The sequence below is a fragment of the Balearica regulorum genome, chromosome 1 (assembly GCF_011004875.1).
Source record: "Balearica regulorum gibbericeps isolate bBalReg1 chromosome 1, bBalReg1.pri, whole genome shotgun sequence".
NCBI classification, from domain to species: domain Eukaryota; kingdom Metazoa; phylum Chordata; class Aves; order Gruiformes; family Gruidae; genus Balearica; species Balearica regulorum.
The window spans coordinates 55,676,759-55,933,328 of record NC_046184.1 but is presented as its reverse complement, the minus strand read 5'-3'; the positions used below and the strand labels follow the sequence as shown (position 1 = coordinate 55,933,328).

General features: G+C 49.8%; 14 protein-coding genes across 21 annotated transcripts; 7 read left to right on the top strand and 7 right to left on the bottom strand.

The window, feature by feature from the left end:
- Positions 1-1,024: 1,024 nt before the first annotated feature.
- TEF (TEF transcription factor, PAR bZIP family member) lies at positions 1,025-24,251 on the top strand. 2 transcript variants are annotated; one of them, XM_075751492.1, is made up of 5 exons: positions 1,025-1,343; positions 12,196-12,522; positions 14,009-14,229; positions 14,887-15,098; positions 17,010-24,251. In XM_075751492.1, exons 1-5 carry the CDS (start codon positions 1,241-1,243, stop codon positions 17,029-17,031), a joined length of 885 nt encoding a protein of 294 aa, XP_075607607.1. In that variant the 5' UTR covers positions 1,025-1,240; the 3' UTR covers positions 17,032-24,251. The 2 variants fall into 2 exon arrangements, with proteins under 2 accessions (XP_075607607.1, XP_075607598.1); XM_075751483.1 differs by lacking the exon at positions 1,025-1,343 and adding an exon at positions 6,015-6,313.
- An 18,431-nt stretch (positions 24,252-42,682) lies between these two features.
- TOB2 (transducer of ERBB2, 2) lies at positions 42,683-51,979 on the bottom strand. The gene is made up of 2 exons (XM_075751472.1): positions 51,645-51,979; positions 42,683-47,213 (listed from the first exon to the last, which is right to left on the bottom strand). The coding sequence occupies exon 2, from the start codon at positions 47,125-47,127 to the stop codon at positions 46,105-46,107; it is 1,023 nt and encodes a 340-aa protein (XP_075607587.1). The 5' UTR covers positions 47,128-47,213; positions 51,645-51,979; the 3' UTR covers positions 42,683-46,104.
- Positions 51,980-57,916: 5,937 nt separating this feature from the next.
- PHF5A (PHD finger protein 5A) lies at positions 57,917-64,950 on the bottom strand. The gene is made up of 4 exons (XM_075751460.1): positions 64,806-64,950; positions 63,388-63,411; positions 61,783-61,949; positions 57,917-58,624 (listed from the first exon to the last, which is right to left on the bottom strand). The coding sequence occupies exons 1-4, from the start codon at positions 64,855-64,857 to the stop codon at positions 58,535-58,537; spliced, it is 333 nt and encodes a 110-aa protein (XP_075607575.1). The 5' UTR covers positions 64,858-64,950; the 3' UTR covers positions 57,917-58,534.
- Positions 64,951-64,978: 28 nt separating this feature from the next.
- On the top strand, positions 64,979-87,496 carry ACO2 (aconitase 2). The gene is made up of 18 exons (XM_075751435.1): positions 64,979-65,259; positions 71,084-71,226; positions 72,302-72,560; positions 74,856-74,948; positions 76,908-77,066; positions 77,474-77,624; positions 78,915-79,019; positions 79,251-79,342; positions 79,620-79,725; positions 80,836-80,993; positions 82,084-82,157; positions 82,844-82,955; positions 83,153-83,275; positions 83,474-83,629; positions 84,785-84,976; positions 85,807-85,939; positions 86,242-86,363; positions 86,995-87,496. Exons 1-18 carry the CDS (start codon positions 65,224-65,226, stop codon positions 87,136-87,138), a joined length of 2,358 nt encoding a protein of 785 aa, XP_075607550.1. The 5' UTR covers positions 64,979-65,223; the 3' UTR covers positions 87,139-87,496.
- Positions 87,497-88,584: 1,088 nt separating this feature from the next.
- On the bottom strand, positions 88,585-95,697 carry POLR3H (RNA polymerase III subunit H). 2 transcript variants are annotated; one of them, XM_075751441.1, is made up of 7 exons: positions 95,608-95,697; positions 95,072-95,199; positions 93,763-93,859; positions 92,039-92,125; positions 90,962-91,025; positions 90,126-90,333; positions 88,585-89,466 (listed from the first exon to the last, which is right to left on the bottom strand). In XM_075751441.1, exons 2-7 carry the CDS (start codon positions 95,180-95,182, stop codon positions 89,413-89,415), a joined length of 621 nt encoding a protein of 206 aa, XP_075607556.1. In that variant the 5' UTR covers positions 95,183-95,199; positions 95,608-95,697; the 3' UTR covers positions 88,585-89,412. The 2 variants fall into 2 exon arrangements, with proteins under 2 accessions (XP_075607556.1, XP_075607564.1); XM_075751449.1 differs by having other exon boundaries at positions 95,500-95,633.
- A 4,970-nt stretch (positions 95,698-100,667) lies between these two features.
- Positions 100,668-110,214, top strand: CSDC2 (cold shock domain containing C2). Its single transcript, XM_075751412.1, has 4 exons — positions 100,668-100,924; positions 107,372-107,636; positions 107,897-108,019; positions 108,269-110,214. The coding sequence occupies exons 2-4, from the start codon at positions 107,461-107,463 to the stop codon at positions 108,429-108,431; spliced, it is 462 nt and encodes a 153-aa protein (XP_075607527.1). The 5' UTR covers positions 100,668-100,924; positions 107,372-107,460; the 3' UTR covers positions 108,432-110,214.
- A 2,922-nt stretch (positions 110,215-113,136) lies between these two features.
- PMM1 (phosphomannomutase 1) lies at positions 113,137-122,819 on the bottom strand. Of its 3 annotated transcripts, none has more exons than XR_012835247.1 (8): positions 122,369-122,819; positions 122,120-122,237; positions 121,108-121,184; positions 120,826-120,917; positions 118,422-118,521; positions 117,469-117,544; positions 114,393-116,580; positions 113,137-113,580 (listed from the first exon to the last, which is right to left on the bottom strand). XR_012835247.1 is itself a non-coding variant. In XM_075751286.1 (8 exons), the coding sequence occupies exons 1-8, from the start codon at positions 122,612-122,614 to the stop codon at positions 113,458-113,460; spliced, it is 948 nt and encodes a 315-aa protein (XP_075607401.1). In that variant the 5' UTR covers positions 122,615-122,629; the 3' UTR covers positions 113,137-113,457. The 3 variants fall into 3 exon arrangements, 2 of the variants coding, with proteins under 2 accessions (XP_075607401.1, XP_075607411.1); XM_075751286.1 differs by having other exon boundaries at positions 114,393-114,508; positions 122,369-122,629; XM_075751296.1 differs by lacking the exon at positions 113,137-113,580 and having other exon boundaries at positions 114,515-116,583.
- A 2,965-nt stretch (positions 122,820-125,784) lies between these two features.
- DESI1 (desumoylating isopeptidase 1) lies at positions 125,785-143,141 on the bottom strand. The gene is given in 7 exon segments (XM_075751313.1): positions 125,785-128,949; positions 130,138-130,260; positions 131,049-131,158; positions 131,817-131,886; positions 132,852-132,873; positions 142,812-142,962; positions 142,965-143,141. Coding segments are annotated over 7 exon segments (699 nt in total). The 5' UTR covers positions 143,094-143,141; the 3' UTR covers positions 125,785-128,855.
- Positions 143,142-143,392: 251 nt separating this feature from the next.
- XRCC6 (X-ray repair cross complementing 6) lies at positions 143,393-154,389 on the top strand. Its single transcript, XM_075751237.1, has 12 exons — positions 143,393-143,654; positions 143,772-143,881; positions 144,402-144,540; positions 145,963-146,217; positions 147,069-147,252; positions 148,601-148,787; positions 149,172-149,340; positions 150,414-150,575; positions 151,009-151,138; positions 151,812-151,912; positions 152,836-152,949; positions 153,741-154,389. Exons 1-12 carry the CDS (start codon positions 143,570-143,572, stop codon positions 153,935-153,937), a joined length of 1,833 nt encoding a protein of 610 aa, XP_075607352.1. The 5' UTR covers positions 143,393-143,569; the 3' UTR covers positions 153,938-154,389.
- Positions 154,390-156,087: 1,698 nt separating this feature from the next.
- Positions 156,088-159,761, bottom strand: SNU13 (small nuclear ribonucleoprotein 13). Its single transcript, XM_075751421.1, has 3 exons — positions 159,611-159,761; positions 158,540-158,660; positions 156,088-157,552 (listed from the first exon to the last, which is right to left on the bottom strand). The coding sequence occupies exons 1-3, from the start codon at positions 159,611-159,613 to the stop codon at positions 157,290-157,292; spliced, it is 387 nt and encodes a 128-aa protein (XP_075607536.1). The 5' UTR covers positions 159,614-159,761; the 3' UTR covers positions 156,088-157,289.
- Positions 159,762-160,309: 548 nt separating this feature from the next.
- Positions 160,310-199,426, top strand: MEI1 (meiotic double-stranded break formation protein 1). The gene is made up of 31 exons (XM_075751210.1): positions 160,310-160,442; positions 160,693-160,816; positions 163,277-163,327; positions 165,232-165,305; positions 165,974-166,079; positions 166,640-166,843; positions 168,058-168,188; positions 168,683-168,797; positions 169,585-169,701; positions 170,219-170,318; positions 172,789-172,923; positions 173,467-173,581; positions 175,549-175,667; positions 176,708-176,849; positions 178,251-178,362; positions 178,998-179,058; positions 180,300-180,397; positions 181,185-181,359; positions 181,470-181,617; positions 182,188-182,460; positions 185,562-185,727; positions 187,827-187,931; positions 189,536-189,646; positions 190,229-190,410; positions 192,790-192,871; positions 193,331-193,536; positions 194,266-194,347; positions 196,385-196,491; positions 197,315-197,446; positions 197,790-197,899; positions 199,206-199,426. The coding sequence occupies exons 1-31, from the start codon at positions 160,326-160,328 to the stop codon at positions 199,249-199,251; spliced, it is 3,846 nt and encodes a 1,281-aa protein (XP_075607325.1). The 5' UTR covers positions 160,310-160,325; the 3' UTR covers positions 199,252-199,426.
- A 519-nt stretch (positions 199,427-199,945) lies between these two features.
- CCDC134 (coiled-coil domain containing 134) lies at positions 199,946-208,146 on the top strand. Of its 4 annotated transcripts, none has more exons than XM_075751349.1 (8): positions 199,946-200,044; positions 203,231-203,359; positions 204,100-204,217; positions 205,076-205,197; positions 205,439-205,523; positions 205,812-205,981; positions 206,242-206,313; positions 206,702-208,146. In XM_075751349.1, the coding sequence occupies exons 3-8, from the start codon at positions 204,115-204,117 to the stop codon at positions 206,825-206,827; spliced, it is 678 nt and encodes a 225-aa protein (XP_075607464.1). In that variant the 5' UTR covers positions 199,946-200,044; positions 203,231-203,359; positions 204,100-204,114; the 3' UTR covers positions 206,828-208,146. The 4 variants fall into 4 exon arrangements, with proteins under 4 accessions (XP_075607464.1, XP_075607438.1, XP_075607454.1 ...); XM_075751323.1 differs by having other exon boundaries at positions 205,812-205,993; XM_075751330.1 differs by having other exon boundaries at positions 199,956-200,044; positions 203,117-203,359; positions 205,812-205,993.
- Positions 208,147-208,649: 503 nt separating this feature from the next.
- Positions 208,650-234,938, top strand: SREBF2 (sterol regulatory element binding transcription factor 2). Its single transcript, XM_075751225.1, has 19 exons — positions 208,650-208,880; positions 213,216-213,602; positions 214,541-214,722; positions 215,909-216,049; positions 217,810-218,031; positions 219,169-219,283; positions 219,485-219,666; positions 220,448-220,640; positions 221,640-221,821; positions 222,483-222,756; positions 224,053-224,222; positions 224,438-224,606; positions 225,174-225,294; positions 226,846-226,955; positions 228,149-228,281; positions 228,832-229,000; positions 230,236-230,421; positions 231,311-231,422; positions 232,098-234,938. The coding sequence occupies exons 1-19, from the start codon at positions 208,799-208,801 to the stop codon at positions 232,316-232,318; spliced, it is 3,351 nt and encodes a 1,116-aa protein (XP_075607340.1). The 5' UTR covers positions 208,650-208,798; the 3' UTR covers positions 232,319-234,938.
- Positions 234,939-235,565: 627 nt separating this feature from the next.
- Positions 235,566-246,137, bottom strand: SHISA8 (shisa family member 8). The gene is made up of 4 exons (XM_075751246.1): positions 245,194-246,137; positions 237,093-237,217; positions 236,858-236,998; positions 235,566-236,343 (listed from the first exon to the last, which is right to left on the bottom strand). The coding sequence occupies exons 1-4, from the start codon at positions 245,739-245,741 to the stop codon at positions 236,027-236,029; spliced, it is 1,131 nt and encodes a 376-aa protein (XP_075607361.1). The 5' UTR covers positions 245,742-246,137; the 3' UTR covers positions 235,566-236,026.
- Positions 246,138-256,570: the final 10,433 nt, after the last annotated feature.

Sequence of the window (256,570 nt, the reverse complement as noted above, 5' to 3'; positions counted from 1 at the left end):
CCATGCTATTGGGAACGAGCAAAACTCTTTCTCTTTTTAAGACTCTAAGTGCTGGGCCAGCAAAATGCTTCACTTCAGGCACAAGAAAAGTCCTAATGGCTTCACTCTGGCCACTTCCATGCTCAGAGCCATGCATGGTCTTGCCAGGCTGTGGCTCACAGACCAGCATAGGAATACCTGGTTCCTATTGACTCACACTGGCACTGTAAGGCTGAGCCTGGCAAAATGGACAGGAGCTACCTGAGAAATAAAGGCACTTCTGTTCTAATTATCACACCCAGCAAAGGAGAAGACCCCAGCATGTGTGAGATGCTCCTTCCCAAGCCAGATACTGATGAGGATGATCACACTTAAATCCTCCTGTCTCCGATCCATCCCCCAGTGCTAAAAAACTTCACTAAGTTGAGAGGAGGGGCTTTGCATGCTAAAGATCTTACTTAACCAGCTGTTATCAGAGTATTTGCAGGGTTCATGAACTCTCTTGCCTTACATCACTACTCTGAGAGGAGGCTGTCAGCTTTCTGATAAAACTCTGTGTCACTTATGAAGAGAAACTGTATTTTGGGGATGAAACACTTGAAAAGAAAGATGCCTTATGCTATTATCAATATCAGCTTAGGAGGGACATGCAGTGAGTGTTGCATCATATACAAATATTGCCACTATCTGCATCTCAGCTGAAAAGTTAGCAGGCAGATGCAGACAGCGTGCGTATCTCTATGGAGCAGCCTGCGCAGCTCAGAGCTCCTCAGAGCCTGCCGAAAGCCCTTCAGAGGATCCCTTTGCTGTTCCGTTTGCAGCCGACATGTGTACCCCTGACAGTGTGCGGTTTTTTTCCCCCCCCCCAACACGTATATTTGTTATAACACCTTGGGAAGGAAAAGGGTGCTGCCTTTGCAAAGTTAGATAACTGGCCCAGTTCTTTGCTGCCGGATTGGCTGGGAGAGGCCCTGTAAAACCACGCTGGCCAGCCGCCCGGCCCAGCCCTGCAAGGCTGCAAGCTATTTCCACAATTGGCCACTTCAGAGTGGGAGAGGGGGAGGTGAAGACAGCTGGGCACACTGCATCTCTGCCAGGCTGCTTTCCTTCCTCCTTGTTTTTTCTCAGCCGGAGTAGTTTGGCAAGACTGCTCCGGGTGCCTCTGAACCCTTCTTGCAACGCCCAGGCGAGTGGGGTGTAGTGTTGGCGGCCAGGCACCTGGCCCTCCCTTAGCCGTGCTAGCGCAGTCCTAGGACAGGACATGTCAAGCTGCAACAGCCCCGGGGGCCCTGCTGCCCTGGACTTTCCAGAAGTCCTGAAGTCCCTGCTGGAGTACTCCTTACCCTGGACCAACAGGATGACAGGTAGGATTGAGGGAACATATGCTGGGGTTTCTGTTTTGATTTCTCTTTCCCCTCCTTAAGTTGCAAGCTGAGAAGGGGGTGGAAGATCTTGTTTGCTGCAAGCCCTTCAAGGGTGTGTTTCCCCCAAGTGTTTAAGTCAGAGAGTTCTGGCAACGAGCGTGTTGTGCAGCTAGGAGGAAAAACGGCAGCAATGGATTGGTTACAAAATTAGTGAAGAGTGCTGAGCTCCTGATCCTTTTAATCTCTGTGCTCAGCTACTTCTTGGAAACCCTCAAAGCTTTGGGCACAAATTGCCATGCTCATGTAGGAGTGACATCCAGGATTGCCATCAAGTTGTCCCTTGGTTGATAACCGCTGAGCCTCCAGACGTTGCCTCTTCCCAGATGCAGATTGTCCAGGGAGCTTGGCCCACGTGGGCTGACTCTGCAAACTTTGTGTTTGATGCTGCTGTTGCTTATCACTGGAAAGCTGGGGTAGGGAAGATGGCAAATGTGTTTTCTTTGCAAGAGCACTTCTGTACTCTTAGGCTCTCCTGCTCTCTGTGCAGCATCCTAGAAAACAAACGGAAAGGACTCAGGATGTTATTTAGTCTGAGCTTCTGCTGTGCTCAACACCTCGCTCTTGCTGGACTGGCCACTTTTCTATTGCTGGGCATGCTCTAAGTGTCCATCACACAACTTGGAGACTCACTGGTTTAGGATAGGATGCCACACACCCCTGGCAAGCTGCTTTTTGATTGTTGTGTTTTAATGTTCACTGCTGAGTGCTGGGGAGGTGTGTGGGAACACCTTGGCTCAACAAGCTCATGTCTAGGCACGACTGAGTTAAACTCACAGAAACAAATATGCACTGAGCTCACTCTTCTGTAGGGAGTTGCTACCAGGACACGCAGATGGCTCTGCAGTCTTGAGGGGCAGCGTGATCCAAGAGGTGGGAGCAGAAAAGCCAGATGCACAATGTGGAGAAGGACCCTGCTCTCACTCCAGGGTCAACAGGAGAAAAGGCTGCTGCTGCAGCAGTAAAGCATTCATGGCAGGAAAGGCAGCTGCCTACACCTGCTGGAATACAGTGAGCCCTATAGCACCCACACAGCTCCCAGTGGGAAAGGGGTTAATAAGGCAAGGGGAGCTGCCATACTTACCCCTTCATTTTGCCACATAGCTTGGCTGCTGCCACCTGTGAGCTGGCGCTCTCCTTTGCTGAGACTTTGTCAGTTAACAGGTGCGTTTACACATCACACACTATGAAGCTGTGTGTGTGGACCAGGGCACGTTTTCTGAGCTGACTGATACCCAGGTAGAAGGCAGACTTGGCTGGGAGGAGGCAGTAATGGCCAAGGGAGACTCACGTGGTGCAGAGCCTTGCTGTGGCTAAGCTGAAGCTTGGCTGCCTCTCTGGGATCTCTGGTCTCCACAGCCAAGTGGATTGAATTAATCCAAGGGAGGAGTGCTGGCAAGACCTATCTGGCAAGAGTTGGAATGGGGGGGGTGGAGGGGAGAATCAATGATTCGCAGAGGGAATAATTTAGTCTTAACGCAATGTTGCTTATTTGGCAGCTGAGGGTGCTGTTTTGTGGCAGCTTTCTTCCTCAGCCCAAGGACCACCCTGCCTCTCAGCGTCACCTTCTGTAACCCTTAGAACTGTCCTTATTATGTGCCTCCCTCCCCAGGCCAGTGTTCCCATCACGGCCCTCTTCCCACAGAGCTCAGTTTTCTCCTCCTGGGTCTCCATACCTACGCACCACTTACCTGGATTTGCTGGGTCTCAGGCCTCTGTCTGAAAAGTGTTCTGCTCTTCAGACCTTCCAGTGGGGCTTGCTGTGCATATCCCCCCATACATACTCTGTGCCTAGTGCTGGGCTGGCCCTTGCTTGCCTCCCTGCTGCATCAGAGCTGGGCTGTTCTGCATCATCTGGCCCTCACGAGACTCCCAGCAGTAACAGCCACGGCCACTTCATTCCTCTCCTCACATCTCATTGTCCTGCTCTCCTCCTTCTCAGCTGCAGAGCAAAAGAGAAATTGTAAAAATCCAGGCAGATCCCAGCTTAACCAAGAAGGTACAGCTGATGGTGCAGTGCCCACTTTCTGCTGGCAATGGCTTGTACCCCTAATCCCCAGGGGTGGTGAGAAAAAGCTCTCAGAGCAACCTCCCTCCTTGCTGGCAGGGTAGAGCTGATGCCCAAGCAGGGTGCTGTGAGAGGGAACCCACAGGAATGCTCCCCAGGAACTCCCTTTTGCCTTCAGGCCAAGCAGCTAACACTGTACAGGCTAAACCCTCTCCAAGCAAAGTCACAACCCAATGGTGGTGCAGAACAAACCTTAGCGGGGCGTGAGTGGAAATGTGCTGGAGGAAGAACTTGGTCAATCGAAAGGGAAAAGCCCTGGAGTAAAGGCTGCTGAGTGGGTTTAATAACCTCCATTCACATGGATGTTACCCAGCAAAGCAGCTGCCATTGAGATCTGCAGGGGGGATGCACACAGAGCCTGTTCCTGGAAGGAGCACTGTGCAGCACTGAGACACAGCATCATTCCTCGGGGCCTCCAGCATCAACAATGGAACAAAGCAACCACGAGAGCTGTAACTGAATGGGAAGCCTGCAGCCTGCCCCGCTTTGGCTACATCCCCTTGCTCTGTTCGTAGAAGCTGCCCCTTCCCTGCCTCACTAGGTTGTGTTCTCTACCTACCACCTACTGCTAGCTGTTTCCCAGGCAAAGGCTTCACTGCAAGCCTGCTGCCCCTTGCTGAGCTGTGTGTGCTGCCTCTGTCATGTGTGGTCCGACATCTGTGCTTCATTGTCCTGCGTGAAGTGGCATCTCCCTTTCCATGTGTGTGCTTTTTCCTTCTGCCAGCTGAGCTTGGCAAGGCAGAGGGAGTCTGTGGAGGGCAAGCGGCAGCCCTGGAGCACGTTGGGCAGCAGAGCGTGACCTGTTCTGCCTGCTTCTTGCAGCTGGATTTATCAGCCTTGATAAATGATGCATTAACCCATGCTGTTCCAGCCTGTATTAATAAGATGGCCCTTTCCCAGCTACCCATTGGGCAGCATGTGCACAGGAGTCGTGTCAGGAGTCCCACCCCTGTCCCCTGTGAAGGAGGGAGCAGATTCTGTCTCCCAGCCTACACAAGAGAAGTAGCTGGCAGGTAGGGCCACTCCCTGTCTGTCTGGGTTGGATGGAGATGTCTCCTGGTCCTCATTGCAATAAGGCAACAGGGGAAGGCAACTACCCCGCATGACTTTCAAGCTGTTCCTTTTCCTGGGACGCGTGGGGAGGAACTCGGACCCGATTTTGTGTTACAAAGACCATCAGGGTTTATTAGCAAGAGTCAGAACAAATTGTGCCTTGCCACACAGAAATGAAATGTCTGAGGTTTGTGGAGGGGCAGCTGAACCAAGCAGATGCCCAAGTGTCTACCCGGGAGGAAGAGGTCCCTTTTCTGCTGGCACTTAGAAGGACATCTTTGCCCTGGCGCGCGTGGCTCTGCTGGGTGCGGATGGGGCCATCCCAGGGAGGTTGCGCACCCTTTCCCTGCTCACGGCACTGTGTGGTAGATTTGCTGCGGCTGGCCCTTCTGCGGCAAGAGGCAGCAACTGCTGACGGAAGAAGCCTGTGGCTGTATCGTCTGTCACTTCTGCGAGCTTATTCATTCTGCAGGAGAAGCTCCTCAGTATCCGCCAGCGCTCTTGGGGATGAACTTGGCAACATTTGCTCCCTTTGTATGTTCAGAAGCTTAAATCCCAGCACGGCATCCCTGTTCCTGGAACAGGGGGACTGGTTGGGGAATCACAAGGAATGGCTTGTGATTGTGAAAACTTGGAGAGACCAAGCAGCCCGGCCATGCCAGCAGCCACAGTGAAGTCCTTCTCTCCCTGCTAACGTTATATAGGGCATGCTGCTGTGGCTGCTGCTGGCATGATGTAGGGCAGAGGGAGATTAAATCCAGGTCATGTGGAAAAGGTGATCTCGGGATCCTAAACGAGGATATTTAACGACCGGCTGGACCGCAGCCACCGGCGGCGGTTCGGGAGAGGCGGGCTCCCGCCTTGTCCCCCGATGGCCGACGCTGTTACGCGACCTCCGGGCCCGCCGTCCTCCCGCGTTGCGCCGGATGTCCTGGCGGCCGAGCCCAGCCGGACCGGGGCTGAGGCAGCAGGGAGCAGTCCGCGGCTGAGCTCGTAAGCGCCGCACACCTCGGGCCGCCCACCCGGCCCCCTCAGCCGGTAACGGTCGTCTCAGGCAGCGGCGGACGAGAGCCTCCCGCGCAGGCGCAGAGGCGGCGCGATCCCGTCCCCCCCCCCCCAGGAGGCGAGTGGCGGGCGCGCGCCCCGCGGCAGGCACTGCTGTTCCTCCGCCGCCCACGCGCGCGCTTCTTTCCCCCCGCGCCTTCAGGAGCAGCTGGTGGTGACGCAGCGCCCGGAGGAGGTGGAGGGGCGGAGCACGGCATGCTAATGAGCCGCAGGAGCCTGCCCCTGCACGTGCCCCGGCGGGCGGGGGGCGCGTGCCCACGCTGGCCGCGGAGGGGCGGAGAGGGCGGGGCTTGCCCGCGTGGGACCACCCCCTGAGCGGCGCGGGCCAATCGACGCGGCGGAGAGGGCGGGGCGGGTCGCGACCGCTTCGCTGGGCGAAGCCCCGGTGCTCATGAATACTGAAACACGCGCGAGGCGTCAGCCGGATGCGCATGCGCTATCTGTTCCGTGCTCGTCGTTGCCGACGGGTCCCGGGGAGCTGTCGCAGCCTCGCGCCGGGCGCTGCGGCCGCTGGCGACCGTTGACAGCCCGCCTGCCCGCCAGCTCGCGGGGAGTATGCCCGGCCGCGCCGCGCACCAGGAGGCGGCGGCGGCGGGAGGACCGGAGCCCACTGCAGCCGGGGGGAGCGCGGGGGCCGCCGCGCAGCAGGAGCAGCGGGGCCTGGCGGGCGCCTTCCCGCTGGTGCTGAAGAAGCTGATGGAGAACCCGCCGCGGGAGGCGCGCCTGGGTGAGCGCGGAAGCGCGCGCGGGGACAGCGGGAGCGCGCGGCACCCTCCAGCTTCTACTCTCCCCCCCCCCCCCCCCCCCCCCCCCCCCCCCCCCCCGCCCCGCTACCTCACCCCTCCCCACCATCTTCCCGCCCCGTGCCTCGGAGGGCGGGACCCACCGGGTCACGGTGGGACTGGCGGCGGTGTGCGGGGGGAGGGAAGCACCCGCGGGAGAGGCCGCACGCCTGGGCCTGGCGTCCTCCCCCCCCCCCCCCCCCGGTACGCCCCGCGCCCCTTCCCTCCGCCCCCTCGGCCGGCCGTGCCAAGCGGCGGCAGCACGGGATCTCAGCTCGGCAGGAAGGGCTTGGCCTCACGGGGCGGCCGCCGGGCCCGCTGGCCTGGAGCCGGGCCGGCTCCCCGCCTCAGAGGGGCAGGGCAGCGGTGGCCGCCCCGCGGCCGGGTCTCCCCGGCGAGCCGGTGCGACTGGAAAATTCAGCTGTTGCGATCGTTCCTTCGGGTGTATTTAGGTGTCTGCGCTGGGCAAAATAAAAATGCTTCAGGTGCGAGGGACAGGTAGAAGTCAGGACGTGACGCGCTAGTTTTATTCCCTTAGCTGTCTGAAGCCTCCCCTACCTTTAGACACGTAATTGGTAGCAGCAACGAAAAGGTTTCGAGTCCTCCTTGACCTTAATTGCTGAAAAGTTGTACGATGACATGCATAAACAGCAAATCGCTTCAGATTAGGTTTGGTGATAATCCATGAGGGTATAACTGGACTGCCGGCACATGCAATCCTGTATAGACTGGAGCTGTCTCTCCCCCGCTGATTATGCAGACAGCAGCTGTGTAAATAACAGTGCTTATAGTCTTCATTGCTGATGGCACTTTCTTTATTAACTTTTTTTTTTCCCAACTGGCAGTATTTTTGCCTTTCTGAGTATCAGTTTGATTTTGAGGAAGGCTCAGGTTTATCCGTGCTGCTGTAATGCTCAGTGTACTAGTGTATAATAAAATAAGGCCTTATGTTTAGGAATTTTGAGGTTGAGAATAATTTTTGAAGCATCAGACAATATCCAGGGTCGACCACAGTGCAAGCAAGGTTGGCAAGATAGTTCCCACTGAGGATCCTGGTTAAGATCCATTTATTTTGTATATCTAACATTGCACAATACTGTGTAAATGTATCTATCTTGTGATTCTGGCAAATATTTTTTCTCCTTTTTGTTAAAAAAAGTCAACCTCTGATAAAGGTTTTAGTTATGTTGCTATGGTGCGGGATGCTGCAGTACATAGAGTCTTGAATCTACAACATTATGGGATTTCTTAAGATATTTCTTCACCCAATCATTTTTGAAAGGGATAGTGCCAGCAGGAGCAATTTAAGTTCACATGTGGAAACTATGATGGTAGCTGACTGGGATATGGTGACTTTGTCTTAGGGGTGGTTTTTTTGTCCAGAATCACGTGATCTGGCCTGTGGAGATGTAACACTTTAAAATTCATATGATTTTGAGGTAGTACGTTTTTCTAAAATTAGAACTATTTGATATCCTTTTACTAGATGACCCCATTCCAGCTTGGGAAGGTGTTCACCTTGATTCTCTAAAGCTTGCTAGTGAGTCCGTTGCATCTTGATTATCCCTTTCCATTCACGCTGTGATGAAGTTCAGATTCTTCTCATTCTTAAAATTGCTCCATAAATTCCTGTAGTCCACCTTGTACTGTTTCACTTCACACTTTGTGGAACGTGTTGCTTTCTGTTGATTTTGATCTCTGATGCTTTTCTTGTTTGTGTATTTCCAAGACAAAAGAAAGAATGCCTTCTGTGTTAGCAGGTAGCTACTCCTAATTTTACAAAAGACTTGAGAGTAGAATTGTGACTCAACTGACTTCAGAGGATCCTTGTTTATTTTCTGTTCCTTTACAGTATAGCAACACAGCCAAAATGTTAAATAATTACTAATTTACTTAATTTACTAATTTACTTGGTGTGTTTTCAGCTAGCTTTCTGAGGAAAGACCCTATGCCTTTTGTCTGGAATGCTTGTTAACAAAAATACAATTTTCTGTCTTATTCTGCGAGAAACGGTATCAGCTAGCTTCAGTGTCCATTTATAGTCTCCATGAGCTACCTATGGGTTTTCCAACTGCTGTAGGTAATTTGACTACCCAGTAAGCAAGCAGGCTTTCTAATCCTTCTGAGCAACAGAGGACATCCAGTTCCAAATGAATGCCATCATCTTGAACGCCCTGCCTTATACAAAGTATATCCAACCGGCCTCACTGCAAGCTGATGTCATGTACATTGTAGGAATTAAATAAATAAAATTAATAATATTTGTATTTAAAAAGTCCTGTGGGGTAAGGGAAGAGAGTTAATATGCTGGAGCAGGAGTATAGGTCTATTCTATTAATAATGAGCCGCTGCATGCTCTCCAAAGGATGCCTTAATCACCAGTTGTGTGCTGCTGGAGGAGTGCCTCAACAGACATCACAGTAATGGGCATTGGGAATACAGAGCCCTATAACCTGTCTTGTTCCATTGTCACAAGTGGGACTAAAGATTTTGTGGAGCAATTGGCCTCAGTCTGTATAGTGTTTTTGGTATAATTTGACAATATTTTTTGATGAAAGAGGGGAACTTTGACAAAGAAGTGTTTATGTTGTTTGTGGCTGGGATAGCACTTGACAGTTGTGGCCAAAATGTCTTTTGATGTGGGTTTGGTTTGTTTGTTGGTTTGGGTTTGGTTTTGTGTTTTTGGGTGGGTTTTTTTGAGGAAAAACCAGGATGTGGAATAAAGCTCTTTCGAGGGTGCTGCTTTTGGCTAAAACAGCAGCATTTCCAACAGTTCAAGAACTGGAATGCTCTGCCTAAATTACTTAGCATAAACTAGTAAGCTCTCTGTTAACAGCAGATGTACAGCCTAGTTAATAGGTCACAGTAGCAGAATGAGGGGGCTAAATTGAACATGAGCTATCAGCTGCAGAAGTACAGTCCAGATTTATCAGGGTGACCTTGAATCACTGCAAATGGAGCCTCTTAGAATACGGCAGCTCTGCTGTCAGGTAATACCTGTTTACGCTATAAATATCTTCAGAGAATTAAAGTTTCAGGTCCCTGTGCTGGGGCAGGTGGAAACTTACCCCTCAAGATGCGAGAAGTTAATTAGTGTTTCATTAGATATTGTGCACCCAGCAGGATGTTGTGCAGCAGAAATAAGGATTAAATGAATTGAAAGAAAGCCAATGGGAACGTTAATGCAAAAATAATCATACAACACTTTTATCTTTTTACGTATCACATTTGAAATACATGGGCACCCAATATGCATGTTAACTTCTGCTGGTTTAACTTGCTTCAGATACTGCTGTTAGAAGTGAGGGGAGAGAGAGAGAGAGATGGCGTAGCTAAAGAAAGACAACACTGGAGGCCCAGTGCTTGTCCAGTTGTAGCAAAAGGAAAAAAATTTCAGATGGTCTTATGTGAAGAAAGGATCTAATCTGGTGTGAGCCAGGGACAAAAGCAAGAGGAAGTTGGAGGGACCACGGTCTTTTCAGGTTACTGAAGTACAGCAGGATTATAGTGCACATCTAAAAGGCATTAAAATACCTGAGAAGAGCCACATATCCAGCAGTAGAGTCTTTTTGGCATCTACCTTCTGAAAAATGTTTTTAAGCCTTATGATTAGTCTACTAATCACTTAAGGTTTCTGTTCTCCTCTGTTGGAGATGTTGCAAAACAAAAGCACTGCTGGCTTGTGTTAAAATGGGCATAACTTGTAATGGAATACTATTGTTTTCAAGAGTAAAGAATGATTTTTTTCTTTTTAGTTGACATTTTGACTCAACATTCACAAGTGATCTATCATGTTGATTAAAAAATAAAGTGATTTACAAAGAATTCATTATTGTCGCTTGCATTTGTTTTGGTGATACCTTTACTAGGATGTCATCCACAACCCTCAGTGCAAATCTGGGTTGGGTTGTGCTGGGCACTATGCAAACCCTATGCAAATACACAATCCCTGATTGACAAGTTGAGTGTAAAATGGTGGTTCCAGTTTGGTGGAGTGTGCTTCAGTAGTGAGTGAAATCATCCTTTATGTGTGAAGTAGAGTAGATGCTGTTTCTTTTCTAGCTTCAAGTAGGAGCTGTTCAGAAACATTCAAGCTATTTGGATCATGACTGTTAACCTGCCCATTTGCTTTGGCCAAGTAAAGGGTAGGAAAGTTGTAAAACTCCTTGCAAAAAGGAGTTTATAGCAGGGCTAGGAGTTGGGAGAAGACAGTTCAGAGGCAGCAGCGTGAAGTGGCAAGGAGGAAGGCCAAAAGCTGCAAGGTGATGTTAAGAAAGTTCAGATCCAGGAGCTGTTGGTCTGAATTTAACATGTTCTTTACATACTTCCTCTCAGTCCCAAGTCGGTGGCTGGGGAATATTTTCTCAGCTGTTCAGTTTAAAATTGGTATGTTCTTTTGTATAAAATGCTCAGAGTATGGTAGGGTAAAACGATAATTTACTTTGCATGGCAGTACTGTTCTTTAAGCCATAAAAAGCTCCTTCAGTCTCAGTTCCACACCAGCTAAAGCAACAGCAGAAGAAATGCCAGTTCTATCGGAATAGATTTTATATAAATAGGCTTTTCTGAATTAGAGCAGAGTTTCACCCCCACTCCCACCCCTGATAAAGAAAAATACTCCTTTAGCACATTGTAGCCAGTCTAGAAAACCCTAATGCCAAAGATTTGTGCATTTTGTTGGGCTAACCTATGTAAATACTGGAGAACCAAACTGGTCCAGTGTATGACCCTGGAGTCCTTGCTCCATTGAACTGAATATTTGTCAGCTTCCATTAAAAGACCCAATTTGCAGTTGGTTGAGATACGACTGGTGCCCATTCCTTTTGATGGCAGTGCTGCCTCAATACTGGCAGTGCTAGCACTGCTTCTGCACTGCCTCCTTTAGTACTGGTAGAACTGCATGGCTACGTGGAGAACTGGATCAGGAAAATTATTTGGATTTTTTTTTTTTCTTTTCTGCCAGCTTATTTTTATCTCTTAAATTATGTAATAATTCCATAACTTGAGTTTTCTGCTTGGATTCTGTCCCAGACAATTGTTAAGATTCAGTAGCTATGGGAAACATAGAAACAGCCATTTGTCTGTAATCTCTGCACTGTAGCACAGTAAATGGATAAAATTTCATCAGTCTCTTGTGGCTTGCGGGTGGGGTGTGGGAGTATGCCTTATTAGACATCTCCCCAAAGAGTGCAAATTGTGTGTAGGTACTCTGAGCTATCTATAGTGAACAGCATTTGGAGCTATTGCTTTGTGTGGACATGCTGAGTCATTTCAGAAAGACATACTTTTAAAATACTGAACAAGACATCCGTGTCTCTCACGTCCTGCGGACCTTTTGACTAATTTTCAAATGTAATCTGAAAACCCATATTCCTTTCTTGTTTGTATTTAGATTATTCTTCTGCACCTTCTTTCTTTGTGCATAGAATAAACTACTCTGCCTCCTTGGAGTTTTCTTAATGGCTTCCCATGGAATCCTACTTCTGGACACTCACTTCCACTGTCTTCCAAGATGAGCCTGTGAAAAAACAGGCCATTTTGCAGTGACTTGTTAATACGCTAGATGCTGTATTATATCACACTTTGGTAAGTTATCACAGCAAACAAGGCTGCTCAAATGTCAGCAGTCCAGCCATTGCAGGGAGGTCAGAGCATCCCATACTGAGTTGTGTATGAACGTTGTCTTTCAACATCTGAAAAATCAGATCATGTCGTGAGGCAGAACTATAGTTTACTAAATTTCATTTCATGGGGATTTTGTTAGACTTGTAAACCTTGAGTCTCTCCTGTGTTGCAGCTTGTACAGTGACCTACTTGTATTTTTCAGATAAAGAGAAGGAGAAGATAAAGCTTGAGGAAGATGAGGCAGCAGCTGCCAGCACTATGGCAGTCTCAGCTTCCCTTATGCCACCCATTTGGGACAAAACTATTCCTTATGATGGCGAGTCTTTTCACCTGGAGTACATGGATCTGGATGAGTTCCTGCTGGAGAATGGAATTCCTTCCAGCCCTACTCACCTGGATTTGAACCAGAATCCACTCTTGCCTGTGGCTGAGCTGGAAGGAAAGGAGTCTGCCAGTGCTTCCACTGGTTCTCCTGCATCATCCTCTTCTACTGCAGTTTACCAGCAATCTGAAGCAGCCTCCAGCACAGGTAGATGGAAGAATACGGGGCTCTGAGGGACTTTTGTTGTTCTCATATTAAAAGGTGCTTCTTTAGATCAAAGAGGAGACATGCTAACCTGTCAGTGTAGCTGTGGCAGGTTAAGTGGCACAAATGCGCTCTTGTAGATCCTTAGTCCATGTGTCACTTGGTAAAGATGGTGCCTCTCTCCTTCTTCCCCTCTCCCCCTCCTGGAAAAATGAGTGAGTGTCTCTCAGTGTGCAGTCTGTTTCTCTTGAAATTAGAAGAGCTGAAACACCAACATAAAATATTTGCTTTCTTGGTATCTCATCTAGTGAGAAGTTGGACATGTTGAGAAAATAGTTTCTCAGGTTAGTTTACAACAGATTTGATAGTTTGTGACAAGTAATTTGTGCTACCTCGGTGGCTTGGTCTGCTTGGGTGAACTTATGTTAACTTAATGTACCTCAAATAACAATGCTTAATAGAAAAACAATGAAACAATTTTTTCATGCTAGCCCATGAAATGTGAGAACAGACACTTGGAAAAGGTGTGTTAATGATGCAGTTTGATGTCCTACGGTGCTTTGAAGTGGGAATGGAGGAACAAAGAACCAAACCTGTACTTAAATAGTACTAGGAAAATTGTACTCTTCATTTGTAGTATGGAGATCTTCTCTATTAAAGAATTTAGCAGCTCACTTTGCCCTAGATTTGGAGTTTAAACGTGGTGGCCACTAAGCTTTCACAGAACTATTTTATGAGCAGACTTTACAGAAAGAATTTTGCTCAGGGCCTCTTCTGTGAATCTGCGGGAGAAAAGCAAAATGTGGAACTCCTTCAATAAGGCAGAGGGTGTGGCTTTTTTCTGGGTGGTATATGAAAAAACTTTTTCATTGATCTCTGCTTCAAATTGCACTGACATTTGTGATTCATGTGTATGAAGTTTGTAAACAATAGATAAATATGACAAAGTTCATATGCACGCTATCAGTGTCAGACAGTCTGTTGGGACATTTGTTTCCGTGTGGCGAAGTAGTAGAATACTGTTGCATTTGTAACAAACCCCCCTTTATTTAGTCCTTTGTTTGGAAATATGATTGTCTGACCTTTGAAGGTCCCAGGGACCTGGGTCTTTGGGCGGTCTTGTTTCTGTGAGGCTTTCTGTTGTACAAAACTCAGGCTGATACAAGTTTCTTGCTTCTTATTGCTGTGGAAGGCGCTTCTTAAGTGCACAAAGCATGTAGTTTTTGCCAAGGATTAACTCTTGTCCTGCATCTATCTACTTAGGTTTGTTAGCCTGGCGTATGTTCCTAGAGTTTGTATAGCAAACTGGTCTGTGCAGCGTCTCTCTGTACCAGCAGCTGTACAGCACCAAGCACGCCTTAGGGAAATACCAAATAACACTATTAAATACTGCCTACAGTAGGGCAATAAATAGAGATACCCAAGTTGGCTTCCTAGTTAATTCTCTTCATCCTGCTGAATGTATTGTAACTTTTCCTGTTGTTGCCAGAGTCCCCACCACAAAATGAGAGAAATACTCCCAGCCCCATTGATCCTGACTGCGTAGAAGTTGAGGTGAATTTTAACCCTGACCCTGCTGATTTAGTGCTGTCCAGCGTGCCTGGTGGTGAGCTCTTCAATCCTCGCAAACACAAGTTTACCGAAGAGGACCTGAAACCACAACCAATGATTAAAAAAGCCAAGAAGGTTTTTGTCCCAGATGAGCAAAAGGTAACAGATTCATTGCTGCAAACTTCTCTAGACCTTGATCAAAGTTTCTGACTCTTTGTCCAAACATTTTGACCTATAAAGCTAATGTGCCATACCTACGTGATTGGACAGAAGCACCGCCAAGAATAGAACTGGCAACTCAACTGCTGTTCTTGCTGCTTTGCTATCATGACATAATTATTAGGCAGGAGCAACTTACCATGCTATACACAGAAATTCAGAGTAGAACAACTATCAAGTCGCATCCTCATCAACTGCACTTCTGAAGGCCATTGTATATATTTGCCCAGCATTATGTCTAATCTGGCTTTAAGCTGCCCAGGCAACAGAACAGATTGTTTTCTGTGGAAGTTCATTCCTGAATTGAAACTAAGTAAAGGGAGCATTTCAGTTGGACAGCTTCTTAGTAGCCGAGTCTCTTAATCTCCCTAGTTCTAGTAGCGCACTTGGTTTATTCTAAAACAAGACTCATGTAAGGATGAAATCTTACAGTACTGTGTTGCCTGCATTTTGGTGTCGGAGCTCTGCAAACCAATGAAGGAGATTCCTCAATATGCTCAGTCAGTGTGAATGTCAGTATACAACGAAGAGGTGTCTATTTGATGTAGTTGTCAGGTTGGCATCTTTTTTTTTTTTTTCTTCCCTTTTTTGCTATAGGATGAAAAATATTGGACAAGGCGAAAGAAGAACAATGTGGCAGCAAAGCGTTCCCGTGATGCTCGGCGATTAAAGGAAAATCAGATCACAATTCGGGCAGCCTTTCTTGAGAAAGAAAATACAGCCCTGAGGACGGAGGTTGCAGAGCTGCGCAAGGAAGTGGGACGATGCAAGAACATTGTTTCTAAATACGAGACCAGATACGGACCCTTGTAAGCACACCCCTTTTCCTTGTTAGGGCTCCTTGTTTTAGCCTCTTAGACTTCTCCGCCTTCTGTAGAGACTCCCAGAAATAAAGTTTGTGGAGGCTTTGCCATTTTGCGTCTACACAAAAAACCCCCACCCAAACCCTGTTTCTATTGGCAAAACTTGTTCAGGCCCTTTCCTGATCATTGTGTTGCCCAAAATCTTAGTGTCCATATTTACAACTTTGTTTTTAACACTGATATAGCATTTTCTGATATCATACTATATAACACATTCACCTGTATGGAGGAATAGATGTGGATCCCTCCTGACTGGACAGGGCTTTTGCTATCTGTTCTAAGCTCCATTTTAAGTGGAGAAAGAGCCTAGGAGACTCTCCTTGCTTTTTTCTTTTTTTTTCTTTTTAAACTCCTGCTCTTTTCTCCCTTTCCACCCCCACCCTGCCCCTCCCAGTCAAATTGTAAAACATAATTTTAAGATATAAGTAGATGTTGCTGGGCAACATCATGAAATTATTTCCTCTCCCATTCAGAGGCATTAGAAAGTACCTGTTGTATTAGTACTCTGTTCCTGTTGAAGAGGAATAGGGGAACCTTTAGGACAGGAAGACAGGAAAATATTCAATCACTTGTAAAAACTGATGTATCTTGAGGTTAATGCACAAGTGTTGTGCAGACCAGAGTCAGTGCAGTGTTGATTAAAATACTGCTCAAATGTCTTGGTAGATTGTAATCCTGGATAACTTTCAGAAACTAAGGAGAGAGAACAGTGGGGGATCTCTCGCTTTACAAACACAGACAAAACAATTTGCTGTGGGTTTTGGCTGTATTTCTGCCACCACCCCTCCTTTTTTTTTTCCTTGGGGGAACTTCCCTCTAGAACTGCTGATAAAGCAGCATGTTACATTTAACTGAGAAGTAAGGGAGATTTAGCAAAAGAGGTCTGGCTCGTTAGGCCGAACCTTGAGTCCTGTCTGTTAAGGAATTGCCAGTACCTTATGCTTTGGAAGAAGGTGGGTTTTTTAAGAAGCAAACAAGCCACTGTTACTTTACTGCACCTTACCTGTTGTACAAGAGCTTGAGAGAGAGTTTTTGTCCTTTGCCTCGTGAACGCTCTATGGAACAAGCCACACCCACTCTAAACACGAACAGTTTACCTCACTATCTCCTGTGTAGCAGCATATCTGGTCTCTCCAAGCCTGCTGGTTCTCTCTCCAGCGTGTTTCCTGTTACAAAATTAGCACACAAGACTTGCCCTCTTGGAAGTAATCCATTCTCAGCACCAAGCACTGCTTCAACAGTATGTGGTGTTAAAAGAAAAAATACATTGTGTGTGATGTTGGGACCTTCTACACGACCTACAACTGCAAGACCCAGACGCTTTAACAGAAGTATATGTCTAGAAGTCCTCTTAACAAAAGAAGCTGTCGTAGGATAGTGGCTGTGTCAGAACTCTTAGACTACACTTCCTGGGCTAATATTTATATTAGGGAGTAAATGTGGGATAGAAGATGTTTAGGCTAGTTTCCAGTTCCCCTATTGAAATCTGAAAAGTATATGGAAAAAGCATTGGGGTTTCTTGTCTATACTAAAGACTTCTTGGCTAGCTTGTCTTTTAAACGTAATGTGGAAATTGGTATGAGTTTAGACCAATTGTGTGTTGACTTCTTAAGGAAGCGGAGAAGCAGGCTAATCCAGAATGCTCAAAGTAAATGTATGCTTTGAACTATCTCCCCCTCTGTTATGCTCTCGACTAGAGTGGCTCTTGATGCAGTGTTGGTCTAATTTCTTTCAAACATACTGAGAATTGTCACCCTTTCAGCAGGGGTTTTTCTTTCACAGGGTGGTGTGTGGTGGTGATGGTGGGAAGTATGTTATAAATAAATTGTCACACTTAACACTTTGCTTTGTTTAAAGTGACTTATCTGATTCCGAGTGATGCAACTTTAAAGACTTTTAAAAACAAAGAAACTAAAAAGCACACATGAATCGCCAGTCTTCAGAGTGAGCAGTGAAATCTATGAGGTGTCCCAACACAAACAACTGACGATGACCCTGCCTGCCTGCTTGCCTGCAAGTACCCCATCTGAACTACCCAGGGCTGGGCATGATGAAAAGTGCAAAGTCTCCTTAATTCTGTATATGGCTTTCTTATCTGTCTTTCTCACTGTAATTATGAACTACTATAAGCTTACTTATTGGGGGTTTGTCAAGACACTCAAAGTTCATGTCTCAAAGTCTGTTGACGGCCTGTGTGAATAGTGACTCTTTGCTTTGGCACTTGAATGGAAGAAAATAGGGAATTTTAAATGAAAGTGTCTGTATATATTAAGAACTGCTATATTTTAAGACTCTTTTCCCTGCAGTAGAATGAATTTTATTTAATGCTGCACCTCACTTCTGGTACAGTGTAGCATCTTGTGGAGTACTATGAGTGCAGAATTAAAGACACCAGGAAGACAGCAGTCTGTGATGTGTGAGACTTCCAGTGCAGAGAAGTACAGCAGATGTATTGAAACAATCCAGAAAGCACCACAGTGTGCCATGCAAGAGTAGTAATAAGCCTCTATCAAATGACCCATGTAATAGTAAAACACTTCAGTTGCTTTCCTGCTACACTGCTGTAACCTGCCTTTTTCCTTTGTTTCTTTTATGAGGCTTGCTTTCCTTTATGGTATCTTGCTGAAACAAGATCTATTCTTCTGTTAACGATTTAGCAATCACAGAAAAGGTGCTAGTCTGAGCTGCTGATCCACATGTCTGTTGGCAGTCTGAAATTACCAAATGAGTATTAGCTCCAGCAAAATGACGACCATTAGCTGCCATATTACAATTTTCTGTCTCTTGACTATATGAGAACTGCAGTGGCAAAAGAGTACTTTGTTCATCTGTTTTACAAAACTGAAACAACCAGTGATTTCCCACAGTTACAAGGAGCAGCTTGAGTATCAAGACCCTTGTGCTGGTGTGGGAGAGTAGATGAAAGCTTGGACAGATTGTGGGGATGTTTATTGTGTGTAGAAGATGGAGGAAGTAGGTGGAAGTTCCCTTGTAAGACTTTCATCAGAATAACAAGAATCTACTCTTATATTAAGGAAGCTTAAGAGCTAAATTTGTGTGGGAAGAGAGTACTTAATTTCTGGGAAAGTAGTACAGCCAAAATGGAGTTTGTAAGACAGGAGTGTATTCATGTGTGGAGATTGATAAACAGCATACACCTCAAGAAAAATAACCTTGAAAGCTTTCAGAAGCACAAGTGCCGAAATTATGCGGCACAACTAGTTACCAGCAAAGCTCAACACTATCGTGTTCAACAAGTATTTTGACTTTGCATTTACCTAGGAGATTCCACCCCTAATTTCAGAGCAGAAAGGCAAAGAGAAAAAAGGTGCAAATAAGCAGATAATGTTGTAAACTTTATTTAAAAAATAATAAAAATATCAAACCCCAGAATTCATAACCAGTTTTTTTAAGGCATAGTCTTTTAAAAAGCATATACATTAAATGCAGTTATTGACCTATTATTTTAATGGACCATGTTCTGAAGTCAAGAAAGTGCTTTTAACTTTTTTGCTGGTTACAAAGCATAGTTATGAGTATATTATTGTAATTTGGAATTCTAAAGCTCTGAGATAATCTTGGGGTATTCTTTTCAAATAGATGAATAGCATAGTTCCATGTTGCTGAAATGTCAGCATATATCTCTATCTGTATCAAGTATTGCTGATTTGGACTGATATTTTTGGTATGTACTGGGTTTTGTCATCATTTTATTTTGGTGACAAAGGCCAAACCATTACTTAAAAAAAAAAACAAACCCAAACAAAAAAAAAAACCCCGAAACAACCAACCCTGACAGCATGTAAATGTAGCAACTCTTTTTGCATTTATCATTTCTATATTTTCAGTTAGTTTCTTGAAAGTCATGTTTCCTGTTGAAATCACAAAGCTAGAGGGATGTAGTAACTGGGCAAGGAGTTGTTAGTCCTTTATTTGGTCTTACTGCTTTAGGGATATCTTTTAAATACTTACATATTATATAGAGGATTTGGTTTTGCAGTATGTCATGCTATCTTAACAGCAAAATAGTCAGTGACATTAGTATGTGCAATTCTATTAGTTTTTTCTATTGTATTAAAAGCTTACACAATTTGAAACTAACAGTGAATGTTCATTAGATCTTTCTTTCAGAGAAGACTGTTAGCAAACTCTTGTGCTTCCCTGTAGGACAGTGCAAATTTGCACATTCTGTGATTCATCTGTCTATGGGTTGCAAAACTGGAAAATTGCTCTTTAGGTTGAGTGTGGCTTAACTTTTGTAGTTGGAGATTTTATTACTTTTTTTGTTAAGAAGCAAAATCTTTAAAGATAGATGAGAAGGTAGTCACTATTTAAAGGAGCGTAGGTATTGCCAGACAAAAAATTATGTGCAATGCTGAAATCCTTTCTCAGTTTTTGCAGTCTCAGGAAGTTTACTGCTTCAGAGCTCTCTGTGCTCCTCTCAGAACAATTAACTATATAATCTTGTTTCTTTGACTAGGATGACAGTCCTATCTCTAGATAACTTGGGTACGTTTTCAGAGTGGTCATAAGAAGACCAATATTCTTTTAGCTCAATTTGAACGTTAAAAATTGACACTGTTATGAAGTTCTGTAGCCTTGGAACATGCTCTGTAGAGGACATAAGTGTGCCTGATGCCAGTGTACCCCATTCCAGCCATAAAGGGACCATCTCCAAGGGGAGAGAATAAAGGGAGTGCCCCTTTCAGCATCACTGCAGGGATTGCCATTAAAGGGAGCAGGTTTTGACACAGCTGTACATTCATTAAGAAGTGGGTTGACACCAAATGGTCATTTCACAGTACTAACTTTGAAAATATATAAACTGTTGATGAGATTTGTGGACAATGAGTGTTGTCTTATTCTACAAAAGAAACAGACTATGAATAAATGATGCGCAACATTGAATACAGTATTGCTTTTGTACATGGTCTTCTAATCTACACATAGTTATATCTCCTTATAATAATGCGGGTTTGTATTTAAAAATTACCTAGAAGCTTAATCTTTCACCTGTTGCCAAGATCTGCTCCCACTGAAGCCAGTAACAAAGATCTCATTAATTCCCACAGGAAAAAGTCTTTACTCTCCCACATGGTTATTGTATAGTTTTAGCAAGCACTGGAGTCATGGGTGTCTTTGCTTTATTCTGGAGCATTCTGTACTGGGATCGATTGGATGTGTCTGAGATTGCAGGTGTAGTGTTGGTAAACTGGTCCTATCACTTCTTCATTTACACAGTTAGTGATAGTTTTGATATTCAGATAAGCTGAATTCTGCTCCCCCACCCCCCGCATGGAGAGGGTGAAAACATAGTGTACCAGAAATTTGTGCTGGGAGAAGAAATGTGTTGTGCTTTTTTTTTTTTTTTTTTTAAAGAAAAAAAGTTAAATGTGGCTTTTTGCAGTTGTTCTAGTAACATTTTATGTCTTTTCTGACAATTCTTCATTTCCCTGCTGTGCTGTTGAAAAGCCCAAGGTGTTCTAGCTGTAGAAATGACTTTCAGCATTATCTGCAGGACTGCTACTAATTGTACAAAATTCATTTCAAGTTGGGAGGTGCAGTGGAAGGCCAGCAGCTTTGGGAATACTGTAATAAAACCACTTGTGTGAAAAAATATTTTTGTGTAGACAGCAGAAATAATGGACTTGCACAGAAGAGAATATTGCTGCTTCAGCCTTGTAAGCCTCCTCAGCATAACAGGGCTTTGTTCCTTGTGATCAGATGCCTTCATTTTTAGTGAGAGTGGAGGTATCTCGGACCTTTGTAAAATCCAGATAGGCTTTTGTTCATCCTTACGGTTTTAGCTGCTCAGCGCGAGATGAAAAATGCAAATTTGTCTTAATGCATAAATCTCATATTTTTGGCAACCTACATCTAAATCCATAAACAGCAAAATCATTTGTTAATGCTAGTGTTTTGCCTTTGGCAGCACTGCAAGACACTGGTTGGCTTTCTAGATGTTCAGATAATTAATCTGTATATCTGCCATAGTAACATGGTAAAGATCGATAAACACACAGTGAAAGACTGGGGAAAAAGGTAGAAAGAATAGGCACAACTAAACTTCTGTGGCGGTGCTAACATAACGCTAATTGAGAAATTACAATGATTTAATTTTTAATTTCATGATTTAATTCATGATGTCACACAATGTAATTTTTTAGTTTGATAGTATGCTATCCCCTAGTGAATCACTATTGGAATCCAAACTTCTTAAAGTTCAAACAGCTACAGGGGAAAAGGAATCCTTTGAGGAAGATAAACATATAGACAGACATAGATACCTGGCAAGGAGAGTAAAGAATGAAAGCAGGAAGAGAAGAGTATTGCACGAGTCTGACCTGAGTGAGATTGGTAAAACTGAAGCCTCACTGTTTACAATTTTAGGCCAATTTGGATCCCCTCAGTTTAGCATCATACAGAAGATACGTACTTGTTGATGTTTTGGGAATCTCCTTTTTCTGATCTCATTTCCACAGTCCAGAAGAAAGTGAAAGGAATACACAGGTAGGGAGGAGAGTTACTGCGGAAAGGCATGAAAAAATAGCTGTTGCTTTAAGTGTGCTGTTGCACTGGGACTTGACCTGCCGATGTGAACTGATAGTGTTGTGTCATGAGGAAATTACTATCTGAGGCCCCAATATTTTAAGGCCTCAATTCTGCTGTCATTTCTGTGTGGGATGAGCCCTGTATCTGTAGAGAACCATGTGGACTTCACAGGATCTGTTCTTGAATGCGAAACTCTGCCCAGGCAGTCAGCTGCAGAATTGTGTCCTTAACACACCATCAGTTGTAGTTATAAGGCTGTTGATATTAAGTGTAATTTGGGTGCCTGTTACATAGTCAAAACCCTTGTTACTTCATTTTCCCAACTAAGGCATGAGCAGAAGCCCTTCGCTGTACATCTGAAAAAAAAAAAAAAAAAAGTACTTTGCATACGTCTAGTAAATTAAGGCATGTGATTTTGGTCTGTGGGTCTCAACAAATTTTGCTCGTCTACCTGCCTGAATGTTTTCTTAGATCTGCAGCTATGTCTCAGTGAGAAGGTATGGTGGGATTTGTTTTCCTGAGGGGGCACGATAGCAGCTCTCATCTGTCATGCTGCGGGTGACTGCTTGCTACTGGCCAGGATCGTGGATGAATGCATCCTCTGCACTTTTATGTGAAGTTGTCTGAAATATGGTGATTAACATGAATTATTGGAATACTGTATTTTGTATAACTTAGAACATGTAAATACACTTTTAAAACTAATCTGTTCTATGAAATAATAAATAAGTGCTTCCATTGTAATATCTGAATATTGTTAATGCTTCATGTAGCTTGATTTGGGATTATTTTTTTCCTAGAGAACTACAGAATCAAAACAAAGATTGATGTTGTGGAATTCTAGTCTAGTTGTGATGCTTTCTATCAACAAACAATGTTTTAAAAATAATAATGAGCTATTTAAGCAGAGAAACTGAGAATTTGAGGGAATTGATTCTCTTCCAGTCTTTCTTTAACGCTAGTCACTGATGACATTCATAACTGTACTCTTCCCATCCCATTAGCTGGACAGTCAATTTGTGGTTTGTGAGTAACATTTGGAAAGTGGCAATATTAAGTTATTTGTAAAGCTTAGTGATTGAAGAAACCTAAAGTTTTTTTGGGTTTCGTTTGTTTTGGGTTTTTTTAACTATTCTCTCTTTTGGCTCAAACAGATCTGTCTCCACCCTTCAGCCAGACTGCAGCAAGTTGCAATGAAACAGTGAGTGACTGTTACTGAAGCTCATTTGTAACCTAGATAGTTTACATCTTTATTAGTTCTATTATGTACATAGATGATGCAGGTATCTTGTTGTGGTGTGGAGAGAAAGTGATTAATGACTTGAGGTTTTGCTGAGTACATGTTCACTGGATGCTGCACAGCTGGAACTTTCATCAGCTTTCATGACCTTTTCTATCTCGTGTTAAAAGAAAAACAAACCCAACAAACCAGTGGAGTGAGAATCATGAGCAGTCTGCTAGGAAATATGAACTCTTGGGTTTTGAGGAGGAGGTGAGATTGATCCATCAGCCTTCATCTAAAGCGACTGGCTTGTGATGACACTTTCTCCAGCCATAATATAACTTCTTTGTCTTTAATGCTGTACCAGAGCAGTCTCCTCTCGTAACAGCTGCATCTGCAGTGTTCCATAAATGACAAAGCCACAACATCTTTTTGTAGTGGGCAGAGATGGTGGCATCTCTTTTTCCCCTTTTTTTAACTCCCCTCTCAGTGTTTCTAGGCTGTAAAATAGCTATGAAACAGCTAAGCATATGTGCAAGTTATTCAGAGAACTGTTCCTGCAAAGCTGTTTCAGAGACATACAGTTTTAAACTAAATAGCTCGAGGGAACTCCTATCTGCTATATTTGGCCTGAAATTCTGTTGCCTCTTGGATAAAAGTATTTTTTTGGCTTCAGATGTGACACTGATCTGTCTCATTCAGTGAGATGGATTATAAATCTGCACAGTATTTATATAAGATAAAAATCTGATCTTAGTTCTACTGTGTATTAAGTTGTTTAATCTCTTGGATATCTAATCCTTGAGGATGTCTGTATAATTCCTGTAAATGTAACTGCTTTTTGAAGCAGTCCATCAAGTGCATTTGAGATCATCCTGACTGAAAGATTCTATAGAAATGAAAGAGATGATAAAGATTGTAGAGTGGCTTGGTAAAACTGTATTGCCATAAATGGTTTTTAATTTATATCTGAATCTCTTTCCCAAACTGCTTATTTTGTACATAAACCTACATGCTCTTGGCAGCTGATGGATAAAAATAAAGGTGCTTAAACAGCAATCTAATGAGGAAAGGGCATTTCACTGTTGCAGAGGTGGTATTATTTTATATTTCCATTTATTACACTTTTTTAAATGTATAAACCACAGATTTGAATTCTCAAAGTCTTCAGCGTGGATTTTGTGAGTAGTTTAAATCCTCTCACCTCTCTGCTCGTAACTGGTTTTTAAGAAAAAGAAAAGCTTTTGTTTAAAATGTAAAATTTTGACTGTATTAAATTCTGTTAGTACCCTTCCTTTTTAAGAAATAAAATGTATATTCCACTATGCTGAGATCTAGTAATTTTGTTCTCTAGATAGCCTACCGTGTGCTGTACACCTCAACTGCCAGCGTTACATCTGCAATTTGTATTGAAGTTGGTAGACGCTAAAGCAGTTGATCACCTTTTAGCATTAGGTTCTTGCTGTGCATTTCGCGTGTATTAACTGTTAGGTGTGCTGGTAACAGGTACACAATTCCCCACTTTTATTTTCTGGATTAATTGATTTCAAAAACTTTGCAAGGTTTTGCATTTGTCCTGTAGTGACTCTAGGTTGAGCTCTTTCAGGTCAGGGGAAGAAATCCTGAAAACTAGTAGTCAGCTGCAAACACTCGGACCTTTGTCTGTTACTTTGGGGCTGACAACAACCACAAAATAATCAGAATTTAGTTTTCTTTCTTTCATGGGAAGAAGCAGAGTCTAGAGTAAATAAGTTTTGACCACGAGGACAGCTTTCTCCATTCTTTTTTTTCTTTTTGACCTAAACCTTGATTGCTCTCAAGGAAAATGAGATCACTGGTATTTTAGTTAATCTGGAATAATTCAGCGTATCTGGAAACTGCAGTAAGGTAGGGTTTGTTGGTTCTTTGCTTTTGTAAAAGGTAACTTGTATGATTAGTGATAGGGGGTGGTAGGGCAGAAATCACATTCTAAACAGGAAGAAAGGGGGAAGACAGGATTTCTGATCCAACTCTGCAGGGCGTTCATCTATACAGACGCTCGATGACTGTTTCCTGACATCTGAGAAGGGGTATCTAGTCCAGGCATTAGAAGGTCTATGAAGACTGAGTTGGCATCTCATGTGGTCGTTCAGCATTTTGAAACGTATGTATGAAGATGACTATCTGCAACCTACCATAGAGGATTAGGAAATGAATTCACGTGGTTTTGCATGAAGGAAGATACTGTGTCGATTAGTTGTTTTTCTCTGGCTATCTTCCAGAGCCATGGTGTGATTATTGAACTAAGTAATTTGTGTAAAAAAGCTAACACTCAGCCTGCTTAAAGGGAGGGGCCTGACCTGTACCATGTGCTGAAGGCCAAGGACTTGACATGGCCAAAGCAAGGAATTGCAGTAGCAACTGAGCGGATGCAAGGATGTGCTGGATGTATCCTGGTGTTAAATGCAGCCTTAACGTAGAACCAGTGGATGATATTTGGTATCTTTTCCTTGTTGTGATGGCAGCTGGCAGCAGCAGGGATGTTTATTACACAGTGCTTTCTTTATGTTCTCTTGGGTGGGTGGGGAGTGAGTTTATACACGTGCTAACTCTGCTTGTTATATTACTAGTTCCCTTCAGGAAAGTCTCCTATTTGCAGCCATTAGTGATCTGAAAGATGGCAATGGAAAAAATGGCAACCTCTTGCTCAGCCTCCTTCCTGTTGTGTGTTGGGGGGGGATCTGCTGACCTCAGGACTTCAAATGTATTTGTACTTGTTTTTTCTACTCCTGGCTACACCAGATCCGTAAAGGAGTGGGGAAATGATCTGGCTCCTGTTTGGTTTATAGTGCTTTTTAGTGGCAACTGGAGTGCCTTGGTTGAGAAATGTGCAAGAGCTGCATCCACCGAGCTCTTCTGGGCTTTTGCTTGCTGTTGGTTGTGGTGGTTAGCTAGACACAGCCATTGAGAAAATATTTTAAGTTTCTTATGTGGCCTCCAAGTGATACAATTCTCTTAGAGCTGGGAAGACTGTTGGGCTTTGAGAGGCTAAATCTGTGGGGTGACCAGGTTGCAAAAGTGGTTTCAACTTCCATTTGTCCCTGAATTCCCCTTCAGGGATCCCATGGCACCGTAGCCCTGTGTGACTGTTCAAGCGAGAAGGAATGGAAGTGACTGAAGAGCAGGCTGACACCTCTGCTGATGTGCAAAGCTGGGAGGCAGCCTACTGTGTGCCTGGGCAAGGAGCAAGACCTGCAACAGAGTGGGAGTCCCAGCTCATGAATGCAGGTGAAACTACTGGAGACCCTGTGTATATACCAGAGCCAGCACAGCCTCTGCCTGCGGTATGATGCTGGAGCCCCTCTCCTGCCCTGGAAGGGGGGGCACACAGAGGGGCTAGAGATGCAGTTGTGCAGAGGCCTCGGAGTAAGAAGCTGTCTTCTGACCTGCCCCAGATGTCCAGCCTGTGATGCTGGGAGGAGAGGTGGGAAGGGAGATCAATGCTGCACATGAGACCTGAGCAGGCTTCTGAGAAGTGAGAAGGCAGTGGAAGGAAACTAGGAGCAAACTGACCATGAGGGAGTTCAAACCAGAAGTTGGCAGTTTAGGTAATTGCAAAAGGGCAACATGGGACCAGCCTTCCTCCCCTCTGGAAAGGGGAAGAGGCAGAAGAGACTGGGTTGGAAGGTAGCTAGGTGGAGTAGAAAGGGAAGGTGCTGGCAGTATTCCAGACATGGCAAGAGGTGAGTTCAAGTACCTTTTCCCTCTTGTGCTTGATCACAAGTTTATAGTCAAAACTGATTCTTGAATGCTTTAATCCTGAAATTTGCTTCCAGCTTGTGAAAGCAGGCTCACCACCCCAGCCCTGTTTGAGCCCCGAGACAGCAAGCCTTTGAGCCAGATCTGTGTGCATCTTACATGGTGGCAGTGTGGCAGCAATAGGCCATGCACCCGCACTGCCCCGCTGCAGACTGTGCTGCACTCACACCCCATGCCGCAGTGCTTCGCAACCCGCTCATGCTTGAGAACGTTGCTGGTGGTTGCCAAAAAGCAGCTGCTTCAGGCAGCTTCAGTCTTTGTCATCAGTCAGTCAATGCATTCATTTTAACCTGCTGGCTGCTTGTTTGCTCCTAAGGCTTGATATGCTATCTATAAACGTAAAATACATAATGTGAGGAGAAGTAGTGCCTTCATGTTTTCCTAGATTCATGTACTTCCTCAATCCAGCAAGTAATGGGTGCTCGTGTCCTGCTCCTGCTTGGGATGTTGCTGCAGCCCAGGAAAAGGCGCCGTTTTCAAATCCTTCTCATCCTGATGGTAAGACTGGCTTCATAAAGCTACAAGACTGCAGGCCTACTGCGGGACATGAGGTTTGGAGACTTGCTGCACATCCCTTCTTGGCAACTAGGAGCTGTCACGTATGCCCACGGCCTCTTGCAGCACAAGCTCCATCAGAGTCAGTGAGATCAGGGACATTCACAGAGTTGAGGACACATGACCTCCAAGTAGCTTCACCACAAGGAGATCTCACTAGTCTTTGCACTACCAAGGCCTCCTGACCCAAAATGGCTCCTGAGAAGGGATGAGTATCATGTTGTGGTCTGCCACCATTTGGGGTGGGAGGCAGACTCATAGTTGGGCAGAAAGCCAGTCTCCATCAGAGCCTAGGCCTGGGGAGAGCCCCTGGATGCTGCTGCTTGGGAGAGCAGGGCTCTGCATAGTGCCCAACAGGGTGGCCGAGGCACCCCCGGCTTGTGCCCCTCAAGCTGGGGCAGTGCAACAGGCTGGACCTCCCCAGTGGCTGGGGAGCAGATGACTGGCTGGGACGCTTGTTTGAGCAGCGCTGCTGGAGGGTTAGGCCGTTTGCAGTCTCTTTTTTTGAAGGAAAAACCATTTTGTTTTTATGCTGCCTTTGAGTCCTGGTGGATCAAACCCACCACGGGCATGGTGAAAAGCTGTGGCTGGAGGCGCTGTGGTCCAGCTCTCCTGTCTGTGCAGCCATGGCATGGTTGCATGTTCGCTTGCTGCAGCTCACAGAGGGGCACATCGCTCCCCCTTCCCCAGAGTCACTGGTGTCTTGAGGCTTCAAGGTCTGTGCGTGCTACAGGCAGGGCTGCTCGTGGGGAAAGGCAGGCGTATCAAGCCCTTCATGTTTCCCTCCCCGGTTAATCCGAGCCTCAGCACCTACGCCCAGCTGTGAATAAACACGCGGTGGCTCACGCGGGGGGCTGCCGGTGCCCGCTCGGCGTGGCCCAGCTTGGCTCTGGCGGAAGGCAGCAGGAAGGCTGGTACAGACAGCACCGCCCCGCCGGGCGAGCTCGGCCGCTATCCGTGCAGCCCCGGGCAGGGTTTTTCCCCGCCCGACGACCCCCGCTTCCCCCCCCCACCCCCCCACCCGCCGCCCCGGGCAGTCCCCGCGACGCCCCGAATGGCGGTTGGGCCGCGCCCTTCCAACGGCCGCCGCGAGGTGGAGCTGCGGCACCGGGCACCGCACCGGGCAGGCGGCGGCAGCGCCGCCCGTGGCCTCTCACGGCGCGGAGGGAAAGGCTCTCCCTCATCCCACGGCCACGGGAGCCGGCACCCCTCCTCCGGCCCGGCGCTGGGCACAGCGCCCTCCTGCTCCCTGCAGCCCGACAGCAAGCCAGGCGACCTCTGCGATGGGGGGAGAACAGCGAGGGTTCGCTGAGGGGCCAGAAGCGGGGCGGGGATCAAGGCTACTGCTTCAGGACAGCTCTGGCTGGGGCTCTGCCCAGCTGTCCCTGGCACTGAGGAGGACTCGGAGCAGGCAAAAATAGGTGGCACCATGGTCGCAAGCCTGAGGACCTTGTCATGGTAACATAACATGGGGTCCACGCCACATGGAAACGTAGATCTGGGACTTTGACTCCTGTCCTTCTGACCTGCACACACCGTAGTGTAGTGCCCGAGTCCAGACACGTAAGGACAATCCAGGGAACACCCTGACCACCTCAGCCTGAAGGCACCCCCTTGCTTCCCATAGTGAAGCTCCACAGAAGCCTAAAGATACAAACACGGCAGAGGGAACAAGTGGGAGAGAGCAAAGACGTCTCTAGCATCCCTGAGCTCTTGCAACAGGGAAAATGCAGCCAAGGAGCCCCATAAGGACGCTGCTTCCCACAACGGACAACACCTCCAGCTCCCCGGGTTGCCCCAGCACGCCAAGCCCAAGGGAAATGCCTTCCTGGCCCTAGAGCTGGCTTTGTCTCGAGCCTGTGAGCAAGGCAAACCAACACACCCAACGCATGACTAAGAGCAGCAGGAGTGGCCCCGTTCCTCCTCCCTGCCTCACTCCAACCCTGTGGCTGGCCCTGGTCAGAGAGGTTGCAGAGATGAAGGAAATTAAAGAATTTCCTAAAGATGCAGAATGAAAAGAGGTGACCTCTTCCTTGCCTCTTCAAGGGTCCAGGAGGACCCTGAAGCAGAAGATTAATAATGTAACCTGAACAGGATGCAACACACTGAAGTTTCAGCTCTGTATCAATCCCTCTGGGGACCAGCTTGGGGACGTGATTGCAAGCTTTATTTCAGACAGGTATGGCTCATTCTGGGTTCCCTCCTCTCCTGCCATGCAGTGACTACCAGCCGGCTGGATCTCTTACCAAATTAGGCTGCTTCTGCCCACCTTCCAGCCTGACAGGCTGTCGCAGAAGTTTATACCATGGCTGGCCAGAAACTTCTTTCTAATTTTAAGTCTAAATATATTTGTGATCCAGATGAGCTTCTAGGACTACACGTTAGACTTTTGCTCTAGCATGTATTTATGATGCACGGATCCTGGCCCCCCTCAGCCTCTCCCGTTTTAGATTAAACAAGCTGCACACTCACAATAGCTGCTCGCAAGCCTGCTCTGTACCTGCTGCAGGTCAGCTCCATCCTTCCTGAGGATCAATGTCTAGACCAGCATCTACTATGCCAGGTGAAGTGGTACCTCGTATTTGTTGGTCTCTCCAGACAATTCTTTGCTGGGCATATCCTTGAACTGAATATCTTTATGCAGAGCCAAAGTGGCAGCATGCAGGCAGTGTCCACCCCCTGCCTGTCTTCTCCCATTGCTCTGGCTTGAGGGCGCCTGCCTTACAGCATTCTGGGGCAAAACACTGCTGATTTTGACAACTCTCCTTTCCCTGGGACTGACACCACCCCCTCTTAGCCAGCTCCTCACCCACCTTGACTCTCCCCTGCCGGTCCCCGTGCTGGCAGAATTCAATGGGAGACGAGATGTTATGCAGCCCCCTGCTCCGGACCATCTGTTTCTTGCCCTTGCTCTGAGGGAGAGGGTGGTGCTGGGGTATCACGTTTCTTCATGAGAAGGTAGGGTTTTTTTCTTTTCCCCCCTCGAGATCCCTTCCACTCTGCTCCAAGGAATTGTGATAACCCTGCAGCTCGAGGAGGAGAGAATGACCTTTCTAAAGTTACAGGGAGAGGCTGGGGGGGGGGGGGGGGGGAAAAGGGCACTGCAGGTCCTGCCAGCAAGGAGGGCTGTGAAAGGTGAAGGAGAGGATGTCAGGGGACTGTTGATGGGCAAGGAGGGCTGGATGAGGACACATCCTCCAGATACCACCAGCCCTGTGCTGAGGTGCTGCATGTCCCTCCATGGCAATGCAAAGTGGGCAGAGCCCAGCAGTACCACTTGTCCCCACAGGACCAGGTCTGGACATCCACACAGCCTGGCTGGGGCCGTGGGGAAGAGTTGGAGAAGGAGGGAGGGGAGGAGTGATTTTAAAAATAGTCCCCATCTCATTTTTGCAGCTGTCATTCACAGTGCATAAGTGAGCCTGAGGCCTCCCAGCTCCTGTACACACTATGCCTTACATAATGGGAGACACGCGGGCATCGCTTCGGGCCAGGAACAGGCAGGGATGTGACGTTTATGCTGTTCTGCCAAAGCCGATGAGCAGCACCTGGGTGCCTGGGCCCTGGAAACAGCCCCTGGGCTGGGGAAAACAGCTTGCATGGCTGGCGAGGGCAACCCAGCTGGGGAGGAGGCGAGGGAGAGTGGGGTGCTGCCCAAAGGCGAAAGCTGACCTCTCGGTATGGGCTGCTGGCAGAAAGCAGGCAGGAGCTGCCGAGCTGCTGCAGTGCTTCTGGGGCAAACGGCTGTGCAAAGGGATTGGGGGCTGAGGGGAGCTTGCGGGAGAGTGGGGGAGAGTGGATGGGGAGCCTTTGAGAGGGAGGGAGGGTGAGAAGGGCAGTGCTGGGACTGGTGGGGGCTGGGGAAATGGAGGATGATTTGAGTGCCTGAGGGAAAGGTGAAGGTCCACTGTGGCTGTCAGAACTGCCTATCTTCACCTGCCTTCTTGGTGCTACAGGCCAAAGACTGCAAAGGGCAAAAGAGTGCTTCCCCCACCCACCCCAATATCAGCCATGCTTGGGCTTGGGCACTGCTCCCACATGCCTTTTCCCTACCTCCCCAAGGTGCCCCAGCTCTGAAAACTGCTGACTTGGGGAAATTCCAGAGACAAGGAGCTGCGTATGTGGTGACAGGTCAGGAGAACAGAGCTGGGCAGTGGTGGGGAGGTTGCAGCTCTGCGCCTGTGAGCCTCAGCCTCCCAGCCTATCTCATCTAGCAACACCTCCACCCCTTCCACCTTCTGGCCAGGAACTGAGCCATATGTCTGCTCGCTGTAGGATCTTTTCTTCCAAAGATCACCGGCTTTTATGCTTTATATGCCAGCAGCCAGACTGCCTCGGGTAAGGCATGAGTCATTGTGGTGCAGTTATTTAAAGTGTGTCTTCTGAGCACTAGCCACGTGCCTGTGCTGCGCAGCCTGAGAAGGAAAGCGCAGTCAGACCTTAGAGTTTACAAGCAGAGGGCCGGCTGCGGAAAGAAAGGCTGAGACCCAATCAGCTTCTCCCAGAGCAAAGGGAAACCTTGGCATTTCTCAGCAGCCCCCCCCCCCCCAGTGGGGAGAACAATGCGGCTCATCCCAGTCTCAAACAATGCCAAGCTATTTCCATAACCACAAACCAACTGTGCTTCGCAGGAGGTGACCGTGTTGTCGCCTGGGGGCTCGGCAGGCCTAGGGCTGGTTTGGCAGCCATGCAGCCACCCGCTGCACGGGAGGCATGGCCTGGAGCCACCAGGATGGTGCTGGGATGACGCCTGGGTTCACCTGGTGCTGGAGCTGGAGCCTGAGTCCAACCCTGAAACCAAGGTTGGAACCCAGAGTTCTAACAACTGTTGGGGAAATGGATGTCTTTTAGCTAGTAAATATTTATGGCATATTCTAACTACTCCCTGCTGTTTTCCATTAGGAATGACATCCCAGAGCAATGAGTAAGTCCCAGTGTATGTCCTTCCTGGCTCCGCATCACTCAGCCAGGCCTGCTGCGAAGCCACTGGTCTGTGAATGAGTCCAGGCTTGGGGAAACTCATTCTCCCTGTGCATCCTGCTGGCACCGACTGAGGTCCCGGGCACACACCGTGCTTAGGCTGAGCCTAAGCCACCGCATCCTGCCCCGCTGAGGAGAGGCAGGAACAACCACTAGCCCTTCGCCTCATGCCCTGGCAGGAGGTTTGAGGGGCTGCCGCTGGCCAAGCTGAGGCAAGACCAGGCATTTCTAGCGTATGAAAAAGGAGGTGTCACTGGTGAGCGTGATGTCTGCACTGGCAGCCAGCGGCAAGGAGCTGAAAGAGCAGAGCGGAGTTTTGTGGGGGGACCACGTGCAGGCCAGCTAGACAGAAGATCTCAGCTGTGTTTCCTCCTGAACGGGATTTTCTCTGACCCAGAGCAGGGGAAGTGCCTGCGATCTCCCGATCTGGAACAGCGAAAGCGCAGGGCTGCTCTCACTGGTTGCAGGACAACCGAGTCACCAGGATGTGTCCGCAACTTTCCCTTCTTTTGGACAGGGCCTCCTGGGATCAAAACAGCCCTTCTCCAGAGTCCAGCTGCTTCTGCTGCCTCTCACACATTACCCTCTCAGGAATGGTCTTTTCACAGGGGTGCGATGCCTCCTTGAGCCCACTCAGGATGGCTTTTCTTTCCTGTAACATATGTCATTTAGCTTCAAAGTGTCACAAAAGGTTATCAGGGAAGGTGTTTGTGCTAATTGCTCATTACGCATTTCCAGAAAAATCCAGGCTCATCTTTTCCAAGACAGCAACAGCAGGAGAGAAATGTGCCAGGTATGAGAGCTGTTGTCCTCTCCACGCCCAATTCCTTCCTGCCTCCCTTTTCTGGCTGTTGGAGGGCTGCTGTCTCTCCCTTTGTGTTACTCCTTGATTTCCTCTCCTTCCGTCTCCTTTGCTTTCTACGATTAATTTTTCTCTTGGCTAGACTTTGATCTTTGCATTCCTTTTGCTCTGTCCTCTTCCTTGTCCTTTTCCCTCTCCTTCCACCACCACTGCCTCATCTCTCTCCCCCTTCATTCACTGGTCAGTGGTGGCCACAAACCAAAGCAGTGCCAGAGCTGTCACTACAAGAGCCCTCCAACTCCTATAAACCATATTACAGCCCCAAACATCATTTCCAGCCAGGACCATGGGCTCCAAGCCCATCTGCAGCTCCAACCTCTCTCAGCTAAGCCCTCCTCCTACGCAGCTCCACCACACTAGACCTCTGCTACTTGTTGTTACAGCTGTAAAACTAGGGACCGACACAACGGGGGAGGGATTGTAGCTGCTAAAACACATGCTTCATGCATCAGCTCTTCTGTTAATCTACACCAGGCCCGTAGAGGCTGATGTTTATTGCATGTCTTTGCTGCCTGAAGTCCGTGTGCTGCAGGCCCCCACATACTTGGGGACACACTCAGGGGTTATGTAGAGTCTGCTTTGAGCCTGGCCTGACCCCAAGCTAACAAGCACCAAGCTGTGTTCTTGGATCTCTCCCTTCTACTACTATGAAGTAGTTTCTTCATCATCTTCTTCATCAGAGGATCTGGAGAAGGCTCAGGACAGAGAGAGCAACAGTTGCAAAATGATACAGGGCATGAAGAAGTATTTAAGTGAGCAACAGTAAGGCTTTGGGATTCTGCTTCCCATTGATGACAGTGTTACCCTGATCTTGAGCAAGACTGAACTGAGCTATGATCCTGTTTGCAAGCTGAGGCATCTTGGCCCTGCCTGGTATTAGGCCAGAAAAAGTTACGGTTGCTGGAAATGGCACTGACCACTTGGGAGCCAGGGCCATGCTCTGTGGATGGCTCTGAACTGATGCCTGGGCTGGGCGGTGGGTAGCCTGGAGCTGCTTTCAGGTGGGATGATAACCTGATACCTTGACGACGATATTCACTTATCTGGTGAATTAAGTCCTGTGGTATTTTTGTAATAGCAGAGCTGTGAATTGCAGCTTCCCAGCTAAATTGCACTTGAGTAATATTCTCATGACTTGACTAGCTCCCCAACATTTTAATTAGTCATTTCTGTCTTCCCTACTGCAACACAGTATTAGTACAAAATTATTGTTATTGGTACAAAATGGCTGCCCTGACACCCACTTCCACATAGCTCTTTTCAAGATGGGGCTGTATTTCAGTGGCAATGAGTGGTCTTGAAGGTGTTTTTGGAGTCACTGAGGGGGAAAAAGCATCAGCATAATGAACGCAGACCCAAGGCTTTTGACCCCTTTTCTTCGCAGCTCACTTAGGGGCTGACACCCAAGGGCCTGGGTGCTCCCACTGAAGTCAACTCTGATATTGAGTGCAACAGAAGCAGAAGCAGACCCTGGAGAAGGACAGCAATGACAAGAGCTTGAGACAGAGACGATTCAGAGGGTCTGTGTACCCTGACTATTCTGTGTGTGTAAGCAAGCAGAGCTGCATCTATACTCTTGCTTTATACAGAGCTCTGCAGGAACAGTTTGTACTCGTAGATAACACAGCGTGGTGATCACAAAAACCTGCCTTCCTTTTGGCTTGTGCAATTAGCCCATACTCAATGTTTCCATTAGTAAGCGAACTCAATGATGGCATTAGGTAGTTTGACATAATCCTGTTTGCCTACAAAGAATATACAAACGCCTGCTTCTGTAAGCACAGCAGGAGTCAAACTGCATCAGCAGCCTCTTTGGTCATAGCTCCAAGCCTCTTTTTAACCAGTTCTTCAACCTGCTTGGAAAAACCTCCTCAAGCTCTTGCTGCGTGTTGAGTGGCACGTTCTTCGCTGCGCTGCTTGTACACTTCTACAGAGTTTCCACTGCCATTCCTCAGCCTCTCCTCTCCTCCCTCCGAGCTTCCCTTTGCTTTGGGCTCAGTAGTTCCCAAATGCCCTGGGCCATTTGTGGTCGACGCGCAGCACAGGAATTGGGTAAGACAAAGCCATCTTTCATCAGACAATGACATTTATGCCCCTCTATCATCATATTGCATCAACATTCACGGTGTATCAATGCCCCATTGCCACTTTGCTTCTGATTAAGCACCTCTGGGGTTTAATGAGTTTTCCTCCTGCTGTAAACCAGTGGTCATGGGTATGGTCACCCCAATAATCCTAGGATAATTTTGGAGGGGTAGCAGAGCCAAATGCAGCTGCAGCATCCTTCAAAGGCTGAAGAGTGTTTTGGAGACTTCCACAAAGCAACAATCCACCTTGCAAAACCCATTGTCCCAGCTGGTCAGCAGAGACTGGTCTCAACAAGCTGTTCAGAACGAGCTCCCCTCATCTCCAGCCACGCTTCTGCAATCCTCACATCTGCCACCTGCTCTGTCATTAGCTCTTGGGCTGTAGCCAGAGACTGTGGCAACACCTGAACTACTGATTGGGCTATTGCAGCAGAGCTGGAACACCTCTGCCAGCCAAGCCAACTGCTCCAGGATAAACCAGCGTGCGGCCAGCACTCTCGCTGTGCTTGAGGCTCCCCCGCACTGCAATGCCGCGACGAGCTCCCACAGCTACATGCCACGCAGATATTTTTACAAATGCTGTTTCGTTTCATGGAGGGCAGCCGTTGCCAGCCAGGCAGGGAGCGTGTGGGAAGTGGAGAAGACCAGGAGGAGCTGTGGTGGGGGAAAAAAGGAATCGGGTCTATCAGAGGGGAATGGCGCAGGGGGGCATGGGTCCAGCAGGAGGCAAAGGTACTACGGGGCTGCTCAAGGGTACTATGGGGAGGGATATGGCTGCTCACAGGTGGCAGAACTCTCCCTTGCACCCTGCTGCTCGCTACTGTTTGCTCCCAGGATCGGGCCACAGCATTTAGGGAAAATAATCCATTGGAGTAAGGAAAATAGAGAGGCAAAGGAGAGGAGAAGGCTAGGGCTCTAGAGAAGAACGCTTCCCAAGTTGCCCAGATGAATGAGCTCCCACCTGGGGAATACCAGCACCCATAGGGGCATTAGCTTGTGTCATAGCCAGAGAGCTGGGACACGTTTCCACACGCCTGGGGTCTTCCTATAGCCTCTGGCAGCAGGTGCATGGAGATGCAGTTGCATCCGTTCACCTTCCTTTCTAGTCTGCTTGGTGAGGAGCATCCTCAAGGGAGAGCCGACAAACTCAGCTGTGGGTCAGTGTGAGCATTTAACTCCCTGAGGTCCAACCTTGGCAAGGTGCGAAGAGGCCAGCATTCATCCAGCACAAGCAAATGCTTTGGCAGGGCAGGCTCCAGGCAGGAGAGCAGCCGGCTGTGCCCCAGGGCAGGAGGCTTTGGAGTGACTGCGAGGTAGAAAGCCATGGCCCTGCAGCCTGCTTTGCTGGTGGCAGAGCCTGGAAAGCCAGCCACTGCCACCACAAGTTGAGTAAGATCCTTCCAAGTGACAATTACCTCTAAGAGGAAACGTGGCTCCCTCCAGGAGCAGCAGTTACTAATTCCCCCACCGATATCTTCAGGTGAAGATGAGGACAGGCATGGGAGGACAGGAAGAGCTCTCTGTGCGTTCGGCTGGCACAGCTTGTGATGCAGACCTTTTTCTGTCTGCAGACCTCGCAGGCAGAGCAGGCAAAATTAAAGGCAGTGAAGTAAATGGGGGTCCCCTTGCTAATCATACCTGCCTCAACAGAGTTGTATTACAGAAAAACACTTGGGGAGGTGTTAGGGTTTTTTTCTGAGATCATAGCCAGCTCCCTGTACCCAATTCTGTCGAGATCACGCTGGATAAAAATCGGTGTTTTTCAACCACTGACACAGCGACTCTTCTTTTTACCTCCCAGGCTGTGGAAGCAACTTCAGCCATTTGTGGGAAGCTTTGCCGCACCACTGAGATGACATGGGCTTCTCCAGTGGGGTGCTGTGCTTCTTGCTTTTGTGGCTTCCTCATGGAAATGGGCAGCTGCCACCAGCTCTTGCAGCCCTACCTGGAAGACACTTGCGCAACTTTGCAGGACACTCCAGGTATGTTAAAGGAAGATGTCCAGCCTCGACTGGTTCTGGACTATGAAGTTCTACTGGCCAGGCAAGGGAAGGGTCAGCACAGTTACTCATACAGACCTCCACTTCCTAGTGATGCTTTGCAGATTACTGTTGTGGTCTTCAACCTCGTTCAACCAGTTCATCCTGCTTTCCAGGGAAGCTCAGTGACAGGGGGCAGAGATCAGTTGGGTGCTGCTGGAAGACCCACGGGTTCCTGCAGCGGCTCTTAGCAGTTACTCTGTGTGCTCAGAGGAGTCAGTGTTTTGGTCTCAGGCACCCCATGATATAAAACACTGGGGCCAAGGTTGGATGGGCTCGGGTCCTTTCGTAGGATCAGGTCCTTTCGTAGCATTTTAAGGTGCACATTGGGAAGTCTGGAGTTTTTTTCTTGAAAATATAAAGTAGGAAAATCTCCTCAGCTGTGATATTTTCTGTGTGCTGAATATCTGTATGACATAGAGATGTGGTCAGTGGCTTTCTCCTGAAATAAATACCGGTCTAGTATGACTTTGATGAAGTATGTGTTGGTTAGGTGTTGTATTATTCTCTACTTGCTATGGGGTTATTGAAGTCCCCACTGTCACCTCTGTAACCATTGACTTTCAGAAGGTTTCTACGTATGTGCTCTGGTTGGTCAAAAAATTCCCAGAACAAGCATCTCCATGGAGAAAAATAATCTTTTTCAAAGAGCACGGTGCCTTTGGAGAAGAGAATGGCTCCAAGATTAAAAATGAAGTCTTACCAGAATAAAATAATCTTTCTTAGCTGGCTTTGTACCGACCAGTTAGTCTCAATGACCAAGGTCTTAGTTTGAAGGACCAAGTGAGGTCTCTTTTGCTTGATTTTGTACACTTGATCTGTGCTGTGATTTATAATCTGGAATATAGGAAAGTTTCTTTGCTTACGTTTCCAAAAATCAGCAATTTGTGGTTCCCCGTGCTGATGTGTTAGCACTTAGGCAGCAGGTTGCAGCATTCAATGCCCTGTCCAACAGCCACTGCTTACGCAGCGAGACTGCTCTCCTCGGCAGCGAGGGCACCTTCGGCTCTGCCTCGGAGCATCACAGCCCACCTGTGCCCTTCTGGGTTTATTTTGTTGGATCCTATTTTTGGGTTTGTCAAGCCCTTTCCCTTCCTCAGTGGATGGCTGGCCGTGGCGTGGCTGCGAGGGATAACTGTCCTCCCCCAGCATGTCTCCATCCTGTCCCTCTGCATCATCTCCTTTCCCATTCGGAGCAGCTCCCAGTGCTGCCGGGATCAGCGTGAGGTGGCAGGAGAGACCGATGGGTGCCAGCCCCGGCGCTCAAGCTCCCTGTGAGTGCAGTGAAGCCCCGGCCCCTCCAGGAGCCTCAGCGTCTCCACGTCTGTGCTGGAAGCAATGACAGTGTTGTGACTCACGGGCATCTTGCGAGAGCTGGCGGTGTCCCCGGAGGGGAACCACTGTGTCATGACCAGCCCAGAGGGAGAGTCGGAGGATGATCATGCGTGAGAGGGTGACAAGCAGGAGCCAGGCGAGGACAGGGAGGTTATGCTGGGCTGTGCCTACGCAGGAGGCCTACGCAGCTGCCACCCATGTTGGGTCACCAGGATCACGCACCGTTTCACTGGTTAGCGAGGGGAAGCGAGGAGTTGCAGCCTCCCTTGCCTCCCTGCCATGTTTGCACCTGTGTGTAAACACCTCAGATGTCCCTAGGGTGCTGTCCTCCTTCCCTCTGCCCCGCTCAGTCCTCCCCCAGCTCGTGTTTGTGGTCTTCCAGATTTCTCTGCTGCTCCTTTCCCCCGCCATGCTGCCAGTCTGTCCCCTCAGGGATGCAAACCCCAGAGCTCCTCCAGCAGATGAGGTATCTTCAGGTTCACCCCCAGTTTTCCTGTGTGCCCATGGCCCCTCACTTGCCCCGTGCATTGTGTGAGTGCTGCGGCTTTGGCAGGCTCCGCGGGTGATGCCGGTGCACCCTCCCAGCTGCAGCCAGGTGCCACACAGTGATGCTGGGCAGAGGCAGGGACTGAGGGTGACCTCAGTAGATTTAGGAAAGGCGCCCAGCGCCTGCTGCGACGTTGCTCAGGCCTCTGCGGGAGCCCAGAGCAGCACGTGTTGACACTGAACCTGATCACAGAAGGATCAGGAAACGCAAAAGCGGCTGTTGCTGGGGGAAGCTGGACTTGGTCCTTGCGTGAATTCACTGAGCGCTGTGGGCAAAGCGAGGACCGTGGAAGAAGTGTGTCCTGCTGCAGCAACATCACCCATTGCACTCCCTACACATCACCCCATATGGGTCATTTTGGGTTTTTGGTTGTTTTTTGTTTTTTTTTTTTTTTTAAATTGTCAGATGAAAGCCCCAGCTGCACCTTCTGCAAGGAGTTTCTGGCTGATTCACTCCAAGGAAAACTTTGTCCTTGGTGGAAACACCCTGCCGAGTGGGAGGGACATGCTCCCTCCCGGGGATCTGCTTCCTTCAGCAGTTGGGCTGCGCCAGCAGTGTGGCAGGCTGCGCGAGGCCAACAAAAATAAGCAAAAAAAACCCCCAACTAGGTCTCAGCAACTGCAGAATAACACGTGAAGAAAGAACAAGTTCAGCATTTGGTGAAGAGGGAGCGAATCCCCCCAGGCCTCTGCCTGTACCTGTCCTTGCCCCTCCTAAAGGCAAAATGGCAGAATTTGGCCCTGAACCTTCTTCACAGAGATCTCCTTTTCCTGACCTGCTGTTGTGCCTCTGAGGGCTTCTTGGGGAAAAAAAATAAATCCTGTATGCTTCTTTGGCACATGCACTTTGGCCGCTGGCAGCGGCCACGTGCAAATTGACTGTCACGCAAATTAGCCCTTCACTGACCCGGTACAACTTGTAAGCACCACGCGTGCCGGCCAGGGCTTATCCTTCACTGGGGCGTCTTGGGGCTTCGCTCTTCAGCAGCTTTATGAAAAGCCAACCAGGTTTCTGGAGGTGACAATGCAGGCAGCAGCAGCGGGACAGTGGACGAGCAGCTCTGCAAGGGCCGGGGTGAGCGTGTTCCCAACCGTGTTTGAATTGGAGCCTGGCCATAGAAACCGAAGGAAAAAGCACAAGGTTTGGAAGGTGGCTAACCTTGGCCACAGCCGGTGGGTCCCTGTGCTTCAGCGCAGGACACACATGGGGTGGGAAGACCTGGCCGTCCCTCCGCGACCGTGGCATCAGCCTCGCACCCGCTGGGGCTGCGGGCAGTGCCAGGGGCCGCAGCCACGTGAGTGGGGAGCAGGTGGCGTTGGCAGGAGTGCTCCTCGGGGAAGCCAAGGACTTGGCAGGTCCTGGCTCCCCCACCAGCGGTGTTTTTCCACCTCCCGGTCCTGGCAAGCCGGCAAGCACCGGGCCACGGGGAGGCACCCACTGTAGGCAGTGCGGGCGCCATGTGTTGTTCATCCCCAGTATCCCAAGTCTCCAGGAGGCTCTAGGGCAGCGCTCTCCTGACAGAGATGCTCTCCTGACGGAGCAAACTCAGGCTGTTTTGCTGGGCCTCCATTTAAAACACAGCCCAGGGCATGGCTGCCTTACAGACAGCTTCTCATGCTTGCATAAGGCTTTTCTCTGGGCCCCAGCCCCCTCCCTCTCCCAGAAAAGCCTGATTCGTGTCAGAAACTGCGGCTGTCACAGACTGAAAAGCCCGAGGCTGAAGTGTGGCATTTTCCACCCAAGCTGTCTCCTCCTTTCAGGTGGGAGCCTGCCTGCTCGTTGACACAAGTTACAAGTTTCCTTCTTAATAACGGAGTCCCCTGTGATGAGTGTCTAAACAACACCCCCACGCCCCTCGCTTTGGAGGCTTTGGGAGACAAGTCCCATCTTGTCACGGTGCCTTGCTGGAGCACCCTATTTGGGGACCGACACAGTCACTGCCCAAACACCCGACAAATATTCCCACACCCAGGCACCACCCCACACTGGCCGAGCGCCAGGCTCTGGCACCTCCTTTCCTCTCTGAAGGCTGATGGAGGGTAGATCCCCTTCCCTGCACGCTGCTTCCAGGTGGGGGTTTCACCTCCCCACACCCTTCAGGCTCCCCAAGACAGCACAGGGGCAAGTATCTCACGAGGAATGAAGCTCTACTAAGCCTTTTCCCTAATCCCTGCCCAGGCTGCACAACTATCAGCTGTAAACTAACTCCAGGCCCTACCGCTCGGCGTACCTGTGCCCAAAAAGGGAAAGGCTCCATACCTCCCAACGTCACAGCCGAGCAAATGCAGGGCAAGGATCAGGAAGGCACATACTCGCCCTCGATTTTCCATTTCCAGAAACGTGTCTAAGGGCAAGCATTTGTGCATGCTTCAGATAAATGATTACAAGGGGGTTGAGACACAAAGGGGAAAAAATAGTTTTGTTGCTTAGCAGTGTGTGACAGTCACATGGCGCGCAGCGGGCGCGAGCAGCAGCCCGGCTCCCGGGGCTTGCAAAGCCAAGGGCAAAGCAACGGCAAAGCAACATAAGCTCTTCCAGGAAGAAATTCAGGCTAGAGGGGCTGAGGGGGCACAGGTAAGGATGCTTGTGGGACCCAGCTGCCAGTACCAGCTCCACGTTTGGTTTCTTCAAGTACATCCAGAGCAGCTCCCTTGAACAGCTTTTTAAGGAGGCAGCATGCTGTGTCCAGCACGCATGCTGTGGGACAGGCATTTTGGCATCTCCCTCAGCACAGAGGGGTCATCTCGCCTCGCTTTGCTAAAAAGGAGCAGCTCCCTCCAACAGAAATTCTGATTAAAGCTGAGCAAGGAGAGGCTAGAAACAAAATCAGACCTTCGCCATCATTGCTTGTTCTCATACCCAGCCTCAAGCACGCCCTGCTACAAGAAGTCACCTCGGATGAACATTCACCCTAGGGAGGGCACAGCCTGCACAGGCAACTTGAGGCTTCCTTCGCTTAGCAAGTACCCCAGGTTCCCCAGCATAAACCCAAACCAGTTTGCACAGAGGGGAGAGAAACCAACCCACAAACAGCAGCCCCTCTGCAGAAACCAGGGCCCGGGAAGGCTCCGTCCGCTCTGTGCAGGGACACCAGATGCTCCCAGCCCAGCCCCACGGGCGATGGCTGCAGGCAATGGCCCCAGCAAAGGGTATTTTAGGAACTCTGCTGACTGAAGGCCCCAGAGGCATCACGTGCCACAGGCAAAGCCTCTCGCTTCCTTCTCTCCCCCATTCCTCCCCAGGGAGCTGAATCACAGCAGGACGCGTGAAGGCAAAGCACAGCACACCACTTTTTCCTACACCCGCTGCTATTCCTGGCAGCGCAAGAGGTCAGAGCGACAGCCACCCTTGCCATGTTGCACAAGCCTGGGCATCGCCAGGCTGCTCCTAACACAACCAAACCTCTACCAGGTGCACCGCAAATCAGCAGCCTCGCCAAGCACCGGTTCATCCGAGGGTGGGCACGACAGGCAGCCGTGTCCCTCCTCACCAGGGAACAGAGATGGCAGAGGTGTTCTCTCCCCACCCAGCACACACACCACAGGACAACTGGTTATTATATCATGCTTTTAATACAAACTTAAAAAAATCTGGAACAATAGAAACTGTACAGATTTGATCAACCTTTTTGTTTTTTTGTTTTTGTGGTTTTTTTTGTTTTTAACTAAATCTCTAGACACGCCAATGTCCTGTTCCAAAATATTGCACAACATTCTGAATACAAAACTCTGATTGTATTCCTCCTTCGCTAAAGAAAAAAAAAAAAGACAAAAAAAAAAAAAAAGAAAAGACAGCAACCCCCCTGGCTCCCCCTCTCTGTAGCCCCCCTTCTCAGAAAGAAACCCAAGCAGAGCACACACGGAAATCCTCCGCTCGGAGACGTACAGACTTCTGTCCTCTTTCACTCCTCCTCTCCCACAAGGCAACTGTAGATTCACTCCTCAGAGAAGGGCGGGAGGGAAAGGAGGGAGGCTGAGCAGGGAAAAAGGAATCTTCACCACCACTTTTTTTTTTTTAAAGTTTTTTTCCTGAAAAAATATTTTTTTCTCTCCTCTTTTTAAGAAAAAATCTTGAAAAGAAAAAAATTACAGTTTTTTTTTTACGTTAGAAATATACATATATTATATATACCTCTTACATCTTACAAATGTAGCAAATTATTCAATACAAACGGACATCAACAAAAAGAACACAAACCCATAAAAAATAAAAGTTAAAAAAAAATTTTCTCTCTTCTCTTCCTAAGAAACCAGGTAAATTAGTGCAGGTTTTTAAAAAATAAAATTGAAGCTGAACGCCTACATCCAAGACTAGAAAAGACCCGAAAAGGCCGTTAGTTTCCATTGCTGCCTGATGCTGGAGGAACGTTTCTGAAGCACGCTTTTTTCCTTTTAAGATACAAAGAGGTTGGTCCCTCCTCTTTTCCTCCTTCCACTCACACCACTATTTTTAAAGCAGGTATAATACGTGTGGCAGGGCAAAGCGGCATCAAAGCTTCACAGAGATAAGCAGGTGGCCGAGGGGCATCCCCCACCTCTCTCCTGCCTCCCTGTGCCGGAGGGGAGTCCCGCAGCAGCAGCTCACGGGTGGCTCTGCCAGATTGCGGGGAGACGGTGGGGGCGGGGGGGCAAGTGGACCAGGTCCCACCATTAGGGGCCGAGCATCCCTCAGTTCAGTGTGGTAAGTGGGCTGGCGCTCGGCAGCACACTCCCAGGGACAAGGATGGGGTGGCAGTGGTAATGTCCGTAAGTAAAGGGGTCCAAAAAAAAGAAAAGGGGAAAAAAAAAAAAGGGAAACCCAACAGCTTGGCAGTTCCTTAGCAACTCATCCCAGTCTGGAAAACTGCGGGGTTGAGGCCGTGGGTGCCAGTTTGGGGGAAGCTAGCTGGGCTCCACTCTCCTTGCCTACCCACCACGTTGGTCATAGCTCGATGGCAAGCAGCCTGCTTGGGGACCTGCACTGGGCGTGAGGACAGGACCATGCTTTCCCCGGGCACCCGGAGAGGGGAAGGGTGCGCTGGAAACTCTCCTGAAAGAGCTCCAGGCAGTGGCAGTCTCCCTGGGACAGCCCGTTACCTCTGCAAAGGCTCACTGGCAACACAACTACAAGAGGGCTGGGGTGCCTTCATCTCAGCTCGAGGGAAGGGAGCGGGAAAAGCACAAGTTCAAGCCGATCTCCCCTGAAACAGGAATGTCTTGAAAGAGCACATTGGTTCGACAAACACTGGAGAAGTGGGTTTCAGAAGGTGCTCCAGAGACATCATGAAAACAAAACCAAACCTCAAGTTTAGGAGGCAGCAAAAAGCTTATTTTTCTTTTAAACTGAGAACTTTAAAGACTGGAGTTTCCTCATCTCCATCTCTCTCTCCTCTTTGCACACTTCCATACTTCCACAACAGCCTCCAAGGAGACCTCCTTCCCACCTAGAGAGCCTCCACCCTGCATGGGCAAGAAGCAGCCCTCCTTTGGCTTCCCGTGAAGGTGGGTTTTGGAGTCCCTGACGCAGAAGCAACCTAGCTTTTATGCCACTTCCAGCCACTATGGCCTGACTGCAGCACATCATCTCAGGGAAAGCCGCAGTGGCGTTCCCAGATCCTGGCACCGTGGCAGGGAGGCACCATACATTCACAGGCTGGGACGGCTGCTCACCCTCAGAGCACCCGTCCCCATTCTGCTCTGAGCCTGCCACCGTCTGCACTGACGCGACCTGGCTGGAATGATGAGTTTATGCTAGATGCTTCCCTTCAACACCACATCATCCACCTCCTCCCGCTCCTCCAGAAGGGCGGGGGAGGAGATTTAGTCAGGTACATACCTGGCTGAAAGCACAAACCCTTACGCTACCACTCAAGAGAGCAGCTTCAACAACATAGCCCTTTTTCTTCCTCAAAAGTAGTGCTGCCTCGCTAACGAAAAAAGGAAGGAATTCCCTCTCCAAGAGGATGAATTCACAGCAGGGAATGAGAACTCAGACCTCAGAGTCCACCCTGGGTGGATGATGGCCCCTGCTGCTGGGGAGAATGTCCAAAAAATGGGGGCAGGATCCAAGTTTGGGGGGCTGCTGCCTGGCTCAGCACCACCTCCCCCTGCCGCAGGGACAGGCGGGTGGTGTTTGTCCACCACAGGGCTGTCACCCAGACCGACTGGCCCCAAGAGGGCACGGAGAGGCCCCCTCACTCATGTGTGGAAGGGGACGCTAACTGGAGTCGCTCAGTTCAAAGCACTGTGCTCCTGTAGCCGCAGCTAGAAGCGCAGATGAGGAAGGGAGCGGGAAGAAGCCATTTCACAGTAACGCTCTGCCCTCCCTGCTACGTGCTGGGAGGTGGTCAAGGAGAAGAGTTAGTGCTTTTCAGCACACAGACAGAACAGCTGACACCAGCCCGGGCTGGAGAGCCTGGAGCAACAACAGCACAACCATCTACACCCGTGGGAACAGTAGATGCTCTCCGTCTACACGTAGAGCCGTAACAGAAAAAGCAAGCCCACCCACCCATTTCTGGCTAGCACGCAACAAGAGTGTGTGTATCTCCACTGACACTGACTCATCCTCTCCCCGTTCCTCCTCCAGCGAGGCGGTACAAAGAAGACATCCCTACACCCAGGTGGAAGTACCCTGTGTCCAGTGCTGGGGAGGGGGGCGTGCAGGGAATCAGCAACATCGTGACCTACGTTTGCACCAATCCTGTGCTGGGGTAACACAAACCAAAAAAAATCCCAAGATTCATTTAAGGAGTAAAAAAGTGAGTAGGAAAAAAGCACAGGGACTGAGTTAAAAAACAAGTCAGTGCTTCAGGAGCGTTGCCTGCACAGCGCAACAACACTGGGCTCTCTCTTTTCCCCAAGAAGCTATATTTATAAGATTTGAATATTTTCTGTATATTTCTATTTTTCTTTTCTCTCCCTCTTTTTTCATTTGTGTTTTGTTCTCGTTTCCCCCCCCTCCCTCCCCACCCCAAAATACTCTCCTTCCTTGCGTTCAGTTGGCCAGGACAACAGGCTGGAACGACTGGCTGGGATACTGCATGGCATTCAGGTTGTAGCTGAGTCCTTCCACGAAGGGAGACTTCTCCAGGAAGAGGCTGTTGGTGCTGCCACCGAAGACCTGAGCCATATCAAAGGTACCACCCGTGCCGGTGTTGAACTGTGATGTTGGCGGGATGCTGCTGGCCTGGCTCTCACCGGCAACGCCATCGAAGAAGAGACTGCTGGATCCTGGCGACCCACCGCTGTAAACGAACTCCTTGGCGTTGGGGGAGAGCTGCGACTGCGGGGCTTGGCTCCCAGCGCTCCCGACGAAGTTCAGAGAGTGCATAGACAGGGAGAGGCCCTTGTGCTTCAGCAGGTTGGTGGTGGGAGACCTGACCATCCTTGGCTGCTGCCCAGCACCCGCTCCGCCGCCCCCTCCTCCGGCTCCTCCACCCTTCTTCATCTTGGTAGAGCCGAACTTTGTGGCAGCAAAAGTGGCAGTGGTGAAAGTGATGGGCTGGGCAGAGCGAGGGATGAAGGTGGGACTAGGTGACTGGCCGAAGGAAGGGGACGGAGAGTTGGACAGCGAGTTGTCCTGGCTGCCAATGGGGACGAACACCTGGGCATCGGGGTTGAAGCTGCTCTTGATTTCTTTGTCCAGCTCCGTGACGCTGCAGCCCTCGCTGTCATCCAGGTAGAGGACCTTAACAGAGCCCTTCTCGCCAATCTGGTAGGAAACCTCAAAAGGATCGATCCAGACACTCAGCTCTTCCGGCACGTTGGCGCGCACATCCTCCACGGCCAGTCCGCTCCGCTTGGCTGCCAGCTCCACCACCGGATCCACTGTCTCCCCTATGTGAACACAGCGATAACCAGATCCCTTCAGAGGCTTCTCTGGGTACCAGTGACCCTCATATTTCTTCTTCAGCAGGCGCTCTAGCTCCTCACCAAACAGGTCTGCCCGCCTCCGAGGAAGCTTGTTGTACAGGTATGAGATGATGAAGTTAAGAGCAACTTTGATCTCCAGATGCATACTCCCTTCGCAGCAAGCAAGTCAGGGCAGTGTATTAAAAGAGACAAAATGACACACACATAGACAAGATTTGGCTCCAAACAGACCTAGGGAAAGAGAGAAAAGAATGGATGAAGACGGGAGAATGCAACAACTCTCTACCTGTTCAGATGAACAGCCACACTTTTTCATTATCAAAAGCAGAATGAGCTGTTTGCACAAACACTAACAAGCAGCGACGCCCTCTAGGAGAATTACCCCAAATCTACTGGCCCTCAAAAGAGAGATGCTGGTAGGGGAGTCTCCCTGCTCCCCTACAGAAGAAATAAGGGTGTAGCTACTACCCGCACACAGGCACGTAGGTTATACTTACCTCACTGCCAAGTACCACTGCTGAAACCCAGCGGGCCGACTGTCTGCTCTGGCAGAGCTATTTCAGCACATCTAACACGCCACTCTGTGCCCTGGCACTCAGCTGCTTCCAGCACGGCTCACCTGCAGCCAGCCTCTCCGGAACATAAGCGCACCACCCGAACAACCTCGTGACTCGCTCAGCAGCTTGTGCAGAGACCCGCTCGTGCTCAGGACAGCAGGGCCAGCCTCTCCTCCGGGAGGCCGGGTGGCCGTGCCGGGTGCTGTGTCCTGCTGGCAGGAGCACAGAAGGGATGAGAAGGAACGAGGGAGGGTGCTGAGGCACCAGGTGCCAGCCCATGTTTACTATCCCCCTGACTGGCAGGCGCATATCTTATTAAGTATACCCAGTGAGGCTCTGCCTAGCTACAAGCCTAAAATCCCAGTTTAATTCAGTTGGGGGAGGGGGGCAGGAAATGTGCGCGGGGTCACAAACACACACGTGCCAACAGCCTGTCCAGTACAGTTCACATCGCTTATCCCTGCGCAGAGGGAAGATGAGCTCTGCCAGGATCAGGTACCTACTTAATAAAAACTGAAATTGCTTGCCAAAGACTGAAGTAATCCGCCTTCCCTCCCTCCTTTGTAAGGAAGTCTCTGAAATGGAGAGAGCCCACAAAAGCACAATGCAAAACCACAACACTCAACTCTCCCATTATACACAGATTTGCAAACAATGTTCATCTGGGTTTAAAAAAAAAAAAAAAAAAACACCCAGGTAGGTCAGCACCAAGCTCTGTCACTCATCCAAAGAAAACAAATCCCACAGATATTTTAAGAGGAAGCGCACTTCCAGTAGCCTCCACACCTCTCCAGGGGGAAGCAGAATATCCAGTTTTTAATTGGCAGCTTAGTCAGAGGCTGCTCTGGCTTCAGCTGCCCTCACCTTGCTCAAACAGACACACTGTGTTCAACCATCTTCCTAAAATGGGCTTCGGGAATGCTCTCACGCAGCACTCGACCTCATGTTTATGAGTTGTGCCAATTATTTGGGGGTGGGGATGGAGTACAAAGATACAGTGTCAGCATTCCCCTGCAAAACCGGGAGTCCCAGCCGCACAACCAGGTATCCATACCGGCCTAGGTCAGGAGGAAGAAAAAAAACTGACCAGACTTGTTTGCTTGGTCTAGTTTAGTGGACAAAAAGATAAAATAAATTTTAAAGAAACCCTCAAGTTATTTTGAGGCTTTGTTACAAAAAAAAAGAGCGTGTGAATTCTATGCTTTTCCTGCACTAGTCCGGTTCAGAGAGGTTTGGCTTCAGGACGATGGTAACCAGAAGCACATCCCACACCTCCAGTCCACCAACAAGGTGGTCAGCTCTGGAAGGAATCCCCTTTGGGTTTAACTCAGCAACAAGAACAAACACACAGGAATGAGAGGGTGGAAAAGAAGAAAAGGAGTGTTGCCTTTACAACCTGCTTTAAGGAATTACTGTAGTGTAACAATTTTTGGTAGGTCACCAAGACCTGTTCTTACTTGAGCTTGGTCAGATGAACACCAAAGAAATAAGCAACCATAGTTTTTCAGAAAACAGCAAGGAGAAGCCATTTTCAGAAGGCAAGAGCCTTTCAGAAGACGAAGCCTTTTCCAGCCTTTGCCAGAGAAAATGGCACGAAGCAAATCCCTGAAAGAGCACACCTAAATGTTAACAAGAGCTTATATGACCCATGCTACCTCAAGGGGGAATTACATGGAACCCTCTTGCTCCTTTGACTTTGAGGCATCCGAGGGAGAGGAACAGCTTGGGATTCCAGCAGACGTAGGGAGAGAACAGACAGTTTGTACATCTTTTAATCTCATGTAATAAAATCTACTCCACATCCAAAATCTATTAAGAAATCAGATATTACAGACTGGGAAAGGAGCAAAGGCCAAAATTTGTTACCACCCTATTTACAACACGAATGCCTCAATATACTTTGAGGAGCCCACATTCTCATCAACCTTCTGCAGAAGACAACGAGGAGATAGAATTATAAATTATTGTCTCCTTTTTTCTTTTAAGAAATACTTGCTCTTTGGGGTATACCGTGTACCTTGACTATGAAAAGATGAGTTAATGAGTCTAATAACACCGACAGCTGCCAAGGTAGCTGCATATAGCCAATACTTGCAGAAGGCACAAAAAGTCAGCAATACCGTTGATGACTCGGGCTCTTGACTCAGTAAGATGTGCTCCAGTAGGACCCCTTCGATCTCTACCGCACGAAAATGTGGTAACAGAGTAGTAAACCAAAACAGCTGAACCAGCAGGGCTCCAAGACAAGAAACAACTAAATGTCAGAATGCCTTTTACAATTGATAAGGCTTCCACAAAGAGCGGCTTGCCCCACATTGCCAGCATTTCCAAAGTAAAGGCTTACTGTACTATGGGCAGAACAGCGAGGTGCCGGCAGGGAACAAAGGGCTGCAGAGGGAACGTGGGAGCCCCCTCAGACCCCCCCCCGTTTATCAGCACATCGACGTGCTTAAGGAGAGAGGCCAAATAATCACTTGCATCAGAGGAGAGCAAACACGGGAACGATGCCCTCTCCTCCTCGCTACGCAAACACGGCGGGTGACCTTGCGAGTATCCCTCCAAGCTCCTGAGAGAGGTCTGCCCCCCCGGGAACCGGCCGGCCGCCGCCTCACCCTCACCAGCGGCGTTTCCACTGACTTTAATAGACGGCTGCCACGACGACCTGCGGTCCCACCCGTCCGGAACAAGGGCCTCCTTTCCCCCCCAGTCCCACCCTCGGGCGCGGAGGGGCTCCCCCCAGTCGAGGCGAGCGGCCCTGCGGGGGACCCACCCGAGACAGGCGGCCGGCCGCCCCCTCCCCGGGAGAGCGGCCATTTCTGGTGACCCGGCCGGACAGCCTCCCTCTCCCCCCCACCCCGCTGCCGCGGGGCACCCCGGGACTTGTAGTCCTCGCCCCCCCTCACCGCCCCGCGACCTACTTCGCCCCCGGACTACGCCTCCCGTCGCACCCCGCGGCCGGCCCGGCCCGGCGCTTTGCTCGGTGGGGCAGGGCACAAAATTTTCCACGGCACATGCGCCCTGCAGGCCGGCCGGCCCGCCCGCCCCGGCGCTGCCCACGGCGTGGAACACGCCCCGCGGCCCGGCGCTGGGGACCGCCGGGCAGCCGCCTCCTTCTTCCCTTCCCCTCCCTCTCGGCAGGGACGAGGAGGCGCGTCCCCACCCCAGAGCAGACTCCCCCGCCCCACGGCTGCGGGACGGAGCCCTGGAGGCCACAAGCCCCGCACCCTCCCCCCCCCCCCCCGTCCCCATCCCCACGGAGGGGCACGCGGGGCCGCAAACAAGGTCCCCAAAAGAGCCCTGATGGAGGGGGGAAAGGTTCCCCCCCCCAAGGCGAGCTCCTGGCCCCACGCACCAGGCGGGGCACAGCGGCGACCCCCAAGGCCTGGAGGATCGGGGTGTGCGTGGGGGGGTGCAGCACCCCTGACCCCCCCCCCCACACCCACCCGAGGGAAACCCAGACCTGACCTTCCCCCACAGCCGCATGACCCCTTCCTTCCCAGGGGCGGCCGTGCCCGCCAAAGGCTCCTCGGCCAGGCCCCCCTCCCCTGTTTTCACGGGGAAGGCAAGGCCCCTCCGCCGGGAGAGGGGCCGGCGGCGCCCAGCCCAACCCAGCCCCAGCAGCGCCTTTGTTGTCGCCGGGTTTCTCCCCACCGGAGCCCGCGGGGGCTGGATCCGCTGTGCGAGAAGGCAGACACCCCGGCGACAGCCCCCCTCCCCCGGCAGCCCAGGGTGCCCGCCGCCGCCCCCGGGCCCAGTCTGTCCTTTTTGGGGCTGTCGGGGCTGAGCCGCACCCCGCTCCCGTCTCCTCATCAGACTGAGGGGGGCGAGGGATGGGACACCGAAAAAAAAATGGTGAACCGGGACACTGCAAAGCGTCACCGACCCAATGACTTTCACACCCCTCCTCCCCCGAAGCCCCATTAATCCCCCCCGGGGGCCGGCAGCCGCACGGCCGCTCCACGGACGGATAAATTACCTCCCCCGGGAGGGGACGACGAGCCCCCTCAAGCCGAGCGCACAAAGGGAATGAGGGCTGGGGGGACCCGACCCGAGAAGGGGTGGGTGGGTGTGTGTGTGTGAGGGAAGCACCCCCAGCCCCACTTACTTCGTCCTCGGCTCCAGGGCCAGCGGCTGGTGGCGGCTGTCAGCGGGCGGGGGCCGTGGGCGCTGCCGGCGGAGCCCGAACGGTGCGTGCAGGTCTCTGCCCCGTCCGTCCCGTCCCGTCCCTCTCCTTATCCCCGATGGTGCGGTTCCTCCGCGGGGCGGGCCCGGGGGCTGCGGCGCGGGCCGGAGGTGGTGCGGGACGCCCGGAGGTGGGGGTGGGAATGCCGGTGACCCGTGTCGTCGCCGCCGCCTCTTCTCGCCCCGCCGGCCCGGAGCCGCCCGCGCCCTGGCCCCAAGTGAGCCAACTCACGGCAAACTTTCACCCTTAGCAACCCCGCGCAGGGATCCGCGCTCCCGCCCAGAGTGATGCGGCCGCGGAGGGCGGGCCGGGACTATTTCCCCCTCCCCTTGCCGCCTGCTCGGCCCCGCCGCCCGCAGCGCCCCGGGGACCGGCGGGGATTAATTCCCCTTCCACACCCCCACCGTGCTGGTGCCGGGGGGCACTGGCAGCAGGGTGGCACCGGGGACTGCCCTGACCCTGGGCGCCAGGGGAAGGAAGGGGCAGAGGGGTTAGCGAGGATGAGGATTGACCTGAGGATTTCCCCAAGCGGCTTACCCTGGGGTGGGGGGGAACAGCAAGGTGATGGGACGGGAGCAGGGAGGGAAACAAACGGCCGGCATTTGCGTCGCCTTCGCGCACAACGGGTGCTTGGCAGCAGCCGCCACAGTAGGCCGGGGGGCCGGTGCTGCCAGGCCTTGGCTCTGTAGCAGGACCGGCCCCAGGGTGAGGGGGGCCCAGGGGAGTAGGGGCTCCCGAGGGGACCAGCCCCCTGCACAGCAAAGCGTTCCAGAACTCCGGTGCTGGAACCCCCAAGCCCTGCTCGTGGCTCCGGCAGGAGGCTTCGGGGGTGAGGCACCCGGAACCGTGCCAGGAGAACGGGCAACCGCGGTTCTTTCCCTCACTGCAAACCACCCTGGACCCCCCCGCCCTGTGACACGGAGAGGGGGCACGGGCGGGGAGGTCAGAGGGCTGCAGGCCCATCTCCTCAGAGGACAAATGGGGCAAGGCCAAGCAAGGCCTGCTGGTGTGACCTCAGGGAGGGCAGGGGCAGGCACAACCACCCTACAGACCCGTGCCCCAGCACCCCGAGGCGGGGAGGACGCCTCAGCCCCTCCGACACCGCACTCCCGCGGACTACTTTTTCTCCGTACGCCTGTGCGCCTCCGCTTTCAGCGGAGGGCAGGCCCGGCCGCGGCGGAGGCAAGAGACCGCAAGGTGCGTGAGCGGCGGCCGTGCTAAAAATAACTGCGGCGTGTTAGCAACAGCCTTCCCATTGGCCGGCCGTGCCCGGCGGCGCCTTCGGATTGGTGCGCTGCGTCAGCCAGTGAGCCGAAGGGGGTGTGCGCGGGGGGCGGTGCCCGGCGCGGGGGCTGCTGGGAGTTGTAGTCGCCGGGGCGGCCGCGGCCTATCGCGGTTTAGCCGCCCTCGTCCCGCCCCGCGGGGCGTTCGGGGGCTCCGTCCCGACCGGGCGGGCGTGGCTACCCCGCCGCAGCGGCCAGGAGAGCCGCTACGCCAGCCAGTTTCGCGGCTGGTGCAAGGCGGGGGTTATGTGCTGCCCTGGGGAAGGACAGCCGTGGAGATGACCGTCCCCAGGGCCACCCAGGCACCCGCCTGGGTCACGGGTGGATGGTGGGCACCTGCACCCCCAAAGGCTGGGCCTCAGCCGCCCGCTAGCGAGCTGACAGCACTCACCTAGCGCCACGTGGCTTTCTATTCTGCAAATAAAACTCAACAATGAAGAAAAAAACCAAGTGCGCTTGGTTCGGGGTCCGAAGGGATATCCTGCGTGGTAACAAACAGCCCCTTAAAGCAGCCCCGGAGGGAGAAGCGTTACAGCCGTGGATGTATTTTTCTCTTGTACGACATCACCATACGTGTTTAAAGGGCACCAGCTGCCAGCAGACACGGCTCCGTGCTCCGTATTTTAAACCAGAACTATTACTAGCTCTGAGGAAAATGAAGAAAACCCCCACGGGTGCCCGCAGGCCACGTATTTTATGGGCTAAGGCCATCACCTGGGACAGACTCCACGCGCAAAGGGCTCTCGCTGCCCACACGAGAGGCAGCTTTTGACCCCAGTAAATCTCCAAACAAGCAGAAGGGGTGCTGAGAATGGCGTTTGCAGGCTCACCCGGCCGCGCATCAGGCATCTTCCTCAGAGTTGACGCAAGCAGACCAGGGAGGAAGAACCAGTCTCGGTGACCAGAGTACGACCGCAGCCCCATTGCAGCAGGGGTAGCTTGCCTGCGCCGTGAAACATCCCGTTTGTCTTGGTTCTGAGGAATTCCTGAGAAACAATCCCATTCGTGGAGTCACATTCCATCTCGGAATCGGATCTTCTCAATAGTACGGGGTTACGTTAGAACGTTTAATTTATCGCCCATTTTCAAAAGGGACAAAGACCGCAGACATTTCCTGAGCTGCTCTGTGTCCCTCTGGTTAAATAATTCTCTGTAGCAACCGTCTCCCAAGTGCAAAAATACAAAGTTCCTCTCTTGTCCCGTTTCCACAAAGATTCTCAGCATCTTTCTGGGTTTGGCTTGTCCTCCCTCAGGAACCCTTTACCTTAGGTGCTGCCTTTGCTGCTGAAGAGGACTTCTTTTGAATGCCGGTTAACACCGTGCATTAATAAATCAGTTAATGCTGTCCTTCCTAGCCACAGCGCTGCAGCAGCCATTCGTGCCCATTTTCCCACTGATTAAAAAAAAAAAAAAAAAGCCCAACAACCTTTGAAGTTGTTTTTTTTTTCTGCACGGGAAGGGGGAGGAAGAGCAGGGGAAGATTTATGAGAGCTATTATGAGCAGCCTTATTTTCATCACTCCTAGTTTAAAAGGAATTCAGTTACAAAAGAACGCCTTTTTTTTTTTTTTTTTTTCCCTCTCCTCTAATACTCCCTTGCTTTGCTGGAAACAAAATCACGCTGTCAGCCAGAGATCAGGAAATTAAAACAACTGCACTATTTTTAGCATCATTAAGAAAAAAAAAGGCAATTACATTTCTAAAATTCTATTGTTGTTTTAATAAGGTGTTACTAAGAGGGTGTTACACATTAGGGCTCTTTAAAATACTTGCGCCTTGACCGTGCTCCTTTAATTATCGTGTCGCCCTGGTACACATGCAGGCAGAGGAATTCTGTCACAGTATCTGCTCACGCGTTCTTGGCCATTTGGCTATTACGTCAAAGCAAAGCTACCAAATCACGTGCGTGCTGGGAGGGAAGGAATCGCCAGGCCGCCGGGACAGAGCTCGTTTTGCTGGGTTCTTTAATGCCAACGAAGGGCAGTCAGGTTATAATCAGGTGTAATTAACACTGCCATACCCTGAATCCTCTTTACATTCAAGTCACGTGACAACCTCAAGGAAATGAAAAATTCTTTCCTGCTATTGAAACACGCAAACATCTCCAGCTGATCCCCGTAATGAGAAAATAACAGCTCCTGTGCAGATAAGGTTTCAGAAGCGGGATTTTGTCTATGCAATTCCCGCAGGAAAAGCTCACAGGCAGACTCGAGGCCTTTGCCTACCTTCGTGGTTTTTGTTTTGTTTTTTTTTAAAGAAAAGTAATGCTTCAGGCTCAAGGGCTTTGTCAAGACAAGGTCTAGATGATTCAAAGGACCAGAGGTGTGTTATGGAGCTATTTGCTGAGCTTGGTTGTAGCTGTGGCTGGAAGTTGAAGAGGCACGTAGCAGGGAACATCTATATTTCAGAACACGGCGATGTCTTGTTAGTACCGGCGACAGAGGCCAATTACTTAATAGGCCAAGAGGTCCAATGTTCCCCCTTCCAATGTCAATATTTGCAATAAAGAGATTGTTTTACTTATTACATACCATCCTTTTGATTAACAAAGAAAAAAAGCGATTAACCCTACCTAGAAAAGTGACAGCAGGAAGACACATTTAGCTCCATGCAATTAGGATTTGCAGGCAGCACCACGGGGGTTCGGCTGCCACAGAGACGCGTCTGTCCGTCCGTCCCTCCCACCCTTCCTTGCAGTTGTCATGCAAGTGCTTCACAGCTGGCAGCGGGGGAGCCCCTGAATCAGGCTGCTTAAGACTCCAAGGTCTGATGAAGCCCTTCCAGAGCTTGGCAAGCACACAGTAGCGGGATACGTCTTGTCTCATTCCCCCCCCTGCAGGGAAGTTCGCCGTTTTTGCATGTGCTCTAGTCTCCAGTACTGCCAGGAAATCTTCTACTGGACAAGTACTTTAAAAGCTATTTAGGTTAAGAAATACAGCACTTTTCCAGGGGCCCTGACTGGGTTTCATTTGCTGGTGAACAGAAATCATTACCACGCAAGCAAGGCTGAGTTTTTCTGGGCTACCCAACTGCATTCATTACCCTTGTCTGAATTAGCAGCTTCGGGGCAATGTCCCGTCTGTGCTCTGAAAGTACCAGAAAGGCAGCGGCGCTGAACCGATCCAAGCACCAGCAGCATTTGGCATTCTCCCCAGAGATGTCTGGGCAAACAAGGCAAAGGGGAAAAAGCCTGTCCCTCCCTCTCTCCACCTGCCCAGTGACTCAGAACAACTAGAAATGGCAGCTTAACTCTCATTGCTGCCAGAATGCAGACCGATATACTCGGCAGTCAGAGTGAGGGCACCGGGAGTGCCAAGAAAGTAAGTATGCTCAGCTTTTTTTTGGGGTGGGGGAAGGGATGGGGACACTCATATCTCTATAGCAACCCCTGCCTGGCTGATCGGGAACAAGGGCTGCTCTAAAATTAGACCTTCTAGGGGTCTCTGCAGCAGCAGCAGCAATGGCTCTGAGACAAAAGACATACTTCATTTCCTTCTACCTTCACAGAACAACTTTTGTTATCTCGGAAACTTCCAGGAAAGAAAAAAATATGTATAAACCTCCTGCATTCCTAGCGCGATAATTTGAGTGGCCTGACTGAGAGCAAATGATAAATTCTGGTTGAAGTGATAAAGTTCCAGGTACAAAAAAATCTGCATGTCATGCCCTGCTTTTAAAGAAATACAAAATTTAACATGGCTAATAATGGCTCTGACATGAGCTTCCCAGCCAGGAACAAGAGCCAGCTGCTTACTCAGGTAGAATTCCTTTGAGAGAGTGGGTTTGCTGGAACCAAAGAACCAGTTTGCTCTGACCATCTTGGCAAACGGCATCCACATTAGTAAAAATTAACCAGAAGCTGTATAAGGGAACCATGGTGCAGGGAAGACGACATACAGATACTCTCAGGACTGCAAAAAGCTTGGAAGAGAAACCTGACAGAATTAATAGCTGGGGGGGGGGGGGGGGGGGGGGGGGAAGAAAGGGAGGAGCAGCTGAGATAGCTGTAGGACCAGTCATAGCTAGAGCCAGCTGCAGCAGGAAGAAATGACTTTTAAGGGAAGGATGATCACAACTTGTCTGCTTGTTTTCACTCTTATCTGAAACGCTGAAATGGCTGAACAGGTAGAAGAGGCATTTAAGCCACAGAGGAGTTGAGAGGAATCAGTACTAGCCTCAGGGGAACAAATGAAATCCTGGAAGGGGCACAAAACAGGCTCTGCACCTCAAAACTGCGCAAAGAAAATCCCATTACCGTAGCACACACTCTACTCAGACTATGAAGACTTTAAGGACTACAGGACACACCGAGCTAGGTCCCTAATTTAACCATCTGAGAAGTGCATAAGTAGGGAAAGTAGTTCCGCCTCTGCATAAAGGTGCCTGTCCCCAGATCTCTGCTGAGCCAACAGACTGCTTTTAGCCTGTACTGGTATTTGACAAACAAGCAGCCTCTGGTTTTCAGCATGCATATGGCTAATAGCCTAGAACACAATAGTTGGTTTCCAGTTACAGGAGGGAAGGCTTTAACTAATTCACAAGAACAGGATAGCGAGTCAAATAGCTTAGTAGGTTTTAGAAAGGGATTGGATGTTTGCATGGTGAAACAACATCCACAGTCGTATTAGCTAGGATAAGGGTTACAAGCTCAGCGATCCTCACGCTATGGGACAAAATGATCAGTGGCTGGGATCACAGGCAGACAAAAGCGATAGCCATTCCCTGAAGCTCCTTGCAGCAAGGTCACATGGCCGTAAGCAGGCACTGTCAGAAACCAGATAACCCATTGTGCAGTTCTAGCTGGACTAATCCTGCATGTCCCCAGAAAACTCCAGAGAGGCTGGGGACAGAACGAACCAGAGAGAAATCCTTGTTATACAAAATAAAAATTAAAAAAACCCCAAACCCCCAAAAAACAAAAGAAGAAGCTTTATTGGTATGCATCCTACAGAAACAGTTACAAGAAAGGGCCTTGGATTAATCTATCAAAGAAAACATGGAGCAGCTGTGCTCTCCCTAGGAAGGCACCAGCCATGAGCAGGTTCCTTACAAAACAGGGCAGCATGGAAATATACTGGAGGAAGGGAGGAGGGGGAGCTGACACATGGGATCGGTGCTCTGTTCCTCAATACTGATGCATGGGGTGATTTCAAACAATTGAGAGGAGGCCCAGTAAGAACAAACACAAGGTGTTTCCCTGCACCAGAAATGGCACTTGCATTTTACTGAGCTGGTCTCCTCCACGTGTAAATACTTGCCCACCAGGATTTTTATAGTGAGCTGGGGCAGCTACTAGCAGAGCTTCTGAAAAGGCAAGAGACAGAAATCCTCACTTGCTCTTTCTGAGAGTCAGTTCTCATCAGGTTTCAGTCCCCACTCAGTCTGTTATTTCTCCAATCCCAAGTATACTACTGAATTTGTACTGCTTTAGAAAAAAATAATCAACCGGTTTTCGATAATAGTAAAGTCCAGAGATGCTCCAAGATCCTCTTGCCAACCCAACAGGAGGTGTAGCCACGTATGGATAGGATCACCTCTTCTTGAAGCCGTACTTTTTCCTTTCGTAGAAGAGATCTGTCTTGGAACTGCCCAGGTTGACAATCTTAGGGCAACCATCTCTCTGTATGAAGAAAAGAGGATGTAAGTTAGGAGATGAGGAAACAAAACACCATCACTTACATAGTTCTAGTAAGCTCTCAGTTCCCACGCTCCTCACCCTGTCCTCAACACACATTTCAAACCCCTGTGCAGACAAACTGCCCTCCAATTTTGGTTACTACCAGCAAGAAAGTGGAACAGAGAAGAGGATGGACATCTTTTTAACATTACTTTAGGACATTCTGTTCCTCAGGGTGAAGATAGAAAACAGCTCATATAACATCAGCAGTTTACTGAAAAGGATGCTCAGTGCCTCAAGACTGGATTCTTTCTAAATTAGGATATGCAGGATTTATAGGGCCCAGAGGAATAACCTTTCCCCTCCTTAGCCAAAAAGAATCTTGTTGCTTTAGATGTCACCAAGCCATTCTTGTATTTAGGGACCCCTCTCAGCTGTGACAGCAGAACTGAATCTCAGATTTCCTGCATCCTGGATTGATTACTGCAGAGGCTGTATGGTCATCTTGGGAGGGGACAGCTATTCACAGCAGCTACACGGGTAAGCTCTTGTACCTGAATTCCAGTAGATGGTGAGAAAAAAGCCACAAGAAAAGCAAGATGAGGAGCAGGGGAGACCCACCTCAGAGGTGTGGTTGCAAAGACAAATCAGAGATGTACCTCATAGCGTACCAGGGAACATTTGTCCGTGGGCCACCTGAGCCCAGTGTCTGCATAACTCTTGAGGGCAAAGTGTTGTGGCTGGCAACAGCAGCTGCGAGTGGCCCAGAAGGCAGAGGAACATGTGTCCTTGGCTGTTGTGCAAGCCCGAGTGGATTAGATTTAGAAAGCCTCTGGGCAGATGTCAGCTGCTGTAGAAACTGCACCCAAGCTGCCCCACCAACACCTGCTCCTGTGCAGGAGATGCAACCCGGTGCGGAGGGTCTGCATGGTAGAAATAACAGGAGAGGTGGGGGGGAAAGAAATCATCCCTCCCCCATACACCTGCCACAACCCATCTCTAGCTACTATCTACTTATTTGATTTTTAACCTGAACAGTAGGACTCTTCCAAGCCTTGCCTCCCACGATCCAGGGAGTCTGTGACAATCTTGACAGCATTATTACAGGGCTCTGTTCATTCTCCCACCTCCTCCTAAGGAGGCAGCGCATGAGCACACTCCTGTCCCCAAGTAAAGATTACTTTTTGCAACTCAGAGCTGTCCTGGGTGACAAGGTGGGGTTTTGGCCCTTACCCACAGATCGAAGTGGGGTGAAACAATACCTCACTCCTCACTCCATCAGAACAAATTAACCAAGAATAACCAGGCTCTTTGCCTTGTGCCCAACAGAATTCTACCTCTTCCCTCCATTTTAGGATTTGCTTTCTTGCGTCACAATCTTTTCCAGTCTTTCTCCGAGGACGATGGAAATGCTGTGACTGAAACCCTGGAGTGTTAGAGCTTCAGGTATAAAGCCCTGTCCGTTTGCTTTTCTTATTCACATCAGCACCAGCTACCATAATTGTGACAGGGAGCACACTTAACTTTTCTCTTTCCAGGCACCCTACACCTATGCCAGTACTTTTCAATCCTGCAAGTCAATCATTTCAAATCTGCTGTTTCAGATCTGCAACTTCACATCTGCAATAATCCCTTACATTTGAGTTTGCTGGTACAGAGCAATTCTCTTCACCCACAGCAGCCTTCACCCAGCAGTCAAAATACCTCAGTTCTGATTTGTCATTCCCCTGCTCTTCCAGCTCTACGTTTTCTACAATCCTTCACTGCAGAGCAGCTGGCTATTTCACACCTGAACCAGGCATGATAAGCTACAGGTAAGCTTAGGTTATGAAAAATACCTTCTAGGAATCAATACGAATTGGTAAAAATAAAACCAAGCCTATTTTACTCATGACTTATGAAGCCAAGTGTCTTGGTTCCAAAGGCAAGTGAACGAAACTACTGTTTCTCACAGCATGTCTGAAGTAGGAGGCAGCACCACCATCACAGCACTTATATCCATATTTAGATACTAAGAAAGATTATGGTCCTGTCAGATCTAATGACTAAATTCAGACAAGGACCTGCCCCTGTCCTGAATTTAGCTGCAGGCCTCTAGAGAAGGTGTAGGCACTGCAGAGAATTAAGCCAGCAACTCACTCAGCTGAGCATGTTCCTCTAAATCAATCTGAACCATTCTCTTCGCATCTTCTCCGCTGTCATTAGGGTGTGCTGGAGATGGCACATGCAAAGCACCAAAACCCAAACAACCTTTAACAGACACTTTCACAGCTATCAGGTCCATATTCTGGGGATATTGTAACTGCAAGCATCATGTTCTTGCTTCTCCCTAAGGTCTTTCTACCAATTCATTTGTAGTTCTTCATGTCCTGCGCTCATCGTGTTGGATATTAACAAATACCTTCCAGGGGGGTGAACAGCTGCCTCATTTCTCAGGCGCAGCGGCTGTCTTTCAGCACAAGATTATACAAAGATTATAACACTGACTATAGAAATAAGGGGTTGTTACACCAATGTGTTAGCAGAAAAAGAGATGTCTACGATATAGGCCATACCAGGAAAGATTTTTTTTTAAAAAACCATATCCCACTGAAATTGTACAAGAAACTTTAAACTAGTAAAACACAAATAGTAATGCAGACACTGGACACCAAGATCTAACTTTATGTTGTAATCCGAAGGACAACACAAGTAGTGATTTCACAGGCCTTAGAGTACTGTACGTGCCCTTGGTCAGTGGCTGATAATAGACTTCTAGTAAGGAGCTGCTCCTACCACTGCCTTTGCAGTGTCTGGAGTATCTCTGACCCTGATAAAACCCTGGCTGAGAGATCTAGTAAGATAACAACTGAAAGTGGTAAGTTGCAGTGTGTGGCGGAAGCGAACCCTGAGCGTGCAGTGCAAGTAGTCAAAGATCCTTTGGGATGAAGAGTTACAATACCTCAAAATGCTACGGTATCTCAAAATGCTTTGCAAACACGAAGAGCTACCAACAGGGGAAGAAAGGTATGAAGTAATGAAAACCAGTGCCAACATTGATAGTTGAACCCAAGTGTCCCACGTCCCAACACTAATTTCACTAGCTCCAAGTCCCTTGAAGACAAGCATGGCTACCAAATAAAGACATAACCAATTCAACAGGAGACTGGATGACAACATACATCTTTTTCCTGGATGGTACACTCCTTGCAGTAGTAGGCATCAGACACTCCTGGACCCCCGCAGATTACACAGCGCCCTTGGTACGAGCCGTAGTTACATTCATCACATATGCGCACGAGAGTGCAGGGCCGCACATAGGAGTCACAGATCACGCATTTGCCGTCACCTGCAAGTACAGCAGAGCCTTTGGTTACAGAATATCCTTTTCTTCACCCCCACATCAAAGAGGAAAAGCTTCCTGATCAAAGAACTTGCCTGCACACTCAAAGACAATACAATTGAACTGCAGAAATTTATCTTGCAGGCACAGGGTGCAACTTCGTATCTGCACACAGACTTGAGAGGAACAAGGGCCAGTAGCCTGCAATATTTGAGGTTTTTTATTTATTCATGCATTCACAATCAGAAAAGAAACCCAAAGTCACTTCTTCTGTGATTAGCCAATGCCTGCTTATATCACACCGTTACTTTTACTCTAGAACTTCTCCTGAATTTTTCACTTGTGAAAACAATGTCGGACTGACAGGACTAGGGTCCTTACCTACATAGAAGCATCAGTGTAAGCTTCTCCCACAGTGACACATCAACAAAAATCTGGAGTTACTACCCCCAAAGAGATGAGATAAGATATTGTACTCGTAGTCCCTTTAATCCTTCATCTGTGAGAAGGCCAAAGAAAGGGCAAACTGGCATAAAGAGCCATTTCACAAAAGGCGCTCTTGCTTTCTCACAAGGAACCGAGTGAAATTCAAGTACTCGTATCATACAGGCAGGCAGCCATCAGATGCCATTGACAGTCTCTGCTGTGCTGGACCTTATCCAAAACAGTGACCTAGGGATGAAAGGCTTCATATCCTATTACCAGTTCCCAAGGCATCTAATTCGGACTCCCACAAACAGCTCATCTAACCTGCTCTTAAATCTCCAGCACGACGGCCCTCAACTACAACCAATGGGAATCTGTTTCATTGCTGAGTGCTCTTGAAAACAATGCTGTTGCTTCAGACGGTGCTTCTCTCCACTTCACTTATTTTCATACTATTTCTGAGTCACGAACTAGTCATCTTATTTGTTCTGTTCCCTTACAAGGATCTAATTACAGATCATACTCTTCCCTTCTACAGATGAGCACTGGCTTTTGATTCTGTGGTGGTTTTTTTTTTTTTTTCTCTTACTCTAGATTTCCCCTCCCCTCCATTTCTTATTCTCGTAGATGCTGAAGGGAACTTTTCTCAAGGTGTGAAGAAGTCAGATTCCAAAAATGCCTTTTTTTTTTGTTTTTCCCCTGCTTTGAAATGACCATGGTGATCATTTTGTGTTACAGATTACAAGGAATCAATCAAAAAGTCACCTTAGCCTCAGCTACTCAAAATGCTGGCAGCATATACTCTAGAACAGCATGCATTTGTGTGACAATCTATTTCAGCATGTAACTTTGTAAGTATTCATTGATTTGCGCTTGCAATACACAACTGTTCTCATCTCAAAGAGTGACATCAAGTTTGTGGTTAAAGCAAAAATAGAATCCAATACCCAAATCCAAACTGTATGTTCTAACCACAGCACCACATTCTCAAGCAACTATATGTAGAAGCTATACTTACATTTTTCACAAAGTCTTCCAATTGCTGTAAGAAGAAAAAGAAGAAAAAAAATTATTTGAGGCAGAAGTAGGAGAAAAATATAAATAACTACAAGCTTGAATGTAAAATAATTATCTTCTGCAGTGAGCAATCTTAAAAAAAAAAAAGTAAACCACAGAAACAGTTTGAGCATAAATACAAACATATTTATGATAAACAATATATATCCTTCTGGAAACATTTACCAAGATCAAAGTTTAGATGCACTGTGAATGCACAATGACACCCATTGACAGTAAGAAAATCGACATTCATTTTTCCATTTCAAACATAGCCAGTGTACCTGACTGAAGGAAATCCTATACATGAGTCTTGGCATAGCTTTTACACCAGTTTTAATGAGACAAGAAACCCCCCAAACAAGTGTTTATTTGATATAAGGCAGCCCAAATACCTTCTTCACTTCAGAATGTGAAGGCAGTTAAATGTATCTTAGAAGTCTTGTCACTTTTCTGGGAAACTCACAACAATGATGTTAGTAACTTGGATAAATGCCATAAATATCAAGTTCTAAAGACTAGATGTCCACATTCACAAAGACTAAATGGTGATTCAATTGAAGTTTGAGGGTCAAGGGATTCATCAGGCTTGAAATGAATTTCCAACATAAATAGGCTGTTTGCTGTATTAACTATTCTAAAAAGAAGTTTCCTGTGGACAGTGCAGCTGAATATCTTGTGGCTACAGTTCTTTCAGAAAATTGCATGTTAAATTTGTTTTTCCAAGAAATGAAAAAAATCTGGAAAAGATATCTCGACTTTTCATCTTGTATAAGACTTCTTTAAGACTTAGCAGTGCAAATTCTGACACAAGTGACAAGAATAAAGCTCATTATCTGTATACAGGTATAACCTGGAAGATAAATTTTATCTTGCAGCCTGAAAGATGTCCCCAGTGCTGGCTGAAGCCTTCGGATCATTCTCCTGGCTGCACTGGTATGGCCAACGCAAGAGGAATAAAGCAAATTAATTTTTTATATTTTTTTCTGTGTACAGCCATCAACTTCACCTGCCTTTCCCCCCACCTGACGAACATTCAGCTCTACTGAGAGAGGCCCAGGAGCGCCTGCACGCCAGGACGGGCCCCCCGGGGAAGCGCCCAGGGCAGGGGTAGCGCCAGGGACCTTCCTTACAGGAGGCTCTCCTCTCCCGCTGCAGGGGAAGAGACCATCAAACACGGCAGAACGTCAAAAACAAAAGTGAAATAAAATAAGAGCGGGAGGAGAGAGGAGAGAGGCGGGCGCCCCTCCCCCCGCCAGGCCTAACGGCCACGCGCGCGCCTAACGGCAACTAACGGCACACAGGCGCGCGCGCCTCCTGCTCTCCCCGCAGCGGAGAAGGGTTGAGGGCGGGGGGACGACACCCCCCTCCGAGACTCACCCACGCCCGCCTGCTTGCGGCAGAAGATGAGGTCCGGGTGGTGCTTGGCCATGGCGACGCGACACCCGCCGGCCGCTGCCGCCCCGCGCGCTCACCTCCGACCCGCGCTCCCCACCGCCCCCGATCCTGGCTGGGGTGAGGACAGCGCGTGCAAAAGCACAGCCCCGAAACGAGAACGCCGGAGCGAGATCGCGCGAAGGACCGCAGAGAAAATCTTCTCGACGGAGTCACTCCACAGTTACCTTCTCCCGCCCGGGGAAAACCCGCGCCTCAGCCGGTGGCCGCCTTTTTGGACCGTATACTTCCCTGCCAGGACCTGTGCGGCCCTGCCCCGTGGTGTCCCCGCCCGCGCGCCGGAGGTGTGAAAGGGGCCGCGTGACGCCATCGGAGCGCGACTTCATCTTTGTCAGTGAACAAAATGGCGCCGTACTGCGTCCTGGCGGCTCGGCTGCGGGTGAGCGGGGCGGCGCGGCGGCGGGCGGGGCGGGCGCCAGGCGGGCGGGAAAGAGCGAGTGAATGAGCCGCAGCGGGACCAGGGCCGTTATCCGCCGGGCGGGCGGCTGCAGCCTCCGCTCCGAGCCGTCCCCGCCTGTCCCCGCCTCCGCGTGTAGGTCAGCGTGTCCCCGGCGCGGCCCAGCGCCCCGTTTCCATGGCGATAGCGGGGAGGCCGCGGCGGTAGCGCAGCCGCTTCCCGGACCCCGGGGCAGGGCGCCTCCCGCCGCCGTGCCCGGCCGGTCGTCAAGGTGAGGGCAAGGTGAACGGGGTGGCGGGGACGCGGCCTGGCCGCGACGCCTTCCCCGCCCCGGCCGGACCCCGCCTGGGCGGGCTGGGATCGCTGTCAAACCCCGGGCCCGGCGGAGCGGCGAGCCTGAGGGCACGGGCCCTAACGGCGAAATAAAAAGCCTTTCCCGGGGGCGTGCTTTTTTTTTCTTCATCTTTCTTCTTTTTTTTTTCTTCATCTCGTCTTCTGTTTCTTTCTCTTAGCAAGTAGCACAAGGTGACTCCTCGTTGTGTGAGTGAGCGCAAAGGCTCTATGTTTTGGTCCTACTTTTAATGCAGACAGAGGCCCCTAGGTAAAAAAGATGCCAGGATCTGTATATAAATGGAACCTAGGAAGACTGAAAAAGCAGCCTGGCAGGCACATTAAATTGCCTTTTTTTTCAAGGCAGTGATAGTGATTCGCATAGTCTTGTCTACCGTGACCTCTAAAAATCACATCTACCTGTAATATGACCTCGCCACTGAGATTCTCTTACTTGAGACATGATTGTGTTTAATGTGTACTCAATAATAAAGATTTCATGATCTTTTAAAGCCTGGAAAGCAAATATCAGGATGCAATTTTCTTTTCTTTTTAGGGCTAACAGAGATAAGGAAGCATGTGCTCCCCTTAAAGCATGTGATTAAGTCAGGCAATTTAAATTCTCAGTTTGCCATTTGTGACCTTGGCCAATGTGTTCCCTTTTCTTAGGGAGCCAAAGTCAAGAACTTGGTGTCTAGTATTGTGAAAGTATTTTGTGAAGCTTCATTCATGTTTTATATTACTTCCTTACTCTAGGTGTTTTAGTAAAGTATAGCTTTTTTAAATTTAAGCAAAACTTACAGAATAACACCATTTCAATTAGGTTGGTATATTATTTCTTAATTGTTAAATAGTTTTTAATTTGTACTTTGAACAGAAATGACTACTCATAAAATGAAGGCAAATCCTTTATTAGGGTAATGAATTAGTTCTCATTTTATGGTGTGTCATTGCATGAGAACAATTACTGATTTACTGAGATAAATATTGTGTAATGTGAAACAAAGGCTGTGCTAGCACAGTGAATATGGGGAATTTAATATTCTAGGAGGCTGTCTTCTGTTATCAGGCTGAGAGTGCGTTTTTTTTTTTTTCCCCCTGTGAAGGACTAAATCTGTGATGGTAATCAAACATACTTCTAGGTGATGTCTTTAGGAGGCTTTTTTGGTTTTTTTGGCCCATGTGTAGTAGTCAAGAGATTGATGAATATGAGGATCACTTTGCCAGTCACAATGATAGTGCCAGCATTGACCGTGGCATATGTTGTTAACATTGGTTCTACTCACCTCCCGTCCAAGAACTGTTTTGGACTTGGAACTGCATAGGAAGCTTACCACTGAGGGAAATAAATTGGAATTAGCTGGTTTGGGCTGACTGTCCTATTTAAAGTACAATTTTTCTAATAGCCTCAAAGGGTCAAGATCTTTTTCATGCCTATGTGAGAGATGCTTTTAGTAGCATTCCATTTCTCGAGCCACATTGGCTGAGGATTGACTGAAAAAGTAGTACTGTAAAACTCTAAACAGTCTGAAGTATCAGGATTTTATTGAAGCCTTGTAGGTAAGTACTGAAATTATGTATGGGAAGCTTTTTGTATGCTGGCAAAAAGCAGTGTTGGCTAGAGCTAAACTGATCTTCAGAACCCTAATTTTGGTTGCTCTTTGGAGGTGTGTCTAGAAAATTAGACTGCATTTACAATTTGATTATACCACACTGCTTTTTTTAGGCTGAATCATGGTAAATGTTGGAAACTTGGCCAGTGTTCTTAGAACAGGGAGGATGAGTAAAGATGGTATTTTGGGTTTCAGCTAGGATTTCTAGGACTGATTTCCCAGAAAGGAGTGCATGTAGCACAGTTGCTACTCTTTTGAACATGAGCTTTTGCTTACTGGACTCGTCTACCATATCTGCTGCCAAAATGTAAGTTAGTTTCTGATTTCAGACTCCCCTTGCATGTGGACCATTCAGTGTAGTGAGCTAAATGCAAGAGAGCCAGCTTTTGAAGATGAGCTTTTAAAATCTATAAAGATAAGTGTTGGCTTCCTTACAGAGATTTAAAAAATAATGACCCATTTAATAGGCTGGCTTTTTTTGTGTCTTTTAAGGAAGCTTTCCACTTGTGAAAATGCCTATAGTCTTAGGAGCCCTGTAATGATTGCTGCCGTTTCTTTTACTGAAATCTGAATAAGGACACACAGGTGCTGGGATAATAAATTCAGTGCCAGATGAGAGATCATCAGCTGTTTGCTGGATGGTCAGTCTGGAAATTAACAATTCCTGGAAAAAAGGGAAAATGTATAGGTTGCTGGCTGCCTACTTCCCTTGGCTGTTGGTCTCGAGGCACTTCTCACTACTCAGTAAAAAACCCACCATAGAAGCCTCCCAAACCACCTACTCTTTCAGGGAAGAGTGAGAGGGAATGAAGCTGGCAACTGTTAGGCTTGTGGCTTTTCCTTGATCTTGTAGTTCTGCCACCTCATTTCTGAGGATGCAATGGAAAAAGGACAGGCATGGAGAATTGACAAGTGGGATGAGTGATGTATTGTAGATTCTTTAAGAGGAAAGATCAGACTTTTGAACCAGTGTATGCTGTAGCTCATTGTTGGTGAAGGATTCTTAGGCTTGTTGAGTGCCAACATGAGAACATCCATATTGAATGAAATTAACTCCCAGTAGAGTGGAGATGTGGAATGATTTAGACCCCAGTAAAATGAAGATAGTGCTTTTTTAATAAGTGCCTTTTAAAAGTCTCATGTAGACAAAAATGATTCTCTAGTGTTCTGAAACTGATTGGCCTAGGTGATTATTTTCTCCCCAGTCTTACTGGCCATCACAGAAACAGACTTCACTTTTCCAGACTTCTTTTGCTGATCTACACGTCCAGACAGGATCCTTCACCTCAAACATGCTCCCTTCCCACTTCAGGTAGCCTGAATTTGTGATCAAGCAGGAGTCAACTACTTTGTACTGCTACTTCTGCAATTACCATTTGAATATTTATATAGTATTTGAACAGATACTACATTTCATTGAGCCATTTCATGAAGTAAAAAGATACATAGACATGTATGTTCAAACTGAAAATATTTTATCTGAATATTATCTCAAAAGTTTCTTTGCATCTCTCTTTGGAGAGCCCTGCTTCGGATTTTTATCATAATCAGCTTTGGTGCCAAGCAAGGCTAGAATGCTGTGAAGCCCCTGCCATTACTTTAATTTGCAAATCTGTTGTTCTGTGTACTGAATTATGGTGAAATTTAGTTTTCGGTTTACTGGGTGACAAGGAGGAACTCCATTAATCAGTTGTGTTACAGGGTTAGTTTGGGGAAGGGGGAAGAAGAAATTTCTGCATTAAACCAAAATACTTCTCCTAGTCTGGGGGAAGAGCTTGTTTTTCCATGACTGTCGATGAAATCCTTCACTGTTTTTTCCAGCTGGAAACTCCAGCAGTTGGAGACTTTCACAAGATACTGGATATCTTGTGAGATAAAGACATTTCCACAGCATTAATTGTGCTGGGTAAACGCTCAAGTTTAAAAAAAAGGGCAGAACAAAACAAGCACAGAAGTTGTGTGTGGCTACTAAGTAAAGAGCAGCTTATGTATGTTAAACAATGAGAAGCTGGGTGGTGTTTGGTTTGGTATGAGTTTGTTTGTTTTGGGTTTTTTTGCTGGCGGAAGAAGGAAAAGTCTCAACTCTGACACCTGTGACACCTTCTGGAAGTTTAAAGTGCAGCACAGTGAAATTTGATGACTGGGTTTCATTTGTACTCCTGGAGGAGCAGTGCCCTCTCTTGTATCGCCATGTTCACTTACTTCAGATATTCTTTAACAAAAGTGGTGTGCAGCTGCTGTAGGTTTGTATTGCTCCTACCAAAACCTGCATATCTAATAGCTTAGGATTCTTTCGTAAAAAACTACACTCTTATTGCTATTGTGCTGGCTATTACCATCTTGCCTAGATTTTTCTGAACTTTTTTTTATGTAAGATACTAACAAATGTTATCAAAAGGACAATAAAGCAAGATATTTTGATAAAAATTGGTGACGTCTCATTGATTGTGATTATTTCAGGCAATATTTTCAATGCTGGTAACAAGAAAACTGGAAAAAATGTTCACAAGGAAAAATTAAAAATTCCTGAACAGATCTAAAGAATTGACTAGCTTTTTTTGCCAATGCAAAACCAGTGGTAGATACTATGTTCTGCTCAAGGAATACTTGCTGATTTACAGTCATACATACGAAAGGGATTTTTAGTGCAATACTGCTATGTTTATTAACCTGTACTTGTCAAAACCTTGTAATGCTGAAGTAGAGGATGAATAGAAAAAACAGACTAAGATTAAAGTGTAATGTTGGAGGAGGAAGAACTTTGAACTCTTGTCTTCAGTCTGTTTCCAAACTTCTAGTGCTGATGACTGAGACTTTCAAAGGATGTAAGAAATGCATGTGCCAAATCCTTGGAAGTGTTTATGGAGGCTGCGCTCTGACTCAGTTTTCAAAACTGTGTGAGAGCCTTTTAACCCTGGGTACTGACCTGTCTCTTTCAGGTCAGGTGCTGTAAAGGTGTCTCGCCATAGCCTGCCCTTTTCCTCTGTTCCAGGGAACTGTTTCACTGTGGAGGCTGCCAAACGAAATCTGGGCTTTTTTTTTCTGTGGCATTTTCTGCTGATGTGTTCAGCTTGCAGTATAGTTCATCTATCTTGTTGTTAACTCACCTGTAGGGCGAGTGCATGGCTTTTCTTAGGGGAAAGGCGAGGATGCCTTTGAGAGATTGAAGATAAATAGCACTTGGATCTGCACAGCCAGGTTGGTGAAGCTGATGTGTTCTGTGTTTTGCCTCTCTCCTGCTCTGTGTAACATTGTAGACCGGACACGTACATCAAAGTCACTCTAGCTAGCACTGAAACGCGGCTTATCGTCTGTGGAAATACAACAAGCTTTGTAACGGTATGCAGGGACCCTGTATACGGAACTTAGTGTGTGATGGTGGAACAAACTGGTATCTACTCAGTCCCATACTGTGTCACCTTCCAGTCCTTCAATATAAACTCAGGACCAGTGAGCAAATACAAACCTAGGGTTAGCTTGCTTCGGAAACTGCGTAAGTTCTTCTCCACCATGGCTGTAATATGTCAGGAGTATAGCAAACTGGTGTTTGCTTAAGAATTATTTCAGCATTGCCTGAAAGCAGATTTCTCACTGAAAGTGTAAGGCATCTGGTGCTATAAATAGAAATGTAAAATAATTTAGTAAATGTTACCTGTTCTGGGTAACCTAGTGTCTCACTGTTTAACATAATACGCAGTATCGTACCATCAAACATTCATTGAGTGCCTTTAAAAACCTTTGCAATTGTTCTATTCCTCAGCCTGTTGAATCCCAGGAAAAACAACTGAAAAACAATTGGGTTATTGATACATGATAGGAATTCACTCCGCAAGGTTCCAGTGCTAATATTCTCCTTTTTCCAGCATGCCTTGAATAGTGGGATACGACGCTACCATGTTGCTCCTGTCCTGTGCCAGCGGGCCAAGGTGGCTATGAGCCACTTTGAGCCTAATGAACACATAAATTATGAAAAGCTGGAGAAGAACATCAACATTGTCCGTAAGAGGTAAGAGTGGAGGAGGGAAGAGCGGAGGGGTCAATGTGCAGAATTCGGCTCTACAGTGACAGGAGAGGAGGAAAAAAATGTCATGGGGCCCTGGCATAGGGAATATTTACTAGTGAGAGCAGCTTTGAGCGGTGGCAGTCATAAATGTAGTGAAACATGAGTTCTGGTGTCCCCAGGTGGTGGTGGGGTGCTGTGGGAAGGGTTGAAGGTTACGATGAAACATTGCGACATGCAGAGAACAAGGTCAGTGCAGAGGAGGTGCCAGAAAGGGCTCTGTCCTCTTTGTTTAATGCCCTCTTTGAGGATCCATTCACACTGGCCCTTGCTCCTTTCTGGGGAAGCAGTGTGTGGGCAGTGGTCATTATAGCCTAATGCTCCTTTGCGCTGTGTTTTGACAGTGAATGTTCTCCTGTGTTCCACTGTAGGCGTTAGGCACGGAAAGGAGGGCTAGGAATCTGTAGCATAGGTAAACATAGTGACCTTAATCTGCTGATGGAGGCTTGTGTGCCTGCTAAGTTGTCATTCCTGCTCCACTTACCTCGGCAGTGGTTTGTACGACATGTCCTTCAGTCTTTGTGTCCTTTGTTAAATGCGATAGTTCTCACTTCTACTTAGTTACTTCTCAGAAGATCTCACCACTGATATAAAGAGCTTCCTCAACTGATACAGCTGCAGGATGAAAGATCTGAGGTCATAAAACTCTGCTTAGTTGTACTTGCTTGCTGTGGGATCTGGTATTTGTGAATTGAGTCTGACCTCTGTCTCACCTCCGCATTTGCTGTCCTGGAGTATGACTCAAGAAATGAGCAGAGTCAATGTTTCTTTTACTGTATAGGAAGATTATAAAAGAAAGCATAAAGTGATATCAATCCATATACTTTTGAACTTTCTGGACTGAGCCCTTGTTTTAGCTGGCTGCCAGTTGATACTTTAGTGCTGTAAGAGGAGCATGCAGGTTTCTGTGTCTTAATAGGCCTTAACGGTTTGAGTGATATAGGGAAGTGTTCTGTTATGTGCTTAAAAGGGACAAATATTGAAGTACACAAGATGCAGATACTAAAATTCTTCTCCCCAGGCTTGACCGTCCCCTGACCTTGTCTGAGAAGATTGTATATGGACACCTGGATGACCCAGCAAAACAGGAGATTGAGCGGGGCAAGACCTATTTGCGCTTACGGCCAGACCGCGTGGCCATGCAGGACGCCACTGCTCAGATGGCAATGCTACAGTTCATCAGCAGCGGGCTGCCAAAAGTGGCTGTGCCTTCCACCATCCACTGTGATCACCTCATTGAAGCCCAGTTAGGTGGTGAAAAGGATCTTCGAAGAGCCAAGGTCACTATTGCAGAGACTTAAATTCTGTCTCTTTGAAAGCCTCTTTCCAGTCAAAGGAAGAGATTTTAATTTTATTTTTTCCAGCAGGACAGCCATGAATCAGATATGGTAACAGATTGCCTGTAGTGGTCAGCTCTGTAGACAGGTCAGAGTAAATGGATCTTTGGGAGTTTTTCAGCTGATACTTATCCATTACATGGTTTAAAGGATCATGAATGTAGAAGCAGCTAGTCTTAATCTGTTAATGGTGGAAGTCCAAGCCATATGTGTGTTCTGGAGGGTCAGGAGATATTTCAGCTAAGGGAAGAGGAAAAATCTATTTCAAAGGGGAAAAAAAGGAAGACAGATTACTCTAGAGAGTTATTCTGTTTATGCCGCAGTGTGGCAGCGTGAAAAACTTCCTGAGCATGTGTCTGCATTGCACTGGTGTATCCTGTGAAGGGGGAGCAAAAAACTGCTTTTGTTTCCCAAACCATTTGCTAGTGATTGGCTGAAGAACACCAACTGAAGCATGTGCAGTTTTCAGGGCTAGTGAGGGTAGGTATAAATATGTATAGAAGCAGGGAGGATGTTTTTTATTTGGGAATGTCAATGTTTTGTTTGTCCACCTGCTGATTCACTGCGTTTTTTAAATTTTCCACTCACTGTTCTACTGCTTATTCCTCCATAGGGGCTCCTATTAAATATAGACACGTTCACCACAATGCATCTGCCAAGGAAGAACATGCTCTTAGGGTAGCAGGGAGGTGGGGGAAATCTTGTTACTCCAAGTAGACCTAGCCAAAATCCACTGTCAGAGCCAGGAGGAGTTGTGCCTTGGACGTTGATACCAAAATTTACAAACAGTAAACAGTTTGGGGGGGGCTCAGCTGCATTTTAAGATTTTAGTCCATATCTATTGTCAGAAATTCCTGATGTTGAAGTAACTGCTTTTGGCTTCCTTGTTCAGGCCACAGCAAAGCAACTTAAACCACTCAGGAGTGAACTGGGGGAGTTCTTGCCCCACTTGTCTCAGTCCTAAGTTGTGCCCAAGTTGTGCGATGAAGAATTTGGGACTTACGAAATAAGACAGTTTCTTTTCTTCCCTTAACCTCCTGTCTTCCCCTTCCCCCTATTCCTGCATTTGTTCTCTGTAGTGCAATTCTATTCGTGGCAGCCCTGAGCTGAGCCGAGTCCTTCCTTTGCCATCCGCTTTGAGCAGAGCAAGTCAAGGTCCTGCCTTCTTCTGACTGGGTTCTGCTTCTGCTGCTGCCAGTTGGCACACAATGAATGCTGGCAGGCCAGAGAGTGGTTTGGATCTGCTCCTGGCACATCAGCATGCTTTACTGGGGGAGGGATGCACAAACAGAGTGAAGTGACCCGACTCCCAGTGGAAAACGAGGCTTAAAGAACTGCTGCTGCCTCATGGGAAACTTCAGCAAATGTGTGCTGAGACAATTCTTCCATTATCTCCAGCTTCCCCTTTCTCTTTATTCTGAAGCGTAGCTGCATGAGAACAGTCTTTAAGAAACTCTCTCCTCCTAGTGCTTATCTTATCTTCTCTGCCACTCCTCTGCCAAGAACGATCAGGACATAATAATGTCATACTTCCTTGGCAACCCTTGTTATTCTCACAAGCAATTTTCATGGTGTGACCTCCACCGATAATGGTGATAGTGCAGCAAGAAAGGCAGCATTGTGTGAGTCTTAAACGGGGGACTTGGTAGAATGAGAAATGACACCCACTAACTCCCCTGGCAGCGAGCAGCTTCCAGTTCCATTTCTTAATCTGTACAAACAAAGCCAAAATGCTTATCTAAGGGGTTTGAAATGTCTGCAAAGCATCCGTAAAGCAAAAGGAACAGCTGGTAGAGAAGGAAGGAGGGGCTAGAAGAAGAGGGGGAAACAGGTTAGAACAAACACCCAACCACACCCCCACCCCCCCCCCCCCCCCCCCACCCCCCACCCCCCCCCCCGAGAATACAAGAAATGAACAGAGCATTTTTAAATGCCTTATTGGCAGGGTTTTCCTTTAATTGTGCTACTTCCCTTGTGCTGTTTGGAATTGGAAACTAAAAAAGGTGCTTTAGTAGAGCTTCAAGTTGGATGAAATTAAATGACCTGTTACAACTGACTGGCAAACAGTCTTGATCCCTCTTGGTTTTAAGAGTGACGTGCACCTCCATCTAGCTGCCACAAAACTGTGGAGCAAACTACAGACAGGCATGGGAGGGAAGGGAATGTGTTTGAAGGAGCTCTTGATGTATGGAAGAACACAACGTGTTACTAATACTATGCGTTTCCCTGTGTGAATAGGACATAAACCAGGAGGTGTACAACTTTCTAGCAACGGCTGGTGCCAAGTACGGAGTGGGATTCTGGAAACCTGGGTCGGGAATCATTCACCAGGTAAAGCGTGTGTGTGTTTGCAATCTTTGGACATGGCAGTGGCCCTTTTACCTTATGGTGAAAAGGGAGCTCAGGTGCAAACCATTAGAGAATTTCACCAGCGTAGGGAAACAACTTGCTTTCCTCGAGGCAGATGAGGTTTCTTGCTTGCTCTCTTTCAGTTATCTTGACAACAGTGGTTTTTCTTAAAGGTTATTTTGGTCAAACTGTAACCTGATGTGTGATTAGGTAGTGCCAACAGCATGCCACGTGAATCACAGAAGCTTGAAATATCTTAACTGCTTGTGGGCTGACTCCTCTTGGTACAATTGGGACAGTAAGGTGATGCCATGAAGCTGGGTACGTAGGGCTAATGTGAATTGCTTTTGGTGGTAAGGAAAGCAGCTTTGGGAACATACTTTTTTTAGGGTTATTTTGTATGCGTTTGATTCCATAAAAACCAGGGGAGTATATAAGGACACCAAACAGGGCAGCTTACTCAAGTACTCAAGAATAGCAACACATAATGAGTTGCTATGTGAATCGAATAAAATGCAAAACAGTTTCCAAGTATGGGATTCTCTTGTTACAGCACTTGCACCTTAAAAGAATATGACTGTCCCAAGATAACTTAGCACTTAATGAGGCTTTTTAGTTTTTAAAACCAGCACCTCTGGCAGAATTTCCCTAACTTGCTCTTGGCTGATTTGCTTTGTGGGTATAGTAGACATTTTTCATTGTTCCTTCAAGTTTCAGGCAGTAAAAATTGAAGTGCAGCACGAAGCAAAAGGAGTGGAGAGGAGAATGGATGACTGGTAAGCATCCTGTCAGCAGGGAACTTGTGACCAGGTGCAGTCAAGAGCTCTCTGCTATGTTTTCTTAGCTACAAAATGAGTTACTAAGGTTACTTTAACTTGGTGTGACGCAACAGAGAAAGGAAATGGAACAGGTGAACTCTCCAAAAGGGCATGGGAACACCTCAGGTCATTTGTGCTCTGAAACCACTTCTAACATCTGTCCCGTGGCAACATAGCTCTGTGCTGTGGTTATCAGCTTTCTTGGGGCTGACTTTCTCCATCTGGAGAAAATTGGTTGTGTTGTATAGCTTCAGAGTCCAACTCTGACAAAGTGAGGCCTTGAAAGTCACCTTTCTTGCACAAGTATATTAATGTGAGCTACAAACAGATAAAGGTGGAAATACTTGAGGCAAAACCTTGGTCTTCTCACTAACAGACCACCTTTGGTCTGTCCAAGCTGTTCTGTAATGCACGTGCTGTGAGTTGTGTGCTTCCCAGAAAGGCTGTCCATAATGTTGGTATGGCGCATATGCAATGAGAAACTCATTAGCTTGAGTTCTCTACTGGTTCACTACTATAGAAAACTCATAATTTTTCATTAAAGAACTGTTTTGTGGCTTTGCTAGTAGTTGAAGAGTCTTGCATGCAATCAATAGCAGCAGTAAGGGAAGGGCAGCCTCTCAGTGTATTTGTGAGGGATTCTTCTATGTGATTAAGTTTTGGCTGGCAGCATGGATTGGAAGAGCCTGTTGGTATTCTGCTGCGTGAGCATAAAGACTATGAAAGGTCTCGCTAGCATTGGATAGGTGAACTGGCTTGCTCAGCAGTTGATTAAGGGTGTGGAGACTAAGGAACAGGTTCTTGAGCCCTAACAAAGGTGGCACCTTAGCAAAAGCCTAAACTGGCAGGAAGAGGTCTTCCAGTGAAAAAATGGAGATCGCTTTTTAAGTTTTCTTGCTATCCTGGGATGAGCAAAGATCCTGGGGCTGAGACTTGGTACTTTGTTCTGTCATTACATCCTCTACAAGGAGTTTGTAACAGAAGTGAATTTCCAATCCGAACCAAATTCAATTGCTTTCTTGCTACCGCAGTCTGCAAATACAAACTGATCTAAATTCTTGTTCTTGCCTTCCCCTTCCTTTCCCAACAAATAAGCAAGCAAACAATCCATTTTTATTTTCAGATCATTCTGGAGAACTACTCCTACCCTGGGGTTATGCTGATCGGCACGGATTCACACACCCCCAATGGAGGTGGCTTGGGAGGAATCTGCATTGGTGTGGGTGGAGCTGATGCTGTAGATGTCATGGCAGGAATCCCTTGGGAGCTCAAATGCCCAAAGGTAGGAGCAAAAGGAATACTAATCCTCCATCTGAAGGGTGAGATATAAGATATGTAAGAAACATTGATTTTCAGGCACTACATAGATAAGGCACTATATACCATTAGAGTCTTGTTTGTAATCACATGCTGGCTTAAACAGCTGGTCTATGATTCATCGGTAGCTTTGAGTTTCCATTTCCAGACTTTTTTCAGGGACTAAGAGCGATAGGTGAGTACTGATCTCCCTTCAGTTGGCCCTGTCAGTGGTTTCAGCCCTTGTGCACATGTTCTGATTCTTCAGGATTTTCTCCTTTTTGGTATTGTGACCACCCAGATTCTTAGGAAAAATTCTGAGGAATTGTTTTGGCTGATGAAAGGAAATGGTGTCAGTATTTTAATTTTTATTTTTCCATTAATGTTGCTCAGGTTATTGGTGTAAAACTGACTGGCAAGCTTTCAGGCTGGAGTTCTCCTAAAGATGTGATCCTGAAAGTGGCTGGTATCCTCACTGTCAAGGGTGGAACAGGAGCCATCATTGAATACCATGGGCCTGGTGTGGATTCAATCTCTTGCACTGGTAAGACATCATCTCTTATCTGGAGTGGATTGTTGTTGAGCTGGGTGTTGAGTTGTCTGTGGAGGCTGGGAAGGGAATCAGGCAAGAAGTGCTAAACGTTCTCCCTTAGCCTGACTGGATGATTAGTACGTGGCAAACTGGGAGAGTGAGTGAGAGTGGTGTAACAAGATAGCTCTCCTTCTCGGTGAAAAAGTGACCTCCCTTCATTAAATCTTCTTGTGACTTTGAGAACGCTGAATGGATAACCGTGAAGAATCCTGTAAGATGGTGCGTCAGGGTAAGAGTAAGGGTGGAGGTATTCTGGCGTATGCTTAGAGGGTGGAGATGTCAGAGATAAAGGATGACATTTTCATTTCAGCCTAAAATAGGCTGTGGATAGAGGGAAACAAACAGGTTGAAGTGGGTACATGTGTGACAGCTGCTACAGAAAAAGCTTTTTAGAAAAGCAGGGCAGAGGGGAGACCAGGAAGCAACAGTTTGTAACATGCAGTCTCACACTAGCTAATTGTGGGTCTTGGGTGCTGAATTTGAACCAGCAAAGATTGCAGCTGTCTGTATTAACACTGGTTAGGACCAAAATACGAGAAGTGTCCCTTCCTTTGGCCTGAAGTGCTGCCTTCAAGCTAGGCTTCTCTCCATTTGCACGGCTTGGCTACAATGTGGAGTGTTTGATTTTACAAACTGAGAGCAATTTGGGATTTTTCTTCTGTGAAATCAGAGGAACTTGACCTGTGACACCTGCTCCTAGCTCATTAAATGTAGCTTCTACAGCTTCATCGCTGTGTCCTTGAAAGGTATGAGTGATCCCAGTGCCATGAGCAAATGTTTTTTGTTTTTTTCTGTGTTCCATCACTGGAAGCTTTTTATTCAACCCATTAGATTTGTCACAAATTTCTGGCTCTTCCAGTAAGGATAAATGAGATAGTAGGGAGGGACAGGACACTCATTGCAGGTAGCAGAGACACTGCTCACTGCTGTAAATATATTTGTTGCTCAGTGCAGACATGAGGTTCCTTGTCATCCCTTCCAGTATCTGCAAGAATCAGTGTAGCTTTCAGCTCCTTCCTTGCAGAAAAGTCTGGTCGCAGGCACTGTATCTATCAGAAACATTAGGGACTGAGCCAGCCATTATGTAGTCAGTGTGTCCTCTCTGTTGTGGAATTAGGTTTCAGGGGCTAATGCCCTGATCTCTCTTGACTTTGCTGTCTCTTCCATGGACTGTCTTTTGGAGAATTGGGTGGACTTGGACTTTCTCATTGACCCTGACCTCTTCTCCCACTCCTTCTCTAGGAATGGCAACAATCTGTAACATGGGGGCTGAAATCGGAGCTACCACATCAGTCTTTCCTTACAACGCACGGATGAAGAAATACTTGGGCAAGACTGGGAGAGCCGGTAAGACAGTTTGAGAGTTGAAGTGGGTAGAAGTGTGAGTTCAAGTGAAGGTGTATTCGGAAGCAGCATCCTCCTACAGTGGTGTCTGATGTGACTTCTGACCTTGCATGGTCCCATAGGTCATCTGGTACAAGCGAGTACATGGTGGACCCCCTGTGTTTAGTCGTTCCAAGCTTTTTTTTTTCCTTCATATTGCTGCACTTTTCAGATCTCCCTTCTTTCTCACTCCAGACATAGCTGCACTGGCGGATGAATTCCAGCAACACTTGGTACCGGATTCTGGTTGTCAGTATGACCAGGTGATAGAAATCAACCTCAGTGAGGTAAGGCTTCCTTCCTGCTTGCCACCTTGGATGTCGTGATGTGACTCTGCTTTGTGTGAATGAGGACCAAGGTGGGAGTTTGATGCAACACCCTTGGCGCTGTGCTAGAACATACAAAAAACACTCGGGTCTGCTTCACTGACAGCTCCCGCTCTGGTGTTCGTGTAGGAGAATCCTATTTAAACAGCTTCCAGATAGAGCTATGAGAGGAATTGATTTGCTGCTGTGTTTTGGGGATTTTCTTGGCTACTGTAATTTCTGACTTTGTTTCTTAAAGCTGAAACCGCATATCAATGGACCTTTCACACCAGACCTGGCGCACCCTGTGTCAGATATTGGTGCTGTGGCAGAAAAGGAGGGCTGGCCTGTTGATATCAGAGTTGGTGGGTAGCATTTGCTCTTTCCTCTGCCTTCATCCTTGTGGCATAAATGTTGCTGTCTTGGGATAAGTGGTTGGTCACATAGCTTGGGATCCAATCCTTTAATTACTGCTGCAGGTCCTTTGACTTTGCTGCAGTGCCATCTCTTCATGGCCATATGAATTTGCTGGGAAGAGTAGTGACCACCTGGGCCAGGTGTGTGGGATGAGATCTGGGATAGTTGGAGGGATTTTAATCTCAAGAGACAGACAAGTTTTTGTTTGGGTTTGGTTTTTTTTCCTTCTTGGAAAGTTTTGAATGACTGGGTTGACAGGAATGTTACCTGTTGAAGAGCACCTTTGTTAAAAGCCTGTTGCATGGATTTGTCTGTTGCAAAGATCTGTCAGGAGCACGATTGTTAGTCCTCCCAGCAGTTGGCTGTTGAGTTCTTGGGACATCGTAAAGTTAGTACTTGCTGTCCTAAAGAGCACACTTGGATATTTATATACTTGCTTGTGAGATGGTAACCTGTCAGCTGGCTTCTCAAGTGTTGCTCACTGGGGAAATTAAAAGAATGCAAATACATTGTAAAGGCCCCATCCCAGGTGGGAAATGTAGTATTCGATAGTGTTACAAATAAGATCAAGAGCAGCTGAAACTGAAAGAGGATTTATTTTTTGCTGGTTAGCACCAGAATGCTGTTAGGACTGTGCAGTATGTCCTCATGTGGTCTTCATACATGTAACAAAGGATGCTTTCTTTTCATGATTTCCTCCATTTCTTGCCATCTTGATTTGAAGCCTTTTCTGTCTTTGTGGAACAATACCTCTCTGTAGTAATTTGCTTAATCAAAGTGCAAGTAGGTGACACTCGGATCTTGTAAAACAACCACCAGACTAGTGACCAGGTGGTGTGTTCTGACTGTGCAACCTCCAGAGCTGGACAAGGGATTGCTTGTGACCGCAGTATATTGCTGGGAGGCTTGGCAGTGTTAGTACCTGAAACTCTTTCAGATTCCTTGTCAGCAGAAAAGGTGGTCGTCCCTTGTTTTTTCTGCTGAGAGATGGGTCAGGGAGAAGCTTCCTAGAACCAGGGCTGCAGTAACCACCTCCTTGTTTCTGTCAAACACCACAGGCTTGATTGGCAGCTGCACCAACTCCAGCTACGAGGACATGGGACGCTCTGCAGCAGTGGCAAAACAGGCCCTAGCACATGGACTGAAGTGCAAATCCAAGTTCACAATCACACCAGGCTCAGAGCAGATCCGTGCCACTATTGAAAGAGATGGTTATGTGAGTATGGCTGCTCTGTACATTTCCAAACAGTAAACGTTAAACTCTCTTCCAGAGTTACCTTGGGAGTCTGGAGGTAACTAAAGGAAACCTCTTAAACTTTGTCTTCACTTATCACTAGAGGTGCAATTACTGTTGTAGTAATCAGCCTTGTGTTACTATGCCCGTGGGTCCTGCCATCACCTTGACAGTATTTTGATCTGATACCTTTACTGCCTGGGCATATAACAGGATTGGAACTGGACAGAGCTGAGACTGCTGTCAGGAACCAAGGCCTGGAGGAGATAGCAGTATGCATAGCAAAGGTTGCCTCATGCTCCTGGGATTCTGTGGAAGGCCATGGCTGACAAAGGGCTAGTACCCACTTGCAATCCAGGTGGATTTTCTCCTTCAAGAAGAGTTTAGGATGTGAGCAAGCCCTTTGTAGGAAGGTGGTTCCCATTTTAGACTAAATTATGGCAAAACTCATATTTGATTTAAAAGGAGTGTTTCTTTAGAGGAACCGTCACCTTTCTCCCCTTTTCTGTGCAGAAAATGATGTTTTAATTAGTTCTAATATTTAGTAAATGTTAGATACTGTCACAGCATGAGGACTTTTTACCAGTGGCTATGTCCAGCTAATGCTTAATGCCTCCTCCAACCAAGTCCACGGTCATATCTTTCCTTAATGGCTGCCCTCTCAGTTGAATCCTCTGCTGAATGGACTGAGCAGGCACACACGCTTGCCTGCACTGTCACCAGTTCTCTCCTTACACGGACAGGAGGTGTGTGGGATATTAATCAGAGCAGACACTGCCGTTCAGTCAAATATCTGTAAGTAGCTGGACTGCTCAATCTGAAGTAGGTAGAGAATGAGAACACCATGGCAAGTCATCCCATGCTTTTCCCCAGTGTTAACTTACAGCTTTACTGGGATCAAACCCCATGTATTTATAAAAGTGACTGAAAACTTGTAAGTGAAACAAGGAGGGGAATTTTCAAAGGCTTGGTGCTTTCTATTAGAAGGCAGGTGTCCTCTTCCCCTGAAAGAGCACCCCTAGAAACTTATTCCAGACTTTCTACTAGTAACAAAGTTGTTCTCTGCCCCCAGGCACAAATCCTGCGAGACGTTGGAGGGCTGGTTCTTGCCAACGCTTGTGGGCCATGCATTGGCCAGTGGGACAGGTAAAGTGAAAGATGGACCTCACTCTAGCTTTGTATCTTTTAGCTCCTAAAGTGCTCTGTGAAGCCAAATTTGATTGTAAAAATAACACACTGGGAATTAAAAAATACGTGCTTAAAAGCCCATAGCTGTCTGAGATGCACTGGAGGAGGAGAAGTGAGACTGCAGATTTCATTTGAGCCTTTAAATGAGTGAAGCTGCAGAATGGCCACAAGTGTGGCCACACCTGTAGGCTGCTTATAGTAGGCAAAAAATGGGGAGAGAGATTTGTTACCTGTGAGAGGGTGGACTGGAGTTTGTATGGTCCTTTTAAAATAGGAAAAGTGAATTGGTGCAATTTCAATCACTGGAGTGGCAGGGAGGAAAATTTCTAGTAGAAGGGATGGGAGATGTACTCTCATGTGGCTTTGCCATTGCTAATGGTGGGATGTCCAAAGGCAATGCACTTAGTTGATTATTGTTCAGACAGTTTGACAGTGCATGACATGGGCGGTGAAAACTACTTCAGGAATCAGTGTCTGACTTCATTTTGTGTCTGTGCTTAAGGGAGGAAAACACATCCAGGCACCGATTCATGTTTCCAAAAGATAGTGATTGCTGCCAAAACTAAGCTGGGGGATTTTAGCAGTGAGACATCTAAAAGTAACATTCCCTTTGGATTTGATAAGCGTGTTTGTTTCTTTCACAGGAAGGACATCAAGAAAGGAGAGAAAAACACAATAGTTACGTCCTACAACCGGAATTTCACAGGTCGTAATGATGCCAATCCGGAGACTCATGCGTTTGTGACCTCTCCGGAGGTAAGAGACAGAGGGACGCTGTGGGAACAGTTCAGGGTGTCTTGAGAGCTAATTCCTCTGCCTGCAGAAGAGCCGCAGTGTAGCTTGGTTTGTAGCTTGGCTGCTGGCTGAGACTGTTAGGTGTAGGACTTTCAAATGAGATGGGGGGAAGAATATGCCTTTAAACTTGTCTTTTTTTTTCTTTTTTTTTCCTTCAGATTGTCACAGCCCTGTCCATTGCTGGCACTCTAAAATTTAACCCTGAGACAGATTACCTGACTGGAGCAGATGGGAAGAAGTTTAAACTAGAAGCACCTGATGCAGATGAGCTGCCCAAGCTGGTAACTGCTCAGTCTGGAGATGGAGGGAGGGAAGGCCTGTGACTAGTAATGTTTTATGTGTAGAGAGGGAACTTTCATGCACTGACCTCTTCCTTAGTATTACAGCTAGAACGGGGGGCAGTTGCCTGTATCGGCTTGTTCTCTTCGTGTGCCATTGGGGATGGCCAAGGCTGATGATTTTCCTTTCTCCTTTGGAAGGAGTTTGACCCAGGCCAGGACACCTATCAGTACCCTCCCAAGGATGGCAGTGGGCAGCATGTGGACGTGAGCCCCACCAGCCAGCGTCTCCAGCTTCTAGAGCCTTTCGATAAGTGGGATGGCAAGGATCTAGAAGACATGCTGATTCTCATCAAGGTCAGGAGCGAAGTGACAGAACGCTGGCTATGACAGGACTGCTCGAACAAGGGTTTGCACATCAGTTGCTAGAAGCTTTGGATGTGCCTTTGAGCTATCTGTGATTCACTCCCCTACAACCATGTTGTTATGGGAAGTGAAGCAAGGGTCTTCCTTCCTTCCAGGTGTTTCCTTCTGATTCTTCTTTCTATTATAACTAAGAGACTGTTCTCCTTTGGGCTAGTGGTTAGCTAAAACTATGAAAAATGAAGCTTGTTATACCATGTAATACGATCTTGCCCATACCGTGCAGTCTGCAGAATTTGTCCCAGTTCTAACCTGCAGCAGAAAGGTTCTTTAATTAGCATCTCTTAATACCTGAGTGTTCTAAGATGCATTTTGTCTGAAATGAGGTTGTTAGGAACTTCTCATCCATCAGTATGTGTGTTCTCTTCCTATTTTATAGAAAGAGAAATTACTTCACAATAGTTAACATTGCATTTCAGTCTCTTAATGAAGACCTGGGTTTCTCCTCACTGCCTGGGGTGAGTTAACAGGATGAAAACATCAGTTAATACAGTGATGCGTTCTGAAATGCAGTCCCTTAGGAACTGACGTTCAGGAACATCGCTGATTCTCAGCAGCAGAGAGTTGCAGGTACTCACAAGGGCCACAGTGAGCCGTGCAAGAGTTTTTGTCACAGGCAATTCCTTTGCAAGCACTTTGGGACTTGCCAGTTGGAAGGCCATTATCTCTGGTTGGGAATTCTGTTCTATAAGCTGAGGTGGTTTATGTGCAGATTGAAAACTTAAGAGGAAACACTTAGCATCTTGCTGAACTCCCCCAGCAGGGAGGCTGAGCTGTAGCAGGAAGGGCTTAATTGCTTTTTGTACCTGAAGAACCTGTTGCTGAGGGAAGCGAGGACACGGCAGGAGATGTCATGGCTAAGCTCATTTTTGTAATTTACCCTTTGGAACAGGGATGTTCTTCCTACCCAACACATGCAGAATGACCATTGTGTTCTGCCTTGGAGTATCTTGATTCTGTAACAGATGCAATTCTCTTGGGTTTGTGCCCTTAAAAAGAGATGTGGGGATCCTTCAGAATAAAAAGTGTTGAGGAAGGGTCAAGTCACTGATCCATCCTAAGACATACCTCTTTTCTACTACCCTTTAGGTAAAAGGGAAATGCACCACTGACCATATTTCTGCAGCCGGCCCGTGGCTCAAATTCCGTGGCCATCTGGACAACATCTCCAACAACCTGCTCATTGGCGCCATCAACATTGAAAATGGCAAAGCCAACTCTGTGAGGAATGCATTAACCCAGGAGTTTGGGCCAGTCCCAGACACAGCCCGTTACTACAAGGTGAGACTTTCCCCTGACGCATCTATTTTAAGAGGGTGTTTATGCTTTGGGCAGTCTGTGCCAAGACTGAGGATCTCACCCTCCTGCTCTCAAGTAACAGCAGCTGTGAATTTGCTCAGCGTTGAGGCTTTTTCTTGGGACTTACCTACTCTTATGATGGCAGTTTCTGGAGGAGATTCTCTCCCGACCTGCTACATGGAAGGAGGGAGGAGGATCTTGTGACCCAGAGGGGGACGAGAAATCGTAGATGAAAGGGGAAGAATTCCTTTAGGCACTGCACACCTTACAAGGCATGGGTGTCATCAGAATGCAACTAAATCTCGCCTCCTGCAGTGTTTCACCAGTGACTAGCCTAATGTTTAAATAAATTCTAATCTTGTCCCCTTCATTCTTTAAAACTTGGCTGAGAACATCAAGAAATGTTCTTTTGCCCTCTGGACAGCTTGGCAATGCTCTCGGATTGGTTCTTCCAGTAGAGAGAATTTAGTTTTTCGTATCACTTCCAGAAGTAGAACAGGGATTGTGGCTGGTGTGAGCACCGCTCTGGCACAGGACCATGGAAGGAAAGGTGGTGACAATTTGCTCTGGGTCCCAAGGTCAATCTTCCCTAGCACTCATTAGTGAAGGCTGGCAGTGCCTAACTGCTGTGAAGCACTTAATTCCTTTATTTCCGTCCTTCCTCAGAACCAAAGGGAGCCTTCTGGGAGGAAGTGTCACAGCACAGCAATGTCAGTAGTGTAGCGCTGAAATCAGATTGCGTGGGTGGATATTTATTGTTAATTCCTCACTTGAGTGACGGCAGGAATGTACATCTGTTTCTTTTGTCACAGAAAATGGGCGTCAAATGGGCAGTTATTGGAGATGAAAACTATGGTGAGGGATCAAGCAGGGAGCACGCAGCATTGGAGCCACGTCACTTGGGGGGCAGGGTCATCATCACCAAGAGCTTTGCCAGGATCCACGGTGAGTCGCACTTCCCCTGTGATGTCTGTAAACAGGATGTATTTGGTCTGGGTGGAAGCGGTGTTCGCCTTGCCCCATGGGCATGAACCCTATCTGCTGACAGATCCTACGGTCTCTCCTGTCAGGAATCCTGGTGTACATACCTAGTTAGATATGCCACAAACAGCAGATATGCTCATTTTGCTACAAAGATAGTAATTGTTGCTGGCATACCACTCTGAGATGCACTGAGCAGCCAGAAGGTAATCCTGATCCCCTGCAGTGTGTTGTTACAAGTGTGCTTGGTGGTTTGTTCTCTGCAGAAACCAATCTGAAGAAGCAAGGTCTACTGCCTCTTACTTTTGCTGATCCAGCAGATTACAACAAGATTCATCCTGTGGACAAGCTAAGCATTGTAGGGCTGGCAGACTTCGCACCTGGAAAGGTAATTGGGTGCCTCATCATTGCACTTGGCGGGCAGGGATGTGCCACTGACCGGGAACAGTGTCGTGCTGTGTGCTCGGGGCACCTGTGGGCAGTGCAGCCTGACAGCCAGGTGAGATCTTTGCAGCAGTGGTCTGGGGGGGGGGGGGGGGGGGGCTAGAGAGCAAGTCAGAATTGGATCGTGTTATTCTGAATGGTTACAAGAAACCCTTGTACAGTATTCTGAATTCCTGGCCTTGTTGCCTTAAGCACAAGTGTTCCCTAGAAGGAACTGCAATCACACTTCTGTGTTAAGACCCCCCCCCCAGCTATAATTTTTCATTTTAGAATCACAGAATGGTTTGGGTTGGAAGGGACCTTAAAGATCACCTAGTTCCAACCCCCCTGCCATGGGCAGGGACACCCTCCACTAGACCACGTTGCCCCAAGCCCCATCCAACCTGGCCTTGAACACTTCCAGGGAGGGGGCACCCACAACTGTTCTGGGCAACTTGTTCTAGTGCCTCATCACCCTCACAGCAAAGAAATTTTCAACCCTTTAAAAACACGTAGGAATTTTCCTGGGAGAAGCTTCAGTTAACTCGCTCCCTTGAGAGAAGAGGGGGGAAATAAAAACTGTCTTCTTCCTTCAGCCTCTGAAGTGCATCATCAAGCATCCCAATGGGAGCCAAGAAACAATCATGCTGAACCACACCTTCAACGAGTCACAGATAGAGTGGTTTCAAGCTGGCAGTGCCCTGAACAGAATGAAGGAGCTGCAGCAGAAATCAAGCTAAGTGCGCACAATGGCCCCAGTGCACTGGACTCGTTTCAGCTTTGGCATTTTCATGAAAAAGTGCAATTCCATGCCTACTGTTGGAATAAATGTCTGATCAAATGTAACCATAGCTTCCTTTTTGTTATGGTACTTCCTCTTCACTGACACTATGAAAAGGGAGTGCAGCTAGGCTTACTTTTGTCTTTTAAATTACCCAGCTCCCTTTTTCTATTTTGGCTCAATTTCAGTCATCCCACAGTTATTTATATTTGGAAATAACCAGCTAAGGTGGATTTGTCTGCTCAGTTGGTTGTTTTCTGCCCATTCACTTTACTGATGGCTAAAGAGATAAAATGAAAATAAAGAATGTGACCATCTCTTCTGCCTCATGTTGTTATATTCATAATGCTGCTCTTCAGCCCCTGCTTCCCCTGTCACTGGGAGGGTGGAAAAAAACAACTTGGAGATAGGAGATGGTACCTGCCCGGTTCTTATTCTGGAAATCATTGCTGCACCACAAACACAGGGTAAAAAAAGAGCCCTCACAGCTGTCTTGCACTGTTTATCCCTTGACATTAACTGCTGCAGGCTCCACTCACGACTATCATCACCTTCCCTACTACATTCCTGTCCAGGGCAACAGTGACACTACTGCAGCAATGACAAACTAGCGAGGATTCCTTAGATCACCACATAAAGCTATGCAGCTACCACCTTGCTACACTCCTGGGAGCTCTGACCCTGTGCAATGGGAACTGAGCACAACAACCTGGAGGTACCTGGGCGGCTTCCCTCCACCGCAGGCACTTACCCCAGAACAGTCAGCGTGGGAGCCTCTGGCTGTTGAGGCTTGAACTCCCTTCACCTGAACTTCCACCTATACAAACGGGGTGTTCCACAACAAACAGTTTTGTTTCCAGCATGCCCAGATGATTGCCTGTCTGAGCACTAATGCTCTGTAGATGGCATTCAGTAAGCTTATTGTCTGAGCAGATGGACCTCAGTTACTATGTGAATCTAAAGAATTCTAGGCTCCCTTTTAATTAGGGCAACGCACCAGGAATAACAGTTCAGAATTAAGGGGTTCTAACGACACTGCAGGGAGGGCACTGGTGACTCAGGCTTTGTTTTCACAGTTGGAGGTTAAGCAGATCCGCTATCCCAGGGAATTACAGCCCCTTCCTGCCAAACGTGGCTGGCTTTGTAATTATGTGTGCAACATCACTCTCTTGGCAATGGGCCCTGCATAGATTTTACTCACTGTTTTGTTCCCCCTTTTGCTTTTACTGCTGTCAGGGAGGGTGATAGCAATTGTTTGTTATTGGCTGTTAGAGCAGAGCAAAGCGTTGGTCTCAACACTCTCTCCCTTGAAATCCAAGTAGCTAAACTGCAGGAGGCAACTTTTTTCTTCCTGCTAGGCAGGAAGCTAATAGTTTCCCCACAAATTGTACAGGAAGGCAGGCTGTGTGGTTTTTACTATTTATGCCATTTCTGGTATTAACACACCCCCACAAACAAGCATTTAACTTACTCAAAGCAGCCTTGGTCTGTTTCAGTTCATAATTATGTATATTCAGTCGAGTTCCTGCAAAGTTTAGCTCATTCTACGTAAATAACAGCCCACCCAATAAAGTATTTCCATTCAGCACAATAAGCAGCCTATAGCCTTCCACAGTGGTCATCTTCACAGAGCCTAAGGTACTTCTGGGTGAAGTGCTGTCACTCCAGTTCTCTATGGCTGATTCATCCATGGGTTAAGTGCCCATTCTTAGCAGGAGGTTACCACCACCTCCCCCGCCCTTCCAGCAGCAGCATTTTCCAGGTCCCCAGAGTACCGCACCTCTATTAACTCCAGTCTCTTGCTGTTTCTTCTCTGTTTCCTGTCAAAAGAAGGGCAGGTTTCTACCCCTCTTGAGATCAAGCTCTCAGCCCAAGGAAGCAATACTTCCTGACAGGCATTCTCTCCCGCTTTTCACTTGCTGAAGTCAACTCCCTTCTTAATTCAGGCAAGTAAAGACCTCCCTGGTTTTCTCTCCAGGGCAGGAGACCAAAGCTCCAGCTGAGTTTGTTGCTGCTGCGCTCAAGGCTTTGTAAATTCACTTCTACAGATCAGTGAAGACATTTCTTGAAAGCGACTGTCTCGATCTGGCAGATTGGAAGCTGAAGGGGAAACAGAGAATGGCAGGTCTAATTTCTTATTCAGCTTCAGAGGAGCTATGAGCACCAGCAGGATCCCTTAATCCCCCCAAACATCCACTGGAAAGACTTTCTGCAGAGCAGGCTCTGATTGCAGCTAACTGTTTGTCCACCACGACAGGAGGCCCAGGCCTGGTTCGCTTATTGATCCCTGTTCACAGAGAGAAGAGGAGAGCACTCAACTGTAAACGGCATAAAGAATACAGGAGTAAATGCATAAACCCATAAAATCTCGCCCCCAAGAATCACTTTTTTTTCCTACCAGAGCCTGCCCAGCATTTGCCCAGCTTCCTTTAAACCTTGTCAATACTACACCAAACGTTCAACACTTGAAAATCTAGTTGCCCATTCCCCCTCCTGACTGCCCCAACATACTCCAGCCATGAGAAGACACAGCTGTCCTTGGTTTAGATCCATCTTTCTCTTGCATTGAACTCAGGTGGCTCTTACACCAAAACACTGCACAGGAAAGACTGTTTTCCTGCTGTGTCAACCTGGATATGGTTCTCCCAGCTCGGTGCTCCCTGCGTGCTTACTCTACCTGCAGACCCTGCATCCACAGTCTGCTTTAAATCAGCCTCCCGGGAGGAACTCCACCAACAACCACAAGGTGTTCCAACGAAAACAAACAGCAAACAGAGCAACCACGAGAACAATCTCGTTTCTCCCCTTTTCCACTCCTTTCATTTTGTGACTCTCTTTGCTTCACAGTCAGCTTAAAGCAATCAGTTCCTTGGGAAAGGGATGCTATTTTAGACATAGAATAAACCACAAAGTTTGCAAAGCTCTATGAGTTATGCATATAGTTACCACAAGAGTATAGGGTGCCTCTTTCTTCTGAACTTCTTCTGTGGTGTTTGAAGTGGAAGCCTCTGCAGAGCTCGGACCTGTCGGTGATGTATCGACAAATGTTTCATCCACGACTCGGAAGCGGATCTCCTCCCCAATGTCCATGTAAAGGTCATGGGCCCCTTCTTCTGTCTCATATTCCCACACCCACACCTGCTCTGCTTCATCACTGGCCACGCCAAGGGTTAAGGGTGGAAACAATCACTAAGTATTCTGCCTGACACATCGCTTTCTGACCGGTTTGAGAATAGACTCAATTCAAACCTTTTCACAATTATTTCTCAAGCCAGAGAGCACTGTCCTAGGTCATCATCCGTGCAGCCCAGGACCTCCACCGTTTCTCATTTTCCTGGTTTAAGGCGTATGTTGCTGGGCAGAGTTGGGGTTACCCCATCCCTGAAAAAAAAAACAAACAAGCAAACCCCCTCAAACTCAAGACGACCTCACCTACCACGACTAAGTATATTAGACACAGCATGCATCTAGACATTACATGATGTGGTAAAACTTCCCTTCTGTCTCCAGCAGCGGCCAAGACTAGAGGCAGGGATTACAACGCGGTTGTTCAGGGGACACTGCCATTCATTTCTATCAGCGGGCACAATGGTCCTGCAAAACCTAAATAAGCGCGAGGCCTGTCTAGCTGTGATAACAGTCTGCGGGACTTGCCTGACACAACGGCTTAGCTTCTGCCACTGAGCACCTTCATTGTTGCAGTAGTGAATGCCTGTTGGGCCAGCACTGCACAATCTTTTGAAATGAAGTAGTAAAGTTATCAAAGGTGATCAAAAGGATACAATTTAGCTGGCTGCTGCAGGGATTCTGGTGGGATGACAATATCATCAAAGAATCCAATAGAAACTGCGGAGAAAAGAATTTGATTAAGACTGAAATGCTTCTTCGCAAATGATGTACCACAGTGATTCCTAAAATGCATTTCTAGACTCCTTCTTCTTCCTCTTTCAGGAAGGACATCTGAGATCATGCAGGAATTATTCTTTGAGCCACAACGCTCGATTTCAGTTGGCAGCAAAGCAACCACCCTGCTGAAAGTACACACAGCAACAGAGGGCACAGTCTTCATGTCAGCTAGGAAAGGAAAAGGCCATTTGGAGCAGGACTGGAAGTGAAAGCGTTCCAAGAAATGAGTCAGATGCTATAGAGGTCTGTGACAGCAAAGAGCTTAGAAATCGCAGATGTAACATGTTAAATAAAGACCAATATAAAGTTAGAACAGCCCCCACCCCCCCTTGAGATTTCACAATGTTGAATTTTATCAGAGCGAACACACTCAAATTCAGCAATAAACGCAGCCAAGATAATCTTATTGTCCTAACTTAACAACTGAGCAGAGCAGCTCGCTTGCATGGAAGGCTCCTACAAGAAAGGAAAGCAACTCATCAATTATGTATTGCATGAATCTAACAGCACTTTCTGCTCACAAAGACATTTCCCTGCCATATTTTCAGGTACAGGAAACGATCCTGAATTTGCACAGAACTATAGGAAAGATATGTCAGACCAACAGAAGCTGATACTACCGCTTTTAAAAAAAAAAAAAAGCAAGTTCTGTTAACTGAAGCGAGAAAACGAACCCAGTCTACGCTCCAGATGGGCTTGCCTGTTCTTCCTGGGCATGCACATGAATTACAAAAGGAAAGGGGAGTGCAGACAAAATCATCAAGGGCAGGGGAAGCTGCCAGGCCAGAACTACCAACCATCCTCAGACCAGAGCAGCACCAGAGGCCAGTAATAGTCTTTAAGCAGCCTACAGACAGCACCATACAACCTGAAATCAGGTATGAAAACAGTATCTCAAGAGACCCAAGAGCTCTGCAGCTCTCGCGTCCCCAGCGTTAGAAGTTGTGGCTTACCATGAACACCATCCTGGCTGCAGCTTTTAATTTGCCCAATCAAAATCTCATCCAGGAAGGGATGGAAGACCACGTAGCGGAAATGCACTTAGAAGAAAACAGATCATTAATATTATGTCCATGTTAGTGAACTATACTTTTTCCACAGGGTGGCAGCCATTAAAACAAAATCCCACATCCTATGTGCCCTCTAAAATGCTTACCCAGATTCTTTTACAATTTCCTTAGAGGCACTGGTTAGATAGAAAAATGGGAATAAGAATTCATACAAAACAGTTAGGAATGAGAACTATGACAGTGGTTGATCACCAGCCTCCTGTTCTCTGCTCTTCAAGCATTCAAGAGTTTAAGTTGACAGAATGAAACCGTAAGATGAAGACCGTGGAGCAAGGCCTCTGCTTTGGTGTGAGCATTCCTGCACAACACTTCAAGGCCGAGAATACCAGTTGAAATGATACTTTCCCATAATACTTGTGCTCCTTATATCTTTGTCAGCAATGCTGTATTTTCTTTAAGTGGAATATCTGATATAAATTATTATCAGAGTAAATAAGATTCTCTAACATAACTGTATTTTTCATCCAGGTTAAATCAAATGATGTTTCTAACCAAGCATTTTTAATTTATAAGAAAGCCAAACAATGCTTATGAGCAATTTAACATCATTTCAGCTGTCCATCCATACTCAGTGCTCCTCTTTTACGTAACAACAGACAGTACATTAGAGACAGAGTTGAGTTATTACCAGACAGAGCAGGATTTATCAAAGTGCTACCCCAGATTCTGAAAGCAGGAGACTTTTTTCCAAGCTCAGAGAGAAGAGATTCTCTTGTTTCAGTTCAAGGAATAATTCAAAGTTAAGAAGCTGAATGGAGATTAAAGCAAGCAGGAAAGCCTACCATCCTCCTTCAGTATTAGAAAAGCTTTTATTTGCAGGGAGCAAGTTCTATTGGAGTTAAAATTTAGACAAGGGGAGCCACGTATAGTTAAGTCCAGTTCCCTTCTAATGGGAAACGTTTCTTTTGCTAGAGTTACGTTTCCACATTGAAAACGGAAGGTAGAAAAATGAAGCTCTTTGCAGCTTATTTAAAGAAACTTATTTTAACTTAAAAAACACATGAAATTTGCTTTTATGTGTTTCCTTCCAGTTTTTACTTAGACAAATTTGCCAAAAATCAAAGTAAAGAAATTAGTCATTTCTTATTTAAAAAAAAAAAAGTCACTACAAACTTATGCTGAACCAGATCTGTCTAAGTCTCAAACAAAAATGTAGCAAAACTTCCAGCTAGGAAAACAGCATCAAATGCTGTGCGAACGTTATATTTAGAAACATGTTTCAACATTCTAGCTAAATAAGCTTCAAAAAGAAAAAAATACTACACAAATGCAAAATGATTAGCACAACTTATTTTCTATGTGCAGATTTCCAATTATTGTAAATTAAATTAACCCCTTACTTATCCCAAACTTATGGCTTTAATTGTAGAACAGAGATGGACCGCTGGAGAAAGAGGACAGGACTATTTAAAGCTATATTTGTACCCAAAAAATGCAAAGGAAAGAGACTTTTGCCATGTTTCTCTTGCCCTCCTAACAGGAACAGAGTTAAGGCTATGAGCTTCACTAAGTTCCTTTGAATTTACTTTCCCTAACAATTGAGCTCAGTTTACATTTCCACATCACTAACCTTCTGTGAAACTATGTAACTGAGGACAAGAATGTACCTTTGGTATGTGATGCACCATCTCCAGGGAATATGTATGAATCTTCCAGCTTTGTGATATCATACAGACAGATGCAGAGGCCGACATTGTATACAACCTGCTCAAAAAAAAATTAAAAAGCAATACATCAAGCAACTTACCAAGTTAAAAAAAAAAATAAAACAAACCATCAAATTTATACCTTGTGCACACCTTTTCAAAAGAAGGCAAGATGGGAGGGAGGCTGTTTTGGTACACTCCCTTCAAAAGCCCCAGCCTTAACCACATCACATTGTAGGGGAACCCCTAACTTTTTCAAGTGTTACGGGAGGATGTGTTTTCATTGGCACTGCAAAGAGCACCGCTACGAACAGAAACCCTTGGAGTAACTGTCAGCAGTGAGAGAACTTGACCTGCCAAGACAGTAAATACTTGCCCACAGACATCATTCACCAGCCCCATAGCTTGTCCAAAGGCTAAACATACTTTTTTGCTAGTTATGCTCTCAGAAGCCTCTAGGCTTGCCTTTGTCTTAAATCACATTAGCTCTGGGCAGAGATGAGGAGAACTCTTGGTTTCTCCGCCACTTCCTAGATGGCTTCACAGCCTACAAAATTGGAGGGACCTACTAGTCATCAGTGGATGAGGGAAGTTTTCCTCTTCATATCGTGTCGGTACAATCTGCTGTTCACAACCCTCAATCACTTCAGGTTGCTCTTTTGAGCTCCTTTCATGTTCACAAGCTGCATTTTGAGTTTTGCACCTGCGTCACACTGAAAGCTGTGTGCTAATTGCAGTCCCAGGGGCTGCACAGGGAAACTGTGACGCCCTGGCTTATGCCATAACACTTTTTTATGTCCTGCACCAAAGAACAACTTCTTACTGCCACACTGTATTTCAAGTACTAAGCACTGACCAAGTCAGCTATTATCACCTTCATTTCTCTTCCAGTATTACTGTTCTACATTTATTTACATTGTCTTTTTTAAAACTCTCCCACTGGATAGATTGGTTTGCATCCGCTTTTAAGACTGCATTTCAGACTGCTACTCTACACAAACCAGCAGTTACTCTCACTTCTCTTCCATGCTTCTCTGCCCATCTCAGCATCTTCCCATTACAGCATTAGCCATTAGAAAAAAATGTCCGCTTTGAGGTGATACACGGCTGTCTCTTTTGTTTTCAGTCTCTGATATTGCAGTCGCTGGGGATGGCCTTCACATCTAAACTATTCTGATACCTTACCCGCACACCCCATTAGGAATAAAAGGAAGAAATGCTCAGGGATGTCAGGATGCCTGCATCGACCTATACATGACCCCCACTTTACCTTATTGGCCAATTTCTTGTTTAGCTCTTCAGCAATAGATTCATTCAGTTTCCTTTCAAACTGCCAGGGAGGAATTCTTACAGTGTCAGTCATCTCTACCAGGACAAACATGGTGGCAGGGAGCGCATCTGAGGAGAGAGAGAAGACACCAACAGCCTCAGGAACCGGAGCACTGCAGGGGCAACTAAAGACCCCCGACAACTGCTGCGGAGTGGGCCAGGGAAACCACCCCAATGCCTTGCACGGAGCTTAGTGAGGCAGCACCCTGGCTATCCCCCCCAAAAAGGGGGGTTAGGGGGAGGACGACGACACGCAACGGCCGTTGGGGCGGGGGGGGGGGGTGTGGAGGTTGAAGGCGGCCACGCAACCGCTGTCGGGTGGGGGGTAGTCAAGCATTTGCAGGGGGCAGAGGAGCGGGGGTAGCGCACCGACATCCGCGCCGCTGGGCAGCTGGGAGCTCGGAGGGGCCCGGCGGGCAGGCTGGGACCGGGTGAGCCCGCCCGGCCCGGCGGGGCCGCAGCCGCTACCTCACCCACCTGCCGCACGCGGAACCCCACCACGCGCTTCCCGACTTCACGGCACTTCCGGAGCCTAAACCAATCGCACTCGGCGGACGAGCCCGTGCCCTGATTGACGCGGGGCGGAGCCCTGTAGCACCGCACCGGGGCGGAGCGAAGCGCCCCACCCCGCCCTCCGGCAGCCATTTTGTCCCTCCTCAGTGTGTACCTGCTGTACCCGCTGGGCAGTGGTTGCTGTGCTGCCGCTTTTGTTTGGCCTGAAACAATCCACAATTGCAGTTATTGTCATTTCATTGATCGTTTTTGTAAGTTTCAATCGCGACAGGGCAGCAGGGAGCAAAGTTTGCATCTGAGAGCAAATACTTCAGCTATTTGCCTACCTATACAGCACAACTGGGTGAGTTTACAGCCCCCTTGTGCCTGGAAGGTATTCTTCAGGGTGGTGATTGTCCAGTACTTAGGTCAAGGTTATTATCAGGTACAAATTGGCATCACATAGGAATAATTTATTCTAAGTCTTAAATAAAAATCCCCATGGTACGATTTTGCAGGCCTTGGTGCATTCTGCAGCAAGGTAAGCAGCATGAGGGAGGGTGGAAAGCAGGGGGTGTGCTGATGTCTGAAATTTGTTGGGGAAAATGAAAGGAGGTTGTTTGAAGTGTGTTTAAAAAAAGATTCGCCAGGAAAACCAAACATCTCTGGCTGACAGTCAAAACTGCACTGTCAGCATAACATCTTTGATGCAAAGGCTAAGTATGTCATTCCCCACACTCCCCAGCAGCATGTAGTGGGACAGTAATGAGTGTTTTAGATAAGAAATCATTAAATGTTGAGCTGTCTTGGAGCGGGAAGGGGAAAATGAGGTTGCAAATACTGTGGCTAGGCCTCATTAATGAGATACCTGTCTTGGCCAAGGAGTTTCTGATCTCTTTGCAATTACTCCTGTTTCACCAGGATCTGTTGGGTTGCTGTTTCTTGGGTTTTTGTTTGGTTTTTTTAAATAAACATGGCTGGTCTGCACATGTTTGGCATGTTTGTATTAAATGGGGGGGAGGCAGGAACAAGTTTTCCCCTGTCACCTGAGAAAAGCAGCATTTTTCTTGGAGCAGCATCTACCGTCTCAGCGAAGAGCTCTGCTGCCAGCACAGCAGACACCGCTTGATCAGAACACCTCAACCCAAATCCCCAGCATTTCTCACTCTTCTCGTCCTACTTCAGGGAGCCTTACAAAGGCTCCTTTCTCCCGCGCTACAGTCGCGGCTGCGCTAATCTTGGCGCGGCACAGTTTCACCGGCACGCGTGTCGCATCCCTTGCTGTTCTTGTCCTGGCGTCACGCAGGTCTGGCAGTGCGAGGTTTGACCTTTAGCTCGAGTACAGGTTTTGCAGGTATCTGTAGGTACTTTTTCAGAAGAAAGAATAGTTCCTGACTTCTCTTCTGACGTCAGGGGAAGAAATGACCTTGGTATCACATGAAGAGGTAGAAGGTAGGCACTGTTGATGTGGGCAAGGTGATCACTCTGGATGCTTTTGTATGTAAGAACTGTAAGGTTAAATAGGGGTTCAGGGGAATAGCAGGCTGAATACCTGGGAGAACATGGGAGATGGAGAGAAGTGGATTTGGACAGAGTCATATCACACTTCCATTTCTAGCCCATCCTTGAGCTAACGTTTTTCACGCTTCCAATAGCCATGTCCCCATCGGGGGCTGTTGGATGCCCACTAAGAAGCAGATCTCCCTTCAGCCTGATCCACAGCCCCCCAAAACCAGAGCAGGGCTGCGAGGCCTCACTCCCTACCAGCTTGTGTCTCGCATGTCTCATAAAGTGCAGGCACCGAGCAAGCTCTTCTAGGGTAGGGACGTGCAGAATTTCTCTCTCCTGCATCAGCTCTACGATCACCAACAAGGGCTGAATGCTGCAGGCTGTTCCTGGGTGAGGACGACAGCGTCGCGCTTCTCTACGCAGCTATGTATTTTGGTGAAACTTGTAGGTACTTCAGTGCTACTTGGGAAACTGAATTGAAATGTGTGGAGAGAACGCTGGTGGTGGCAGTGTCAGATGAGCTCCGTTGCCTTCGATACCGAGCTACAAACACCGCCAGAGCTAAGTCGGACTGGTGATTGCTCAGCCTCCACCGGTAACATCACAGGCCGTGGGAAACAATTTGCAGTCTCACCCTCTGCAGGTAATTCCCCCCGCCCAGATGCCAAGCAGCGTGTGCCTGGGCCTTCATACACATGATGGAGGTTGCTACCTAGGTTTTCTCCCTGGAGGAATTCCGTGTTTCATAAGCACCATCTCCAACGTAAAAATATAAACCGAATCCAAACTTTGCCCTGTAAAACATGGGTGTTGTCTCAGCTCAGCTATTGATAGCGCTCAGAGTTATGCTATATTTAATGCTGCGGCTGAGGTGTCTTGATGTTGGAGATTGTGTGAACTGCCTTATCTTGCTGAGTGGTCTCTTTTAGTCCCAGCAGTACTGACACAACGAATATCCACAAATCTGCAGCACCTGTACACACCTTTTCATACATCACCATAAAGTCAGTCTCCAGAGTCTCTCTCGGCAGTACTGGGGCTTTTCCAACATTTGGGAGCATGACTCTCCATTGCTGGGTGGGTTTTTTTTTTTCTGAAGCTTCAGCTGCTGGAATCCAGGGATTGCACAAGGGTCTTTCTGTCAGAGAAAATCCCAGACATTTCTCTTTCTCACAATTGTACAGGAAAACTGGAAAATACTGTTTGAAGTTACCTGAAGGCTCAGAAACTGGGAGGAAAATGAAAGGAACCCCCAAATTATTTTGTTTAAGAGCTCCTCTGCCCCCACACTCCCATGGCTGTTGGGGAAAACTGGCTCAGGGACGTTGGAGGAGGTGAGTGGTAATTTGCATCTATACTGTTTTGGCCCTCCTTTGATTGACTCCAAAGGAATTATGTGTCTTCTCACATACAAAGTCCTCCACGCTCCTGCCTTTGCTTCTGTCTCTGCAGGCATTTCTGGCACCCCCACTCCCACTCTCTGTTTGATCAAAGCTTCCCCTCTTCTCCTTTTATCATTTTTGCATGCTTTAGACTCTCTGCCGCCTCTGCTGCAGCGCATGCCCAGAGCCACCTTCCTGTCAAATGTACTTTGAGTTCCCCGTGCCTTTTCAGCGAAGAGCCTTTAGTGACTACGTGGGAGAGTCAGGTTCTGACGCTCGTCTCCTGTCTTCAGTTTATATCTTTAATATCTGCAGCTGGGCACATGGCTAACCCTGGTGTACCACAAATCGGGTGGGGAAGTACAGATATTTGTGGTATTTGTGATATGCAATGTACAAATGTTAAATGAACATCTGGGGAAGAAGAGGGCATGCCCACACTGTATGTCCCCAGCGCTCTTCTGGCCTCCAGCTGTTTCTAGCTCTGTGCCCTGCTGGGCTGGATGTGTAGAGCTGTTCCCCGGGAGTGGATGGGCCATCTCAGGAGAAACTCAGAGTGGAGACTGAGAGGTGGCTGGGTTTCTCCTCCCATTCTTTCACAAGGTTTTGAAGGGTAGACTGGGGAGATGAGCTTTGTGGTATCTGTAGGGGGTGAATGAGGCTCCTGTTTTGTTGTGGAAAACTGCTTGAAACGCCACAAGCAGAGTGTAACGAGCAATGGCAGAACCCACCAGCACTTGGGGTTTCACTGCTTCTTGGTGATTTTGCCATGGGCTGGGTCTCTTCTGTCCACAAGGCCTTTTTCTGTGCTGTTGTTCATTGACAGGAGAGAAACAGCTGCTTGGCCATCCAGTCCCTCTGCCAAAGCCCCGGGACAGCCATGGATCAACACCTGGATGGATGGATGGATGGATGGATACAGCCAAGTAGAGCAGTCATGACCCTGTCTCCTGACTCTGCGCTGTGCCTCACAGCTTCCCACACAACTCGTACACCACCCCGCAGCCCCAGGGGTCATCAGTGGAACAGGTCCAGTTGGCACCATCATGTTCAGCCACCTAGAAGAGAAAGGAGTCAAAGAAAGAGTCATGTTTGAGAAACCAAAACCAACCCACAACCACACCACGTCACAAGACGCCTGTGACAGCTCCCTGCAGCACTGACACAGCACCACGGTTGTTCTGATTTCTTGTAAATTTTATTCCAGAATCACAGGGACCTGCATGTTAAGGTGCCAGTGTGGTCCACCCTTCTGCTCCAAAATAAGACTGATATCACCTAAATTCCCCCCAAAGCATGCCTAAACAGCCTGTTCTTAAAAAACCTCCAGTGATGGAGACTACGGTGCTTCCCCAGGCAATCTCCTTGAGTAATTAACTATCTGTTCTGTTAGAAACTGTTTCCTAATGTCTAGCATCAATCTTGCTCCTTGCAATTTAAACCCCATTACTCCTCTCCCTGTTCCCCAGTGGACGCAGCAAACGATTGATTCCTGTCCTCGTCGCATGGCTCTGTGCCCCCACGAGAGGAAGTCTCGGGCCGATTTATGATGTTGCCTCTGCCCATGGTGATGGCTGTCCTGAGCATGGAAAGGGAAAAACTGGAAAGATCTTTCTGGGGTCAGGGGACTGGCATAGTACACTGCTAGAAATGAAACCCTTAGAAAGCACCTAGGTTTGCGATGGCTGCGAGCCTGGAGCAGGGGAGCAGGATGGTGGGGTGGATTTGTGGCACGTGCCTTCTGCCGTGCTCCTCTGTTGTGGCAGGGGTGACCACAGCACCCATGGGTGCTGTGGGGCTGCAGGCTTGGGCAGGCGGGGAGAGTGGCTGCAGCAGCACCAGTGGGATTTGGGGTGATTGGGGGAGAGATTTGACCTGTTGTGGGGGACCCCTCCTGGTCCAGACCTGGCCTCCTGGCACCATCTCCCCCTCCGGTGCCTTCCCAACCCGCCACCCCCCATCCTGCTGTCCCTGCAGCCCATGGGGCTGCCCCGTCGCGTCCAGCCGTGCCACCAACGCATGTCATGATGCAGCCCACTGGGGCCAACCCTCATCCCCTCCATCCCCCCGCGCAGACTTGCTCCTTTAAGCCTGGCTCAGAAATGACCAGGCTGATCCCTCCCACCTGCCCGCTCCCCCTGGCCTGGCCCTGACGTCAGGGGAAGGCGTGCGGATGCGTGTGTGTGTGTGTGTGTGTGTGCGCGAGGCGCGCATCATACACACATCGGATACCGCAGATCCATCAGCAGGCAGCCGGCAGGCAGGCAGGCAGCCAGCCGGAGAAACCCCCCCAGTAGCCAGGCTGTGGGCGAGACCCCTGCTCCTCGCAAGGTAGCGGAGGAGCGTTCGGCCCCGCCGAGCACCGATGCTTTGCAGAGCGCAGCTCCAGGGAGCCCGTCGCTGCTAAGGAGGTAAGGGCAGGCACAATGGCCATCCAGCTTGCCCGGGCTATTGTGGCTGGAGGTTAAACTTCACGCACCGCCTTTTTCTTTCAAATCTGCTTTATCCTTTTGACGGCGGAGAGGTGCGAGGGTGAAGCGTGACATCCCTCCTCCGGTTTGGTTATTCCCCACCAGCCTCAGGAACAATAACTCCTCTGGGGGTGGCGGCGGCGGCGTTGCATGTCTGCTTTGGCTGGGGGGCAAATAGCTGGGGCTTTGCCACACAGGGCTGAGATCAGCTGGGACCCAGCTCTCAGAGTGCCGGGTGAGGGAAAGGCGATTTGTAAAAAAATACATCTTATTAAAGCAGGCTGATAATAATGGGGGCTTGAACTGGGGTTTCTTTGGGACTGGCTGCACTATTCATTCCTGCAGACGGCAAGTTAGATCCACAAAGGAGGAAGGAAGGACATGGATGAGGACATCTGCACCAGGTCTTTGCACACTATTCTAATTAAGAAAAAAAAACCCAAAACACAAACCCACAACAAAACAACCAAATCCCACAAACTTGGTATTTGGGAGTGATGATTATGCATATATGCTTAAAAGGTAAATCAAGCCTCCATGATGGCTTCTCCCTTTGCTTCCCCTTTGCATCTGGCAGCCTACTTGCTCTCCCCCATGGCCTCCCTGAGAATTGGGCAGCCCGGCACTGACTAAGGGAGCTTTTTATAATCGATCCATAAAGGTGACATTCATATTTTAGCGCTAAGCAGGCTGTATCGTAGGCGAGACTATCTCAGCAAAGATCCCTGGAGTTGTGAGCGTGATTGGCTTAGCTGGGGAGGGGACGCTGTCAGTGTGTATTCCCCCAAAACCGCCTGGTTTATTTTTCCTATAGTAATTTCTCTCAGCAAAGGGGTTTTTAACATGCAGGGTAGGCAAGGAAATTGCTTTGCTGGGTATTTAATGGCATGATCCCGTAACCAAAAAAAGCGAGGGGGAGGCTGAGAGGCTTTCATTAGCATCGGACAGAGACAGCGTTTGTAAAAACCTGCCAGACGCCGAGGCTGTGAGCCTCCTCTGAGGAAGGGAGGATGGAGAAACGTAGCCCGGCGAGCTCTGTGGTGGTCCTGCTTGTGGTAACCCCTGCCTGGAGCCATTCCCCAGCTGGTTCCTGCCTTTCGTGGCAGCCCCCCGGGAGAGATGCCAATTTGGGGTCTCTGCCGGCCACCATGTTGTTGGTGGGTCCCTTGGCGCATGAATGCGCCAAGCAGCTGAAAAATGGGATTTTTTTTTTGTTTGTTTGTTTGCATCGAGCTCTGGGGACACACTCCCATGTCTGGGGGGGATGGAGCTCTTCTCTATTTCAGCTTGTGTCTAGACAGGCTGGGTCTGGGGAGGGCATCAGCCTTCCCGAGGATGGCGGCGGGCCAGAACACCCCTCTCCCTGCTCTGTGGGGAGAGGAGATGGCTGCTGGCAGCTGGCTGTGGAGATGGGGTGTCTTTTTGACATACAGAGACCTTTTTGCTACTAGGGTGGAAGGAGCACGGAGGTAAACCTGACTCCTAAACTGGGGCCACGGGCAGACGCGAGGGATGGAGAAAACGTGATGGCGAGTGGCAGGGAAGAGCCCGTGCGGGAGCTCGCTGGCAAAGGCAGGAGAGGGAAAATAACCTCCAGCTCCTCGGCTGGGGCAGGGGGAGTGGTGGCACTCGGGAGACCCGAGCGTGGTGGCAGACAGCATCTGAGCCGGGGATTTGCAAAGGGACGAGGCAGCGAGAAAAGAAATGGCCCGTAAAGGCAACAGCGGGCCAGCTGAAGGGTCACGTCTAGAGCCGGAGCATGACAGCTGCTGGCAGCACCCATTCATCCATCCATCCATCCATCCATCCACCCGTCCATCCATCCATCCTGGGCAGCCCCGGGGGTTCCGGCGGATGGGAAGGAGCACAAAGAAGCGCTGCGCGGGAGGGCCGACTCGCCGAGGGCGATTAAGCCAATTAAATATGTATTCCCCCGCCCGGCCGAGGGACGCGTGAGGGGTTTTTCTTTGCTGCCGCTAATGAACGGGGAGTGGCAGACAGAGGCTGGTGCCTCTTCAGAAGGCTCCTGCCCCCCTTCTGGGGGACCTTGAAAGGCTGTTTAGTTAAACAAGGTCACAGCCAGCACCCAAGTCAATGTGTTCGGCTTTAAAGAGAGGGAGAGAGACAGTGATTTTATTTGATAAACCACAGACCTTTCAGTGGCTGGTGATGAATGGGGTACTTGGATCTTGAGATAAAAGCTGATGTGTCTACTGCCTGTCTGCCTTAATTGGCCTGGGTTTCCTGCGTTCGCCCGACTGTCAGCTTGGCTCGGAAGCCTGCCCTCCGAAAAATATAAAAGCAAAGCTGGCTGCTGCTGCCGAAAGAACCCCTATCACCAGAGGGCTCTGGGGTTTCAATCCGAGATGGTTTCTTTGGGGACCAGGGAATACGGACAGGGTGGGGGGGGGGGGGTTTGATGAAGAGCATCCTTCCAGGGAACGCTGGGCTCGGTCCTGCTTATGCATGTCCTTGCCTTGGAGGACTGTCACCTCGGGGGACCCTCGGAGCAAAGCAACCGAGGGGAGATAGGGAGGAGTGCGGTGGAGGTCCTGCAGCGGTGGCGGGGGGTTGGTTATGCTGAAAAGGCTTCCTGTGCCCCCTGGCACAGCCGGGCTGCTTCAGCCTCTGCTCGCCTCCTCAAGTGACCCGGATTTCATCCCCATACCGTATACGTGCGTGGAGTGGACACGGTGTCATGGGTGACGTCTGCCAGGACGGGAGGGCTCCAGGGTGGGGACAGATGCTCTCAGCCCCAGCAGAGGTTAGGGTGACCGCTGGCGATGAGGAGAGGGGGAAAAAGCCTCCTGTCCCCCTTGTTGCCTGCTGGGGCTGCAGCGTGGAGAAAGGGCTGGGGAGAGGATGGGGGGTGGCGCAGAGGGAAGGAGAAGGGCAGGAGGATGGGAGAGGCTTTCCCTGCTCCTCAGCTGGGCTGGGAGGGGAGGAGGCACTGGCGAGGACATGCTCACGTCTCCCCTCATCTCTCAGCCCGCTTTTGCCATGAGTTTAATTTCCTCGGTCCCTTTGTTTGCTGCGGGGATTTAAATGAGGTGGGAGGCAAGATACCGCCCCGGAGCCCCCCGTGGTGCCAAAGCTCCCGCTCAGCCTCAGCGTCACCAGCACTGGCAAAGCCAGGCATTCAGCCACCGGGCCCCAAGGCTGACCCACAAATTTGGGATGCTCAGGCCAGGCACTGGAGCAGGGCAGAGTGCTGCTGGCCATGGGAGCCAGCCTTGGCACGGCCACAGGATGGACATGAGTCTGCTCCAGCCCCTGCTCCAAGCAGAAGTTAGGTGCAACGCCTCGGTTACAGCAGGCTGCTCAGGGACATGTCCTGGGGGGGTTGCATACCCCCAAGGATGGGGGTCCTACAGCCTCGCTGTGCCCTGTCCCTGTGCTCACGCCTGTGAGCTGCCACCCCATGCCAGGGCTCTCCCCCATGTCCCCATGGGCCAGCCAGAGCTCCCCAGAGTGCCTGTGGGTGGTCATGCCCGGCTTGTTCTCCTATGTGGGGCAAGCTCAGCTCGTGGGGGCAAATGGCAGCCCTGGGAGGGCACCCTCCACTGCCACCCGTGGGCCTCAGGAGCGGGCTGTCTGCCTCCTCTGCCCTGGCGATGCCCAGCATGTTCCTGCTCCCCACCACCGCTCATCCCCCGAATCAGGGAGCCTTCCGGGGCACCCCAGCCCCGGCTGGTCCTGCAGGTGAACCTCAGGCTAAGCCCCACTTGGCTGCCACTTGGTCTGCCCACGCCATTGCATCCCTGCAAGGTTCCCCCTCTTGCACACCCCTTCCCCTCTTATTTTTATTTTGCCTCTGGGAAACTTCCATTTTTCCAGTGCCTTGCAGACCCGCTGGAGGAAGCTCTTTATCCTGGCACAAACCAACCCACTCAGCATACTAATCGTTTGCTCCAAGCATCGTTATTCAGGTTAAATACTCTCCATTGTCCCTAATCTGGTGGGGAAACCGAAAGGCCTCCTCAGTGAAAGCTCACACAGAGGAGGCGCACCGTGGTGAAGCCATTTTCATAGTGGCGACTCCATGATGTGGCGGAGAATCGAGGGCCGCTTCTCCCAAATCATCCCACTGGTCCAGACCTGACACCTCCTGGGAAGGTGCCAGACCCTGCAGCGATGCTTGGGGACCACATCGCTTTTTGCTGCCCAGAAGCGGCCAGGCTGCTCGCCAGCGCAGGCAGGGCAGTTGGATGGGGGGCACAGATGGGAGCAGCGAAGCATCTGGCTGGCTGCCCCGGCTTTTGGGCGTCTCGCTTGGGTACTCCCTGAGCCTCTCTCAGGCATGGGGGAGGAAGATGGTGAGCCCAGGCATAGGGGAAGGAGATGCTGAACCTGGGCATGGGGGAAGGAGATGCTGAGCTTGGGAATGAGGGCAGGAGATGTTGAGCCTGAGCCTGGGAATGGGGGAAGAAGATGCTGAGCCTGGGCATGGGGGAAGGAGATGCTGAGCCTGGGCATGGGGGAAAGACGGTCTAAGTCTGGTCGTGAGGGAAAGAGATGCTGAGCCTCAGCATGGAGGCAGGAGATGCTGAGCCCAGCAGGCTGGGAGCCAAGCAGCCCCAGTGCAGGGTGGACCGTGGAGCAGAAGGCAGGCACGTGCGCTCCAGTTGCTTCATGGCAGAGAGAAGCCGCTGAAGCACATGAAGGGTTTGGTGTGTGGGCAGATGGGAGAGATGTTTTGGAGGGGTTTGAGGCCGCGGCTGGAAATCATCTCAGAGGGCAGGAGGAAAATGGTGGCTACTTCCTTGGAGTGGGACCGTAGTGTGGCGTCTGCCGCCTGGACCTCGGGGTGAAGCTTTGCAGGGCTGAGAGGGGGCAGTTGTTAGGAAAGAGCTCAGGCGTGGATGGGCACCAAAGTGGGCCTGGGGCTCGGCAACAGGCAGACCCCTGGCAGGGGAAGCAGGTGGAGGTGGGTGAGGGGAACAGGAGTTGCCTGGTCCCTCTCCAAAACTTCAGCTGCTCTAGAAACCTTTTCCCATGTCCTTGGTGCCTGCTAATTTGGGAGCAGAGGTGACCCCCTTTCACACGTCCCCTCAGGGCCGTCTCAAGGGGCTGTGGATGAGTCAGAAACCAAATTAAATATTCTCCGGGTTTCCCGGTGTGTGCAGGTGTAGTCCAAAGACGCAGCACGCCCCAGTGGGGCGGGAAGGGCTGGAGGGGGTGGCGGGGAAGGGGATGGTAACTCTGTGGGATGTCAGGTTCCTCAGCTTGGGGTGATGGGGAAGCCCCCAAGGTTGAGGGGTGATGGAAATGGATGAGCCCTCACCCAGCACCCCCAAAGAGTGGTGCCCCCAAGCAGCCACTGATGTGGGGCACCCCAAGCCAGAGGCACCCAGCCAGCATCGAACATGGCGATTGATGGGAAGAGAACTCAGCAGAGCAAAGGCTTTCTGACCAAGTGGCTGCGGTGCTGATCATGCACCAGAGCATGTCACTGGGATACTTAAAAATGGACACACCCCCAATTTCATGCTCGAGGTGGTTTGGCGATGACAGCCTTGCCCACACTTGCTCCAAGTCCTGCTCTTTGGCAGGCGGCCTGGCCATCAGGGTCCATCACCACATCTTGCACATCCTCTGGCAGCCGAAGGTTGCGGGTTTTCTGCCCCTTGGGGCTTTAACTCCTTTCAAACTGTGTGATGCCAACCAAAAACTGGAGCCCGACGACCACAGCAGCAGGAGGTCGTGCTTGTGTCATGGATCATCTGAGGTGCCCAAGGGCTGTGTGTGCCGCTGGTGGCCCTGCAATAGCCTCCCCGTGTCCCTTCCCTGTAGGGATGTGCCCAGGTGGGCAGCGAGCCATTGGTTGGGGCTGGGGTTGGGTTCTAAATCCCATAGTGCTGAGGAAGCCTCCAGCAGTGGGGAGACCTCAGACCCCTCACCTTTACCTACCTGTTGTCCCAGTCTTTTTCCTTCACCCTTTTAGCAGAAATCTCAGGCTGGGGAGATCTCAGAGACCAGGACTGGGGGGCTGGACAGGCTGGTGCTGCGTGGGCATCCTTCCCGAAACGGTCCCTGCCTGTGGCAGCCAGTGCTCAGCCACTCCTTCTCCCAGGTTGCGCTCTTTAGCAACTTCATCTCTAATGTGTGGGATTATCCTGGAAAATGAAGGATGAAGCAACAAACCAGGCCCTTCCTTTCCCTCAGTATTTATCTGCTGGAACATCCTGGGCTGCTCCAAGCTGGGACGGATTTGCTGGGGTGATTCCCAGTGCCAGGGGTTGGTGCCCAGTACTGAAGTCTGGTGGGATGCAGCCTGCCCCACAGACATGGGGCTGGGAGCAGAGGGGGCAATCCTTGACAGCAAACTGCCCCCACCAAAAGCCCCCCTCCTGGAGACCTGTAACCACCCCTCCTTTGCTCCCCAAGTTGCAGGCAGCAGACCCGCGTGCCCGGGCGCCCTTTCTCCTGCCACCCGCCCACCCGTCCCCAAAACGGAGGAGACCGCCGGCCCCACCATGTCATCGGACCCCAGCGCCCCACCAGCGGTGCCGCCCCTGCACTCCCCCAAGTCACCGGTGTGGCCCACCTTCCCCTTCCAGCGGGAGGGCAGCCGCATCTGGGAGCGGGGAAACCTCCTGCTGCGGGACCTGCCCAGCCCCCTCCCCACCAAGAGGACCAGGACCTACTCGGCGTAAGTACCCAGCACGCGGCGAGCGGGCTTGGCACTGTCCGGCTGAGCCGAGCGGGGACCGCGGTCACCAGAAGCGCCTGCAAAACCCTTTACGCCTGGTGCACGTCACCATCGCAGTGCACGGCATCACCACACCCAGCTGCCCATGGTGCTGCAGGTGCTCTCCTGGGGAACGCCATGTTTTCATAGCAAACCTCTCCTGGTGCTGCCCCCCAGACGAGCGCCGCAGGTGAGACATCTCCATCCTTTTCCTCCCGCAGGACAGCACGTGCCTCCGCCGGCCCCATCTTCAAGGGTGTCTGCAAGCAGTTCTCGCGCTCCCAGGGCCACGGGTTCATCACCCCCGAGAACGGCACAGAGGACATTTTCGTCCACGTGTCTGAGTAAGCCTGGGGATCGTGTGGTGCTGGGACACGCTGGGGGTGCTGTGCCATCAGCACAGGGCTGGAGGCCCAAGGGTGGGGAAGTCTCTGGGGGGCGGATGGGGCTCTGCCTGTCCTCTTCCCCCCATTACCAGTAGGTTTTCTTTCCCAAGGCGCAGCTGGTGGGTTGGGTGCCTTCCTGGGTGCTGGGTGGTCCAGAGCAGGGGTCCAGCTCTTGGCCCGAGACCCACCATCTCTCCTCTCCCGCAGCATCGAGGGCGAGTATGTCCCGGTGGAGGGGGACGAGGTAACGTACAAGGTCTGCCCCATCCCTCCCAAGAACCAGAAGTTCCAGGCGGTGGAGGTGGTCCTCACCAACCTGGCACCCCACACGAAGCACGAGACGTGGTCCGGCCAGATCATCGGCTCCTAGGCGCCCGGGGGGGGCCGCCAGCCGCTCGGCCCCATGGCGTGAGCCTGCCCGGCTGCTTGCGGGAGGTGTGGGGGGAGCTGAGGTGGCGATGGGGCCGGGGCTGCCCCAGAACATGCAGGCGTTTGCGTTCGGTGTCTTTTATAAGGTTATGGTTTCCTTTCTCTGTGTGTGTTTGTAACTGTCTGTCAAGGGGGACGGGGGAAGCAGAGCCCTCCCCTGCCGCCCCCCCCAACTCCAGTGCCGAGCCCCATGTCCCCTTCCTTGCACCCAAGGCCATGGGGAGTGGGGAGACCGGTCCTGCCCCTGTCCCGCAGCCCCCCCCGGCTCCCCTGGGCTGAGGCGGGTGCTGAGAGCAGGAGGGGACCTGGGGGAGGCTGGGGGGGGCTCGGCTCGTCCTCCTGAACCCCACTCCGGTGAGATTGGCACCCTGCTTAGTCCCGCTGCCTGCAGCATGGCAGCAGCAGGGGACGTGGTGGGGCTGGGGGGAAACGGGGCGGCGTGGGGCGGCGTATCACTGTGCGGGGACAGGATGGCTGAACCCTGTCCCCATCACTGCCAGCTCACAGCACCTGCCTGAGCCACGTCCCTCCATGAAAAGATCTCAGGTCAGCGGTGCCGCGGGGAGGTGAGTGGCTTACAGAAAGAAAAAAAATTAGTTTTAAGGGGCAAATGAGTGCTAGCAGGGCGCTGGGGGTGCTCGGTGTTGTGCCGGGGGATCTGCGCCTGGGCATGAGCAGGGGTGCTCTTGGCACCTCTGTGCTCCCTGCAGCCGCCGGGCCAGTAACGCACTTTTCTTGGCTTGGTGCTGACGTGGTTTTGGGGAGATGGCCGCCTCCTCCTCCTCCTCCCTTTGTCCCCCCTGCCCCCTGGAGACCTTCCTTCCCACATCTGCGTGCGCGTGTGTGTGCACACGCGTGTGTGCACGTCTGTAGCTTACCGAGGGGGCAAGGGGCAGAGGTGTTCGGGTGGCCTCAGCCATGGGGCGAGCACCACGGCCCCCTCCCCAGCCCCTCGGTGTAGGCAGGGTCTCATATACAAAGCACAAACTTCATTTTTGGTCTTCTCCACCATACCCTGGCCAGGCAGGCTCCCGCGGCCCAGGGAGGGACGGGCGGCGGGATGGGGACGACATGCACCCGGGGTGGCTGGGCCTGAACTGACCCCAGGGAAACAGTGCCTGTACCCACCCTCCAGAGATTATCAGCATCTTAAGGGGTTTACTTCAAATCACGGCAAGCAGCCCCCACCGAGCGGGGCGGGCGATGGCGGCCGGCTCCCCAAGCACTCCCTTGGCAGGAGCCGCCAGCACTGCCGGTTCTCAGCACTGATGCGAGAGGGGCATCTTCCACCTTTCTTGCCACCGCCGTTGCGGTGAGGACAGGCGTCTGCCGTTAGTGGGGAGAGGAGGGGGGCAAGGCTGGTGCCACGTGGGACAGCTGGGGCCCTGTGGATTCAGGAGGACCACCGCACGCTGCCCCAGCCCAGGCTGGCGTGGGGACTGCCCCAGGACCCCACCGCCCATCTCACTGCCAACCCAAAGCCCGGCTCAGCCAGGGGCTGCTGCGACACTGCCTCAGGCCTCAGGCATCCCCGGGACACGCAGCCAACTTGGCCAGGCAAACTTTGATTCTTTTTTTTTTTCTCTTTTTTTCTTTTTTTTGAAATAAACTAAAACCCTAGACTTGTTGGTGTTTTTACAACTCCGGTGTGGTTCCCGCCTGTCTGACGGTGTGTCGACCTTTGTAACATTGGCAATAAACCATTAAAAATTACTTTCCCATGAGCCCTGCCTGTCCCGGCTCTTTGTCCTGTGCGCGTGTGTCACAGTTGGGATGCTGGTGGTTCTCCTGGGTAAAGGACCTGGAGCACCCAGGGATTTATCCAGACAGCAGGATGGACTCACCCACCTCCACACAGCGTGTCCCGGGGGGTCCCAGGGTGCTCCAGCCTTGCTCGTGGGGGAGCAGACCCTGAGCCTGTGACAAGAGGCTGCTGCCCCCCAGGAGGGGTGACCAGGACCGGGGCTGGTCCCCCGCCGGTGCAGGGATTTCAAAGTGCGGCTGCCTGCTTTCACCCCAGCAGAGCCCGGCACAAAGCACACACTGCCTCTAACCCGCTGCGGGTTGTAGCTTTAATATGATTGATTAAATTTTTTTCTTTTAATATTCATATATATATATATATATATATGCATTTAAATATATTTCTTATTTAACAGTTGGTATCAGCCAGACAGGAGCCACCCATCTCGCAGAGATACAGAGCCATACGGCACGACAGTCCCCAACGCGGGTCCCGTCACGTCCACTCGCTCATGCACACACAGGGAGAAATCCCCACTCACACCGTGGGCACCCACTGGGAGAGGAGCATCATGGCAAAGGGGTCTCGGGGCAGGCGTACACCGTCCCCAGGTTGTAGGGCTCCCACCCCCGCGTTGTGCCTCATCCCTGCCCGCAAAAACACAAGGCAGGCAGCCGATGTCCCTGCTTGAGCAGGGGGGTGGGACCAGATGACTTCCAGAGGTCCCTTCAACCTCAACCCTTCTGTAGCTCTGAGACCCTGGGGCTGCCCCAGCTACTTCTGCTGCCATCCTCCTCCTCCTCCTTCCAGCAGGACAGGGTCTCCTGGCAGGAGGGGCCCTCAACTAGCCCAAGCTTGGGGTAAGATAGAGACAGGAATGGGGAAGGTTCCTGAACTGGATCTCACCCATGCACGCACAAGCTCCTGAGCAGAGAAAGCGATGGCTGGTGCCTCGAAGGTCATCCCTGCCTCTGCCCTGCTTGCCCTGCAATTTCCCCCACCCTGAGCAAGGGACGTGCTGCCATCAGGAGCAGCCTTGGACAGAGCCTGCCCTTCCCTTCAAATATGCAAGAAATATGCAAGGCATCTCAGCCCCCAAGGCCACCACCGTGCTTTGTGCCTTCAGGGCCAGGCCCTGCTCTTCACCCACCATCAAGCTCTCTAGACATCCTGCTGACTTTGAATAGACTTACAGGAAAAATAAACCCCCCAAAACCCACACATAACCTGATCCACAGTGAAACAGAGAAGGAGGAACCACAAAACACACGATTCCTCCATGAGGGTTGCAGTGGGGGGCCAAAACCAGTGCCCTATGAAAAGGGTACCCTGCATCCAGGCTTCCCCAACAGGTCCTCTTCTCCTACGCAGAAATTTTCTCTGGGTAGAAAGAGGAATTTGTGCATTTGTTGGGGATTTCCAGATGCTGGGCAGACCGCTGTGCTCATGCAAATGTGATGCATTACAGACCTGATGTGTTGTAGAGTTAAGAGGCGCAGTCAGGTGAAGGAGACAGCACCCCGCCAGCGCTGGTCACGCAGCACCCCTGCTCCTGTGGCCAGGCAGCAGTGCCAAGGTCCACTCAGGACTCTGCCCGTGGCAACGTGGGAGCCCTGCCCTGGGTCTAAAAGCACCAATGCATTTCGCCTGAGGAACTTGGCCCCTTGGTGAAGTGGCAGTAGCCAGCTGAGAAGCTTCTCTCTGCAGTCCAACTGCTAGGTGGGAGACGAAGAGCAATGGTGAGGAAAGCAGGAACAGGAGAAAAATAGGCGAGAAAGCAAGACCAAGAGATGGGGCAGTGCCATACCAGCAGGGATGTGCTGAGAAAGGCTCGCAGGAAGCAAGGTGGGGAACTTTCGCAGGAACCTCTGGCACCCTCCAGGTCCACAAACACCAGAGCTATTAAGCAGGACATCTCCCTTGAGGGGGTCCCTGAGCTCCTCTTGAGCATCAGGTTGTGGCTAGCACCACTGGTGTGGTCACAGCCCCCCGCGTAACAGCCAGGAACAAAGGGGCAACGTGAGGGAGGAGGTCAAGGGCCAAAGGAGAGATGTGGTTTTGCAACTCACGAAGACCCAGGAGAAGAGAGGAGCAGAAGGACACGTGATGGCTGCACTGGAGAACTTGCATCCCTAAGGGTGATCATGTAAACCAAGCGTGTGGGACGAGATGGGGTGGAAAAGCAAGCTTGGAGGGCACTGTTGAGTGTGTACCTCCATTGGCACTAGAAACCAGGTGTGGCCTACGTTGGCCCTCTCTGAAAATGTCTCTGGCAGCATTGTGGAAAGCTGAGCACTGCGAAGAAAGGGGACTTGCTCTGTTATGAACGCCCTGGGTAAGGTTTTGCACTGACACATCTGTGACACCTAATGGATACGTGGGTGGGAAGACCCAGGGTCCTCCAGCTGCGCCAGGCAAGGTCTGACTTGACAACTTCTGCAGAACATGGAAAATAAACCCATGGTAGCCTTTTTTTTTTTTTTTTTTTTGGTAAGCTAAAGAGAGAATTAGTTTCCTCATACACCTGAGCAAAGCTCAGAGCCGGAGCAGAGTCATTTTAAAACTGTCATTCCCAGGTCAACTGCAGGGACTGGCACGGTGTGGCACCGAGGTGAAGGACACAGTGATCCTCTCCATTAGGATGCACAACACTGCAACGAGCCGGGGTGGCAGCGACCCCTTCCTACCCCGGGCTTGGAGCAAACAGCCCTCCTGGCCTCTGGTTTCGGAGCAGCTCCGGTGAGAGCGCCTGGGGCCGCGGCAGCCCCATCCTCCCCAGCCAAGGCGCAAGGGGGAGAGAAAGGTGAGACGCACGTTCTCCCGTGCAGAAGCGTTAAGAGAAGCAGAGCGAAAAAGCAGAGACGAGGGGAGGGAGAACGGGACGGACACACACACGCTATCGTGACTGGCCCTTTCAAATGCTTTCCGACCATAATAACATCTGCATCGCCACCCACCACGGCCTGAACTGTCAAGAGAGAAGTGTTGCTGGAGGTGAGGAGGGTCTGGTCCCACGAGCCCCAGCTGTAGATGAGGAGTGCCGAAGAGCTGCTCAGCAAAGGTCCCCTCCTGCACGCCCACCCGCACTCACGCGTTACATCCCGACCAGCTCTGGAAAGTGGGTTTTTTTTCGGTCTACCCTGAGCAGATTCCTCAAATGAAGGTGCTTTTTCTGGTGGAGGGGAGAAGGTGGGGCCGGGGCAGGGCTGCAGGGACCTGGCAGTCAGCACTCGTTTGCCCTCTCTGGAAAGAAGATTTCACGGCATCGCTGGACTGTGTCCTGGGGGGACTGGACGCTGTGCCCCACTGTGCGAGGATCGTCATAGATTTCATAATCGTTCCCTCCCTGCAGGGAAGTAGAAAATAGGGAAAAGGTTAGCAGGGTCTCGACAGAGCATCCTCATCCGTGAATCCACATCGTGCTCTGTCCTGTGGGGAGCTGGGGTGGGTGCCAGCGGCTGGGCAGGCAGGGACCTGCTGGGAAGGGGCTGCCAGGGCTCTGACGGCCCAAGGGAGGCAGAAGAGGCTGGGCTGGGAGCCCTCCTCCCTCCCTCTCTCCCCTCCCCTCTTCAGTGCCAGGGGAGGAGCACAGAAAAGATGGGGAAGGTCCTGGACAAGCTCGGAGCCTGGGGTTAACCCCTGCCCTGCCTGTGGAGGGGACAGCAGAAGGTGGGGTGGGCACATTTCGGGGGCAGAGGTTGCCATCATCTGCAAAGAGCCGAGTGGATGGCCAAGCTGGTCTAGAGCAGCAAAGAAGCATCATCCTCCACCCCTCTAAAGGGAAGACGAAGCTGTTCCCACTGTCAAAAAGTTCTCTCTTAAGTGCTGGGGTCTCATGTTTCGGGTCCTGTGGGTCGCAGGAGTGGCTGCCCCCTTCCCGAGGTTGCCGGCCAGACGAAAGCAATGATGAGTTGGACCTGCTCCCCAGCACAGTGAATCCAGGGTGATTTCCCCATGACCCAGCGGGCCTGCAGCCATCACGACCGTGCCGCAAACATATGCCGCACGAGAGCATCTCTCCCCCTCGCACCACTAGAGGTCTGCGTCGGCCGCAGGTGGGACCCAGGCCGTGGGACCCATGACGGAGCAGCTCCATGCAGGCTTGCCAGGCCAAAGGAGGGAGAGCGGCCATGTGCGGGGCGAGCGGGGCATACTCACAGGGGTCGTCTCGTTCCCAAAGAAGTGGATGGTATCAAATCTCTCGTCATCGAGCACGTTGAGGCAGTAGCGCTTGTCCCAGCCCTCTGGGAAGACATCAAAGCTGATCATGCCACCTGCCAGCAGAAGGGAGGGCATCAGACAACGTTGGTGGGAGATGGCAGCGTGTCCCCCCACCCTGGGACGGGCAGGAGGAGGGGAGAGGGCTGGATATCTGTGGGGAGCCCCCACCCCAAACAGCAGCCAAGCACCAGCTCTGCCTTGGTGTGCCTCTCTGGCATGTGGCTAGGGTAGTAGCAGATGCTGTTCCTATGACAACAGGCTGGAGTGACATCAGCATGGCTGGGGTGACATCAGCACAGCTCCCCTGACTGCAGGCAGGCAGGCAAGCAGGACCCAGCGGGCTGCAGGGGGGGTGCTGGGGTGAGGGGTCCCAAGAGATGCATCCACTGGGGGAGATTTGGGGTCACACCTTGCAGATAGCATCAGCACATTCTGTGTCTCAACAGGGGACAATGTTCTTGGAGACTGGCTCCAAGCTCTCTTCTAGGCTCCTGTGTGGACATCACTGGCCCTTCTAAAAGCACTGCTCCGATGCTCCTTAACCCTGCAGGGACCAGGGGCTCCCGGCACCCCGCACATGCAAAGCAAACCCCATGCACCGCACAGCTCAGGGGTCCCATCTGGCCACGCTGCAGGCCCCGAGCAGGCTCTGCACGCTGATTAAGGACCAAGGACCTTGCCATAGAGGTACCATGAACCCGTCGACATAATAGGGGCACGACCCTGGCCTGTCACCTCCTGCCACAAGAATCAAGTGTGGGTTGCCAACATCTGGAGGGACACCAAGGCAGACAGGGCAAACGAACAGAGGTAAGGGAGCTTTCCCAGAGAGCATGCCTACATGTGCACATGGACACCTGCAGCCACCGAGGGTTACAAACTTCCTAGCCCTTGCTCTTAGACCAGGCAGAGTTTACCCCAGCACGGCGCTGCCTTTTGCGGGTGCTTGGAGGCAGCACCCTCCTCATTCTCTTGACCTGCCCCGCTGCATGCCCAGGCTGCAGAGCCAGACCCTTGTCCCAGCACTGACACAGGTGACACGTTCCTCCCAAAACAAAGCCCGTGACTTAGTGCACACATATGTTTGGGTCTCGCTCGGAGCCAGGAGGAACAGGGATTTCAGCTGGGATGTGCATCCTCCTGCCAGTTCTGATCTCTGCTCCTCTTGGTTTCAAGGGGACCCCCTGCTTCTCCAGGCAATCTGCTGGGCCACCAGCAATCCTGGAGTTTCACATTCTCCTTCTTCACAAATCATAACCCTACTTCTCTTAGAAAGGGGGTGAGTAGACAGGTACCCACAGGGACGGTCCCTGCTGCAGGAGAGGCACTGATTCCCCGGGCTGTTCAAACTTATGTATCCTGATGCTGTGCCCCTCTGCTCCCTGGCTGGTTGAGGTATCCCTGTTGGTTTGGGAATCCCAAACCAACCCTCCTTGGAGCCTGAGGAGCCAGGGATGGAGCCTGTGTGTCCAGCTCGGGGAGGAGGATTCACTGTGATATGGACAGGAGCAAATGCCTTACAAGCTCAGGGATGGGGATGCCCCCAGGCTCGCAGCAGAAGCCAGCATCAGAGCAGGAGCCAGCATCAGAGCAGGAGCCAAACTTGGCTGACCTCATAAATCTTTCCTGGCTTTGTATCCAAGGTGATTTACCTGTGAAAAACACCACATTACACTGCGCTCTGGCCTTTTAAACAGAGCTGGGCAGCAAGAAGGGGCTCCTGACGTCAGCTGGAGAGGGTAGGAAATCAAAGGGAGAAGAGAGGGTGTGGAGGACAGCCAGCACTGTCCCTTGCCTAGGCAGAGCACGGGTCTGAGGGGCTGCAGGGACATCTCCTACCACCTCTGGGACTTGCGGCCTCCACAGCCTGGGACAAGGCACAGGGAGCCAGCTTGGCAGAAGAGCCCCATTTCCGCGTGTCCCTGTTTTTGGATGCCTGACCTGAGACACCCGCGTTTTCTTTGTGGAGGAGCTGGGGGGGCTGCAGCTCCCCTTGTCTTCACGCTTTTACACAACAGGCCTGGGCTCTTCATGGCGGCTTCCCAAATTCAGAGGAGAAAGGCCCGTTGTTCTGCTCTCGTCCCCCGTGCCTGCGGGGACACGGCGGCGGGGACCTTGTCTTTCTCTGCTGTGACAAACGGTGTGTGTCAGAGCTGCGGGCAGCACAGGATGCCCCTGGCAGGATGCTGAAGGCAAGGGGAGGCTCTCAGGAGCAAAGCCCTTGGAGGACCAGAGGGACAGACCCTCTGGGTGTAAGAGTGGGGTGTCACCTCCTGCCTCCCAGCCTTGTCACCCCCTTGCCCTTTGGCTAGGCTGCCACATGGCACCTTCTTATCTCACACAAACCCACCGCTCTGCTTCAGCCCCACCGCTTCAACACCCTCATTTTCCTTCCTGTCCTGGCCAGACCCCCAGGATTTCTCAAGCCCTTCCTTCGGTTCCTCACCTTGGGTAAGCTGGCTCTAAGAGCAGACCTCCACCCCAAGAAGTGGTCCTGCAGAAGGCCACGGCACAGAGCTGCAAACTCCCTGCCTCTCGGCAGCTCTTCCTCCAGGAAGAAAGATGTTTCCCTCGTATCCAACCCTCCCAACAAAACCAGAGCCGGGACATGCACGAGGCTCCTGTCTCCCTTACACCATGGCATTCCCAGAGAGAAGTGCACGTGCCTGGAGCTCGGCTGGCCACCCTGCTGCTGATGCTTGAGCCAGGACAGACCTCCAGGGCAGGGGTGGGCTCTGCAGCGCTAACTGGAATTAAGGCAAGGATAGCATCACGGGACAGAAACCCGCCTGTCTGGCTGATTCCCAGGGAGGCAAATCTGCAGCATGGTTTATTCTCTGCATGAATGCCAACGTGACACCCCCATGGTGGCTCTCCAGGAACAGAAGCTCCTTGTGCTCTTACCAAGGTCTCTCTAGAGGCAACAGCCAGGATTTCCACTCCCCTTCCCAGCACTTTATGGGAAACATGATAAAGAGGTCAGGACAAAGCCAGGGATGCCCCCTCTGCTCACCTCGAGAGAAACGCAGGCCTTTGCCAGCAAACTCCCTCTGCAAGGCTGCCACAAACTTCTCCCGGATCCGCTCTTTCTGTGGAGGAGGAAAGGGAAGGAAGAAAGGTTTGCATAATTAAATGTTGGCAGTCTATCAAAAGTCACCATACAGCTGTCTGCTGGGCAACTGTGGCTTATCGCATTCCCCCTTCCCACCTGCCCCCCGCTGTAACGCCATTTAGCCAGCTTTCACCAGTCCTGCCCAGCGTCCGTGTAAAAACCCACCAGTTCAGGGCAGCTCCAGGAGGCTCCTGGGAAGAGCAGATCCCAGCCCTTCCTTGGCAATGAAATACAACTGCCTCAATTTCCCAGAAGCCCAGTCCATAACCCAAAGTCTCCAGCTTTGCTTAAAAAGTCTTGCAAAGTCTTGAAAAGTCTCTCAACCCCAAGACTTCCCCCACCTCCGCTCACCAGGCAGAAACTGCCTGGGCCAAACACTCCAGAGATCTGCCCAGCAGATCTGCTGTGGCCGTCCCAGTCTGGCAGGCCCATTAGTTCCAGCTCTGTTGGGGCTGGGGGAGTGGGAGAGAGAAGACAGCTGCTGGGCCAGCCTGGAGGGATGGTGCAACCTGAGTGGTTTAGGTGTCTCTGAGGTTTTCAGTGCAATTCTCTTTGGTTACTGTAAACGAGGAGACACTCTATTAAATAAGTGCCTTATTCCCTGGGGCTCTCCCACACAGACCCCATTGCATCGGTGGTCCCCAATGAAGTCAAATTCTTCCATTCATCTGTGTCTCTCCTTGCGTTTTCTGGCCCCCAGTCCTGTCTCCACCTTGCTGCATGTGTTGGCCTGGTGCACAGCTTGGAGCTGGGCTCCTTTCTCCGTGGGAAGGGGGGGAAGCAGGTAAGACCCGAGATCTGTGGTGGTGCAAAATCAGCAAAGGGGAGGGTGAGCCCGAGTCCGGCCCGTGTACCTTGTCCAGCTCGGAGAACTCGATTCGCTCCTCTGGGGTGCAGCTCCGTCCGATGGGGGAGATGTTCAGCATCCCGTTGCGAAACTCAATGAAGGTTCCTCTGTGCGTGGGCAAGGGCACAAGGTTACTGGGGCAGGGAGAGAAAAACCAGACCTTTCCAGGGGAATGGCTGCTCAGTGAGGCATGCAGTCTCTGCAGGGACATGCAGTAGGAGAGGAGCCATGCCCGCTCACGGGTGCTTCATGCCAGGCAGAGACCAGGCATCAACAACTCTGCTTAAGGTCTCCAAGGGGCTCATAGTTCTATAAAAAGAGAGTGTAAGAGAAGAGGAGTAAACAGTTCCTGTGTGCCCTGGGGATAGGCTGGAAGCAACGAGCTTAGGTGAGATGATAGGAAACATTTCCTAGTGTTGTAATAACTGCAAGGACAGCCATTGCCTGGACTGGACCAACCGCTTGGTGAGACTGTGGCATCTCCACCCTTGGAGGCTTTTAAGAAATCTTCTCTGTGGTGAGTTGGGTGAAGCTGGCACTACCTTGGGGCACTGGGATGGAACAGGTCAGTGTGACTCACCGCTGATGTCTGGCAGCAGGCTGATGAGCAATCAGGGGACACAAATCAGGTAGGACCCGCAGGGCCTTTGTATCTCCCATTTGTCCTCTGTACCTTTGACTGCAACCCTTATCTAAGCTTGCACGGACAGGACCCAGCTCCTGCTTGCCACCCTCACCTTGCACTGGCGTTGCTACTCTGCTGCTTCCTCGGTGGGCTGGTTCAAAGTGCCAAGCTGTCAGAAAACTGCTCCCTTCTTTTCTCTTTGCTATAAACCCAGTTTTGTTGTCTTATCACCTTGGATTAGCTCACCGAGGGGTGAGGTAGGTACCAGCACTGGTGGGGCAGAAACAACAGGGGATGGCAGCACTGCCAATTTGAAAATAGACTGAAACTTTTGTGGAAACCTAGCTGGAGCAAGGACATCCCTTCCCTGTCCAGCCGAGGAGCCCTGAGCTCATTAACCCTCTGATGTCACTCCCAGCCCTCTTGGCTGTTTCTCTGTGATGAAGCGCTTACCACTCTGAGTCTGGGGAAAAACTCTCCACCTCCTGCCTCGTAACACAGTGAAGAACATCATGGGAAACGGACACACAGGCAGCCATGCCTGCAGCCCGGGAGCAGCATCCCTGCAGCACCAAGGGTTTGATGGCTCATGCCCCAGGCCAAGACTTTGGAGATGTGGGTTAAAGTCCTTGCTTTGCTAGAAATCCCATAAGCCTAAATCCACAGAGGCGCTTGGGAGCTGAAACTTCACTGAGTGTTGGGCAACCAGACAGCAATGAAGCAACCAAACAGCCTTGAGGGTTCTGGGTCCCAGCCCACGCTTTCGGGGACACGTTCAGCCAGCAGTCCTGTCACAAGGAGCCACCCTGGCCCCTCTCACCGGTCCTCCTGTTGCCACATGGTGACTCACATCAGGCAACTAATCTCCATCACGGTTTAGCAACTTTTACCAGCTTCATTTTGACCAGACAGCTCGCCTGCTCGGGTTCACTGTACAAACACAAGGGGAGAGCAGGAACAAACCAGCCGGGGCAAGAGGGGGGCAGAGCTGCTGCTTTCAGCAGCACTGCTGGCTTGTGCCAGCTTCAGGTTTTTGTGAAACCATGGTCTGAGGGGTGGTTTGACACTGCACCCGGACTGGTTTAACTGCAGGCTGCCTCTGAAAGAGGTCCTCCTGCTCTCCCCTTCCACCTTCACACCATCTGCTCCCTCTCCTTTTCTGTGATAACAGGGTGAGCCGATCCAATGGAAAACCACCCTTTTCTTTCCTAGCAGTGGCCTAGTCTTCCTTCAGAGGAGGTGTACCAACCAACCCAACGCACCCTGCGGCTGCTAGTTCTCATGGGGGGGAAGCAGACGGGAACACACGGTTAGGGCAGAGCAGGGTCAGCCCTATTACCAGTGGTGCCAAGCGACACTGGGTCAGAAACAGTGTGAAATTGTGTGCTCAGGCGCTGGACCTCCCATCTTAAGAGCCATTGTTCGTCTGTTTGGAAACTCATACGACCAATGATGCCTGATGCCCTGACCAGTAACGAGCTGGTACCATTGTCCTAAATGAGATGCACGCAGTGGCTGTACCCTGGTGCATGCAGTGGCTGTATCCTTCTTCCCAGGGAAAAAAATCCGAGGAGCAAAAGACTCTCCAGAACTAAGACCCTCCTCCATTATTTGCCCACAGTGCCCAGCTCGGTGGGACAGTGATCCTACACAGGGCCTCTAGATGCTAAGATAAAACCTGGAGCAAGACAAGCTCCGTAGCTCAGCTGTTCTTAGGAAAGTTCTGGAGCCCAGAGCTCCCTAGAAACCAGATATGACTGCCATTTGCATGGACTTGGGTCATTACCGTTTCTTGGGCAGCTTCAGCAGCGCCATGTAGTTGAGACAGAAGTTGATTAGATCCTGCAGCAGCTCTTCCCCCAAGTGGTCCTGAATGGCCTGCAGGAGAAGGGGGAGTGAAGATGCTTGACCTTCCATGAAGCCCACCCAAGAACATGACCCAGAGGAGTGGGACATTTGGATCTGGCATTTGGGGAGAGGAGAAGAGGCTGCCCATCTGCCTGGGGCCAGGCACTGCTCCCCAAGGTGCACAGGGCACAGGGAAGGAGAGCCACGGAGCTGGACCTACCTGCTTGGATACCAGCTGCCCGTTCTTGTATTGCACTGTGCCGTTCTCTGCGAAGACATAGTCAAACTTATCGATGACTGAGGGGGGGAGGAAACAAAAGAGGAAACGTGAGTACTGCTGCCTGGGAAAAGGCGCCAAAAGGACTGGGCTCAGGACTGAGTGAGACATCCTCCTGGTTCCTCAGTACCGTGCTTTCTGCATTTCCCATGCTCTGCAAAGGGCCGCTGACCCTTCTCACTCACTGCAAAGTGGCAAGGAGATTATCTTCTGCTCACAGGTGGGGAGCTGACGCACACAAGGGGAAACGACCTGACTGAGGTCACGGGCTGAATCAGTGGCAGGACGAAGATAAGGGTTCCAAAATGTCAGGCTTTCAACCACGTGCATGTTACTCTGCTCTGTCTCCTTCCCTCCCCACTGCCAGAGTGCTGGGGTGATGCAGTTACCGGTTATCTAACTCCAGCTCCTCCCGCAACCCGGACACACAGCGCTGCCGACTCGGGGATCAGCCTCAGCCGGGAATTTCTCGGCTTCCCTCCGCTAACGAGGCAGGAGGCAGAGCTCGGAGCCCAGCCACGCTTGGCATCCATGCCAGAGAAGGAAAACAAGGTGGAGGGTGCGGGGGCTGCCCCTTGCCCTCCCGCTCCCTCCTCTACCTCGTGTTCCTGTTTGAATACGATGAGGAAACACACACCACGCCACCCCCCACCCCCACCCCGCCTCCGCCGGAGACCCCACCATGTAGCAGCAGGGAGGCAAAATTTGCAAGGGGCTCCTGCCCGCTGGGGCTGGGGGAAGCTGTCAGAGCCCGGATGAAGCTCGTACAAACCCGACGCCGGAGCCGGCAGCGTGGGTTGGAGCATCCCTGCCTGCTCTCCGCAGAGGGAGAAGGAGCCGAGCAGCGGCTCCCGCCTGGGCACGGCCAGCCGCCCAAAGAGCAGGCTTGGGGTCAGATTTAGGACACAAGTGACACGGACACACACACACACACCCCAGGGGAACCGCATCTCACCTTCGTCCCCGTCCCCCAGCTGCTCGGCTATCTTGGCGTAGTCGGAGCCTCCCACCACGCCGATGTGTACCCTCTCCCGCAGCTCCCGCAGGAACGCGTCCACCTCCGGCTCGATTTTCTGCAGGGGAAGCACCAGCGGGTGAGGCCGCAAGCCGGCGGGATAAGCTCCGCCATACTGACCTCATCTTCCCCCCCCCCCCCCCACCTCACCCTCCTCTCCAAAACTCAATAATCCCCCTGCCTTTCTACCTGCCGAGCCGGCGTTAGGGTTCCATCCACGTCAAAGAGACACAACACCCGACCCCGTGCAGTCTCTGCCGCCATCCCCGACAACGACCCGGCCTCTATGAACGGGAGGCGGGACTGGAACGACGAGGCGATGGCGGCCGCACCGCCCTCCCCGGGCAGCCGCCGCACGAATGTGCGGCGGCTGCCCGGGGAGGGCGGTGCGGCCACGGAGGACCCTTCCACCAACCCCTTCATCCGTACCCCCATGTCTCCGAAGGTCCCTCCATTGATGCCTTAGCGTGCAGGTCTCGAACAGCTTCCCCGCTTCAGCTCTTTCATTAAATTCTTTGCTTTAGAACCCTAACGAGGGACCTGGGAGTTTGGGGGGATGGGGGGTGGGGGTGTGTGTCTTCACATTTGCTGTTATTACTGCAGTACCCCCCTGCATTTAGGGGTTGGGGGTCTGGGTTGAGCTAGCTGGTAAGCTCAGCTCCTCTGGGGGGGGGGGGGGGGGGGGGGGGGGGTTTCTGTGTCCTAAGGAAGGGGACAGGAGCAGCTTGCATTCACCCCATCGGTCCCCGTACCTCACCTTGCATTTCTAATACAGGATGCTGTTAACAGCTAATATTTTCACTGGAGAAGTGCAGTTTTCAGCCTCCACCCCTCTACCAAATATACTTCTTGCAGTAATTTTTGCTTTGACCCACTTAGCTGTTACCCTACAACTCATTTAGGATTTAATCAGACCATCTGGTCAGATCATATTCATATGACTTTGCATTATGCTGGCCTGACAGGCTGCCATCTCCTACAATAATTCCTAAATTATTTTCTGACATCAAAAGCAACCTACATGGAACATTCAATGCTTTTTGCTCAGCAGTTAACTTGCCTTCTCTCCCTGGACGGTGCTCAGTGTGCTGAGCTAGGTTGAAACCGGGGCGGGGGAGATTTTTTTTTTTAATGGTCTAGTTGTTTTTTCTCAGTATTATTTGCTTACATTGTGCAATCCCTTTTCCCAGTTCTCCACCAGATTCCTCTCAAAATGAAGCATTGAGGTGGCTTCACTGGTTCTGGGTTGTTTTTTTCCTCTCATGGTTTTGTTTTTCCTGCCCCCATCCAATGAAAGAGGGATGTACAGAAACGACGTTAATAATTTACTTCTGTTCTATTGCCTTGGACAAGGTTTACCAAAACATCCTCAGCTACTTGCTGAGGGAGGCATTCATTGTGTCCACCAGTTAATATCACCAGGATAGCTATTTCCACACTGTTTCTGTGAGTTGCCTCTGTACCATAGTGAGTCAGGCAGCCTCGGACGGCTGTTACAAGTGGTATTTGTCCTGGTGTCGATGTTCCTGCAAAATCACGGCCTCTGAGGCCTTCTGGATCAGAGCCGGGTTATGAGCTCCCGCCTCTGGAAAGCCGGACTCTTTTCTCAGATGCATTGAAGCTCCCAGAATGGTTTCTCAGCACCCACCTGCTTAGTAAGCAATTGGGTGCTGAATTTTTAGTTCAATTTAGGCTTGTCTCGGTATGATTACATATACCCCTCATCAGTTAATGTGTGGGTGCTTACTCCAGAATATGAATACTTCAGAGTGTGTCTACCATGGCATGCTGAAGGGATGCCTTCACGGATTCGGGTCGCTTGACTACCAGCAGCCGAAGAGCTGCTCTCCCATGCAGCAGAGCTGTGAGCTAACGCCCAGGACTCTCAAAAGACAGCCATGGGATCAGATACACGGTGAACTCCCAGGAGTTCAGGAATGCAAGCCTTTATTTTTCATAAGCCATGACATGGTATGAGGACGAGACTTCCCACACCTGGGTGGAAGAGACGTGGTGTTAGGAAAACCTGCCAGCTCTCTCCTGTTGCAGCCCTGGCTCGTAGTGGCACTCGGTTCTTGCTGTAGCCCAGGCTCCCTTACGGTCTTGTCTCCTGGCTGCTCCCACCTGCAGTTTTGTCTGGGAGAGACCTTCCTCCTTGCACTGACATTACTCTGGACATCCCAAAAGCAGGAGCTGCTCCCCCCAGGCTCAGGTGCATCCCTGCGCTACAAGGCAGCAGTGCCACCTCGGGGCACTTCCCAGAATTGGGAAGTCTGCTAAAATATGGGTCAGTGTTCACAAATTTTTGCACTTTTACTGTGCTATCAGTTTATGCTACCAGGAGAGCTTTCCAAAGCTCAAACTACCTGCTATGCGTTCTCCAGCTTATTTGTCACGCTGCTTTAGAAACTCTATTCAAGTGAAAACAGCTCTCCCAGCAACCCCACTGCTGTTTGGTATCAGCTGGTGAGGACTTCTGCCATCTTGGTTTCCCCAGGGAGTACAAGTCTGCCTTTCAGTGAAGCGTCCCTGAATCCAGAGTAGCTCTGAGAACAGGGCTGCTGTGGCTCTTTCAGTTATTTAATACTGTGCACTTAAACCATTCTTGATACGTTCCCTCGATCACCGCTCAGATAGGCAGCAGGTGTCGTCGTGAATAAAATCTCCGTTACTAGCAGCAAGGGCGAGTATTTTGTTTGAACTTTAGAAGGTAAGCGGCTGTGAGCGCTGGCTTACGCTCTGTCTAGGGCTGCCATTAAGGTCAAGGTATGGTTTTATATGCATTTCCAGGTATTTTATGTGGGGCTAGTACTGGTACTTGATAGCAAACCAGCACCACCACATCTGAATAACACAGCCCAAAATAACCACAATCATGAATCTTTATGAAAGCCCCCTTCTGTTACAAGCCCTCTTCTGTATTGCACTGATACAGTCATACAAACAGCAAACTATGTGGTTTATCATTTGGATGCCATCGATAAGCATTCAGAAGGCTGAACCAAGCAGAATTAATTTCTTCCCCTGCTCCTTAACAGCCCACTGGCAGAGGCATGATGGGCAGTGTTACCTGATCCTCACTGCTATCCCCTCTGCAGCTCCAGAGGAACCCAGGCAAAAAGTCTACTTCTTAAAGCTGCTTTTTTCCTTTTGAAAGTAGTACCATCAAGACAATCAGGAAAAGCTTAGAGCCTTTTCCTATGTTTAAGCTCTGTTGGGTCTCCTCTTCAACAGCAGACATTAGACATTTCATTCTTGCACACTTAGATGAGCAAGAGCTGCACAAAACCTGTGCTGACAGAATACCTGCTGTGCAGCCTTCATACACCTCATCCAAGCTGTGTCAGGCCTCAGGAGCGTGGTCTTGATAAGATACCACGGTGCTTACAGAAGGAAAATTTTCTCAAATCTAAAGATTATTGCCTGTGACCAGTACTAGGAAAGGGCAGTAGCCACCGCTACTTCCAGTAGCGGTACCTGGTGTAAACTGCCCGAACCGTTTCTCATCTTGCACTTTCCAGCTGAGACTAGAGTGAAGACAATGACTTCTGGTCAGCTGCGTTCACTGGGCAGCTGTGTGGACACATACATTCAAGCAGGAAAACTTGCTGTATTTCTTTTTATTGTAATAGAAAAAAAAAACACAAATAAATCAAAACATCACTTTCTGCCTAAAGACATTATTAACATTTTTTAAATGGCACAGGGAAACCCCAGCAATACAAGACAGAATAGTAAGTGTAGGCAAAAGGGTTCTGTTCCCTTTCAGGAGTTCGGTTTCCCTGCCCCTTTGTCAATCAGCAGGCTGAAGTTTGTCACCTATATACACTTACATACACTTCTCAGTCTAGTTTATATTCACAGGAGTAGGTATGGCTGGGTGGAATGTTGGGGGCACAGTCCTGCAATGTACACGCAACCATCTTTGGAGAAAATGGGTTTCCTAAGAGGCCTACAGGATACAGGGGTCTCGTTACCCAATAAGACCAAGCAGACAGGATTCCCTCCTACAGTTCCTTTGCCACGAAACACAGAGCAGGTCCCAAGCCCAGGAGACCCTCCAGGAGCTCCTTGGCTATTGCAAACAGAATATGGTTGAGTGAAATTTTACTCAGTGACCTTAAAGTAGCAGCATTATCTCTGCAAAGGGGCTGCTCAGGAGGGGAAAAGGCAGATTGCCAAATGCCTGGGGTGAGCATCTTCCTTTTCTTTCCTGCCTTCTGAGAGGACGTAAAAGGTCCTGAAGTAGGCAGCCAAGCAGAAGCCATGCTCAGGATCTCTAAAGTGGTGGACGTACAAGTGATTTCCTCATTGTGCAAGAGCATGGGGCAGAAACCGTGGCACCAGTGCTTCCACCGCAGGCAGCTGTGCCTGAAGTGATAGTTTGCTGAAAGACAAGCAACCACAGCTGTGCTGCTTGCAGGTACCCAACTAGCATACCTGGATGTTGGGCTACACTGTATCAGCTCGAGTATACCTGTTCGACCAAGGAAGCTCCAAGATCTCTAACATGCAACAGCATTCTGCGGCACAGTCATGTGTGTATTAAGATGACAGACTGGTTACTCTTTACAGAATAGGTATGGGAAGAGACTGGAGAAGATACACATACTAAACAGGAAAACTAACCTATGGCTTAGCAGAAGACAAACACCAATCCTTCCTCTGGGACCACCAAAAGGCATTTGTAAATGATTTATTATAGAATGCTTTCTGCAAACAGGACATTTTGATGGGGAATGATTGAAAGCTTTTGTCTAAACCGATCTGTACTAACTGCTGCAGCTGTCTCCAAGTCCAGTCCACCAAATGAAATGCTTAAAGAGAAGTTGATGGCACAAGCAGAGAATGACAACAACAAAAATAATCTGGGCTGCAAGGGCCACTGCTGTGCACTGAGAGCAGGTACACACAAAACTGCAAGATGGACTGACAGTACTGTGCTTCTACTCATGTAGTGTCTCCACAAGGTGCAGGGCAACAGAGTATTTGACAGAGTGACTACGTGTCAGCTCCCCTCCATCCCATCCCCTCAAAAATACGAGCCGTTACAGTCCACACTGAGTAACAGCGTGAGAAACTTATCAGACTCTATTATCCTGGGAGAAAGAGCCCAGCAGAGGAAAGACATCTCCTTTAGGTATGCAGGAAATTTCCACTGCAGGAAGTCTGAGACGCAGGACTGAACTTGCAGCAATACTTTTCACAACAAAGCACTGGACAAAGGGCTATACATTTGCATAGATGCTTGTTCAGCAGCATCTGGGATGTGCAAACCCCATTTATGGAGCATCAGCAATGTTTTGGAGTTTGTCCAACATCTTTCTTGTGTTCCTTCCTAAATGTTAACTGCTACAAAATTGTTCAGGAAAACAGTGTATATACATGCATGAAAAGAAATCAGTGTGCCTATTCTTTCATTTCCCTAATCTTTCCCCACTGCAAAGCTGTAAGAATCTTAAACTAGAAGATGCAGTATTGAAACAATCTAACATAAATCTAAGGACAGGACTGCTTCTGCATGTATCCCAATAAACTCAATTGTTCCATAGAAAAGCTTAATTTGACTCTTCCTCATTTTCTTTACATTTGGGGAGACCTACCACCTATTTCTCTTACACTTAAACAGAACCATCTCTGTGATGTGCTTGACTGCTTTGGGAAGGACAGCAATATCAAAGAAAGTTGGAACTCCTACTGTGTCTGCAACTAGATACTGAATGCAGAATTGGTTGGCCTTATGTTATCGTGCAGTTGCCATGTTACTCCTGCCTGACTGTACTGTAACTCTGGCTTGGTAAGAAAAAAAAAACCCACCACAACAAACCCAGCTCTTATGCAAAGGTAAACAGTTAACAAGGTTCTGTCTATCTACTGATAAGTTTACATGCGAGAAAAGGAAACATTTCACTTCATTTTACTTTCACCTGAAATTTGTTTCCAGCACTTCTGCTCATGAGATTCTGTTCTTTCAGCTGGTTCTTTCCCATAACTCTTGGACCTAACATGACGAGCTCTTGGTAGCCTTCAGCTCCAGCCTCCCTCCCACACACAGCTAGTCCCATTGAAAGTTTCAACTTTACTGGGTGACACCAACACACAATTCAGCTTGATCAACTTTCCCACACAGCTGTGCCACTGCAAATATTCTAATTAGATCAGTTCAGCTTTTCCCCTGAGCAAACAACATAACGTCAACGAAATATGCAGAAGACTAATCCTGGGACACCTTCACTTCCTAGGCTACCAATACTTTGTCTTTTTGCTAGACTTCAGCAAACACCCCCATAATATAGGCAGTGACAGGAGAAAGAGATGCAAGCCTGCAAGGGATGGCTAAGACATCCCTTTATTTACTCCAAATGGTGTAATGGGCCCTTGAATGCTCATGGAATGAATTCCCACTTACCAGCACGGGAGTTACTTAGAAAGTGTCAGCCTACTTGGACAAGACAGCCTTTATAAATTAGTATAATACTATTAGAAATTATGGCAATCTTTTTGGTAGCATTGTCTTACATGCACCCTGATAAATCCTCTCCCAAGGAAATTTTAAAACTTGTCTTGTAACTTCTGTAGAGTTAATTCTGATGGGAAATTATAAAATAGAAATCTGGTAGATTCGTGTTTAAAAAGGAAGAGGCCTGATGAGGCTGGGCACACTGGGTCACTCCTGTTAGCTCTGTCCATTATGTCTGCTGAAGGTATTTCCTCCGGGTGGCTGGATCTGGATGGAGTCCAGGAGGGGCCTTAAAGCTTGTCCAAAAGGTCTGAGAAGGTAAAGAAATAAACATCTCAAATAGCTTACTTGATGAACAACTTTTCCCACTTACTACTGAAGTGCACTCACTTCCTAGAGTGCAAGCAAACCAACACTGTAGAAGCAAATTTGAAGAACAAACTTCCACTACAAACTAAAGCAAACTGATTTAACCTATTAAAGAGGGTTTACTGTTCAATAACTAAGAATCTTAAACATGATTTTATATAAGCTAGTTCTGAGTCCTAACATGCCCAGACTGCTAATGTGGTAATAGTGTGTCTGAAACTGGCTTTTAGAAATTCATTTCACTTAAGTGTGCGAACAAAATACCTGTTATGCAACTGCAGTGCTCTGTGAAGTACCACATCAATATTAAAGACTGCTAGAAGAATAGCCTCAAGCTCCCTTATAAGACAATGGTTCAACACGCACAGAATAATTTCTGTTGCAACCCGTAGCACCTGGTTTATCTTTCAATGTGACTCACTCTGTTATAGAATTTATCTGATTTTCAGACACCTGAAGCAATAAGAGCCCAGGGTAGAAGACATGTCTCCCAAATAACATGGTATACCATTGTTATGAGAAGTAAGACCTAAATGATGGAGCTCAAATCATCCCACTGGGATCCTCACTAGCTGAGAGTTTAAAAAAAAAAAAAAAAAAAAAAAATTGAGCTGAACTACCAGGCAGGAATTTTTCGTTTCCTCTTTTTCATACCCTCTTTTTTCATCCAGTCCTAGCTTTCAAACTGCAGCATTAATTTTAAAATTACATCTCCCCTGCCTCTTCACGAGCAAAGCTGACACCTCCACTGCTATTACAGTGCTTAGAATAAGAGAAGTGATCTTTACCAGATACTGGTTTCCTAAGACAAAAAAAACTTGCACCATTTTCTGAAACTTTCTGTGCTTGTCTGGTCACATATAAGAGACCATCAGAAAAAATCCCAAAACGACGAGTTTAACTTAAAGGTAGAAGAACAACCTCTTCCTGTCTTCTTAGTAATGCCAGTACCAGTCAGCACTTGTCATATAATGTTGTAAGCGCTGAAGTAAAGCAAATAGCATCCTCTCCTTAATCTTACGCTAGTTCTCAGAGAGAGCCAGCAGAAACTGGTACCGCTGGCTCTGTCAAATGCTTAAGCATTAGCATGAAGTGATACACTACAGAGAGGAGTGGCATGCGTACTCACGTGGCAAGAACTTCAGCTGGAAGGTCAGTGATGTAGGAAGGGATTTTTCTTCCTGTCAGAAACTGTGCCACTTCATTACTGAAGGTGTTGCAGTTGTGTTCAAAGAGGTTATAAGACTCTCCTCTGTGCCACAGGAAAGGAATTGAAACATAAAAAGACAGATTCAGCAATAAATCTAATAAGCAAAAAAAGAGGCCTAGCGAGAACGCCTCCTTTCGTTAGCACTTTTTTCCCCCCACTAAGGCAAGTAGGTAAAATGCAGACATCAATTCACCTTCAATTCAATTGAATCAGGGTGGAAAATGACATCTCTCTGCATCACTGACTTTATACAATGCTTTTTTAGAGGGTAAGTGAGGTCAGGTTTCTTCAATTAAAACCACGGAAGGAATAACGAGAAATTACAGGAATTATTGATATTGACATATAGCCAGAACACTAAATGCTACTGTTTCCTATTCTTGTGAGAAGGATACTAGACTCTTTAACAGTCAAGATCTTGTTTTTACTCATCTGAAAGTTGGCAGCTTTACTACAACACTTCACCTATGACTCATGGGGCAAAGCACTATTTACTGAAACATTTCATATAGTGCCTTCGTTTTCCCGGTGATTCTCTCAAAGGCATTGCAGGCATTATTCCATTTTACAAAAAAACTGTGAAAGACTTCCTGGCAGAATGCTTTCCCAGCCAGGCTCAAAGCTGGCACACCAGAGGGTTGCCTAGCTGGTAGCTCCTTGAGTATCGGTGCACCAGTTCCAGTCTTATATTTGGAGAGTACCAAATAATACACTAAGCATACAAAGCTTTGTGAGCAGGACTGGTTTCATAATACCTTCCTCTACTCTGCAACCCTTCTCCTAAAGGCTTTTTTTGTTATAAAGATTTTATAGTAAAAGCTGCTACTTACCGAAACATAGATTCCCCCAAAGAGGAAAGATATTCCAGAAAAATTTCTTCTGTGACTTCAGTGTTGCCCAGGTCAACAACCGAGTCTGGGGGGCCAAGAAGTGTCCCTCCCTGTAAAAATTAACAGCCAGAAGACAATGTTAAATGGGCAGACTGAATTCTTTTGGAGGACTCTATTGAATAGACCTATCATGGCTTGTCCAGACGCAAAAGGAGAAACCTTCGGTATGTTTGTCAAGCAGAGAGCCCTACTGGTCTCCCCTGTTCTGCGCTCAGAGAGTGAGAAGCGACATGCAACTTACATTTCAGCTTGTGTACCTGGCTCTTTGTGCTGAAAGCTCTATGCTATGGCAAAATGCTGCTTTAAAAGAATGGTCTATCAGTTTTTCCTCTCCAAGAACAGAAAGGTCAGGCAAAGCATCATAATTTTTTTTTTTTTAATTTAAAAAGGATATCTCGAGTTGCCAAGTCTGCATGTAAAACCTATCTACACAGAATTAGACAAGGTGTCACTCTGGCAATGCAGCTGCAGAAGGTGTCTTGGATAGACAGACTCCATCAGCAGAAGCAATGCTCAAACCATATTTAGTTGGGCTTAAACCCACTGTCCGTGCTTTTCCTCAGATGCCCTAGGCAACCATGGCAAGCAGCCACATCTGGCTGAATTCAGAAGCCTATTGCTGCTTTTCTAAAAGACAGCAACACAAGCAATTCTGATAAAGTAACCCTATCACAAAATTATCTTATTGGAAAAATAAGTTTAACTTACGGGTGCACAGCTGGAGATTCCTCCATTGCCATAGAAGAATTCATCCTTATGGACTATTATAGAGGTGTGCCTGCCAAAGAGAACAAAAAACAGGTGAAACAAAAGAAATATTTAACCTAGCACATAAATCACTGGTAAATTTATGCGCTCAAGGACATGATAAAATGAATAACTGAAAGATAAGGTCCATGTGTTTCTGTGAATAGGAACAGGATCTGCTGGGACGTGGAGGGATGTAGAAGCAATGATTATCAAGCCCACTGTAACTCTGTAAGTGGTTGGGAGAGAACAAGCTTAGCTAGCTGCCCAAGCATGAAGGGTGTAGGAAGAGAGGGACTTCCACACCAGCATGAGATCTCCTGCAGCCTCTTTCAGTTAAAGGGTTGAGGGTGAATTCAGAGACAGAGAGACAGAGCTAGCCCTGCTACCACAGAGACAGAACTGCATGTCTGAGTGACACTGACTGAGAAGGTCGGATGATCACTGGAGATGGATCAATAGAGAAGAAAATGGATGGAGACAAGGTTTTGGAGGGGTTCCCCTCCCCTCCTTTTTTTTTTTTTTATAAAAAAAAACCCAAACCCCGCCACCCGCTTGATATGAATTATAGCAAATTGGGAGGTGTTTTGTAATCAAACGTTGCCACTGCTCTTGCATGCCAGAAGGCCCAATTCTGTAATACCTTCTTCCCACCTACTCTTTTACTCTCATGTTTAGTCATGTCTGCAATTAGAAGACAAAGAGCTTGGGACAAGGACAACATCCTACCCTTAAGAAAGCGCACAAGTGCACTAAACCACAACAACTACTACCAACACTTTTTGTTATGGGGTCCACTGAGCTTTGAATGGAGAATTTTAACCAGCACCTGACTGTACATTATCTTACTGTCAATCTGTATTCAGGAACAAAAAGTGCCTCGGTCTCTCTTCAGCACCAAAATGTTCTGAAGCATATATAATCTCATATTGAAAGTACTTCCTACATCACTAAGTGTTTAACACACATTATGCAATTGAAATCTAGGTCACTTACCAGATGCCATCCAGCTGTTTCCCTGTATGCAGAGAAAAGAAGAGTTATTAGCAACATATTTTCTAGATTTCAGCCTACTTTCTGTCAATCACTTCGGAACCATGCTTATTATTTCACCATGACAGTAATACCAAAGATTTCATCCCAGAGTTGCTTCCAAAGAAACAGAATGTCTGTCTTTCGAATGAACTACTCCATCCACACTGCTACTGTACTTTTTTCCTCCTGCATGCAGAAGTGGCAATGCCATTCTATCCTGCCAGTGTTTACCTTTCTTGGGCTTTTGTCTACAGACCAAGAAAAGAAACCTTTTCCTAAAATTAGAGTCTTCAGTCAGGACTAGAAGAGTCGAATTTTACACTGATTTTGTAATGGCAGGCAGTTAGCCAGCAGAGATTATTCAGTCTTCTTTTTCAGTAACTGATGAGAGACCTGACTTGAACATTTGATGTGTGATGATAGTCTCTATAATCTATTCCATGGTTTCCTCCTTTCCCTCCCTCCTCCTCCTCTTAAAAATTAACAGTTTAAGTGGGAGTTGGGGAAGGGAGAAGTGCAGGGTTGAAATTTATACAACTTATAAAATTATGTGTTTTGTAGAACACAGCAGCAAAGACTTGCTTCAGGCACCACTAAATTGATAAAAATCATTGTGTCTTAGAGAAAAAGTCCCTTCTGAAATGTTTTTCCAGTTCCCTAGAAATAGAAAACCTAAACCTCTCTGTGTTCATGGTAGGATCTCAAAAATCAAACCTCTCTTCAAAGGCTCACCAGCTGTTACTGCTCCAGGTTATGATAGCTAAAATAATTGAGCCTAAAGGCTTGGTTCCTGGTATCGTATCCCTTTATAAACTTGTAGGCAGCAACAACATGCTAAGACAGATGTGCTAAACTTTATTTTGCCAAACAAGGTGCACAACACCCAGAAAAGTGCATTTAGAACAGAAAAACCACGTGCATACCAACATCTGGTATTCTTCTGAACCCAGCAGGCTGAGTGCTCCTCTGCCGCAGCTTCTGCGTGCTTGCAGCAGGCTCCTGATCCTTTTAGTCAGCCTCCATGTATAAGCGCTCTCCCCTAGCAGACCAGTTCCCACACCACTATCCTTTATATCCAAGCAGCACCTCTTCCAAGACGTTTTGTTGTTATTGTTCAGCTCTTATATACCAGAATGTGATGTGATGACCTGCTAAAGTCATCTGCACGTTTCCCAGAGCTAGATAAGAAACACTGTAGACATGATAAAAAAAGCCACCTGAACGTGAGAGGCGCTGTTCTAGTACAAATTTCTTCAGAAAGCACTGATGGGTTAACTTTCGGCTAACAGGCTTTGCTCTGGTTTGGATACCATCTGTTTCCATCACACCAGCCTCAGGCCTCCCAAAGCTAGCCACAGACTTGCTTCCTGAATTCTGGGCCATTATGTCTAGATATTATCCTCCTCCTTTAAATGCAGCCTCAGAGCTGTGGTCTTTTTTTTAATGTTTTAGTCAAATGCTTGTAATATTCAGGCTTTTCTTAGTTATCATGAAGGCCACTGCCTTAACTAACCTTAACTCAGGATCGGGCTGCATCCCTCATCCCACTGTCAGCCTTGCCTCTCCCTAGCAACTATTCCACCAGCCACCCTGCTTGTATTCCCCCAGCTTATGATGTTGAAACTGCACTGTGACTACTTTTCAAAGGCTGGAATCAGATGCTCAGAATAACAATAAATTATTCCAATCATTAAAAAAAGAAGTTTGGTAAAAATGAAGCTTGGCTCAGTTGCATTCCCCTGCTCATCCCCCACAATTCTCAAAGAGCAGGCAGAACGTTATACACTGAGCCCCAGTTAGTGTATCAGAGGCCTAAAGCTAAATGGTAGTTTGACAGAGCAGTATGTGATCCCTCAGCCTCCAGGATGCTGGCTTCTCTGCTGAAACTTTAGGGGTCACTCTTCTTCTGTTGGTGTCCAGCTTCTTCTAAGATACCTGGTGTGGTAGCAGTGATGGGGTATATTGTCCCAGTTCCACCTGTCCTGTGGAAAGACATTCTTCTATTGTCCTTACTTAGATCAGTGCCACGGCATCAACGGCCTACAGGGAGGCAGAGGCCCTTCCCTTTCTATAGGCAGAGGGTCTTGGGGTATTTATTCTCTCCTACTTCTCTGTCAAGGCTGCTTTGACCTGTGAGTGCCAGGAGTGAATATGGTGCTTTGAAGCAGCAGTAATTCTTCACGAGTTCTTTCCCTTGGGCAAAACCAACTTTCTGTGATCTGGACCGGGTAAAACGGAGGAACAAAACTGACAAGGATAATCCTTCAAGAGTTCTGAGAAAAGGATGTTTATGCATCCAAGTAAGGAATAAACAATCACTACCATATTTTTTCCGCTCAAATCTGAAGCAAAATAGGCACAGATTAGATACCTGCTTCAGACAAGGGTCGTGTAAGAGCAGAGGCAGGGAAAAGGCTGTTGTGACAATAGAGACATCAGTCGAAGCGAGCACAGTTTTGAAGTAGGTGGATTGATCTGTCACTACCATGGATCACAGCCAGGCAGCAAGCATATTCACCGTCACACAGAAATATAGGCATGGAGTAGGATGAAGGCCAAAAGATAGTAGCAACGATGAGAGAACTGGAGCAGTGTGTCGCAACACCACAGGAGCGTTTGCTGCCCCTCTTGCACGTCCCACGCTGTTGTGCTCCCCGATTCTCTGGCCCTTGTTCCACATTTTCCCTCATCAGAGCTTTTGCCTTGTGCTCTGGAGCTGCCAGAAACCAGTGACACCACAGGCTCAGCAGCAATGGGTGAGGTGGGGTATAGTGCACTGCCCTAACTTTAGCAGCTGGCCTACGATAGGATCTACCGCTTGGCTTTGCATAGTTAGTGTTCTGCATATCTGTTAATAAACTATTACACATTTGTTCATAATAAATCACTGTTTTCCACTAGAAACTTGAACTTTATCCTTCAGGGCAGAGAAACAAACCATTTCAAAGGCAGCACATACTAGAATTGTATCTGCCCTTTTGCATACTAAATGAATAAAAAGAACATCTTAATATTTACTTTCACACGCATTTCCAGCAAACAATGGAAGGCATTCCACAAAGTTGTCACTTTGCACATAGATTCTGTGTGCAGGTGAAAGAATTACAGCAGATGCTGACAATGTCACAGGTGCTGCCAGGAACCTACTCACGGAATTAAAACACCTACTTGAAAAGATCATTACAGCAAAGGCTACCACACATTGGGCTGCTCTAGCAAGAACGCAGCCAGCAACTCAAGGGAGGTGACTCCCCCTATTTGACACTTGTGAAACCACATCTGGAGTGCCACGTCCACTTTTGGATCCCCCAGTACAAAAGACACTGATGTACCGGGCTGGAGCACTTGCTGTATTGAAGAGTGGCTAAGCAAAATGGCCTTCTCAGACTCAAGAAGAGAAGGCCAAGAGTCCTTATTGCTGTCTACAACTACCTAATGGGTGTGGAGGAAAGGGACCCTTGTTCTACTCAGAGGTGCACAGTGAAAGGCAACAGGTGCTAGTTGGAAAATGGAAAATTCCCAACTCAGTAACAGGAGGAAAAAAAATTTACCATGAAGGTGGTCAAACACTGGGGCAGGGGTCCAGAAAGCACGTAGGATTTCCATCCTCAGAGATACTCAGAACACAGCTGCTCAGGACCCTGAAGAATCAGATTTACCTAGAGCAGGACCTCCAGAGGTCCCTTTCCACCAATGCAATTCTCTCTTTGTATGAACAAAACTCAAACAGAATTCAGGAAAGGGACTTTGCATTAGACTGCAGTCCAGCCCTGGGGGGCTCGTCTCTGGCTGCCACACACTAAATCCGTAGCCAACAACAGGCAGCAACTGCCAGGGCAGTAACAGAACAGCTCTTGGCAAGTGAAGCCGCCTATCTTCACAAGGCACGTCTGTCTGAGGCTGCTAGGTCAGTTTGTGCCAAGCACTGGTTTGATGATCTTAATGGAGCTGCTGACCTGCTATTTTTGCTTGGCTCCTGTAAGACATTAACCAGGCTGGCATTGTGGAAAACACATGCCAGATCTGCAGCACTGATGACAATAAGGCATCCATGGTAACTCTCCAGCCTGCTGCAGACAAAATAAAATCCCTTTCTGCCACTGGTGGACTGTGCTTGGTCAGAGGCAGTGCAAGCCTCTCCAACGACAACACCGTTCGGGAATCCCATACCTAAGAAACTTGCCATTATTGGCCACACACGCATCACCCGGAGATATCCAAGACCAAGAACTTCTGGTATGCTGCTGCAGTTTCCCATTCTGCACAGCTGGCTGTTGTCATCTCAACTCCAAACTGACTGACAGAGGAATAAGTCAACGGCCACGAGCTTATGAGGAACCTGGGCAGCTCCCTTTCCTGCCACTCAGCAAGAATCTTAATGTTGTTTGTCTGTTGCATCATGTAAGAGGTTCGGTACAGACCTTCACGGACACCATCATCTTCCTCCTGAAGTTTTGCCTCTGTTGGTGATCCTCCTATATGACTCTTCTTGCCCTTCTCTCAAACTCAGACATTGCACAGAACAGGCGACAGACACCTCACAACCACTGCCGCTCCTGACAAGCTTACATAAAGCAGCCTGCACTAAGGAGTCATGTCTTGCCTTCTGCTGGGCATTGTCCATTATATACAAAATATGTTGCTCGCAGCCTCTGAAGGCTTAATACACATCCCAGCCCCAACAGCATGACCAAGCAAGGATCGGCACTGCTCTGTTTCCACAGTCAGCTGCCCAAGTGAGAACGTGAGTACAGTATTGCTGCAGCAGTGCTAAAACACAAGTAGTATGCAGGCCTTGCAGCGCCACTTTCCAATAAGGCTGCTTCTGGCAGCACTGTCCAGCTTAAAAAATAGAAGGTCAAGCTTGCCAGGGAGCCTCCACAAATAATCCTAAATAGAACTTACATCTCAGTCAATTGAGTGGTCTAGAAGAAAGGATTGCAAGTATCATCTGAAGTACTGGCAGACATCATCACGTTTCATGCTCTTCCACTCCTTGCCACATCACTCAAACTCCTGTGGCACGCAGTAACATGGGCAGAACTAGACACTGGTAGAGCCACCAAAACCAACACATTTACTCATATCCTGAGGCTGTCTATAACTACATAGAGAAGTCTGATTCCCCAATAATTGCCATTTGAGCTGATAAAGCCTTTCAATTGCAGCCATTGCCCTTCACTCGATACCTACAGCAAAGCTAATCCAAACGATGCCCGCGCATATAAACCGCAACAGGAATGTCCTGGTGGGATGATACTCTTTTGGGCATCTGCTGTTCATTCAGGTAAAACAGAGAAACAGCAAGATGCCTAAAGAGTTTATTTCAAGGGACACAGGGCTGTTGAGCAGGAAAGGGTGTTGCAAATTTAGATGTACAAACTTAATTGTACAACAATTAGTGCACCTGGTCAAGTTACCAGGTGTCATCCATCCCACAGTAAGTGCCTGCGTGCAAGTTCAGCCTGAAGTAAATGTGAAGCAATTCAGCTTAATTTGATCTGCTTCCATTACGACCTGATGTAAGTCAAGCTACCTTGCATTTGTCACAGACCACGAACATGGGCATGAAAGTTACTGTGTGATATCTGTGAGAGCTTTAGGGTGACAGCTTGTCAGTCTCTGGAAACCTGATCACATACCTGATCTTTAAGTCATTTTTTTTTTTTCTTTTTTTCTCCTACTTGCTGAGGTGCTTACATGGATCTTTCCTGAAAATACTCACTAGAACTCAGGAGGGGATGCCAAGTCAGCATAGATCTGTGTGCTTAAGCATCTCAAAGATTCAAATTGTTTGAATGAGGCAGAGTATCATCTGGCAAACAAAGGGGGTTTTTTTATTATTTGCTGTTATTTTTCTTTAGAACATTCATAGCTCAAATACTTTAATGGTGCTTACCTATGAGAAAAAAAACAATATTCAAATCCATTAAACAATTCCAGGACCCTCAGCTTAGTCACAGGAACATGGAGAATGAAGTAGTTAGATTTGTTTGTTGTACAACTGATTCAGGAGACTGTCATGGTTGGGATACAAGGGTATTTTGAAAGAAGCAAGCCCATATAATTTTAGAATACAATCAAACAGGATTACTCCCATGCTTGGACTTATCTGGAAGGCCAAGCAGAAGGGAGATTAGATGCTCACCAATCTATTTTACTGGCACAGTTAATTTGTTAATCTTGAGGGCCACACAATGTATTTATTCCTGTGCATTTTAAATAGGAAAGTGGTGTTTGTATATTAATTCAAATTATTAGACTGAAGGGCAGAAGAGTTCTGCAACATGAAGGAATTATATAAGGAGATGGGCACTTGATTTACCCCATTCAGAGCTTAGGCCATCCATCCCTCAGCACAAGAACACCACCTGTTCCTGAGCTGTAAAGAAATAATAAGAAGCTTAGCATTTTTAACAACATATCTATGCTCTGCAATGGATATGCAAGCCCCAGAAGACCCTAAAAGATCCCAGAAAAGTAGTGAACTTGTCTCCTGTGGAACTGGAAGTGATATAATTTGGTCAACTAGCGTGGGCATTTCTAGCAGTGCGTTGCTTTGCATGTTGTTGCAATTTACTTAGGCCAATCCATTAATATACCTGCCCTTTTTAAATTGAAAATTATCCTAATTAGTCAAGGACTTTCTCCTACGTGCTACTGAGGGTGCTCAACTGAAGCAAAGAAACTAAAAGAGAGGGAGGAGTCTCCTTCAGTTCCCTTCTCCTCGAGGTGCCTACAGAGACCAAGAAGTAGGCTAGATTGGGGGAGGGTAACACACTTGATTTTCACGAAATCCCTAGCAAATGCTCTGGAGCAAAGCTGATGGAACCTCACGCTGGAGCAATTCTAAACTCTTCAGAACGGGTGGAAGAGAAGGTACCTCCTTTTAGCAGCTACTTGTAGCTCCAACTCTTTCTGGACTGTTAAGTCCTTACAGTTGAATGTACCATTTAAAAATTTCAATTTCCTTCAAAATCAGCACTGCAAGCTGAACTATTCTGTTATCCTCTCCACCTCCCACAGAATCAGGTGAAGTCTGCTTTCAGATTAACATTTATTATTAAATCATGTAGTTGGACAGACAAAAGTAGTTGCATAGACTGAGAATGGGGGAGAGAGGGGGAACAATACCTGTAGAAAAGGGACACGTAGAGCAACAGCACACAAAAATTAAATATGCCACTTCTGATCTCGAAGGCAATTGAACTACAACATTTGGTCATGTTTAGAACAGTCACTGAAAAATTACAGGAAACTCACAGAAATGTAGGAAGAACAAAAATAGTCTGGGTAAAAAAGAAAAAACCTGCCAAGAAAAGTGAAGAAATGCCAAAAGGCCACGACTACGTAACTCTAAAGTCTGCTATGAGCAGTGCTGTATAGCTTTACCTTTCAGGTTCACCCTTCAGCCACAATGGAGAGACTTGATACTGAAAAAGTTAGGATAACATTTAGTGAGAGCTGATCCCTGAAGGCTGTACTGACATAATCCCTCATACCTCTGGATCCTGTTAGCACCCGAAGACACCACGTGGTGATGCCCTCGCAGTGGTCAGCCCCATAAGAAGGGATTCATCCCTCTCTGGCAGGGAGATCCAAGTTTCCGTTTTCATGCATGCTAGGAATTGATTTTAGCACAATCAATTATCATATTTGTTTCTTCTCTCTAAAATACATGTCTTTCAGTATAGGTGGTGTTACAGAATTATCACTCGGAGCAAAAGCATTGTTTCAGTCAAACTTGACATCTATGGAAAGAACACCAGAAGTAGAGATGACAAATGTTTAGCACTAAATCATCTAATAAATCCTTTCCTCTTCAATTCCTATGACTTACCCTGATGACGTAGAGTTTATAAACATCACTGACCAAAAAAAAAAAAGGAAAAATAGCTATTGACCATCTGAAAGTTGATGTACAGAGAAGCAGCAACAGTTTTTGTTGTTCTTTGAGGAAAAAAAAAAAAGGTGTGTACAGAAGGACAGAGAAATATTCTCTCCATCCCTTTGCTCTTGGAGAGGTTTGTAAACTAATCTGGAGGTCTGACAGATCAGAGTGAAAACACACAGAAGATACTTAACTTGAAGGAAAAAATGGAACAAATGAATTGTTTTACAGACAATCCAGTTGCTGGATCCACATAATCCCAAATATTCTGCAGTCTGCCTTGTCACTGTGACCGTGCAGGCCTTGTTGGCCCTGTTCCATGAACACGCCTGAACTCAGCTAGTTACCGGGCAGTACTGGCAAGCAACCAAAAGACACGTTCAGATTTTTAAATCTTCCTTTTCATTACTCAGACTCCTGGAAACTCAGCACCAAACTGTATCTCAAGCACAAAGTTTTTGAGTTGTTGTTTGGATAGCATAAAAAGCACCAAAAATGAAGTCATGCACTACGCATTTTTGTGCAGAAATTCAGAAAGCTATAAGGTCCCAAGACTGACTTTGTGACTAACAAGAGAGCTAAGAAGCCATCACCTCATCTGTGTGAAGATCAGCACAGAGCTGTGTACAGAAATAGGTTGTCACTGGTCTGTGGTCTATGTCTGGACCAACACTTTGAAATAAGACAGCTTAAAATCTGCTCGACTCAAACACCGGTAAATCATGCACACATGTAATCTGTATCCTAAGATTTGTAACTCTTAGCACAAGATAAAACATGGCTATAATGAACTAACACGTGAAAAATTACTTCCCTGAGGGCTACAACAGAAGGGACTCTGACCGTGCAAAAAGTTTTGAGGTTATCCAGCACAGGAAACACACATCTTCCAAAACTGTTATTGCTGTCTGGCTAACAGAGCACATCACATATGATCTCTATAATATTTTCTTCTCAACTTTGCAAGCCTATCGTTGACGTGTACGAAACCTCATGCTAAGAGTTATTTGGACTTTCATTTTAAGCTTGCAGGAAAGCACAAAATCTCCTCGTAGGACAGATGAGCGAAGTGAGTGCCAACAAACTGTAAAACAAGATTACATGGAGCCATCTGTTCAGACACTAAGCCTGTTGGGAAGTCTCATCTCACACAGACTGCTGGTCTGACATGGGCCAGAGTCTACGCGTAACAGGTACAAACCACACTCTTGTTGCATTTGTACTTCACACTTCCAAAACTTCAAGCAAAATCTAAGTTTCCTTCGCATCCCCAGCCCAGGGCTCAGTTGGAAACGCATGTATTCTTGATAAGACATACAACAAACTTTTACAAACTCTCTGGAAGGAGGTGGTGGTCAATTGTGCATCACAAGCCGTGTATCGCCTAGCCCAACACGGAGCCGCTTGAACTCAATAACCTTGTAAACAGCAGAAGGCTTTCTTCCAGTTCAGCCTTCCTGCTGAGGTGTCACAGCAGTCGGGGTGTCAGGAACTGAGCTTTCCCTCACTTCAGGGGCTAAGTAATACTTTTAATTAGCCTCTAGTAAATAAAATTAATGAAGCAGCAAAGGACAGATGGAGGAAAAGAGGCTGGACCCTGTTCACCTGGAGTCACCCTACTGACAAAGCTCTTTCCGCTGAGGACGGAGATGGGGATGCTGCAGCTAAACCCCACTTTTCTCCCCACACATCGGGCCTCCAAGCCAGGCCCGCACACTCGCAAGTCGTGCATCAGCCACCGGCCACCGCCGCGGCCCGGTGCCCGCAGCCGCCGAGCGCTACCCGCACCCTCAGGGAGCCCTTCCCCGGCGGGCCGCTCCCTCGGCAGAGCGATACCGGGCGGGGGAAAAACCACCCCCAGGACTGAAGGGGGTGATTTCGGCTCCGTTCCCCGGCGTGGCCGCAGCGGTCGGTGGGGGGACACGAGCCCCCGGGCGGCGGCGGCGGCGGCGGCAGGGGTGGGCCGGGCCCCACGCAGAGGCGGGGCGGTGCCGGTACCCGCCGGTGCGGGGCCCCCGCTGTGCTCTTACCCAGCATGAGGGGGCTGAGGCGCCGGGCCATGCCCTTGGACAGGTCGTACACATAGAGCTTCACGGGGTGCAGGGCCAGCGGCTCCTCCATGGGGGCACGGGCACGGCCGCCGGGCGGCACCCAGAGCCCTGACAGGCACCCGCCGTCCGGCCGGGCGCCGGGAAGCGGAGGGGAAGGGGAAAGGGCAGCCCCGGTGCCGGCCCCGCCGCCGCTCCCGGGTGCGGTAGCGCCGACTGTGAGGTGACAGACGGAACGGAAGGGGCGACGCTGTCTCTGCGCATGCGCGGGAGCCGGCGACTGGCCGGGCTGCCCCGTCACTGCGCCGTTATGCAGTGCCGGGGGTCGACGCGAGGGCGGAGCTAGAAGCGGTGGGCGGCGACGGGGAAGTCCCTCTGTCATTGGCTGAGGCTTGGCGCCGTTTCCGGCTTCAGAGCCGGAGCTACGCGCAGGGCGGGCAGAGCTCCCGCCTTCTTTTCTCCCCCTCAGCCAATCCATTTGGAGGGGAGGTGCGGCTTCCTGCGGGAGGGGCAGGGCGCGGCGCCCTTCCTCTCTCACCATTGGTCAGAGTTACCGCGGGGGGGCGCGTGCCCTGATGAATGGCAGGCTGCGGTGCGCAGCGTAGCGCGTGGTCGCGGCGGTTGGTTGAGCGTTGAGCTCAGGTAAGAGCGGCGGGGCCGGCTCGCGCGGCCGGTGCGGGCACGAGCCGTTCTTCCCTCTCCGCCGGCGGTCCTGCGGCCGTTGGGCCTTCGTGGGAGCCATGTCGGACTGGGTGTCCTACTACCGGAGCGAGGGGCCGGAGGAGGAGGACGAGCAGCAGCAGGAGGAGGGGGCTGAGGTGGTCGGTAAGGGCCCCCCCCCCCCCTCGCCCCCCCATGGACGGCAGCTCGCGGTCCGCCGTCCTCGGGGCTCAGCGGGCGGAGGGGGCCGCTGCTAAAACTGTTTCACCCCCCTTTCCATAGCGAACTACAGGTTGTCGGGTCGGGACAGCCTCATTTTCTTAGTCGATGCCTCCAAGGCCATGTTTGAGTGTGAGGGGGATGGAGTGACTCCCTTCGAAATGACCATCCAGGTAAGGCTTCTCAGGGGGCCTCGGGGTGCTTCCCAAACCCTCCAGGGATCACCTTCGGCACCGCCATGGGTACGGCTACCTGGATGTTGCTTTGCCTCATCTGTTGGTGTGAGGTCACTGTGAAACTCGAGCAACTCAGATGGCTGAATGGCTGTGGGTTTGGAAAGATCCATTGCCTGGTGGGCCGTGTCCAGAGTTAGGTGAGGGAAATGTGTATAGAATGAACGACCAACCTGCGTTCAGGGTGGTGTATTTAAAAAATGTTTATTTCATTGATCTTGCTAGTAGAAAGGGGAATGGTAATGAAAAACACATAAGGCTGAATACTGAAAAAAAAATCTCTCAAAAAACACGGTTCCAAATTCTTTCTCCTGGTGACATTTAGCTTAAAGCATTTGTTACCATTCTTCTGTTTGCTAGAGTCTACTCGTATAAACTGCTAATTGCCAAAGGCAAAGCTTTTGAACCCTTACTGCAACTGATTTTCTTCATATTTTGATCTGTGTGCATTTTTTTTCAGTGCATCCGGAATGTGTATACCAGCAAAATTATTAGTAGTGACAGGGATCTCTTAAGTGTCGTGTTCTATGGTACAGAAAAGAACAAGAATTCGGCAGATTTCAAGCACATCTATGTCCTTCAGGAGCTGGACAATCCAGGTAAAGGCAGTAAAGTGATATGAAGGTTATGTAGAAAGATGGAATAAAGTAATCTGTGTAGTCACGTTGTCAGTAACTGATCTCTCCGAAAACAGAGACCTATCAGATAAACAAAAAAAGTTCCTGTTACTGAGGTGTGTTGGGGGGGGAGAATGGATTTAGAAATTTATTGAAAGCTTAGAAATTTAGTGGGAGCTTTGCTTTTTCTGTTATAGTTGGTTCAGATCCCTTTCCTATGTCTTCTGTTATAATGTGGTGGTTCACTTGCTGTCTGCTAAACCTAAGAGGATCTCGACAGAACTCTTGAAAGCCCATCATGTGTCTGCTGCATTTCAGAAAAGTGTGTTTATGTGCTAAGGCTCCACGGATTCCAGCTGATGGAGAATATCACAGAATGGCTGAGGTTGGACGGGATTTCTGGAGGTCATCTTGTCCAGCCCTCCTGCAGGGTCAGCTAGAACATGTTGTCCAATATGTTAACCTGTTAGGGGTGTTCCATCTCTTGTTTTTATAATGAGTTTTGCAATTCTTGGATTTAGCTTTTCCATTTTCTTAGAATTGCTTAGAATTATGTAGCATCTGTTTGATAACGAGTGCCAGTTGCTGAATTAGAAAAGGTAGTAGGAGGCATGCAAAGAATGCATGCTAGTGGTGACAGATTCTCTGACAGTGGAGAGTCTTGTGCGGGGATTTTGTCTACTAGCTGTTAATAGCAGCCTGTAATCTCTGAGAAGATTGCAGATTGTAGTAGCTGAAAAATGAAAGCTTCTCTCCCTTTGTAGAGTTACGGGAGAAGACAGAGAATCTGCTGTTATACAGCTGAGGAAAGGAGTCATAGTTGAGCTGGAGTATTCCGCAGAGCTTTAAAAAGGCCATGGATAGCTGCCCTGAACGTTGCTGTGCTCCACATGGTCATCTATGCGCTTAATCTGACTTCAAGGTTGATGCTATCTGGCATGTGGGGCAAGGCAGCAGGAGAAATTCTCCACCTTCCCGACATGCCATGGAGATGCAGGATGTATTTCACCTCCTCTCCTTTTCTCTGGTGGCGCAGCAGTCTGCTGTGCCTCTGCAGCGGGTGCAATTGCTGCCTTTCCTGCTGATATCTTGTCCCTTCAGTGTAGGGGGTTTGTGATACTTGGATCTCTGCCTGTTTCCCTCCCCCAACAGGAAAGTGCCAGGGCACTTTGTGTCCTTTTTGCCCTAGTAAGTGCTTTCAAGTGGTAAGCAGCTTGCAATATTGCAAATGTTAGACTATGTGGAGTAATTTTCTCAGCCAGGTGTTGGAAGGGCACCGCCATAGAGGCGCTAGGGGACATTACTTGGACGTCAGCTGCAAGGGACCCTCAGTGCATATTTAGAAGTGTTTGTGGTACTTCTTTCAGTATTTCTAATGCATCCAAATACTGTTTTCACCCCTAGGTGCAAAGCGTGTTCTAGAGCTGGACAAGTACAGGGGAGATGAAGGACGAGTCCTTTTCCGTGAGAACTTTGGCCACAATGTCGACTATTCCCTGGGTGAAGCACTCTGGGCCTGCTCTAATCTCTTCAGTGATGTCCGAGTCAGACTCAGCCACAAAAGGATCATGCTCTTCACCAATCAGGATGACCCTCATGCCAATGACAGTGCTAAAGCCAAGCTGGCCAGGACCAGAGCTGGTGATCTGAGAGACACAGGTCATTATTTTCCCCTTTAATTTCAGGCAGAGTAAAAGTGATGTACCCTTGCAGCAGATGTTAACTGCGTTGCAAGTTTGTGATGGAAAAAGAATGTAAAATCATCAGAACTGGTGAATCTTTCTGAAGCTTTCTGAATTAGAAATTTGGTATCTAATCTAAATTAGAAAATCTGGTATCCAATTTGGTATCCAACAACTAACACTTTCTAGGATCTCTTTTTCTACTCTGATAGCATAAATCAGGACTTGAGAGGGCTGTGGAAAACAAACTACTTTATTTCGTTGTTCGACCATTTTCCAGGAAGGGAATAATTACACTAAGTTAACACAAAAGGAAAATTACTTTAATGGCTGCATTTTGAATTAGCTGAAGAACAGCAACCTGACCTCAGAGACTGGAGAGCAAATGCTTCATTAGCTCAACTATGTAGCTGAGATAACGAGTGCTTTTGGAGTTCAGCAGATGTGCTGGATCTAGAAGCTGTGAGGCTTCCTTAGTCCATTAGCCCTTATCACTGGGAAAGGGGAATTTCTGAACTCATCACTTCCCTCCATGCCTGAGGTAAGATTATGTTTTATAGGAGCTGGTCAGAGCTGTTTCATACACAATGTTGTCCAGATGCTTAATTAGGGAGGAAACATTTTCTATGCTACATTGTTCAGACTGAAGTTGAAGAATGTCTTTTGCCTCTTTGCCTAGAAACTTTCACATCTGGTAGAGATGACCATTTGGAGCTTATTCTTCCTTAAATTCTTTGCTTAGAGAAATCTGAGAGTGCTGAGAAACATGCTGATGTAAGAAAAAAGCAGTTTCTGTAATCCTCCTCCAATCTCTTACTCTGTTTCTAGGTATCATCCTGGACTTGATGCACTTGAAGAAGCCTGGAGGGTTTGATATCTCTTTGTTCTACAGGGATATCATAAACATAGCAGAGGATGAGGACCTTGGGATCCAACCTGAGGAGTCAGGGAAACTGGAACATCTCATGAAGAAAGTACGAGCAAAGGAGACAAAGAAACGGGCTTTAGCCAGGTTTGTGCCTAGTTATGATATTCATTCGATGGAGGCACCTGATGTTCTTTTTAGACTGCATCTCACCTCCCTCTTCTGGAGGCATCAGTGCTTACATTCATCAGTCTTATTTCCTTAGTCCAAGTTTGGTGTTTCTTCTGTAGCTTCCAAGGGTATTTGTCATTGGTGGATGAGAAGAGTGGATAGTGAAGCTAGGCCTCCTTTTCTCCTCTGTGTGACATCTCTATCAAGCTTGGCCAGAAATGATCATTTTGAAAAATGACATCATTGCGTAAAATAGTTATGAAAAAATCTACAGTATGTAAAATGTTCAGTTTGTGGTGAAATCTGATTGAAATAAGGCTTTGCTTACTAGTGTTAACCTAGAAAAAAAATTAATCTCAATGTGACTGTTAGATATTTTGGCCTACTGTTAAATAGTTACATGTGGCCAGTTTGTCTAGGCACTTGGTATGCATTCACACAGCCTTGATATTTCTGATCTCCTACTGAAAGATTAGAGATACTTACAGAGAGATTAAAGGGATCTTGACAAAGCAGATAGAAAGTATTTTTGGAATGAAGTACTCCATAACAGTTGGTTTTCTAATGAGTGAATTCATAGCAGAACAATGTGAGAGCACAATAAGGGAATGAATGTCACAGCCTAGTGAGGTTTTATAATATATATTTAAAGGAATCTCAACTTGAGCTGTTGTCACTGGCATTCTTGCTCCTGCTTGCAGCTTTATTTTCCTCTTCTGGAAATGTTTTCTAATTCTTGAGGAAGAAGAATTCCATACCAGTGATATGTTTTAGGGGAGAGAAAGTAACATTTACAGTAATTCACTCTTCTGCTCTCAGAACTTGAAGATTACCTCCAGTTTTAAACCTTTACTTCTGAGTTTGGGTTTTTTTTTCTTTAAGTTCTGATTTATTTATTTTTTAATCATGGTATTGTTTGTCTTGATGGGGTTCTTTTGGGGAATTTTGCCTTCTGTGTAACAGCTGTGTGAATTCAGAGGTCACATTGCATTAAGTACAAGTGGAGTTCCCAAATGTAAACTTGTCCTGTGCTCTGCCTGAGCTTAGCTGCCCTTGAGATTGAAAAAAGGTGGAAGAAATATGGTAAATTATTTGTGTTTAAATAATTTTTATGACCAGAAGTGACAGCATTGCAAGAATGTTTTTATACAAGTGAGATTATGACTCAAGTAATAGTATATTTCCAGAGATAACGTGATTTTGGGAGAGGAGAATAGAAAGAGGTCAGAGAAAATAAGTTACCTAGGGAGATTACTTTCTTTGGCAAAATTGATCTTTTGGAAGTCTCAAGCCTGTATCTGCTTTTTTTTTTTTTTTTACACAGGTTAAATCTGTATCTGAACAAAGATCTGTCGCTTTCTGTTGGTGTTTACAACCTTGTTCAAAAAGCTTATAAGCCATATCCAGTGAAGCTTTATAGGGAAACTAATGAACCAGTTAAAACAAAAACAAGGATGTTTAATGGAAAAACAGGCAGCTTGCTCCTGCCTAGTGATACAAAAAGGGCTCAGGTAACGTATTGATTATGTGCCTGCTTTTTCCTGTCTCTGTGATGTGGGAGGGAGATACTGATCCTCTTGCTGCTTTTGTTTGTGTTTCACTTTAAAAATCAGATGCAGAAATATTTACATCTGTATGCAGTTGCTAGTTGCTAATGTCCAGGTGGAATTTCCCTTGGCATAATGGTGACAGACTGTGACTTGCCATTTCGGTATGCACTAATGATGAGAGTTTTCTCGGCGTTGTCTATAACCCTCTTTTTCAGTAGTGGAAGACAGCAATTGCGTGCTCTTCTTTCCCGCCCCCTGCAATTTTTTTTCTTTTTTTTTTCTTTTCTATTTTTTTCTTCTTTTTTTTTAATGCTGGCAGCACATATCTGTTCTTCCTTGGTTCAGACATATGGAAACCGCCAAATTGTGCTGGAGAAAGAGGAAACAGAAGAATTAAAACGGTTTGATTCTCCGGGCTTGTTTCTCATTGGCTTCAAACCGCTTTCAATGCTAAAACAGCACCACCATATTAGGCCCTCCCAGTTCATCTATCCTGAAGAGTCCTTAGTTAGTGGTAAGTAAAGATGGTGAGAGAAGGTTCACTGCCTTGTGTTAAGGTAACCAGCAGATTCATAGGAGTTTGAGTGGGGCTCATTGAGTGTAAAATCTTTGTCTAACTTCAAAACTTGCTCATATTAAAAAATACAGAATTAACTGTTACTGCACTTCTCAGCTGCAGTTAATTCTTTTCTTCAATAGCAGAAGAGCCAATTTGGCTTCATATTTAATCCATGGTGACAAACAGCTAATAAAACTGAGCACATACAGGTTTTGTCATAAATGGAAGTGAAGGATCCTAGTACCTGACAAGAAGGCAAAGGTGATTGAAAAGCAAAACAAATCCAGGGAAGGTAATTGCTGGTTTTAAGTCCATATCAGCTAGGAGGGGAAACATAATACTCAGGAAGTATGGTTGAATTAACAACACTTTACTGGCTTGTAAAGAGAGAAGGAGGGGATGCTTAGGACTGCCTTTTCTCCCCTTTTTATGTGCATATGTAAGTCTGCTCATCTAGAAATATAGTATTAATCCATCCAAAGCTGCAATAGTAAAGGAAAACTCCAGCTCCTCAATGTACTGGTGGATAAAGAGGGCTGGGTTATGCTAGCTTTGCATTGCCTGAATAAAGAACCTTTACACTAGCTTCCTCAGCTTAGCAGTTTCCTGAATCAAACGTGTTACTTATATGTCAGTCTTTTACCAGATATGGTGGTCAGGAAAATACAAAGCAAACGTGTGCCTCGAGGAATATTGCAGTCTGAATTCTTAGTGTGTAACATCTGCAAAAGGTTCTATGATATGCTGCTACTATGATGTCCTACCAGACCTTTGTAGATACCTGTTTCAAATTTTCATTCATATTTCATTCATCAAATGCTAGTGACTTCAGTTCTTTCACCAGAACAATCACTGCTGTTGTCAGGAGAGACACTAATATTGGCATTTTCAAGGGCTTCCCCTTCCAAAAGTTGCTTTTTAACTCTGGAATATTGCAAGCATCTCAAAGAAGTCACAGGTATTGAAACTAACATCCTGAACAAAGGAGAAAAGCTGTCAATTTGACCAATACAGTCTTTATTTTTCAGGGAGTACAACACTGTTTAATGCCTTATTGATGAAGTGCTTGGAGAGGGAGGTGATGGCACTGTGCAGATACACTGCCCGCCGGAACATTCCCCCTCGCTTTGTGGCCCTGGTTCCCCAGGAGGAAGAGGTGGACGAGCAGAAAGTGCAGATAGCCCCTCCAGGTATGGGAAGAGATGCTGCCTTTCCCTGGCAGTCAGCATAATAGCCTCCTGTATCGCGTGAAAATATTCTTAGTGCTGCTTGATTTTTCAAACAAGCATTTTTCAAGCTTATGTCCAGTTAGACACGGGGAAGGTGGACAAGTGGATCTCCTGCATAAAAAGCAAGTGACAAGTTTCCAGCTCTTAGCTATGCACTTAGTTCAAATCTTTTTCAAAAAGCCATTGGTGATGTTGGTTCTATACATTGAGATTGGGAGTCGTGTTGCGGGTACTAGGAGGTATTATGGATCACTGTTGTTTACAACAAAATAGTTAGATAGTTTGGAGAGGAGTCATCAGACCTAGCTAATAAGCATCTTGGTCTTTTCCACAAATTATTGTTTTGAGGCTGTGGTTCTGCATAACTGTTCTCTGCTCTCTCCCTTCTGTGTAGGTTTCCACATCATTTTCCTACCATACGCAGATGACAAACGGAATGTTGATTTTACAGAAAAGGTGCCAGCCAATCGAGAGCAGGTGGACAAAATGAAGGAAATAATTCAAAAACTCCGGTTCAAATACAGGTACATGGAGATAAATAGGGTATGTGGGTGGCATGGGGGAGAAAGCACAACACTACTGCTTCCTCTGTTGCACACATTGTTAAGCTGTGGTGTCCATGAGATGAGATTTTGATGTATTTTGATGCAAATTGCTTCCCTTTGTGGTAGCTTTGTCCAAACTTCCCTCTTAATCATTCTGAATGCCCAGGCGCCACATGCTTTATGTAGCATGTTCTGGAGTTTTTTATAGAATTGCTCTTGTTCTCTGGGCTGTTGTCATCTGTTGCAGAGGTATCACATTTTACTGTGGTTCTGCCAATCTATTGCAGATCAGACCTGGAGCATTTAAATTAGAGCACTTTAGAGAGAATAGTCAGGCCTTTTTCATTATAGCTAGGATAAATTTCAGGAAGTGCTTTTGTGGGAAATTTTTTCCTAGGTATGTGGAAAGTAGGGTAACTCTTGTTAAAGTAGAATGCTGCTGTTTCTGTTTGTCTCGCACAGCTTTCTAGTGTGGTTGATACATGACAGAATAGTGATTCAGGAGGTAAATTGAAAAGAGGAAAATCAATTTTTCTGATGAATGGATTGTTGTGTGGGAAAGTTTTTCTTTAAAATAAGTTGGTGGTAGATCTTATGTGTCTTGTCTGTCTTCTTGGCAGCATGCATTGACATTTTGGGGGACTCTTGACAGGACTGACAGCTTTGAAAACCCAGTTTTGCAGCAGCACTTCAGGAATCTGGAGGCTTTGGCACTGGATATGATGGAACCAGAAGAAGCTGAGGATCTTACAAGTGAGAATTATTGGTGGGTGCGAAGGGAGGTGGGGTAGAGGGCTCTTGACTTTGTTCCAAGTCAGAGATGAGCTACTACAAACCCCAATGTCTTTTAAAAAATATTTCAGTTGTGTGCAGAAATATTCTGAAATATTGAAACCTTACTTTCTAATGCTGTCACTTTTAAGATAAAGGAAAAATTGTTCACTTTACCCTCCAAAATTAAAATGGAATCACCTTTTTTCTATAGTGACAAATGTTTTCTCTGAAATTCCTCTCGTCAAGACTAATTAATGTTTCAGTCTGATAAATGGGCAGAATTACTTAGAGAATTACTCTGCTAGGAGGCCACGATGCCACCTTGTGGCTGCAAGAGTTCATATACAAGAATATCTTGTCAAAGGACAGAAACCTGCTGCTGAAGGCGAAGTTCCTTTTTTAAAATTATTTTTTTACTCCAGGAATAGTGTTAGAGTAACTATATGTCTTTTCTGAAGTGATACCTAACAAATAACCTAGGTCCCTGTGCTAGATATCATACAAATATGTGACAGAAACAAGCTGTTCTGCCTCAAACTACTTGCAAACTTAGATAGTAACTGGTTGTATTTCAAATGTCTGAGATTAGACCTGGGTAACAGTGCAACCAGGTAGGAGATCATCTACGTCGCTTCCACCGTATCAGTTTTGTTCTGTGTATATATTTCTTGTTCAGGGATATGTGCAAGTCCATTACGTATGTATAATACAAACTTGATATTACCAAGAGCTGTAAATTTCTCATTGGTGAATATCGTAACATAGGTCTTTCCATTTTGCATGCTTGCAAGATGCTTGCATGCTAGTTTTTACAGAAACACAATTGTATCTGGTGATGGCCTTGTTTAGACTTTCCTGTGATCGCTTTGGTTTTGAGAGGGCAAATCTGTCTCTCTTGCCAGTGCCAAAGGCTGAAGAGATGAACCGCAGGCTGGGCAACCTGGTGGAGGAGTTTAAGCAGCTGGTTTATCCCCCTGACTACAATCCTGATGGGAAGGCTGTAAAGCGAAAACAAGGTAAGCAGTGATGGTGCAGACACACAACATGGTGTCTGTGTTCTGTATAGAAGCTTCTGTGTTTTCAGTTTATCTCATAGTTTAAAGAAGCCACTTGTGCAACAACTCTATTTACTCATCTCCATAACAAAGTGGATTTATATCCAGCGGTGATTCTTAGGGAGTAGAGGATATTGTGGTATCCAGTTGGAGAACTGCTGGAATGAGAAACTGCATAGTGAAGTATAGGAAGCAATGTGGGTAAATGATTGCAATTTTTTTTTTTTAATAACTTTGGGTTTTATGACAGAATAGTAAAATTGTTCATGCTTTCAGTTTGTGTTGGTGAGGAAGCAGACTTTTATACGTGGGCTGTTTAGCAAGTCCAAGGTGGGTGCATCTTTAGGGCTGAATATCTAAGTAATGCTGAAGTACAGGTGTAGTTTGGGAGTCTATGAAACTGCATAAAGTGGGAATGTCACTTAGCTGAGCTCCCCGTGGAATCATTGCATTCTGCTGTCTCAATGAGAATTCCTTAAAAGTTTCATTTGGTGGTGAACTTTCAATCAGAACACAAAGTTTCATATTTGAGTTTGAGATCGCTCATATCATTGTGATACACTATATGACTTATGTAGCAAGTGACACCTACTTCATAAAACAAAATATGGAAACTAGGTCTGTGAGTGCCTAGGTAGGTGTTAAAGTACCATGCGTTAACGGCCATTAACTGTGGTATGTATAAGAAATGTTGACATCTTTCTATTAAGAAACTTTTTAAAATCTTGGTGATCTAAAATTTATCTTTCTAGCTTCTGATGGTCAAATTGAGAAGAGACCCAAGGTAGAAATCTCAGAAGACGAGCTGCGGAGTCATGTGCAGAAGGGCACTCTAGGCAAGCTCACTGTCCCTGTTCTGAAGGATGCGTGCAGGCTTTACAGGCTGAAGGGAGGCGGGAAGAAGCAGGAGCTCATGGATGCACTAATTGAATACTTTAATGAGCACTGAGCAGGAGCAGAAGGCCCTGGTTGACTTCCGCCTGCTTAAAGTTTTGGCTATCTTACATGGATGCTGTGTCTGTTTAATCTTGCTACGGAGGAGAAGGCAACTAAATGTTGCTGAATCTAGTAGTGGAGAAACTTTTTACTCTTAGTTGTGAAACATCTCTGCAAAGTTGGATTCTGTTCACAGTAGCCCAAGGCAGAATTAAATTCCTGGCTAACTCAGGTCACCCACTGCAGGTAAACACAGTTGTGCCTTCCTGGTTTCTTAATAAAAGTTATTTTGGACTTCTTTCTTTGCAACACTGGCTGTACCGTCTTTGCATCATAAAGACAGCAAAACTCACTTCAATGTGAGTAAGAAAACAGAACGATCTGTATTAATTGCACCACATGAATTCAAGCAGCAGGTCAAGTCTGTGTGCTAACAGAGGGTGTAAATGTGGTGTACTACTCTCCTACTCTCCAAAACAGCCAGTCACTTATCAGTACTTGTAATCAAATTGAGTTCTTTGGCATTAGAAAGATTACCAGCAGATCATAAAGGAGAAAATCATGACTGGGAAGCAGTAGCCAATCCTTTGGGTAAAAAGCCAGCACTTCACAAAGCTGTGCAGCCATGTCTTCCATTTTAAAATGGTAATAGCAAAAGCTGGTTTAAAAAAAGAAAACAAAAAAGGGAATGTTCCCTGGAAAGCTGCAAGTACTAATCCCAATTAAATTACTGAGATGGCATTAGAGCTTTTCCACCTCTGTAGCAAGTATGAGTCAGGCTATTGTGCAGGCTTCTATACTCACATCTGTGCTTTAAAAATAAATAAATTTAAAAAAAAAAGCAAGTTGTCGAGAGCAGCCTTTGTTACTTCCAATATTTTTATTTTTTTAATCAGTTATGGAGGCTGGATCTGGGGCTGCCTATGTTGGTTTTTAAATTTCCATGCCTGGCATGCCCCACGTGTCTTGCAGTGTAAGATGACTAAAACCAATAAATAGTCATTTCTCTTGCTCTTGGAAACGGTACTAATTGTTTAGCCAACTGTAACTTTCTGCAGGACGCAAACATGCGATACGCAAGGTATCCATTTTGGTGTGCGTGGTGTTTTTAGGGATTCCTGTGTTTGGCACCCAAACTATTGGGCAATTTATTGAAGAATTAAGTCATACATTAAGGTCGTGCCACTGCTGTAGTGTGGCATACATATGGGAGCCAGCCGTGGCCGCTGTCGGCACTGTGACCACCCTTAGCTGTGACAGCATGCTGCTCACCTCCACAGCTCCCCTCAAAAGAGCAGCTAGCCCATGTCGAGCTCTGCCGTATTGAAGCTACATCCTCTTATACTTTCAATGAACCTGCATTATAATAGTTATTTTTAATAAATATGTCTAAGCAATCAATTTATTTTGCCCTTTGGAAAAGAAGTTAGTGTAAATGTTTGTCTTACCAACATTTAATGCAATAAAAGTGACCCTATCCTGTTCTTAATTCTGTGACTTCATTCCCCAAATGCCCTTCTTAACTGCTCTCTCAGCTTGCTAACCCCCAGGCACAGTATGTTCCAGGCTTTGGATGATTATGGCTTTTTTTGTTTAGGTTATTACATCTTCCTCCTGGCTTTTTTTTTTTTTTTTTTTAAAGCAGGCTATTGGATTAAGCAGAAGTTCAACAGGGATGGTGATGGAAGGCTTCAGAGCAGAAAACTAAGCCAGTTTTGCTTGCTCAAGAATCCTTTATTTCTGCCCCTTATGTGCTTCTGCATCAGCTGTCTTGGCATGGTACAACAGGGCAAGTCCTTTGCAAAGCTGTGGTTTCAAACGCAACTAGCTCCACAGTAAGCATCAGTAGAAGGGAACAGCAGCATTTCTAAACTTCATACAAGTGAAAGGGCTCTAAAATCTCTGTATTGAGTTCACCTCAGCAAGGATCTTGGTTACCAACCACGTACAAAAATATACAGACATGATTTATCTTCGGTCTTTCATGAGCTGATTCCACCTACTTGGGATGTACTTACTAAAGGTATGAAGTTGGTGCCTCTGTGGAAACCTTATGGAAAAACTTATTTTCCCTTCTGGTGCTGTACCTATTGGTATTTCCATGCTAGCTTTGCTTTGGCATCCTGCAAGAGAAGACAAATTTGACCCATTCCAGCACTGAGATTTAGATTCTTCTGCTCAGAGCAGTAAGTGGATTTATTATACAATATGCATTTAACTAAAGCGAGCTCCATAAAACCACCAATACAGAATGCAGGTGGTGCTTTGTGCTTTTCCAGAACATGAGATTATCTAGTATTCTCTTCTTGAGACACAGGCTATTTTATCTGAAAAAAATTACTTGCTCTCCATTGTCTTGGCCATAACTCACAGGGTTTATCTTCAGTCAGGTGACTATAGTACAGTAGCATCTCTAAAAGGATAATTATTATAATTATTGGCCAGATGTAGGGTCCTTGTCAGCCACAGCAAGCTGCTCTACCATGTTTTGTACTGAATTACCCCCTAGGAAGCCCAAACTCCTTGATACAGTCCACACAAAGAAAACTGAAGGGTATGAACTACTGCACTGCAATAGCTTTTAGGCAATCTCTGAGCAGTTTTACAAGTACGAACACTTCAGTTAATTGCAAATGCTTCCCCAAGGGAGTGACAATTATGGACATTCCTATATTTAGCTTTGTCAGCAATTTTATTTTTCTTAAAAAGTCAGTATTTAAAAAAAAAAAAAAGGGAAGATACGAGATTTCCCCTTGTGCACTGCCATAAGATTCCTGCTCCCCATATACCCTCTTACAGAAGTCTTGTCTGGTTTCAAGAAGAAAAAGGGTTGTGCTGTGTGTGCTGAGCTTGGCTCCGTCCGCTGCTACTGCTACGCAGTAGTCACTGCCTGCCTACGCTGTGTGTAGAACCCCACGCATGATGCAGGGAACTGACGTGCCTTATCCTCAGTAAACTTAAACCATTCAGAAACACAGAGTTACTCACACCTGTTAGAGGCTGAAGCTTAGCAGAAATACTACAACAGAGTAAGCTAATGGGTGGGTTAAAAAAAGCCCTGAGCAGGAAAACATGGAGATAAGGGGGATTTTTTTTTTTCTCCTTTCAAACATCAAACAGGAAATACAGTTGTACAATCACTTTTCAAAAAGTAATACGATGAGAATGGATGTGTTGGAGTGGAATAATACAAAAGAGGGGGGAGTAGAAGCAGAAACACTAAGAATTAAGCAGTTATTAAACAAAAATGTGGTGTTTTGAAATGAAACACTGATATCAAAACTATAATCTCAACTGAAGCTAGACATTAATTCCCCCTGACTTCAACCTTCCTATTCCACACACACACTTAAACTCATGGGCATTTAGACCAACAGTCTTTCTATAGCTTGCTGGACAGACTGGATCTGAGGCTTTAGCTGTGATCCCTCCTTGATGGTGATGGAGCAGGCAATGACAGGCCGGGAAACACCACACGCCCGGCCCAGGGCTTGCTTGGACCGCACAAACACGTACGGTACGTTCTTGTCCTCGCAGAGAAGAGGGAGGTGCAGGATGATTTCCAAGGGCTCTGCGTCTGCCGCCATCACAATAAACTCTGCTATCCCTCTGTTCAGTGTTTTGGTGGCTGGAAAAGAAACTGAAGAGTAAGCCTAGGTCCTTCTGGAAAGCACATCTAATGAAAAACAACATTTGATGTTGAAATTGGCATGAGCTCTAGTGGTACACGAGGACAGGCCAAAGGAAAACGGCAGCTGCAGGGCCAGGGAGGGGGTTATTCACAGGGCTGCCCCTGGGTCCTGTGCCCAGCACTGCCCTCGAGCGCAGCAGAGGGATTCACAAGGGAGCGAGTCCAGCCCAGGGCTGCTGACAGGTAGGGGCTGGGGCGCACCAAGGATAAGGGGAGACAGAGGGAGCTGGGTTTGTTTAGCCTGGAGAAGAGAGGTCCAAGGTGGGGTAGGGGAGATGCAGCTGCTGTCTGCTACTGCTTCAAAGGGATTGCAGAGAAGATGGAGCCAGACTGTCCTTGTGAGTGCAGAGGAAAAAGGACAAGTTGCAGACTGTTGCCTCAGAGAGGTTCTGAGGACATGCTGAAATTTTATGTTCCTCCCCCACTCCTTATGAGAGTCTCCTTATGGGTCCTGAGAGATTGTGGAGTCTCTATCTTTAGGGATTGTTCTTTTAAAAAATGTGACTAGGCAAAGCCCGGAGCAACCTGATCCAACTGTGAAGGGAGCCACTCTCTGAGCAGGCTGCACTGCAGCACTCCAGAGGTCCCCTCAAACCCAAATCTTGTTATGATTCTAAACTGGCTAGGCATCTGGTAATCCCAGTGCCACACCACTAAAGTATGCCTGATCACAGGACACATACCAGGAACACAGTTTGGGCATCTACCAGAACCATATATAAATGTTTAAAACATTACAGCTTAGTTCTGTCCCTGAATATTGCTTAAGCAGGCAAGAAAGAGGAAGGAGAGGGACACTCACGATACTCAGATCTATGTAATGTTAGTGACCCACTGCAACAGAGAAGAGACACTCTGTAGCCACAGCTTCTCACAAGATCCTTGCTATGATTTCTATCACGCTTTGCAACACACAGGTCGTACCTTCATTGGCTCCCTTGCGTAGCTGCTTATAGTTACAGGATTGCTGCACAAGATCCAGCAGTGTTTTGGTGAGCTGTGCATCAGCCAAGGGGTAAGCTTTGGGATTCACTTCTGCCTCGCTCTAGAGAAAGGAAAAAGTAAATGATATTACAACAGGAGGAAAGGGGGCTTTTTGGGCTGTGTTCTGAACAACACTACATAGGCATCATGCCCACCACATATACCGATGACCGGAGTCACCATTCTCAGTTGGTCTACACATACACTAAAAATCCCACTGCAGTTTATTTATAAAAAGGGATTCTTCTCATATTCAAAGCAGATAGTGCCTCTATTCACACAGACTGCCAGTTTAGATCCTACAAATCAGCAGCAGTGAACTTACAGGGAGTCTTCAAGCATTTGCTACCACAAATACTACATAAAATGAAGTGTTTCTGTGCACAAGGAACAAGCTCCCGCCAACGGCAAATTAACAAGCTCAGACATGAATTTTAAAGAAATCCCGAGAGGGGCACACATCAGGTTCATTTCTGCAAGTTACAAGTAGCTTCCCAGATGTTCGCATCAATGGCGTAGCAGAACGAAGCAACCAAGTCAGAGGCAGCACTAACGACCGGCAGAACGGCAATTTCTTCAGCTCCCATCGCCGCAGCCAAGGCAGGCGCTCCCAGCACGTAGCAGGGATGACCCCACGCCGCGATGCTCCGCCGCCTGCCCTCGCACGCAGCCCCAGCCCTGCCCCGGCCGCTCGCCCGCCCGCCAGCCGAGCACATGCTCCCCGCGGGAGCATCAGCGGGGTCGGGGAAAGCGGTGCCGGGCCGGGTGAGCGGGTTCCCCCATCAGTAGGAGTCCCCAGGACCGCCAGCTCCCCCGGGCATCCTCCCTCCGGGGCGGCGCGCCGAGCTGGAGACCCGCAACCGGCAACAGCTCCGCCCGCCCGGCCTCCACGTGCTCCCCGCCCTGCAGCGGAGGCAGCGTCCCGCCGCCCCAGAACCGCCCCCCCCCCCAAAAAAAAACCCCTCCCGGCGCCCCCTGAGGAGGGGGAGGCCGGCGCCCGGCCCCGCTCACCATGGCCGCGGCCTGGGCTGGGCGGCGCGGCCCGGTCGCTCCTCTCGGCCCGAGCGCGTTGGGGGGGAAGAGGCAGGAGCGCTCCTACGCGCTGCGTCGCCGCCGGAAGTGATGCGGCCGCGAGGCCGGGGGCGGGGCCCGGGAGGCGGGTCCAAGGGGCGGGGCTTCCGGCCCCGCGTGGTGCGGCGCCGGTGGGGGCGGGGCCCGGCTGCGGCCGGTAGAGGCGGAGGTGGGGAGGTGGGGCGGGCGGTCAGGGCCTGCCCGTGCCTCGGTGTTCGTCTGTAGCGGTGAGGGTGGCAGCACAGACCTGCTTCTCCAGGGCACGCTGGGGATGCACAAAGCGTTGTGTGAACGCGGACGCTTACGGCAATGCACGCCGTCACACAGAATATAACCGGAGGGGCGCTGAGAATTCCCACCTTGGTTATTTCTCCTCTGCCGAGCCAAGCTCAGCACCTCAGAGCCGCTCACCGCTCCTCAGGGCCCTCACGCTGCCCAGTAGCACCTCACCAGGAGCATCGTTCCTATATGACCAGGCCGTGAGGGTGCCCTATAAAAGGACCCTATAGAAGCATGCAGCCCCGCGGGAGAGGAAGGGGGAGGTGAGGAGCGTCCTCAGGCCCCCACCCCGGGAGCGGCGGACAGAGGACCCGGGACACCCCCCTCCCCCGGGCGGCGGCCCCGCGCATGCGCAGAGCCGGGCGGCGGTTGGGCCATGGCGGCGGGTTGCGCGCGGCCCTGCGGCGGGCACGAGGCGCGCTGGGTCCTGCCGCTCCGCCCGCCGCTCTGCCTCGCCTGCGCTGTGGAGACCCTGGGCGACGGCAGCGCCTCGGTGGGCAGCGCCGCCGCCCCTTCCCGAACAGAGCTGGCCTCTCACAGCTGGCACCCCTCTGCTTGCGCCTACCCCGCCGCCCGCCCTGGCTGCCCCCTCTCTTACGCTGAATTTGGGACCGGGGCCTGGCCAGGTGTATCGCCTTGGCGCTCGGCCCTCGGGCCCTGGTGGCACTTTTTCCCCTGAGGTGATGGGAGCAGCGGGGTGGCTCGGAGCTAAGTGCTAACGGGTTGTTGTCTCTGATCCGTAGCTGGTGCGCAAGAAGCACGTCCTCTCCCGTCTCCACGATGCCCTGGCCTGGCAGGCGCTGCCAGTCGTTCAGCTGCTGGCACCAGACGAGAGGGTCTGCATTCATTTGATAGGAACTCTCTTTGGTAAGAGCTCTGCTGGGGCCTAGTACAGCAGCAGGGAGAAGGTAGTCATCTTTTTTTGTATAGATGCAAGAACATGAAGCATCTCCATATTTGAAACAAAACCAGGCTGAAGAGTATTGAGGTACCTAATTCCATTCTGTGTTAGGTGTGTTACTACTCCCTGTGGAAAACTGCCTGTCATTTGATTTAGAGTAGGTTAATTAATTTCCTTATTCCCCAAGGAGCAGGATTGGCATGTTCATAAAGCTCTTGCAATTTCCCAAAGTATCTTGACTTAAAGTCTATCTGGACAACAGGGAGTGCGTGGCATACGATTCTTCCCTGACTGCCTTCCATTCTGGTCTCATGCCTTAGTGCTTTCTCATCTTGCAGAACTGTGGCATTATATAAAGTTTCACACAGAAATTAAAATATGAGCTTAAAAAGGTGTTGCAGGATTTAATAATGTGCGAAATAGGAATCTGCGTAGAGGGGTTTTTTCCACACCATCACATGACATTTCTAGAAATCCTCGTAGCCATAGGACTGTAATACCTGCTTCTATCTGGTGGGTCAGCCTTGCAGCAGAATACAGTGTTCAGTGGGATGTCAGAAAGTGCCCTTCCAGTAACAGTCTCTGTGATATTGAACATCTCTTACTGGTTTGTGTTTGAACAGCAGTGCTGTGGGAAAGATCTTTGAAAAGTTGTCTAAAATCTTGACAGATAAGAAATAATGGTCTAAATGAGGCAACAGTAAGGCAGGAAGAGAAAGGTAGAGGGTATGAATGCAAATGCCTTCAAAGAGCAAATATACTGGATTCCTTTAATTCCATGATCTCGTTTGCACATCACAGGTAATTCTTGTTCTTTGGGGGAAAGTGACTACAAACCCTTTCCCCTGCCTTGACGCACTGAATAGTTCAAACAGTGTTTTCCCAGTTGATTTCCCAGGACAAACTGTGCCGCACATGTTTTGGAAGCAGCTTTGTTAGAAACATAACTTTATGCAGGTTTAGTTCTCTCCGTTGCACACATTTTTATTGAGTGCTGTCTGCATACATAATCCTATACAGATGTGGAGGGAGTGGTGCTTGTGGCCGATTCAGTCCTGCACTGTATGACCCTAAGATGAAATACCCTAGAAGACAGGGGAGCTGTGCTTGCATTTCAATGCTCTTGTCTGCTTTTAAATAATAATTCTCTCTCTGTTTAAGCAGCTTTACAATTGGATGGTTTGGGGACAGCTTTGGGATTTTACTGTACTTAGTGTAACTCCTAGAGCAGTTGGAATTCCACTATAAAAAGTGACAGGTACATGTACAGTGGGACTATAAACAGTGGCATGTACGTTTTGGATATAGCTTGAATGAGCCAAGGACCATTTGGTGCAAGAGTGTAAGAGGAACCCCCAAAGGTCTGAGCAATGCTGTGGAGGAAGTATTAATAGTAAATTCAGGAAAATACATTCATTTTTGGAGAGAGAATATTGGGTTAAGCGCAGGCAGAAGAAAGAGGGTTAAGACAACAGAGGCATAGTGTGGAGTGTTACGTATGAGGAGACGATGAATTTCAGGTAAGCCTGAATTTCATGCAGCTGAGATTGCAATGTTCACTAATGCTGTATGCAAATCTTTTCCAAAGTGTATGGAAGTTACTGAGGAAATAAGAAATTTCTTCACCTGCAGTGTCATAACATTGCTGTAGGTGGTCAAATTTCTGAGAGGTCATGGAGTCTCCGGAGGGGAGGTAATTTGATTGGATATGTTGAAACAGGTGGTTTGGTGTGGCAGCAGTGAGAGTCTCAACCAGATGCCTGATGCTGTAGGTACCTGAAGTTAGCAGGAGCTGGGAGATAGAGTTTCTCATCTGTTGTGGTATAGTACAGTGAGACAGTTGTTTATTTTAATATATCCAATCTTACACTCTCCTTGTACAAAAGACTTGCGAAGCAGTGCCTTCAGGTTCAATTTAACATTGGAATAGTTTCCATATGCTTTAAACCTGGTGTTCAAATTTGGTCTTGGGATTTTCAGTACTGTGGAGGGAGAAGACTGTTCATGGTAATTGGTATGAGTGGAAGGTAGAAAGGACAACTCATGGCTGGACTCTGACTTCTGTCATTTTGGAGTGTTGTTTCAGCCCTATAATACTGGGTACATGCAGTGAGATGTGGCGGTGGTAGCAGTTATGTATTTACTTACATAGGTGGAGCCATTGACTTCAACTATAAAGCACATAAAAAATTTGCAAGGGAACCGAGTGCCTTCATGTCCCCACGTCCTGCTTATTGAGGCGCCTTTTGCAATAGTCCGTGAGAGTATCCACCTTCCTCTGACAAAGTCAGGCTGATGTCATGTGAAGCGGGGAAAACAAAACAGTTCTGAAAAAAAATTTGCAGCTCTTTTTACAAAAAGGCACTACAGCACTGATGATCACAAGCAGGAATGAGTTCCGTGACTGATGGTGGTTTATCTTTCAGGGATGTTGCATACTGTGGAAGACAGCGGTGCCCTGGACTTATTTGTAGAAGGTGAGAGGCAGATGCTGCGTCTCAGTTACTGACAGTTTGTGAAGGGAGGCTCTGTCTTGTCTGATAACTAGCTTAGCTTCTACACAGCTTAAATTGCGAAGAGCATCTATTTTCTATCAATTCAACAGTGACGAGCAGACTGTTCCAATATTTAGGGGCAGGAGAGTGCGTGCAGATTTAAATATTTAACGCTTCAGTCACAGGTTCTGTGTGTGCCATGAATTTAGTGTCAGATGGGTAAACAGTGGTAAACAATGCCTCATCTTTGGCATCTTTGGACCTGACCAAAGTCTCAAAACAAATGGAAATCTTCCTGTAGGCTTCAGTGAGTTTTGGGATCTACTGCTTTCTCCTCAGGACAGAGAGTATTTGGGATTTACCTGTACAGGCTGCACATTCCTCTTTGTGAGCAGTCCTTCATTTGAAATATGAAGGAAACACCTGCAGGGCTGACAAAGGAATCTCAGCAGTCCAGTTAACCTTGGGCATCTCTGCTGAGTCTAGTGGTATTAGCAATGCAACTATTTCCTCCTGTCAGCCATGAAAGACAAAAGGAGGTGTGACCAGTGCCTTCCAGAGGGGTTTCAGTTTTCAGGCACATGCTCAAAATGGTGTTGAAAAGGTGAGAAGTCTTTCTGTCATGTTACCAGTCTGTTGAGAGATGGATACTCTCAAACAGAGGAATTTTAACTTAGTGTTACCTAACTCTTGAAAGTTCTGGAGATTCTGAGAGTTCCGGGCAAGAAAGGGCCATTGTACTATCTATAAATCACCTGTCTCAAGATATGCCTCTGCTGAGATGCGTAGCTCTTTAGTTAAAGTAGGTCTACTAGATAAACCTCCAGTATTGCCCTGGATATACCAAGTGATGGTGAACCTTGGAGTCTCTGGCGTATTTTTATGATGCTTTTCTGGAATACAAATCAAAAGAGTGTGTTTTTCAAATGAGTCATGCCATGACAGCAAGATACATCCAAGACAGCCTTACCAAATCCTATGGAACAATGTTCTGCACAGTGTCTCAGTAAGGGGGCTATTGTCAAAACTTTATCTGCTGAGCATTTGGCTGCCCAGGTTCTAAAAAGACCAGAAGAGGAACTTTGCTTCCTGAAACTGATCCACTGATGCACGAGTGGAGGCAGACGCAGCCTGCCAGCATCAGGCAACTCTCTTGTGATTTTGTTAGGGAAACCGCAGGTGACGTGCAGCCAGTGCCTGGTAAACATAGTTTCTTGTTGATTCCTTGTATTAGGACAGAGTGGACAGAGTGCTTAAAATTGCAGTGAACCAAGAATAACAGCCCTTACTTGGGGCTGAGGAGGTGAACAGTACCACAAAGGTGACCCGGGCCTTGCTTTGTGGCAAGGTATGTGGGATAACTGCAGTGGGGAGGAATGGCTGATAGACTGCACTGTTGCCTCAGGGACAGTAGCAGCTGGAGGAGGAGCTCTCAGTCTGCATCTAAGGGTACTCAGCAGTTTCAGTTCTGGTATCTTCTCTGGAAAAATAGATAGGTTTTTAAAGTCCAATTTTCATACTATAGGAAGCCTGCTCTATTCAGTTACCAGAAATTTTTAGGCTTTTAAGCTAGGGCTTTGTTTCTTTCCCTTCCTGGTTCCTTATGTTTACTTGGTGTCCTGATACTCAGTTTGTCGCTTGCAGTTCATTTCCATGCATGGTTTGTAGGGCAGCTAGAACAGGACTGCTGTAATGTTGCTGCAGAGAGCTCGGGCTGGGCTATTAGGAGTAATAGTGCTGGGAAAGCTGGTGTCACCCTGCTCTCTCAGCACCTCCGTGCTCATTTAATTTCTAAGCTCTGTGCTCACTGGTCTGCTAAAGCCCCATGGAAGATGGATTGTGAGTACTCTTGGGTGTGAATTACTGATCCTGTTTCTTCTGCCTAGTTGTGGTGCGGCTTGTAGTGGAGCTGAAGTCAGAACTGTACTTACGCTGCATTTTGGATGAAAGCCAAAAAGAGGTCAGTGAAGATGAATTCCCTGCCCTTCCTTTCAGTCCTTCGGAGGTTGAGGAGATGGGAATGAGGGGCCCTGCAAGACTGCACTGGGATGCAGCCTCTGCTGCAGTGGGATGTCCTAGTGCCAGCTCCCCTGCAGTGATTTTGGCAGTGTTGGTGTCTACCCTGGAGTTTTCCTATTGTTCCCATGGTGCCTAGCAGCCCTATGGCTTCATGATGCTCTTGTGAAGCTGTGTGGCTTCCTCAGATTCTTCTTTACCTACCTTACTGTTTCAGTGATAGGAGGAGCTTTCCCAACCTGTGCCATGGGCTCTTGCTTTCTTCATTCCTAAGTTTGTGATGGTCCCGTGGGGTACAAAAAATTGGGAAGCAGTAAAAGTGGGGAGAAGTTCAGCTGTTTCATCTGCTCATGTAAGGGCTGGAGGGGAGAGAGAGGAAAAGGAGCATCAAGCAAGAGATTTCTTGGATTAATTAAAAGACATTTTGGAGACTTAGTGGTGTGTTGAGGGTTTTCCTGTGGTTTATCCTAACTGGTGAAAAGGACCCAGCTTAGGAAAAGATCCTATTCTGGAGGATTATGCATCACTGAGAGCTTGCTGGTTTGAGTGCATTTCTGCTTTTGGACTGTCCCCTCACCAGCGAAACATTTTCTTTCTCTGTCTCCTCTACAGCTGTGCAAAGCAACTACCATGAGAGGCAGCCTGCCCACATTCACTCTCTTGGGCAAGCTGGCAGACGCCATCCCAGGCTTTGCTGATGTACTGGTGGTAGAGCACAGTGAGTAACGTGTCGTGCCCCACTGAAGGGTAGTAGTCACAGCCCTAATACACACAGGCATGCATGCACTCCTCCGTCCCCTGTGTGAATTCATGAAGGTCACACAAGAAGCCTGTCCAGAATTGGAGTGGCATTCAGGCCTCCTGGGTTGCAGGTCCGTACCTTCATAGCGGGCTTGTCATTGTGCTCTTAGTCAGCCTGGCAAAACCAGCCTCTGTGAACTAGGGTTTGTGGGACTGCCTCACTAGCAACATACATTTAGTTTTAATTTGCTTGGTCCAGCTCCTGGGGGTCTGGTGATCAAGCTTAGCTGTTTGTGGAAGTGTCTGGGATGACGGATCTTCATACGGTGAACAGCGAGCTCCTCTAGCCATTTATTACTGTACCTCTGCTCAGAGGGACAGATGGCGGTGAGCACATCACCTAATTGTGGCATTCATTAGGCTGCATACACTGGTCTGTCCAGTGGGCTTTAGCAAGTTTTCAAGGGAAACAGGTTGGTGTGTTTAAAAAGTCAGTTCATTGGTGTGAATGTTTGCTGTTTTTGCTCCTCACGCTAGGTAATTTAGTGGATCATTTGCTGATGGGCTTGACGTACCCAAATGAAGGTATAAAGGCTGCTGTCTGCTACTTGTATGGCAAGCTGTACTCCTCTCCCGTTGGCACAGAACGGCTCTCAGCACACTTCGAAGAAAGGCTGTGTGGTCTCTTCTTGAATACCTTGGGACGTGCACAGACAAAGGAGCTGCAGGTTAATTGTTTGGGTAAGGCGTTGCTGAGAGAAACTGCAAGGTGCAAGGGGAGGCTCAGAGTGAGGGAGAAATCCTTGGCTGGTTTAGATGCTCTAATGTGGGTTGTTCCCTACAGGAGCTTTTTGCTGCTTGTCTGAAGTAATCAGTCCTTTCTGACTGGTCTGATGGCCCAGACCTGCTGCTGAGCAACCCCAGCCCTCCATTGTCCCTCGAGCCCCACGTTTGCCTAGCACTGACTAACCTTCTGAATCTCTTCATAGCTTTCACTGTAGCCTGGCCCATCTCAATTTGATGTTTCATTCTAGGAACAGACCATCCCTCAAAGAGTCCAAATGCTATGCAGGTAGAAGTGGGTTTTGTAGAGCAGTAGGATGGAGTCTAACGAATATGGTCTTCATGTTATTTAGGTTAGAAAGCTAATGTGGAAGTGGCGCTTTCTTGCATTTATGCTTCCACTGCGTGTATCAGCTGTTACTGGGGAGCACAATTTCAGCCTTTCTGACATTGGTTGTTTGTAAACCATCCAGGGAATTCCTTTTCCTTGTAGGAGGTGAGCAGGAACTGGATTGCTCCTCAGATCATCTACTCAGATACAAGAAATGGATGACAATTCCTTTGAAAGTAGAATTCTATAGCTCAGACTATACCCCTTGTGAATTTGTACTGACAGATACTGGTGATTTGCATCAATACCTGTAGCAGTGCTCTGCACTTTGATACTGAGGGTTTTTGTGTGTGTGTGGATATCCTTTAGCTAAACACAGCTGTTTCAGTAAGAGCTTGTGAAAGTAGAAGGGGTAGATAAATGCTAGTTCTCCAGGAAATATTCCAAGGAAAATGTCTTGTAATTGTTGGGTCACTGACTGTAACTTGGAGAAAAACGCAGGTCAAGAGCTCTCCCAAGAAATAGTTTAGGGGGTGGGTACTGGAGCGCAGAAGACACTGTGAGTAGAGTGCTCCTGAGATCACGTACCAGTGCACATGCGCATCTCTGAGAAGGAAGAGGGAGCAAATCGGACCGAGCAAAAAGCATCAGCAACAAGGGGTTGCAAGACACATGGCTCATGGCAGTATCTGGGGACACAGTGAGAAGAAGCTCCGTAAACTGGAGGTGATGGCCTTTGTTAGGAATGCAGGAAAGGGGAAGAAGTTGGCAACAAGTCTTAGGCTATAAATACTCCTTGCTATGCCCGCTATGGTGCTCACTCTTGCTCCCCCTTTTGCAGGTTTGCTAAAGGAGCTGCTGAAATCTGAGCATTTTGTATCCATTCTTATGAACAATTCAAAGACAGAGGAGGAGTCTGAGAACCCTGACTTTTTAGAAGGGGAAAATCCACTGCCCCTTGTTCTCAAAAAGGTGATTGTTGAAGTAGTAGTTATTTGTTGGTAGACGTAAAGAATTTGTTGGCCTGTATTGAATGTTTATCTAAGGCACGTGAGTATGCTGTTGCCAACACCAGCAATAGAGGCTGCAGTGGGAAACGGGGACACCGCCATAGATCACGTCGTTGTTCATTCCTGCATCCTGGAGCGGGGAAATTTTACTCCTGGCCTCAGCTGATTTTACTCACCTACACTTGAGGTCTGATACAGCACTTATAGTGCCAGCATGACTGAGCATGGGGGCAGAACTATTCTTACTCATAATCTCTGTTGTGGTTCTCATTTTGCATTTTTTGAGTGTATTTGGTCCAGTGTTTTATCTTGCTGTAGCAAGTTTAATCTGTGTAATACATGCCAAAAGAGAGATCTTAATTTATGTTTTAAACTTTAAAATGTAGAGGGATCTGTTTCCTAGTCATATCTGCATAGTTGGCTTCCCCTCTCGTTTTGACTTTTGTTTCCCAACAGCTTTTGTTGACCAGAGATGAGATGTTACAGGCAGCAAGTTCTCACTGTGTGGCTGCAGTGCTGGTTCACTCTCCCAGCAGATATGCTCCTGCTTTTATCCACGCGGATGTCCCAGGTGAAGAAATGCAGTAGCATCATATTGTTCATCTCCCAATATCAAAGCACTCCCTGGCTGTGTGTTTAAGGATCACTCTGGCTCCATGAAATCCACTGGTGGCATAATGTGTGTGGTGACCATTTTATACCCAGTAAATTTGGCTAATGTGATTTTAGGACTAGAAGGGGAGAGTAAATTTTCAACTGAAAGTGTAGAAGCAGCTGTCAACAGGCAGAATGGAGTTTCCACAGCAAGAATTTGGACAAGTCCTTGAGGTCGAGGTCCTTCTTGCAGGACCTTAGATACAAGCCTAAACATACTGGAGTTCCATCTTAGCCCACTAAATATTGAAAGTTTCCACAGAATTTGGCCTAGGATTTAGCTTTAGAATGCAGCTGTGAAAGATGGTTTATTATCATTTTATAAATTCTTCAGAGATGTAAAAGTTCTGAGGAAAAAAAAAAGAAAAAAGATCACTGCATCTATGGTAGAGGTTGCTTTGTAGCTTTTCATTTGTGCCAAAGGCTAGAGCCACAGTTCAGCTCCTGCCTGCTGAGTTTGTGCTGGGAAGATGCCTGCCTGTGGGACTCTGCTCTGCAGTCACCTTGTTTTGAAGACTAGCATACCCCCAAGCATCCTCTCTGTTCTCCATTCCTGCCATTTCATTATACGACCATTCTCCTTGTGGCTGTTGCTATGCTTCCTCGTTTCCTCCTCCTACCTCTGCTCTGTTCTAGGAGCAGCTGTGCCATGCTGTGAGCAGACTGCTTCTTACCAGGGTGACCTTATTTGTGTGTGTTTGCAGAATTCCTGTTTGAATGTCTCTCGTGCAACAGTGAAATTCTGATCTGGTCAGTGTATTGCTGCCTGCTCCTCCTAACTGAAGAGCGTCTTTTCTTCTCAAAGTGTCACACAGTCTATGGTGAGTCATCAACCTTTCCAACAGAGTGACTGCAGTAATACTGTGGGCATTTGTTGTGCCTCTAGCTGAATTTCAATGCTTTACGCACAATCACAATATCAGGATGGATAAAGGACTGAAAATGAGTACCTATCATCAGACATGTTTTTTGATGTCAAACATAACTTGAATTTACAATGTCACTGTCCTAATGAGTTCCTGATGAGTATGCATTCGTTATAATAACCAGTTATCATGACTGACACTACATAAGTTACTATTAGGTGGACATACCAAGAGTGGATTTAGGAAGAAAAGCTAAATTCCTTCTGTTCTTCTGGACTTACCTCCGGCAGTGGAGGTTGGGGCCTATTGTCAGGGAGCTGTGTGAACACAGCAGGTTTGGGCAGTTGTTTCTGTCAGTGGCTCAGAAGAATAATTGTTCAAATCTTACTTAGTTTTAAAAATTAATTTTGCTTCCATCCTGGAATTTGGGGTGTTAAAAGCCCTCTCTGTGACTTCTTTTGAACATATGCAGGCGTTGAATCTCTGGTGAGGAGTCTCCAAGATGTCCTGCAGCTGAACAATGTGGAGTTGCACAAACAAGGGCTCCTGCTCTTCACTGAAATACTGAAACGGTAAGGGTGTACCCCCATCAGGCTTGCACAGGCAGAGTTTAGTGCCCTAAAATGGAGTCTGTGGTGCTTTTGCTTTTTAAGGTTTTTGCCCAAGACCAAATATCTACACCCCCAGAGGCTTTGTGTTTGAAAGATGTTGCTGAACAAATGCATCTCCCTTATTCTTGTGAAGAAGGGCCTGATGGTTGTTTCTGAACCTCCCAGCTTGTCCTCTTTGCGCATGCATCTGCCAGTATATCTGCCTCTTCCTGCTTCCTTGCCAATCCGGGAGGTGAAACCTTTAGCTGTAGGTAGAGCAGGAGGGAAGGCTAGGAAGGTCCAGGTGTATGTGAGCAGGCCAACTCCTGCTAAGTGTGCCTCTGTCACAAAACAGAGCATGCAAATTCCATGGCTTCTAGTCTTGTATCATCATTTGAGCTAAATTCAAACAGCAAAAACAAATTCTACGCTGAAATATTAATGTCTTCTGTCACTTTTTCCCTCTTGTTTTCTGCTAAGGAATAACATATCCTGGCTTGTTTTTCTTCTGTGCTTCCTGTTCTTGCCTCTATGATCTTGTTCCTGTCGTGTCATGCTAGTGACAGAGTCTTGTTTAGTTCCCCCAAGAGAGCCCTTGAGGTGAATTTTGGAAATGTCATAGTCAATTTTGTACCAAGTGGCAGGGTAAAAAGGAGAAGGAAAAGTGGCAGTGCTAGAACAGTGTGATGATGCTAGTGTGGGATCTGTCAAAAAGAGAAACCAGGATGTGGGAAACACTAATTACAGCATTTACGCTTGTAAAACAAAGAGAATGCTCTATGCAATTACGTTTTCTAGCACACCCATTCTGTTTCTCTGAGCTTTGCCTTAGAAATGATGTTTTATTTAAAACTCTCTCATAGAGGGGAAAGGGGTCTCATCCTGGAACCTCTCCTCATGTTTTTTCCTTGCAGCTGGATTCTCTTGTGTAAGTGAGCCCCACACTCTGTTGTTGTCCGAGCAGGATGTACTGCTCCCCTTGGCGGTATGTGAGGAATGGTGGGTAGCTCTCCCTTGTCTCTCCTAGCACAACTAGTGGCAGGCACAGTTTGGGGCCCAAAGATGAGAAGCTGCAAGAGTGCTGTCCTTCACACTTTTCTCCCAGGCCCCGAAGACATCATAGTGCACCATATTGCTATTGGGTTTGTGCCTCTTGAATGAATCAGCAATACTCCTCCATCCCTTCCTCCCTGCATGAGTCAGTGAAGACATTTTTTTTCCTGATGTGTTTTACTTCAGTGGTTCAAGAAAGGAAATACAGAGGATTAATAGAATTACAGTGTAAGTAGAAACAATTTGGAAGTTCAGCACATCACTTATGGCTTGGCCCAGAGGCTGCTCCTGGTGCCCAAGTTCCACAAAGTCTTTTCCTGGCCTTGCCCACCTCTCAGCTTTTTCTCACAGCAGAATGTGAGGTGACTGACAAGCTGGGCTTCATCTCACTGAGTGACTAAAAAGAGTGATTCTGCCTCTGTTCATTTTTTGCCCTGTAGCTGGGCTACTAGTGTAATTTCTACTGAAGTTGACTTTCCTCTCCCATTTGTGCATGGGAGCATGTGCTCCTGGCTTGCTTTAGTCAGGCACGTCTGTGAAAATTGAATAACAGGGAATACTTTTGGCTCCCAAGTCTGGCTCCTGTCATGCTGTGCTGCTTTTCTTGCCTCACTTCAGAGAGGCCCTCTGGCAGGCCGTTAGTGCCTCTTGTCTGCATGTAGCTGCCTGTCTTCCTCCCCGCCTTCCCAACTGTACCTGACTTGCCAGAAGCCAAATGAGCACAGTCTGCCATTTACGCTGCTCTGTCCAATAATGGGATTAATGGTTTGTCATCCCTCCATGCTCTCGTGGTGAACGCTCAAAGGCGTTGGGCCACAAGGTGATCAGACAATCAAAATGGTCAGTATCAAGAATAATTGTCAAAACAGTTGGATTGTGTTTATTTTCCTGATTACTTTTCAAGTTCATGAAAGTCCTCGTCCTTCTGGCAGCATCTGGCATTAGAAGTGCTATAGGACTGTGAGAGAAGCTATTCTCATGGCATCGTCCTTGTTCTAGGATGGTCATGTTTGCTTGTTTACTCAGAAATACAGAATCGCCAGATGAACCCGCAAATGCCAGAGCAGATGGCCTCAGCATAAAGTGCTAGGCAGAGAGACCACTGTGTTTTGCAAAGCCTGTTTTTCTTGTGCTTTTCATGTCAGTGTTTGCTGGTGCAGTCACAGAGTTATCCAGGCTGTGGGGTTTTTTTCATCATAGTAGGGCTCCAGACCTGCTGAAGTTCACTCTTTGTAGCAAACCCTCTACCTGCTCAAGTTTGGGACTACATCCCTGAGAGCAGCTGGCTCTGAATACTGACAAGCACGGCTGGAACCACACAGCTCAGCTGTCCTGTTGGTGAAATGAGTTACTTAACTCTGACAATATTTTCCTTGCTTACTCTGTTTCCTCTTTGCAGGCAACCAGTGGAAATCAAATTATTCACAAACCGAGGTGTATGTATAGAAGCCATTGATGTGTTGATGGAGACAGTGAACTGCCCGGTGCTGGAGGTGGTAGTGGAGGCTGTGAGAGCTGTGGCAGCTTTCCTGAGGTAGGCAGGAAAATATTTTCAGGCTTTTCTTCGGATAGATCTGTTGATACCATGCTGGTCTCTGCAGTTCCCCTGTGGTGGTGTGGGTGAGTGTGCTCTGCAGTGGGACTTCCAGCTGAGGCAGGCGTGGGTACAGCAGAGATAGCTTCCCACCCACCTCAGAAGGCTGCCAGGGCAATGAACCTGTGGTAGGCAGCAAGTCGCTGTAGCAAGGACCTAGTGTCCCACGCAGGCCAGTACTGCAGCTGCTGTGGCTTTGTCACTGTGCCCCATCCGGATAGATAAGAGCAAGCATAAGACTCTGTATGGTCATATGCTTCCTGACCGTAGTGGGAGCAGGCAGTGAATGCAGTGAGAGTGTATTTGGGTGCACATGTGGATGAAGGCACTGGTCAGATATCATGGCCTGAGTGTGCTGTGCTGGAAAGAAGTGGGAATGGTGTATTGCTGTCAGAAGAATAGTTATTTCTGCTGGTGGTGTCTTGACGGGTAGAATGTTCCCAGCAGGGAATGTGCTTGCTGTCTTTCTCTCTGCTTGTTCAGGAAGGACCATCTGAGCTCCCCTCCAGTCCCATATGAAGAGCTGCAGAAGCTGCTGGAGGCAGTGCTGAGGCGATGTGCTGACCTTTCCCCATCACAGAGTAGCAAGATGCATGCAGTAAGTCAAAAGTTGTTGTTGCTTGTTGGTAGGACCAAGCAGGACAGGGATGATCCTCCTAGCACATTATGTGAATGTTGTATGTATGTTCCATCCCCTTACCCTATGGCTGTTGGGTTCTCTGGTGTTTCTTTTGATCCTCATGCCTCAAGATGGTACCAAACTTTTTCTCTGAAGTAGCTGAATATGGGTACTGGTGAATGTTGTCTTTCTAAATAAATGAAGATTTGTGGGGCACCACTTGAGTGTGCTGCTTTCTTTGTGTGTCCAGTACTCCAAGGTCATTTGAACCTCCCCTTCTTGAGGCCCCCACCTTGTAGGCTGTGTGAGTCAATCTATTTTTTTGGCAATGAACATCTCTTGCTATGCCTTCAGACCAAGAGGGTGACCATATATGCACTGTGATGCCTCAGCACGAGTGCTGTTAGCCGCTCGTTGAACTGCAAATCCTTTCCTGTTCCTGGAATGCGCAGTTAGCGTGATGTGCTGCTGGGACCTATGCACTTCTGAGGACATTCCCCATTACAAGGGCTGAGCCTTCTTGCTCTAGGCTCATGGCCGTGTAGGTTTGAATCACATGTCTGCAGTGGCAAGAGCATCTTGCTGGAGCACCAGAGCTCCAAATGCCTGCTGAACTATATTTAAGCCCAAGTTCTGTGGTACCAGATGTCTGTGTTGTCTGCCTGGAGAAAGCAAAACTGCTTTCTGCCCCATAGGCAGATGTTGGTCAGTCTGTTTGCACGCACACAGAGCTTGGTGTCCCATTCAGAATAAGGAGCTTTACAGGAAGGAAATTAGGCAGGTGTCCAAAGAGAAGCAGCAAAGCTGGTGAAAGGTCTAGAGCACAAATCTTATGAGGCACAGCTGAGGGAAATGGGGTTGTTTAGCCTGGAGAAAAGGAGGCTGAGGGGAGACCTTAGCACTCCCTACAACTACCCGAAAGGACGTTGTAGCCAGGTAGGTGTCAGTATCTTCTCCCAAGTAACGAACAATAGGACAAGAAGAAATGCCCTCAAGTTGTGCCAGAGGAGGTTTAGATTTGATATTAGGAAAAATTTCTTCATGGAAAGAGTTGTCAAGCACTAGAACAGGCTGCTCAGGGCAGTGGTGGAGTCACCATCCCTGGAGGTATTTAAAAGATGTGTAGATGTGGCGCTTAGGGACATGGTTTAGTGGTGGACTTGGCAGTGCTAGGTTAACAGTTGGACTTGATCTTAAAGGTCCTGTCCAGTCTAAATGATTCTATGACATAGAGGCTGTCTTTAATAGGAGAAAAGGGGAAATGATTGTACCTGTACGAAGATGTCTCAGCATCCAATAGAGAAGGAGGAGTTCTGAACTGCCAAGTACCAATGTGTCACTGTGCCCTCCTCTGGTAGTACTCATAGAAGATCCCCACAAAAGGCTAAGGCTTAAAGGCAGATTTTGAGTTCCAATTGATTCCCAGTTTGGGCAGATGATTAACTCTGACACTGCAGTTGGCTTCTGGCTGAACTCAGTAGGATGCTGTGTTGAAACAAGAGCTAGTACATGGATAGCTGCTTACAAATCTGAGCTGAGTACAGAACTTCTAAGATTTCAGTGCTGAGCAGGGAGAGGAACTGTTCAGTGTTGCCTGAAAAGTAGTTGGGAGAAACAAAATTAAAAAAAAAAACAACAACTCCCCAAAAGGTTTGAAGCTCCATTAGCTGAGCTGTTTAAAACTCAGACTAGTCCAAACCATGGCAATACAGACTGTAAAGACAAGGCAGCACAGAACTAGTAGCTCCGTAACTGTCTTCCCTAAGAAGAGCACAGAAGCTCTCTAACTCTGCCCTCCATGGGGAAAGCACAATAGTAAAAAAAAAAAAGCTATGTGAAAGAAGAGAGCAAAAGGAAATCTGTTGTTCCTCCTGCTGCTGTCGGAGAAGAAAACTATTTTTTCTGATAGTGAACATAAGATTTTGAAGACTTCTCTCCTTTAACAGGGTGATCTCCTATTCTCAGTGTCTCGAAGTCATCCAGCAAACAGAAGTCTTAGCAGAGTTCCTCAGAGACAGGGCCAGTTCTTGCTCAACACTCTGGAAAGTTTCAGAAATGCTTGTAGGTGAGGATAAGTTGAGGGGGTGGGATGGGTTGTGTGTGTGTCCATGTCCATCCATCCTTCTGTCCTTGTAACTGAGTTTCTCTACCCAACCCCACCGCTGAAATATCACAGGTGAGTTCAATGCATGGCACTTGTCAGTGAAACACAAGAAGGAGGGATATGTAGTGATAGTGAAAATTTGTGACACCTGTATGTGCCTCCCAAGAAATTTGCCTGGGACCTATCAGTTTATTTCATGTCTTTGGCCTTTGACGAACTGCTTGAAAATTAGCCAAAACTGGTGACGATGTAAGAATGGTTGGAAGGTACGTGCGAAACTGTAGTCCTGTGCCCAGGGGTATGTGGGCACTGCTGAAGGGGATTAACCATTTCACAAACATGTATCTGCTCCAGACGCTGGCCTTGTATTTGCTCATGTCTGTGACCTGCTACTGCAAATGGGTTTATAGGCACCAACTTTTCCTGTTTTTCTCGATGAGAGCTCACTCTCACCTTTAGCTCCACAGCAGATGGTGGCGTATGAAAACGGGTCTGTTAGGGAAGTCTGGCCAACTTATTTTGCCTTGCATCACTTGCATTTGGCTTGGCTGAGAGAATTCAGTCAGAAGCAGGTGTCCCTGTCTGCACTGACCCAGCGTCTTGGGATAGCGTTAGAGGGCACTTGGGTTCTGCCCTGTTTTTTACATCAGCTGAATGGTCCCCTGGCTGATTTTCACAAGGTTTACTGTATTGTGCTCCAGGCACTGCGGCCTGGCTGTGAACCTCTAGTCTTGCCACACTAGGGCTTTCCACAGCACGTACTTTCTTCGCAGAAACTAAGTCTTCCTTTCCCAACTTGTGCTGTTGTGCAACATTGCTGACTTTTAATAGCTTCACTGAAGGGGTAACTGTGCGATTGCCAGATTCCTGTGTTTCCAACCCATCAAGTGTTTGTGGGGTCCTTAATGGTGAAAGCTGTGATGGAAATATAGTACTTCCCAACTTCCTTTACTGAGTGAGGAGGATTCCTCTCTCCTCTAGTATCTGCTGTGTGTTTGTAGGCTAGCAGTGGAATTCCAGAGTGACCCCATGGCCCAGGAGAACGCTTTTACTGCCCCCAACTCCAAGAGCAAGGACACGCTGAGCAACTTCTCTGAGTTCCTGTTGAGGATTTGTGACAGTCTCTGCATCCCCATGGTCATGGTAGGGTTTCTTTTTCCAGGGTACCTGGAAAGGTGCTTTCAAGCACCAGGAGTGGGTTGCACCAGTGGGTTTTGTTTTTTTTTTTGGAAGACAGCATGTAGAGTAAACCAAGAACAGCTGTGGCATTTGCCAGCTCTCCAGAGCCAAATGTGGCATTATACTGTTCATGCAAAATGGGAGTGTACTGTCTCAGAGGGTGGAGAAATTCATAAAGCTTCCATGTAGATGGCAGTGTCTTTCTTCAGACTGTGCAATCCCCATACTACCTGCCATGCTATCTAATCCATTGCAGCTCTGGATGTTGTAGAAAATGAGGAGTGCCTGAACTGTTGTTTCCCCTTCTGCCACTTTTTTCAAAACTTGCCTGTGTCCTGGAAAGCAGCGGTATTTTGTGCCTGCATTTTCTTTTTCATGCTTCTTTCCAGAAGGTATTGGTGAGGCTGCCTGTTCTACACAGCAAGAGCAGTACCAAGCATTGTGCCTTAGTAAGGCCAGGGAGACGGTTTAAAAAGCAGCCGTGGAGAGTCACGTGTGCTTTAGTGACAGACCTGTCACTAAGGCATGTTGAGCAGAATTGTCAAAACAATCGGACTCTGGTTGTGGTTCCAAATGTTGAGTAAATTTTGCTTGCACTTTGCCACAGGTTCAAGTGTATGGATTCTTGCAGTTGTTGGGAGCTTGGAGATGTTTTGTTTTGTATTTTTTAACCAATCTCTTGGTAGGCAGCTGCAGTGGCATTGCTGTTCTTCTCCCTGAAAGGAGGGTGCAGTGCATGTCCTGTTTGGCAAAGCTGGAGTCAGTGTGCAGTTTCTTGCTCATTGAACTTGGGTAAAAATTAATGGACTGTGAGAAAATTTTCCAGTGACCTTCTACAAGAGTGAGTTGAGTTGTTCTGTTCTAAACAACTCAGGGCTGGACTCTGTAGAGAGCTTAAAAGTCTGTGTTTGCCACTACTCAATAAAATGCTGAAGCACAGGTGTTAAGTGTTACTGAAATCAGCTGCACCTAAGCATATGTCCTATGTTGTATGCCACGCTGGAGAATTAGCCATCTGACCTGTAAGAGCAGTTACATCCAGGGTTATGTGGGCAGTAATGTCAGTTGCTGTGCGTTAGGGCTTAGCTGGTTGCCAGCTGGAATCAGGAAGAAGTTTGTTGTTTGATGTCATGTCTTGCAGAGATAGCAGCACAGCTCATAATGTTGGCTGAGGGGGGTGTTAGATGCTTTCAAAGTGCTCTGTAAGCCTGCGTACTTGCTGCCAGGCATTTTGGTAGAAGAACTGTTACTCCATTTGTTTGGATTTAGAAATCTAACTTTCCGGGCAGGCAGGAGGCAGGAAGAAAGCTGCTGCTTTCAGTTTTTATTGCATATCATGTACCTGATCTTTTCTTCTTTCCACAGAACTACCTGGAAAGGGCCGTCAGCCCGTCAGTGATGGAGGTTTTCATCTCAACGCTTAATACCCTCTTTACAGTGGTGCCAAACATGCGGAATAAGTTCTCCAAAAAGCTGGGTATAGGGGTGGTGCAGGATCGTGTTCTCTGTGCTCTTAACTGATGGAACTTGCTGCTACTGCATATTACTGAGGCAGTGAGCTTAATGAGACTTTATGTGGAGGATTATATTACATGTTTATATGAGTAAGAATAGAGTGCGCAGTCATGTTCAGCAGGATGAAAAAGTTGTTTGGTCTAGCAATGGTGATGGGACAGATTTTCTTTTAGATAAGTAAATTGTGTCAGCTTTACTCTTTCCTCTGGAATACTCAGAATTGGCTGTTCCTGTAGACAGGGATTATGCTGGAATTGTTGGTGGGATTTTACTATGCAGAAATCCTATTTACACTGTGTAACTTAATCTTTGCACATCAGAGAGGTGATGTATGGAATTCCTCTATTCTAATCATGTGAAGCTGGCAAATCTTCCCTTCTCCTCCTGAGAAGAGAAATTAATTTCCCCTCCAAACCGAACTCAGAGTAGTTTGCTTTGGGAGAGAAGGCCTAACAATGTGTTCTTTCTAAGATGGCCTGACCTGTTCACCAGGTTTGCATGGAGATGTCTGAGGATGGTTATGGGACCTGCCTACTCTTTTCCCTTATCGTACATGTTCTGTGCTCCTTCGACATTTCTGTCTTGCTTTCTGTCTAGCATCCTCCTCCTTCATCCGACTGACACTGGAGCTGAAGGCCAGATTTTGCTCTGTACAAAGGTATTGTGATGTGTGTACTGTGAGCGAGTAAAAAATTTCAAGATGGGAAAGCAGATCATGCCTTATCTGATGCACCTGATTAGGCAAGACGGGAGGCTGAAAGACTCAAGAGTGGTTGTATCTTATTGCAAAATGTAAATGGTAACTGAGAATGGAAGAGCTGGATGTGGGAGAAGAGAGAAGTAGTCGCATTGAGGGTGGGTGAATTTACACAGCATTGTGAGAATTCTGTGCTCTGTCGTGAGCTGCACAGATAGAGATAAAGCAGCCTGACTTTGGAGTAGTCAAATCAGTGGGTGTTTTGAAAAAAAGGACCAGTAGCATCAGTTCCATCTGAGCTCTGGCTTCCAAGGCACATACTACCACTATCTTTGTTCCTCATGGTGTGATAATGTATAAGAAATATGAAGGAGGAGGAAGACTTCAACAGCAGACATTGCAAAGAGTCTTCTATAGCAGAGGCTATGATTTCTAGGTTGAGGAGCACTTGGTGAGAGTCTCTGTGGGTCTGCAGAGATGTTTCACCTCCTCTTTCTGTGACTGCATCTCATTTTAAAAGAGTAAACAAAATGCACAGCACCCCTAGTCCAGGTTACCACTGTGGAACGTAGTGGGGATGTTTGTGCCTGTGAATGGTGTGTGTGGGGAGTGATTTAGGCCTCTGAACGCAGTAGCGTGGGGCACCAAGGATGGTGTGTTACAGTGCGAAGATGTTTGGTTATGTCCAAACCATTGGAAATCATTGGAGAGAGAAATACCTGGAAATAGAGATGTTCTCACCCTTTTAGTTAACGTTTTGGCATTCTTCATTGTTCAACCCTAGAAACATCATTGCTACAAAATCTCCTTACTGGTGTTTGCCAGTGGAATCAGGTATCGGGAGCCACCCTCAAACACCTCCCATTCTCTGCAGTGTTAGGGGTCCTGCCCTTACAGGGTTCCCTGTGTATACCAGGCATGATGATTGTGAGAGTACCCCACTGTATTCATATTGTCCCAAGGTATATGAACACGTTCACTGTCATCACCGTGCACACCTGCCACATCTGTGAGCTCACTGTCCTTTGGGAACTCCTCATTCTCCTGGAAGCCCAGGTTAGCTGCAGGAGTGTTGTGAGAGGGCAGGTGCTTGTCTGTGATCATTCAGTAAACTGAGGTTCTGGCAGACTGTGTGTGATATTAGAAGTATGAAGAGGATGTTTCTAGCCTTCTTCACTGCATCTTTCTGCTCTTCTTCACAGTAATCCTGCTTTGAATCAGGCCTGTTCCAGCTTTCTCTTCAGCTTGTGCCTGAACCTTTACTCTGCCACAGAGAAGGAGAGAACTTCTTCTCAGGAGGGCAAGTTTCAGGAAGGAGACAAATTGCTTCATTTGGTTTGAGGCCCTGCCACCCTCTGTTTAGGCAATAGGTGCAAAAATAATATTAAAAAAAAAAAAAGACAAAGGAGGAGGGAAGGGAGGACACACATAAGCTCTATTTAGAGGGTTTTTTTTTTCCCTAGCTTTTTTCAAGCTGGTCCAGCAAGGAGGTAACACTCAGAGAATGCCTTTTGAATGGAACCCTACCTGAAAGAATGCGTTTCACCTGCCTATGGTTTTGTTTACGTGGTGACATTTATTAGCACAACTGTGCATGGCTTAATTGAAACAATATTACTTTCCACATAGTCACCCGTATCTGCAGATCAAGGTCATTTTTTCCTCTGGCATACTATGTAAATCTTTCCTGGATATACTGTAACTTTCTATAATAAGTAAGTCCCACATAAATGAGATGAAAGTTTCCACATCACAAAAGCCACTTTTCCCACTGGCAGTGGTTAGTCACCATACAGGCAGCATCAGCAAAGAGCTGGGAACCTCAAACAGAAGTGTCTTTTCATCCTCAAAGCCAGCTCCATTAAATCAGATCTCACACCTCTGTTCACGCCAAATCATAGAGGTGCGCTTGCTGTATGCAAACTGTGGGGTAGTAGGTTGGCTTTGATATGTCTTACATCAGGAGCTTCCCTAGTTTAATGTGCTTGAGTTAGGGCCAGCAGATGCTTCCATCCCCCTGTTCCACTCTGCTTTGTCATAGACATTCCTCATCTCTGCCTGCCTGCTCACATTAGTTTTATTTCTAGAGCAAGAGATGTCTGAGCTCCTGCAGAAGGGTCTGCCTCAATTTAACTACACTGTTGCTGAAAGCCTCCTCCTCCTGGCTGAGACCCTTGAGCCTTTCTCTTTGGATCCATCTCTTTGCAGCCACCAACACTGCTTCATACTACTCTTATACTTTGCTTACAGCCTTGGGGACAGGTGAGACAAGAGTATACGAGGCAAGTGGTTTTGTGGCCATTACGTACCATGGATTGGTGGGTGAGGCATGTCTAATGTTATTGTTTCCACTCCAATCTCGTTGAATGCAGGTTTGTCCCAGAAGCAGAATTATTTTTAGCCATAAGAAATTTCCTCCTATCAGCACAGGACCATGGAGACTGTCCCCCTCCATACATACTCAGAGCTGCGCTTTATCTCCTTGCTGTCTGTCAGGACAAAGGCAAAGCCTTGGACTTGGTAAAAGACGATTTCATTCCTACCTATTGGACCCTTTTTGTTGAAACTAAGGTTTCTTCTCACTCCCATCAACGCTCTTGCAGAAAGTATTTTGACATAGGTGGTGAGCGGTGAATGAGCAAAGAGTGTGCAGCGCATCCACACTCTGGAAAGTTAACTGTGAAAAGCCACGAGGGAATATAGATTTGACTGAATAAACTTGTGTATGTGTGGGAAGTGTAAATGCGTTGGATAGGCTGTGAATTCACATATGGAATATAATAAATTTCATAGCTTCAGTCTCCTGAACACATCCACAGCCTCTGCAGCAGGCTTTCTAGTGTTCCCATATGGCTTTTTGCTGCTGCACAGCTTTGAGCACTGTATAAAGCCTACAAGTTTCTTAGTCTTTGTGATGCAAATAGGCTTTCACAAAATGATGTTTAACTGATATATTTGATTGTCTACTTGAAAGGCAGTGTGACTCTTTTTCACGGTAAACTCTCATCCCTTCAGCTTTTCGATATTCATTATCTAGTGATTATTTTGTTCTCTCTCCCCCTCCCCCTTTCCCTCCCACACACCTACCAGAGGTCGTTGTGTACCATAAGGAGGATCCTGGATAATCTTCCAGATCTGAGCTTGGTCTACGTCCATTGTCCTCTCCTGCTGAAATTCCTCCTGCGTTACCCTGAACTTATGGGGAGATTTGGACACCCAGTCCTCCAACTCTGGTTTTCCTGGGGAGACTGCAAGCAAACTGAGACCGAAGAAGCTGTTTTTAGTGTGTCTGATCAGCTGAACAGTGCTGACCCGTTACTTCCCATTCTGAAGAGCAATTCCAGCATTTTACTTATTTTACTGGTATGTGACTTTCAGAAAGACAGGCTCCTTTCCGGACCCTGATTTAGGGGGCTTTTTGGTTCTTAAAGTTCTTAGTGCTGTTATGAGGCCACAGATTCTGCTACAAGGGTCCACGTGTGTATACACAGACTTCGACCTCCCAGGGAAGCCTGATATGGAAAATGGGACTCTGTGTATGCGTGTTGGCTCTTTCTCTGTCATCTATCCACTGTGATAGAAAGGGATCTTTTGAGAATTGGCTAGGAAGGGATCTGAAAGGTGCTGCTGATGTATGCCATGAACAACCCCATTCCTTTCTTCATCCAGATACACAGCTGGGTACTCCAGATTCTTCTGTGGCAGCCCTTCAAGAAGCTGTTTTGCTAATTTGGGAGCAATGGTTTACTACTGATAGATGAGAAGGGTATGAAGAACAAAGAACCTTGAAAAAGCAGTGTGCAGAGAACAGGCCTCGAGGGCACGGCTTTCTGTTTGCTTAGGTTTTTTATATTGTTTGTTTTTAATTGGAGAGTCTTGTCAGAGATTTTTGCAGTACTTGAGTTTTCAGGACTGCAAATAGCATGTTTTATCGCTTTTGAAAGATAAAATAAGATCTTGGGACATGGAAAATTAATCAGTGCAGGGGAGAAGGGGGCCTTGAAGTAGCAGGGCTAGCGTGTTTGCCTTTAGCTGGCGTAATGAGCTCTGTTAACCTCTGTAATCATGACAGAATCCAGGTCGTGATGGTTTGCTCAGAGGCCTTCTCTCACTTCCACCTCTCCCGTCTGCCCTGTCACCCTTCCCATCAGTGGCCACTTGTCCCATGACTGTCCAGTCAGTCACATAGTAAATACCTGCTAACATTTCCACGCAAGAATATAAGATTTGCCTGTAAGGGCAAAAGCTAAGAGCTGTGATGTTTCTTCTCCAGCCTGTTAGAGAAATTAAAACTATATATCATTGAGAATAGAAACCCATGTCAGCAGACAATGAAGAAGCAACGTTTGATTCTGAATGGGCACCCATTGGGCATTACAGACTGGCATTTATTTGTTCTGATCTAAGAGGCTATGAAGTAAGTTTTAATATCCCAGGTTACTGAAATGACTGACAGGAGGACTCTCGCGTAGGGCAGTTCTTTCACGGTTAGGGTGATATTGCAGAATAGGTAGCAACATCCAGGCATTTGATACCATTGCAGAGCATTAGTAAAAGTGATCAATGAGTTGACATATCAGTACAAATTAAGGAGGAGACGTGTCCCATGAGACTTGCCTATGCTGTTACCTTTGGCAGTAGTTCTGGAACCTATCACTCCATAAACTAAAGCAGATGTATACATCACAAGTCTGTCAATAAGCAAAAGAGAAACAGGCTCCTTCCCTGAATGGTACAGCATTCCTGCTTTCCCTTTTCTGTCTTGCCATGTGCTCTTGCAGAAATAAATTAATTTAGCTCTGTCCCGGTCTTTAAAGTGAGTTGTAATAAATCACAGACTTTGACAATTCACCTTTCAGATGGGGAAGAGTATAATCAATCTGAATTTAGATGGGCTAATAAAACAGTGCAATATCCTGGGATAAATATACTGTCAGATGTAAACAAAACTTATGAGGTGAATAACCTCAGCCTGAGAATGCACTAGCAAAATGGAAAGGCCTCTGCATGGTACAGTGAAACAAAAATGAATGTCCTTCCAAGGATGATTTATTTGCTTATCTGCTTTTAATAATTGTCTGGATTAGATAGAACAGATGGTTAGTCATCTGAGACCTTGAGCTCCTGAGTAGGAAGGAAGATGTTAACACAGTGATGCATTTACTGGGACCAGGAAGGCTGTGGCCCTTGGTTAGTGCCATTTTGTGCTGTGTGTGTTCATCTGGGGGTGAATGTGGTTGTGATCACACCCTGTCCCACTTGTCTTCTCCACGCTCCAGATCTGAGCTGCTCTCAGAGTGGAGATAGGTTGACTGATGTTGGATTACATTCCTGGATGTCATATGGAGCAAATCTATGTCAGGGGAGCCGACTGCGCAGACAGCTCCCTGCCCCTTATTCCTGAAGGTCTGAGATACGGGCAGGAATCAGGCTCAGAACTACAGAGGGTTTTCTGGCACAGGCAGCCTGTTCTTACCTTAACTGCTTTCCTTGGGTATGGGGTCCCACAGCCATTTCCGCTCCATCATCCCAGTCTGGATGCATGATGACTGTGTGTGAAGGCAGCTGGAAAGGGCAATAGGCTGTCCCGGCAGGCTGTAGGGTTGGTTGCTGAGACCAGTTTTCTGTTTACCTCTTTTACCTGTACCATTTGCAATGCAGTAGCCAGGACTACTGGGGGAGGAGAGGAAAGGTAGTGCTGACATAATACATATTGAGACGATTGTATTATGTCAGCACTACCAGGCATTTTCTACCTGATCTTTATGGAACTGCATCTGTACATGCTGTGCAGGTGAATGTAATGTTAAACACCTTAACAAAAGTATGCCCAAATTAACGCTACTGGCTGTGGGATTCAGCTCAGAGACTCCAGACAGAGCACTGTAGTCAAGAAGCAGGCTCATGGTCTGAATGCTGTGTATGCGACTCTTCCATTTTCCATGATTGAGTGATTGCTTGTCTGGTTTATGTATGTTTCATGCAGTTTAGCTGTTATTTTGCTGCTGCAGATACAAGGCTGCCAGCCTTTTGAAAATGAGTAACTATGGACTGACTCATAAGCTTGATTTTAGGTAAGCATTTTTAATATGCAACCTGATTTTTCAAAACAACGAGGAGAACAGAAGTGCCAGAGGCTCTGTGCTCTTAGAAACAGGGCCCCGGCTTTAGGATCTTACTTGTCTAAAACCTTGACCTTAAATGTATGTTACCCCTACGCTTGTGTGCTGGACAGGAGTTCCATAGTCAAGTGCATTCTTTAAACAGGACATTACTCAGAGGTGCCTATCAGACAAGAGTCTGTCTGCTTTATTCAGTTCTCTATTTAATCAGGGCGTACTTAATCTGAATGGTGCTTTACTAGGCTGTTTCCCAAGGCACCAGATTAGCATAATGGTATTAAATAGCAGTGACTTCTGCCTAATCAGGGCAGAAAGGTAATGTGCGTGCCTCTTCCCTTGCAGGACCTGGTCTGCTCAAGCTCTGTGGAGGTGGCTTGGAAGGTGTTGATGACTCTAAGGACCTTCTTGGAAAGAAATGAGGATGTCCTTGTCTGTGACCTCCTTCGGAGTCAGTTCCTACAGATTCTGCAGCAGCTGCTGGTAGAGAGCAGCTCAGCCTCCTTACAAGGTGACTCCCCTCTGTGACTTGGTCTTGCTGTAACATCAGCTAGCAGAGTAGATGGCTGACGGGATGCAGTCTGGGGTAAAGTGTTTCTGAACTGCTGATGTAGCTTCAGTACTTATCTGCATGAGGAAATTTACGGATAGAACTGTGCTGATTTAGTTTCCTTCTCCAGAGATTCTTGTTTTGAAGTGAAAGAGTCTTCTTCTGATTTAGGTTGTTCCGGCTTCGAACTGTGATTGTTAAACCAAGGCAATGTTTTCTTATACTGCCGTTAAGTGTTCAAGTGGAGAGCTGTGCTGGTAAATCTCCCAGCTTGAAAAGGGGCTCAACTGGTGACTGAAAGACATTCTCCTTTTTCCCTCTTCTCTGTGCAAAACAGCTTGGTGTGCCTGAGTGCACTCGGTTCCCAGGGCACAGGGACTGGGAGCAGAGATTGTTTGAATCATTCATGACAGTGATCTCCAAACAGGAACTGTGGTGTCACCAGATCTCATAATTCTGTTAAATCTCTCCAAGATTTAGCAGGGTCGTGAGTGGGAGAAATCCCTCTGTTTCCTTACTAGCCCTGGCTGAGGAGTTGGGACTGTTGACCCATTGTGAACAGTGCTGTCCAAAGCAGTCTGTGAGCTCGAACTGAAAAAGGGAGCAGTGCTCAGATGTCCTTGGCTCCCCTGGGATAGGGGCCCAGCACAGCTTTTGCTTGTTCCTGAGGGGGGCTGCTGACACTTACAACAGCCCTGCTCCATTTGGGGTGGTTTGCTGTGCAGCATTTGGGATGGAAGCAGCAAGAGGAAAAGTGGTTTTGCCTTACCTCCATCAAAGTCAGTAGGCTGGAGAAGAGAGAGGTTGAAAGCAGAAGCATGGTAGAACTACAGGGTTATGGATAAAGCCAGATCTGATCTTGTTTGGAGTTGTGCACATCTGGAGTTGTGGTGTCCCTCTGTCACTGAGGTGTGCCAGGGCTGTGGGAGGGTAGATTGTCCTTTTCCTGTTGTGGGAGTCAGACCTATTCCTCCAAACAGCTGGTGATGGAGACAGGACAGTGGGCTAGAGGGGCTTTTGCAAGATTAGAGCCCTTCTGCTTTGTCTAATATCCCCAGCTCTTCTTCATTCTGCATCTTGAACTCATTAGCTGAGTTACTGGCAGCCCCATCCAGAAAGTCAACCACCAGATGTACTCTGGAGACATGACTTCCTTGTCTCCCAGCACACAGGCAGCTCTCTGTGAGGTCTGGGGCAGGTAAGTCCAGAGGATCTGTATCCCTGTTCAAACAGTAACCTGCTCTTAGACAAGTGGGACTGCATCAAGAATAACATTAACATTAAAGGCACCTGTAAATGTTTCCTCCTCAAAACTGAAAACTCCTGAGCCTTTGTCAAGACATTTTCTGGAGGCGAGAGTTGCTTGCTGTGGGTATGGCTATATACGATGCAAAATCTTTGCCTGTTTACAGTGCTGCAGAAGAGTGACTACACTGGGGGGGGCATTGCCCTGGGGAGTTGGTGGTCTGAGCAGCTCCATTCTCCTTGCATACAGACCTGCTGTGTGGGGCTTTCGCCTCTGCTGTCTCTCCTCTGCCCTGTGGGGTGGGATGGACAGCACTTCCCAGCCTCACAAGATGCTGGAGAACAAATGCTGTGCAGCCGAGTGCTCTGAGATGCTGGGCTGCTGTCAAAGCATGGGCTGCCAGTGATGGTCAAGTAGATGGGAAGAGGGCAGTCTGCAAAGGGCCGGTGACCTCTAGCTTATTAGAGGTATCAGTTTGAAAGCGTGGTGACCATACCCCTTACGTGGTTCACTAAGGGTGTAAAGACCGTAAGCCTGCTTTTTCCCCCCTCTTTTCTAGTTGTTCCTACAACAGTGTTGGCAGGATCCAGTGTGTAACTCAGGCCAACCCACAGTGGCAGAAAGGGGTCCTGATCCAAAGGGGACTGTAGAGATGAAAATTAAGTTGGGCCTCTGTGTGAGTGTGTATAGGAGGAATACTTCCTCCCCTAACCCTCCCTCATTCCTGAGCTGGAAAATTAACAATTCTTGGCACACTTAAAGGTACAACAGTTTAGAGTTCACTGACAAGCTAAGCTGTCTGCACATTTCTTAGCTAACAGGAACCTGCCTGTTTTGCTGAGCCTCCTTTTCCTGGTGCAGCTGCGGAGCAAGGGCGTGAGGGAGCTGGACAGCACAGACTTCAAGCTGCTTCACCAGGGTGAGTCTATGCATCCATCTTCTCCCAGGGGGTTTTGATCTGTGTTTGTTAATTGTTCCATAAGATGATTAGGGGCTAGCTCTTTGTCCTTTGAGAGAAGGCGTACCTTGCATTACAGTTATGGTTGCTTTGAGATACTTTCATAGCCAGAGCATTGTAAAGAGCCCTGGTTACCAGTTCAGTCAACAAAACCCAGGTTCTCTGCCTCTTGTTTTTACAGTGCATTTGTTGTCTGAAACCTCACAAGCTGGCCAAAGTATTCTCCTGGCTGTGACGTGATTTCAGGGTCTGTGACAGTTGTTGACTTGGTACATGACAGTATTGCTGATGTGCTTCCTTGAAACATCCTTCCCCATCCACACTTGCTAACACCTGTGAGGTTCAGTATACAGGTCCCAAACAGCTGCAGGACTTGCCCACTCCACCCCAGAAACACAGAAGAGCAAGCTCTGTTTGTTTACTCACCATACTGTGACCTGCTCTCTAGTCTGGTGATCCTTACCTGGTGACTTCTCCCTTCTTACTTGGCTATTGGTGGTTCATGCAGGCTGTGAAAAAAGAATAAATACTAGAGGGAAGTTCAGCTGATCCATCCTCTAATTTCTTCCCTGCTCTGACAAATTGATCTCTCCAGCAGGCTTCAAAGGACTATCCCCTTTAATCTGAAATGTTCCATGTCTCGGGGCTGCCTGTCGTGCCCTTGTAAAGAAGCAGTGTTTCTCAGACATTCATTAGCCAAGGGAACTGGGGGCGTGGAAGAAGCATGTCCTCTTTATACCAGCCCTTTATAGCTGCTGTGATATCAGAGCACAGCTCAGCTGCTCCCAGGAGTCACAAGCTCCTTCTGCTCTTGCTCTCTGCTCTGTATTTTTCAACACAACTGTCCCCCTGCCCCAGCCACCCCCTTCATTCCCTGCTTGGCTCCCCAGGCTGTGTTCTTCAGGGCTGGGTGTGCAGGGCACTCTCCTCTGATGAGGCCTACGGGAAACCAGCTCGTAGATGGAAGGGGTGTGGGGAGGTGTGTTGATGTGTGTTTTTTGAGAATTGCTTACTCAGACTTTTAAGGTCCCCAAAAGATCTCCTGTGACAGTTTTGCTGAGCCCTGCAGTCCTGGATTTCCCTCCCAAACTCTTGCTAAACATTGTTCCTAAGTCTTTGGTGCTTACAACAAACAAGGCACATTTATTCCTAGTGTGAGCAGAGTTGGTGAGAGTGGAGGAGCAGAGCTCTCCATGCCATTCCCCAGTCTGGTCACCGTATGAAACAGGCATGTTTCAAGCATATTGGGATCAAACTCACTCTGTGGAAACAGGTAACTTACAGTCTGTTGCTCTTGGATTCATTACTGCCCAATGTGATATATGCCCTTTAATATACCCGTTTCTATTCCCCTCTCCCCATTATCATCCTCCACTGCACTGTTCGGTCTAAAGCAAACACTCCAGGGCAGATGCCTGTTGCGTTGTCTCTACCACGCTCTGTTCATTTTCACTTCAGGTTGTGTCACTCTTCTCCGAATTCTCTCCCCACTGACTGACTTCTTTCTTGTGCTGAGGTGCTCTATTATGTTAGTGTCTGTGTTATGCACGTTCTTTTGTTTCCAGTCAGTAATCTCTGCGGGAAGTGCAGGCCGAGGGACACTGACCTCCTGCAGCCATCCTTGAATTTTCTGTACTGGAGCCTTCATCAGACAACACCTTGTAGTCAACAAAGAGGTAAGGCAAGATTGTATTGATTGCTAAGTTAATCTCAGCGAGGTCATAGCTTGGCCATCAGAGACTGTATTCTGTCTCAGCAAGTAAGGTGGATTTTTCCCCTTCCAGATGCAGCATTACAGTTAACAAAGACCATTTTGTATTTGGGATGAAGTATTTTAGGTTGAGGGTTTTGTTTTGATTTGGTTTGGTTTTGCTGCCTTCTGATGATTCAGGAAGTGGCTGCTGAGAGACAGAACCACTGTATTTTTCTTTTTCATAAAACACAGCAGTGGGGCTTTGGTGCCTTGCTTGAAATGTCCTGGTATTGCCATGGTTCAAAAAAATTAATAATAGAGAACAGCTCTAACCAACCTTCCAGCTGTATTAGCTGAAGGCTGGTCATTTTATTAGCTGGCCAGCCAGTCTCTTGTGCTGTGGGGGATGAATACCAGCATAGCTGGACAGCCTTACTCTGATGAGCCGTGGCACCTGGGCTGCCTCACTGCAGCAGGGATGTGCTCTGCACTTCTCTCCTGCTTGTCAAGCTGGTTTAACCTGTGCCATCCTCTCAGCCTCTCTGCTTATGTTTCTCCCATGCAGCAGTGGCTGTGCTGCTCTCCAACGTGTCCTTGCTAGAGCTCCTGCAGAAGGTTTTGGAGTGCACCTGGTTGCGATCCCCTCCCTCTCACCCTGCTTACCTGTCACCTGAGGATGCCTTGCTGTGCTCTGGATGGCTGTTGGTAGCCTCCCTCTTACTTTATCAGCATCGCTACAATACTGAGGTTAGAACTACTCTAGTGTTCAGATCCAGGGAATGGCTAAACCTTAAAAAATAAAAAATCTTCATTAGCAGAGGAAAGTGGTTTGCTTTGGCCTGGAATCTACTTGCCTGTGCTGCTCTTTTGTTATTGTCCACAGGAAGTTAGTCCCTGCTGCACTTCTCCAGCAGGACTGGAAGCTAGCGTGTTGCTGAAGGGTGAGACCCGAATCACTGGAGAGTTAGAGAAGGGCAGAAATCTTGAGGGGAAAAGTGCATACCCAGCCCTCTTGACCCAAATCACTTTCCTCTTAAGGACAGAGCAAAATACATTTTAAGGCCTTTCTCAAGGGAAGGCTGGGGGTGGGAGACACAGGTCCCATGTTGTTAACTGCTTTTTTGATACTAAAATGATCAATAGTGGAACAGTCACAATCCAAACCTATTATTGGCAAGTAAGTGTTCAGTATTAGCAAGCTTTTCTGAATGTGGGCAGCTGTCATTGTATTTGATGCTTTGCAGTCTGACAAAAGAGCTAAGCTGGAGCTGTCAGCTGATACTGGAATTACAACTTCAAGGGAAGCACTTTCTAATGGGGGATAACGTTTCCTTTTGAAGTATCTGCCCAGGCCTCTTTTCCCTCTCTTGATACGGTGTTAAACAGCATTTCATGAGTTGTGCGCTCTGCCCTTGCAGTTATGCCCAGCAGAGTACGTTCTTTGGGAGTCGGTGCACATATTCGCAGGTGATAAAATCACATTCAGGACATGCGTGCATCTGCACAGAGAGGCAAGGGTTTTCCAAAAGGCCAACCCAGACTAAGTCTTCACCTGTTATTTCACAGGTGTGCTGCCTCTGCTTAGGTCTTACAGCATGGGACTTTTACGGACTGTCGGCTGTGTGAATGCCTGGCAAGGCCTGCCTGTCCCTGCTCTATTAACTGCTAAGTACAATTTACCTTCTCAGTTTCCAAGTCAGAGCTGTGTCTGGGTGGTCAGCGTTGTGCCAGTCCCAAAAGGGATTCAATTCTAATGGCTAGTGTTGAGCTTCATCTTCTGGGAGTGACTCACTCAGTTCATACTGATCCTTGAAATGCAATCATTTACTGGCTTATAAACCCGTTGTTTGGCTTCATCAATACCTTACTGGCTTGATGTGCTATGATGTTCAATCCAGAATCCTTCTTGCACCAGAGATGGGGAAAGAAACTACAGATACAGGTGGCAAATGGAAGTGGTTCAAGGCTGCTTCGGTGTTTCTAATCATCAGCATTTCTAATCTTCTGCTGAGGGGGGGAAGGAGAGGGGACAGAGGAAGTCTCACTTCTCTTGCTGCTTTCTGCTGCTCAGTATAGCTGAAGCTGCACAAAGCATCCCGGAGGCCCTTGTAAGAGAGCCTTTGGCCTTTGTGGCTGTGAATGTGAGCTGATGCCAGGCTGTCTCCCCGAGCCTGCAGTTTTTTAGAGGGGAACAATGGCTCTGAGAAACGGCCACATTCATCTCAAGCTGATGTTAATAGTGAGGACTCGTCTGGCCAGAGCAAGCTTACATCTTGACTGTGTTACTGCTACTGGCTTTAGCAGGAGCCTGTGGATAACCCTGGGTCATGGATGGTAGACTATTAAAGGCTTTGGCTTGCAGTTCTTAGACAAGTAACCACTGCCACGCTGTTGCAGGAGGTACTCCTAGCTCTCCTGTTGAACATTTCTCTCTTAGGAAGACGGTTTGAAGGCATCAGGCCTGTGGTCTTTATGCCTGCCCTCCCATGCCAACTCTGCCTTACTGAAGAGCTTGAACCCTTCTGGGTTTCTGCAAGGCTTCATGCCACTGCAGCTGGATGGCTGCTCTGTGAGGGAAACTGTATTGCAGACTGCCCTCTCAAGCCCTCCTTTCCTCTAGTTTCCAAGTCCCTAAGTTTCTCTGCCTCCTTCACGCAAGCCGTAGTTCCAAGCCTTGGGCTTTCTGCAGGCTTCCCAGCTCCAGTAGGCAGGGACAGATTCTTGTCGCTGCTGGCCTTTGCTTGCCTGGCCCCTCAGTCTTGCTGACTGGCTGTGTGGCTGAGGTACAGCCGTGTTTGATGATGCCTGTTCCTGCTACTCCATGTGCTCAGCAGTCTGGCAGTTATGTGCCAGGGGGCTTTGCAGGGAGCAGTGAGAGCAACACAGGCAAACAAGTTGCACTGTGGTTTGGAAGCTGTGCGAGGCTGGCAGCTGGTGGTGAGTGAAACTTGAGGGCCCAGTGATGTGACTCTCCCTTCTGGGTCAGGCTCCAGAAACCCTGTTGCTGTTCCCTTGCTTTTCAGTGGTCACCATGGGGTAGTGTCTAAGAACTGAAGGTATGTAAGGGCACTTTTGACATGGTCCAAACGAGCACCATTTTTCCTTTTCTATTTCATTCTCCTCTAGGTTCACCAGACGCTTTCTCTAGACCTAACAGAAGTCTTGAATGCAGTGATCTTCAGGAAGAAGAAGCCAATCCTGCTGCTAGGTATTTTGCATCTGTTACGGGGATTTGACTGGAAGCAGCTGCTAGTACCATGCTACAGGCAATGAGGGAGAACTGGTGACTATGTAGGATGGTGGAGGTGCTGGTGGGAATCTGGAAGCTTTGGTCCATTTGGCTTTGGGAGTACATAACTGGTGGTGAGAAAGGGCAAAAGGGAATTGTCTGGAGTTCTGCTGTGTTTGGACAAATCTTCCTTGGAGGTTGGTAGTGACATCAGGGACTGAGTGTGAACTGGGATAGTGTCTCACAGGGAGGAGACAAAGAAGGGAATCCATGTTGCCGTTCCTGCCTGCAGCTGTCAGCAGCTGCTGGGCAACTCCCGTGGGCCCTTAAGCCCAAATTTTCTCTTCTCACCTCTCCCATGCTGCTGGACAGGCACCAACACACAGGGCAGGGGAGAAGAAAACACTGACACACACTATTAAGCATCTCCCTGTCTAGTGAGCATCGTGCAGTTCCTGAGAGCTGTCCTGCGACAGAACTTCTCCTCCTCTCTGTTGGTGATTGTTGGCCAAAACACAGCCCAAGGTGCCATGCAACCACAGCCGTCATCGCTGCAGGATGCTGCCCTGCACCCCCTCGCCATGGGGCAGATCTTCTCGCTTGTTGTCAGTCTGCAGAACCTTTTGGTGCATGTCCAGTTGCAGGTATATAATATGTGACTTTTGGAGCACTACTGTTGTTGGGCTTCAAGCAGGTACACTACCCTGTGGAGGAACCGTGCTGTTGCAAAACCTAAGGGGCTGCCTATTTTTTTTTTTCTTCTGCCTGCATTTTCCACCCCTTAGAGACATGTGATGAGGAGGAGGGAAAATGCTCTTGCTGCAGCATGGTGCAGTGAGAAAGAAGGTAAATCAAGCTATGCGGTACTCCCTGCTGCTGAACCAGATAGCTGAAATTCTGTGTACTAATGACGATCTCTGTTTTCCCATCTCCCGCTCTGCAGGGACACCACACCCACAGGGACAGAGGTGGGGAAAGTGTAACAAATCCCAGTCCTTCCCCCCCCCGCCCCTGGCAAGGTGCTGTGGGGGTAGTGCATCAGTGTACATTTAACTTGCTCAAGTGATGTTGGGCTCCAGGGAACAGTACATTGGTTTACATTTAACTCTCTCGAGCAATGTTGGGCTCCCATCTTTGTTCTTTAGAGGCTGTTACTTAATTTTTTCTTAGTCTCAGAATAAGTAGTCATGCCTTTGTCTGGCTCCTTGATGTGACAGATAATTTGCAGCACGTTGCATCCCATGAAGGAGATGAAGGGTGTTATTTTCTTGTGCTGCGTGCTCTTCAGATCCCACCACTTTATGAATTTTCCTCTTGCAATAGCTGTTGACTGGGTTTTTTTCTTCTTTTTTTTCCCCCTCTTGGTATTCCAGAAAGACTTGCTGCTCTCTCAAGCTGTGGTTGCCTGCCTGGAAACCTTAGTGGAATACCTGTATGTGAAGAACCAGGATGTTGGTAAAGTCTTCCTGCTCTTTCTTTTCCTGGGTTTCCCTCCTGCAGTGAGTTTGAGCTCTTTGATCTCCATCCATTAGTGCCCTGGAGCAGATGCTTAATGAGGTTGTGCCCAATAAGAAAAAGTATTTGTATGCCTGAAGTTAATCATGTGCTTTGTGGGATGAAATCACACTGCCTAGCTCCCTTGCAGGCATGAGTCCTCACTTTGACTCTGGACACAGAGATGCTTTCCAGATGGAAAAAAGTCATTCCCGCCCCCCCATATGGTAAGAGTGAAAGGTTTAGGAATGGAGGGAGTATAGGAATAGTCTTTTACTTCCAGGCCAGTTGTAGCAAACCTTTAGACCATAAATATAGGGGAGGGAGGATCTGAATATGATGTGTCTTCCACACAGACAGTGCTGGTCACAGTTTGGCCTTGAGGGAGGGGAAAGGGGAACAGGGTACTAGGCAGCCTTAGGGAATGGAAGCTGGAAATTCTAGATTTCCAGGGGCAAATGCAGACCTTGGTTTCTGGAGTCTGTGTCAGACCTAATGTATACCATTTTAGCAATATAACATAATATGACAGTGTTGTACACTCGGGGGGAAGAATAAACCCTTCTGCTTCTTGTCAGCCTCCTGCCATAAAGTCCAGGTGCTGTCTCTGCTCTCAACGCAGACAGCAAGTTCTCTGTACCCTGACCTGTTCAATTCAGTCATTTAAACACGGCGAGAGGGGATGGAGTGAATGAACACCAGACAAAAGGGACATTGGTGGGAGAGAGGAAGTGGTTGAATAAAAATGTAATACTGCAGATGAATGACAGCCAGTAACTGAAGGGAGGCGATTAAAAGGCTGGGTTGAAAAAAAAAAAAAAAAGGTGGTATGTTACAGGGAGGTTCCACTGATTTGGGATGAAGTTAATGAAATGCTGCTTCAGCGACAGCTGAACCTGTCACTCTAGCTGCCTAAGTTCTTGCTGTGGTGCAGAAGTTCGCAACAGTGATAACAGGAGTCTCCTTATTCCAAGCAGAATGAGAGTCATAGCTACGCTGGACTGAAAGATGCGAGAGCACTGCAAAGAGTGTGGCCTGGACTCTGCCTTTAGAAGTTGCCTCGCTTGAGGCTTTCTGAAATTCTATCTTGGTCCAGAGATTTTTCCAGATGTGCAAAGCAAACTCAGTGTACAGTGCTGATACCTTCTCATTTCCACTAGTTAAAAGATACCCCCAAACATTTTACATTATTTTTAGTATTATTTTCCCATAGAAAAGATTCTTGTAGTGGCAATAGGGAAGTTACGTGACTGCGTGACCTGAGTCATGAAACTCCAGTGAGTTGCCATGGTGTAACAAGTTCTATCAGCTGACCTCTTGTAATTGTCCATCCCATGCAATAAATGCATCCTAATCTGCAATAAATACAAGGGAGTAACACTTCAGTGTTCAGTGAGAGACTTCACACTGTCATAGAGAGTGACCCTGATCCTTACCTCTGTTTATCATATATGCTCCTTATTAAGAACATTTTCTCTACGGAGTGTTTGCATTGCTGCCATCAGCCTGGCTGGTCCCCATAGTATGCTCTCTGATGCAGATCCAGGCTCAGTTTGTGCAGCTTAGGTTATAGGGCTTTCTTCATTCCCCAAAGAGTATTCTGCAGCTAAATAAAACCCGTGGTCAGGAAACTTGTGCTCATATTGAAACCAGAGGGTATTATTTTTAAAACCCTGGGCTAAAGATATGCCCTTACTATTTTATGACATGCACCCCAGGAGAAGGTTTCTCTTCCTGTACTGGCACAAAGATGGGCAAAGTGTACTTTTTGCTTTAAAAAAGCTATTAAGCTTTTGTCCTTATGACTAAACTCTTGCCCAAAGAATGACAGATTAAAAAGCAAGTAAGAACAGAGCAAAATATCCCCTTCGTGTTTCACAGCGTGGGGTCTAGAAGAGAAAACTTGGGGTCAGTATTGAAGACTGTCCTTATCCGGGTCCAGCCTGTCACTTGGCCGATTTTAAAGCTGTGTTTGATTGGCTTCTCCTTCTCTCCCAGCTCTACATGTTGCTTCACAGCCCTGGCACCGATTCCTGCTCTTCACACTACTCAATGGGGGCCAGAAGTCCTTTTTGCAGCCAGAAGTTCTCAGGCTGATGACTTTGGTGAGCAGGGGAAGGGCAGACTGGTCTCCTTTTTTTCCAGTATGTTGGTACGATGCATGCAGGTCGGTTATTGGAACTTACCGCCTATGCACCTGCAATCTCAGATACTGCTGTGGCTTTGTCTGGCACTGTATTTGTGCCCTGTAATAATGATACTTTCAAGCGAACTTCCCTTCCACACCCTGCAGAAACTGACTGCTGTTAGTGAGCACGTCCTGTTCTTCTGGTGTTTGTAGCATTTATTTATATCATCTAGGACCCCTGGGGAGGAGAGGGGAAGCCTACAGAGAACACTCAACTGCTGTTGCCAGTCCAGGAGCATGCTGCGGCTCTCTGGAGAGTGGAGCTCTGCTTGGCATTACAGCTTGTCTCCCTGTCTTTGACCTTACAGACCTGACTTTTCAGGGCAGGGAGTCACCTCAGTCTGCTGTACCTGGGGCCTGCGAGCAAGAGCGGGAACGTGGTCCTACCGAGCAGGAATACTGACGATAAAGCCCTCGTGGCAGTGGATGAGAGGAAGGGGCTATTAATGTGAACCTTCCCCCTCCAAAATACATCATGAGTCTGTGAATCTTTGTTATTTCACTTGTAAAAGGTTACCTGGTTAACTTAGTTCCTTCCTGACCTAAACCAAAGTAAGTCTGGTTATAAATCAGAGCACCGTCAACACGGATATTTGCGCTGGTTGTGTTAGAAGTGATGCCTGTGGTTAAGGTGCTGCAGCATCCCATTACACAGAAGAGGTTTTTCCAGGAGATGAGTCACTGTTGGAGTCTGTGGGTCTTTCACTATTTAATGCCTTTTGTTTTTTCCTTTGTTCAAGTTTCTGAGATATCAGAGCAGCAATATTATTTCTCAAAAAGAAATTACCCAGATTCTCCAGGAGGCAACAGAAACCAACTTAGCAGAGCTGCCTGAGGCCACGTCTCGTGCTCTTCACCTCTTCCTTTGTCAGGTAAGAGAGTGGTGACTGCCTAGGAAAATGAGAAGGGAATCCCTGTGATGGGGACCCATAAGCTTCCTTTGAGGAGGTTTTAGTAATATGATGAGGAATCGTGCAGCTGCTAGCTTGGCCTACTGCCTTGAGGGATACGCATTGAAATGGGAAAGCGAGCGATACCAGCAGCTATCTAAACTGTGTTGTCAGTATTGTTGCGGGTGGCCCCTTCATTCCCCCCAGATCAAAGTTTGAAGGTCTTATTGCTCTGTGAGGAGATGAGGGAGGGAGGTATAAAGGAATAAGCCAAAAGAACAGTTTCTTGTTGGTCTGGAAATCAGTCTTTCTACTGACTGCTCAGATTCAGAGCAGTCATTGCCAGGTGGAGCCAGTGCAGTCAGAGAGCATTCAGACCTTGCTGGAGCGTCTCCTGGGACAGAGGAGTGCTTGTGTAAAACATCAGGACATTGTGTATCCTTTACTGGGCAGATGCCTGTGGTAGGTCATGCAAGAGTGGTAGGTGTAACAGATGTGGAAGGGATGCCTTATCCTTCCCTTGTTCCAGATGAAGGCAAACAAAAGTGGAACAACAGAGTGGTGGCTACACTTGGATATCTTTGGGATGAAAGACTTCATCATCCCAAAATTTGAGAAGACATTTAGGAAGTGAGGAGACATTTGGGATGAAAGATGGGCCTCTCTGCTGGGATTGCATTCATCTGTATGGCAGAGGTGGTCTAATGAAGGGGGAGCCGGCCGGGGAGTCTGCAACTTCAAAGCTGTAACAATCCCTGTATTGATTTCCCTGGAGGATGAATGATCACTTCACCTCTGCGTGCTGACTGGCACCAGTAGTTCTGTGAAGTCGTGGAAACCCAAAGATGACTCGAGCACCATGTGAGTACAGCAAGCATTCAGAAACTGCTGAGTGGAGTTACCGAATTGCGTTCTGCTTGGCCTTGGCTTTCGAGTCCCCTGCTGAGAACTGAATCCTCTTCTCCATGGACAGGAGGCAGGGCTCACTCTCAGATTACTTGAGGAGAAAGAGGGAGCCTGATGCAGAATTTGTTTATTCCTCAAACTGTCTGCTTTTGCCTTCCTGTTTTCATCACAGTGCATTGCCTCAAACAGGTAGCAGTGATGGAAGTGGCCATGGCAGTGATTTCCTGTTGGGGTGGGGACTTCCTCTGCTGTGGGACAGCATCATCAGCCATGTGCAGGGCACGTACAGGGTGAGGTGTTTGTGAGGAGTAGCTTGTCCTTGTGCTTATCCCCCGTGTGATACTGCTGCTCTGTGGTGGGAGGGTCAGAGCACAAGTTGTCCAGATGGAGACCATCCAAGCCCCGTGAAGTTCCTCTCCACTGCCTTTGCCTATCTGTACGGGGGTGAGGGAAGGCGGGCAGGAGGCCTTGTTACATTGCTAAAGTTGCTTCTCATTTCTGGCTTTTCCGCGTGCAAAGAAGCCTTCAAATCTTGGTTGTTAGGGAGGGTTTTGGATATGCTTAAAGAGCAGCAGTGGTGGCTACCTGAAAAAGATAGTTATGAACATGGAAGACATAATCCTTTGGTCAAAACCAAGCTTTGACGTCAGTTTTGTCAAAAACGAACTTTCTTTCTGGTTCACCCACACTGGTGTTTCTCACATGTGTTTGGGGGAGGGTTGGTTTAGTAATGAAAACCTCCTGTCAGCAATGTGTCAACTGTGGGAATTCCAGTAGCATGCTGGAGTTTCAGGCATGCCTTCCCTTCAGTTTCCGCTCATGCCGTCAATAACAGATGTCTGGGAAGCGTGGCAGTGTCCCTCTCACACATTGGAGAATGAAATGAGAAGATATGGTGCACGCAGCAGAGGAACAAGGCAAGAATGGAATAGGAGACCCCATCCTGCCACTTATTCCCAGTGAGTAGTAGAGAGAGGATGGACAAAGGAAGTAATTTGTAGCTCATTTTCAGAAACAGGTTTGTTGAAAATCGTTTATAAAGACCAGTTACTGAAATGGCTCCTTGTTTCCTTTTCTGTGCGAGATGAGGCTTGGTCGATGCACTTCAGTTATCAAAATACAGAACCGCCTGGTGAAAACAATGTCGTACGTGGGTAGCAGGTGCCATAGGAGAGGCGTTCCACTCATCTGCCTTGGCCGGTGGTGCTGCGGCACGGCCCCGTTCCTCAGGGCTGGCAGGGGTGTTGGGGGGCTCAGCCAGGACCTTTTGGGAAGCAGCTGTGCTGCTTTGCCCACTGGGAAGAGCAGACTTCTTCCAGTTCAGGGATGATCCCCGAGGCTACAGCCCCAGACCCCCCCTTGCCCCCCTTTCTACTTGGGGCTTTAATTAACGAGGTTCCTTCCCCGCAGAGCCGGGGGAAACCCTCCCGCTGCCGAGGCAGAGCAACGGGACCAGCCTCGCTGGGCGAGGGAGCACGGCCCGGCTCCTTCCAGCCCCTCCCGCCGGCCGCCCGAAGCCGCACCGCCCGCGGGAGCCCCGGCGGGGCCGGACCGGTACCGGGGCGGGGCGGGAGCTCAGGAAGTGACGGGGCGGGGCGGAGAAGCGGCGGCGGCGGCGGCATGGCAGCGCGGCGGGCGTGAGCGCCGATCCCGGCCCCGGTACCCGGCCCGCAGGTGAGGGGGGCCGGGCCGCGCTGAGCCGCCCGGCGGAGCAGCCTGCGGGAAGGGGCCGGGGGAGCCGGGCGCCCGCCTCTCCCCGGGAAGGGGGGGTTGTCTCAGCGAGGCCGGCGGCGGCTTCCCGGCCGTGGCGGGGCAGGAGGGAAGGGTGGAGGCGGGGGCAGCCGGGGTGCCGCTCCAGGAACGGCGGGTAGGGGGTGGCCGCTGGAGCTTTGGTTAAACCGTCTGCTCTCCCTCTTCCTCGCTCCTGCCGGAGCCCCGTGTTGGAGCCGTGCGAGGAGCAGGCTGCTGGCAGCGCCGGGGAGGCAGCCGTCCCGCCCCGTGGGGTTGCATCCCTTCGTGTGCCGCCTGCTGCGTCCACTTGGACACGGCTCTGGGTGGGTTTCCCGCAGCACGGCCGGGGTAGTCTCAGCTAATCCGATTTCCACGCCTCCTTCCCCGTTTTAGCTTGCTTGAAAGAGAATCCCCGTCTCCTTGTGCCCGCAGCTGCCCGAGTGCCTCGGGGTGCCGCTGACCCCCTCCAGCGGGATGGGAGGCACGGAGGTAGGCTGGGACGGATCCGTCCTTGGTGGGGATCACAGCAGCTCGCTGCCTTCGGTCGGGGCTACCTAACCCCGGCTGGCGGCTGTCCCTACGATATGTGAGATCTGGTTTTGGTGGTTAAGGGGACTTTTGAGGCAAGCAGATGTCAACGGCGGGTGTTTCACTGAAGCACCTGATCCTGTAAGCCCTGTATAGAAATGCTGTAGCAGAAGTCTGAGCAGCCTGTGTTTCACTTCCAAAGGTTTTGGTTCGGCTGTGACAAGAGATTAATCCTCCTCTGGTTGACGGAGGAGCGGCTCGGGGATGGATTCGTGAGGCGGGGAGTTTTCATTCCATGTTTTGCCACGGTGTGCTCCCCGGGCAAGCTGGCTGATGATGGTTTTCCCCCTGCATTTCAGTGCCATGCGGGGGGGGGGGGGTGTCCTGCAAAAGTCCCTCCTGGGAACCAAAGCGTGGCAGCGTGGCTCTGCCTTGTGAGCTCATTAAGCGAATAAATCCCGGGGATGCTCGGTTCAGACGGGGCTCCTGCAGGAGAATTTATAAAGTCATTAAAAACATTTTAATGGAAAGTATTAGCCATCTATAACACAGCATCTGCTGTCGTGTCTTTGGAAAAAACACATCTAAATTAAGAGGATGGGAGACAGTGAGACAGACTGGTGGGCTTTCTGCTGAAGCAACCAGCTGGCCAGGGCTGCGAGGGAATATTGGTGGAAACTCCTTCCCATCTGTAGCATCAGGCCAGGCCCTGCCTCCCCGGACTGCTCTGGGAGGATCAGGGAGAGCTGGCTTTGGCAGGGATCAGTTCAGGGAGAAGCAGGGAGGGAAAAGAGGAGCAGCTCTGCTGTGTTTCTGTCTCATCTCATCCTTCAGTGGGTGTGAAGACACGAGGGAGGGTTTGTGGGGAAAGCATGGAGGACTATCCGCAAGAAGCTTTGGCATCCCTGTGCTTACAGAGTCCCTCTGCTATTAAAATGGGGTGAAACGGGCAGGGCAGCGAAGGGAAAGAAGCTCAAGCTGGTCCCACATGTCACCAGCAGCCTCACTTTCCCTAGGGGTGAGGGCAATGACTGGCTCCTGCTTCATTTTCACCGGGGTGTTTCAGCCCTGATGGATGACGACGGTCAGTAGCTTCGATGTGAGAACGAGTGTCGGCAGGGAAGGAAGGGGTCAGATGAAAAGGTGATGGGCTTCTGGGGTGGCATGGTTCTCCAGGTCTCTTTTTCTGACCTTGTCCCATGGCACAATCTGCAGGGCTGCTGCAGGAGGATTTGTAAAGTCATTAAAAATGTTTTCACTGAAAACACTAACCACCTGTACTGCAGCATCTGCTCTTGTGTCTCTGGAAAAGCCTGTCTCTGTTCCGAGCCTCGAGGACAGCCAGTCAGGCTGGTGGGCTTTTTGCTACGGCAACCAGCTGGCCGGCAACCACTTCGGCCGAGAGCCATGCTTTGCTCTGCTCCTGCCTGAGCGGGTTTTCTTGCAGCTCAACGTTTTCATCCTTGGAGCGGCTGTGGGGCATCCTCCAGCCACCCGGCTCCCATGTTGGAAGGGGTGGACACAGGACCCCCTGCCCTGACCAGGCATGCCAGGACTGCTGTGGGCAGCATGGCAGAGCTCCCGCGGGCAGCATTTCTGCTGTTTGCCTTTCAGCCTGGTCTGGAGGCCACCAGCTGCCTCCAAGGTCTCTCTTCCATTCTCCACAAGCACAGTAAATAGCCAGCCTGGTCCTTACGGCCGTGTATCTGATCTGAGGGGCAAACAGGAGGCTGAGTCCTGGGGCTGTGCTTTTGAGCTGTTGTTCTTCCTTCTCCCCAAGAGCCTGGGATGGAGCGAGCAGCTGTGGGGGCTCTGCAGAGGGGGGACCTGCACCCCCTCACTGAGCAAGGCCCCGGGTCCTGTTTTTTGGCAGGTTGAAGCAGTCTTTTGGAAGCTCACCAGGCTGGTGGGTCCAGCAGAGCATCTGCTTGCCTGGGCTGCAGAATTTCTCCTTACAGCTTTGGCTTGTCAGCATGCTTTGTGGCCTTCAGGGTGGCTGGAATAGGCCTTACGCCTCACACCACAGCGAGCAGAGGGGACAGACCCCGGGCATGGTATGGGAGGCTTGTGCTGCCATCCCGGCCCTGCATCATGTCTGAAACACAGATTGTGATGCTGAGCCCATGCTGGGGGCAGACATGTCTTCCTCTGTAACGCTGGTTGTAGTTATTTTGATCCATTGCTTTCCAGGGGTGTTGCCTTTTGCAAAGCAAAAATAACAGCAAAATAACACAGAGGGTTTCTCGTGCTGCCTGACGCCGTTTCCCTGCCCGTGCCAGGGGTACGAGGGTGCTTGGCTCAGCCTTGGCGGGAGCCGCATGGTGGGAGGTGCTGCTGATCCTTGCAGGGCCAGGAGAGCTGCCGGTGCTGCCCGCTTTGCCTCACTCGTGGGCCTGAGGTTGAACTAATTGTATTTGTTTAAAAAAGAAAAACAACAAGAAAAAAACTCTAAATGGGGTGTGAAGAAGGGATTTGTTTCTCTTCCAGTGTTAGGCCATCGCAGAGAGGCTTGGCCGGGCGGGTGAGCTGGGAAGGGGAGCAGGGTGGCCGGGTGAGGACAGCTCTGGTGGCCTCACACATCTGCCTTTCCCTCAAGAGCAGGAGGCGGCTGGGGGATGCCTCTGAAGGAGCTGCTGCCGCGTCCTTAATTGCCGGTGACCGCTACTCGGCTCTGCAGAAACCTCATCCCTGCGGACAGGCCACCTCGAGTCCCACTGCCTGCAGACCGAGGTACTGCTCTCCTTTTGGAGGTCTAGGCTGTCCCAGAGAACTTCTCCATTTAGCCTCTCTCCTGCACGTTGGCTCTGTCTGAGGGACCCTTGTGCCAGGAGCAGCTCTGCCCAACCGCTTCCCTGCAGAGCCTCAGGCTCTGCCAGGGGAGGGATGCGCTTGGGGTGAGGGGGGAGTTACCACCAGGTCACCCAACTGCTGCTTTTTCAGGGCCCACAGCTGGTGCCTGGCTTGTAGTGAGGAGAACGGTCCAGGTACCAGCACCCCAGGAGGTGAGGTGAGATGGCTCAGCTGGTCAAGCCTGGTGCTGAAGGAGAGGTGGACTTCAGCCCTTCAGTGAACCTTCTCCTCCCTTTGGCCCTGTTGCTTCGGTTGCTGGGCTGCTCTATCTCACAAACCCATCAAAAACCTAGCTGTTATTTTTGGGAGAAGGGGTAGGACTTAATTTTTCTGCTCAGTCAGGTCCCTGGCGGCCCAGCTGGTGCCCAGCTGGCAGTGGAGGCAGGTAGAAAGGAGGGGGAGACCAGGGCTTCCCTCGCAGGGGAGAGCAGGCTGGCTGCAGCATCGCCCCATGGCCCTGCTCTGGCCACTGTCTCCCTCAAACCCCTTGCAGGGACAAGGGAGAGATGGGCAAGGACCCTGGTGCCAAGGGCGATGTGCCATTGGTCCCAAGAGGCTCGTGTGACCCTTTAGTAAGTCTCCTTGCTGGTCATTGGTTTTGTTGGTCCATTTTGTTCCAGGCTGTGGCGGCCAACATGGATTTTCTCTTCATCTGCCCCTTTCTGCTGGTGCTGCTGCTGTCCCGGGGCAGCTTCGCAGACCTGGAAAAACAGAAGGTGGACTCTGGTTTGGAAATCTGTATCCTTCTCAGCAGCAGCCTGCCCCTCGTGTCCCACACTCGTGCCTGCTGAGGCTGGAGGGAGCTCACACCCAGGGAAAAGGTCGGAGACCAGGGAGAGGGGCACAGGGGGTGGGAGAGAGAGGACCCAGAACTGCTGGGCAGGTGCCTCTTTGCACTTCTCTAGAAGGGCTTTAGCCAGGGTTTTTGCTCTTCTCTAGAAGGGCTTTAGCCGAGCTCCAGGCTAACCAAGTGCCTGTCTCGGTGCAAGAGCAGTGCCTGGTGTTCTCCCAAGCGCAGCGCTTTTCCTTTCTGCTCCAGCATGCCGGGCGCCGAGCATGTTTCCCAGTCCGCTCTTGGGAGTGGCGTGGCCAGCCGGGTGGCAGAGTGTGTCTGCAGGTCTCAGTGCTTTGGGGTCACCAGCTGGGATGACGGAAGAGGGCTTCTGGGCTTGTGCCACTTGGTCTCCTCTGTGCCATGGGTATTTATTGCCCATGAGGAGGGGGGCTAATGCAAGTGCTTCTTAGCACACAGCAGCATCCCCTAGTGAACAGGCAAAGTATGAAAAGACAGTTAATATGTGTGCTCGTGGGGACATGTATGGGGAAGGTGGGAGTTCACGTTCCTCCTCCAGCCCGTCAGCCAGAGCAGGAGCTGGCAAGTAGAAAGCTCCCCACGAGCGCCCAGCATTGTTAAGGGGTGTCTGGGCAAAGGGGCTCATTGGAAACCCGTGTCTCATCCTGGCTCAGGCGCTGATCCCTGGCTCTCAGGCACCCTGTGGAGAACTGGAGGGGCTGGGATGGTGCCAGGTGCCCGGTGGAGGGGAGGAGTGGGAGCGTGGTGGGAGTGTGCCGGTGGCGCCCTTGACGGTGGTGCAGATAAGAAGCTGTTTGAGGTGAAGCGCAAGGACCAGATGAACGCGCTGAAGAACCTGATCGAGCTCAATGATGTCAACCAGCAGTACAAAATCATTGACATCATGCTCAAGGGACTCTTCAAAGTGAGCAACAGCACAGGCCACCCTCCAGGCTCGGTGTGCCGTGGGGTTGGGGAGGGTGGGCAGGAGAAGCAGGGAGGGCTGGGATACTCCGTGGGGTCAAAGAGAAGAGCTGGGTGGACAAGTGGGCTTTAGGACCCGAAGGGAGGATGCCATGGGGCTTTGAAGGGGGGCAGTTGAGGCAGGACCCCTGGGGTACAGGGAAGGCCCAGCAGGACAGGGCAGTAACCGAGGGCTCTGGCAGGTGCTGGAGGACTCCCGGGCTGTGCTCATTGCTGCCGACGTGCCTCCCGATGGGCCTTTCCCTCAGGATGAGAAAATAAAGGATGGTAGGTCCTCTCCGGTCCTTACCCCCATCCCTTTTCCAGTGCCTTGGTGCATCGCTGACAGTCCTCTTGGGACCAGCACCGGGGTAGGTATGAAACCCCAATGTACCCAGACCAGACCTGGGCTGATCCCTGTCGGTCGGGGACCCCGTTGCTGCCTCTCCAACCAGTTCATACTGGGGAGCCTACCCGCTTGCCCTCAGCCTCCTCACCTTTTGGCGGGGCCATAAGCACCAGTGGGACGGGGCGTGCGTACCAGTGTGCCGACACAGTGGGTGGCTATCCCCGCAGCGTACTCCCACGTGGTGGAGAACACCGCCTTCTTCGGGGATGTCGTCCTGCGCTTCCCCAAGATCGTGCACCACTACTTCGACCGCAACTCCAACTGGAACAGCCTCATCCGCTGGGGCATCGGCTTCTGCAACCTGACAGGCGTGTTCGAGCAGGGACCCCACTCCCAGGTCCTGGGGCTGGTACGGCTCCGGGTCCACCCTTGCTGCGTCCCCTCTCCGCTGCTGGGGCTGGGGGGGGTGAGGTTTTTGTGGTAAAAAGAGGGCGGGCAGAGGGCAGGGGGAGTGTACCCCACATCTGAGGGATGTCCTTGGGCTGAGGGATGGGGAAGAGCATGCAGGGAGCTGATGGGAAGGAGGGGACCGTGATCACAGGGGGATGTGGTGTGGGAGGCACCGCTCTCCGATGCGGTCTCTGCTTTGCTCTGTAGATGGCTCAGGAGCTGGGAATCAGTGAGAAATCACCTGATTACCGCAATCCCTTTAAAACGGACCACTCTGAGGTAAGATGGCAATGCCGCTGGCTCAACCCGTGGGTTTCCCCATTCCTGTTGTGGCTCCAGGCAGCCAGCTGGGGAAGGGAACGGGTGGCTTGGTAGGGAACGGCCAAAAACCCCCAGCGCAGAGGAAGCTTGGCCGAAATGTGTGCATTGAATTCCCCAGCTGGGCTGTTGTTGGTTTCGGGTGCCCGGTGCCATCTCCCCCTTCCTGTGACCACCTGCCCCATGGGAGCATCGGGAGCCCATTCGCCTTGTGCCGCATCCAACCTCAAGCCCCTTGGCATGGTGGGGCTTGCGCGATGGCTTCAGTGGATTTGGGGTTTTTCTGTGCGTGTGGGAGGCTGCGGGGGCTCCCCCATGCTGACTCCCCCCCCCTGCTGTCACCCCGCAGTTTTTCCCCAGTGCCGACACCTTCCAGAAGGCGCTGCGGGAAGAGGAGAAGCGGAGGAAGAAGGAGGAGAAGCGGAAGGAGATACGCAAGGGCCCGCGCATCTCCCGCTCGCAGTCGGAGCTGTAGCGTGTGGGGGCTTGCACCTCGTGGCAGGGGCGACGCTGCCGGGACGCGGAGTGGCTCACTCCCCCTCGGTGGCCTCGGGCCAGTGCCTGGCAGTCCCCTTTCCATTTGTGCCATGGGTTTTCTTTTGTTGCCTTTCCCTTTCGTTCGGTGGGGGCCGGGTGGCGGTGCCAGTGGGTTGCCCCAACGGGGCTGGGGGGAGCTGAAGTGGGGTACCCCTTCCCCAGAGCCAAAGCACAGACGGGAAGGCAGCAGGGCCATCCCCTGGGCTGGTCAGGGTGCTCCCACCCATGGAGGGGTAGGGCGAGGGGGACACACCGCGGCTGAACCCCGCGGGGTGCCCAGGGAGCCCTCCCCTTCGCAGCACGCGGTGCCCTGTGATGAACGTGCCTCCTCCATCATGGGTGGGCTGGGGAGCGTGTCACGCCAAACAGCCTCATGAGCAATGCTGCTTCTCTCAGTTTTGTTTTTGGGTTTTTTTGTTTCTTTTTTAAAGCCGGTGATCTCATCGGCACCCTGCCACCCGGTTATGCCTGGTCTCTGCCCAGCCGCTACCTCTGCCGGATCAGCTCTCCCCTCTTTCCAGCCGCTGTCTTACCAAGCAACATGCATTTCACCAGTCAGCCATAGTTCAAAAGGCTGACGGTGCCGGTTCCCGGCCCGACGGCACCCTGCTCTCCTGGGTGGCTACCGCAGCGCATCCCGGCGGGGAGGCAAACGTGCAGTGCATTTTTGGGAAGGAGGGATTTCAGCTCTTGTCCCTCTTTGCAGCCGGTGGGTGCCTGTAGCACAGGTACTGCTGATGCTGAAGGTGCTGGGGAACCAGCCCCGAACCCCTGTGAATGCGTCCTGCACCCCACACCCTGCCCACGCCGTCCTGCTCCCATCCCTCCCCTGTGGGGCTGCTTCTCTCTAATTTAGTCCCCCAAACTCTCTTCTTGGGGAGACAGCCAGCTACAGGCAGGTGGGGACAGCAGGGCTGATGCAGGGAGGGAGCCAGCCCATGGGCTGCCACCCTCTGTGGGGCGTCTGGGCTGCGGCGGGAGCAGAGGCAAGGGGCTGGTCCCGGGATCCGGCACAACCACCCTGCCTTTCCTCACGGCTGCTGCTGAACTCACACCGGAGGAGGCTCTGGCAGAGGGACTGTCCCCGAGAAGTGGGTGCTCTGTGCCGGGCTGGGGGCACTGCGGCCTTTGGGAAAGAGGAAATGTCCTCACTTTTTAACTGGGGAGCCACGTCCGTCCGGCGGGGGGGGGAGGGTGACGATGTGGACATGTTTTGTTTTTCTTGAATAAAATTGACCTTTTTTTTTCTTTTTTTTTTTTTTTTAATGTAAAAGAAGCCTGGCTCTTGCTCCCGTTCCTGATGGGAGCGGGTGTCGTGTCTGGCCCCTCAGGAGGTGAGGGGCCGTGGGGAGCTGCGGAGGGATGGAGACCCTAACGAGGGGAGGACAAACCCCTTCCTCTAACCGCTGCCTTCCACCTGGCCTTTCCCCCCCTCCCCAGAGTGTCGGCTCTGCCCCTGACGGGTTTTCTGTGGGCAGGGAGGGAGCCGGCAGCGCTCGTCCCGCTCCCACGCGTGTCCGGCGGCGGCTATGCTCGGCGCTGCGCATCGCATCGCTCCTCCCTAGCACCGCCCCCTCATGAATATTCTAATCAGGAGGGCTGGGGACCGCGGGGCGGGGCCACCTATGCTAATCGCAGCTGCTGATCGCTGACGCGCCATCACACCACGCGCCGCCGCGGCCGCCGATTGGCCGGCGGCGACCTGGTCTCATTGACAACAAACCGCGGGGGGCGCGCGCGCCGCTGCCGTGGCGGCGGGCAGGTGGGGGCGGGGCCGCCGGCCGGCCGGGGCGGCCCAAGATGGCGCGGGGTCGGCGGCGCTCGCCGGCAGCCTCCGCTTGAGCGCCCGGGGCGGCGGCGGCCGGGGGTTGATGCGCCGGTGGGCCCGGCCGCGGCGGGCCTCTGCGCGATGGAGGGCGGCGAGCTGGGCGCGGAGAACATGGAGACCCTGACCGAGCTGGGCGACGAGCTCACCCTGGGCGACATCGACGGTGGGTGCCGCGGAAAGGCAGGGGTGGGGAGGGGAGGGGGTGGGGAGGGGAGGGGGTGGGGAGGTGGGGAGGCGGCGCGCGTGGGCTCTCCCACGCGGGGTGGGGGGAGCTCTCATGCCTCCGTGCGGATGCGGGGCTGCTGGTGCCGCCCGGGGGGTAGGGTGCGTGGGTGGGGTGGGTTTTGGATCTTGGTGCGTGGGTTGACGCCCTCCCCCCCCCCCCCGCCCCCGAGTGGGAGCGCAGGGTGGCCGCACCGGCTTGGCCCCGCTGCGTGGGGTGCGCTGCGTGGGAAGCAGTGGGGGCTTCCAGCGCGCGTGGGGAGGTGAGCGGGGAATTCCCCGTCTCGAGTGGGCAAAGGTGGGGGTGGAGGGCGCGTCCTGCCGGGCAGCGCTTGCCTGGCGAGCGCCCACGGGTGTTCCCCGTGGAAGCCGCCACGGCGCGGGCAGCCGATGGCCAGCTCCACTTTCATGGGGCTGATCCACGCTGGGGAGCAAAAAGCCGGGCGTAGGGGTGTGGGGGTGCGAGCCCTTCCTCCCACCCGTGGCCGCTCGCTGCCGGCACGGGAGAGGGCTGGAGGAAGTGATTCCCCTGGCTCTCTCCTCCTACCTCGGATCCACGGGGCAAACGGTGCTGCCCGGGGTTCCCCTCGTGTTTCTTCGTGGCTCTCTTAAAGTCGGTGCTAAACGATTGATGGAGCTGTGCTGCCACTAGTGCCTGTGGGAGGAGGCCGTGCCTCCTCGCCCTCCTCCACCCAAACAGGTGTAAATGTTTAAATTCCCTTTTATTTTTTTTTTTCCCCTCTCTCCCCCCCCCCCCGTGTCATCCTAAAACTTCACCGCATCGATGCCGGAGCTCGGACCCACGAGAAAATCCCCGTTTTCCATCGAAGCGCAGCAAAACGAAGCGCCCACGCGTGACGCCTTATTTAGCGTTTCCCAAACAGCTCCTGAAAACTCATTAAAAATGTCATTTCTCGATGAGCTCTGCCGTAGGCTGGAGCCGGGGACCTGGCTCAGCTGCCCCGCTCTGCTCGGCTTTAATCCCGAATAGAGCTCGGCTTTGGAGGGCGATGCTTAAAGCATCCTTGTGTGGCAGTTAGGAGATAAAATTAAACTAATGCTTTTACGTTTATAATTGCGATTGGTTTGCAGTGTAGCTAGGGGGAAGAGGTACACTTTTTTTTTTTTTCCTTCTTCATCATACGTTGAAGAAGAATATACCTTATGTGAATGGGGGGGCTTAGTTATCACTCATAAAGCTGATGGTGTAACTCAAAGGTGGTGTTTGCTCTTGTTTAAGCACCACGTAACGACTTCTTGGGATCCATACGGAAAAGGAGATGAATTCCAATGAACCCAGGGCCGGCTCTGAACGGCGGTGTGCCCGAGGAGGTGGTGTGATTCAGAGCAATGAGTAACTTGGGAGAATGAGCTTTGCCTTCCTCCCCGGCTCCTGGGGTGGATTTTCCTCGGGGCGGGGGAGGTATATGACAGTCATATTTTTTTCTGTGCTCCGACATGGATTCATCTCAGGGTTTGAAATCCTGCAAGGGTTTTGGTTTGGTTTGGAAGTCTCCTCCTCGGCGGGTCTCGGCGTTCCTCTCCCATTGGGGCTGAGGGACCCTCGCTGCCTGCTGCACGGCTTTTCGTTTTCCACGGAGGAGGAATGACGCCGGTCCGGCGGATGCGCCGATGGGATGTCGGCGCTCACCGGGGTCATGCTCCAGGTCAGGGGGTCCCAGGGCTGAGCCGAAGGCGTCTGGCTCTGCCTCCTGCCCCGGCACGAGCTTCTCCGTCTGCGGGAGAGCTGAGCCACTGCCTGGGAGAGGCAGCTGAAGCCCAACCCGGCCTTTCTGCCAGGTGTTTGGGCGCTGGGCTCGTACAGCAGTAGAAGTCCTCGGTGGGTTTGGTTTCGTAATACCTTGTTGACATTTTTTAGCCTTGGGCTGGGTTAGTTTTCTGCAGGAACATCTCGCTCTGTGTTAGGGACTGAGACCTGCCCGGCACCGAGGGTGCGGGTGGTCTGGCGGTGGTGGGTGGGTTTGTCACCGAGAGCTGTCCTCCAAAAGCACCCGAGCTTTCTATCAGTTAACGTAGGCGCTCGCTCTGTTCTCTGTGTAGGCAAAGGTGTTTTAAAAGGAAGAGATTCGGGTTTTAGATGTTGCAGTTTCTCCTGCTTTTTATTTTCCTTGTGTGGCTGCTAGGAAAGCTCTTGGGCACTTTAAAAGAAGCGGGTTTGACCTCTTGGCAGTCTAATCTTTAAGAATTAATATTTAGACTTTTTGCGTTTAGTCAGAGTTAAGTCTATGATAAAGATGTGATTTAACTTGTGTGAGCGAGAGTAGCTTTTTTTTTTCTAATAAGATACTAAAGCTGCTGCGTTGAACACAACGTTGTTTAAAATACAGTATTTGAAATTTAGGTGTTACACTGGAATTTGCTCTTCCAGAGCAAATCTCGTCCGATTTGTGTTTATTCCCCGCTTGCAGTAGTGCTGCCTGATAGTGAAATAGCAGTGCCATCAAATGAAGAGCTTGAGAAGCGTGTGGTTGGGATTATCAAGTTTATCACGTTGGGGGTTGTTTGGGATGGTCTTAGCTGCAGTTGGTTGGAGGGCAAAAAGCTGCTTAATACCCATCTAGATGTTGTGCAGAAGCGTTAATCTTTAAACGGTAACGTCTTGGAAAAGTTTACTGAGGCATTGCATTAAAAAAAAATAAAAATCTTTCATTTATCTAGTTAAAAGCGGAGACAAAGGTTTAGTCCGGCTGGTCCCTGAGGGCAGCTGGCACCCCGTGCTGGGGAACCAGCCCTCCCTGTTTACTGTTGGGTTATAAATGGGTCAGGAGGACACATCTCCTCCCAAGCGCCTCTGTCCAACAGATTCCAGTTCCTAAGAGGAATGGCCATGGTCAACGGTTAAATGTGTGTCAGGGTGCGGGGAGAGGGCTGTTGGAAGGGAAGAAGAGTAGTATCGTAGAAATACCAGAGAAATATGGTGAAATATTTGTTAAGGGAGCAGGAAGATTGGAGGATGATCCCTTTGCTCTGTCTCAGGAGTGTCAGGCAAATTAATTGGATAATGTATGGGTGGCATTTTGGAGAAGCAAATTAATAGCCCTTTTATTGCTGGGACAGTTTCCACAGAAACATTTAGCGAAAAGTTTGCTTCTTTGAACCCCCTTCATAAATTACAGCAGCAAGGTTCTTCGGGTTTGTGGGTGAGAGAGCTCCTGGTGTAAGCAGCCCATTGCTGTATTTTTCCTATAAATCAGAAATCTATTTTCTACTTTCTAAACCTGAACTTATTATTTAATTACAAACCCTCTGTTATGTTTGTGGATCCACTCCCTTTTTTTTTTCTTTTTTCCTGCTTCCGGGGAAAGAAAAAAAAGGGACTTTCAGAAATCCATGGAAGAGGCAGTGCAGCCTGGGCAGATCCTGGCGTGGGGAAGGATGTCTGACTCCTCACGCCACCGCCCACACGCAGATCGGGTTCAGGTGGCTTAAGGTGCATAATTGGATTAAATTGGATTAGATGGAGGGAAGAGGAAGCTTCACTTATGAACAATGATCTCTCAGTGGTGAAATTTTTTCCTCTGTGGGGGAGAGCTAGAGCGTTGCGGTAGGAGCCTCTTGATGTGGGTTGATAAAACCCTGGAGAAGGTGGGATGGAGAGAAACTGCTGCGCAGTGATTGCAGGCAGGGAATAAACAGGCCAAAAAAAACCGCAACAAAAAAAGGCATTCTGGTGTTTTAAATGCATGGATTTCTCCTGCTACGGTTCTATAAAGTGTAGTTTCTTTTAGTGGGTTTTTCCCCCCCAGTTTCCAGTATGCTTGAAAGTAAAACAAAGTTAAGATGAATTATTTTTCCATTTCTTCATTGTCTAGGTACCAGTGGAGCAGGAGAAATGGGGGACTTGAAGCCACCCTAAAAGTTGGGTGGGAGAATGGTTAGTGCTGGAATCGTGGAGGTGCTCGGTTTCTTCTGCAAAGATTAGATTGGAGCAGTGATGGAATGAGACTCTAATATTTTAAATGTATTGGAGAAGGCTTTAAGTTCTAGTCTTTGCTTGGAGCCTGTAGCCTGCGAAGGTGTCGTAGGAGGGTTCTGCCTTTCCTCCTAAACAGCGGCGGCAGTGCCCCACCGCTGGCCACCTCTTGGTTTTTCTCTGGAGATGTTAGATCGGTGTGATATGTTCTCCAGAGGTTTTGAAGGACTCCGAGCTCCCTTCTGTGCACACACCCCATAATTTGAGTTCTGAGGTAATGGAGGGTGTCAAAGTGTATGGGCAATAAAATAGTGTTGAACTCATTTTCTTCTGTTTTTGCAGAGATGCTGCAGTTTGTCAGTAACCAAGCAGGGGACTTTCCAGATCTGTTTTCGGATCACTTGTGTGGCACCTTCCAGGGCGGCGGCAGCGGCGGCAGCAGCGGTGGGACCCTGGAGCCGCAGTTGCAGGGGCCGTACAACCAGGTGCAGCTGCAGCCCTTCTCGCCGCCCCCCGCATCCCCCCAGCTCCAGAGCCTGCCGGTCAAAGCAGCACAGGCAGCACCTCCGGCCCCTCCGCGGTCGGCCCCTCTCCTCCAGCCCCGGCCCCCGCTCCAACCTCAGCTCCAGCAGCAAGCCGTGATGATCACGCCGACGTTCAGCTCTGCTCCCCAGACCAGGATTATCCAGCAGCCGGTGATCTACCAGAATGCGGCCACGAGTTTCCAAGGTAGCTGTCGGGGTGCTCAGGCTACGGGTGTGCGTGGAGCACTCATGATTTTGGGGTGCTCAGGCTATGAGTGTGTCTGGTGCACTCACAATAAATGGTGTCAGTGTTCAAACTCCAAAAGCATCCTTGGCTATGACAAGCCTGATGATCCTTTTCTTGTGGTGCTGCCTGTGGGGTGTCTCTTCTGCCTGCCTGCGTGGCTTTGGAGTTGGGGGGGAGCGTGAGAAGCCATCATAAGTAGGATCTTAAGTCTTTTTGTGCGGTCTCTTGCGACAGTTGTCGTCTTGCTGCTCTCCTCTGTTATGGCCTTCTCTCTTACGGCTCTTGGGAGGCTTGGGAAAAGTACGTCTTAAAAATGGTTGTCAGCAACCCTGTCCCCCCACTGATGGGTGCAGTAGGCTGATCCAGTCCTGAAGCTCCAGTCTGTCCCGTGTGGCAGTCCGGAATGAAGGCACGTTTTAACTACCGCACTCTTGAGTGCAGTATTGCACTGAGCAGAGACGCTTGTAGGGGTATTTAATGATGACCGGATCTTCCTTCTGAATGCCAGTTGTCTTGATGATCTTCAGTAGGTGTTGATTCTTTACGTGATAAATAGGATTCTAGGGTCCACCAAGATCAGCAGCAGTGGGCAAGTGCTGGTTGGATGTACTGGGTAATGTCACTGAAGTAATGAGTCCAGTGCTGTCAGACCAAAGGTTTTTGACTTATTTTGTCTTAGCTGGGCCTCTGTGCCTCCTGGAAAGCTGCTATTCTAGGTGCAGTGTCCTCTTGCAGGAGGCACCAAAGGAGCTGGAAGCTTCCCAACACATGGGATGTGTTAGATGAACGCTGCCTGCCGAGAAGCTCTGGGAAGAAGTGAAGCTAGGAGCGTTTGCAGACTCCAGAACGGAGACCTATTTCTCTGGACTATTCCTGACACCTCTTCTGCTTTTCAGTTCTCCAGCCTCAAGTCCAGAGCCTGGTGACATCCTCCCAGGTTCAGCCAGTTACCATCCAGCAGCAAGTGCAGACTGTGCAGGCCCAGCGGGTGCTGACGCAGGCTGCCAATGGCACCATCCAGACATTAACGCCAGCCACGGTCCAGACAGTTGCTGCACCACAGGTCCAGCAAGTTCCAGTAAGTAAAAATGCGGAGTGATACAGGGATCCAGCAGAAGAAGAAATTGCTTTTGTGGGTCTGGTCTCTTGGTTTGCTGGGGGAAAGGTGGTGAAGCTTGTAGGGCTGGTGGTCCTGGCTGGGATTGCTTTTGCACAAACGTTTTTGTGTGAGAGGTATTTCTAGCCAGCCTGTGTTCCAGAAGCATTTTACTTTGCGCAAGTCATGCGTGAGAATCTCTGTTGTGAGCCGTGGTGTGCCTTCAAGTAGTGGGCAATGTTCAGAAACTGTTTTCACTAAAACACCTGCATAATTAAACTCGGTCTACAATATTTTTGTAACTTGGTGCTGCTAAACCGGGTTGGAAACCTTACTTGAACAAACTTTCTTTGACTTTTGCATGATGCTTTGCAAGTTCACCACCTCTACCGTGTCATTTAAGGACTGGCTGATACCAGGATGTTTTCTTCCAATTCTTCTGCCACAGTTTCTTTGATCTTTTTGCTGCTGCAGTGGCATGTGATTTTGTTTTAAAACATACGCAAGTGAAAAAGCCTTGTGTGTCTTTGTATTAGATAAAAACATTTATGGCTAGAGGACTCTTGATATGACAAAGCTGCTCTGGTTCAGTTGTACTGTGCCATCTGTAGTGTTCTCTGTATTTGAGAGTCAACGAGGTATTTGGAAAAAAAATAAGAGCAAGCTGTGTTATGGCAAAATAACTTACAGTTGGTTTTGATCTGCTTGATATTCCTGCTACAGATCCTTTCAGGGAAATTGGAAGCGGGGAAGCTACTACAGGTATTTGCCAAAGCAGGCTGTCCTAGCCATGTTAGGCTCCGAGAACTCGACCAGTTAATGTAGAGAGCTAATTATAGGTGTAATTGGAGAGGGGAAGGGAGCTTTTCCATCAGCTCTCTTGTGTTTTTACATACTTGTTTACTTCTGGTGACTGATTTGAAAACCAATGTCCTGGTGATTCCTCTGTTGCCCTCCCTCCAGCGCTGTTCAGACTGTCTTGTGGTCAGAGTTTGCATCAGGGACTGACGAAACCCATCCAGATGATGCAGGGCGCAAGGTGAAAGACATGCTCACCCTGCTCTTTTGCCACCCACCGAGATGTAAAGTTACAATTCTGTCACGTATATGTGACATATATGAGAAATATATACCTACTCTGCCCTTCACCTGTAACTTTTCAACCTAGGTTCTGGTCCAACCTCAGATCATAAAAACGGACTCCCTTGTCTTGACGACCCTGAAAACGGACGGTAATCCCGTTATGGCCACAGTACAGAACCCAGCGCTGACAGCGCTCACTGCTCCCATTCAGACCACAGCTCTGCAGGTACCGTATGGGTGGTGTTCTTCCTTCCCTCTCCTCACTGACGTCCTTTCCTCTTAACGCAGGGAAGAGATTTGGACTTTAGTATTCTGCAGTGGTGCAAACAGGAGGGGTTTTGAGGGCTGCTCTAGACACATCCGGAGTGAGTAATACCCTGATTCTGCCAAGGCTAAACACACAGATTGTACTTTTTTTGGCAGCCTCCCATGGCCAGTAAGCAAAGACCAAGGGCACGTTTCTGTTTACCTTTTTCTGGTATTACAAGGAGAGGAATATGACCTAAAAATTCCATCCAGTTTTTAACCTCTGGAAGATACTTGAAACTGAAAGCTAACTCAGAATACCCGTGGAACTTTCTTTTTCCCCCTCAGTAGTGTCTCATAGCAGCATGTTGCGTGTGAAAACTAATTAAGCTACTTTTCAGAGGAGAGGGCATTTGCAGGGCATCATTGGAGATGGCAGCTGTGCTTCATGGCCTCCACTTCTTATCGACTCTGAAAGGCTTGTGCCCCCAAAGACACATTTATTATGATCCTGTACATTCTGAACAGATATCTTTGTTCAAATATTTACTGGGGGAGATAAATTTGCAAGTGTGGACTTAAGTTTTGACTTCTTTTGCATAGCACAGTAGGCTTCTTATGTACTTGTTAGCAGCCAGGCTAAAATTTTCAGTTAAGCTGCTTGCTTTTAGATGACATTTTCGCACAGAGGTGAGGCTTATGTGATTGTGTCTGTCTGAGACACAATCCGTAAAGCATTTTGAACACATTGAAATTTGGTGGAAATTGGTCAAGAAAAGGTCTAGTACTGGAATTCACTTATTTGTCAAGTTCCAGCTTGAAATGAAACTAAATTAATTTCTAATATCTCAATTAGAAGTCTCTTTCAGAGCTGAAATTGTTCCTGAAGTTGCTCATGGCTAGTTTATTCTCACTTATGTTAATCTGTCTTTTGAGAGAAGTAACTCTTCCCCTCCGTAACCACTTCCCTGATCCTCGGTGTACTTTAGAGAGCATGTGTACCCTTCTCAACCTTGTTTTGCTGGGTTAAGCAGTCTAAACTTTCTTTACTCCAACTGTCCTAGAAGCCCCTCTGTGCAACTGTTCCGGTTTTATCACCTTTTATCGCAGAGTACATACTGCTTTGGTGTAGATGGTCTGTCCTACATCTAGATGTCCAAGTTTGAGCATTTCATGCCAGTGTATATCACTCATTGCTCATCCTAAGGCATTTTTATAGCTTACAGATCTACTTTTTTCCATTTAATCAAATTCAAATCAACTGCATTGCTCAAGCCAAGGTTTGTTTTTCCGTAGTCAGGTCCTTTCTGACACTGCTGTTCCCAGTTTGGAAGTAGCATTGCCTGTTGCTGATTTGATGACTTTATTTGTCCGCAGAAAAGGTGGATTTGGACGCTTGGGTTGTAAGGATTGTAGGAGCAAGGAGGAGCCTTGGTCTGTTTCTCTGGCTAGTGGATGAGCAGAGCATAGTATTGGTGGAAGAGTGTTGATGCTCTTGGAGAACAGGAGATGTTCTTACTCCACAGCGACCAATGTGGGAGGCAGAGTGGCAGATTTTTCCTGTGCTGCTCTGCCGATGCTTGTGCCAGCTAAGGAAGACGTGAGGAAATTGGCATATCTCTTCTTTTCTGGCCTGTACAAACTTTCCCTGATTCTTCTTTTGTTTACTCTTTTTACCGTCATAAACCTTATCTAAATTGGCTGATTGCTCATGACACTTGTTACGCATGGTCATTCTAGACCCTCGTTGGGAGCAATGGGACCATTTTGACCACAATGCCTGTGATGGTGGGACAAGAAAAGGTGCCTATCAAACAAGTTCCTGGGGGTGTCAAGCAACCAGAACCACCTAAGGAAGGAGAGAGGAGAACAACTCACAACATCATTGAAAAGCGTTACCGGTCATCCATAAATGACAAGATCATTGAGCTGAAGGACCTTGTCATGGGGACAGATGCCAAGGTAAAGATGTGGAATAAGAGCAAATCTAGTGTCATAAAGACTTTGTCTTGAGGTGCTTGTTGCTCTACCAAATGAACTGCGACTCTTAGTAGTATGCACGCATGTATTGGGATAAGACTGGTGAAAAACACTTGTGCGACAGAAAGCTCGATAATTGTATTCAGGAAGGATCGCCTATAAAAGTGTTCATTTTACTTTGCTATTGGTACTGTTTCTTGAAAATAAGCTATACCTTATGTGTTTGTTCTTATGTTAGATCTAACTTAAATAGATTCTGCCTCTAGGTAGAATATCCAAGTGGATGTTTTGATAACTCTGCCAAACCAGAGCTTGCTTAATTGAAGTTTCCTTTTCTGTGTGACTGCAGTAGGGATGAGGGTTTCCAGAGCTTTCCAGTTTATTTCCTTTAGATATTGCCTTGTAAAAAGTCCTGCTTGCTCAAATATTAGAAGCTTTCTCGCACCACGCGTTCAGGGTTGTCCTATTCATTTTACTTCATGCTGGCAGAGCAGGGAGTAGTACTCTTGATACTTTGCGTGGTCTCTGTACAAATACGTGTGCTAGTGAAGTCACCTATTGCTAGGTGGAATCGGAAGCTTAAGTTTTAAAAACATCGGTAATGTGCAGTGGCTTTATGGTACTTTGGGCTTGTGTTTACAAGCTAAACTTGACTGCTGCTGCTGGAAGCAAGTATTTTCATGGGGACGTCCAGGAGAGTGAGGCAAGGAGAGAACCACTTATCTCAAAATTAAACAGTGAACAATGGTTAACAGACAGCAGCTTGTTCTATCCCAGAAGAGTCACTTCATTTCAAAACTACGGTACTCTCAAAGGACTGTTTCTGGCTGAAACATAGATGTGAACTCCACTGGAATTTGGATGTTAATCTGTTTCCATTGTACTATTTTTATAAGATCTTTGAGAAACCCCAGTTCTTGTATGTCTTTCAAAGTCTGATACCTTGCCCAGAGTGTGCCCCACTATTAGTTTCTTTGCAGCTGCTGAACGGTCCTTTACACCCTTTTTTTTTTTTTCTATCACCACACGATACAAAGCGTTGTGGTATCCCTACAAACAAGAGTAACCCTTTGACGCTCTTCGTATAAACTGCTTTCTGTATGCCTTAATTCCTTGCAGATGCACAAGTCTGGAGTCCTGAGAAAAGCCATTGATTACATTAAATACCTACAGCAGGCCAACCATAAGCTGAGGCAAGAGAACATGGTTCTGAAGCTGGCGAACCAAAAGAACAGTAAGTTGTGGAGGCGGTGCTGGGGGGAAGGTAGTCAGCGTGAATGTAGGATGCTTTCTGCAGTTTCTAATCCTCAACAGAGGTAGATATGTGCGTGTTGCATAGCGGCCAGTGTCACTTCAGGTGATGGATCCAATCCGAGTGACACTGGTGGGATGCAGGATCGAGAAACATGTACGTAATGTACTCTGATTTTTGCAGAGCTGTTGAAGGGCATTGACCTAAGCAGTCTGGTTGACAACGATGTGGATCTGAAGATAGATGACTTCAACCAAAACGTGCTGCTGATGTCTCCTCCGGCCTCTGACTCTGGATCCCAGGCTGGCTTCTCTCCCTATTCCATTGACTCAGAGCCGGGAAGCCCACTCCTTGATGATGCAAAGGTATTTGTGACCTCACTTGTCAAATTCAAGGCATCTGCTGCAGGGATACGTAAAGGCCAGAATTTGAATTCTCCTAATTCTCAGGAGTCAGTGGACATCTGGCAAATAGAGCTGTAGGGATTGGAGATCCTTTGTAAGGATGAAGGTGGCGCATGGGTGTGTTTTATCTTAAGTGATTGAGACTACTTCCTGAGCTGTATTATCTGAGCCATACCTTAGCTGCTAGAAGAACTGTACTTAGCCTTCAGCCCCTGTAGACTCTTTGTGGGCTTACGGCGCATGTTCATGATCCAAAGAGCCTGTAGCTTTCCAGGGATACATATGTCCTGTGAATAAAGCAGGAGGACTTGAAAATGGATGATGACATCAGCTGTGGTTAATGAGACTGTAAGTATCCACAGTAACAGAAGGCTGTTAGCTATCTTCAGCTGACAGGTTTGTTTTGGAGGTATCGCAGAAGAAGTGGGTCTTCTGGGAGATCCTCAAAAGAGTAAGGGCAGCAAAGGTTAATCCTAGCCTGAACCAGGGATCCAGTTAGTGGTAACTGAAAAGACTAGGAGCAGAAGGAAGGTGAAGGTGCTCAGATATTTCAGCTTTGTCTTACTAAGCTAGGGAAAGCTTCACCAGAGTTCTTGCTGATCTTGATCTTAAAGGCAAATTTTAGGACACATTCTGTTTCTCCCTCTTCCCTACCCCTCCCTTGGCATAAGAATTTTTTGTTCTAATGGTAAGCAGGTTTTTTCCTCCTCTTACTTTTCTCTCCACTCCTGTTCCTTTGAAGGTTAAAGATGAGCCTGACTCTCCTCCTGTGGCCCTTGGTATGGTGGATCGCTCTCGGATACTCCTCTGTGCTCTCACGTTCCTTTGCCTTTCCTTCAATCCTCTGACATCCCTCCTGGATGCCCGAGGAACCCCAGAGTCCGACAGCCTGGTGCGCCACAGCTCTGGCAGGAACGTGCTGACCATTGAGTCAGGTAATGAGCTAGAATAGTTGGGACCACAGAAAGAGGACAGGCTTACGTGGTCTCCCTAAAGACCATCTCCAGCTGTGACAGCTGCAGGTCATGAGATGAGGCTGTCGACGTGATTCAGTAGGATGGTTTTGTGTGTTCAGGGAGTTGTATGACCTTTGTTTAATGGTTGGGGAGGGGTAGTAACTGCAGGGCTGGGCACGGGAGGAGAGCCAGCCGTGAGCGCTTTGATGCCGTTCCAGTTTACATCCATGTCCAGCGTTCTTCTTGAGCAAAACCAGTCTTGGCTCAGCGTGGTGAGGTAGAGGGAGCACGTACTTGTAGCCCAGGAGCCTGGGCTCTCGGGATAGACCCTGGAAGAGTAGTTCAGAGTAAGGGGTCCTCCTGTCCTCGCCAGTATCTGACACGTGTTCACTTTATATTTGTTTTTAAGGTAACAGACTGATTTATTTTTTTTTAACTTACTAATGAAGTAATAAGTGAAGAATTACTTCAGAAACACTGTTGCTATAGAGTCTTGCAACTGGCTTGTTGAATACACTTATTCCATAATATTCATAGTTTAGAGTATAGCAGCTTAGGGGAGGGCAGGGAATTCTGTAGGCATGCTGTCATTTCCCTGACTCGTAAATATGCCTCAGTGTTGCTTTGTAAAGTTAATAAAGACTAGAAAAAGTGCTGAAGACCCATGGGTGTGCCTGACAAGAAAATCAGAATACAAGGTATTCTAGGAAAACTAAGTGCTGACTCAGTTGGGTTTTTTTATAAATCAGTCTTGTAAAAATAACTATTTTTGTTTGGTTGGGAATGTTGTGGCTTGGAGTTTGAGTTGAAGAGCTGTTGATACAGGTGTTTCCTGACTAAAATGCAGCCTTTGCAAAAGTCGATACCACATATGGCAAGTGTAGCGAGACATCCTTCTGGCTTCATGCTCATCCTGTTGCTGGGCTTTCAGCATCTGGATTAACTTTTCTAACTTTCCTTCTGGGACATCCATTGCAGATGCGGGTGGTTGGTTTGGCTGGATGATGCCCACGCTGATCCTGTGGCTCGTGAATGGAGTGATTGTACTGAGCGTGTTCATTAAGCTCCTTGTGCATGGAGAGCCGGTGACCCGGCTGCACTCGAGATCGTCCGTCACGTTCTGGAGGCATCGCAAGCAAGCGGACCTGGATTTGGCACGGGTAAAGTTGACATCGAACGTATCTTGTAGGAAGGGGTGTGGGTAAATGTGGGCAGTGGCTCGGCACTTGGAAGAGCATGGTCTTCCTCAAGTGGATTATCCTGTCTGATTTCAGAGAAGCTGGCGTTAAGTTGTCTTGAGCAGATCGCTGTCTTCCCTCAGCCTAAATTAGCGAGGCACAGATGTCGGCATTGGAAGAGGCTCCTAAATTCTGTCCTTGTGCCTTCCTGCTATATCTTGTAGCAATCTTTGGCAGCAAGGTCTTGGTTTCTGTCCCGAATCTGGCCTCTGCTGTGTCTGTTTGTCTACTGTCCTCCAGCCTCTTGGAAGTAATCTGCATTGTTGAGGCAACATTGGACTTTTGATGTGGGGAGCCTGAAACTTCCATGTTGTTAGAGAAGGCAGGAAGCCACTTTCACCTCGTACTGATGTGTGTCTCGGGCAGCGCAGGATCAGAGCTATGTATGGAAAGATGTGCGTAGGGCCAGATTTGAAGATGGTGGAAACTACCTTCGTGTTTACTGGGGTTACATTGACTTCCCTCAGTTAAACATTTTGTCCTAGCTCGCGCATGTTTGTCTTGCTCCCAATGCCAAGAAGGTCCCAAAGTGTCTCTGTGATGGTGCTTTTTGTTGTTGAACCTCTTGTCGTGTTGTTTGCAGGGGGATTTTGCTGCAGCTGCATCAAACCTGCAAACTTGCCTGTCAGTTCTCGGCCGAGCGCTGCCGGCTTCCCGCCTGGACTTGGCCTGCAGCCTGTCCTGGAACGTGATCCGCTATAGCCTGCAGAAGCTGTCGCTGGTGCGGTGGCTGCTGAAGAGGACTTCTCATCAGTGGCGGGCGAGGGAGGCCACTGCAGGCTTTGAGGACGAAGCCAAGACGAGCGCTCGGGATGCGGCTCTAGCGTATCACAAGCTCCATCAGCTCCACATAACAGGTAAGAGTGGTGTTGGCAGATCTGCCGTCCTCGTTTTTCCAGATGAGGAGGCTTGGAGCTGATCCTGGGCATGCTGGGAGAGCACTATGGTCTCTCTCTTCTGGGAGAGCTACTGTTGGAAATCAGCCTGATGAATTCCAGGAGCCACTTACTAAAACATGATGGGTTCATGCAGTGAAAGAGCTCTGTAAGAATGGCTGAAGCAACAGCAGTGTCTCAACTGACATGTTCCTGAGTCTGCAGAGGTGGCTGAGAGTCATTCCCAAGCAGAAGCTGATTGAGTCCAATTAACATTTTGCTGCTGTTAAGGGTTTGTTTCATCCCTGTCACTTGGGGAATGTGACGTGGAAGCAGGGACTGGGGTTAATTCCCGTAAGAATTTATATTTCTGAAGCTGTGTAGAGCGCAGATTGTCAGTTGGTGTTGATGTGCTTTGAAAACCTGGGTGTGTGCACATGTACTAAGGAACTGCTTGAATGTTCCTTATGAACGGTTATTTTTGTCATTTTCTTGGCAAACCAATTTGCAGTGTTAATAGGCTATAAGCACATCAGAAATCCAAGCTAAACTTCCTTCTGCCTAACCATGCTGCGTGAAATGCAGCCACACCACCAGAGGTATCGATCTCATAAGGCTGGGTGTCAAGAGGATGGGGCCAGGCTCTTCAGTGGTGCCCAGTGACAGGACAAGGGGCAATGGGCACAAACTGGAACACAGGAAGTTCCATCTCAATATGAGGAAAAACCCCTTCACTGAGGGTGACCGAGCGCTGGCACAGGCTGCCCAGAGAGGTTGTGGAGTCTCCTTGTTCGGAGAGATTCAGAACCCGCCTGGGCATGATCCTGTGCAACCTGCTCTGGGTGATCCTGCTTTAGCAGGAGGGTTGGACTAGATGATCTCCAGAGGTCCCTTACAACACCTACTGTTCTGTGATAACTTCTTGTCTTTAATGTTATCTGTATAGGTGAGGACTGCAAAGGAGTTCAGTTTTAAGACAGTGATATCGATATATCAAGACAAAATTTGCTGATGATTTTATCATAACTGTTTTAGCTACGAAGGGCTTTCTTGCAGAAACAAAGCAGTGGATGCCAACCTTAGTATCTGTGGAGGGAAGACTCAGTTAAAGTTGTTCTGTTGCCTGCATACAAAGTAGGCATATGATGTTGTAAACGTCTCATGTCAACAGATTCTCATTTGTCTCTTTAGGATAGTAGCCTTACAAATCACAGTAGTATTTAGTAGCTGGTACTACAACATCAAAAGTTAACCCTTTTCCTTTCCTTTCTGGTGCAGGTAAACTTCCCTCCAGCTCAGCTTACTCAGGCTTGCACATGGCCCTGTGTGCTGTGAATCTGGCTGAGTGCGCAGAAGAAAAGATCCCACCCAGCACAATGGCAGAAATCCACCTGACAGCTGCGGTTGGCTTGAAAACTCGCTGTGGAGGCAAGCTTGGCTTCCTAGCGGTGAGTTGTCGTCTCCTCTCCCATCACATCTCCAAGCAGAGCTCTAGGAAGGCCGGCGAGCTGGCGTTGCTGTAGCTCAGGGCATCCGCTAGCACTAAAACTTCAATACGACCTGCAATTATGATACAAGCTGTAATTATGGTATGACCTTTGTCCTCGGTGGTGTGTGTCTTTACCGGGATGCTGTTCTCAATCTTAGCCTCTCCTTTCCCCAGAGCTACTTTTTAAGCCAGGCTCAAAGCCTGTGCAGCTCGGAGCGGAGTGCCATTCCCGACTCGTTGCGTTGGCTGTGCCACCCCCTGGGACAAAAGTTTTTTGTGGAGCGAAGCTGGACGGTGAAGTCTGCTGCGAAGGAGAGCCTGTACTGCACGCAAAGGAACCCCGGTGAGAGCCACTTGTGTCCCGAGTGCGTGGCCTCCCAGCGCTTCGAGCCTGGCAGTCTCCCCACCTCTGGGACAAAAGCGGGTGTCTTGTTTTGCTCTTGTATGTCTGTCCTGTGGTCTTCATGGGCGAGAGGGACTGTGGAGCTGAGAGACGTCTCCTCAGCCTGCAGGAGCTGCCTCTCTTCCCTTTGTATACTGCTGCGCCGTGTCATCCTGCTTGTGTCTTTGTGCTGGGACACAAGCTGGATGTGGTCCTGAATGTCTAGGGAGTGACACTGAGGTGACCAAGGTTTGTCCTCCACAGAGCAGCATCATTGCAGTTTTGCTGAGTGGCTGAAGTGCCAGAGGGATGTTTGGCCAAGGGCTGTAGCTTTACAAATGGATTAAAGGGTTAAAAAGGCCCTGAAAACTTAGTCTTTAGAAATCTTTGCATTAACTCCTCAAGAATTTCCCTCTACTGCTCTTCCTCTTGCTCCTACATTTTGATTCTTTTTGATGGTATCGGGAGGTGGCTATCACTGCATGCAAGTAAAATGATTTGGGTTTTTTTTTTTTTCTTCCTCTCTAGCGGATCCTATTGCACAAGTCCATCAGGCGTTTTGTGAGAACCTGCTAGAGCGAGCAGTGGATTCACTCGTGAAGCCTCAGACTAGGAAAGAGATAGTGGGACAAGAGGAGGAGGAGCCGTGGTAAGTTTATGTGCTGCGCTGGGGACTGCTTGCCGCAGCTGCAGGCTCTGAGGCAGAGCTCATAACTATTGACTGAGCGCTCTGGGGCCAATCGAGTGGTTAGTCCTTATTAAAGACTTGAAATGACAGTGTAAGTCTGACCACGGCAGCTTGTTAGAAGGGTGAGCTCTGCCTCTTCATACTAAAACCTCTGAAGTCCAAGGTGAACCCGTGGGTGGTAAGGAGTTTTGGTGTTGGCTGGCATCGTACTGCGTGAGTCCTGGATGGATGGATGGCACTTTCTCTGCTGTGATAAAGTTTAATGTTCAGGAGCACTAAAATTAGCATACACCTACCACTTCTATAGACCAGAACCTATGTCCAGGGCTCCAAGAGCGTGAAGGTCTGGCAGGCTGGAGAGTGACCCCACCGGCTCACTACCTTACGCCTGAGAGTATTCTTCTAACTGCAGTGCCACACTTGCCAGCAGTGAAAAATCAAACTGATGCGTGGCAAGAGGGGGAGAGATGATGTTGGCTGAAATTGTCATTGTCCGTAAGCTCTGTGACTAAATGAAGGGGACCCGATAGGTGGGGATCGGAGGAGCTTTTTGTACCGAACCATATTGAGCTCCTTCCTGGCTCGACGGGAAACGGAGCCCCAGCCTTTGCCAGCAATTCAGCACTGTTTCTAGCTGATCTCCAGATACGCTGGTGCCACGCAAATGCTACGTAAATATACGGGAAGCTCTGTGACGATTCTGTCCCCAAAAAGTGTGGGTAAAAGCCTCAAATGAAAAGATAACCCAGTTTGCCTGCCTGTGTAGGGAAAATATTGCAAATTTAGTTTTTTTTTTTTTTTTTTGATCTAGCATTGTTGCAGAGAATGAACAGCAGTTCGGTCTAATTGCTTGCACAGTACAAATGCTTGTGATCAGATGCTGCTGTTGATGATGGGAGAAGGTAGCAGGATTTGTATAAGCGAGATGGATTGTCAGTATGCTTGTAGGAGTCCGGTCTCCTCATGGGAAGGAGTAGCTTTAGTAATACAGCAAGCCTTTTTTCCCCCTCTAGGGGCAGGAGCTCAAGATCTTCCTCTGTAGCCTGTCCCAGGAAATTAGATCGTTGCTGCGTATGCTACTTTCTCTGACCAATGCTACGAACACGTTGTCACTTGTATTCATGTGTATTTACATTTATGCAAATAGTCACTTGCAGAAGTGTAGTTCAGACTCTTTTGGGGGCAGTGATTGAAAAGGAGCCTGTAATAAACTTGTAACATGTGTCATGTCCAGCATCTCTGTAGTCCCGGGGTTGACTCTAGTTCTGCACTGGTCTCCTGCGTGGGAAGATGTGAGTGAGGCTGCTCCTCCCTGGGCATCTGTACGCCTCCACTCTCAGGGCCATCTCTTTGGTCCGGCAGTGTTTGTGTTACTTGTAGAGCTTGAACTTTCTGCTGGCTTTATGGGTTAACATTATTTAAAAATGCCTTGTGACTGATGAGAAATGCCTTCAGGCTTTGGTATCTCCTGTTTGACAGCATAGCGAAGGTTTGCCTTCCTTCTTGTTTCAGCGAGTTCTCTGGTGCCATGGAGTACCTGAAATTGCTCAACTCTTTCTTGGACTCGATGGGAAGCGGAGCCCCACCCTTTGCCAGCAATTCTGTACTCAAGTCTGCCCTGGGTAAGTCCGGCAGAACCGAAGCTCTTCTGGCTGCAGGAACTACTGCTGATACACGTGTTCCCTCTCCCCCACCGCCTCTCAAACTCCAGGCAAGGAGAAGTGCAGTCCTTGGAGTGAAACTTAATTGCTGAGCAGCAGCACACTGCAATGTGGTTTTCAGACTGGTAGAGGGTGGTTGGGAAGGCTCATAAATTTGATTGTAATGCTGAGTGTGCAGGCGGGACTGTAGTTATTTGTATTGCTGGGCACATTCCAAGCTGAACCCCGTGCCCTCACCTGAGAGCTTGCTCCTGGCAATGCAGAACAAGAGGAAGAGCGTAGCGTATAAACCAACATAGCAGTGTCACAGTAGAGGTGCAGGACAGAGGGGGGTTTTTTCCACTTAATTACCTATTGGACCAAATACAGATTGACCATGCTTTCACATCAGCTGTCACGTATATGCCTCAATCTCCAGAGACCTCCAACTCCTGCTGTAGACAAGCTCTGGACATCTATTGGGAAGCACTTTTTTGATCCCTTGGTGTATATTTAGCGGGACAACGAGAGCTGTAGACTCCCTCTGAGCCATGCACTCATCTGGGCTTGGTTGTAGCAGGCTGCTGGAACATTTGTCTTGTTTGGTGTTGGTACAGACAGTACCTGGCAGCTGGAGTTTTAGACACAGACTAACTGCTGTACCTAAAATGTGTAGAGCAAACATAGAAGGAAAACTAGACACTTCTTTATCAAGGGATTATTTTTTTTGTATAGAGGAAAGTCTGTATTTGGGTCAATATTGTCATGAAATTTGAAAGCAGCTCAGAGTAGCAGAGCCTATGTCCTTTGGCCCTAGGTAGGCTTTGGGAAGTTTTTGAGGAGATGTGAAATAATGGAGGAAGTGCTGCAGAGGAACCTGATGTATTATTTACTAGCTTGATGGTGATTTAGTGCCAAGGCACAGTATATACGAGTAGAGTTGTTACTTTGGGGTGTTGAGTGGAGATCCCTGTCAGGAAGAAAATCAACAGATTTCTAGACAAGTAGACGGTGTAAGTTCTTCTTGACAAAATACAAACTCAGCACCCAAAACTCTGCAGTCAGGTGTAGGCTGTTTGCAAGCCTCTCCATGTTCCTGCAGCATGTTTCCTTCTCTGAGCGGGAAGGAGCCGGGTGTCCTTTCTTGGGCTGCAGCTAATAATTCTGTTTTGCAGGCCCTGACGTGGTGTGCAGATGGTGGTCAGCAGCAGTGGCTATGGCAATTGGTTGGCTCAGAGGGGACGATGCAGCTGTGAGGTCACATTTTGCAGAAGTGGAGCGCATGCCGAAATCCCTGGAGATGTCAGAGTACGTAGACCTCGTACGATTTTCAACCCTCTACTCCTTCTCAATGGGAGTGGCTCTTCCCCGATGCTGTCCTGTGGGCTACCCCTACCTATGCTCTGGAGTCGTGCGCCTCTTGTGCTTTGGGACGCAATAACACGACACGCGAATGTGCTCGGCAGTTGACGTGTAGGTCAAGGCTTACAGGCTGATATTAGAGCTGTGGACTGGAAGTGTCAGAATTGCTTCTTTAGGGATGTCTTTTGGCTTTGTTATAATTGCACAGCCTCCCACCTTCCAAAATCAAACAAAACTCACGTACTGATGGAAAGGCTGGTGTCATCATCTTGGTTCTTTTCCACTAAAACACCTTTGCCAATTTCCTTCCCTTTCTCTGTGCAGTCTATGTAGGTGAGGAGCAATTTCCATCTTTTTTCTAGCTAAGAAATTGTGATATCTCTGCTCCTGAAGACAGGAAGATGAAAGCTGATGCTGCTTGAGCTCAGCTCCTGGGGCTGCCCTGTGGCAGCGTGACCTGGTACTGCTTGAAAGCAATGTTCTCTTTCTATTTCAGGAATGCCCTGGTGAAAGCCACCTTCTACGTGTGCAGAGCCATGCAGGCCTCACTCTCTGGGAAGGCAGACGGACAGCAGAGCTCCCTGAGTCACTGCGAGAGGGCCAGCAGTCACTTATGGAACAGTCTCAACATGAGCAGCGGCGTCTCCAGCACCGTCCTCAACAATGTAAGAGCTATAAGCCCTGGGATAACGCATGGCCTGTCTTGGTCGTAAGGTTGATCTTGCTGCAGGTGTATCACTTCCCTGTTGTATCTGCATTCTCCATCCATCCTGTGTCTCATGGGAGTAGAGGGGAAGCTTCCTCCCTTTCCTTGCAAAGGGTATCACCATCTTTCTGCCTCTGCTGTATGGAGGACCAGAGCTGCAAGTACAACATCGTTTCCCTGGGCATGGTCTCAGATAGCTGAGCCCTTGCTCCTCTCCTGCCAGTAGCTGTCACCCCTTTCTGGTGCTTTGACCACTTTGAATTTGGCCCATGGAAAGCATCCCATCTCCATCCTCAAATGAAGATGCTGACACCCGTAATGCAGGACCTCATTAAGTCGAGCCTGCTCTGTTTCAGGCAGCACTCGCAAGTGTTTGAACCCTCTACTGCAAAAGCGGGACTGGGCTGTGCTATTCCTGAGTTTGCGTGGGGCTCGTTTCTCTTCTTTCCAGGATTACCTGAAGCTGGAGCTGCCCTGCATGGTATATGGGACACAGCTCTGGTCCCTTCTGTCACTCCTGGGTGGCAGCTGTAGTGCATTGTAGTTGCATTGCATGTTGTGGCAGTAACTGTGCAATGTTTCTGCAGTGCAGTACAGAGGCACTCTCCACTTCGGCAGCGTGGGTAGAGTCCCCTAAGAGCAACTAGGACGGCGAGCGATGCTAGGGGGCAGCAGCAGATGGGGAAAAAGGATTTGGGCAGCCGCTCTAAAAAAAAGACTACCTTTTTTTTTTTAATCTCTGCAGGTAGCAAGGCTGTCTTTGCTGCTTCTCACTAGTTAGAGCTGCCGCTTGGGCAGGAGAGCCTTTGCAGAAGGCTGGGGCGTTGCCGGTGCAACATCCCCTTGGCACGTTTTGCCTGGGGTGGGCTCAGGGTCGGCCCTGTGGAGGCTGTTGGCCCTCCTGGAGGGGACAGCTGCTCCTTGGGCATAGCCTGGCACTCATTCCTTAGGCCGGACCTCTCAGTGCCCGGCCCCAGAGACACCACTTGGGCGAAAGGCAAAGTCCTGCTCCCTTCGGTGCCTCGTGGTGGGGGCGGCTCAGCTGGGAGGGCCAGGGAGCCCCCCCGGCTGGGCAGGAGGTGCCATGGCCACCCTCCTGTGGGCTGTGTCGGCAGCTGTGTAGCAAATGGCCTGTTATTCGCCTGATGGGTTGTGTTAATAAGCGTGTGTGCCCGGGCCCCCTGGCTCTTGCAGATGATCCAGCTGCTGGCCTGTGACTTGCTGCTCTCTCTCCGCACCAGCCTGTGGCAGAAGCAGGCGAACGCCAGCCAGGCCCTGGGTGAGACCTACCACGCCTCGGCCCCCGAGCTGACGGGCTTCCAGCGCGACCTCGGCAGCCTGCGCAAGCTGGCCCACGGCTTTAGGCCTGCTTATCGCAAGGTGATGGCTTGTCTCCCCTGCCTGCTCTCCCTCCAGCTTAGCTATAGCCCTTCCTGGGGTGGGTTAATGGGGAAGCTGCAGCCATTGGAATTGTGGGGTGTGCATGAGCTTGAGTGGTTTGGACACCTGAGGTGGGATGGTCTGCCACCAGTAGCCTCCATACTTTCTCTTGGTGGGCGATAAGGGGGCTCCCATGGGAGTCTGGTGCATGTGGGGAGGTGTCCACCTTAGTTTCTACCTATAAAACCATGGGCATGTCTGTATTGCCAAGCACGTACCGTGGCATCCTGGCCCTTAACATGGCTTTGGACCGGGCCAGTCCCTTCAGGGAGTGTGGAAGGAGGCTTCCTTGGTCGTGTTTGCTCTGCGGGTAGCTGTGGGGTCAGAGGCCTTCTGCACCTGTAGAGCACCAGGTGCTTCAAGGGTGTGGGGGTGTGTGTGTTTCCCCCTTCTGTTTTGTTTAGTCTATCTAGTTTTAAGCCTCTGTAGAGGAAGTGTAGTCTAATACTTAGACGAGAGAATTGTCCTGGTAGTGTCCAAACTCTGGATTTCAAAGTTTGATGCTGTTGGGGTGAGATGCCCATTAGGCCACAGTGCCAGTGTTCGCTCTCTCATTTTCCACCCTGTTCTCTGCTCTCCTTCCTCCCCTTTTCCAGGCCACTCACAGTTATGTGTCAAAAGCTCTTTTTCACGGTTGCCCTGACCTGCAAATTCCCCAGAGACAGGTGGGAAGATCAGGGAGGAGTGGGGAAGTGGGTCTCCATTGTTGTCAAGGTGTCAGTGCTCTGCTCTTGAAACACGGTGGCTGAGGGATGACGTGAGTTCAGCCGCAGCATCACCCCTGTGCCAGCCTGCCTCTCACCCCCCCCCATCCTGCCTTCCCTTCCAGGTCTTCCTCCACGAGGCTACTGTGCGCCTGATGGCGGGTGCCAGCCCTACCCGCACCCACCAGCTGCTGGAGCACAGCTTGAGGCGACGCACACCCCAGAGCAGCAAGCAAGGTCAGCCCCGGGGCCCGGGCAGCGACCCACTGCCTGTGGGGCTGGGAGGGGGCAGCGCTTGGGCAAGGTGGGGGGCACAGCCGCAACCTGCAGCATCTTCCCCGTATCTGAGGCTCAGGATAACGAGCTCCCGTCAGCCTATGGCTCATGGTGATGCTTCTGCCATACTCTCTACAAGCTGGTTAATGTGAGCTGCCAGCCCTGGGCTGGAGGTGTTGGAGGGCAGGCTGGAAAATATTTGCCTTCGTGCAGCCGTGCATGCACAGAACTTGGCAGGTTGGGATTCGGAGCGGTCAATGCAAAGGAGTAGCCAGGAATCCTAAAGGGGAGAGCCAGGAGACCTGGTGCTGGTTATAAAATCCCTTGGGGGTTTAAGGAAACAGGCAGATGTTCATGCCGGTGCTGGGATGAGCCCTAGGAAGTGAAGTGAAAGGGACCGTCTCTGTAGAAGACAGGATTGCTGGTCCCTGCCTGACTCCAGCTCAGACTGTTCTCCTCTGCTAGCCTATAGGAGCTGCTTGGGGGTCCACAGAGTGCCCCCCCTCTTGGCACAGCCAGGGGATGCCAGCCAGAGATGCCTGTACTCACTAATGCCAATCGAGGGCTCGCATGGCGGGGTTTTGTCATGCAGGTGGTAGCTTCATTGTGAGCTTTCTCTCTCCTCTTTGTGCGTAGGTGAGCTGGACACCCTGCCGGGCCAGAGAGAGCGAGCCACAGCCATCCTCTTGGCCTGCCGCCATCTCCCCCTCTCCTTCCTCTCCTCCCCGGGCCAGCGAGCGGTCCTGCTGGCTGAGGCTGCCCGCACGCTGGAGAAGGTGGGGGACAAGCGCTCCTGCAATGACTGCCAGCAGATGATTGTCAAGCTGAGTGGAGGCACAGCCATTGCCGCCTCCTAATGCTGGTGTGGGGCTGCCTCATGCAAAAACAGCCGGGTCAACTGTCAGCCTGGACTTCCCTTCTGGAGCTTAAAAAAAAAAAAAAAAAAGTGCTAGGTTAGGGCTGCGATGGGGTGGGAGAGGGAGGGATGGTTTTGGTTTGGGTTTTGGGTTTGTTTTTTTTTTTACCTTGCCCCAGGTTTAGCTTTATTAGCCTCCTTGCTTGTTTTCAGGCACTGCAACAGGAATCTGTCTAGTTGTGTTTTTGCGACTGTGCCTGGGGCTGTTGGGAAGTGCTGCCCCGACCCAGAGCCCCCATCCCTGCTGGGGGTAGAAGCCCCCAAGCCCAAGGCATAGAGAAGTGGCACATGCAGTGTCTGTCCTCAGGGGCATCTTGTTCCCTTCCCAAACACCTCTGCAGAAAGAAACCTTTGGGGAGGGCAGAGGATCTGCTCAAGCCTTGTCCCATGTGGCTGCTGGGATCTGGGGCCGTTCCTGAGAGAGAGGGGGAAGGCACCAGCTTTCCTTGAGCTGTGTGTGCATCAAGAAACTGCTTTTTCACTGAAGCCCCCTAGACCTGACTTACCGAGGTGCTCTGGGAGTATCACTTGGGGCCAGTACTGCCCAGCAAATTTCTCTACGGTTTTTATACATGTTTTTTATAGGAGTGTTTGTGGCTTTACAAAAACGTAGGGAACGATGCAGCAGATTTCCCTTCCTCTGCACTTCATACCTCTCCTTCCTGTGATCAGAGCTGCCGCCAGTTTTTGGCAGGAGGTTGGGTTTGTGGCAGCCTACAACAAGCAGAGCCTTGTAGGAGGCCCTGGAGTCCATGGTCATCTGGCACCGGGTGGTGGCAGAGGTGGAGGTGCAGCGCCCTGCACTCTGCACGAAGGGTGAATGCTTCTCTGGTGCCTTTCTGTTGATGCAGAAACAATTTTTAGAAACTATATTTTTTTTTATTTTACTCAACTCCCAGTCCCAGAACTTGTCCTTCAGGTGTTTCTCCTTCCCTTCTCCAACTGCTCAACAGCTCATGAGCTCCTGCAGGGACTGGGAGGCACTGGCTCAGGGTACGAGGCTCCCAGCTCCATTGTCATTGCTGTTCAGAGCAGTTTGACTTGGCAGGTGTTGAATTGCCTGTGACTTTCCAAGAGGGGGAGGCGGATCGGGGACAGGGAAGGAACGGTTTGCCCTCTTTCTCTCTGCCTTTCCTGTTGCATCTCTCCAAAGAAGTGCAAAACAATTGCCCTCTCACGTGTGCAGATACGGAAACGGGCCTTTAGCAGGTGGGCGGCACTGTTTCTCCCTGTGCATAGTCGGCATGTGCTTGTGTCGGCAGCTAGAAGCACTTAGCTGTGCGCAGCAGCCTAGTTCTGTCCCAGTCAGGCCCATACAGCCCGATTCCTCCTGTAAGATCAGAACTTGGGCTGTTTTGCAAGAAGCTTCTACACATATCCAGCTTTTGCAGAGAGGCACGAGAGCTCCTTTCAAAAGGAGGGGAAAAAGATGGAGGCTTGTTGTCTCACTTTGTATGGGGTCTTCTGGCATCTGTGAGGAGGATTTAATGTGCTGCAGGAATTAAACATGATTAGTGCTAGTCCTAGAGTAGTCTGGCTTCAACAAGATGGAAACTGGGGCCAGGAGAAACCTGTTTCCCAGCAAAGCCCCTTCCCAGTGACCCTGTACCATAGCCGCACGCAAAAGTGTGGGGACCAGAATATGCTTCCTGTTCTCCCTCACTTTATTTGGGGAACAGCTGGTGGAGCCTTAGCCCCAGTGGGCTGTGCAGTTGGAGGGGACCTCATCCTTTGAGGAGGAGAGGTGGCACTTGCATGTCTGATCAGCCTAGGGGATGCTCTGGTTCAGGCAGTGGCAGCCACTTCTGCTGCCAGCTGTTCTTTACAGAACAGCTCTTGGGTGTGGGTGGCTTTTGATGGCCCATCCCAAGCGTTCTAGTTTATCAGTGATCCCATCTTTGGGGGGAGTGGGTCGCATCCTCCTACTTCTCTAAGTGTTTTTTGCACTGTCTTCCTGCTCATGGGCTTTTTTCCTTAAATACAGAAACACTTTACCTGTGATCAACCTCTGAGTTACTTCATGTTTCCTCAGATCTGCGTGCAACGCGTGGGAAGTTTTGTGCTTTAGTAAAAGGGGAAGCAAGGCTTCGCTTGGTCACGTAGTGGTGGACCAAGTCCTGTGGGATGGGCTGCAGGGAGTACTGCCTGGGCCGGGGGCTGGGAGGCTGCTGGGCTGAAACCCCGGTAGCTAATGACACCATCCACGGAGGGTCCTAGCACTGCTGAGACTTATCTCCCCTCCAGGGCAAGGGATCTTTGCCCTGCTTTTTTCTACCCTGTTCATAAATTTGCTGCCCGTCTGTCCCTACAACTTTTTTTATATGTGTGTGTGTGTATATATACAAGTAACTTTTTTTTGTTTGCGGGTGGGAGGAAATTGTTTTACGGATTATGTGAAGAAAGTCTATTTATCCACGTGGATTTTGGATTAGGGATGCTTTGTGATATGAGGTGCAACCGGTGGTGGGGAGGTTCCTCGGGGAACATATCTGCTGTCTGAAAACCCTGTTTCAGGGCTTGTGAGCATCTGTTACCTAATAAAGGCAAATGTTATCACCTTCCCCCCCTTGCCCTTTTTCTATCAACCCTCTTCATCCCACCCAGAAGCTGCTCTTAAGCATAGGTGAGCCTGAGATGTCCTTCAGAGACATCCAATCACACAAGCACCTTGGGAAGCTGTTGGTCCTTTGTCCAGATAAACTGAAAAATGGAACTGTAGGCCTTGCAAGGGAAGGTGGTCCCATGGTGGAGCAAGTATGGTGTCTCTGTGCTTGTTTGGAAGCAACCCAAGAGGCTGATGGTTTGAGCAGAGCCAAGCAAAGTGGAGTTGGGCCACAAGCCTGCAATTTTAGGAGTAACTATGTGGGAGGAAAGCTTTTACCTGACCTCGCTTGGAACAACGTCCTCTCGCTCCATCTCTTCATTTCTGTTTCCCCTGGTAAAACTCTGTCAGAACCATTAAACTTCAGAGGAGATATGTTTGGTTTTTGCATAGCTGCTCAAAGGGTTTTGCAGTTGGCCCTGGAAGCTGTGTTCCCACCACGTCCCCCATCAGGGGTGTTCCCTGGGCCCTGTGGGAGTGGGCTTTGCTGTCAGCGGAGAAGGGGCTGGAGTTTTGGGAGCAGCGTGAGGTTCCCCAGCCAATCCATATCAAGGCCACATAGTTTAATGTATTATTTATTGACAAGGTGGAGGCTGGGGCAGCGGGGAAGGGGAGGCTGGGGAGGGAAGGAGGCTGCTCGGGTTCTGCTGGCAGCGCTGGGATGGTGCTTTGAGTCCGTTGCTCTTCCCCTGCCTGGTCCTGGGGGCTAGCGGGGGTGCCAGGCCCTAGCACGATGTGTCCCCCCATCCCTGGGGGCTGCAGTCTGTCCGGCATTGGCCCCCAACCCCTGAGCAGCACCCCACTCTGGCAATGTGCCCCTGGCTCAGCCTTTTCCTGGGGTGGGCTGAGAACAGCTGAAACTCATTGTCCAGATGAGAGGGACGGCCTGGCCTCTTCAGCGGTGAGGTAAAGCCGACAGCTCTGATCCCCAGCGGAGGAAGGACTGTATGTCTCCCGCTATGACCAGCCGTTGTGGTTTGCGTAGGACCTATGATGCTCTGGTGCACCACACCCGGGGGAGGCTGTCAGCCACGATGGTGCTGGCCGTCAGACAGTGACCTCAGTCTTGCTCTTGGTGGCGAGGTGCCGGTGGGGCTGGCCGTACGGCGGTGTAGTGGGGCCAAAGGCCTCAGGCGGCCCCTCAGGGCGCAGGGTGGCCAGACCGAGCCGGTGGGGGCCGCGGGGGGGGGCCCCCTCCCAGCCCCCCGGGAAGGCTGGGCCCCCTGGCAGCTTGGGGCCCTTGGCCTTGGGTGGGGGGCAGCCCTCGGGCAGCGCTGGGGCTTTGGTGGGCGGGAAGGGTAGGGTGCTGGTGGGGGGCACCTCCGCCCCCCCAAAATGCCTGTAGAAGTCCTCGGGGGCGCTCTCTGTGGGGACAGCAGCACGGCGTCACCCCCCGGCAGGGACACAGCCTGCAGGAGGGATTCTGTATGCTGATTGGCTGAGAAGTGGGGGGATCTTGGCCAGGGATTGGCTGGGGAGTGCAGCAGGGGATCCTGGCCACTGATTGGGTGGGGGTGCTGTAGGGTTTTGGGAGATCCTGGGCACTAATTGGCTGGGCAGTGTAGTGTCCATGGGGGAGCCTGAGCTCTGATTGGGTGGGCAGTGCTGCAGGTCTGTGTGGGATCGTAGATGCTGATTGGGTGGGGAGGGCAGTGGGCCCATGTGGGATCCTGGGCGCTGATTGGCTGGGCAGTGCAGTGGGTCGGTGGGGCAGGAAAGCCGCAGACCCCCTGCCATGAAACAGCTGCCCTGGGAGCCCTGGGGTGCTCGTCCTGCCCATGCCCCTCTGTGAGCCCCCCGCCCCTCCCCACCCGCCTGCAGGGTCCGTCGGGCACATCCCCCCAGCTGCCATCCCGGCCCACCGGCAGTGGCACTCACCTCCACCCTTCAGCGTGGCGTATGCGGCATAGGCAGGGGTTGGCAGGGCCAGGCTGGTGGCCAGTGGCAGGCGCTTGCTGTGGCCGTGGGGCCGCCCCAGCGGGGGGGCAATGGCCACCGCGTTGTTCAAGGGTGGCTTGTCTGGGGAGGCAGAGGCCAGCGGGCGGGGGGCTCAGCAACAGGCAGTGCCCTCCCACTGCCTTTATTCACCCAAGGGTGCTTATTTTTCCCTTACCTGTGCTGTTCCTGGGTGGCCCCCGGGCGAGCCCCTCACCCAGCGGGACCTGCACACCCACCATGAGACCATCCGCGTGCTCAGAGGGGCCGTGGCCCGGCTGCTTCAGCAGGTCCGTCAGGGTCCTGGGGAGGGGGCAAAGGGCTGTTAGAGCAATACCCTGCTCCCCTGGCCCCACCAATGTGCCCCAGCCCTGAACTCCCCTCTTCAGAGGCAGAGCCGGGCAGCCTGGGGCTAGGAAATAGCTGCTGGGAGAAAGGAGCACACCCAGACTCACAACACAGCTTTTGCACCAGGACAGATGAGCGCCCCCCCCAGCAGTGAATTGGGGTCTGGCTGGGGCTGAGCCCTCCCAGGGCCGGGAGTGTCAGCGGGTGAGGGTGGTGAGGGGGATGCATGGCTCGGAGTGGGCTGCAAGGGTATGACCAACTGAGCTGGAGGAACCCAAACTGACGGCAGCTGGAGCAACACCTCAGGGATGCTCCCCCGGGGCAAGAGCCTGGGAGAAGGGGGGGAGAGGAGGCGCCTTGAGTCCCTTCAAAGTGGAGAAGACCCCAAGGAAGGGATTAGAGAGGCTGCCTGCACCTCTTCAGGGAGGAGGATGAACTAGCGGTGGCCTCTGGCGCACGCGCTGTCTGTGCGTAATGCCTTCCTTATAAGTAACAGCATTAAACATTAAACACCATTACATAAGATAAAGCCCTATTTCGTTTAACATTCATGGACGGAGATGCTGCAGTCCCACCGCGGCACACCGGCAGTGCAGGAGCAGGGCATGCTGGTGGTGCCGGAGTGGGGCACGCTGGTGGTGCCGGAGCAGGGTTGCAGCCTTCAGCGGCAAGTCCCGGGTCAGGACGAGATGCTCCTGCTGGTGCAGGGCTTCGCGGCAGAGGACACCCGCCATTCTCCCTGCAGAGACCACCCCTGTGTGACTGTAAGGGCTCAGGGATGTCCACTCGGGGCTTTTTTTGGCTCCCTAATCCCCAGCTCGCCGTCAGCACACCTCGTGCCTCAAAGGCTCTGGGTGGCTCACAGACGCACATCGGGAGCTGTGGCAGGAGCTCACGGTTAGCAAGTGGCTGGATGATAAAACAGCAGATTAAACTCAACATGCATAAATGCAAATTGGAGAGGAAGGGGGGGAATAATCCTGACTTGGCGGATGTGTCAGCTCATGGCTCTGGAGTGCTCAAAAGCCCACTGAACCCGTTGCGGGGAATTGCTGGGGAAGGCAGCAAGAACAACGGGGTGAGCAATGCGTTATGCCCAGGGGTGCAGATGTTCGGGGGGGGCCACGAGGGCTGTTCCTGGGACATTTTCCCTCCCAGTTTGGATCCAGTGAATATCACATGGCGATGGCAAGAACAAAGGTACAAGGGAGGGTTGCTTGCCCTTTGGGTTCATTTCACATCGTTCTTGGGGAGCTTTGGGTAACAACCCCCCTGGGATCACTTAATCTTTGAATGGGCCAACAGGACCTTCATGAAGCTGAACAAAGGGAAACGAGGGAGGAACAACCCCAGCACCAGCATGTACTGGTGGCTGACTGGCTTGGAGGAAAAGGACCTGGGGATCCTGGTGGACACCAAGTTGACCATGACCCAGCAATGTGCCCTTGGGGCAAAGACAGCGAATGGTCTCTTGGGCTGCATTAGGCAAAGCGTGGCCAGCAGGTCTGAGGGAGGTGATCCTTCCCCTCTGCTTGGCACAGCTGAGGCCACACCTGGAGTGCTGGCTCCAACTCTGGGCTCCCCAGTACAGGAGAGACATGGATGTACTGAGGAGTCCAGCAAAGGGCCACAAAGATGATGGAGAGGAGCATCTTTCCCATGAGGAGAGGCTGAGAGAGCTGGGACTGTTCAGCCTGGAGAAGAGAAGGCTCAGGGGGATCTTATCAATGTATGTGAATATCTGAAGGAAGGATGCAACAAGGATGGCACTAGGCTGACAAGAAGCAATGGGTGCAAACCAAAACACAGGAAATTCTGTTTAAACAGACGAAACAACCTTTTTTCCCTGCAAGATGGTCAAACGCTGGACCAGGCTGCCTGGGGAGGCTGGTGCACCTCCATCCTGAAGCTATTCAAACCCCGCACCTCCCCAGGAGCCCTCCTGCAGCTGACTGACCCCAGCTCTAGGTCCAACCAAGCTCCTTTGGCCACAGGTGTTGCACCCAGAGAGGCTATGGGCACAGGGCTGGGTGGGTGGCAGGCTGTGCCCACGCAGGGCGGGGGGGAGGCAGGTCACCCGAGGCCGTGGATGTGGGCTGTCAACCCAGGGAGCTGCTGCCCTGTCAGCTCCCATCTTCCCCAGGGTCCATTGCTCACCAGCCCCTTCCCCACTGGCCGCTGCCTACTCTCGCCTGTCCCCAGGGCCCAGCGCTCAAACAGGCTTATTTCGCCAGGAAGTTCAATGCAATTTGACCTATTTTTTATTTTTTTTTCCCCTCAGGTCTATTTATGAAGCTTGCGCGATCCTTTATCTGTGACTTTTCCTCTCCAGATAAAGCCATCAGTGCTCTTTCTCATAAGCCTGCCCTCCGTGCAGACTGCCTAGGGTGTGTGGATGATAACAATTAACAACAATGGTGTGAGCAGCTCTTAACGAGCAATTTTGCTAAGGTGGGAAGCATCCGTGAGCCCTCAGCACCATCAACAACCAGGCTCACCCCCCTCCTTGCACCACGAGCCGTGCCACCAGCCAGGGCTGCAGCCCCCCTCCCCGTCCCCGTCCCCATCCCCAGGCGGTGCAGTGCAGGGGAGGGGGACCTGGAGGGTGACACCGTGCTGAGGAACTGCTGTCTGACTGTATGTGATTTTGGGGGTTTTATGAGCCCCAGCCCGATCCCCAGGCTGGGGAGCTTGGGTACGGACAGGCCACATCTCCCTAGGTCACCCGGTGGTCTGAGGCACTGAGAGGGCTCCAGGGTGCAGCTTGAGGTGGGGAACACAAGGCAGATGCAGCTTTAAACCTGCACTGTTCATCTGCAACAAAAAACATTAACGAGCAGCACCAGTGATGTCTCCATCCACCACCGTGGCCATGGACGCCAAGTGCATGAGGCCACGTGTGAAGGTCGCTGGGGCAGGATCCTGCTCCCAGCCTGGCTTGCCCGAGCACCACCTCACCCACACGGCTGTGCAGCTACCTCCATGGCAAGCCTTGGTTGTGCCAATGGGTGCAACCAAGGTCCCTCAAACCAGCCTGGTGCGAGCCCTGAGACCAAGCAAAGAGGCAGATTGGGGAGCAGTGACAATGGAGGCCGACAGCTCCATGGCAGGAGCTGGCACGCAGTGCTCGATGCTCCCAAGCCATTCCCAGGGGAGCTGCCAGTGCATGAAATGGAGGTGCTTGTGTGGGAGCAGGACCCAGGGCCTGGCAGAGTACCCCAGCCTGGGGGCTGACCTGCTTTTGGGAGGCCCAAGCCACATGTCCAACAAGCCCAATGGGAAAGCGGCTGCAGGCCCTGGGCAAGGGGACAGGGAGCAATGGGAGGAGACAGGAGTGCCGCCACCGAAGGAGAGGAGAGATGATGGAGTGACGGACAAAGTGACATTGCCCCGAGCTTGAGCAAACTCTTGAAGGGGATGCAGAAGGCGGCAGCTGCCGGCCGAGCACAGTGGTGAGGTTTGGAGCAGAGATGAGGTGGCGGAGGAGACACATGGCACACCATGGCTGCAGGTGGGCTGGCACCCCAGCTGGCCATGCTGCCTCCGAGCCCAATGAGAGTGTCGCCGTTGCCTCCTGGAGGGGGGGGGACATTTCCCACGGCTTACAGAGCATCTGCTTGGGGCAAGGGGTGCCCACCTGTGCAAGTGAGGCGCGTGGGCGCTGTGGGACACCCACCCGCTGGGACTGGGACATGCAGGGATGCACAGGAAGGCTTGGGGGTAGCAAGGTGCCTTTGCAAAACTGGAGTTGCAGCGGGGGGGTGATGGAGCTTGGGCAAAGCATTGGATGGTGGATGAACTTGCCTGGCCGGATGTTACATCCAGGGACAAGGGTACAGGTCTCCCTCCATGCTGGAGCCCAGTCATTTCGCTCTCATCCCCTGGGGAGCTTGGGCAGCACGTCACGACTCGCTGTGCTGCCTGCAAACACCTTTTCTAGGTCTTTTCCACCACCTGCTACTGTGGGCATCGACTGCAAGCACGGCCATGGACTGGGGTGTTGCCAGAGAAGCACCCGATATGGTCGGACACACAGTGGGGCTGGGTTTCAGGACCCCCAAACAGCCCACAGGGACCCAGAGAGCAAAAAGCCAGCTTGGGGGACTCGGCTGCTGCGGCTGCCAGGTCACCTGCTCCTGCTGGCTGTTTTGCCCCTCTCCAGCATCCCCACTGCCCCCCAGGAGGCTGCTCCTCACCCAACTCTTCCCATAGGGATGTTCACCCTATGGGCAACCCTAGCCATAACCCACAAATCCCCTCCAGGAGGGTTTTGCGGAGAGGTCTGCGGAGTGTCTGCCTGCTCTTGTGCAACAGGCGCAGCCAGATCCCAGCAGCCCCCAGGGACCCGACGTCCCCGGAGATCCGGGGCCTGAAGAAAAACACGGGCAGGTGTTCCTGACTCAACGCGGGGTTTGGCCAGGCTGAGCGAGTGCCGGGGACGGGTGCCAAGCATGAGCCGAGCAGGAAGGAGAGGGGCTTGTGGGAACCGCCATAAGGCCCTGCAAGAGGAAGGCAGATGGGGAGGGGGACACATACCAGGTAGCCACAGCCACTTGGGTGCCCACTCCCCTGGGTGGACCAGCAGCCAAAGCTGGGAGCAGAAGCTGTGTTGGAGGTTTCAGGACAAGCTGGACAAGGGCTCAGGTGTCTCCATGTGGGAGGAGCTGGTGGGGTTTCTGTGCCTGGTTGCTCTTCCTGGGCTCAGACTAGGACCAGGACCATGACAAACAACTTCTAGAGGTGCAGAAGTGGTTGATCTCCCCCCCGCCCAACCAAGCAGGAAGCCTGCAAGCAGCGGTGGCGGGAGCCATCCCGGGGCAGCAGGCAGCGCTCCCCAGGAGCAGAAAAACCCTGGCAGGAGGAAGGGATGGGAATGGAAACGAAGCTGGCTGTGCAACAGGGAGCTGGCCCAGGGCCATGATGCGGTGCCCGAGGAGCAAATGAGAAGCTCCTACCTGAGGCGCCGGGAGGGAGGCGAGGTGGCACTGCCCGTGCCTTGGGCTGCATGTGGCTACAGGGGTGAGGCAGCTAGAAATAGCCTCGCTCTCTCAGCAGCACTGAGGCGAAACATATTGCCCGGGCCAACCAGGCACACAGCGGGATGGAGGTGACAGTGTCCCTTTTTGGATGCCCGTGCTGCGTACCCAGTCCTTGGCACGGTCTCCATCCCGGGAGGCTGTGCCAGGCTGGTGCCTTGCCCGGTGCCTGGGGCTCTGTACCCGATACACCGCTCCTGCCCTGTCTTGGCTCGCCAGGCAGCAGAGGTGCTCCCTGACAGTCACTGTCCCCACGGAACCAGAGCTGCTCGTGGCTTACAAGGAAGGACACGGGGCATGGGAGACGGCAAGACCTCTCCTGGCTTCTGCAGCAATGGAGGTGCCCTTCTGATTTCGGGGTGAGGAAAATTCACCTTTTCCCAGTCTGTATGCCAGTGCCTGAAAGATCTGCAGCTTCGGGGAGAAAAGGCACTGATCTGCCCAAACTCATTGGGAAAGTTTGGACTTGCATGAGTGAGAGGGAGGGGGAACATGGAGTAAGACATGGCTCCAGCAGCACAGAACTGAGGCTACCTGCACAAAACACACCCTCCCCCCCACACCACACCACCCCCCCCCCGGCAAGTGGCAGCAGTCCTGACGGCAGCTGGTGATGGGAGAAGGCAAGACCTGCCGGCAGGAGATGAGGACCCAGGTCCAGGCGTCCCGGGGTACCAACCGCTCCCCAAGTGTAGCATCTCCTTCCCAGGAGGGGGGGGCAGACCAAAGAAAGACACGGCAGCAGGCGAGTGGAAGGGGAGTCAGGAGGCAGGGAGGCTGGCGGAGGCCGTATTGATCCTGTCAAGGTGCCAGCACTTCCTCAGGTGACACAAGGGGGAGGCGTGGGTGCGCAGTGGCACGGGGGGGCCGCAGCATGGATCCCCCCAAAACTGCTTCACGTGGCTCAGGAGGGCCCTGCGACCCCCATCTGTGCCTGGATGTAGTCCTCTTCTAAGCAGGGGGGTCAGCCTCTGCTCCCTGGGGTGGGTGCAAGGAGTGGGGTGGGTCTGGGATGGGGTGCAGCAGGTCTGGGGTTGGGGTACAGCACCCAGTGGCTGCCCAAGCCCCAAGTGGGCAGGGGAGGGTGGGTGCCCCAAAGGAAGGAGAGAGGTTCCCTGTGCTGGGGGTGCAATCAGAGCAGCTCCCAGTCATCCTGGTGAGATAGGATGGCCCTTTCTTCTGGCCCTGCTTTTTTTTTTTTAAAGCCAAAATCCCTGAACAAAATGGCATAAAAATGGGTTTATTGCCAGGCTCGATGTCCTCACTGGGAAATGCGAAGTAGAGGATGCACGCCACTGCTCAGCGAGGTGCAGGATTCGGCTCTGCCCCTGCAGCCCTCGCTGGGTCCCCTCTCCATCCCTCTCCCTTCGATTCGGGGCAGCCATGGCATGACCATGGCACAACCGCCTTAGTGAACCTGCCCCAGTTCGGCTACCCCTCTGTGTGTGTGTGTGTGCACACGTGTGCACACACATGTGCATCGCGTGTGCGCCGGGGGGAGGCCAAGGAGGGACAGCTCTGAGTCAGAGCCGCAGGGGCAGAGCTGTGCCGAGGAGGTTGGAGCTGTCGGCAGCCGCTCCGAAGTGTTAAACTCATTGAATGTGATCGGTTAAGAAAAGTAAAAAAAAAAAAAAAAAAAAAAAAAAAAAAAAAAAAAAAAATAAATGAAAAGAAAGGAGGGAGAGGAAAAACCCACCTAAGCGGAGGAGCTGTACAACGTGACGCCGAGGGGAAAGCGAAGCAGCAGAGCTGCGGCTGGGACTGGGGCCACCAGCCCTGCCCTCCCTTGCCTGGCCTTGCCCGCACGTCCTGTCCTGCCCCACCCTGCCCGGCCCTGGCCCTCCCCACCCCAGGCTGGAGGGGGCGTCACCTGCCCCTCCTGCCTGCCCCATGCACCCCAGCGTTGGGCACACAACCCCACTGCCCCCGGGGAAGCCGGCGGTGCGCCCTGCAGGGCTGAGGCCGGGTCGCTCATGACACCTCAGTGCTAGGAGAATGGGGGGGCTGTGTGGCAAGGGCAGGGGGGTGGACAGGAACGGGGCGAGAAGTGTGTACCTGGTGTGGGAGGGAGGGGGGAAGATGCACCGATGGCCACGGGAGCTGGGCAGGAGCGGGGGGAGGCGCAGGGGGTCCATGATGCCGAGGTGTGCCTGACACTCCGACCTCCCCTCCGCCGGCCCCATGCACAGCCCTGGAGGGGACCGAAATGCCAGGGGCTGTAGCTGCAGGGTGCGGGGGGCTGCCCAACTTTGCGCTGGAAGCTGAGCCCCAGGGGACATGCAGCCCAGTATCCCCCTGCAAGGGCAACGTCCCACCCCAGTGGCGCCTGTGCACACCCATGCACACGGACACAGACACGGACATGGACACCAAGGAGGCGCAGCAGCCACGGCGGAACTGTCTTTACCATCTCCTCTCCCTCCTGCGCTGCCAGCGAGGCTGAGCCCAAGGGGACTGCAGTCCCGAGTCACCCCACGCAGTCGGACCCAGTCTTGCCTCCCTCACCCAAGGGGAACCACAGGTTTTGGGGAGGGGAAGCCACGTCCTGTAGCTGCAATTCCACCTACCCCACTGGCTGGTGGGGATGGCTCTCCGGAGCTGGGGACAGGCCACCTCAAGGGACGGAGTAGGTCATTTTGAGAATGTAGAAGCACCCCGTTCTCATGGAGGCTGTCCTGGCTGGCAACCCTCCCTGCCAGGAGAGGTTGGAGGTCTGCAGCCAACCTCCCCCCCTCCAGTATCTCAGCATGCCAGAACAGGAGTTTTGGGGATCACGTCATCCTCTTAGCAGCCCCAGGATGAAGCTGGGGCTCACCCTACACAAGGGGCTCAGGACACAGGCAGCCACCCATGGGGGGACCGAGCGGGGCAGGTGGGGGGACCGGACCACTTTACCTGGAGACGGTCATCTCCGTCTGGGGACCCTGTGCCTTCTCCAGGCCCAGCTTGGTGAAGATGCCCACCAGCACCATGATGGCCACCACGCCGCAGATGATGTAGACGATCATGTTGGTCTTGTCGCGAGTGGGGTCCTCGGGGGTCTCGTCCACCCGGGCGGGCGGCTGGCCCGTGTTGACCCAGTTGGGGGTGTCGTAGTTGGAGCAGCCGCTCTGGTCCAGCCGCCCGGGCTTGAACTGGCAGCAGAACCGGTACCCGCAGGTCCCGCAGCAGTACTGGTAGATGCCGGCGTTGCAGTTGAACGGCGGGTCCCACTGCCCCATCACGTCGTAGTAACCGCGGCAGCGGTCTCCCCCGGGTGGTGCCGCCCCGGTGGGCGCGGGGGCCGTGGTCTCCGCCGCCGGTGCCTGGCTGCCGTTCCCGCTCTCACCGGGCCCCCCGGTGCTGGGCTCGCCGCTCCACACCCGGCCCGGCTCCAGCAGCACCAGGCAGCAGATACCCACGACGTAGCTCGGCTCCATCCGCCCGCGGCTCCGGGGGGCCATCCGGGAGAGGGGGCGAATTAAAGCCGCTCGCCCAGGACCGGCCGCATGGCCACCGAAGAGACCCCTCGGCGGAGAAACGGGCTGGGATGGGGGTGATGGGGGGCAGGCAAAAAAAGGGGGGGGGGAAGTGGGGAGGGGGAAAAGTGCGAGGGGACGTACCCCCTTCCCGCCTCTCCCCAGATCGGCCGACGGGCAGAAATTCAGAGCAGGAGGCGAGGCGGGCGGCGGGGGAGAGCTGCCGCTTCCCGCCGGCCGGGGAGGGGACGCGGCGGCGGGCGGCGGGAGCGGGCGGGCGGGCTGGGGGCCGGCGGCCGCCCCATCCCCGCGGCTCTGCCCGCGCCTCCCGGCACCGCGCTCCGCGGAGGAGAGAGGCGAGGAAAGAAAAGGGAAAAGCAGCGAAAGCCCTTCGCACCAGGGCGGGAGGAGCAGGAGGAGGAAAAGGAGGAGGAGGAGGAGGAGGAGGAGGAGGAGGGCGGGGGGAGGGAGCCGACGCGGCCAGCGAGGCGCGGGGGGCTCGGCTCCCCCGCCGCCTGACAGCCTCCCGAGGAAACCGGAGAAGGTCTTTCAACGAGTCCTCTGCCAGGCTCCCCGCCGCCACCGGGCGGCAGGACGCCCGCCCTCCCCGTCGGGCCGCCGCCGCGGGCGGCCGGGCACGCATGGCATCGGCCTCACGCTGCCCGCCCGCCCCCTGAGCAACACCCCCACCCTCCCGGGCAGGAGCTGCGGGGCCACAGCCTGGCACCCTGGGGTGCAGGGCGGGTGTGTGCTGGGAGGGTGTGGGCAGGATGCAGCCCCCAGGGCGGTGGGGCATTCTCCTGCAGCCCCACAGCTGGGCCCCACGCAGGGAAGGGGGGGAGAGCAGCAGCTTTGGCCCCGTGTGAGCGTCAGAGCATCCTCCAAGGGGAGATGAGCACAGGGGGCTACTGGGACACCCCCAGAAACGCATCGTCCCCAGAGCCACGATGATTTTTAGCAAGCCACTGGCCGGTCCCTTGTTTGGGCTTCGCAGTCTGGACCTCTCAGGCTGATGTGCACCCACTGCTCTGCTCTCTGGCTGGTGCCACCCATAAAGATGGTATCAATCCTCACTGCCAGGTCCTCTCCCCATAAGCGTGGGGTTTGCTTTCCGTGCTCTGCGACTGTTGTAGGAAGAGCAGGGTGGGGGAAACTGAGGCACCATCGATCCCCTCGCCCAGCACTGGCATGTTTTCCAGCCATGTGGCTGGGGCGAGGGGCAGCGACGTGTGGGAGCTGTGGCTGCAGCCTCATCCTCTCCAGACAGTCCTGCATCCTGCCCCAGGGAAGGGCACCAAATCCAGCATCACCCCTGTCTCCTTTGGCAAATTGTTCCCTCCATGGTCTGGGAGAGAGAGGCTGGGTACAGCCTCATCCTGCCTTGCCCTGTCAGTACCCTAACCTGGGGGACGGGGCTGCCTCTGGGCTGCACGGTGCCAGTACAGGACACCCCAGCCCCCAGGCAAGTGGTGATACAAAAAGACATTGTAATGATGAAGGTGGGATTAAATGGGTCAGGGAGGTTCCACTCCCTCTGATGGGTCCCTTCTTTTGGCCAACACGGAAGCCCCGTGGACCAGCCTGTCCCCAGGACCCATCCCTTACCTCCCCCACCGCAGGTGGTAGGCTGACAGTCTCACACTGACGTGGAGCTCCTGAAGAGACAACCACCCCGGCTGGGGGCTTGGGCAGCTTCCCGTGGGCGTGTGGGTCCAGAGCTGGCCATCACAAGCTGCTTGGGTGGGAGAGCGCTGAGCCATGCGCCGCATGGGGGGATGAAACATGCCATCTCTCTGAGCATCATGGCAATGTGAAGTTTCAGGCCAGAGCTTTGCACAAACACACACACCCCCACACACACACCCCAGCAAGGGTGAAATGCTGCCATGTGTTGCTGCAGGAGGGATTTAGGGGATAAAATATCTTCTCCCCAGACACTGAGCCCAAGCCCTGCAGACCCCTGGCTGCTTCCCATCTGGAGGCTGGCAAAAGCCAAAGTCATTGAAAACATGGATAAGGAGAGCATCTGGAGCCCAGGACACATCCAATTGGCCCCCAGTGCCACAACCTAATAGAGATCCATTAGGTAAGGTAGCTTGTAGCCTCCAGAGCTTCCCGAAAGAGATAAAAAGCCAGTGAGGCGGAAGAAAACCAGGCATCTCCAAAAGCCATGCTTTCCCCAAATCTCAGAGGGGCTCTCTGATGAAAGGCCCCATCGGCTGGAAGTTGCAGGCATGGGGGTCGTTAGCACTAATAGCCAACAGCAGCATTGGCCTTGAGAGAAGCTGCGCAAGCAAAGTTTGCTGTCTGCCCAGGTAATGCCAGCAATCATTTCCCAGATGCTGGGCGATTGCTCCCGACTTGTGTGCAAGCAGAGCTGCCCCGGGGACCCGGAGGCTTTAGCAAGCCGTCAGCAGGCTTAGCGAAAAACTGGCCAAAATCGAGGAGATTTTGCTGGAAAATGGTTGCCTGGCGTGACCTGGAAGAAAGGGAACGGTTTTAAGGGGGAGAGGATGTTCACTGAGTGTGAAGCAACTGATTTAAAGGGTCTCTGGGAGAGAGAGGGAAGGAGGCAGAGCCGCTTGCAGGCGTTAGCTGCGTGCATCAGCCCAGAAGGAAACCAAACCCGAGGGTGCAGCGTGGAAGGAGCATCCCCCCAGCATGTCCCCAGTGTGCAGGGCAACACCCTGTGGGGGCTGGCTCGGTGTGGTGCTGGCACCAGGGGCTGCAGCCCGCAGCCCCACTGAGCCGTCAGCTCATCTTCATCAAATAAGTGACCTGGCCACTACGGGCATCCCAAAAGAGAGGGGGCTGTGGGAGAGATCCTATAGCCTGGCACACACACTTCTCACATCCCCAGGAATCAGTGGCAGGACTCGTAGGAAAATTCAGGTCAGCAGGGACCTCAGGAGAAAAAGCAAAGGACATACTTGCAACATCCGTGGGCACTTCTAGGAATGGGGATTTGAGAGAGAAGCCCCAGTAGGCTTTGGCCATGCACCTTGGAGGATGTCACGGAAATATCCCCTGCAGTGACAACACCACCCGGACTACAGAAGGGTGTCTCTGCACTTGCAGAAATAGGATACGGGCGGTTTGACACCAAGCGGGGAGGGATACGCCGAGCACTGACACTATAAACAGATTGTTTCTGGCAGGGCATGGCGATCTGGAGGAGATCCTCTCTGTTGCAGCCAGAGAGCCCAACAGACCCAGATCCTCCACAGTGATGGGGGTGCAAGCCAGGTAGAGCTGCCAGGCCCCTGCCTGAGGAGGAGGACAAGGAGGGAGCCATCATCATCACCAACAGGAAGCAAAGCTGCAGGAGTCTCCCTGAGTGCAGGAGGCTTTGGGGTGCAATCAGCTCCCAGGAAAAGCTGATGGTGCGTGGTCAGAGCCTCAAAGCTACCCAGGGAGCCCCTCCTTGAGCTGGGGAATCAGAGCCGTTTGCCCAAAAAAGTGATTTTTGCCATGCAGGACCAAGCTGGCCCCAGGCTGAGGGGTGAACGGAGGAAAGGATGCTGTGTGGGGTGGACGTCCCATGCTGAAAGGCTGCGCTGGGGCAGGAGGGCTCTGGCCAGCCAGCACCTCCTGCCCGTGTACCAAGGAGTGCTGCTGGGGTGGGTTTTGCTGCTTGCAAATCAGCAGCTAATGCCCGACATCATCAGCTGGGAAGAGCTGAGGGCGAAGGAAGGCTGGCAGGAAGAGCTTCCAGCACGCGCTGCAACACTGTCCCCTGCCTGGAGGCAGAGCAGAGGCAGAGCTCCTGCCACCGTCCCTGGGGGGCATCCCCTGTGCCTCCCGCCATCTCCTGGGACACCCCAGAGAAATGTGGTCCCCTCCAAAACTTCAGCTATTGAACCTGGTGCTGTTCTAGCCAGGGGTAGAGCCAGGGAAGAGGATCTCCTTGCGTTTGTCTTCACTATGAGGGAAATTTTTTTGGCCGTCAGCATCGCACTGGGAAGCTCTGAGTTTTCCTGGACCTGCTGTCTGGAGCTGGGATAAGGGATCCCAGTGGCCCAATGCTGGGCTAATGTGCAGTAAGGTGCTGCTCCTCTCTGTGCATCCTTATGGGCTCAATGGATGAGGGAACCCAAAGCAGAGCTTGGGCTTCTTGTGTCAGTGAGAGAGACCTAAAGCAGGGGAAGGTTAAATGCACTGGGGGTGGGGGGGCTCCGGAACGTGGCAGCAGGGCTTGGAGCAGCCCCCAGCCACCCTATTTCCAGCCCAATGTGCACAAGGGTTTTATTCCCCCGCCTGTGCTTGATGCTCTGGCTGTAAAACGGCTGTAAAAGAGCAATTGTGCCTCATAACAGCTTATAGAAAACACAGAAGCATATGTGCCTTTACCATTATGATCATAATTGCAAACATTCAGAAGTCGAGATTTGCAAGCTCCCCGCTTCCCAAAGGCGGCTGGATTCGAACCCAAATGACATCCAGAGGAATCAGGAGAAAATCAGCGCAAAGCAAGGGTTTATTTTTAATTTATGCTGCAGTATGGACAAGCAGGATCCGAGCTGTCAGTCCAAGCTCCCCCAGCTGCCGCTGTTAGAGGGCAGCTGTGCCCCCAGACACAGACACAGAGCCCCCCAAGGATTGACTGTGACCCCCGGGGTGCTGGCCGCATATGGACTTTGCATATAGAATTAATCCCGGAGACTTTGCTGCTGGCTGGGGCCACAGTGGCAAATGCTCCCCCCCACGCAGGCACTCAGTACCCGGCAGCTAACTGGTCCCAGGGGCTTTGCTGGTGCTGCCTGGAGAGCAGCCGGGATGGGTGCGGGGTCTTTGCAACCACCTTTACACTCATCTGAGCTTTGGGGCGTCCGGTGGGACGTTGGACTCAAAACTGTCCCCTCACTGGTGCCTGCAAGTGGAGCAGGAACAGCCCAGCCCCAAACCTCCCTCCCACAGCTGTCCTGGGGGGAGCCCAAGCATCCTCTGCCTTCCTGTTTAAAGCAAATCTCCACCAGCTTTTTCCAGCATTAAAAGGCAATATAAGCACACCTGGAGGTGGTGGTGCACAGCCCGGCTGATCCAGTGGTGCTGCGGCATCCCTGACTGCGCTCCCCCTCACCTCCTCCGCCCCCCAGCCGCTCTCAGCCCTTGGCCACCCCTCATGCAAGGCGCTGGTTCAAACCACAATCATTTAGGGCAAAACGCACCCAAACAGAGAAGGGATGAGAGCAGCCGTCCCCATGTGAGGTGTCCCCAGGGGCTGGAGGAGACTGCTGAGTGTAAAGGGGGGGTCTGTTGCAGAGCAGGCGGGCAGCAGCGGGGCCAGCCCCGGGCTGCTTTTGCCAACTGTGGAGCAATAAAAATAAAAACCAGTCTGTGGCAGCAAAAGGAACCCAACGCTTTCTCCTCGCGCTGCCGGACCCGAGATGGCGGTGGCGGCAAAGCGAGCTGTTGGCATTTGCGAGGTGGTGGATTTAGGGCGCCTGTTCTGACAGCCGAGGCAGGGTCGGCAGGAGGAGGCCATATGGCCGGGAGCAGCGTGTGGCGTGCCGTCCCGGCAGCAGACCGGCAGCAGCGAGCACAGCCTCTCCTCGGGAAGGGCGGCCGTGCCAAGCACGGGCTCTGGCACAGGCACCGGCTGGCTGCCAGGTACGCTCAGGTGCTGCGGGAAGTTCGGAGCCCGCAGAGCAGCACAGCATGGTCGGCGTGGCGGGGCACCTCCGTGCAAACCAGCTGCCCCTCCTCATCCCCGGGCACGGGGGGATGTGCAGGGGCTCCTCACCCCCACCCAAGATGGGTTTGGGCCAGGTGGGTGTAACCATGCCTGAGGTTGTAGTGGGGTGTAAGTGCCGATGAGCTGGTGTGGGCACGGGGAATACAGGTCATGGAATGGGACACAGCCATGTAAATGGGGGGGGTGGGGGGGGCGCGCGTGTCTGAGTGTGTGGTGGGGGATGTGGGTGCACGTGGAGGGTTGCACGTATATGCGTGTGTATGCACATAAATGCACAGTGGGGGGCTGCTCATGCGTGGGCACGCACATGCATATAAGCGCCTGGCGGAGCGCTGCACGCGTGTGTCAACGCGTGGTGGAGGGGTGCAGGCGTGTACTGCACAGCCCTGTGCTGGTGGGCTGCGGGCCATCTCAGGGAGGGGCCGGGCGGACATGCCGTGGCCAGGGGAGCCCTGGGGAGCCGGGTGGCCGGAGCGGCCGGAGCGGCCGGAGCAGCCAATCTACTGCTAGAGCCCGTGCGCTGGGCAGGCTGGCCAGGGCAGCCGGCTGGCATCCGAGCAGGGCTGCCTGGTGCCTGCAAACCTCCCAGCAAGCGGATGAAATCTCCTTTTCTTCTACAAGGACAGCTTCTCAACATGGAAGCGCAGGATGGCTGGTAGGACCTTGGCAGCAGGAACATATTTGCCTCCTTCTCTGCCTGCTCTGCCCTGTGCCAGGGAACAGGGTCCTCCAGCAAGTACGTAGAGGGGCTCAGCACCCCTCTCCTCTCATGATAACCCTTTTCCAGCAAAGGCTGGCCCCAGACTTCCTGCTTCTGCCTTTGTTTGAGGTGCAAAGGGGTGAAAAAGCAATCAGGGATGTGTCCTGAGAAAGAGGAGCTTCAGGCAGGCATCGGGGAAGGTTCATGAGCAGAACTAGTCAGGAATGGTCCTTAACTAATACCAGGGAACAGGCGGGGGGGAGCGGGGGGGGGGGTGGCGGCAGCAGATCAGGTTTGCTTTTCACATGGCAGAGGATGAGAAGATAAAGAAAATGCGGAGCTGTGGACATTCTGTCCTCATTCATCGCCTTAGCACAGAGCAGCGTGCCGCCTTTGGGACCGTCACCTTCCTCTGGCCGCCCTTCCCCGGGCGCTGGCGCATGCCGAGCTGCCTCTTCCCCCCTCCGGCAGTGAACCAGGGGCTCTGCTTGCCATTGGCTTCCAGAGAGCGGTCCCAGGATGGATGCGCTTGCCCTTTGATGTTTCTTTTCCCCGGATTAGAGAGGAGGAAGAGGACTTTGCTATCAGAGGGCTGGCTGCAGACAGAGCTCGCTCACCCACTGGGAGCCTACGGGCTCTCGAGCCGGCTTTGTTTTGGCCTGATCCGCCTTTGCGAGTGAGACCTGCTGAAGACGGCCCAATCCTATTAGCGTCAGGGATTTGCTTCAGGTCTCCTGTCATTAACCCAATGACATTTTGCTGTGCAATAAGCCCCTGCCTTTTGGGAGACTAAAAATCAAGTGTGTCACTTTCCCCCCTGCAGAAACCATCCCTGCACTGTGCCTGCAGGAGCCTCGCTGCGGCAATCGGGAGTCACCTTGGTGTTGCCACCAGATACGGCATTTTCCTTCCCAAATCCCAGCCTGGGGACAAGGACAGATGCCACCAGCAGCAGGGCTCTGGGTGAAACAAGTCCAGAGACACCACAGTGAAAGCCATCGCGGCTTTGAGCCCCTCGGAAGGAAGGGTAAGAGCAGGCAGGGTCAGACCAAGGGGTTGTCCAGCTCCAGGAAGCATCTCTGACAGTGACCAAAGGGAGGTGCCGAGGAGACAGTAGGAGGACAAGCATTTAATGAGACTTTCCCAGGCCATCTCCTCGCCTCCAGCGGACTGGGGTTGGAGGACTCCTGACCCAGGGGTTGTTTCTTGGGTTTGGTACGTCTCAAAGGGTTTCTCCTTCCTGAGCTTGTCGGGGCTTCCCCTGAACCCATGTAAGTGCTCATCACTTGCAGTAGCCCGGGGCGTAAATTGCCTGCTGCTGAGCCTCAGCCACCCCCTCCATCCCACTCCTCATTGCTGTGCACTTTATAAATGCAAAATATTCACTATATCTTCCTGAAACGAATTCTAAAATGTAATTTGCTTGCCGCCAGTGTTGTCACCATTTCTAATGACAGCAGAAGAGCCCTGGCATCGGGGCTGGGTTGTCCCTGCACCTCGGAGATCCCGCACCCCTCCTGCCTCCCTGTTTCATCAGGCGGCAAGGGACCATCCTTTGACACGTGTGAGCCACCGCATAAAGCACAAGGCCATTGCAAGCTGGGGAGGGAGAAGCAGCTTAAGCAAATATTTCTGGGGATTAAAAAATCCCATGTAATGTGAGGAAGGGGGAAGACTGGCGCTGCTCAGCGCGGTCTAGATGTGAGAGGAGAGCAAATTAGTGAGCGGCTTTGAGATGAACCAAAGGGCATCATCCTCACCCTGGGAAGGCAAGGGGCCAGGGAACGAGTGACAGTGGAAACTCCCATGACCAGGGATGCAGGAGGATCAGCAGAAAATTTTGGGCAAAAGGAGGGAAGGAAAAGAAGGTGAGAGACACTCCTAACAAATTATTTCTGAAGATGTATGTGAGGTTTGCGAAGTGCCAAGGCCAGATGAGGGGCTCACTAACTACCTGCAACTCCACAAGGGACAGAGTAAGAGGGAAAATGTGCAATGAGAGGAATAGGACTAAATTAAGAAGAACAGGAGAACACCTGAAAAGCCAGACAGCAAGATGTATGTGGCAATAGGAGCGTCTCAGGCTGGAGCAAGCCAAGCATCGTTAAAAACGTGCCAAAAGCAGCAGAGCGGGCTCAGGGCGGAGGATGTGACAGGTCTGCTCTCACTTCTGCAACTGCCTGAGTGCGGCGGCCGAGGCGGCCGGGGCACGTGCCCACACACGTGGGATCCTGCCGGCGGGGTGCGGGCGGAGGGGACGGTGAAGCCGCCTGTGCGCTGGCTCACGTAGCGCAGGAAGGCGTGCGACCTGCCGGTAAGAGCCTCTCAGGTCCCGTGCAGGGCAGGTATTAATCCTCGCCTGTCACTGCTCTTGGAGGACTAGCTCATGGTCTAGTAGTTGCTGCAGAAAGAGACGTCCCCGATGTTCCTGATGTCCCCCCAGACGGGCCTCTCACCGATGGATGTTCATCTTGTGATGAGAGCCCGTGGACATCCCGTATGGGCGCTGGTGCTGGTCTCGTCCCTTGCTTTCTGCCCCCCGTGCTGTGTTTTGGGATGCGTTGTCGGCTTTTCATGGGCAAAGGATGGTGGTGCTCGTGCCCTGGCTGGCATTGGGCTTAAATGCCGGGTTGGGGCTGCCGGAGCACGGGGCGTAAATGCAGGGTTGTGGCTGGCTTGGTGATTTTTAAAGCTTGCCAATGTGTGTCACAACCAGTGAAGGTAATTGCAAATGCAAGGAGAAAAATAAGTGCTTGGCATCCACCAGCAATGAGTTTCCCCTCTATCACCAGAAGAGGAGAGCCCAGCAGTCTTGGGCGAGGTCCGAAATAGGTGTAAAAACTCCTGGCCGCCATCCTTTATAAGGAGGCAGCAGCCGGGGCTGATGGAGCAGCTGGTCCTGAAGGGGAGGCTGCTTCACACCAAGCCAAGCACCGGGAGAGGAGCTGGGCTGGAGGGTCCCTTTGCCTGGTGGGTGGGTGGGAAGGGGGGGGAAGAGGACCCTGCGCAGGGCCAAGCTGGCTCAGGAAGCAGCTCCCTGCTGTGCCCCAGAGCTGCTGCGTTATCCCAGACACATCACTGGGAACGGCATCTCCTGATTTCTGCTCCCTAGGTGTTCAGGAGCCTGAGACAAGACCTCGGGCCCCTGATTTTGGGAGGCGTGGAGGATGCAGAGCTCTAAGCTTTTGAAAATATGGGAACTGTCTCGTCCCAGTTTGCTCCGCTTGAGTGAAGGCTGGAGCCCCCATTTCATGGGGACGGCTGACAGCTTGGGGCTGCTCTACCTAAAGTATTTCCACTGCTTTAGGTGAAGGGGAAAAGCCCAGATACTTGCACCATGCTGCAGTGGAAAAGTGGTACGTGCATCAGAGGTGCCTCGTACTAAAGGGCTCTTTGGAGGGGCAGGGGATGTTTTAGCATGGAGCTTATGTTTAGATGTTTAGCTCACATTGCCAGGTTGTCCTTCAGCCCTGAACATGGCTGGCCATGTGGTGACAGCATCCACCATGAGCCTGCCCTTGGCGGGCGGCAGGACCAGCAGGAGAAGGGGTGGCTGGGACGGCAGCGGCAGCAGGGAAATGTCATGCCTTGCCGAGCAGCCGAATTGTAAAGACAAAAAAAAGCTCAGTCTTAAAAATTAGCAACACCTGAGTGGCCCTTCTGCTGTCTTCACATCACCACCAGAGACATTTCCCCGTTGCACCGGCATTACCTCGGGGGATGGTGCCTCTGCAAGCCACACTGCCCTCGCTGCCGCTTTCATGCCTCTCACCCCTCCCCGGCCTGGTGAGTGGGGCTCGGTGGCTTTAGAAATCAAAGGGGCTGGAGCCCCAAAAGCCCTGCCAGGTTTCCCACCCACACAAGTGCCCGTGGGGCTCTGCCTTCATTAGCAAGAAGTGGGTTTCTAGTCCTCTGGCTCACAGACAAAAACCTTGCAAAGGTAAAACAAGCTTAGCCTGGAGGCTTAGGAGCCAGAGATGAAATAACTCCCCAAACTTCGCTTTTTTCCTTTTTTTTTTTTTAATCTCACCATCTTCATGCCAGTTTTTGGCTTTCCACAGGCCTGGCTCCTGCCTCGAGGTGCCCGAGGGCGGTACTGTTCCGGAGTCCCCTGGGACAGCTGCTGGTGGCCTGGAAGGACTTTGCAGTCTCCTCCTGCGCCAAAGATGCTTTCCCACCGCGGTGGGAGAGCCTGGCTGCTGGCACCCATCCCACTCCCCCTGCATGTAGTGGGGGTCCTGGGCAGGCTGCTGGCCCCCCGCTCTCCATCCGTCTCACACCGGGGGATGCAGCCCCCATCTGCATGGCATGCCTGGAGCTGCGGCTCCTCTCCAGGACGTCTCCCGACGAGCCGGTCTGCCTCCCCTCGCCTCTTCCCTGGGGCGGCCTTGCCGCGTGGCTCCATGCAAGTGCAGCAGG

Bases quoted from the DNA above. Each gene is read 5' to 3' on its own strand.
- CCDC134 (XM_075751339.1), top strand. From the start codon at position 204,115: ATGGATTTTCTCTTCATCTGCCCCTTTCTGCTGGTGCTGCTGCTGTCC. The intron at 205,524-205,811 runs GTAGGTCCTCTC...CTATCCCCGCAG, and splicing joins GGATGAGAAAATAAAGGATG to CGTACTCCCACGTGGTGGAG. The intron at 206,314-206,701 runs GTAAGATGGCAA...GTCACCCCGCAG, and splicing joins TTAAAACGGACCACTCTGAG to TTTTTCCCCAGTGCCGACAC.
- SNU13 (XM_075751421.1), bottom strand. The intron at 157,553-158,539 runs GTACGACCTGTG...TTTCTTTTCCAG, and splicing joins ACGCAAGGGAGCCAATGAAG to CCACCAAAACACTGAACAGA.
- CSDC2 (XM_075751412.1), top strand. From the start codon at position 107,461: ATGTCATCGGACCCCAGCGCCCCACCAGCGGTGCCGCCCCTGCACTCC. The intron at 107,637-107,896 runs GTAAGTACCCAG...TTCCTCCCGCAG, and splicing joins AGGACCAGGACCTACTCGGC to GACAGCACGTGCCTCCGCCG. The intron at 108,020-108,268 runs GTAAGCCTGGGG...CCTCTCCCGCAG, and splicing joins ATTTTCGTCCACGTGTCTGA to CATCGAGGGCGAGTATGTCC.
- ACO2 (XM_075751435.1), top strand. From the start codon at position 65,224: ATGGCGCCGTACTGCGTCCTGGCGGCTCGGCTGCGG. The intron at 83,276-83,473 runs GTAACTGCTCAG...CTCCTTTGGAAG, and splicing joins CAGATGAGCTGCCCAAGCTG to GAGTTTGACCCAGGCCAGGA. The intron at 83,630-84,784 runs GTCAGGAGCGAA...ACTACCCTTTAG, and splicing joins ACATGCTGATTCTCATCAAG to GTAAAAGGGAAATGCACCAC.
- TOB2 (XM_075751472.1), bottom strand. From the start codon at position 47,127: ATGCATCTGGAGATCAAAGTTGCTCTTAACTTCATCATCTCATACCTG.
- PMM1 (XM_075751286.1), bottom strand. From the start codon at position 122,614: ATGGGGGTACGGATGAAGGGGTTGGTGGAAGGGTCCTCCGTGGCCGCA. The intron at 120,918-121,107 runs GTAGGTCCAGCT...CTTCTCCTGCAG, and splicing joins GGCAGCTGGTATCCAAGCAG to GCCATTCAGGACCACTTGGG. The intron at 113,581-114,392 runs GTGAGTATGCCC...ACTTCCCTGCAG, and splicing joins TTGGGAACGAGACGACCCCT to GGAGGGAACGATTATGAAAT.
- TEF (XM_075751483.1), top strand. From the start codon at position 6,142: ATGCCCGGCCGCGCCGCGCACCAGGAGGCGGCGGCGGCGGGAGGACCG. The intron at 14,230-14,886 runs GTAACAGATTCA...TTTTTGCTATAG, and splicing joins TTGTCCCAGATGAGCAAAAG to GATGAAAAATATTGGACAAG. The intron at 15,099-17,009 runs GTAAGCACACCC...CTTTGTTTAAAG, and splicing joins GAGACCAGATACGGACCCTT to TGACTTATCTGATTCCGAGT.
- POLR3H (XM_075751441.1), bottom strand. From the start codon at position 95,182: ATGTTTGTCCTGGTAGAGATGACTGACACTGTAAGAATTCCTCCCTGG. The intron at 91,026-92,038 runs GTAAGCCACAAC...TTTTCTCCGCAG, and splicing joins CAGCCAGGATGGTGTTCATG to TTTCTATTGGATTCTTTGAT. The intron at 90,334-90,961 runs GTATCCTTTTGA...TGGCGTGGCCAG, and splicing joins CTGCAGCAGCCAGCTAAATT to TGATGAAGCAGAGCAGGTGT.
- PHF5A (XM_075751460.1), bottom strand. From the start codon at position 64,857: ATGGCCAAGCACCACCCGGACCTCATCTTCTGCCGCAAGCAGGCGGGC. The intron at 61,950-63,387 runs GTAAGTATAGCT...CTGTACTTGCAG, and splicing joins TGGAAGACTTTGTGAAAAAT to GTGACGGCAAATGCGTGATC. The intron at 58,625-61,782 runs GTATGTTGTCAT...TTCTTCATACAG, and splicing joins GTACCATCCAGGAAAAAGAT to AGAGATGGTTGCCCTAAGAT.
- SREBF2 (XM_075751225.1), top strand. From the start codon at position 208,799: ATGGAGGGCGGCGAGCTGGGCGCGGAGAACATGGAGACCCTGACCGAG. The intron at 222,757-224,052 runs GTAAGAGTGGTG...TTTCTGGTGCAG, and splicing joins CCATCAGCTCCACATAACAG to GTAAACTTCCCTCCAGCTCA. The intron at 231,423-232,097 runs GTCAGCCCCGGG...CTTTGTGCGTAG, and splicing joins ACCCCAGAGCAGCAAGCAAG to GTGAGCTGGACACCCTGCCG.
- MEI1 (XM_075751210.1), top strand. From the start codon at position 160,326: ATGGCGGCGGGTTGCGCGCGGCCCTGCGGCGGGCACGAGGCGCGCTGG. The intron at 168,798-169,584 runs GTGAAGAAATGC...GTGTGTTTGCAG, and splicing joins TATCCACGCGGATGTCCCAG to AATTCCTGTTTGAATGTCTC. The intron at 181,618-182,187 runs GTAAAAGACGAT...CACACCTACCAG, and splicing joins AAGGCAAAGCCTTGGACTTG to AGGTCGTTGTGTACCATAAG.
- SHISA8 (XM_075751246.1), bottom strand. From the start codon at position 245,741: ATGGCCCCCCGGAGCCGCGGGCGGATGGAGCCGAGCTACGTCGTGGGT. The intron at 237,218-245,193 runs GTAAAGTGGTCC...CCCCCTCCCCAG, and splicing joins ACGGAGATGACCGTCTCCAG to GACCCTGACGGACCTGCTGA. The intron at 236,999-237,092 runs GTAAGGGAAAAA...CTGCCTCCCCAG, and splicing joins GCCACCCAGGAACAGCACAG to ACAAGCCACCCTTGAACAAC.
- XRCC6 (XM_075751237.1), top strand. From the start codon at position 143,570: ATGTCGGACTGGGTGTCCTACTACCGGAGCGAGGGGCCGGAGGAGGAG. The intron at 143,882-144,401 runs GTAAGGCTTCTC...ATTTTTTTTCAG, and splicing joins CCTTCGAAATGACCATCCAG to TGCATCCGGAATGTGTATAC. The intron at 151,139-151,811 runs GTACATGGAGAT...GACTCTTGACAG, and splicing joins AAACTCCGGTTCAAATACAG to GACTGACAGCTTTGAAAACC.